At 37.0% G+C, this 288,358-nt stretch overlaps 1 protein-coding gene across 3 annotated transcripts; it reads left to right on the top strand.

Moving 5' to 3' along the window:
* The first annotated feature begins 135,586 nt into the window (after positions 1–135,586).
* LOC131063605 (uncharacterized) lies at positions 135,587–273,119 on the top strand. Of its 3 annotated transcripts, XM_057997481.2 has the most exons (20): positions 135,587–135,880; positions 138,411–138,533; positions 138,683–138,802; positions 143,285–143,395; positions 143,663–143,719; positions 143,873–143,949; positions 144,040–144,139; positions 155,574–155,647; positions 156,007–156,104; positions 156,216–156,319; positions 156,453–156,506; positions 156,751–156,806; positions 156,912–156,950; positions 157,345–157,486; positions 158,398–158,582; positions 158,966–159,033; positions 159,258–159,330; positions 186,880–186,941; positions 243,269–244,523; positions 272,381–273,119. In XM_057997481.2, exons 4-20 carry the CDS (start codon positions 143,378–143,380, stop codon positions 272,655–272,657), a joined length of 2,739 nt encoding a protein of 912 aa, XP_057853464.2. In that variant the 5' UTR covers positions 135,587–135,880; positions 138,411–138,533; positions 138,683–138,802; positions 143,285–143,377; the 3' UTR covers positions 272,658–273,119. The 3 variants fall into 3 exon arrangements, with proteins under 3 accessions (XP_057853464.2, XP_057853463.2, XP_059075801.1); XM_057997480.2 differs by lacking the exons at positions 138,411–138,533; positions 138,683–138,802 and having other exon boundaries at positions 135,588–135,880; XM_059219818.1 differs by lacking the exons at positions 135,587–135,880; positions 138,411–138,533 and having other exon boundaries at positions 138,679–138,802.
* Positions 273,120–288,358: the final 15,239 nt, after the last annotated feature.

Below are 288,358 nucleotides of genomic sequence, written 5' to 3'. Positions count from 1 at the left end.
ATCTGACTATTCCACCATCATACTTTTCCATACTTACAAATTTTCTTTTATCACCAATCATATGATGTGAACAATTTTTGTCAATCACCCATACATTCTATTCTTCAACTTTAACAGCCAAAGATTTTTCTTTAATAGAACAGCTAGTGGAATCAATCGACACGGGTCCATCTTCCTTAATGGCAATAAACACAAATTGATCTCCTTCTAATTCTTCATCTGTAACACCTTCATCTGCAGTATAATAATAGTTCTTATGGTTCCTAAACTTCTCATTACACTCATTCTTCTCATATATATCATGTTCCTATCATACTTATCAGACTTGTCATATTTGTCATACTCGTCCATTCTCTCTGGACATCTAGAAAAAAATTGTCCTATCTTAATACAAGTAAAATATTTCATAGGAAACTTTCCATCACACTTACTAACACCTTTAGGCAATCTTCGGGCAATCAATGTTTCAAGCTTATCAAGCTCTCTCTTGCTTTGCAATCTCTCTTATTTCTCTTTCATACCTAGATATACTGCACTCATCGGGATCATACTTCTTCTTACCGGAGATAGATGCTAATGCTTTAAATGTTGTCTCAGACTTTCCATGTGATTCTCCAAATTTTCTCAACTCAAATGTAGCAAGTTTTCCAGCCAACATATCTCTTGTTATTGTAGTTACACTCCAGATTTCATCTATAGCAACAACCTTATGTTTGTAAGGAGGAAAAGATCTCAACACCTTAGCTACAATCTCATCTTCCTCAATCTTTCCACCGGCACATATGATACCAAGGACAAGCTCATTTACCTTATCCATGTATGAATGTATGTTCTCATCATCTCCCAATTTCAATATCTCATACTATCCTCTTAAGCTCTGCAACTTGGCCACTTTCACTTGAATATCACCTTCATACATGATGTCAAGCTTCACCTAGATCTCATGTGTAGTCTAAAGTTCCATTACATTTATCATTTTAGAATCAGTCAGAGCATTGAGTAATGCTTCCTTTGCTCTAATATTATATTCAGCTTCCTTAACTTCATCAGGAGTAGATGGTCCATTCTGAGGAACAACATAGACATTCTTAGTAATCTTCTCAAAAACATTTCAAGTGCACCTTCATCCGGTTCTTCCACACAATATAGTTTCTTCCATCAAACCTTGAACTGTCATTCTTGAAAATAATACCTTGAGCTGCCATCCCGAATCGCCCCAAGTGATTAAGATTTTACTAGAGGATCTAGCTCTAATACCAATTGTTATCAGCAATCAAGAATGAAGACTGAGAGGGGAGGGTGAATCAGTCTTCACCAGAATAGATAATCAAATACCAAAGCATAAACTAACAAACTGTAGCAACTGAAAGATAAGAAATTCAACAAAACAACACACAGCACCAAGATTTTTGATGTGGAAAACCTGGTCAAGGGATAAACCACGGTGGGAACCTACCCACAATAAGATGATACTCTACAATAGTTTGTGAAAATATTACAATGGGGAATGTGCATGCATTTAGGAACACTATCAATGCTCATTTCCAAAAAGATATATTCTTGGAAGGCTCCAACCCTCAGAAAGTCTCACTGACTTACTAAATAAATCAAACTACAATCTGGAAGAAATGAACTGCAATAATAGCATCTACATATTTCTGATAACAGTTCCGATTAAGCACAGTTGTCTACTATGCAACACCAATCTCACCACAAAACTTCACCGAATGATATATCTCTTATTCACACATATAACTCTCTCTGATAATGTAGACATCACATCAACTACTAAATTACATAAGTATATCACCTATATATATAAATCATCAACCTTGATAGCAAGGTCGGCTAAACCATCAACCATCAACTCATAAATAAAAAAATTACATTACATTTTACAAAGATCAACTACCAAACCAATATTATGACTTACATTAAATAGAATGGACCTAATTCAAATCTCCAAACAATCACATCCACCGAAAATCATGCCAAGATCAACCGCAATATGTTACACCACAAGAAATACCGCATAACACACAAATCATTATTGGTTGATAGAAATCACCAAAGCTTGCACAATGATCAGTGTGGATCACCAAAATAAATAGGACACAATTAGGAGACACTATAAAACACATTACAATCACCCAGAACAGTTGCACCAACACCTCAAATCAAATCTTCATCGTTCGACATCTCAAAGCTCAAGAACACAACCAAACAACAACTATCACAATGAAAGACAACTTGTGGGTCACCAAGTCGTGAACCATCTGAAATGAAGATACACAAGATCATCCCAAATAACATTCCAAAGCCTCGGCTCAAGATCTGATCATACTGGAATATACTAGAGGGAATACCGACAAGAACACCAACAAGAAACACCAGGAACCGATAACCAAAGAACAACAAACCGGATCAAAAAATCTTCACAAGCTCACCACAAAAAACTCACAGGAATATGTTGACATCAATTAAAACAAAATATCCAAGTCCAACAGACTACAATAATCTCCCAACAATCTCAATAACTCAATAGTTGGAACATGTCTTGTTGAGTGGACATGGTCATCTTTATATTGTTTTGCATTTTTTCGCTTTATGCATTTGTAATGTGGCATCCAAACTACTGCTAATATAATTGGAAGGAGTATGCATAGGTGTAGGAGATGGAGGAAATATGGATGAAGTGATGGATGATGTATGTTGGATTGAATGTGAGGACATGTGCCTTTGTTGATCCTGACTAGGAATGAAAGGAATAGGATGTTTATGATGGGTGATGGAGATAGTGGATTTGTTTATGGAGGGACTACGAAAAGATGGACGATGGGATTTTCGGATATAAGAGCCCAAAATGGATTTAGCATGTGGGGGATATATGAAGGTAGATTTTGGGATATAGGGACCCAAAATGGATTTAGAGGATGAAGGAGGGAGATGAATGGTTGTTTTAGCTTTATATGATGGAGGAGGAGGGATGGCGATAAATGATTTGGAGGAACGATGAGGAGATGTAATGGGGTGTTTGGAAGAATACTTGGATTTTGCAATAGTTGTACCAACATTTTGATTTGAAGTGCCTTGGGATATGTAACCAAGACCATAAGATCCTGGATGTGTTTTGACATGGATGGGCTCCAAACTACCTTGCTCATGTATGCCTAAGTGTTTTCCTTGATATTTTATTGTTTTGAGCATTTTATTTAAAGTAGGATACTTGCTCTCTGGGTAACAAGATGTGAGTCCTTTATCAAATGGAGGAGAATGGGTGGTTCATATGAGATGTTCTTCTACTATGAATGAACTGCCATGGATGATTGTAAGTGAACCAAGGGGATAAACTGATGGTGGTGGGATGGTTTGGATAGGAGGAAATGGAGAATCTTAACTTGGAATAGGGGATGATAGGAGATGTTGAGATGGAGGAGAGGGAATGGTAGGATCTTGACTTGGAGGAGGGGATGATAAGGGATCTTGAGATGGAGGAGATGGAATGGTAGGATCTTGACTTGGATCAATAATGCTTTGAACATTCTCTGGAACAAGATCTTGGCATGAGGGGATTGGTATGGATGGTGTGATGACCAGTAAGTAGGTAGACTCTTTAGATGAAATGGATGAGAGGAAGAGAGAATTAGTGACTTGGGTAGATTAAGTGGATGGAAGGATGGGAGATTCATCAACTGGGATAGATAGAGTAGATGAAAGGATGGGAAGTTTCTCAATTGGGAGAGATGGAGTAGATGAAAGGATGGGGAGTTCCTCAACTAGGAGAGATGGAAGGACGAGAGGATCTTCAACTACAAGAGATGGAGTGGATGGAAGGATGAGAGGTTCCTCAACTGGGAGAGATAGATTAGATGAAGGACGAGAGGTTCCTCAACTAGGAGAGATGGAGTAGATAGAAAGATGAGAGATTCTTTAGATTGAGTGTGAATGATGGTAGGAGTAGGTGATAGGGATTGTGGGTGGACGATCTTAATGGATGAAAGGTTTTCAATGGAGTTAGGAAGTGGGAAAGGAATGTTAGATGTGGGAGTTGGAAGAGAAGCTAGTGGATTGAGACAAGATGTGGTGGATGGTGGATTGAGATAAAAGGAAGTGGATGATGGAGGATTGAGGTGAGATGAAGGATTGTGACTAGTGCCACATGATTGTTCATGAATGTTCATCACAACAATGGATGAAGGTGGTGCCTATAGATAATTAAATCATGGTTGTGAAACTATAGGGTGTGATGCTATTTGAGGTTGATGTTGTAGGGAACTAGCAACTCATGGCACTAAATGGATGGGTGGGGGAACAGATGATGATGGCATTGTGTAATTCATGCCCCCAGTCATAGCTTGCATGACAAATCATGGCGGATTAGGATTAGATGAAAGATGGAGAATTGAGATAGGATGGAACATTAGAATTGGATGGAAACATGAGATGAGATGGGAGATTAGAAATGGATGAAGAATTTAGATAAGATGTGAGATTAGAACTGGATGAAGAAGTGAGATAAGATTTCAACATGACCTAGAGATTTGTCTCATCGGGTTAATCAACCATACCCTCATCATCATCGACATAGGGTGAAGTGGAAGAAAATGAGGAATGACCATACTTATTATAATAGGATTGAGAGATGACCTGGATATATGTGTCATCAGGTTGATCAACCATACCCTCATCGTCATTGACATAGGGTGAAGTGGAAGAAAATGAAGGGCGGCCAAACTAATCAACATAGAATTGTGACATGATGATTAGTTGATGAGTTGGAGAGATGAAAGATGAGAATGGATGATAAACCAAAGATCAAGATGAGATGGGGACTAACTTTGAAGAGGTTAGAAAGAGGATGAAATTTGATGTTTGATTTTGGATATATGATGTTCAACCTCTGACTTAGGAAGAAGGAACTGATGATGTGAATTGGGAGACAAGATATGATGGACGATAATCTCGATGTTGGGAGATATGAGATAAAAGGTGATCTAACCAAAAAATCGGCAGGATCTGGATGCAAAAGGGACACAATGACTGAATGTTGCATGAAGTCAAGAACCAAAGGATACTAATCGAACTAGAATCTAGAGACTCAGACAACATAATGCCTAGACCAAGGGCATCTAGGACCAGAGAAATGCATGGATAAAAATATCAACTATTGATAATCCAACTATTTCTACCACAATTTGAACATAACGACAACGTAACAACATCAAAAGACCAAGATCATAAAAGGATAGATCTTGAAAGTTGGTAGTAGATTAAGCAATTTTTAAGACAATGTGGATATCATAACAACAACGCTATGACCTCTAAGGATAAGACTGTGAAAGATCAAGAAAGGTATAATGTAATGCGAACAACATAATGACAATGTAACAATGTCTAAGACCAAGACCATAAAAGATACATGCAAACTGCCAAGATATCAAGAAGTGTATAAAGCAATGCAAACATCATAATAGCAGCACAATGACATCTAAGACTGAGATCATAAAAGATAGGTGTAAACTATTGATAGATTAAGAAATGTATAAAGCAATGCAGATAGCATAATGATAGTACAATGACGTCTAAGACTGAGATCACTAAAGATAGACCCTAACTACTAGGGAAACGTAAGTGTAAATCAATGAAACAAAAATTTGATAGCATAATGAGATTAACTAACAAATCATGACAAGATAAAACCAACTTGCTATAATAGGCCACAAACCCACCAAAATAAGACACAAACCCACTAGAACAAGATGAAAATCCACTAAAACAAGATAGGCAAGACTGAAAAATGCTTGGACAACCTAACGGTACCAAAAATGCAAACCCATTGTTTCAAGGTGCAAACTCGCTGGCACAACACAATAGACAGTATCAAAAGTGAACCCGCTAGAACATGACTTAAAAACCACCAGAGCAAACCCATTAGAACAAAGATCAAACCCTCTAGAACAAAGATAAAACCCATTGGTTTGAGATGCAAACCTGTTGGTTGAGAAAATGGTAGTGACTGTGCTAAGTATGTCAATTTTGGCTCAAAATTGATAGCATCCTGGCTAATATAGACTACAAACCCATTGTAATAGACCACAAACCTGCAAGAATTGACTTCAAACCCGTTAGACTGATATTTCAACAAAAGAATTGGCACCAAACATATGAATCATGAAGATCTGACCATAAAACAAATAAAAACAATTAAGTACAGTCCTATGGATAGTCAAATGATAGTATGTGTTAAATCTCTTTGCCCAAAATACCACATCCAACCAGATAGATAGAAGCCTGACATGATTGGCTCCACCCTTGACACACACTTCTCGGGCATGCCAAGCTTCTAATTCCTGAGTAATCACTTCCCAAAGAATTTTTTATCTTGAATTGGGGGGTACATGAGGATTTTCTTTGGTATGCGCATATCACAACACCTAAGTCAACACATAGAATTATTTTTGGATGATAAAGAACACTTGGCTTGTAGTGGGGGAACTTTCAAGTTGAATCAAGTAGTCATTCATGTGGTGGATAGCTCATTTAAGAGATATCCCAACCCATAGAACATGGATTTTACACATCTACCACACAAGCACTAGGGGATTTTGACTTGTGTTAAGACCACAAAGGTATTTGCATAATGATACTAAGGGAAACCATCGATATAACACAATGTTACCAATCGATTTATAGATTTTGCTAAAATTATAAATATTTATATAGCGAACCGAAAGAAAGTACCGCTCGGGTCATTCTCCCCTCACCCGGCCTCATAGGCTACTCAAGGGGATAGGCCCTCCTACTTAGAAAGTAAAAATTGAGTGTCGCTAACACTTTTCTCTTTCACCTACAACCATGAAAGCCAGAGGGAGAGGATAGTGTTTGTTAGCAGTAGGACCACTCTACAGATGCACAAGCATGCAAGACATAAAAGACATGGAGTTCATTTATTTACTTGAATTGAAGTGTGCCTAATTACTCAAAAGACACAACATGTCCATTCCCTTAATTGAATTCAAGTGTGCCTAATTATGAAATAAGACACAAAATAAAGAAGGAAATGAAACAAATGAAATGAGAAAATTTATTCCAATGAAACCCCATTTTCTTTCAAAATGTTGCACAAAAATTAGTAAAACCATCCAACAACAGACAAATTATCCAATTAGACTAAATAGTATTCTGAAAAATCATGTAAGTGATAATTAGTGATCATGTTACTGTGTGGAGAAAACTTGCTTTTTTAAGTGAACCTATTGTTTCAAGACACAAACCTGTTGTTTCAGAGCACATACTCATTGGTTTAAGCGATCCCATTGGTTGTCTAAAATGTGTTCCTGCTATCTGTCTAAAATGCTAACACACAAGTTAGTTGATTAGTACAAAAATAACATTCGATAAATCATCTAAATGATAATTAGTAATCCCACTTTTGTGTGACACAAACCCGTTGGTTTAAGTGAACCTGTTGGTGCAATATAGTGAACCCACTAGTGCAAGATAGTGAACCTACAGGTGCAAGATAGTGAACCTGCTATTGCGAGAATGTGAACTCGTTGTTTCATAGATAGAAGCCAATTATAATTTATAAAAACTAAAAACTTAATGAAATTTTACCTTTCATACAAAACTGATGATGGTGATCCCGCTATTGTATGAAAATGATATTAGCGAACCCACGGTTTTAGGGCACAAACCCATAGTTTTAGGGTGCGAACCCACTGTTTCAGGGTGAAAACCTACTATTTCATGAAATCACAAGATTGAGAAAATAGACTTTTGCATAGGAAGAAATCATATTGTAGATACGCTTTTTTGCCTGCAAGCGCTCAAAATCTGAAATAAAACACACTAAAACAAAAAAAATGTTGAATGACTTGTAAAGTGGGTCCCACTAGGTGTGCCAGAAATGTGTGAGGGAAAATGTGTGTGTGAGTACAAAGGGGTAAAAGATAAACTAATTAACCAAACAAGCCATTAAACTCAACACTTCAAGATCGAAATGGTAAAATAAAAGCAAAATCACAAAGGAAAAGTTATAAAAACCCCAAATCCTTGCTTTGATTCGATTATTTTGCGACTGCATGTGTACTCATGATATTAATTTGGATGCTTGATTGTGGTCCATGATTTGATGAAAATTATAATGGATGTGTGAGTGTGAGTAGCAATTTCAGCAGAGTAACGATGCGTTGAATGAATAGTGGATAGTTTGCAAATAAAATGGAGGGTTTATATAGAGGATGAGAGGAAGGAGAGGCGGTGTGAAGAGGAGACATTTGTAATTAAAGGGGAAAAGTGGCTAAACTAGAGGGAAAAAGGTGACATGTGTCCCTAAGGACAAATGTCCATTTTGGGCAAATCCACCCAAAATAGGATATTTTCCCCCAAATTATGGAAGTTGGTTAGGATGTGCACATATGGAAGTTAGGAGGGATAGGATAGGGTTGGTTGGGAGGTTTGGAGGATGACTAGGTTGGGGGAGGTTAGGATAGATAGGGTTGGTTAGAACCCCAGGGCTAGGACAAGGGTTAGATTAGGCGGGGGGTTAAGGTTAGGAGCCATGTGCTCAAATAGGATTTGAGTCTAATTAATTAATTGAATTAATTAATCTATGGGGGTTTTGGGAAAAGGGATATTTAATTAATTAAAGGTAATTAATCAAATAGGATGGAAGAACAAGGATAATTAATTAATTAGATTAATTAATTAAGAGGATGGGATAATCAATTAATTAGATTAATTAACTAGGGGGATGGAAAAATCAATTAATTAGATTAATTAATTAGGAGGATAGGATAATTAATTAATTGGAAGAAAGGGATTTGGGAGATTACTTAATTAAGAACTAATTAATAGGAAGAAAGGGATATAAAATTAATTATATTAGATTAATTAATTAAAAGAATAGGATTTAAATTTGATTAAATTAATTAGCCAAATTTAGGTATCTACAGTAACTTTCTTCCTTATTGGTAAATGCCAAATTTTCTCTTGTTTTTCTCTCTCAAGAAACTGTTAAATCTCAATTTCATGTCTTTTTTCCATTTCTTCCATGGCTTGCCTCAACTCTCTCAACTCTTGTTAAACATATAATTTCATTTCCTTCTCTTTTATTTTCTTATTTCTTCTTTGATGACCCCTCACACTACAAGTATCTCTTCAACAAATCCATTTCTCCTTCTTCAAGAAAGTCTCTTTCACCTTTCTTCCTCTTGTCTTTGATACCTCACCTAGGTTTCCTCTCTTCTTCACTACCTAGTCTCTTGGCATTCAGGTTCTCTCTTCAAAATACAAAAAGACAACACACAAAACTCCAAAACTTCTTCACTTGCCCAAATCTTTGGGCTCTGATACCAATTTTATGTAGAGAAAGGACTAACATCAATCAACATATTGGTTCCCCAATAGGTTTATACTGCAATAGGCAGAAACCAAGTTGATTCTTCAAATCATCTATGGAGAATCCAACTCCAATTATCAATATCTTCCAGAAATTAGACCAACTATGACAAGGATTCTACAAATCCTTCAACACTTTGGGCTCTGAAAGACCCAATAGGGTGATCCCTTGGTGAATCTATAATCTTTGTGCCACACTCACAAATTACACCAAAACTAAGCAGATATTCTCATGGAAAGGCTCAACAAAGAGGGAGAATGCTCAAGAATGGTGAATTCTTCGGTGATCCTCAACCTATTTGAGCATGAGACGAATAAAACATGAAATAACATATATAAAATGAAATTTATTCTGATAAACCAACAATTTGTCACAAATTCATATGAACAAAGCATAAAATTGATTGTAAAGACTCAAAACAAGCTACGATTAGTGCCTTATTCCATTGGATGCTTGAATTCAAAAGACAAAATGAATTATAACAAAATTTTATTTAATAGCATTCAGATTTAAGTTAATATTGCCTTACAATATTTCTTATCTACAATCCCAACCCAGACTACTTATAAAATCCCTGAACAAGCCCTATCACTTTGTAATTTTGTTTTAGCATTTAATTGATCCCTTCGATCAAAGCATGAACAAAAAACTACATGCATCACAACAATGCACTGAATGAAATAAATCCTTGATTATATTTCATTCAAAAGATGATAGAACTGTAAAATCAAGAGAAATAGATTAGAATTGTATTTCTATTGAATAAATTTGCTATTTTTGCCATAAAATAATTTATACATAACTCCTTCAAGAACCTGCAAAAATCTTGACACAAGACTCTTATCTATTGCTCTACAAATCTTTACAATATTCTTATTTTCATCGAAAACCTACTACACGAACCTATGACTCTAAATTTTAGAAAAAAACTAAGTATAGAGATCAAAATCAGAACCCTGTCTCTTGGCCTTGAATTTCCTTTTATAGAAAATAAGCTAGCAAACAAGCTATGGGCCAGAGGAGACACCTGTCATTTAAAAACCATTGGTTACACAAAATTTTGTTACAAAATATTCCTCTTTAAGGAATGTCACGACCAAAAACAAATATCTACAACTGGTTCATCATAATACTTTGTGCACTTTATCCCTTTTTGTTGTTGTCAATGACGATCTGAAAATGGGCCCACCTTGTTGTTTCTCACATCCAAAACACTAACTGTTGCAAGGAAACAAAACTGCCTGCCAAACTATCACATCAAACAGTTAACTAACTATTTGTAGTCCTTACTCCTCTTTCAAGTAAGTATTACACCATTCACAATACTCTTCATCTGATAGCCATTTTAAATTCATAACCTCATCAGCCTTAGCTCTATATGGAGTATATTTTATTGCTACCTGATTTTCCTCTCTTACAAAAGACTCTAAAAATGTCCTTGTACATATTACTTTGGCCATGTTGTCCTCCAACATACCTTGTGCTAGCTATTCATAAATCAGTTCTAACTGGGTGTTGATGACTCTTTCTGCCTCTTCCTTCCAAAGTTGTAAAGGTTTAATTGCCCCATTTTCATCCAAATACCTGGCAGAAGTGTTTCATTCAGCTCATTGAAATTACCCATCAACTCCCTTATTTTTCTTTCTATACTTTATGGAAAAATTTGGGCTTCTAGCATTGACCTCACCAACAAATGCTTTGCTTGAAGCATAGATGGCCTCTCAACATGATATTTAGAATCCATTGGCATTATTCTAAGTTCATTTCCCCTTTCTAACCATTTTGTAATCAAAGGGATTGTCAGTCCCTTATCTCTGTCAAAAATTTGAATAGCTTTGAAAAAAAAAGAGTATAAAGAATGAATTCTATTTAACCTACTATCCACATTCTCATTTAAATGAGTTAGCACGGAGCTAACTATCTATCTTTTCTTGAACATGGACTGATCCTTTGACTCCTTTAACTTATTCTCCAACTGACTGATGTTGATGGTGTTGATGCAATTGCAGAAGCTAAAGAGGATGCTCCTATATGTCCCTACTCAAAAAGTTGAACTCTAGTTTACAAATCCAAACATCTCTTCTGAACTGCGTTATAATCATTGAAAAGCTTTTCAAACTTCTTCATTAGTTCTTATTTTTCCATAGCCTCTGTCTTTGAATTTTCATGGGCCAATTTGGCCACATCAACAACTAACTTTGAGGCCTCAACATTTGATGTATCAAAGGCTCTTTTTATAGTGAGGCTTCCCCTAAAGTTTGGATTTACATCACTGATATTAGGCCTTCTAGGCCCTTGTTCTAGTGCCCACATTTCCAAGGTTGTATAGTCATCTAAAATTTCTAATCCTTTTAGTGCCAACCTTGCTTCCTCCTTTGAACTGAATTGTTGCTCTTTTGATTTCCTAATTGCATCAAAATCCATTGCAACCGCTATATCCTATTATGGAAAAATTAAGACTCCAGCTTGATATATGATGACCATGCCTTCAACTGTAGTGATTATTTTGAATTCTTCCATCATTTCATTCTTGAACTCTTCTTGATTTTCTTGATCAAACCTGTCTGGCCTTTGGGCCTTTCTCTTAGCACTTCTCTTTTGGAATTCCTCTATTTTCATTTTCCATATAAATTGCAAAAAGGTCGGGGTTCTCACAAAAGACTCATCTTCAAGAAATATATCACATGTCTCCTTCCTTGCATCTCTGAAGGCTCTACCTTGAATATCCAAAGGAGTGAATTCCAATTCTAAAGTGGGTGGCACAAGAGGGATACCAGGGATACCAATCTGCATCTCTTCTTTTGTCGCTACAATAATATCATCCTCTTATTTTTCTTCCATGTGTTGTTACACTGCTTGCTCTCCAACCTGCCTTGGAGGTGAAAGAGACACATGTGGTGGTGAGGGACTCTTGTCTTTCTCTTCAAGATCAATGATCTTCACCCCTTTAAAAGGTTTTATTTTCACTTTTAGGGGTGGATCTATCTTCATTATTTTCTTACCTTTTCTCCTCACCAATTTTTCACTATCACTATTATTCTCCTCTTCACTTCTTATTTCTTCTATTACCCTATTTGGAGAAGGATCATAACTAGGTCTGACTTCTTTTTGCCCATCTATTCTTTGAGGTGGAGGAGGAGGTGAAATTGGTTGTTTCATTCTCATCTGATGAATCAAGGAAACCTCTTCCGGTGTTATGGGTGTAGGCTTCCGAAATTTTCTTCTCTCAACTTGTCATCCATGGACTTCCTCAAGTCTAGTTCTCTTTTATTTTAATGAAAGAATTAATTCATCTAAATTTTTCATGAAAAAATCAACTTTGGCACAAAATGGAGTGAAATTTTTTACTTGATCATATCTAGGATCCATTTTCTGCACTATAGCCCATATATTTCTAAAAGTTATCCACAATCTTGAGTCATGAAGTCAAACTCATTCCTTTTTATATCTTCAAGAATATTATGTTCGTGGGGAAATGGACCTCTTTTAATTATTTCCCTGAAAATATTGTAAAATCCCTCAGAGTCACTATGTGTTGTTGTGCTAACCCCTAAATGATATGGTGCAAAAAGCTTGTCAAAATGCACATATCCCCCTTTTATAATCACACAATATGGAATGATAGTATAATCAAGGAAAATGGGCCCTTTGCCTCTCCCCTTCAACCCCTTATCATGTATACAACTTATTTTCCATATTACTTCAACAAAACCCAATCTTAAAGGAACATTAAAAGGTAATACATGTGGCTGACCAGGGAAATTATAAATTGTGATAATTGTACTAACAAGATAAGGCATAATATCCCCCAGTTGTGCTCAATCTTCAAAAGTGTTAGCCTTTCCTTTGGTCTTATAAAAACATGTAGCTACATGGGAATCCTTGGTGGATTCACTATTAATCTCTACCTCAATCTCGATGCAAAATTATTGTCAAACCTCACAAAACTGGCCTCCTACCCATCCCAAGACATGTCCATACTCCAAAGATGCAGCGAACCTCAATATTATCAACTATTCTTATGAGATTCATGGTGCCCTCAAAGTAATATGCATTCATATATAATAACATGTGCATTAACAATTAATACCAATAGAAATCAATTCTAAATACACCATTCTTAATATCTTGCAACCCCTCATGAATCTTCTCTTCAAGGTATGGGGCAAAGTCAAAAACCACTGTAAAATCTGGATGTTGAATTTGTATAGCCATATACATAGAATCAGGTGGCATGATTGTAATAGGGTTGAACCCTAAAATTTGGCATAGAGAAAACAAAGTGGCTTGCAAATATTTGGCAAAATAACCAATAGGAAAAGGCTCCTCTAAACTAGGGCCAATATGGCAATTTATATCTCCTGATTTTTCCAAATGAGTTGGAAGGAGGATAGCTCTAATGAATCCATTCATCCTGTAATATTCTACCTTCATTTCATTCAAATCTACCTGAACCAAGGTAGCAAAATGTTTGTGCAAATTAAAAAACTCTTGGAATTCCTCCCTCCTGATTATCAACAAAATATTTCCCTCATTTCCCCTTATAACTCTCAAAACAGGGTCATATCTGTTTGCAACAGCTTTGAGGGGGTCGACATCCATCAATACATTTGGAACCACTAACCTGACCAAGTCGTATTGTCAAGCACTTGAAAATGAGGATTAAAAATTTCTCTGTCCATACCACAACCTAAACATTTCTACCCCAGTCATTGGTACCCTAGCATCCGCAATGTTCTATGCCTTATCAATTAACCCTTCTCCTAGGATTTTTCCTTGTACAAGTCTCTACCTTTAATATTGATCATTTATCGAGGGCTTTAATTGATCAAGAAAATCATCAAAAAGATTCCACTTTAGATACTTTGTCTTTCCTAAGTGATTTTGCAGGGGAGCCATCCTACTTGGCTAGAGCTTCTTAACAATTACCCACGGAAGGAAGAAGGAAACTAGGGCTTAACACGAGACTATTAATTTCAATATAGAAAAGTGCAAATGGTCACCCCTTTTATGCTAAATTTTTAAACCCCAGATAAATTCACAATATTTTCACTACAATTTCACACAATTTGCACTTTCAACATCTTTGAAAACATAGAAGTAGGGTTTAGCAACTTATGACTTTGTATGCACCAGATGAACCTTAATTTTGCACTGCAAGAAATTGTTTTGATCTTCTTATGCTTAGGAATAACCTTTCTATCACCTCTGAATCACTTTGTGAGTCAAGAATAGTTTTGAAAAGGCTTTTATTATCATTTTGGAACCAAGCGTCACCGTCTCATCCACCATTACTACTCGTGCGAATGAAAAATGACTCAAATTTGCATTTGAAACTGGGTCATTGATTTTATCCATGTTGGCGCATTGCATAATATATATTAGTCAATCTGACATTGACCATCTCATGTGGCAAGTGGACCCATCAGAGGCATGATGTGGTATCTCCAGCTCACCATCCACTTCATTGTTGTTAGTGGCCCCACCATCCGGCTTACCTCAGCCTGCCTTGGACACATGGCATCATCTCATGATGCCACAATCCTTAACCTTCATGCATCTTCGTATCGTGGGGTTATGAGGATCATTGGATCTATTTGGTCATTATATCTTGGCCAAGGTTCCCGCCTTCTTTAGCCACTTAATGATCAAATACCTTTTTTACTGAGATTAAAAGATCTTTGTCCATTTGATGCATATGCAAAATGATGAAATTTCAATAACTCGACTCTTATCACAAAGTCACCAGCCAAAATATTAAGGTTTAGGCTATGAAAATTAATCAAGCACTGGTTAAAAATTAAACGGGACCCACTCGCAGGGAGAATAAAATAAAAAGCTCAAGACTTTGGAAAATAAATCAAAAGACCAGCAAACAAATAATTCAACACCTAGGACAAGACTTTGGCCCCTCCAATGACATAAGACCCTCATCTTAAGTGGAAAAAGGTAATGTGAAATTAGAACAAGTTTAAAAGTTTAATCGACAGGTCTAATCAAAATGCATGAAACCCTAAACCCTAAACCTGAAACATGGGATAAAGGACAAAATTAATCTAGAATTACTAAAATTTTAACTAAAGCATGAAATTTTTTTGCACAATCATTTTCAGGACTATAAGTGGCTCTGGTTAGGGATGATCATTACTCAAGAATGATATGAGAATCCACAATCTTAGGTGGAGCAAACAAAGAAGGGAAGTTACCTGGACAAGGCAACTCAAGTAGAAAGGAAATCTATTCTACTTATGTACAAGACCTAATCTAATGCTCATGGAAAATAGATACTTTAAGTAAAGTAGAGCTTCAAGAATTTTTCATGAATAAGCAATTCAAGAGTATCACTATTTATATCTTGGAGAAAATATGAATCTTCTCCCCGCCTTCTCTGGATAAGATATGGGCCAAGCTAAATGGCGTCAAACTTGCCATGTTTTTCTTTATCTTCTATCCTGGCATTCCACATTAGAACCAAATCATCAACGTGAAAATTTCTTATAGTTGTTCTTTTGCCATACAAGTTTTTTACTTGCATCTATATTTTTGCATTTTTGGTATTAGCTTCTCTTCTGGTTTCATCTAACTCCATCAAATCTTCAACCCTCAACTGCATATCATCATCTATATCATAATCATAAGTTTGGGGAAACCTTGCATGTATTCCATAAACTAAGTCAAAAGGAGCACATCTTATTGCTTTTTTACTTATTACCATGTCTGCCCAAAATGCCAACTTTAGCTTTGAATCCCAAGCTTTCTTGTTTTTCTCTAGGATTCTTTTAATAATTTTCATCAAGCTTTTATTGCTTGATTTAGCTTGTCCATATTCTTGTGGGTGGTAAGGTGATGAGTATGAGATCTGGATACCATACTTACTACAAAAATATTCATATTCCTCTGACCTAAAACTCATGTCATTATCAAAGACTATTATTTTTGGACATCCAAATCTAGTCAATATATTATCTATGAGAAAATAAATCACCACCTTATGTGTTTCTTTTCTAGTTGGTATAGCTTCAGCCCACTTAATAAAATAATCTATAGCCACTAAGATCCAATCGTGACCACCACTAGATTTACAAGGTAATTCTCCAATAAATTCTATACCCCACTGTTGAAATGGAGCCTGCACATTTACAGGTTTCAATGGCAAATTTACTGAAAACTTTGACTTTCCTGAAAAACCTCTGGCATAGATCACATTTTTTGACTAACTGATGTGCATCTTTGAAGATTGTTGGTCACCAAAACCCAACTCTCAATATTTTATGTGCAGTTGTTTTGGCCATATAATGCCCTCCACATACCCCACTATGTTAGGATAACCAGTGAGCAACTGAGAGGGGGGGTGAATCATTTGTTAACAGATTATAACTTTTAATCCATAATATAGCTTTAAACAAATCAAGTACCAGTAAAGTACAAACAAATGCTGGTAGAAACAAATACCGGTAAACAATACAACTTAACAATTAACCAGATAATCAATGCAAAGAAACCATACCACATAACACCATGATTTGTGCATGGAAAACCCAAAAAGGGAAAAACCACGGTGGGAAGCCTACCCACAATCAAATGATACTTCTGCAGAAAGTATGTGTTACAATGAGGGGCCTACACTTGCAGGAAGGCACATTGCCTAGAGCGTACTTCTCATTACAAAAGAGTCTCACTAACTATAGAGAGGCTACAACCTTCTCAAGATAAATGGACAACAATCCAATAAAGTGAACTACTAGAAATAGCATCTACTATGCCTGATTACAGTCTCAGTTAAGCTCAATATCAGAGAACTAAATCCTCTTCTGAATACAATCCAATCACCAATGATCGATCAACTCCTCTGCCTAAATGATATTATAATATTTGCATATTAGATTCCTTGACCATGACCTTTCCAATAACCATGATACTTTACAAAGAGTTTCTAACTCTTATTTATACAAACCCTAAGACATAAACCAATTAGGTTGTCCACCTAAATATATTATGATAATATCATTACATAATTCTTTATTATAGTGATATGCCATGTCGGCTTAAGACCAAAACAATAATAAAAAATCCATAAAACATCTCTAATCATCCAGGTAATGTGTAGATTACACGCTAGCATTATACCAATCCATAACCTAGATAGCTACCAGACCTATTTTGGGTCCACCACGCCAAAGCAATGTCTTCAAGCAATTGAATCATGATCAACAAACAATTTCAGCATCTTCAGGAAGCTGCACCAACACCAATTGTGCATCCTATCGTGATTCCTCAATGAAAAGCTCTGTCTGTAAAGCCTTAAACCAGTGCTGGTAAGGGTTTACTAGGGTGTATGATAACATCCAATTACCAAGCCAATACCAACTGACCAAAACATGCTCATGGAGCATATAACTCATGAAATCCAATATACTTCACTGATCCAAACATGCCAAAAGTGTTCAACAGATAATCTCTTTTGTCGATAACACTAGATCTTCTATAGGTAACCAAAACTTGTTAGTCGGTAACCATCCATATCAGCTAGTGTTGACATCAATGCAACACATAATCAATTCATTCATAATGCCAACAATCTCCCCCTTTGGCATTGATGGCAACACTAGATATGAAAAACATCTAAGTACCAAGAGATGCCAAACAAGCCTCCCCCTGTGGAAGACAACCAATCAATCAATAGCTCTCCCCCTATGAATGACATCTCTATAAGGTTCAGAATGATTTTTCACATTACTATCTCTCCCCCTTTGACATCAATGCTAAAAACCTGACAAAAATATCAAAGCAATTATATAAACCTCTGGTTTTCAAAGATGACTACTCCCCCTGAGTAGTACCACCATTCATCAGTGTCAGAATGAATAATGTTACTGATAATACATATCAGACTGATGGCAAACTTCATCAATCAAGTCTTTGTGAAAGGGGTAGAAACCTCTAACCTGTCTCTCAAGTATTCAAATGATTCCTTAGACAATGGTTTAGTGAATATGTCTGCAATATATTCTTTAGTGTTCACATAAACCAATTTGACTTCTTTTGCTTCTACCTTGTCCTTCAGAAAGTTATACTTTATTGAAATATGCTTAGTCTTAGAGTAAAATACTAGATTCTTAGACATGTCAATAATTACAGAGTTATCACAGTAGATAAGTACCGATTCACTACAATTTACCTTGATATCCTTCAACATTTGCTTCATCCACAAAACTTGAGTGCGATTAGTTGCTGCTACAACATACTCAGATTTCGCAGTAGATAAAGAAATGCATGACTGTTTTTTGCTTATCCATGAAACCAATTTCTTTCCAAGAAAGAAAACTCCTCCATAAGTGCTCTTCTTGTTATCAGTATCACCTACCCAATCTGAGTCAGTATATACACATAAAGTGAAATCATCATTACTGGAATACCATAAACCATATTCTGTTGTTCCTTGCAAATACGGGAATATCCTCTTTACTGCACATTCATGATTTTCTTTAGGATTACTTTGATATCTTGAAACAATACTTACTGCATTCATAATATCAGGTCTAGTCTGAGTTAGATATAACAGACCACCAATCATAGATTTATACCTTGTCGGCTTTACCGATGAAGAAGTATCCTTGATAGATAACTTCTCACTTGTCACCATAGGAGTACTTACTGGTTTGGAATTCTCCATACCAAAATCTTTCAACAATTCCCTCAAATACTTATTTTGATAGATAAAAATGCCTTTGTCAATTTGAGTAATTTGCAAACCTAAGAAAAATTTCATCTCACCAATCATGGACATTTCAAATTCATTTTTCATGTTGTTAGCAAATTCCATGCACAATTTATCTTCTCCTCCAAAAATGATATCATCAACAAAAACTTCAATAATCAGAATATCATTATCAGTGATCTTATAATATAGATTACTATCAGCACTTCCTTTAGTAAAACCAAGCTTCAAAAGATATTTATCCAACCTTGCATACCAAGCTCTAGGAGCCTATTTCAAACCATATAAAGCTTTCTTCAATCTGCAAACCATATCTTTGTCATCTATCAGTGAAAATCCATCAAGTTGCTCACTGTAAACTTCTTCCTCAAGCTCACCATTTAAAACTTCACATTTGACATCCATTTGATAAACCTTATAGTTTTTATAAGCTGCATAGGCAAGAAATAGTATAACAGCTTCAATTCTAGCTACAGGTACAAATGTCTCACCATAATCAATTCCTTCCATTTGAGAATATCATTTACAAACCAATCTAGCCTTGTTCCTTATAACTTGACCATCCTCATTTAGTTAATTTCTAAAAACCCATTTAGTTCCAATTAAATTCTTATTTTTAGGTCGAGAAACTAAAGACCAAGTTTCATTCTTCTCTATTTGATCTAATTCATCTTCCATAGCCTTTAACAAATGTTTTTCCTTACAAGCTTCAATAACAGTTCTTGGTTCAACTTGAGAAATAAGACATACCTCTTCATCTACCAGTTTTCTTCTTGTCATTACTCCCTTGTTTCTATCTCCAATAATTTGATCTTCAGAATGATTTAATTTTATATACCTTGGAGTCTTTTGAACTTCAGGTTCACCACTTTGATTATCAGTCACAGTTGAATTTTAGACATTTAATTTTCAATATAGTTTTTGTTTCAACCTTCACTTTAAAAATCTTGAATTTATCAAAATCTTCAGACTTCTCCCTTAGAAAAGTCACCCACGTCATTCTAGAATAGTCATCAGTATTCAGCATGAAATACCTATCACCTTGAAAACTTCTAGTCCTTACTGGACCACATAAGTCAGTGTGAATCAAATCAAGTACATCATTAGATTTATCATGTATGCTCTTAAAATAACTTTTGTCTTGTTTACCCAATTGACATTCCTTACATACCGGATTATGAGGCTTCATAATCTTAGGTATATCTCTAACTGCATTAGTTGAATTGAGCTTAACAATACAGTCAAAATTAACATGACACAACCTCTTATGCCATAGCCAACTCTCATCAATATGAGCAATAAAACATATCTTATTACTAGTGTTCAGGTGAAAGATGTTACTTCCTATCTGAATACCGGTTGCAATCTCCAAACCAGTTTTGTTAATGATTTTGCATTTTCTATCTTTAAACTGAAGTTGAAAACCCTTATCAACTAATTGACCAACACTCAAAAGATTATGCTTTAATCCTTCTACATAATAGACATTATCAGTGTTATGCTTGCCATCTAAAGAAATAATACCTCTACATTTGATCATACATGACTTGTCATCTCCAATTTTGACTTGACCACCATTATATTCTTGCAGTGATAGAAATTTTCTTTTATCTCTAGTCATATGATGTGAGCATCCACTATCAATTACCCATTCATCCTTATCTTCAACTTTTGCTGCCAGGGCCTTCTCTTCATTTTTGATAGTCGGTTTAGGTTCATCTTCCTTCAAAGCATAGAATATCCATTCCTTTCCATTTCCAGATCCACTACCAGAGTCTTTTGTCGGTTCATCTCCAGAGTCATCAGTTACTCCTTCCTCACCTTCTATGTAGCATTGTTTGTTTTTCTTGAATCTATATCTGTTTGGGTTAGGCTTAAAAGTTTTCTTAACTCTTTCCTCAAACCTTGCATTCCTTTCAGGACATCTAGATGCAAAATGACCAATCTTATTACATGAAAAAAATTTAAAAGTTGTTTTTCCTTCATACTTACTTCCAATTGGACCTTTAGGTACTCTTCTAGCAAATAAGGCTTCAAGTTTCTCAACCTCTTCATCTTCTTTCCTCATGTCTTCCAGTTCTTTTGCATATAGGGATCTCCAATCACTTTTACCGGTTGATGTTGATGATGATGTATTGAAAGAAGGTTCCGACTTTAAAACTCCAGAAGATCCAAATTCTTCAAGCTCAAAAGCAGATAATTTCCCAATCAGAATATCTTTGTTGACTGAAGTGTTTGCCATTGTTCTTAGCTCATTAATTGCAGTTGCCTTCATCTTGTAAGATGGTGGAAGGTCTCTCAAGACTTTGGAAACTATTTCCTCTTCACTTAGAAAACCTCCACAACATTGAATTCCCATAACAATCTCATTTACTCTTTCCATAAATACAACAATTCTTTCATTTTCTTCCATTTTCAAGTTTTCATACCTTACTCGGTAACCATCAAATTTAGCAATTTTGACAATAGGGTCACCTTCATTCAAAGTTTTCAATTTGTCCCATATAACCTTAGCCGATGATTTTTTAGTCAATCCCGTAATTTTTTGATCAGTAAGTGCACACAAGAGGGCTTCTCTAGCTCTGCAATCATTTTTAATATTCTTGTCTAGGTCTACAGGAGCAAGGTTCCCGGATGTCAGATCATAAGGTGTGTATCCTTTCTCAGTGATCTCTTAAATATCCTTGCCAAGACATCTAAGATGAGTCTCCATTTGAATTTTCCATATCCCATAATTTGTTCCATCAAGCTTAGGGATTTCTCTTCTGAAAATAGATGTCGGTGGATTAGAAGTGTTCGCTGCCATAGGATCTACCTCAAGCGGTTAAGCTTCTGCAAAAGAGGACCAAATCTCTGATACCAATTGTTAGGATAACCAGTGAACAACTAAGAGGGGGGGTGAATCAATTGTTAATAGATTATAACTTTTAATCCACAATATAACCTTAAACAGATCAAGTATCAGTAAAGAACAAATAGATGCTGATAGAAACAAATACCGATAAACAATACAACTTAACAATTAACCAGATAATCAATGCAAAGAAACCATACCACATAACACCATGATTTGTACATGGAAAACTTGGAAAGGGAAAAACCACGGTGGGAAGGCTACCCACAGTCAGATGATACTTCTGCAGAAAGTATGTGTTGTAATGAGGGGCCTGCACTTGTAGGAAGGCACACTGCCCATAGCGTACTGCTCATTATGAAAGATTCTCACTGATTACAAAGAGGCTAAAACCTTCTTAATATAAATGGACAAGAATCCAATAGAGTGAACTATTGGAAATAACATCTACTATGCCTGATTACAGTCCTGGTTAAGCTCAATGTCGGAGGACTAAATCCTCTTTTGAATCCAATCCGATCACCAATGATCGACCAACTCCTCTACTTGAATGATATTACAATATTTTCACATTACATTCCTTAACCATGACCTTTCCAATAACCATGATACTTTACAAATATTTTCTACCTCTTATTTATACAAACCCTAAGGCCTAAACCAATTAGGTCGGCCACCTAAAGATATTACAATAATATCATTACATAATTCTTTATTACAGTGATATGTCATGTCGGCTTAAGACCAAAACAATAATAACAAATCCATAAAATTATTAGGATTCCCAAAGATACTAAGAGGTGGGGGTGAATCAGTATCTATTCAGTATATCAAATTACTTGATTTAAAACATGAAAAGCATATTAAAACTGAGTACCGATAAACCAGAAATAATGCAGTAAATAAGAACAATAACAACAACATGAGAAGTACACCATAACAGTATTTTAATGAGGAAACTCAGTGTGGGAAAAACCGTGGTGGGATTTGTGACCCACAATATTCGCTTACTGGTCAATAGGGGAATATTACTCTTACAATAGGGCCCTGCACATGCATTAAGGCCAAGTGCCTAGAGCTCACTGCTCAATTACAAAAGAAGTCTCACTAACTTACAAAAATGGATTATACTAATCCAGTGTCTTGTACTACTTCAAATTAGCATCTGCTATGCCAGATTCAATACTAGTTTAAGCTTTGTTACAATATAAACCCTTAACCAATAATTCGCATATTAGGTCTGCTATTACTTTTCCATACTTCGCATCCTATCTCTTGTCTCTAAAATGATCTACAATGATCTCATACATATATGAGTCATATTACAATCCACCATGTCATCTTACAAAAGATTTTACAATTAATTACAAAATATATTAATACAAAATTGTTGTCGGCCAAGATGTCGGTATTCTTCCTTTTCGTTGTCGGTGTTTTGTGTGTCAGTGTAGACTCTGTCGGTGTCGGTGCCTGTGTCTGCCTGCCAGTATCACATTATTGCAAGGTTTCCATCAATGACAATACCTTCAATCACCTACAATTTGTCATTGGAGTGTGCATTTTCCAACAATCTCCCCCTTTGGCATTGATGGCAATACTCATGAGAAAAATTCAAGAATGTATCCGAAAACAGAAGTCCAAAAAAATCTTTGCCAAAAAAAATGTGTGCTCCCTCTGAGTAGATAATCTCTACTTCCTTCTGACAATTTTTCTCATCACACTACTCCCCCTTTGACATCAATGCCAAAGGTTGTCATTCGCTGTCAGTGGAGTCCTACATGGATTCTTGTAACCAGTGGGTTACAATCTAAAAGATATCTGTCAAAATCAAATTTATACCATTATTGAATGTTTTGTTGTCTTTTATTACCTCTTGTGTTCTCTACACTATACCGATGAGTATGTGCATTTTCTCTTCCGGTGTCTTCAGTCCGGGAACCAGAGCCTCAGATATTTCTTTTCTCAAAGAAATGAGGTATTATAGTCTTGGACCGAGTCTACATTTCAAGTCCTTTGCTTTATCCTTTATTCGTTGTTTGTCATTCTCTACCTTCTTGATTTTCTCTTCTAGCTCTGCAATCTTCTTTTCTATCTCCAAAAATGAATCCGATGATCCTATCAGATTGTCAGCAATATTGTTAATCTTGTCTTGTGCTTTGCTGATTTCCTTGTCAAGGTCTTATGTTAAGATATTTGTCTTACAAGTGTCCCTGTACAGTTTCTTGAAGTCAAAAATTATTTCTCCAAGTTCTGGTAATAGGGTATCCATTTTCTCCTTATTCTTCTTTAGAATTTCCTCAAAGAATTTCTCTTTTTCTTTAATCATTCTTTCCTTAAATGTATCCTCATTTATTTGATCAACAGTCAATATGTTGCCAGTGATGAACTTAGACAATGTGTCTAGTTGACCTAAAGAATCCTTATTATCAACAATGCACTTTGGTGCTATCAATTTAAGAATTGGAATTGTATCATCAATAACCTTATAGGCTTGTGCATTACATTTTGTGATCTTCTTTATTGAATCCAACAAGACCTTTGTTATATTTGTAGGTCTAAATTCTGCCATAGATGTACCAGATATTTATCCAACAGTCTTTACAATAGTCATGCTACCGGTTGTGGTAATCACCTTACTTGATTCGACCTCTGGTAAGTCAGTCTGTGTTTGCATTTCTACAAACAAAGGTTTATGTTTTTCAGTTTGGGTTGGTGGCACTGTCTCTATCTAAACCTGTGCTTCAACCTGTACCTGTTTCGGTTTCTCTATCTGTGTCTTAGAAGGTTTTTCTGAGCTTTCAACTATCGATTTCTCAAAGGTAGTCTCAGTTTGTACCTCTAAACTCTCTTTTGTTGGTTCTTCAGATGGTTTTTCAGTTGTTTCTATTAGTTTCTTAGTGGTATCCTCAGCCAATTGTTCTGCCTATGTAGGTTTTTCTATGCTTATTTTAACCTCTGTAGCCGGTGACTCAGTATTCACATCTTCCTCCTTATCTTCAGTGGTTTCTCTATCAACCACAACATTTACTTCTTGGGTGTCTACATTCAAAGTATACAAAATTTCAGACTTAGGATTTGTATCCTCTAGTGGAGTCTTCATACTCTCTGTGGCTGGTTGACTGTTAGTAGTATCTACTGGTGGAGTATCTAAAAGAGGTGGGGGCACATTGTCAGTTATTTTAAGGCTTGGAGGTCCACCTACCTTACCTTTCCCCTTATCTTTGTCCTTTTGATATACTTTAATAGTCTTTGGTCTGAGTAATTCTTCCTATTTTTCTTTTTCCACAAAGAATATATCCCATGCATCTGTTGTTTCCTCAGAGACTTCCTTTACTCTACCTGCCATCAATGCTACATGTCGATGAGTAGTAGAGAATATTGTTCGGTTTGCTTCACTGATTAGTTTATCTATTTCATCAGTTGATTTGACTAGATGTACTGCAAGTAGTTTTTCAATCTTAATTTTCTTGTCCAGCTCAACAATGGCTAACCTTCTAGCTTCAAGTCTCCTATACAGATCATTTGGAATTTCATCAACAATTTGCATCAAAAATTTATTGTATATATCTAAGTGTAAAATTACACTGTTCTCTATGCTTTCTTTATCATCAGCTAATAGTGTATTATATATTTTGTTGATGTTCTTTAGCTTACCATCCTCTATAATTTCACTAAGAAGTTTGTTTATTGGAGTGATATCTTGTTTTACCTTCTTTTTCTTAGAAGTCATTTTCTTTGCTGGAGGCCTTACTACCTGTTGTTTTTGTCTTTTCTTTTTGGTGTAGGAGAGGGTACCGGTGTGGGTTTTCTTTTCCTTTCTACCCTTTTAAATATTGTCGGTATATCACTGTCAGAAGAAGTTCCAACCAGTGAAAGATGAGTTTCCAATTGAGGTGCTTCCAACTCACTTTCACTTATACTAGTTTGTCTTAAAACATCTTCCTTGATTGCATTAGCCTATTGGGTTCCTTTCCTTACAGTTTCTTCAACTTTCTTAACCCTTTTCCTTGATTGAATTCCACTTTCTATTGTTTCAGCATTTCCAAAAACTTCCTCAGTAGGTTCATTGGGTGCTTCAAGGAGGGCTTTTGCATAAGTTTCAATGATATTGTCATCTGTTTCATAGCCCATTTCAGTTACCCAGATAGTTCTAGGGATAACTGCCTCCATCCAAATTTCATCTTTCTTGATCACAAAACAAATTTCCTTCTAATATTTATCCACAATAGCTTGTGACAGTCTTACTCTAGTTTTCATTCAAGTCTTCAATGCTTGAAAATGTTCATTTAGGTTTTTCTCTCGGTTTTCTCCCATATTGTTCAATAGATCCAATAGTTGTTTTCATGCCGAAATATCAAAACCAAAATCTCTTGGACCAATATCGGATACTTGTTTTGTTATGTACAACATCAAACAAACAAGCAAATTTCCAAATCTGAATGTTCCTTTCTTATCTCTTTTAATCTTTTCTAGATTGTCTATCAACTCATCTTTGAGCCATTCACATACATCTATCCTTGCATTATCATTAACTATATCATAGGCACTTTTGATACATAGGCTAGAAACTGAGTTCAACCTATTTGCATGTGTAGCATTATAACCTAAGATAATACTGATAAATTTGACATTTATGTCTTTTACATCGTTTACCCTTAAAGACCTTTTATCAAATGTTGCACTGGTTAGGTTTATCACTGTGTCATTTGAGACCTTCTTTGTTTTGTCAGGTCTGTTACCGGTGGAAGGTAACCCTGCTATAGATTTTACCACTTCTTTTGTGATTTTATGAATTGAATCTAACCAGAAAAATTCACTGTGTACTCTACTTAACATAATCCTTATGATATCCTTGCGAAAATCTGGGATACTAAGAATTTCAGTAAAACCTAGGGTTTCCACTATTTTGTGTTCCGGCTTGATATTTCCAAACTCATCAAAAATCATAGTCTTATACATATTCTTAATCTCATCGTCACATAATTCCTCAATATGACAATGTATATACATCCTAGGGTCTTCAACATATACTACTCCCTTAGGAATTTGAGAAAATGCACCTATGCTATCATCTTTCTTTGCAATTTTGAGAACCAGTTGGGATACGGGTTTAGGGCGCTTAACAACTTCAACAACAATAGGTTTTGCAATAAATTCAGGAGTGGATGAAGATTCCATAGCTATAAATACCTCAATCTACCTTAAGGATGTATTCCTTGATGGATTGCTTCACTCGGGAATTTTCGCGCTCTCAAAGATTTGAATGCTCAATGAATGAAAAAGGAGCCAAAACATTTGCTTTATAATGTTATTTTCTCCAACTACCATATTTAATGCTCGTAGGTTAAGTCACAACTTAACTCATCTGCCGTTATAGAAGTAATTTCAACTTCTCACCATCAACCGAGGGAATAATAGCATGTTTTTCATTTTGTTGCTAAACCCCCAAAGGATTTTCCTTTAGTTAGATGAAGAGTCTCCTATCAGTGGAGTGATACTCTATTTTACCAATGGAGGAGTATTCCCATCAACACTCTGATCTGACTTTCTGATCCATTATTTTGAGAATTCGTGCTTTATCTCTTCAATATTTTCTTTACTTTTCAAACTAGGACCTTTGGTATTTGCCGGTGATGCCTTACTTCTACAAAATTTTGCAATATGTCCAATTTTGTTACAGGCATAACAAGTCACATTGTTCTTCTAAATAGCTTTCCCATATCCTATGTCGGTATGTGTTCTGCATTGATTAGATAAGTGTCCAAATCTTCCACAAATATAACATCTTACATTCATTCTGCAATTTTCTGAATTATGACCAACTTTGTTGTGTTGTTCTCAAATTCTTATCCCATCTTATCCCCTTTGATGAGAAAGAATAACTATGTATGTGAATGGAGAAATCAAGGAACAAGAACCTTAGAGAAACATATGACAAGGTTTTAATAACCTTCTACACTTCGAACTTATCCAAAGTTTAGATGGGTATACCTTATGTGAATACTTTCACACTTTTAAACAAAATCCACAGTAACCATTGTCCAAAAACTAGTGGATCTTATCGCCTTAAACAAAAGGAAAACTTAGGCTCATTTTCAGTGTTGATCCTCAAGAGCTTTAGAAAAGAAAACATTAACAGACACCAGTGCCTTATCCAGGCTACAGAGTCATCTATTTTAAACAAGAACTTCAGAATTAAGCATATCCATGCATCTCAATCACTTTGGCTTCTACCAACTCCATACATTCCTGACATGTATAAGAATCCTCCCTTGTTATATTAAATAGTGTTCATCAAATTCAAAGTTCCCAACAAATAACCTACTGATAAAGATATTTCTCGCATATTTAATTCCCCTCATGAAGAAGAAAGCTAAGAAACATATCTATAAAGATTGCATTACAATCCCTCTTCAATTGAAATAACCCTAAATTACCCAAATGAAACCAGTAATATATTTGAAAGAATACCAGAAGACAACACAAATTTTAGGCTCAAAGTTAATGGTCTATATATTTATATTCAATTTGGAAAATCTTACAAAACTTAGATAGTTTTCTGTGAAACACTAGAAAAAACGCAGATAAATTTCTGCAAAGTTTCTTTACAAATTCTTGTGATCCTTTTTTATTATTCCTAGTATCCATTTATAATAGTATGGATGCATACAAGCTTCGGACCTTTTCAAAAAAGTTTGGTACAAACTGAAATACTCTCCAAGAAATGGTTACAAGTTCTTTTCAACATCTACGGCCTCTTGCGCCTTTTGTTCTGTTGCAACCTCTTGTAACTGCTTCGGAGCATCTTCTTTCTGTCCCACATAACTATCCTTCCATTCCTCAAAAAACATCATCACTTGGCCAAGCAAAGCTAATAACCTTTTGTTTCATCTCTTCTAGCCTTTTCCAAGTGACTCTTAAATGCCCAATTTCTATTTCTATGAAACCGTAATGAGATTTCACCTTTTCAATTTCTTCAATTGTTTGGACAAATAAGGATGTGTCATCAGTTTTAATAATTTGATTGATCCTTAGAGACAAATTGTGGTCCACCTCTTCTAACCAGGTCTTCTCTTCTTTTAACTGAATTGGACTGATAAAACCTCTTGGAAACAATTCAAATTTATGATCTGAATATTCTTTTCTATAAAGTTGGGCTTCTCTTTTCACACCTGCCCTTTCCTCTGAGAGAATATTCATCTCTTTTATAAACTCATTTGTGGACCTTAGAATGTCATTCTCCTCTACATCTGGATGAGATGAACACATGAGCTCCAACTCCTTACCTCTAGGCATCCACTTATTAAGGATTGGTTCCAAAGTGGCTTCATCTTCTCTGAATTTGATCATAACCTCCAGAATCCTTTTCATATTTAAGAATGCAATGGAGGTTTTGACTGAGTCGGCAAACTTCAAGATTGTGGCTTTCACCTTCTCCTCATATTTGTTTGCAAATAAGGCTTGAGCTTGTTTCAACATTTCCAACTCATGTTGGACATTTCTAGGTGATTGGGAACTAGAAGGCATAGGAGAAGGGGGGTATTCTATAATGGGACTAGTAGGAGGGGGTCTTGCTAGAGAGGAGGCTATCATGAGTGTAGAGGATTCACCTGGATGGTGTTGACCTGCCAACTAACTCTGGAGTCTAGTAATGATGTTGTCCTTGTTGGCTATTCCTTCTTTAGCCTCATTGTAAGCCTTTAAGATAGTCTCCAACTTCAATTGGAGATTAGCTCTTTCTTGTGCCTCTTTCTCTACTACTGCCACATTAAACTTTGCAGTTTCCAAAACTGTGATTGCAGCTTCCACTACCCTTGTATCTTGGACTCTCTTAACAATCATGTCTCCTAAGAGGCTAGAATCTGATGCATTTTTCCTCCTTTTGTTCTCATCCTTTTTTAATGACCACATGACAAGAGCAGCATTATCCTTGATGAAGGTCACTCCTTCCATTGGCTTTATTTCCTTCCTTGCTGCATCAAGAACTAAAGCATCAGCTATATCCCATTTAGGGATAATTAACACACCAGCCTTTGCTACCATTTCTCTTCATTTCTCAAGGGTGATTATCTTAAACTCTTCCATCATTTCTTGCTTTACTTCTTCTTCCACCTGAGTTGCATCTCTAAGAGGTTGTTCACTCTTCCTCCACTCACATCTAACCTTGAATTGTTCCATGTTCTGCTTCCATACAAATTGCATGAAAGCCCATGTTGTAACAAAGTTACTATCAGCCAAGAATTCTTCACTGGCTTGTTTAATAGTAAGGTCCAACTCTTGGCCCTTTAGCTCACCATCAGTCAAATCCATTTTAGCACTAGGTGGCTCTTCAAGTATCCCCTCTTGGGTCTCCTCATAGGTATAGGCAATCTCACTGAGATTCCCTAACTATAATAATTGTTCAGCCACCGCTTGCTCATCTCCTATGTGGATAGGGGACTGAGATGGACAATATTGAGGTTCATCAGTTTCAACCTCCTTTCCCACTCTTTGCCTTATAGGTGAATCCTGAATGTCAATGATATCTTCAATTTTCCTTTTCCCTTTTGAAGTGGAAGGCTCACCTGTCACTGGCATCATCACAATGTACTTTGACTTCTTATGCATTACATAGTCACCAGGTGGGATAGCCTTAGCAAAGGCAGGCTTAGCTAAGACCAGCTTAACCCTATCAGGATCATTTTGCATTATAGCCTCCCTTTTTTCTTTTAAGGTCTGCATGAGGTCTTCAAAATAGAGAATCAATAATTTGATTTTCTCCTCAAAAGGGTTGAAGCTAGAAAGAGGGTCATAGCTACTGTCAGATTGATGGATAAAATCAAGTGCCTTCTTATATGCAACTCACTTCTCCTTCCTTAGTTCCTGCTCATCTAAGCTAAATTCATTCCTAATTAAATCTTCGGGGAACCAAAATTGGTGAGGCCTACCTCTACACACTGCTCTCTTTCTAAACATGCCATTGAAAAATTCCTCAGGGTCTGCACATCTTGAAACTGCAGTTGACAACCTATATGGCTTAAATAATTATTCAAAATATTTCCATCCACCTTTAGTGATTACAAAATGGTGGGCCATGGTGATAGTCGGGAAGATGGTCCCTTTACCCCTATTGGTTAGCTCTGCGTCTTGCACTCCTCCAATTTGTCTCAATACTTCTGCAATCCCTATCTTTAATGGGACCTGATAGGGTAGTAAATAGGGGGTACCTCTAAAGCCATACACTCTGAAAATAGTAGAAATGGGGTACAAATACATGTCTCCCCAGTTGTGAACAATCTTGATATCTTCTACAAACTCTTTAGGCCTAAGGAATTCTAAAAGAGCCTTAGGAATCCTCGGGTTTTCTGCACATAAAAGAACTCTAATCTTAGATGCAAAGCATCTATCGAACTTCAGAAAACTAGCATCCTCTCTATCCCAAGATAGAACAGTGCTCCAAAGTTGCACGGGCATGTCCTCTTTATCTTTAACCTTGACCAAATCCATATCTTTTGCAAAATAATCAGCACCTTTGAATAAGATTATGTGCATTAACATGGAATACCATCCAAATGGCCTATCCACCTTACCATTTTTTATCCCTACTAGCCCTTTATGAATTGCATCAGTAAGGTATGGGGCATAATCAAATGTTATTTCCAGGGAGGGGTTTAGAATTTGTGCAATCATTAACATGTAATGGGTTGGCATGTTCTTTTCAGCATCCTCTCCAAAGATCTAACATAGTGCCCAATACATACCCTTAGCTCTCAAAGTAAATAAATTGAGGGAGAATGGTTCCATTGTGTTGGGGCCTACAACTATTAACCCCCCTATCTTAATAAAGAACTCTTTCAATGGGCCACTCCTAAGATGATCCCTTTGTGCATTGTAAATCTGGGCTAATGACTCAAAGTCAATAGGCTCTAACAAATTGGAGGCCTCACTAAGTTTAAACACATTCCTGAATTCATTATCTTGTATTTCAATCAAGACTGATCCCTTTACATTCCTGATTTTTCTTCCTACAGGGTCATAATTCTGTGCAATTAGGGTCAACAGATCTCCATCCATGAATACACTAGGGACCACAAGTTTTCCTACATCCAGTTCCCATATGCTATTTAAGGGAGCTGGGGAATGTCTCTACCCAAAACTAACTTTGAATAGTCCTAAACCTGATATCCCTATCTCAGGGTCCCTTAACCAATTGCCTTTATCATACAGGCCATCCCTAATTTTCAGATGAGGGTTCTTTGGTACTAACTCTTTGGCCTTAGCCCCGGCATTGGTGGACATGGTTAACTATTCTAAAAAGTCATCATAGATGTTCCTGTCCTGATAATTCACTTTTCATGTCAACTCTCTTCTTGGTGCCATTCTGAATAAGAAACTATACCACTTGAAACTAGCACAGACCTGTAATGAAATAATTCACACAGCAATGATTGGAAACAAACTAGAATTATCAAGAAAAGCACAAAAAACCTGATTATTTGCCTGAAAAGAATCACTCCATACCAATTGCTCTGCAACAGACTTCGATGAAACAATACTAACAATCAAGTTGATGCAGACTCTAAAGGATAAGTTGGCATTGAATTTTTTGAAATTAACTCCGCATGCTTAGGCTATATTTTCATAATTGAATTCACCAAATTGAATTCAAAACTAGCTCCAACGAGTCATAACTTCTCTGAGTTTTTCCTCTGTTTCGATCTTTCATTATTTTGCAGTGCATAAAACCTTTGCAGCTTTCTTTGGCGAAACAACACTAGCCGTTGGATTACAAGAACTTACATTGTCTTTACCTTTGTCTAATCTCTCTTTGTTAATGTCGGGCCCCACCTTCTTTTCTCTATTTCGCGGGCTTTAACACTCGTGTATTTTTCCTTCATGAAGCCACGCCAACCATTAGATCAAACTCTAATCACCCGGTCTTTAACTCTAACCAGGACCATCAATCTTACTAACTAACCACGCCTCATCTTGATGGCTAACAGTTTTCACCATTTCACAGAGACTAAGCTACTGGCATCTTCGGGCCCCGAAACAATGAGAACCATTGGATCAAGCACAAGGTGAATACCTTTTAACAAACATTAAACCTTTCAAGTGGGCCCTTTATTTTCGGAGATCACTTACTTTACCTAGTCACTGGTTAACAAATGTCACCTGGCAATCATCCATTAGCTCAGGAAGTTCCTTTGGGTTCCATTCTGAATTCGCCACGTGTTTTGCTTCACTATTCTCCACATAACTGTCGGTTACACGTAGGTGGGCCCTCAACTACCCTTCAGAGCCACGTGGCATTCAACACATCACTATTAAAATCTACGAAATGCACCAACTATCATGCCACATCATGCTTTCATGTGATTTCCACCTCATTTCGCTACTTCATGAAAACTAATCTTCATTTAGCTTGCGGCTATGAAACCATGAGGATCGTTGGATCAAAACAAACTTGATCGGCTTTTAACTTCATGCCCTGCCTGTCCTTTGGGCCCACTGGCCTTTTTCGCCACTTCGTGATGACTAACTTACTAGCATCTTATCTTTGTGAATCCACGCGGGCCATCAGATCTCAAGAACTTGCTCGTTGTTTATTCTTTCTATGACCACCTCGCCTAGGCCCATTGCGGACCACTAACTGAGCGCCCCGTCACTACTCTGTCATCGCCAGCTGGACCTACCACCTTTACTGCCACCTTAAGCGGGACCTACCACCTTTTCATGAAAGGTAGAACGTGTGCATCTCCCGATCGCGAATCAACGCGAGTCGTTGATCCTTTTCCCACCCGATCACCCTATAACCAAGGAAGATTGCTTGTCTCTGGGACCTGTCATGTGTTTTCGTTGTTTTGCAAAACATATACCATGTGTATCTCGAGCTAGCGAATCAACGTGAGTCATTGGATCACAATCAAGATGCAATTCTTTTATCCGACGATCAATCCATCTAGTCGGGCCTGCCTATGCCTTTCGCTATTTCGCGGCGATTAAATTACTAGCAACTTTGCTTAACAAAGCAACGACAATCGCACGATCAACCAAGAGTTGTACAACACTTACGGGGGCCAACAAACATTAGAACAAGATAAAGGAAAGACGCATAAAATTTGAAATATTAAGAGATCGCCTTAGGGAAATACCTAATGGGGGGACACTTCTTACAACAGACCGACCCTTCTTTAAGTGAATAAAGTAACGCAGAATTAGAACCAGGTTTTTACTCAGACACCTTGAAGGTTAAAACTTAAAACCCTTAAACCTTCCCATTGGCTTACAACAAAACAGAGGTAACAAGGCCAATACCAGACTCAAAATTTCAACAAAATTAGCCAATTATGGACCGAGAACATCCATTTTTAAAATAGTGATAACATGTTGCATTTAGAACATTGACTGGTGGGTGTATTAGTATTCTGATAATTTCTAAATCTACACTAATTTTCTCTATGACCATACTTGTTATAGTTAAAGCATTTGCCATTAAATTTGTAAGCAGCAGGTTGTCTTACCTGTTTTCTATGATCATGATTGTTTGCAGTACCGGAGCTTTCACCAACTTCAAAGCCAAGGTCATTTGTATCACCATCAGGTTTCTGATTCTTCAGCATGTCACCAAGTTCTTCTGAACTTTTCTTGAATTTCTCCTTGTGTTGATTTGCAGCAGTCATTTCATTCTCCAAGATTCCTTTTTGTCTCATGAGTTCAGTTCTATCATTTTGTGTGTGCATTAGATCTGTCTTCAACATATCATTTCCATGACTGAGTCTTGTGTTTTCATTTCCAACATCATTTAGTCTTCTAACCAAGTCTTCTTCATTCTTCTTCCTATCTTCAATTTCTTTATAGAATCTCATAGTCATATCCTGCATCTCATTCTTTGTTGTACTGATTTCTTGTCTTAGCTTGTTTACCAAATCATTAAGAGTTTCCTTTTCATTTTCCTCATTATGCATCTTTTCAAAAATTTCTCTCCTCTTGTTCCTTGCAATAGTAAAATTCTCTTTAAGTGCTTGAATAATATCCTGAGCAGCCTTTAGTTCATCCTCAAGTTTGATATTCTTCACTTTTTCTACATCATAGTCTGTAAGAGTTGTTTCCAATTGCTTTCTCAAGTTTTCCATCTCTACCGGTGACAAGATCTTCCTCAAGTTGTTAGGCTTTTGAGAATAGAGGACCAAGCTCTGATACCAATTGTTAGGATTCCCAAAGATACTAAGAGGGGGGGGTGAATCAGTATCTAACTGGTATATCAAATTACTTGATTTAAAACATAAAAATCATATTAAAACTGAGTATCGGTAAACCAGAAATAATGCAGTAAATAAGAACAATAGCAACAACATGAGAAGCACATCACAACACAATATTTTAACGATGAAACTCGGTGTAGGAAAAACCTCGGTGGGATTTGTGACCCACAATATTTTCTTACTGGCCAATAAGGGAATATTACTCTTACAATAGGGGCCTGTACATGCAGGAAGGCCAAGTGCCTAGAGCTCACTGCTCAATTACAAAAGAAGTCTCAATGACTTACAAAAATGGATTATACTAATCCAGTGTCTTGTACTGCTTCAAATTAACATCTGCTATGCCAGATTTAGTACCAGTTTAAGCTATGTTACAACATAAACCCTTAACCAATAATTCGCATATTGGGTCTGTTATTACTTTTCCATACTTTGCATCCTATCTCTTATCTCTAAAATGATCTACAATGATCTCATACATATATGATTCATATTACAATTTTCCATGTTGTCTTACAAAAGATTTTACAATTAATTACAAAATATATTAATACAAAATTATTGTCGGCCAGGATGCCGGTATTCTTCCTTTCCGTGATTGGTGTTCTGTGTGCTAGTGTAGACTGTCGGTGTCGGTGCCTGTGTCTGCCTGATGGTATCACATGATTGCAAGGTTGCCATCAATGACAGTACCTTCAATCACCTACAATTTCTCATTGGAGTGTGCATTTGCCAACAAAAACATCTCGAATCATCCAAGTAATGTGTAGAGTACACGCTAGCATGATACCAATCCATAACCTAGATAGATACTGGACCTATTCTCGGTCCACCATGCCAAAGCAATGTCTTCAAGAAATTGAAGCACGATCAATGAACATCTTCATCATCTTGAAGAAGATGCACCAACACCAATTGTGCATCCTGTCATGATTCCTCAATGAAAAGCTCTATCGGTAAAGCCTTAAACCAGTGCCAATAAGGGTTTACCAGAGTGTATGATAACATCCAATTACCAAGCCAATACCAACTGACCAAAAAATTCTCATGGAGCACATAACTCATGAAATCCAATATACTTCACTAATCCAAACATGTCGAAAGTGTTCAACAGATAATCTCTTATGTCGGTAACACTAGATCTTCTACCGATTTCCAAAACTTGCCAGTCGGTAACCATCGATATCAGCTAGTGTTGACATCAATGAAAAAACATCAATGCAACACATAATCAATTCATTCATAATGCCAACACACTATTTATTTTTGTCAGTAGTTTCTAAGCTTGATCTTGGTCCACACATTTTAGCATTACACCATCATTGTTTCTCCACAAGATTTTACCATTTACAATAACATATTTTATGACATGTAACTTCAATGTCCTCTTCGTGTTATCATTCATACCTTCAGGACATTTCATCTTATGTAAGTAGCATATTATGTCAACATACCATTAACAATTATCCATATCACAGATATAAGGTGTGTTATTCTTCTATAATATTTATTTGATTGGCATCCAAGTTGCTTTGGGCCATTAATTTGGCTAATCCTTGTCCTCTCACTAACTTATTGATCTAGATGTCAATATTAAATTTTTGGATCATGCCGATCCATCTACATCTCCTCCCGAATACTTCTATTGTGTGAAGATGACTTTGACTGCAACACTAGGCACATAAGCAACTATTGTTGCTCCCATAAGATAACTCCTAAAATCTTTTGTCACCTTTACTAGTGCATAAGCCTATTTTTCATTTAAATCATACTTTAACTCTGCAGCTTGCAAAGATTTACTAAAAAATGCTATGGGTTGTTCAAAACCCTCTGAGTTCTTTTGTAGCAAGACTACAACAATAGTATGAAAAGGTGAAAATGAGAATATTTGTGTGCATTATCCATAATCAGGTGTCTTCAAAATAGTTGTTTTTTTAGTAGCTTTCTTTATTTCTTGGAATGCCTTGGTTGGATCTCCTTCCCATTCTAACTTTGCACCCTTTTTCAACAACTTAGAAATAGGTCTACTAATTTCTACAAAGTTAGTAACCTTCTAAGGAAATTAATCTACCCAAAGAAATATTGGATACCTTTCACTTTCTTGGGTTGAGGGACTTTATCAATTGTTGCTACCCTTTCTAGGTCAATCCTCACACCATCTTTTGAAATAATGTGACCCAACAGTCTACCCCAAAAGCACATTTCTTTTGGTTCAAAGATATTCCATACTCAACAGCCTTGTTAAATATTTTTTTAAGATGATCACAGTGATCACCTTCCTTCTTAGAATAAGCTATTAGATCATCCTGATATACAACTAAAAATACATTCAATTCTAAGAGATTTCCACAATCCATCATATAATCAAGAGAGCATTTTTGGATTTGATTGTGTGAAAGATTTTTGCATCAACATTTCAGATCACACTCTGTGATCCATCATCAGGATGAAGAGAGTCAAATAAGATGAAAAGTAATAAATAGGAAGGGTGCACGAAGAACGAGAAACCAAGATGGTCAAACCTCAACAGAAGGACAAAAGAGGAAATAAAATAACAACAAAAGAGAGAGAAAATAAGGAAAGAGAAAAAATAAAAACCAATATAATACTAGTAAATAAATAAATATATGAATATGTGTGTGTGTGTGTGTGAGTGTGTGTGTGTGTGAATATGAGCGTTTATATATATGTATGTATAAGTATATACATATACATATATAATATATATATGGGGAGTATACAAATATATATTAAAAATATATATGTATACAAAAATAATAAAATAGATGAGCAAACAAAAATGTTGAATAAAAATATAAAAAAGAAAACTCCCACACCCAAAGACAAAGGAAAGACAAGAACTCGGTTAATAAACAAAAGGAAAAAATAAACACCAGAACTCTACAAACAAACCACTAAGTAAATGTAAAAAATGTGTGTGTGTGTGTGTGTGTGTGTGTGCATATAAATATTTAAAAATAAACAAATAAAAATACATTTATAATATCAGAAAATGCAACATCCATTGCTTTTTGGAATGTTGCTCCTGCGTTTGTCAACCCAAATGGAATTCTTACATAAACATAAGTCCCCCAAGGCATAGTAAATATTGTCTTGAACTACTCTGATTCTTTAACCATTAATTAGTTATAACCTAAAAACCCATCCATCATAGACAAAATCTCACACCATGTGACCTTCTACAACATTTCTTCCATATTAGGCAATGGATAGTTGACTTTTAATGAAGATATATTCAAATTTATAAAATCAAAACACAATATTATTGTTATTCCTATGAGGATCTAGTTAATACTGAGAGGGGGGTGAATCAGTATGAAGACCAACAAAAAATTTAAACCCAAAATAAAACTTATATCAGATCTGAAACCATTTAACAAGTATCCCAACTTCTTTAATCAGATCTAACAACCTCTTGATTAGATTTGCTTAACGCATTAATCAAATCATTTACCAAAACTATCAATACTTCCACCACTTAAGAAATCATATCAATTTGATCATATACCAACTTATCAACCTTATCAATTAGATCAAATACTTCCTCTAAAAACTTCTTATCAGTACCGGTAACCTCTAATAAACTTATGATAAAACATCATAACCGGTATCTCAGAAATAATGCATGAAATGAAACATAAACAAGAACATCACATGAAAAACATTCCACACATGAACACCATAATTTTTTTGATGAATAATGATGAACAGTAAATAACCAATAGGTACTAAGAGGGGGGGGTGAATCAGTACACACAAAAACTTCTTAAACAACTTAAACTGCAAAGACTACACTAACTGGCAAACAGTATCACCGATCTAAATCAAGGCACTATAGGTAACACAGTATGACTGTAAAAGATATAAACTGGTAACATCTAGATCTTCTCAAAACCTGATATCTCAACTCAAGTTCACCCATATGCTTAAGCAGGTAATGCATCAGAAATATAATGACCATTGGATCAGCATGCTTTTACCACTTAACAGAAAACACCAAAACATCACATGAAAAAGCATCACACATAACACACTGATTTTTCACGTGGAAACCCAATTGGAAAAACCATGGTGAGGATGAATACCCACAAGTTATTCTTGAACTCTTTTGAAGTTCGCTCTATTAGGAGCCTAATCCGGTTAAAGACTTTACAACAGGTTTTGCTAGGAACCGATCCTGCTAGGGATCACCTGGTTAACGGATGGCTAAATACCCAGTTAGAGGTTAAAACCCTATTAAAGGTTACCTTGTCAGAGATTTAAAGAACTCAATGTTTTTGAGTCACCCTATTAAAGGATTTACAAAAAGGCTGTTAAAGCTACCCAGTAAAGGGATTTTCCATCTGCTGAAATGGTTAGAAGTCAACAGGTAATACACTGATCTGATAACATCACTTAATTCCAAGGTAGATCTGCTTCAGTTCCTTTCCATCTACAATCACACTCTGCAAATCTCTACTCACTACTCCGGTCTGGCAAGAATCACTTCACACACATTCATTTGCCAACAACTTCAAATGATAATCATCATCGACCTTATAGACAACAATTAGGTCGGTGGCAAAAACCTAAAACCCTAAGCATCTAGGTTAACAATACAATTGGTCCAATCCTGACCATTTAAACAAATTACATGGGGTAAAACAATCTTGAACAAATCTCAAGACGTTCTCCATCATATGTTCTTCACCACTTCTGGAAGCTGATAACCCATCATGCGCTCTCCATCGTTTACTAAGATTTTGCACATTCTTGATGTAGATAGAATCAATCTTCTTCATGCAAGATCCTTAAGGAGATTCTTCACATGCACAAGGCTGATGTGGCAACATGATCTGATCTTCATTTCAATGCTAACTCATCACAAGATGTCATCGGTCGAATCACATAGACTTGGAATGCATCAACCGGAAACTCTGAAGCTAAGACTACCAATCGGTAGTCATATCAAATGAAACCCTGGTACAAACTTTGCATATACCAGTTCACATTCCAACATACTGGTTCACCTTTTTGCATCTTTCGGTTCATACCATCATACCGGTTCACTTCATACCATCATACTGGTTCTCTTGCCAGTTTGCTTACTTCAATATACCGGTTCATACTTCAGCATATTGACATCAATGACAACATACAATCCTATCATGTCATCAAACTCTACACATATACCAACAATCTCCCCCTTTTGCATTGATGGCAATACATAAAGATATCTCTACATCTTCTTCCAAATAATATATCTTCAAAACTGCAGATATCTTCTATACTTCACATCTTCTCCCCCTTTGACAACAATGCCAAAGTGGAGGCACAAACATCCATGTTCCATTATGTTGCTCCCCCTGAGGGGTAGCATCCTTCAACACGCCAATTCTGAAAAGATTTGACAATGCAATACCTGACTGATGTGGAGCACATACCTTTAGTTCACCTCTTGAAGGGGCAGCACCCCTAATTCACATCTTAAATAGGTAAACGTAGCCTTCGGTAGAGGCTTGGTGAATATATATGCTAACTACTCTTTACTGGAAACATGTTCCAATACAACCTCTTTGTTTTGAAATTTCTCCCTCAAGAAATGATACTTGAGCTCAAAGTGCTTGGTTCTAGCATGCAGTACCGGATTCTTGGAAATATTAATTACACTTGTGTTATCACAAAATATACTCACCAGTTTAGATACAGGGACTTTGAAACCACTTAATACATGCTTCATCCAAATTGTCTGAGTACAGTTCATAAATGCTGCTACATATTCTGCTTCTGCTATAGACTGAAAGATACAACTCTGCTTCTTGCTCATCCATGAGACTAGTCTGCCACTGAGAAAGAATGCACCACCGGTTGTGCTCTTCCGGTCATCCATATTAACAGCCCAATCGGCATTAGTAAACACTTTGAGATTGAAAACATTACTGTATGGATACCACAATCCATAATATATAGTTCCCTTCAGATATCTAAGAATTTGCTTGACTGCTACCAAGTGGGATTCTCTTGGACTTTTCTAAAAACATGTAGCAATACCCACTGCATGTGCAATGTCCGATCTGTTGTGTACTACATAGTGCAACTTATTAATCATTGACCAGTATTCCTTCTCATTCACCAATGTTGATTCATCTTCTTTTGACAATTTACAACCGGTCATCATTGGTATACCAACATGTTTGTTGTCTTCCATGCCAACAGTCTTCAACACCTTTTTGACTTACTTAGACTGAGTGATAAAGATACCATCTTTCATTTGTTGAATCTATAGTCCAATGAAGAACTTAATCTCTCTGATTAGTGACATCTTGAATTCCTTCTTCATTTCATCTGCAAATGCATGGCTCATCTTGTCATCTCCACCAAAACTTATGTCATCAACAAACACTTCACAGATAAGAATCTGATCTCCTTCTGACTTCAGATAGATATTTCTATCTTCACTTGTTCTTTCAAATCCAATCTTCACAAGATGGGAGTGTAAATGTTCATACCATGCTCTAGGTGCTTGCTTCAATCCATACAAGGCTTTATCTAGCCTACATACCATATCACTGTCTTCTGATAGGGCAAACCCATCTGGTTGCTCTATATACACTTCCTCTTCAAGTATTCCATTCAGGAATGCAGATTTCACATCCATCTGATACACTTTGAATCCCTTGAAGACTGCATATGTAAGTAGCATTCGAACTCCTTCCAATCTAGCTATTGGAGCAAAGGTTTCTCCATAGTCTTCTCCTTCTTCTTGAGCATATCTCTTACATACCAATCTTGCTTTGTTTCTTATCACTGTACCATCTTCATTCAACTTGTTTCTAAAAACCCATTTGGTGCCAATAACATTTTTGTGCTCAAGTCTGGGTACCAAACCATGTACCATTCTTTTCTATCTAGTCAAGTTCTTCTTCCATAGCCTTAATCTAGTCTTCATCTTTGTGTGCCTCTTTAAATGTTTTGGGCTCAAATTCAGAAATCATGCGAGAATTCTCTCTAACCTTTCTTCTTGTAAGTATTCCTGCATCCTTATCCCCTATGATCTGCTTCGGATCATGATGTAGATTTACATACCTAGGAATGATCTTAATTGATTCCTCTTGCTTTTCCTCTTCATCCTCATCTTCATCAGCATCTACTAGTGTAGGAGTACTATTACTTGTACTTGGTTGTTTTGTAACTAGTTCCCAGAAGGTTACATCTAGTTCATCTATCGCTCGCTCGTTGCTGGTTTCCTCAGGTTTCACTTCTCTTGATATAACACTTCTTTTGATATAACACTTGCTACCAAAAACTTTAAAGTATCTTACTACTAGATTCTTACCATTCCAATACTCATAAGGAGTTTTATCCTTACCTTTCTTGATGAGTACCCGGTTCATAGTGTAGATTGCAGTGCTCACCTCTTCTCTCCAAAAAGTGTGAGCAACCTTCCCTTGAATTAGCATCATTCTGCCAGCTTCAACTACAGTTCGGTTGTTCCTTTATGCTAGGACATTCTGTTGTGGAGTCTGGGGGGCAGGCAGTTGCCTCTTGATGCCATTCTCTTCACAGTACTTATTGAATTCTCCATAAGTGAACTCACCTCCTTGGTCGGTTCTAAGGCATTTGATTCTCTTACCACTTTCCTTTTCAACTAGTGCTCTGAAGGCTTTAAACTCTCCAAAAGCTTCAAACTTGTCTTTCAAGAATGTGACCCACATCATTCTTGAGTAATCATCAGTAAGAATCATAAAGTACCTATCTCCCTAAACACTCCTAGTTTTCATAGGACCACACAAATCACTATGTACAAGATCAAGTATAATATCTATTGTGAAAGATTTACCTTTGAAGGTTGCGAAAGACATTTTCCTCAATTGACATTCTCTACACAAAGGATTCTCCAGTTTGTTCAACATTGGCAATCCTCTAACTTCCTTGATCTTACTGGCCTTCACAATATTATCAAAATTTACATGCAAGAGTCTCCTTTTCCATATCCAACTGTCATCAATCTTAGTCATTAGACATTGACTGATATTTGTATTTAACTGAAATAAGTTACCTTTGGTCTGCATATTGGTGGCCAGCAGTTCACCACTCTTTCCTTTTATTTTGCACACTCCATCTTTGAATTCCAGAGTGAGTCCTTTATCATTTAGCTGAGAAACACTCAAAAGGTTCTACCTGAGACCTTCTACCCAATACACATTATCAGCACTGCTTTTTCCATTTAGGGAGATGGACCCTTTTCCTTTTACCATACATGGTGCATCATTACCAAATCGGACTACACCTCCATCATACTCTTCCAGAGACAGAAAATTTTTTCGGTCACCAATCATGTGGTGAGAACATCCACTATCAATAATCCACTCATTAGAATTATCAAAGCGGGAGACAAGAGCCTTCTTGTCTGACACATCTTCCTTAACAACTACAAATACTATGTCTTCGCTTTCTTCATCTTCTGATTTATCATCAATGACACCTTCATCAATTGCAACAAGATAGTTTCTCCTATTTCCTCCTTTGAACTTTTTAAACTTCTTTGGTTTGTCCTTATTATCACTATTAGGACAGTTGACAACAATGTGTCCTATCCTATTTCAAGAAAAGCATTTCAAAGGGAGCTTACCTCTATATTTTCCAGTTCCCTTAGAAAGTCTCTTGGCAAGAAGAGCTTCAAATTCCATTAGGATCTCCTCATCATCCATATCTCTGTTTTTTCTGCGTTCACAGCTAGTACTAGCTTCTTTTACTTTTCTAGATAGTGCAGCAAATGCTCTAAAGGCTAAATTAGTCTTCTGAACACTACCATCATAACTGCTTAGCTCATATGCGGTCAACTTAGCAATGATGGAATCTAGGGATACCTTTGTCTTGTCAATAGATCTCAACTCCTAAATAGCGACAACCCTTATTGCATAGACCGATAATAAGGATCTCAAAACTTTGCTAACAATGGTGGAATCATCCATTGTATCTCTTGCACTCTTGATGTCTCCAACAACGGTTTTAATCCTTATCCCATATATTTGAATGGTCTCTACTTCAACCATTCGCATGTCTTCAAATTTTCCTCTAAGGCTTTCTTCCTTAGCTTGCTTCACATGCTCATCACCGCCATAGATAGACTCTAGAGTATCTCATATATCTTTGGGATTGTCTTTATCCTGAACATCTATAAACTCAATATCAAATAGACTGCTGATAATAGCTTCCATGACTTACCCATTCTCCTGAATTTCTCTTCTTTGATCATCGATGAGAGTACCAATAGGGACAACATAAGTATTCTCAACACAGTTCCAGTGTTGAGCACCCATGCTTTTAATGTATATCTTCATTTTTTCCTTCCATATCTTAAAGCTATCTCTATTGAACTTAGAACCTTCCCTCTTCATCATTAGAATAGGATATTTTCCTCAAGCGGTTAAGCTTATAATACAGAGGACCTAGAGGACGCTTTGATACCAATTGATGAATAAAAATGAACAGTAAATACCCAACAGGTACTGAGAGGGGGGGGGTGAATCAGTACACACAAAAACAACTTAAACTGCAAAGACTACACTAACTAGCAAACAATATCATCGATCTAAATCAAGGCACTACCAGTAACACAGTATGACTGTAAAAGATATAAACCGGTAATATATAGATCTTATCAAAACCTAATATCTCAACTCAACTTCACCCATATGCTTAAGCAGGTAATGCATCAGAAATATAATGACCATTGGATCAACATGCTTTTACCGCTTAACAGAAAACACTAAAACATTACATGAAAAAGCATCACACACAACACACTGATTTTTCATGTGGAAACCCAACTGGAAAAAACCACGGTGGGGATGAATACCCACAAGTTGTTCTTGAACTCTTCTGAAGTCCTCTCTGTTAGGAGCCTAGTTCAGTTAAAGACTTTACAACAGGTTCTGCTAGGAACTGATCCTGCTAGGGATCACCAGGTTAAGGGATGGCTAAATACCCGATTAGAGGTTAAAACCCTATTAAAGGTTACCTTGTCAGAGGATTTAAATAACTCAATGATTTTGAGTCACCCTGTTAAAGGATTTACAAAAAGCCTATTAAAGCTACCCAGTAAAGGGATTTTCCATCTGCTGAAATGGTTAGAAGTTAATAGGTAATACACTGATCTGATAACATCACTTAATGCCAAGGCAGATCCACTTCAGTTCCTTTACATCTGCAATCACACTCTGCAGATCTCTACTCACTGCTCTATTCTGGCAAGAATCACTTCACGCACATTCATTTGCCAACAACTTCAAATGAGAATCATCATCAACCTTATAGACAAAAATTAGGTTGGTGGCAAAAACCTAAAACCCTAAGCATCTAGGTTAACAATATAGTCGGTCCAATCCTGACCGTTTAAACAAATTACATGGGGTAAAACAATCTTGAACAAATCTCAAGATGTTCTCCATCATCCGTTTGTCACTGCTTCTGGAAGCTGATAACCTATCACGCGCTCTCCACCATTTACTAAGATTTTTCACATTCTTGAGGTAGATAGAATCAATCTTCTTCATGCAAGATCCTCAAGGAGATTCTTCGCATGCACAAGGCTAACGTGGCAACATGATCTTATCTTCATTTCAATGCTAACTCATCATAGGATTTTGTTGGTCGAATCACACAGACTTGGAATACATCAACCAGAAACCCTGAAGCTGAGACTACCAACTAGTAGTCATATCAAATGAAACCTAGATACAATCTTTACATATACTGGTTCACATTCCAACATACCAGTTCACCTTTTTGCATATATCGGTTCATACCATCATATTGGTTCACTTCATACCATCATATCAGTTCTCTTGTCAGTTTGCTTACTTCAATATACTGGTTCATACTTCAGCATATTGATATCAATGACAACATTCAATCTTATCATGTCATCAAACTCTGTACATATGCCAACATTTTTGACCTGGAAACCTAAATGGGAAAAACCACGGTGGGGTTTGGCACCCACAAGAATGTGTACTCTTTTGAAGGATGCCCTGTTAGCAGATACGCCCCGTTAGGAGCTTACAATACGCCATGTTAGGAGCAGACCCTGTTAGGAGTCACTTGGTTAAGGGATTTGCCTAGTAGCCCAGTTAGGAGCTTGATGACTTATTAGGATCAACCTCATGTGAGGATTTACCACTCTTTTTGAGAGATTCCCTATTAAGGGACTTAAATGTTTAAGGCTTGTTAGGACCTACTTGTTTAAGGGATTTAACCTATTGCAACTATTAGGAACAATAGTATGAAAATGATTTGTTACTTGTACTTCTCTTCTTGCTAAATCAGATCCGGTTATTCTCAACACTTTGCAACTCTCAAGTGGATCTTACACTATTTTTGGATGGTTCAACTCATTCTCTAAGACCACTGACATCATAAACATCAACTGTGTCAACCTAAATAGCCATCTCAACTAGGTCGGCCACTAAATCCTAATTACATCATGAAATTACAATACAAATCATAAGAGATCATCTTAGATCAATCATACAAATCATTACATCAAACTACAATGCAATATCAACCATTGGTTGATCGTAACTCATCACAAAAATCTCGATCTGTAACAAAGTCAAACCCTTAGAACATTCTTCTAAGCATTTCATTGTATCCCAAGAAATTCCTCCATCATTTGTGCCAAAATGGAATTTAAATCATTTACACGAGCTGTGTCGTGTTACCACCAATATGTAGACTCGTTGTCGATCACCTCCATATCAAAAATCATTACCGGTTTGATGATTTCTTCACCAGTCCTTAAATCCTACTAAAACCCTAGTAAAACTTGATCAGAAATTTGAAACAAGTCTTCTAGTAGTCACCACAATATTTGGTTCCAATCATATTCTCCTTCCCATGATAATAGCTTATATTCCAAACAAAAAATCACCAATCATTATCGGTCACCTAATTCAAGCAAAACATCTGTGTTTTACCGGTTAAAGTCCTATTTCACATACTTTAGTTCTTTGTCGGTAAACCCTGTCTTTCGATAAACCAAATCACTTAGATGACAAACCAAACATTAGAAAACATCAGTAATCATCATCAAACATCAGTTCACATCAGTTTCCATTAATGACAACACAAATAATTGATCATGTCATCTAACTACAAAATCTCACTCTTCTATCCTCTATCAGTTCACTCATCATCCTTCAACTGCATCACATGCATCATCTCATATGCATTAGTTATGCCAAAATCCAACACTTATATCTCCATTCTTCTTTCTCATAGGTACCAAGTTAGACACCCATGATTAATGTTTGATAGGCTTAATGATTCCAGTATCCCTTAGCTTGACAAGTTATTATTGCATTTTGGGTGCTAAGGTTGGATTAATAGGTCTTTGCTTTTGTCTAAAAGGCTTAGCACATTCCTTTAAATGAATCTCATGTTGAAATAATATTCCATATAAGCTCTTAGGTCATCATATGGCCAAGAAAAGACAAGTTTATATTTCAATAACAATTCAATCAACATTTTCCTTACCTTGGGTGACATCATCTTTCCAATATACACCTTTCTTGGGGCCTCTTTTGTTCTAAGGTTAATCTCTTCTAAATCCTCAGGGTATGGGGTAGTAGTAACAATATTTTCCTTATCCTAATTATCAAACAACCTTTCTAATACAACCAAGCCTTTGGGAATCTTATTTGTCTTTAACTGAATTACCTCATTCCCCAAGACTATCTCCTTCCCATCTATTGTTTGTACAAAGGCACCAAAATCAATCTCCTAACCCTCATACTTCTCACACAAGTTAGTAACCCTAAAATATTATCATCATCATCATTGAAAATTTGTCAACTTTCAATGTTGTCAGGGACTGAAGGCCTAGTTTGAACCTCAACTTTTGAGATTTCTGTAAAAGATATATCTTCTGGCCTTAAAGCTATATTGGCCAGCAAGTCTATCATTCTATTATGTCTTCTTTCCTTCTAGTTTATACAAAGTTCTCAATCTCATCCCATACAACATTCTTGTGCTACTTCAACCTTTTATTATTTGATGTATACTTTGAACTAATTTGGGATATGACTAATTCAGAATCTCCAATGACTTTGAGATTTTTTATCCCATATTTTTCAGCTAATCTCAAACCTAGTAATAATGCCTCATACTCTTCCACATTATTAGTGCATGCAAAAGATGAAGTAAAAGAAAATTTAAAAGTTTTTCCATTAGGTGAAATGAATAATATACCTGCATCGAAGCCTTCCTTAGAGCTATCTCCATAAAAATACATTGCCCATAAATTATCTTCACTTGATGATTTATCTACTTCCTTTTCCAATGGTATAGGTTGTTCTTTCTCTTCTCTTAGGGAGTCCTCAACTCTGAATGCATTGATTTTTGTGTCTACAAAACATGTCATGTCTTCGTCAGAGTCCTTTTCATGCACCATCTTATATGGTACTCTTGATTCTCTCTCAATTTTGACATTATTATCATCAATGCAAAAGGTTTCATAAGATAAATCACATTGTAAACTTTCCCCCATAGAAGCACTCCACTTTCTTGACAATAGCATCCCATAATTAGGTGGGATATCTACAACTAGGACACTCGTGATTAAATCCTTCTCAGGGAAGGCTGCAAGTTTATAAGGCAGTGCCCTTATAGTACCTCTCTTGAATCCATAGCACAACATCTATTGTGAGGGGTATCTACATTTAAACCCATGACTTGCATTATCCTCAATGGCATGAGATTATTTTAGGCTCTAGAATGAATCATACAATTTTTTAGCACCCCTCCATTTATGATAACACTCAAAAATAAGGGATCCACATTATCAAGGCACTCATTTAATGTATCTTCAAGATAAATTTGGGGAATTTGTGAAACCATTCCCTCTAGCTCTTTATCATTTGTCTCACTCTTATTCACTTTTTCCTTTACATTATGAGAAACATTCTTATGTTCCATCTTAGCAGAATAATAAAAACCCCTGACCCAAGCCATAGCTTTCTCATTGTGTTCCTCAATTCTTAGCATTTCTTGTAAAGGAACCTTAACTGTAATTTGAGAAAGAAACTAAAGCATATCAATAGGTGTGTAATCTAGAAATTCAAGAGACATACCTAATTTCTCTTCGTGTTTCTTCAGCTTGTTGCATTCAAAAATTTGATTTTGCTTTAGGTCTTCTCTAACAAGCGCAGCAGACTTTTCAACTATCTTTGTCTTCACCTTAGGTGATGCAACTTCCTCACTGGGCTTTATTATTTTAGATTTCTTAGCCCACTCTTTTTTCTTGACCTCCTCAATCTTGACTGCATCCTTCCTTGGTTTGTCTTCTTTGACCAACTTGCCTTTATTTTCTAATTCTTTGATAAATAAACCAAAAGTCTTTCCTTGATCTTCACCAATTGTTTTGTTTCTCAACTGGTAATTAATTTTGACTTGAGCCACCATCTTCTCCTTGTTCAGTGTTATACACTTGATCATCAACACATAACTCATCATCAGAAAAAATTGGTAAGGGTATGATTTATTTCCTTTCCTTTGATGATCTACATCCAAGTCCTGAATCTCAGTATCACAAAAATATTCTGCTCCTCCCAAGTGAGAAGTAGTCATGAGATAATCAACATTGTCATCCTCAAAAAATTTCTTCTTCTTCTTCTTGTAATTCATCCTTGGCAAAAATAAATTGTGCAATAGCATAAAGCTTAGGTGAATGAGGTGATTGGAAAGTGACACACCAAGGTGTATCCTCAACAACATTCACTATGTGTTTTTGTAATCGATCAGGAGTTTGTCGCTCTTTCTTATTATTTTGTTGTTATTGAACTAGCTTTCCATCCTTCCAATTTGTGTTGTAAGGATAATCTCGCAACCTTGGAGGTATGTTAAATTTGTTAAACTATTTCTTCTTTGGTACAACACCCTCATCATTCTTTGCAACAGTTAATTTGACATCCTTCAAGGTACTGAGCACCTTGTCCCATTTATCTTCTTCTTTAGGTTTTGATCCTATAAGTTTCTCCATTTTATCCTTAGCACTTTTTGAGAATCTAGGATCCTCTCTTCTTCCAAGCTTACCTGAATCTCTCCTATTTCCTTCAACATTTATGGCTATCCTAAATGCATCTCTTAGATTTTGAGGATCTTTATCCCTAAGCATATATGTCATTTTTGCATCAAATGCATTTACATATGTAGTTAGAGAAACATTGTCATCCAACCTTAGAACTTGAAATAATGTATGCATAGCCCTCTAAAATCTTATATTAAAATTAGTGGTAGCCTCATTTGGTAACTTCTTGATGTTGTTGAACTCATTCAACATAAAGCTTGCATTGTTTTTGCCATTGTACTGCTCTTTGAAACTTCTTTCAAATTCTTGCTAGGAATTGACACTTGGAGTTGGTAACCCTCTATACCAATCCCTAGCATCTTCAGTCAGATATTGTACAAAAAATTTCATGACAACATCCTCATGCTCTACTTCATAGTCATTTAACTTATCTATGAAAGTCCTCAGATGTTCTTCACCAGTGATAGCATTATTTCCTGCAAACTTAATGATCTTGTCCCTTAATTCATTTGGGAATGTGTTAGGAAGTCATGGTATCCCATTAAAATGTAACTGCCTATACCTCTCTAAATGGATAGGTCTTCTTTGAAACTGTCCAATGGCAGCTTGTCCCGAAACATTGGTTGTAGCACTAGTCCTAGTAGTATTTTTTCTAGTTTTAGCCCCAACAGTAACTCCAACAGGTAATTTAGAAGCTTGGGACTAATTGATATTTGAGTGGTTGCTTGACCTCCCTGCCTAGTGACTGTAACTCCAGTACTCTGGGTACTTTGAACATTTTGGGCAGGAGTACTTTTACTGACATTTTGTGTTGTTGTAGGGACTGAACTAGAAAAAGCCTAAGTATTAGATAGGCTATTAGTGAATGAAGCATTATTTAATACTGACAACTTAAGGAAATAAATTTCCCTCTTCATTTCTACTATTGAACCTTCCATCTCAACTCTTTTTAACTCTTTTGCAAGATTCTCACTCTCTATCCTAGCTATCTCTAACTTAATATCAGCTTGAGATAATCCATGACTTAGATCCGGGATATTTAAAGATTTTTTATCATTTATTTTAACACCGGATACCTTTTTCTTTCCTTTGTCCTGATCTAATTTGGGAATCAAAACACTTGGCTGACTGGGATATGCTAACTTTTGGCTACTAACATGACTCTTATACTTTTCCTTTATAACGTGTTCAAGCTTCCTATCTAAGATTTCTCTTATAACAGGACCCTCAACACTAGGCTTAATTTTTTCTTGATTCAAAGCTTTGAGTGTAGCCAATTGCCTCTTTAAAATATCCCTCTCAATTACTGCATTTATAACATCAAATTCCTTCTCCTTTTACTTTTTCTTTCTTAAATCCATTTTTTCTTGGAGTTCCTTTCTTAATGTATCTATGTCTCCAAAAACCTCTTCAAGATCTGTCAAAGTTATTTCAGATATAGAAGTATCACCCAGATCTATTAGGTTTGCCTCTCCTTGTTCATGAGTTGACTCAATATTATAAGGAAATTATATTGTGAGACCAAGAGGAGGAGGTACACCAATAGTACTACTTTGGTGACTTTTACTTCTACTACAACTACTTCTCTTTTTTGAATATTGAACCTGAATAACTTCCTTATTTTGTTGTTGTACTTCTTCTTGTACAGGTATATTAAACAAAGAATCAAAAAATCCTAAGCTATCTGAATCAGAACTCTTAGAAGAATTTTCATGAATTTTAGGAATAGGATTCAAAGATGACTTACTTGCATTCTTATACTTTGGTTTCCATCATGAGGGAGCAGGGCTTGTTTATATATTTCTTCTTGTTCCACTCCTTTGCGGAGCTCCAAGAAGCTCTTACAATATTTCTTTAGGATGCAACCTCATGTAACCTCCGGTATTCTTAGATTTACTCATAGTGACAGAATCTCTCACAGACTTGTTAGAAATATTCAAAAATAAACGCACTGGCACAGAGACTTCAGATTCACCACCCAAATTACTTTGGGATACCAAATAAGACAATATTTGGTAATATTTGAAAGAGATTTATGAACAAAAAGTACATGCATCACAACAATGAAATAAATCCTTTATTATATTTCATTCAAAAGATGATAGAATTGTACAATCAAGAGAAATAGATCAGAATTGTATTTCTATTGAATAAATTTGCTATTTCTGTCATAAAACAATTTACACATAACTCCTTCAAGAACCTGCAAAAATCTTGACACAAGACTCTTATCTATTGCTCTACAAAATCTTTAGAATTTGCTCATTTTCACCCAAAACCTACTACACGAACCTATGACTCTGAATTTTAGAAAAAACTAAGTATAGAAATCAAAATCAAAACTCTATCTCTTGGCCTTGAATTTCCTTTTATAGAAAATAAGGGAGCAAACAAGCTACAGGATTTTCTTGGATTAGTTGATCTAGTAGGTTCTTCCTCATGAACATATGGCCCTAATGACATGCTTGGTGATAACTCAATGATGAATGGTGAGTACCAAACTAGTACTGAGAGGGGGGGGTGAATCAGTACAAGCACAAACAAGGACTTCTCCTGAACCGGTTTGATTACAGACTGTAAACTACTGGCAATCTCCAACACCAGTCCAAACTAGACTTGTACCGATTAAACACAGTGCAGCTATGAAAGATATGAACTGATCAATCTTCTTAGCTTTCCACACAACCTACTCCCTCATTTCCACTTTGTCCTTATGCATATGCAGATAATCTATCATCAGAAATATAATAACTTGCTAGATCAACATGATTCACCGCTTGACAGAAAACAACAAAGCATCACATGAAAAAGACATCACATATGACACACATATTTTTCATGTGGAAACCCAATTGGGAAAAACCATGGTGGGGACGAATACCCACAAGCTATTTTTGAACTCTTTATAAGTCCACTCTGGTAGGAGCCTAGTCCGGTTAAAGACTGTTACAACAGGTTCTGTAAGGAACCGATCCTGTTAGGGATCACCCGATTAAGGGATGGCTAGAATACCCAGTTAAGGGTTAAACCCTGTTAGAGGTTACCTTGTCAGAGGATTTTATGAACTCAATGGCTTTGAGTCACCCTGTTAAACAATTTACAGCAAGCTGGTTAAAGCTACCCGGTTAAGGGATTTTCCAACTGTTGAAGAAGTTAAAGATCAACAGGTATTACAATGATCTGGTAATAGCACTCAATGTCAATGCAGATCCACTTTAGTTCCTTCCTTCTGCACACACACTATGCAGGTATCAATCCTCTTATCTGGTCTGGAAAGAATCATGTATCTCTGCACTTAGATACACACACAACATTTGCCAACAACCTCAACATGAAACATAACATCGACCTTATAGAACACAGATAGGTCGGCAACATAAACCCTAAACCCTAAACACTTAGGCTAAGCAATTGATTGGTTCAATCTTGACCATTGAGAACTTTGCATTTGAATACAATGGTCTTGAACAAATCTCAAGACATTCTCCATCGTTCGTTCTTCACCGCTTCATGGGGGCGATAACCCATCACGCGTTCTCCACCGTTTTCAAAGACTTCACACATTCTCAAGGTAGATAGGATCAATCTCCTTCATGCAAGATCCTTCACGTGCACGAGACTAACGTGGTAGCACGATCTAATCTCCATTACAATGCTAACTCATCACATAATGTCATCATTTGAATCACACATGCTTGGAACACTTCAACTGGAAACCCTGAAGCTAAGACTACCAACCGGTAGTCCTACCACATTCCATGTACCAGTTCTCATTCCACATACTAGTTCCGGTTCACAACATCATACCAATTCACTTGGACAAGCATACCACTTCACTTATTGCACATATACCAATTTACACCATCATACCTATTCTCTTTGCCAGTTTCTTAACTTCAATATACCGGTTCACTTCTCAGCATATTGACATCAATGACAACATACAATATCATCATGTCATCATACTCTTGCACATATGCCAACAATCTCCCCCTTTGGCATTGATGGCAATATACAAAGATATCACTCAGCATCACATCTTCTCCCTATTGTTGCAGATATCTTCCCCACTTCACATCATCTCCCCCTTTGACAACAATGCCAAAGTGGAGGCACAATCTTCCCTGTTCCACTATGTTGGTCCCCCTGAGGAGTAGCATCCTTAAACACATCAATCCTAAAAAAGATTGGACACTGCAATACCTGATTGTTGTGGAGCACATACTTTTAGTTCACCTCTTGAAGGGGCAGCACCCCTAATTCACCTCTCAAACAGGTAAATGAAGCCTTTGCTAGAGGCTTGGTGAATATGTATGCTAATTGCTCCTTACTGGAAACATGTTTCAATACAAGCTCTTTGTTTTGAACCTTTTTCCTTAAGAAATTATACTTGAGTTCAAAGTGCTTGGTTCTAGCATGTAAAACCGGATTCTTGTAAATGTTAATTGCACTTGTATTGTCATAGAATATACTTACTGGTTCAGATACAGGAACTTTGAAGCCATTCAATACATGCTTCATCCAAATAGTTTGGGTGTAGTTCATAAAAGCTGCAACATACTCCGCCTCTGTTGTAGACTAAGAGATACAACTCTACTTTTTACTCATCCATGAGACCAGTCTGCCACCGAGAAAGAATGCACCACCTGTTGTGCTCTTCTGGTCATCTACATTACCAACCCAATCAGCATCTATGAACACTTTTAGGTTGAACTCATTATTGTATGGATACCATAACCCATAGTCAATAGTTCCTTTTGAATATCTAAGAATCCGCTTGACTGCTACCAAGTGGGATTCTCTTGGGCTTTGCTGAAACCGAGTGGTAATACCCACTGCATGTGTAATGTCGGGTCTGCTATGCACTACATAATGCAACTTACCAATCATTGATCGGTATTCCTTCTCTTTTACCAGTGCTGAGTCATCTTCTTTTGATAGTTTACAACCGGTCACCATTGGTGTACCAACCGGTTTATTGTCTTCCATGCCAAAGGTCTTCAACACCTCTTTGACATACTTGGATTGAGTAATAAAGATTCCATCTTTCATTTATTGAATCTGCAGTCCAATGAAGAACTTAATCTCCCTTATGAGTGACATCTCAAATTCCTTCTTCATCTCATCGGCAAAATCATGACTCATCTTGTCATCTCCTCCAAAGATGATGTCATCAATAAATACTTCACAGATCAGAATCTGATCTCCTTCTGATTTCAAGTAGATATTGTTATCTTCACTTGTTCTTTCAAATCCAATCTTCACAAGATGGGAGTGCAAGCATTCATACCAAGCTCTAGGTGCCTGCTTTAGTCCATACAAGGCTTTATGTAGCCTACACACCATGTCACTGTCTTCTGATAGGTCAAACCCATCTAATTGCTCTATATACACCTCCTCTTCAAGTATTCCATTTAGGAATGCAGATTTTACATCCATTTGGTATACCTTGAATCTTTTAAAAGATGCATATGCAAGAAGCATATGAACTCCTTCCAATCTGGCTACTAGAGCAAAGGTTTCTCCATAGTCTTCTCCTTCTTCTTGAGCATACCCCTTACACACCAGTCTAGCTTTGTTTCTTATCATTGTCCCATCTTCATTCAGCTTATTTCTGAAAACCTATTTGGTACCAATGACATTTTTATGCTCTAGTCTGGGTACCAAGGACCATGTACCATTCTTTTCTATCTGATCAAGTTCCTCTTCCATTGCCTTGATCCAATCTTCATCTTTATGTGCCTCTTTGAATGATTTAGGCTCAAATTTAGAGATCATACATGAGTTTTCTCTGACCTTTCTTCTTGTAAGAATTCCTGCATCTTTGTCTCCTATGATCTGCTTTGGATCATGATTGAGTTTGACATACCTAGGTATATTCTTAACAGTTTCCTCTTTCTTTTCTTCATCATACTCATCTTCATCAGCATCTACCGATGTAGGAGCACAGTTGTTGGTACTGGGCAAATTTGCAACTGGTTCCCATAAGGTTACTACTAGTTCATCTTCTACATGTTCTCTGCTAGTTTCCTTAGATTTCTCAGAGTTTTCATCAAGCCTAACATTGATGCTTTCAACAATTCTCTGAGTCCTATTGTTAAAACATTTGAGAGCTTTGCTCTTAGTGGAATACCCTAGGAATATTTCCTCATCACATTTGGCATCAAACTTGCTCTGATGTTCACTCCTCTTGATATAACATTTACTACCAAACACTCTGAAGTAGCTTACCACTGGTGTCTTACTAGTCCAGTACTCATAAGGAGTCTTATCCTTTCCTTTCTTGATGAGTACTCGATTCATTGTGTAGACTGCAGTGCTCACCGTTTCTCTCCAAAAGGTGTGAGCGACCTTTCCTTGGATCAACATAGTTCTAGCCGCTTCAACCACAGTCTGGTTGTTCCTCTCTGCTAAGCCATTATGTTGTGGAGTCCAGGGGCAGACAATTGCCTCTTGATGCCATTCTCTTCACAATATTTGTTGAATTCACCGAAAGTGAATTCCCCTCCTTGATCAGTTCTAAGGCATTTGATTCTTCTACCACTTTCATTTTCTACCAGTGCTCTGAAGGCTTTGAACTTTCCAAAAGCTTCAGATTTGTCCTTCAAGAATGTGACCCACATCATTCTTGAGAAATCATCTGTAAGAATCATAAAATACCTATCTCCCTACACACTCCTAGTCTTCATAGGACCACACAAATCAGTATGCACAAGATCAAGTAAATTGTCAACAGTGAAAGATTTACCTTTGAAGGTTGAGGAAGACATTTTCCCCAGTTGACACTATCTGCACAAAGGATTTTCCAGTTTGCTCAGCACAGGTAATCCTCTAACTGTCTTGGTCTTACTAGCCTTCACAATGTTATCAAAGTTTACATGGCAAAGTCTCCTATGCCATATCCAACTATCATCAAACTTAGCCATAAGGCATGTACTTATATTTGCATTTAGCTGAAATAAGTTACCTTTGGTCTGCATACCGGTGGCCATCAATTCACCATTCTTTCCTTTGATTTTGCACACTTCATTTTTGAATTCCAGAGTGAGTCCACCGTAATTCAACTAGGCAACACTCAATAGATTGTGTCTAAGACCTTCCACCCAATACACATTGTCAACACTGCTCTTTCCATTTAGAGAGATGGACCCTCTAACTTTGACCATACATGGTGCATCATTACCAAAATGAACCACACCACCATCATACTCTTCCAAGGATATAAACTTGCTCCAGTCACCAGTCATATGATGAGAGCAACCACTGTTAATAATTCACTCATTGGAATTATCAAAGTGGGAGACAAGAGCCTTTTTGTCTGACACATCCTCCTTGACTGCAACAAACACAATATCTTCATTTTCTTCATCTTCTGATTCCTCATTTGTGACACCTTCATCAATTGCTACAAAATAGTTTCTCTGGTTTCCTTCTTTGAATTTCTTGAACCTTTATGGTTTTTCCTTGCTATCACCATTAGGACAATTTATAGTGATGTGTCATATCTAGCTACAAGAAAAGCATTTCAAAGGAAGCTTACCTCTGTATTTGTTGGTTCCCTTGGGAAGTCTCTTGGCAAGAAGAGCTTCAAATTCCATTAGAATCTCCTCATCATCCATTTCTCTGCTCTATTTTGGTTCACCATTGGTGCTTGCTTCTTTTCCTTTTCTGGATGGTGCAGCAGATGCGCTAAAAGTTGATTCAGTATTCTGAACACTGCCATCAAAACTATTTAGCTCATAGGTTGTTAATTTTGCAATGATGGGGTCTAGGGATACCTTAGTCTTGTCTATTGAACTCAACTCCTGAATAGCAGCAACCCTTATTGCATAGACCAGAAATAAGGATCTCAAAACTTTGCTAACAACAGTGGAATCTTCCATTTTACCACCTACACTCTTGATATCACTAACAACAATTTTGTTTCGTATTCCATATTGTTGAATGGTCTCCCCTTCAACCATCTGCATGTCTTCAAACTTCCCTCTAAGGCTTTCTTCCTTAGCTTGTTTTACATGCTCATGACTACCATAGATATTTTCAAGAGTATCCAATACTTCTTTGGGATTGTCTTTATCCTGGACATCAATAAACTCAATGTTAGATAAGCTATTGATTAGGGCTTCCATGACTTTCCCATTCTCCTGAATCTCTCTCTTTTGGTCATCCGTGAGAGTACCGGTAGGGATAACATAAATGTTCTCAATATAGCTCCCATGTTGAGCACCCATGCTTCTGATGTATATCTTCATTCTGTCCTTCCATATTTTAAAGTTATCTCTGTTGAACTTTGGACCTTCCCTCTTCATCATTACAATAGGATCTGTCCCTCAAGCAGTTAAGCTTACAACATAGAGGACTTGGAGGATATTATGATACCAATTGATAACTCAATGATAAACGGTGAGTACCAAACCGGTACTGAGAGGGGGGGGTGAATCAATACAGGTAGAAACAAAAACTTCTCCTAAACCGGTTTGATTGCAAACTATAAACTACTGGCAATCTCCAACAGCGGTCCAAACCAAACTTCTACCGATTAAACACAGTGTAGCTGTGAAAGACATGAACTGGTCAATCTTCTTAGATTTCCACACAACCTACTCCCTCATTTCCACTTTGTCCTTATGCATATACAGATAATCTATCATCAAAAATATAATAACTTGCTAGATCAATAGGATTCACCGCTTGACAGAAAATAACAAAGCATCACATGAAAAAGACATCACATATGACACACATATTTTTCACATGGAAACCCAACTGGGAAAAACCACTGTGGGGATGAATACCCACAAGCTATTTTTCAACTCTTTAGAAGTCCGCTTTGTTAGGAGCCTAGTCCAGTTAAAGACTGTTACAACAGGTTCTGTTAGGAATCGATTCTATTAGGGATCACCCAGTTAAGGGATGGCTAGAATACCCGGTTAAAGGTTAAACCCTGTTAGAGGTTACCTTGTCAGAGGATTTTATGAACTCAATGGCTTTGAGTCACTCTGTTAAAGGATTTATAGCAAGCTGGTTAGAGCTACCTGGTTAAGGGATTTTCCAACTGTTGAAGTAGTTAAAGATCAACAAGTATTACAATGATCTAGTAATAGCACTCAATGCCAATGTAGATCTGCTTTAGTTCCTTCCTTCTGCACACACACTATGTAGGTATCAATCCTCTTATCTGGTCTGGTAAGAATCACGTATATCTACACTTAGATACACACACAACATTTGCCAACAACCTCAACATGAAACATAACATCGACCTTATATAACACAGATAAGTCGACAGCATAAACCCTAAACCCTAAACACTTAGGTTAAGCAATTGATCGGTTCAATCCTAACCATTGAGCACTTTGCATTTGAATACAACCGTCTTGAACAGATCTCAAGACATTCTCCATCGTTCATTCTTCACCGCTTCATGGAGGCGATAACCCATCAAATGTTCTCCACCGTTTTCAAAGACTTCGCACATTCCCGAGGTAGATAGGATCAATCTCCTTCATGCAAGATTCTTCACATGCACGAGACTGACATGGCAACATGATCTGATCTGCATTACAATGCTAACTCATCACATAATGTCACTGGTTGAATCACACAGGCTTGGAACACTTCAACCGAAAACTCTAAAGCTAAGACTACCAATCAGTAGTCCTACCACATTCCATGTACCGGTTCTTGTTCTGACATACCGGTTTTGGTTCACAACATCATATCAGTTCACTTGGACAAGCATACCGCTTCACTTATTGTACATATACCAGTTTACACCACCATATCGGTTCTCTTTGCTAGTTGCTTAACTTCAATATACCGGCACTTCTCAGCATATTGACATCAATGACAACATACAATATCATCATGTCATCATACTCTTGCACATATGCCAACACTTGGGATATTAGTCTCACTGTCAAATTGAATTGTTGCACCTATATGAGTGACAAGTGGAGACCTAGATATTGATGGTGTTGATGCAATTGCAGGAGCTACAAAGGATGCTCCTATATGTCCTTGCTCAAAAAGTTGAACTCTAGTTTACAGCTCCAAACATCTCTTTTGAACTGCATTATAATCATTGAAAATATTTTCAAACTTCTTCATTAGTTCTTATTCCATAGTGTCACGACTCGATCTAGACCCTAGTTAGATTTATTTGATTCGTCAGATATTGTTACTGTTGGTATTTTACACTTGATGGTTTGATTAGTTCTTAATAATGTTGGATGGTATTTTGTTTTTTAATAACAATAATGATGGTTAGTTATTTATGATGATGCTATTTATGGTGTTACTACTATGATTAATATTGTTATTTAATGATGATGAATAATGTAATGTTTAATGGTGATAACGTTCTTATTAGATTTTTATTTGATAATGATAATGCAATTTAATTATCGTGATCCGACGACTTTTTTTTTGAGCATAAGTTCTTTGCAGGTTAACTTTCGAAGGTGGACATATGATCAAGGAGGAGCTTTCTAGCTCGCCAGTAGTAACCTAAGGAATGGAACCTTGTGCAAAAATATTAATTAAAAAAATTAGTTTGGGAAATTAATATAAATTGATTAGAGAATTAAATTATTAAAATATAATTATTCAAAATTTCAAATAAATAAATCAAAGGTTGAAATTAATTGAGTAATTAAAAATATTAAAAATTGTTAAAAAAAATTAAAAAAATAGAAGACTAATTAGAGAGCTAAATTCATATTTTATTATATTCTTCATGCATAATTAGAGAGCTAAATATATAATTCAATAATTAAATTAGATTTTAAAGATTAAAAGTAAATTATGAATGCAATAGTCATGCATTTGAAACCTAAAATTAGATAAATTTTAAATTTAGAGAATTCAATATTTATAAATAAGGGGTTAATCCTCTATTTTGATTCATTTCCAAAAGAGCTTATTCATTCATGTAATTTCTACAAGTCTGATAGATAGTTTGGAGGGATCATCTTAATTTTGGGAAAAAGCTTGTGCTTCTTCTTCCTCACAACCAGTCTCTTTTTTTCAAGAATTTGATTATCGATAATTGTTTGTTCTATTCAAGATAATTTTTTATTTGATCATCGATTGGAAATTTTGCTTGTTTGTTTAATTGTTGTATTTGAATTAAATCCCAGAGTAGCGTCCTCTTTCCTTATCTTCTTGTACTCTTAGGTTACTTCTAATTGATTTGTTTACACTCATAATTCTTTTATTTATAGACATTATTATCTCTTCCTAAACTATTTCTACTAACGATAATCAATTGGCTTTACGTGCTTCAATTCTCAGCTACTAATCTGATTGTATGTTTTCCATCCTCCTCTACACCTTAAAGCATTTTGTTTTTGTTGTTTCCTGTCGATTTGATGCGCTGACCTGAGCTAATGCATGTAGGGTGTAATTATTATTTTTATCTATTTCTTCCCCTTATACCTAACTCATTTTGTTTTTGTTGTTTCCTGTCGATTTGATGCACTGACCTGAGATAATGCATGTAGGGTGTAATTATTTTTTTTATCTATTTCTTCCCCTTATACATAACTATAATTCATGCCTCACCCTATATTCTCTTAATTCTCACATAGGAACTACTGAAAGGAAGGCGAAAAGAGGGGTGATATGTTGAAACATGGTGTTTGGGGGATGGAAGAGTGTGAAACACCACACCCCTTTCTCCTTACTCTCCTACTCTTTCTCTTCCCTCCACCATGAATAGGAGAGTTGTGGGCTGATACATGGGAAGAGGGAGTCACCTTCTCTCCTTCTATGTTTTTCTTTCACACCTGGACTATACACACACACCTCTATCGTGGGTTGCATATTTGAATTTTGAAAGAGGCATAGTTCATTGTTTCTTGATTGGTCAACAACTTCACATCGCCTTTGTCTTATCCTCCTTGCTCACCCAATACGACTCCCCTCCACAACACTTGGTAATTATTATTCCTGCAGAGTTGAAAATGGTAGTAAGGTGATGCAGGGAGTAAATCGATTGGAATTTATTTGTTTTTGTATTCATTAACCCTCATCAAGTCCACAATAAGAGAAAAAATTGTTGATAGTTGAAACCAGGTTTGTTACTTTAGTTTTCTTTTAATTTTCGTTAGATTGTGTTTGACCAATCGACCCTTGTTCTACTATAAACTTTGTATTTTATTTTACTAACTCAAGTCTAGATACAAAATGGGATTTAAGATTAAAAAAACTCAAAATTTGGAATAAGGAATTAATTAATCAGGAATATAAAAAAGGGGAAAAGTATAAAATCTATTTTTTGAGCATTTAACTTAATTTTGGGTGGGAAGGGTTAAGGATTAATATTTGTCTTAGTGAAAGTGGTTAAAAGAGTTTTATTTATTTATGTTAAAATACTTGCAAAAATCAATAAGGAAAATGAATAGATCCTTTATGTAAATATAAAAGTACTAGGTAAAATTTATATTAAATTAATCCGGGAGGGGTTAATTTTGATTCCTGTCTATGAGGGATGCTTTTAGAATAGGGTTCTTGTTATGAGCTAAACAGGGAAGGGTGAATTTTTTACCTCCCCAATAGGGTAATGATGGCCATCATATTTATTTATTTTTCTCCTGAGCATAACACATGTAGTTAAGTTCAATAGGGTGGTTGTTAGTTCTACATGAATGCATATGGTTCCATTCCTGCTAGTTGGTATTGGCTTGTTAGGGAGCTCTATCATGAGGGACAGGAGCTTATGGGCATTCAGGAAGTGTAAGATTCATTTGGTTGGGCAGATAAAACGCCTGGTTCATATGTCTATCATCTAGTTTGCAGGTGGAAGATTGTCCAGAGAAATGGAGGCAACACATCCAAAGATAGAGAATCAGTGAATCAGAGATTTCAAATAAAAATTGTAATAATTACATGATTTATATTGTATTGTAAAATTGACTAGAATGGTCGCATGTAAAAGTACGTAAAAGACCTATAAGGTCCATGATGTAATGTGACATAATATTGCCATACAATGTAACTAACACAAAGAAAGAGAGAAAAGCTACTAAACTACTAACCCACTAACATGCATGATCTACTTTCCTAGTTAATTTACCTTCCCGCATGCATGCATGATCTTATTTTAATTTTTCAATTAATTGATTTAATTACACACTTGCATGCTAATTTAGTTCGCAATCATTTCATGCACATGAGTACTTCTACGCACGTGCACACTTAATTCGATATCGTTGACATTTACGATTTATGCATGTTACTTATTCATCGTGTACATGTAAACTTTATTTTTTCTATGTTGGAATTTAGTTGCATGATAATCATGATCTGCATGTAAGTTTAACATTTATAATTGTATGAATGTTTACATTCACCTAATATTTGCATGATAGTTATCGTGATCATCGCATATGCATTAATGATAAATTTACTCTGAGTTACTATAATGGTTAAGTTGGGGTCAGGATAAATGTGTCCTTACATTTTGGTATCAGAGCCTAGGGTTTAAAAACTAGGACCTTGAGTCTTCTATGCTAAAACTTAGTTTGTTGACTTTCATGATATCTTATAGGCCAATATGGTGCAAACAAGGAACAAAGTTGGACCTAGCAGTGGGCCTAGCAATAGTGGACCAAGAAATAACCCTAATGAGAGGTTGGAGTAGACATTTGAACTCCTCAACTGTTAGGAAGCCCAAATGAATAGCATGGAACAAGATATATAGAGGGTTCTTAATAGGAATCCTAGGATTGAGCTAGATGCAAATGAAATACCTATAGTAGAGGAAGTGAGACTACCTAGGGTGGAAGTGGAACCTCCTAGAGGCATGATATTAGAAAAATTGGGCAGAGACCTTAAGAAAGTGACCCCAACAAATTTTGATGGGAAAACCATAGGTGACGGGGTAGAGGCATGGATCATAGAGATGGAGAAATACTTTCCGCTTAGAGACTTATTTGATGAGACTAAAGCTATATCATAGGGTTGCCTACCAACTCTCAAGAGAAGCTACTACTTGGTGGGACAATGAGAGAGCATAGCATAAATTTCAACCCAGAGAACTTACTTGGAACCTCTTCCTTCAACTTTTTCTAAAGCAGGTGGCTCCCACAGCGCTTCTTCAATAGTAAGATAAAAGAGTTTCAAAAACTAACCCAAGGAAACATGACAATGACTCAATACTGGGAATTCTCACACTTATTGAATTATTGGCCTCAATACTAGACAAATGAGAACTTTAGAATCTGCAAGTTTATCTTAGGGTTGAAACCCCGAATAGGAGCAAAAGTGGAAATGCATAGCCCCGAGACCATGGCAGCAACATTTGAGAAGACAACTATGCAAGAACAAAAGTTAATACAAATATATGAAGCTAGAACCAACAAAAACTCATAATTCAAGAAGAGGAAGTTTCAAAATAATAATCAAAGGGGTGGAACTCAACATATTAGGAAATTGAAGAAGAACAACACCAGGGAAAATAAGGGCCAGAGATTTAATACAAATTTCAACAACAAAGGAAACAATAATTATGGGAAATAACAGGTACAATAACTGAAACAATAATGGGAAGGATAAGCCAGAATATAAATAGGGACCCAGAAGTGGATGTTTTATTTGTGGAGGAAATGATTATGCTAAATAGTGTGATCAGTGCACAACTAAGATTGGGGGACAGAGACAACCACAACACCAGATTCATGTCGCAGTTGACAACCATCAAGCAGACTTCCAAGCCTCACCTATCCAGATTGATGGTAAACTATTTGGTCATGCAGTTTCCATTCTTATAGATACGGGTGCTACTGAATGTTTTGTGGATCCTAGAGTTATATCTATGTTAAATATTAAGCTCGGTTATATGTCTAAACCTTGGAATGTTCAACATGGAAATCGGGCAAAGCAAAGGGTAGACAGGTGTTTGGCATGCAGTAAATTACAACTTTCCAACTTCCTAACTGAATCAAATCTCTATGTAGCTCCATTAGGAAGTTATGATGTCATCTTAGGATTCAATTGATTGATTGGGCATAAGGCTATAGTAAATTGTGAGGATAAACTTCTAGAGTGTCTCAATGACTCAAGCAATTGAGTGGAGATACAAGGGGATAAGAAGCCTTTGCAACTTAGACAAATTTATGCAATGCAACTTAAGAGGGCCCAAAGGAAAGGTTGTGAAATTTATTCAGTAAACATTAAGGATCTAAGGGAGGATAACATGAGATTTGATACACGAACTATCCTTTGAGAGTTCCAAGATGTCTTCCCTGAGGAGTTCCCAGGATTGCCACCTAAGAGGGAGTTTGATTTTACTATTGACTTACACCAAGGGACTGAACCACAATCTAAGGCACCTTATATAATGACAACCATAGAGTTATATGAGCTGAAGGTGCATTTCCATGAGTTAATGGACAAGGGTCTAATAAGACCAAGTGTATCACCATGGGGAGCACCTGTGATCTTCGTCAAAAAGAAGGACGGCACACTCTGATTATGCATAGATTGTATAATGTTGAATAAGATCACCAAGAAGAATAGTTACCCACTCCCTAGAATTGATGAGTTATTTGATCAAATGAAAGGTGCAAAAGTGTTCTCCAAAATTGATCTCACATCGGGATATCACCAACTTAGAATAAGGGATGCAGATATACATAAGACAACCTTCTGAACTTGCTATGGACATTATGAGTTTGTGGTGTTACCCTTTGGATTGACAAATGCTCCTACAACCTTTATGAATCTTATGAACAGTGTCTTCAGGGATTGTCTTCATGATTTTGTCTTGATTTTCATAGATGATATCCTCATCTACTCTAGATCTATAGAGGAGCATGAGAAGAACTTGAGGATAGTATTACAAAGGTTAAGAGAACATAAGCTCTATGGTAAATTATCTAAATGTACTTTCTTCCAAAGGAAAATCCATTACCTAGGGCATATCATATCTAAAGATGGAGTCTCCATTGATCCATAGAAGATAAAGGCAATCACGGAATGACCAACCCCTTGAAATATTCCTGAGGTTTGCAACTTCGTGGGTTACCTGGATATTATAGGAAGTTTGTAGAAGGATCCTCTAAGATTGTAGGCCCTATTACTGCACTTCAAAGGAAGGGAAGGAAATTTAATTGTATAGAGGAATGTGAACAGGCCTTCAACTTATTAAAACAAAAGTTAACCTCATCACCTATACTCACTATACCTGACCCAAATGGACCATTTACAGTTATCACCAATGCATCAGGAGAAGGAATAGGAGGAGTATTGATGCAGAACGAACAGGTGGTAGCTTATGAGTCCAGGAAATTGAAGCTTCATGAACTCAACTATATACCACATGATTTAGAATTAGCTGCTATTGTCCATGCCCTCCAAATGTGGAGACACTACCTATTGGGTAAGCCGTTTGAGTTGAAAATCTATCATCATGGGTTAAGGTACATCTTTACCCAACCAAATTTGAATGCAAGGCAGAGAAGGTGGTTATAATTCTTAAGTGAATATGACTTTGGGATAAAAACTATATCAAAGGGAAAGAAAATAGAGTGGTTGATGCTTTGAGTAGGAGAAGGCACCTAGCAGTGATAGCCACCACCAAGACTACCTTGAGATGGCAAGTGTTGGATAATCTTCAAGGGGATGAGCATTATGACTTAGTCAAAAATACCTTAGGGACTGATCCTTTCGACCATAATTTTGATGGGTACACATTAGAACTAGATGGAATTCTTAGGTACATGAGGAGGATGTATATTTCCAATAAAGGAGGATTAAGGGATTTGATTTTAGAAGAGATGCATAGCATACCATATGTTGGACACCCTGGTGTGAATAAGATGGTTGCAGATATGAAGCCCTTATACTTTTGGCCTAAACTTAAGAAGGATGTGATAGCCTATGTGAGGAAATTTTTTGAATGCCAATGAGTCAAGGTTGAGCATATGCATCTGGCAGGATTATTATTATCTCACCATGTGTTGAATTACAAGTGGCAAGTGATTGGTATGGATTTTATTCAAGAATTGCCTATGTCCAGACATAAGCATGACATGATATTGGTTTTGGTAGATAAATTGACCAAGGTATCTTACTTCATACCCAGAAATATTAAGGATGGATCAGTAACCCTAGCACATAAGTTTGTTCAAGAGATTTTCTGGTTACATGGGGTACCTGAGACAATCATTTCAGACAGGGATGTGAGAATGACTTCTCAGTTTTGGACCACTTTGAATGCAACTCTAGGGACAAGGTTGAACTTTAGTATTACCTATCATCCTCAAACAAATGGACAGACTGAGAGAGTAAATCAAGTAGTAGAAGACCTATTAAGGATTTATTGTATGGACCAACAGTACAAGTGGGAGGATTTTCTTGCTTTAGTGGAGTTTGCATATAACAACTCCTATCACTCCTCTATAGGCATGGCATCATTTGAGGCTCTATAAGGATGTAAATGTAGGACACCCATTAGTTGCGACTAAGTAGAAGACAGAGATTTCATTGGACCAAAATTAATTAAGGAGATGGAAGAATAGATGGTAACCATAAAGCCTAGACTTAAGGAAGCAATTCATAGATAGAAGAGCTATGCAGATAAGATTGGGGCCTTTTGACAGTTTTCGGTAGGAGGTAAGGTCTTTTTGAAAGTGAGACCCATAAGAGCTCCATATCCTTCAGAAAGTCTTCCAAATTGTCACCTAGATATGTTGGACCTTTTGACATCCTGGAAGTGGTTAATCTAGTTGCTTACCAACTTTCCCTATCGCCAGCTCTTGCTCAGATCCATAATTTTTTTCATGTTTCATTGCTTAAGCCCTATCATCCTAATATTTATCATATCCTTGATTGGCGTTCACTACAGGTACAGGATCCAAGGGTGGTGCTAGTGGAGCCCACTCGAATAATTAATAGGCAAACTATTAAGTTTCGCAAGAGAGAGATCATGCAGTATAAGGTCCAGTGAGACCAATATTCAGAGGACAGTGCTACATGGAAAAACTCTGAGGAAATTGAGTGTTCTTTCCCACATTTACTTTTATAGATTTAGTTATTATTTCATGTATGTTTTGTTTTTAATAAGACATCGAGACAATGTCTCTTCCTAGTGGGGAAGGATGTCACGACTCAATCCAGACCCTAGTTAGATTTATTTGATATGTAAGATATTGTTATTGTATTTTACACATGATGGTTTGATTAGTTCTTAATAATATTGGATGGTATTTTGTTGTTTAATAACATTAATGATGGTTAGTTAGTTATGATGATGCTATTTATGGTGTTACTGCTATGATTAATATCATTATTTAATGATGATGAATACTGTAATGTTTAATGATGATAATGTTCTTATTAGATTTTTATGTGATAATAATACAATTTAATTGTCGTGATTTGATGACTTTTTTTTCGAGCGTAAGTTGGTTGCAGGTTAACCATCGAAGGCAAACATATGATCGAGGAGGAGCTTTCTAGCTCGTTGACAATAACCTAAGGAATGGAACCTTGTGCAAAAATATTAATTAGATAAATTAATTTAGGAAATTAATATAAATTGACTAGAGAATTAAGTTATTAAAATATAACTATTCAAAAGTTAAAATAAATAAATCAAAGGTTGAAATTAATTGAGTAATTAAAAATATTAAAAAATTAAATATAAAAAAAATAGAAGACTAATTATAAATAAATTTATTAAAGAAATTAAATATTTGAGAGTATTTAAAATAAATAATAAATAATAATAAATAAATAAAATAAAATAAAAATTAAGATTTATAAATTACAATATTGATATGCATGAGTTGTAAATTTAGAAAATATAACAATTTTTCACATATATGAATAATAAATAACAAAACCAAGGTTTATGATATAATAGGTATTACATGAAAATAATCAATCATGCGTCATTAGTTGATTTTCAAATCTTGAATAAATAAAACATGCAATTTAATTTGTAAATAAATTAGAACTATAGTTAAAATAGAAAGTATTAGTTGATAGATAAAAATAAGACATGCATAATTAGAGCTAAATATATAATTCAGTAATTAAATTAGATTTTCAAGATTAAAAGTAAATTAGGAATGCAATAGTCATGCATTTGACTCCTAAAATTAGTTAAATTTTAAATTTATTTTTTTTCTATTTCATATAAGGAGTAAAATCGTTACAAAACTGACATAATTGTTCTCTCCTTGGAAATTCTTTGGATCATTTGGAAATCTAGGAATGATGATGTGTTTATTGGCAAGGGTAGATACCTCACTGAGTCTCTTAGGAGACTCATTCTTTACCTTGTTGCTATGCAAGTCACAGTGGTTCTCCGCCTTAATGAGGGCAGATTTGACAGATGGTTGAATACTGGTGCAACATATGTCTTCATCAGGGAGCTGTCTCATGGGGTTACCTGGGTCTGAATGGGAAGTAATGAGACACACTTTGAGCAGGCATTAATGAAATTTATGCAGGAGATGGAGGCAAGACAGCAGAGAGAGGACTTGACTCAGATGGAACTGGAAGGACTGCCTACCCACCCTTTTAGAGACCAGTTCATCAAGGGACATGTACAAGTGTGATGCGAGGGAGAATTAGGATGGACTGCGTGGCTCCCCCCTCTGGGAGATAATATTGATCCCGACTCCTCCTTCCTTTTTAGCTAGTTGATAACATGTTCCTTTTATGATATACTGCTAATATGGGACCTCCAATGTTGTATTTTTGTAAATTTTGGGATATTATCTGTATTATTTCCTAAACTTCATCTGTAACCTGTATGTAATTAACATATGATATGGGTTGTGGGTTTTCCAACCATGGTTTTTTTGATACTGTGAGTCCTATCTAATAGATGGTTGTGTATTTTCCAGCCAGGACTTTTGAATATTTCAATGATGTTCTATGATACTTGATACAAAAAATTGACATAATCAGAGTTTAACTACCTACAATTGAGTATACAGAAGGATCACATATCCATATAGCTACATATGTAAGAAGAAATTACATAGGCTTATACACAGATTTTACACAAAAATTGCATATGAGTGCAGAATATATTGTCAAGACTAGACCATAAGAGATGAAGATAAGTGTCAAAGACAGTATCGAGACTGATCAAAATCATGAAAGGCCTCCATCCAAGTCATCCACCCCAACGGGCCTTCCATCCACACGACCTACTTGTTGTCAAGGAGTTGGGTAAGCATCTAGATGTGATCCTTCATCAGGTCTCTAATTTTTCCAACTTCTATTCCCAGGCTCTCCATTGCTAGGTCAACGACTTGTTTCTTTCTTGCGACTTGCCTCCACTTGTATCCGTTCTCCATCAATTGTAGATACATTTTGGCATTTCCATCTTTAATGAACTTGAGGAACTTATGCTTCTCGATGTTCATCATCACCGATACCTGCAAAAGAATTCAATGAAGGGTGAGTCCACGAAATGACTCAGTAAGCGCCCTATCTATACCTTGGAACATATCTTCATTTCTAATTTTCCATATATACCATAAGATTTCAGTAGAAAGAATATACCAGAATAAGTTAGTATCTTTTTTCAAACCCTTAATATATCCAGTGAGAACATCTAGAACAAGAATCTGGTTAGGAATATATACCAAATTATAGCCAAATTTCTCTAGCAATACAACATTCAAAGAAAATGTGCCTAGCAAACTCACGTACTCTACACACTTTGCTTATATCAGTATTATTATGATCTTTTTTGAATGGCAGTCTGTTAATTATCATCAGCCATCTAAAGCATTTTTTTTGGGTGTGCTAGGACTAGTCCATAGTCGTGAAAACATCTTCTGCCACTGTTTCATTGGGAAGTCTGCAAACCACATATTGTTAGCATGCATTATAATAGATTCATCATATGTTAGGGTATTGTAAACAAAAATTGCTTTGAGATTAGAAACATAAATAACATTGTTCCACATTAACTTAGTACAGCTTTCACTAAATATCTTGCGTTTCTTGGGTAATTGCAGGTCTAAACAAGCATGCTTCATCATGTTATAGGTTCTCTTCTGGGAATTCTATAGTTCAAATCTATCTCTAAGGAAATCCCAGCTAAGAAGCTTATCATTCTTTATAATGTCCTTAAAGAATCTAATGCCTTTATTGGCCCAAGCTTTGGCCGAGCAGCCTTGCGTAAGCGCAAGAGGTTTAGATAAATGGAGCAGGTTCCACCAGATAGACCTTTCCCCATGTATGTGGTCATAGTTGTTGGCCCTATTATTTGTGATGAAAGATCTAATAGTTTCCCAAGCTTTCCAAATAGACTTAAAGACACTCAAACCTTGCACTGAAATGGCAAAGCCTCCAGCCACTAGGTCACAAAAAGGAAGAGATTTCCATGATTTAGCCTTCTTCGGTACAGCTCTCAGGATGTTATTTCTTACTAGTATTTTCCATGGTTCAATGCCCTCAAAAGCCTAAAATATTCATTTTGCAGCAAGGGTTACCCCTTGTATTCTTAGGTCTTTTAGCCCAAGCCCTCCTAGATTCTTCTCTACTTGGCACCACCCCCACTTAACAGAGTGTATCTTTTTCTTCCCTTTCCCGTCAAACCATACAAAGTTTCTAATAGCTTTTTGAATTTCCATGATTTGGTAGTTGGAGAACATCCAGACCGAGGAGTAGTAAATACTATATGAGGATAGAATGTTTTTGACAAACTTGCACTCTTCTAGCAAGCGAAAGATACATGTTATTCCATTTATTGAGCTTCTTGTCAATTTTTCTTCTAACCCACAACCACATCCCCTTGAGAGATGGGGAGATGGAAAAGGGTATGCCCAAGTATCTTACTATTTTATAAGGCCCTCCCCATTGGATGCCAAACTGATCTAGCCAAACCGACGGCTCATCTTTCCACCCAAGCAAGGTGGATTTAACTTGGGAAATGTTGGCCCCTAAGATTTCACATAGGAACTTAATTTTGCATTCCAGGGCTTCCATATTATGCTTGGTGAGTTCTACAAAAAGTGCACTGTCATCAACAAATTGGGTATTAATCAATTCAGACCCATCCGGAAGTTTAATACCTCCTACTTTAGGGGATATGGTGTAGTCTCTTAAGATATAATACAGGGCATTAGAAGCAATGACAAAAAGAATAGGGGCAAGAGGACATCCCAGTCTGATAGACCTACCAAGCTCAATAGGTTGTGAGAGAGAACCATTAATGTCAATCTGTGCAGACGCATCTTTAAGGAGAATCTTCACCCATTTGCAGAATTCCCTCGAGAATCTGAAGGCTTCTAGCATCATTAATATAAACTTCCATTCAACCTTGTCATAGGCCTTCTCAAAATACAAGAGAAACATGGCCGCATTATGTCCTAAAACATTTGCCCAGTCCATCGTCTCCTAGCTGGTAATTAGGTTTTTCAGTATATACCTTCCTTTAATGAACCCTGTTTGAGTGGGGCAAATGAATTTCGGTAGCACATTCTCTAGTCTCAGCGTAAGAGCTTTGGCCATAATTTTATAGGATACATTGAGGAGAGTAATTGGCCTCCAATTCTTGATAAGTGACTTGTCTCCTTCTTTGGGCAGTAACTTAATAATCCCTTTGTTGATAAGCTCTCCTAACGAGCCCCTCTCAAAAGCCTCTAAATATAATTCATGTCTCAGACAGCCCATCTTGACCCAGATATTTTTCATTGCTTAGGTTCCTAATAGCGGTTTTTAGCTCACCCATAGAGATAGCTTCTCCCAACATTTTTACATCTTCCCCTGAAATCTTATTGAGAGTAATAGCTCTACACTTTTCTTTGGCTTCCTGTGAATTAAGGGAGTCTTCCTAGGAGAAGAGTTATCTATAATACTTGCAAAAAGCCTCTTTAATGTCTTCCAAATCCCTTATCTCTTTATTCTCTATCCATAACCTATCAATCTTTTCTCTAATTTGTTTCTACTTAAGCATGTTGAAGAAAAATTTAGACCGTTTGTCACTGAATTGCATTCACTAACTGTGGGCCTTGATCATTGCACCTCTAATCTTGACTTGTTGGTGCTTCCTTAGTGCGTCCCTTGCTTGGGCCACTTTGTTCGAGAGTTCTACTTCTCTTGGACTATTCTGGGCATCTACTTCGCATTGGCACAGTTCATCAGTAAGAGATTTCTCAGTCGACCTATAATCTTTAGCTTTCTTTTGCCCAATAGTTTGGAGTAATGTCAGCCAACTCATTACATTTTGGTTCCACCTGTCTACATGAGAATTCATTTCCTTGTTTCCTTTATTGAGGAGTCTGATAATTTTTATGGTGACTAACACATCCGGATCCTTGAGGAGATGGGTGTTAAGGATGAATTTATCTCCTCTTCTTCCTTGGTTAGCTGGAGAATCTCTGAGATTAATTAGGGAAATCACAGGGTGGTGGTCCGAGAGTGAAACCGGCCAAACTGTCACAGTGTTACCCTTATTATCTGGTGCAAGGGAGAAATGATCTCTATAAACATAAAACCTATCCAACCTGCAATATATCTTATTCTTTCCTCTCTGATAATTGCACCACGTGAACCAGATTCCTTTTGCATCCTTCTTGTTACCAAGTAAGGGGTCCAATAGTTTCCTACAATTTTTCATTCTTTCCAAGTGTAGTTTCTCGACCCCTTTCCATTCCATGGGGACACCTCCACATTTATCTTCATTATTCTCAATCATGTTGAAGTCTCCCCCAATAATCCACGGTATATCAGGGAGAGAGGTAATTCAGTCCCATAGTTGGGTCCTCTCTCTATAGTCATTGGTAGCATAAATTGAGCATACTCCAATGATAGTTTTATTAAAGTCCAATGATGCCCACATTGCTCTATTACACGGTGAGCACCCTTGGTTGATAATGTGTTCTTTCCATTTGGAGTTGATGAGGAGCCCGACTCCTCCTCTACCCTTTTCATGTCCTGGATAGATCTTTACTGAGTCTTTCCAAATGAAATCTAAATTGACCTCTAGGGTAAATTTAACTATTTTTAGTTCTTAAAGCATGACAAAATCCACATCTTTGTGTTGGTTAACAAACTTTTTAACTATTTGCTTCTTGTCTGGAGACTCCAGAACTCTAATATTCCATGAGATGCACTTCATCATTGACCAGTGTGAATTCTTTACTCCTTAGCAGCTTTGAAGTTGCTAAAACATCTGGGGAGATCTTTCTTCTCTTCATTTTTCTTTTTATTAATTGAGCCCTTGTTCTTTGAACGCCATGGTCTACCTCTTCTTCTTCTGGTAATAGCCTCAAGGTTCTCTGAATCCATCATCCATTCCCCTTCTTCACCGGTGCACTCATCATTTTGAGATTCATCTTTGGAAATGTGTTCCTTATTGGGATCAGTCTGACTAGGGGCTTTGTCATTTTCAGAACAGGGGCTGCGAGCCTCTAAGCTATTACAACAATCTATAGTTTCAACCTCAAAGGCTAAAGGTTTACCACACCTAACATCATAACTATTAGGGTCAGCAACAATGACCTCAATCACACAGTTATCCTCAATTTCAACAAACTTCTTAGGGGGGAGGGAGACAACCGTGTTAGGAGTGAATTATGTAAGAGAGGGGGTGTCTGATGTATTAACAATGTCGTATGTTGAGACTAGCTCATAGGACACATCCATATCAGCAGAGTTTCTATGAGTAGCCTTAACGTTCACTGTCCCACTAGAGCTCCCTCTCTTACCTAACTCACTACTGACATCGTCCCTCTCAACGAACCCCTGATCTATGGTTTTATCAATAGAAGATGTTTCTTTCAAGACCAAGAATCTCATTTCAGGGGGGGTATCCTGCACATCATCATCCATAGGCGAAGCCACAAAGGATTTATCCTTTCTTTTTTTTAAATGATTAGGGTTATTTGCCCTAATTTTCTCCAGTGCCAATTGCTAGGCATTTTTCCTTCTCCTTTTCCTAGGGTTTTTCTCCACCATTTGAAAGCCATCCTATTGAATTTCTCCCATTTGCTTCAGGGCTTCCAAAATTGTAGAGTGAGGGGTGGGGATAAAATTTGGTATATCAGACTTAACTAATTTTCCAGTCTCAGAAGTTTTATTACTTTCTCCATTCATAGCTCTATTGATTTTTTTACTAAGGAAGTTAAGATTGACCATGAGAGGAGCATTGTTACTGCGAGTTAGAGGGAGGTCACTAGCATCCTTGCGATCCTTCTCCATTCCTTTATGTTTATTTATAATCGGGAAATTTTTATGAATATGTCCCTCTTTTCTGCAGAGGAAGCACATGTTAATCCCTCTGAGGCTTTCAATAGGGAAAATGATAATTTCATTATCTAAGTTAATGTTCACCGAATTAGGGAGGTCTCAACCAGGGTTGATCGATACCAGAACCCTTACATTCAAGTGAGGAATAAGGGATGCCTAATTATCCATCCGGATAGTTTTACCAATCATTTCGAGCAATTGAGGAATGAATCTCCATAACAGTGGTGGGACATTTTTAAGCAGAAGCCACCTAGGGCACAAGAGTGCTAAAATTTCTTCGTTGACTGCTTCCAGAGAGCATCCTAGGGCTTGGAACGTACATTTACCCACCGTCCAATATTGTTTGCTAATGACTTCTGATTGAGCCTTGTGATATTTGAAAAAAACAATGAATAAACCTTTTTGAATTAATCTACAGAATGAAACTTGAAAACCTAATTTAATATTCTAGAAATTCCTAAACCAGTCGTCAAGAAACTTCAAGGCCGGACATTTATCTATATCAACAGTAGCAAAGAAAATCACAATATCCTTTAACCTATTTTTCTTCATAGAAATTTAATTACACATTAATTCATTCAAAGCAATGGAGATGGATTCCAAACTATAGTTAAGGTCCTTACCTTCTCCACAGGGACTGCCATTGGCAAGAGACACAAACCTCGCACCTTCTGCAACGACAGAAGATGGTTGGTTAACGACGTCTCTGAAAGATTTCTTCCTTCCATCGTCGGCTCCTAGTCTGCTATTTAAATTGGTGACACCTCCGGATGAGCCCTTCATAAACTCACATTAACTCCACTCACAGATGGGAGAGTGGGTGATGACATGAAGGACAGACAAAAATAAAGCATGCATGATAGCCAAGAAGGAAAAATTAAATAGAGAAAACGTACATTTACCCAGGAAATTGAGTGTTCTTTCCCACATTTACTTTTACAAATTTAGTTATCATTTCATGTATGTTTTGTTTATAATAAAACATTGAGATGATGTCTCTTCCTAGTGGGGAAGGATGTCACGACTTGATCTAGACCCTAGTTAGATTTATTTGATATGTAAGATATTGTTATTGTTGGTATTTTACACATGATGGTTTGATTAGTTCTTAATAATATTGGATGGTATTTTGTTGTTTAATAACATTAATGATGGTTAGTTAGTTATGATGATGCTATTTATGGTGTTACTGCTATGATTAATATCATTATTTAATGATGATGAATACTGTAATGTTTAATGATGATAATGTTCTTATTAGATTTTTATGTGATAATAATACAATTTAATTGTCGTGATTTCATGACTTTTTTTTCGAGCATAAGTTGGTTGCAGGTTAACCATCGAAGGTAGACATATGATCAAGGAGGAGCTTTCTAGCTTGCTGACAGTAACCTAAGGAATGGAACCTTCTGCAAAAATATTAATTAGATAAATTAATTTGGGAAATTAATATAAATTGATTAGAGAATTAAATTATTAAAATATAACTATTCAAAAGTTAAAATAAATAAATCAAAGGTTGAAATTAATTAAGTAATTAAAAATATATAAAAATTAGAAGAATAATTATAAATAAATAAATAATTTAAATATTTGAGAGTATTCAAAATAAATAAAAATAATAATAAATAAATAAAATAAAATAAAAATTAAGATTTATAAATTACAATATTGATATGCATGAGTTGTAAATTTAGAAAATATAACAATTTTTCACATATATGAATAATAAATAATAAAACCAAGATTTATGATATAATAGGTATTGCATGAAAATAATCAATCATGCATAATTAGTTGATTTTCAAATCTTGAATAAATAAAACATGCAATTTAATTTGTAAATAAATTAAAACTATTGTTAAAATAGAAAGTATTAGTTGATACATAAAAGTAAGACGTGCATATATTATTATATTCTTCATGCATAATTAGAGTTAAATGTTGTTTTCTAATGTCTTCTGATTGAGCCTTGTGATCTTTGAAGAAAGTAATGAATAAACCTTTTTGAATTAATCTACAGAATGGAATTTGAAAACCTAATTTAATATTCCTCCTGGCCGAACATTTATCTATATCAACAGCAGCAAAGAAAATTGCAGTATCCTTTAACCTACTTTTCTCCATAGAAATTTCATTACACATTAATTCATTTGGAGCAATGGAGATGGATTCCAAACTATAGCTAGGGTCCTTACCTTCTCCACAGGGACCGCCATTGGCAATAGATACAAACCTCGCACCTTCTGCAATGGCGAAAGACGGTTGGTTAACGGCATCTCTGAAAGATTTATTCCTTCCATCTTCGGCTCTTGTTCTATTGTTTAAATTGGCGATGCCTCTGGATGAACCCTCCATAAACTCGCATTAAATCCACTCGCAGATGGGAGAGTGGGCGATGACGTGAAGGAAAGACAAATACAGAGCATGCACGATAACTAAGAAGGAAAAATTAAACAGAGCATGCACGATAGACAATTCAATATTTAAAAATAAGGGGTTACTCCTCTATTTTGATTCATTTCCAAAAGAGCTTATTCATTCGTGTAATTTTCTACAAGTCCGCGAAATAGTTTGGAGGGATCATCTGAATTTTGGGGGAAACAATTGTGCTTCTTCTTCCTCACAGCCAGTCTCTTTTTTTCAAGAATTTGATTATTGGTAATTGTTTGTTCTATTCAAGCTAATATTTTATTTGATCATCGATTGGAAATTTTTGTTTGTTTGTTTGTTTAATTGTTGTATTTGAATGAACTTCCAGAGCAACGTCGTCTTTCCTTATCCTCTTGTACTCTCAGGTTCCTTCTAATTGATTTGTTTACACTCATAATTATTTTATTTATAGACATTATTATCTCTTCCTAAACTATTCCTGCTAACAATTATCAATTGGCTTTCCTTGCTTCAAATCTCAGCTACTAATCTGATTGTATGTTTTCCATCCTCCTCTATGCCTTAAAGAATTTTGTTTTTTATGTTTCCTATCGATTTGATGTGTTGGCCTGAGCTAATGCATGTATGGTGTAATCACATTTTTATCTATTTCTTCCCCTTACACCTGACTCTACTTCACGCCTCACCCTACCCTCTTTTAATTCCCATGTAGGGACTGTTGAAAGGAAGGCGAAAGGAGGGGCGATATGTTGAAATGTGGTTTTTAGGGGCTGGAAGAGTGTGAAACACCACACCCCTTTCTTCGTACTCTCCCACTCTTTGTCTTCACTCCACCATGACTTGGAGAGTTGTGGGTTGCAACATGGGAATATGGAGTCACCTTCTCTCCTTCCATGTTTTGCTTTCACACCTGGACTGTGCACCCCTCGCCCCCTTGCTACCGTAGGTTGCATATTTGAATTTTGAAAGAGGCATAGTTAATTGTTTCTTTATTGGTCAACAACTTCACATTGCCTATGTCTTCTCCTCCTTGCTCGCCCAATACGACTCCCCTCCACAGCGCTTAGTAAATATTATTCCTGTAGAGTTGAAAACAGTAGTAAGGTGATGCAAGGAGTAAATCGATTTGAATTTATTTGTTTTTGTATTCATTAACCCTCATCAAGTCCACAGTAAGAGCCCCCCCTCCTGCTACCGTAGGTTACAGATTTGAATTTTGAAAGAGGCATAGTTAATTGATTCTTTATTGGTCAACAACTTCACATCGCCTATGTCTTCTCCTCCTTGCTCGCCCAATATGACTCCCCTCCACAGCGCTTATTAAATATTATTCTTGTAGAGTTGAAAATAGTAGCAAGGCGATGCAAGGAGTAAATCGATTAGAATTTATTTGTTTTTGTATTCATTAACCCTCATTAAGTCCACAGTAAGAGCAAAATTTGTTGATAGTTGAAACCAGGTTTGTTACTTTAGTTTTCTTTTAATTTGCTTTAGATTGTGTTTGACCAATCGACTCTTGTTCTATTGTAAACTTTGTATTTTATTTTACTAACTCAAGTCTAGATACAAAATGGGATTGAAGTTTGTTTAATTTTTATTTAAGACATAAAAACTCAAAATTTGGAATAAGGAATTAATTAATCAAGAATATAAAAAGGGGAAAAGTATAAAATCTAATTTTTGACCATTTAACTTAATTTGGGGTGGGAAGGGTTAAGGATTAATATTTGTCTTAGTGAAAGTGGTTAAAAGAGTTTTATTTATTTATGTTAAAATACTTGCAAAAATAAATAAGGAAATTAAATAGATCATTTCTGTAAATATAAAAGTATTAGGTAAAATTTATATTAAATTAATCCAAGAGGGGTTAATTTTGATTCCTATCTATGAGGGATGTTTTTGGAATAGGGTGCTTGTTATGAGCAAACCAGAGAAGAGTGAATTTTTCACCTCCCTAATAAGGTAATGATGACCATCATATTTATTTGTTTTTCTCCCTACCATAACACATGCAGTTAAGTTCAACAAGGTGGTTGTTAGTTCTACATGAATTCATATGGTTTCATTCCTACCAATTGGTACTGGCTTGCTAGGAAGCTATGTCATCAGGGAAGGGAGATTATGGGCATCTAGGAAGCGTAACCTTTATTTGGTTGGGCATATAAAATGCTTGTGTCATATGTGTCATATGGTTTGCAGGTAGAAGATTATCCAGAGCAACAGAGGCGACACATCCAGAGATAGAGAATCAGTGAATCGGAGATTTTAAATAAAAATTGTAATAATTACATTATGTGTATTGTATTGTAAAATTGACCAAAATGGTTGCATGTAAAAGTAGGTAAAATACCTATAAGATTCATGATGTAATGGAATAGAATATCGCCATACAATGTAACTAACACTAAGAAAGAGAGAAAAGCTACTAACCTACTAACCCACTAACATACATGATCTACTTTCCTAGTTAATTTACCTTCCCACATGCATGCATGATCTTAGTTTAATTTTTTAGTTAATTGATTTAATTATTCACTTACATGTTAATTTAATTTACAATAATTTAATGCACATTAGTACTTCTACGCATGTGTGTTCTTAATTCAATATTGTTGACATTTACGATTTATGCATGTTACTTATTCATCACACGCATGTAAACTTTATTTTTGCTACATTGGAATTTAGTAGCATGATAATCATGATTTGCATGTAAGTTTCACATGTTAATTGCATGAATGTTTAAATTCACCTAATATTTGCATGACAGTTATCGTGATCATCGCATATACATTAATGATAAATTTACTCTGAGTTACTACAATGGTTAAACTGAGGTTAGGACAAATGGGTCCTTACACATAGCCTCCCTCTTTGAAGTTTTATGGGCCAATTTCATCACATCAATAGCTAACTTTAAGGCCTCAACATTTGATTTATTAGAGGCTCTTTTTATAACGAGGCTTTCCCTCAAGTTTGGATCTATATCATTGATATTAGGCCTTCTAGGCCCCTGTTCTAGTGCCCATATTGCCAAGGTTGTATATTCATCTACAAATTTTGATCCTTTCAGTGCCAACCTTGCTTCCTTCTCTTAACTAAATTGTTGCTCTTTTGATTTCCTAATTGCATCAAAAGCTGGGCACTCCATCCGCTATATCCCATTTTGGCAAAATTAAGACTCTGACCTGATTTATGATGACTCTGCTTTCATCTACAGTGATTCTTTTGAATTCTTCCATCATTTCATTCTTCACCTCTTCCTGATTTTGTTTATCAGTCTTGTTTGGCCTTTGGGCCTTTTTCTCAACACTTCTCTTTTGGAATTCCTTTATTTTCATTTTCCATATAAATTTTAAAAAGGTCAGGCTTCTCACAAAATCCTTATCTTCAAGAAATATATCACATGCCTCCTTTCTTGCATCTCTGAAGGCTCTACCCTGAATATCCAAAGGAGTGAGGTTCAATTTTAAAGTGGGTGGCATGGGAGGGATACCAATCCACATCTTTTCTTTGTCACTACAATAGTATCCTCCTCTTGTTGTCCTTCCATGTGTTGTTCCACTACTTGCTCTCCAACCTGCTATGGAGGTGAAAGGGAAGATGTGGTGGTGTGGGAATCTTTTTTGATTCTTCATGATCAATTATCTTGACCCCTTTAAAAGGTTTTATTTGCACTTTTAGGGGTGGCTCTGTCTTCATTATTTTCTTACCTTTTCTGCTCACCAACTTTTCACTATCACTGTTATTCTCCTCTTCACTACTTGTTTCTTCTCTTACCTTTTTTGGAGAAGGATCATAACTAGGTCTGACTTCTTTTCGCCCATCTATTTTTTGAGGTGGAGGAGGAGGTGAACCTAGTTGTTTCATTCTCATTGGATGAATCAAGGCAGCCTCTTCCATTGTTATGGGTGTAGGTTGTTGTACATTTCTTCTCTCAACTTGCTGACAATGGACTTCCTCAAGTCTAGTTCTCTTTTCTTTTAATGCAAAAATTAATTAATCAAAATTGTTCAAGACAAAATCAACTTTGATACAAAATGGAGTGAGTTTTTTTACTAGATCATAGCTAGGATCTATTTTCAACACTATAGCCCATAGCTTTCTAAAAGCTATACACTTCTCCCTCCTCCAATCTTGAGTCATGAAGTCAAATTCATTCATTAATATATCCTCAAGAAAATTATGCTCATGGGGCAATGGGCCTTCTTTAATTCTCACCCTGAAAATATAGTAAAACCCCTCAGGGTCACTATGTCTTATTGTGCTAACCCCTAAATTATATGGTGCAAAAATCTTGTCAAAATGCACATATCCCCCTTTTATAATCACAAAATATGAAATGACAATATAATGAGGTAAAATAGTCCCTTTGTCTCTCCCCTTCAACTCCTTATCATGTATACAACCTATTTGCCACATTACCTCAACAAAACCCAATCTTAAAGGAACATTAAAAGGTAATACATGTGGCTAACCAGGGAAACTATAAACTTTGATAACTATACTAACTGGATAAGGGATAATGTTCCCCCAGTTATGCTCAATCTTCAAAAGTGGCAACCTTTCCTTTGGTCTTATAAAATCATGCAGCTACATGAGAATCCTTGGTGGGTTCATTGTTAATCTCTACCTCAATCTTGATGCAAACCTATTGTCAAACCTCACAAAATTGGCCTCCTAGTCCCAAGACATGTTCATACTCCAAAGCTCAACTAGCACCTCAATATTGTTAACTATTCTTATAAGATTCATGGTTCCCTCAAATTAATATGCATTCCTATATAAGAACATGTGCATTAACAATGAGTACCAATAGAAATGAGTGCTAAATACACCATTCTTAATAACTTGCAACCTCTAATGAATCTTCTCTTCAAGGTATGGGGCAAAGTCAAAAACCACTGTAAAATATGGATCCTAAATTTGTATATTCATATACATAAAATTAGGTGGCATGACTGTAATAGGGTTGAACCCTCAAATTTGGCATAGAAAAAAGAAAGTGGCCTGCAAATATTTGGAAAAAGCACCAATAGGAAAAGGCTCCTCTAAACTAGGGCCAATATGGTAAGTTGTATCTCCCACTTTTGCCAAATGACTTGCATGGAGGCTATCTCTAATGAAACCCTTCATCCTATAATATTTTGCCTTTGGTTCATTCAAATATACCTAAACCAAGGTAGCAGAAGGTTCATACAAATAAAAAATCTCTTGGAATTCCTCCCTCCTAATTGTCAACAAAATGTCTCCCTCATTTCCCCTTGTAACTCTCGAAATAGGGTCATATCTATCTGCAACAGCTTTGAGGAGGTTGACATCCATGAATACATTTGGCACCACTAACTTGACCAAGTCGTATTGCCAAGCACTTGAAAATGGAAATTGTAAACCTCAGCCCATACCACAACCTAAACATTCATTGGTACCCTAGCATCTGTGATGTGGTATGCCTTATCAATTAACCCTTCTCCTAGGGTTTTTCCTTGTACAAATCTCAACCCTTGATATGGATTATTTGTCGAGGGCTTTAATTGATCAAGAAAATCATCAAAAATATTCCTCTTCAGATACACTGTTTGTCCTGAGTGATTTCGTAGGGGAGTCATCCTACTTGACTAGGACTTCTTAACAATTACCCACAAAAAGAAGAAGGAAACTAGGGCTTAACATGAGACTATTAATTTCAACATAGAAAAGTGTGAATTATCACCCCCTTTATGCCAAATTTTTAAACCCTAGAGAAATTCACAATCTTTTCACTACAACTTCACACAATCCACACTTTCAATGACTCTAAAAATACAAAAGTAGGATTTAGAAACTTACGGCTTTGTATGCACCAGATGAACCTTAATTTTGTATTGCAAGAACTCGTTCTAATCTTCTTCTGCTTAGGAATCACCTTCTGATCACCTCTTAATTTCTTTGTGAGTCGAGAATAGTTTTGAAAAGGCTTTTATTATCATTCTATAACCCAGCATCATTGTCTCATCCACCATTACTGCTCGCGCAAATGAAAAAATGGCTCGAATTCGCATTTGAATCAAGTTTGAAACTCAGTCATTGATTTTCTCTATGTTGGCACATCACACGATCTATATTAGTCAATCTGACATTGATAATCTCATGTGGCAACTGGACCCATCAAAGGCATGATGCGACATCTTAAACTCACCATCCACTTCACTCCTATTAGAGGCCCCACCATTTGGCTTACCACGGCTCGCCTTGGACATGTGGCATCATCTCACGATGTCGTGATCCTCAACCTTTGTGCATCTTCGACCGCGGGGTTGCGATGATCATTAGATATATTCGATCATTATCTCCTGGCCACGGTGTCCGCCTTTTTCAGCCACTTAGCGATCGAATACCTTTTTATTGAGACTAAAAGATCTTCGTCCATTTGATGCACATTCAAAATGATGAACCTTTAGTAGCTTGATTGTTATCACAAAGACACTAGCTGAAATATTAAGGTTTAGACTTAGGAAAATTAATCAGGCATTGACTAAAAATTAAATCGAACCCACCCATGAGGCGAATATAATAAAAATCTCACGACTTAGGAAAATAAATCAAAAGACCATCAAACAAATAATTCAATGCCTAGGACAAGACTTTGGCCCCCTCCAACGACATAAGACCCTCAGCTTAAGTGGAAAAAGGTAATGTAAAATTAAAACAGGTTTAAAATTTTAATCGATAGGTCTAATCAAAATGCCTGAAACCCTAAACCCTAAACCTAAAACACAGGACAAAGCATAAAATTAATCCAGAATGACCAATATTTTGACTAAAACATGTAAGTTTTTTGCTTCTTTGGTTTATCTCACACATGTAATCTAAACTTCACAAAGGACATACAATGTTAGTCTGATCATGGCCTCTCACTATGGATTTTCATGGCATACAAGTCATCATTACATCAAACAACTCAATAACGTATTATTTTGTTGAACCCTCATGACAATATTTACTATGAAAAGACATGCAAAAATATCCATATCTTTCCAAAATAATTAGATAATACAAATTCCTTTGTAGGGTCTTTGTACAGAAATGTAAAGAAGACTGTCAAAAAATTTGAGCCCTTTGGGATGATGCAATACAAAGATATAATTTTTTTAATGCTTGTTGGAAACTCTTGTTTTATCAAAGACCTGCTCTCACCAAAAATGTCATAAATCATTCAAAACTTAATGAAATTGGGTCAGATAAAATAGTAAATGAAACTAGACTAATTTCTCCACCTTTTTCCATTGATTTCAGATTGTTATTGTATCTTACCAATCCATACCATATGTTTCTTTCAGACTATTATATAAAAAATAGTCATTGAGGACAACCTTTACCAAAACTGACATAACTTTTTCAAATCAAAAATGAAAATTGATGAGAACAATTGAAAATGGAAGTAGATTTGATTAAGTAACTTTTCCAACTAGTTCTAGATCATTACATGAAATATACAATTAATACAAACCAAGAGAACATTCTGCAACATGATAAAAATTCAAAAATATTGCATGAAAATAAGGGGTTCTTCTTTGTATTTCATCTCCAACCCTATCCAACCTTCAACAACCATGGAATTAAATTTGGAGGCCATATTTATGTATTTTCCAACCAAAAAGAATCAATAACAACTAAATTTTAAATGACTTGATCTTTCACCTTCCACATACAACCAGAAATGCAAAGTTGTGTGACAATATTTGACAAACATGACAAATTTTTACAATGTTTTACATATAGCCCACAAATGACCTCCTAAGACTCAAAATAAAAACAAATAAGTTCAAAATGGTCTAAAATACCTTATTATATTATCAAAACACAATACTAAAGCAAAATTTACAAAATTGGCTCATGGAGGCATAAAGTCCATCAGGTGCCCCTGCACCATACTCCCGACCAAAAAGAAACGCAAAACCCTCTTGAATTGAGGGTAAGAAATGGTATCTATAGACATATAAAAATGACCACTTTCCTACGTGAATATTTAATATTCATTTTATTCTCATTCCTCTATTTTAATTAAATTTAATTTAATTAAATCATTCACATTCACCTATTTGATTAAATAAGTTATTCAATTTATTTTTATTAAATTCACTTAGGCCTTTCATATCATTTAATTGAATAAATCACTTTATTTAATTAAAACCCCTTTCTACTCTTTTAATTAAATTTACATTTAATTAAATTGTTCACTTCAAATAAATAAATCTAATTTATTTAAATCCCCCACTTGCATCTATTTTTGTTGAAATAAAGCAATTTATTTTAATTACCACCCCCCCCCCCCCCCCCCCCCACACATCCACTTGCATTTTCATACATCTCCCACTTGCCTCTCTAAACCTACTTCTAGATTCTTCTAATCCCTTCTAAATTAGCCTAACCCATCTACTAAATATTGTCACATCCCTAAATAAAGGGAAGTCACTTCTCAAACCCTCAAAGTCTTTGGAAACCATTAAAGGCTTTATGTCTTCAACAAGTTAACCTTGAAAGTCTTCCAAACCATTAATTTTTAACTCAACCCTCTTGCATGATTAGAGACTTTCTCTCTAACTCAACCTTCATCTAACCCAAGAGTCTCATCAAGCATTGATGGCTTTAACCTTGGTTATTCCTTTAACCCTTGCCTAAGAGTTTATCCTTTGGGTAAAAGCTTTATCCAATGGATAACCTTAACCTAACCTTAACCCTTACCTCCTAAGATAACCTTCATGTCTTCTCAAGAGTTTAATGCTTCTTACATCTCCTCTCAAGCAGTCTTATGTTGACAATTGTCACCATTTCATTGGTGAGAATTGTAAACATGGATTGATTAACTTTCAATCCTGACCCTTGATAGGATCATCTAATCTTGACCCTTCATTGCCCTATTTTCCCTATAAATAGAGTCATTCTTCTATCATTCTAGGATCCAATTTTTATGCCTCTAATCTATACTCATTTTTATCAAGCATTTTAGTCTCTCTTTGAATAGAAATAATCTAATAAGCATTTTAGAAGTATTTCTCTTTATCATAATAATTATATTAAGCTAGTGTATCATGTTAGGATAGTTCTTTTACTAATCCTTTCATCTTATCATCACATACATGCTACTTTAATTTATGTTTGTTAACATCATGCATATTTAGGATTGCATTCATGTTAGATTGATCAAAGCATCCCTCATTCTCATGATTGTCATCCCTAAGTCACTTTTCTTAGTGATCTGAGAGCAAAGGAATTGGCTTGCGGGGTCTTGTGAGATAGAGAACAATGGAACATCCCTTGGGAAGTTGAGTTATTCCATATAGCTCCATAACTTGCACCAAGAGTCCCATTGGTGTGTGGACAAGTCCTGAATTCGTATTTTCTGGTTCATTGCACCACTTTTCCCGCACAAATTTATGGCACCCACCGTGGGACATAACCACATTTATCAAATCATTTTTGATGTAGGACTAACTTTGCAGGTACACGAAAAACTTGAATTAGCGCGTGGATACCATTCTCTAGCACATCTGGTCTTTCCTTTGGTGCATCTTGCTCACTGTTTAGCACGTTGATACCATACTTTAGTGCATCTTGACTTAACCTTAGCACATAATAACTTATGTTAATTCTTGCAGGTCTCAGCTCTTTAAAACATCAATGCAGCGCATCCAGGCAACAACGTAGCGCATTTGAGTTGTTGGCTAGCACATCAGTTCCATTCTGTAGCGCATCTGGTATGTAGATTAGCGCATCAAAAATACAGAGAGAAAAACAAAATTGTAACAATGACAGAAAAATAGACTTGTAGAAGTCCACCTTGGAAATTTTGTTTTCTAACTAGTTTTTATTGTAGGTAACTAACATTTGTTTGCAGGTTCGGGAGATTTTTTTACTAAGTTTAGGCTTGTGATTAAATTATTTAATTTCTAACTTGGTTAAGTTAGTTATTTAAAGTTTTCTTCATTTCCTCATTAGTAAAATTGAACTCATTTTTCTTTTGGGTAACTTAAAAAGAACAACAAACAAAACCTTACCTTGCTTTCATAGGAAGAGAAAACATTTCATTTTTGGGTTTTAAAAAGAACAAAACAAACTTTATTTTTCCAAAGTCTTAAAAAGAACCTCACCATCCTTTGGTTTCTAAAAGGATCCATTACGTTTTCTTGCATAAGTTAAAGAAACTCACTTGTTCTCAAGTTCTAGATAAAGCAAAAGAGGGAAATCTTTCCCCTATCGAATTCTTTTTTGTTGACCATCTCGAAAAAATTGCTTTGTTGATCAGGATTTCATTACTTAGCTTAAAAAAATAATTGATTTGGGAGTTAAAAAGAACACCATTCTTTTTTGGAGCAACATCTCCACATAGAAGTTAGCAAATCATTTCTTTAAAGAATGAAAAGAACTTTGTGTGCCTTGTCTCGAAAGTGAAAGATATATGCTCTCCCCTTATCTGGGTGACCAAAAAGCCAAACCACTCTTATGCTTTCAGTATTTCAAGCATTTACAACCTTTAGCAGGCCTTCCCTCCCGAGTTACTCTTAGAGCACCATTTAAATGGTCGGTGAGAGGGAAACAACTTTATCGCCAAGTGTTCCAACCCACTATAATCAAAAGTGGAGGGTGACGAAAGTCCCTTCAATGGTTTTGTTCAGCGATTAGCCTTCTCCCAGTATCTTTACGATATGTAAAGCCTTTGTTCTAAAGGTTGGGAAGCCTCCCGAGGGAGTTTATCACTGAAGACCGAACAAGAAGCTTGATTACAAACCTTAGAAATAGAAACCTTGAGCCGAGTCAGTATCCAGACATCTTCAATATCATAGTGCAAGGGTGGGGAAGAATCCACCTACAAGATTACTCACCATATATCTCCCAAGATAGCTACTCAATTATGAAGCAATTCACTTTGGGTTAATTTCTGGCAAAAGGCAAAAAAATGGGTGCCCCCTAGGGGGTGACATGGTTGTTTGAGCTGACAGAGTATCAAGACTAGTGGGCTATGATATTGTTGATGACCTTTGAATAAAGAATCTATCTGAATTGTATTATTTGTATCCAAACCTGTAAAAACATTGGGGATTTGAACACATCCTCGCAGAACATACACTCTTTGTTTAGAATAGGCAAAAATGGTTGTCTTTTTTGTGTTGTGTTTACATTTTATACTTCAGAAAATCATCCATCAAAGTTGAAAAAGTGTTAAAATTTACAAAAAAGCCCACAAACAAAGCAAAACAGAGTGGTTTAGCACATAGGAGCCATATCCTAGCACATCAAAGTCAAACTTTAGCACGTCAAAGCTTAAACTTAGCGCATTCATTCTCAAAACTAGCGCATAACCATCTGAATATTTGGAAATTTATCACTAGTGCTTCTTAAAGACATATTAGCATGTTGAAGCATTAGCTTAGCGCATTGGGGGCAAATCGTAGCGCTTTAAAGAAAAACATTATTGCTTTTTGAAGACAGATTAGCGCATAACCATTCCTAAAATAGCAGAAGTCAAAACTCTAGGTTAGCGCGTAGCACAGGCAGCTTAGCACATTGGTGGTTTCAAATAGCGCATCTGAGTCAAACTTTAGTGCATCCAGTCTCTGTCTTAACGCATAGGTAAAACTGTGAAAAACAAAGAGCAAAACTAAACATTCTTGAAAAATTTTAACATCAGTTTCGAATACCCTTTTGGATCTTCAATTGACCTCATTAGGCAAAACTTGAGTCAAAACATTAGAAACTATTCCAAACAATCAAACAAGTCATTCTTAGAACAACAGTTGTCAAGAATCCAAAACTAGCTAGGGATAACACTTTCTCCTATCAAAATCAGGTAACATCATCACATTGATCAAAAGGTCTACCAATTAAACGGATTCCATCAACAAAACATACCTAGTTTAAATCTAAGTTGTCAAATCAAGTTTCCATATCAGAAAACTCTTATTCCATATCATTTGATGCACTTTGTCATGAGGGGGCATCTAAACCTTCATTCGATAAAGTAGGCTTAAGTTTTCAAATGAAGTATCATAATCCAACCAAATCAAAGGAAACCATTGATCACCTATGTATGACCACTCCTCGTATTTTGAGAAGAAAAAGTCTTCATCACAACATTAAGTTGAAGAAACAACAACCTAGTTCTCAGAAACTTGCTAAACGGAATAGATTTCTCTACATTAATCGCCAACTCTTAAAATCTCATCTCACATTTCTCCATCATATGCGCTTATATCTTCAATACAAGTCAAACAAATTTGACAAAGAGCCATGGAGAAGTAGAGCCTTTTGCCAAAAATCAGCATTCAGCCATTGAGAAGTAGAGCCTTTTGTCAAAAATTGGCATTCAACCAATGCTTAAATCATGGAGGAAATATCAATCCATCTTTCTTCCCGGAAGTTTGCATCACTTATAACATAGCTTGATTTGAACCACCAACCCCCGAACAAGAAGAAGAAGAAGAGCTCGTCCCCTTTGTCACAAAAGGTTTCTATTAGATGCCCGTTGTCACTCACTCTCAATGAAACAAGCAAAGCGAACCACAACCAAAGTCCAGTATGGGTCAAAGATTATCAAATCCTTTTGAGTATCCAAATCTAGAGGACACTGAGATTACTGAGGAGCCTATTCAAGAATATCAAGAAAATCCTTCATTCCAAAAACTTATGGAAAGACTCATAGAAGCTAACAAAGAAAAATACATGCTCATGCTAACAAGCAAAGGAGTTAGGATTCCAGAAGACTTCGACACTGAAATATTTAGGAAAAGGTCTCGAAATTATACTTATCAAGAACAACAAAGAGAAGAGGAAATACGCGAACCTGAACAAAACATACCAGAACACATCCATGCCCAAACTAGGGATAACGAAAGGGAAGAACCCTTCCCTTGGCAAACAAATGCACCCATGGTCGCTCTTACACAACAAATGCAAATGCTACAAAGACAAATGTAGGACATGCAATAGGGAACCACAATATGGTATTCCTTAAAAGAAATTTATCCTTACCCCTTTGACACAAGATTGAACATGATACCTTTTCCCCCGAATTTAGACATACCCAAATATGACAAATATGATGGTAAGAGAGATCCTCGCACTCATGTTCGGGAGTTTTGTACCATGAGCCTTGAATTTTCCCATGATGACACCTATTTGATGAGGCTATTCCCAAGACGCTTGGGAGGACAAACAATAGAGTGGTTATCCAAACTTACACCTCTCGTCAGATCCTTTGATGAGTTGGTCAATAAATTTATCACTCAATACTCCTACAATATTCAGCATGCAATCACCATGTTGGACGTATGTAATACCAAATAGAAAAACAATGAAACGATCATGGTATTTCTTCAATGTTGAAGATGGATGGTTTCAAGATATCCTCGAGATGTGCCCGAAAAGGAAAAGATTGAAATTTTCATCAACAATCTGAATAGTGATATGAGTTACATACTCAAGCTCCAATGCATACCATCTTTTTCCAAATTGATCAAAAACGGAATCCAAGTAGAGGAGGCATGTATTAAGAAAGGAACATTGAAGTTCTTCAAAGAAGGAGCTAATTCATCCAACTCTCATTTTAACAATCAGAACAACAATAACAACTTGGACAAATCTAGGTTCTGGACCATAAACAAAAACACTAGTAACGAGGGAGGAACCGATGCTAATGATATAAAATCCAAACAACCAGTATTGTCTTTATCAAGTAATCCTCAGGCTGCCAAGAATCAAAAGGGTGCTAACCAAGGCACTAACACTTATACACCAAATACCAATCCAAGACCTTCAAATACAAACAACACCAACAATACCTAAAATAACAACACAAATCGAGGACCTAATCCAAATCCAAGGTGTAACACCAACAATTTTCCAAATAAATGCATTTACACACCATTGGGGCAATCCTTAGAATCATCATTCTGAGAACTCTTGGCAAACAAGATTATCACATTACCAGCTATAAACAAATTTGAACCCCAGGTCAAACCACCTTGGTGGAATGACTTGCACTTCTATGATTTTCATCGAAACAAAGGACATCAAACAAATTATTGCATGAGGCTTATAAACAATGTTCAAGACATGATCAATAGAGGTGATTTAACGGTCGATGGTCTAGACAAATGGTGATCATGATGCCTTTAAAAATCCGCTTCCAAATTACAACAAAGAATGAGCTTCATCATCAAATGATACACGAGGAGCTTGCATCAATCACATATACAATAACACCATCAATCATATATCGACAGATGACAATCAAGTAAATCTTATTAAAATCAAAGACAAACACAAACATGAGTCGATCAATGTAACCACCAGAGCTCAAAAAAATGTCTTGAAAGGGAATACATCAACATCAAATACTATTCCAAAGCCTCAGTATGATTTGGTAAGTCAACTATGCAAAAACCCTACTCAAATATCCATACTCGAGTTACTCAAACTTTCACCAAAACATAAGGATATCTTGGAACAAGCACTAGTCGAAACAAATGTACCTCAAGATCTGGATATTGACAAATTTCAAGCCATGGTGACTCACATGACTGGACCTCATAATCTCACCTTTTCTAAGAATGATAATATCTCCTTGAGCCATCTGCATAATACTCCTCTTCACATTGAAGTCTTAGTCTACAAACATCGAGTTAAAAGAGTATTAATAGATGGAGGAGCTAGTCTCAATATTTGTACCTTAAAACTTATCTATGTATTAGGCTTCTCTGAGTAATCTGTTGATCCACACAAAAAGATAACCATCGAGGCATAAGAGGGAACAGTAATATTAGCTATTCAGGTAGGACTGATACAAAGGGACACTATGTGCCAAGTCTTAGACATAGACCTCACATACAATATTTTATTGGGTCGTCCTTGGATACATGAAATGCAAGCAGTATCGTCAACTTACCACCAATGTGTCAAATTCCCATATAATGGACAAGAGATTTCTATAACAGCAGATAATAACCCCTTTCAACATTGCAATGCCATGGGGGCAGTCCAAGACAGCTTGGTTCCACACAACAGGGAAGCCAAAACTTCCTCAGCACCAGATCATCATCAAGAAAAGCTCAAATCTATATCCATGTATTTCAAATAAAAGATGAAAATCAAAGAGCAAGGCATGGGAGTATACTCTTTCAAACCCATGTGTCTAACCAAATTACCAGCATCACCAAAAACTCACTGGCAACCTTCTGCATCAACACATCAAGCAACACAGCCCATCACCAAGTTTGATGGAAAATTTATCCAATTAGGCACACTAGCACATGAATCAGAAGAGAAAGACATCATTAGTTGGCTATACAAGGATGAGGAAGAAGTCAGAGCTACTACTATGGAGGTAGCTATACCAACACAACAGTATGGAAAAGGATTCCAGATCATGCAATGAATGGGATACAATGGCAAAGGACCTATAGGAAAGCATCAAGAAGGTGGTATAGAACCATTGGACCCTCCTTCACAATTTTCTAGAGACAAAAAAGGATTGGGATATGGACACAATCTACCCCCAAGGCAAAAGAAGAACAAATATCAAAAACCTCAGTGGAAAGCAAAGAAGAAATACAATGAGGACTCATGGCAGGAGGCACTACACGAAGTAGCAGAAACAATAAGGAAAGATCGAGAACACCAGGAAAAAGAGAAACAACAAGAGGAGTTGGCTATTCAAAGAGAAGAAGAATCTTATGTAGAAGTACACCACGTTCAAGAACCTATTCCAAACAAGGCAGAATCACCCCCCAAAGAAATCACTACTTCTCAAGGAGAGACAGTATATGAACAGATGAAAAAAGTACAAGTAGGTTCTAATACAGAATTAGAGAAAACTATCACACTGGTATCAATTATCAGGGATCTCTTTTCACCGTACAACATACCAGTCAACAGAATTGAAAAACTTTGGGACACCACTTCAAAGACTGATTCTAATGACTATGAATTGGGTAGTTGTTCAAATGTTACTGAAGATATTCCTAAGAGTACTATTCATACACCCCTTTCTCAAGAAGGACAAGGCACAGAGTCCAGACGTCTTGAATTTGGTCCACAACATATCTACAAAGCCAAAGAAAATGAGCAGTGGCACTACGAGCAAGTCTACATAGAAGATGATACCGTCAAAGACCTCAACAATATCATTGACTTATCCACTATCTTAGACAACCTTAATGATTCCTCTATCATGACACTTACCGCAGCCGACCTCGACCCACCCAATGATTCTTTACCACTCATATTTCTTGATCTCATAGACTAGGATGAACCTGAACACCATGACTTACCCATTTTCCCAGATGACGAATCCATTATTTATTACCTATGTACTGTCAACCCAGAAACAGACTCTACCAGCAAACAAAGTAACGATATCTATAATCAGGAGGGTGTCAAGTCTCTCAGTCGCAAAAATGAAAGAAATAAAGGATCTAATGCTGAAAATTAGTCAATGGTAGCACTAGATCACAAAAAAGTCAAAATAAAGGATGCATCTGAGGGTGAAAACCTTTTTAAGGCACCTAAGGATGGGAGACTTGACACTCTTCCTGAACACTATCAGGAGCAATCACCCATATTGATTGAGCCTACTCAATCAATCAACATTGGTACAAAAGAAATAACTAAAAACATACATCTAGAAGAATCACTGACAGATGAAGAAAAATCAGAGTTTATCAGATTCTTCAAAGAAAAGCAAATCAATTTTGCTTGGTCCTATGCAGATATGCTCGGGATTGATCCAAACTTAATCATGCATCATTTATCCATTGCTCTAGGAGCTAATCCAGTCAAGAAAAAATTGAGAAAGATGAATCTGCATGTAGCATTAATGGTCAAAGTTGAACTAAAGAAACTTTTGGACGTCGGATTTATTCGACCTATAGACTATGTTGAATGGATTTCAAACATTGTACCAGTTTCAAAACAAGATGGAAGCATCAAGATATGCACAGATTTTAGGGATGTTAACAAAGCCTGTCCAAAGAATGACTTTCCTTTGCCCAACATGGACATAATTGTAGACCTCACAGCAGGCCATGCAATGCTATCATTAATGGATGGTTTTTCTGGTTATAATCAAATCAAGATAAAACAACATTCACCTGTCCTTGGGGAACGTATTGTTGGAATGTCATGCCTTTTGGCTTAAAGAATGTTGGGGCAACTTATCAAAGAGCAATGATGATAATATTTCATAATATGATGCATGCCTTCATGGAGGACTATGTAGATGATTTACTAGCTAAGTCATTTACTCGGTTAGAACATCTGGTAAATTATTAGGCTACATTGTGTCAGCAAAAGGCATTGAAGTAGATCCAGCGAAGGTACGGGCCATCATGGAGATGCCAGCTCCAAAGAACATTAGCCAACTTGGATCTCTACAAGGACGGCTCCAGTCAATTAGGTGATTCATCACCCAATTAGCAGATAAAAGTCTACCATTCAATCATCTGCTACATAAGAATATACCATTTAGATGGGAAGCCAAATTTGCATAATCCTTCTATCAAATCAAGCAATATCTAATGAACCCACTAGTTCTAGTACCATCAATAGTAGGGAAGCCATTTATTCTCTACATATCAACAACAGACATATCATTGGGGGCACTATTAGCACAAGAAGATCAAGAAGGCAAAGAACGAGCTATTTATTACATCAACAAAACATTAAATGGCTATGAGCTCAATTACACATTCATTGAGAAAGCCTGTTTAGTTGTGGTATTCGCCTCTCAAAAGTTCTGACATTACATTCTAGCTCACACAATCAAGCTAGTAGCAAAAATTGATCCTCTCAAGTATTTACTCAACAAAGCAGCTCTTACAGGAAGATTAGCTAAATGGGTCATGATTCTCAGCGAATTTGATATCCACTACACAGAGCATCGGGCTATCAAGGGACAAGTAATTGCAGATCAATTAGCTGAAGCACCACTACTAGATAAGCAATCAATGGAGGTCGAATTCCTAGACATGGATGTCCTTACTATTACCACCAAGCAATGGACCTTGTACTTTGATGGTTCCTACACTCAACATGGCTCAGGTGTTGACATCTTGTTCTCACTCCTTAAGGACACACCATACCAAGATCATATAGACTCATGCTTCCATGCACAAATAACATTGTTGAGTATGAGGAACTGGTCAAAGGAATCAAAATGGTCATGGAATGGAGAATCAAGGAACTGAAAGTCTATGGAGATTCCCAATTGGTCATAAATCATATCAACAATGACTATTAGATAAAAGATGACAAGCTTCTACCATACAAACGAATGGTGGATGACTTCAAACAATACTTTGTACACATCACCTTTGAGAAAATACCAAGGTTGGACAATAGAGCAGCCGATGCAATGGCTACTATCGCTTCATTGCTACAAATTCCAAAGCAACAAAGTCGTTATGAGTTTCTGGTAGAGCAACTATTTTCCCCAGCCTATGACAATTTTGCATCCCATGTTATCTATGCCTTAACCAGTTTAGACTCTCCTTTATATGGAACAATCTATGAGTATCTTAAAACCAATACCCTACCCATTGACCTATCTCAAAATTAAAAACGTAACTTTATCCGGCAAGCCACCCGTTATACCCTAATTGTTGATACTCTTTACCGTCGAGGTCTAGATGGTACTCTTCTTCATTACCTTGATCGTAATGAATCTGACTCTGCTTTACATGAACTTCATGAAGGTATTTGTGGCACACATTCAAGTGGTCCTACTCTTTCTAAAAAACTTCTGAGAATGGGATATTACTGGCCGACAATGGAGAAAGACTCTTATCAATTTGAAAAGAAATGTCCTAAGTGCCAAATCTATGGCAATCTTATCCCAAATCTATGGCAATCTTATCCCAAATCTATGGCAATCTTATCCATGTACCAGCACAAGAATTACAACCATTTACAACATGTTGGCCTTTCTGTCAGTAACGACTTGACTTAGTAGGCAAAATGCACCCTTCGTCCTCAAATGGACAAAAGTTCATTATCACTGCAATAGAGTATATTACAAAATGGATTGAAGCAGTCCCAATGACCACAGTAACTGGAAAACAAATTGCCTCTTTTATTCTCAATTATCTGATCTGCAGATAAAGCATTCCCAGTTCCATCATCACAGACAATGGGCATCCCTTCAAAAACTAGGATGTGTGAGAACTATGTGAACGATTCAAAATCCAACATCGTTTCTTTACACCTTACTACCCGCAGGGGAATGGTCAAGTAGAGGCATCAAATAAAACAATATTGAAAATCCTAAAGAAAACAGTAAATGATGCAAGAAAGGATTGGCATGTGCAACTCAATCCAGTACTTTGGGCATACAAGACTAGCATCAGGACACCTATAGGAGCTACACCATATTCATTTGTGTATGGATTAGAAGCAATTTTACCTCTTGAGGTAGAAATTCCATCACTCAGAGTATCTTTAAAAGGCCTCATTCCAGATGAGGAGTATCGGGTCAACAGATTGCAAGAACTAGAGCTTCTGGATGAAAAATGCCAACATGCCTATAATCACCTCAAAGCATACTAGCAGTGCATGTGTAGAAGCTACAACCACAAAGTCATCCCTAGGATTTTTAAATTCGATGATCTCGTACTCAAAGAAAATCCTAGAAATCAACAGGATCAAGAAAAGAAAGGAAAGTTTGAACCTAACAGGTTGGGTCCCTATGTCATCATCTCAGCCTATGGATCAGGTTCCTATTAGCTAACAACTTTAGAAGGAGATGTGCTCGACAAACCAACCAATAGCATCCATATGAAGAAATACTATACTTGAGTGGTCTAATGCACGGAAAAAGTAAAAAAAATAACAAAAATCAAAACAACAAAAAGGTGCAATAAAAACAAATGGTGAAAACCTGACAACATGCGCTATTTGTGAGGGAACAACTCCTCTATCTATCGTTACTCATATCTTTTGTATCCAAAGTCAAAACCACTAACCATCGCCTAACACTTTATCAAACAACATTATCCTGTACATACTTAGCGTAGTCATTGTCCTTGCTTATCTGAAGATCAATTCATTATATCCCACCATGGCTTGGTAATTACTGTACATATCCACATAGATCGATATCTCTAACTAGGGGCAACATTCATCTAACTTCAAAACAACAATCGCAGCATGCCAAACAAATCTTGTCAAGCCAATACTCCAAATAGACAAGCAAACAAAACACTGATCCAATTAAACACACATAATGGATGATTTTTTGAAGTATAATTTGTTTACATCTTGCATGAGGTTTAGACTATTTTTGCACTTGAACTTTGTGAATTATTAGATCTCTTAAAATTTTCTCAACGATGCAACGAGCTAGAGAAAATCGTTGGAGACTTTGATATTTTTTTAGTTTTCTATCTGTGAGGCGATCACTTGTACTGTGCAAATACTTGTCTTGGGACGTGATTCGAAGCATATCACTGAAGACATTGTTCCACTTTGCGCATACAAAAGGTTAATTCTTGTCTGTTTACGCAAGCAACACTCAGGTCATCTTGATTCAATTATACCTCGACACTTGTGCCATCTTGCAATATCAAAATCCATGTAAATTTTTCTTAGGTCATTATGGTTCAAATATACCATTATGCTTGTATAAATTTTCAACATATCAACAGCTCAATTATGATAAACATGAAGAAAGCAAAAACATGTGACTATATAGGAATGACAAACGATGAAATGAGGATGATCAATTAGTTGCATATCATTTTACAATTAGTTTCATATCAAGATACATCTCACAACATATCATTATCATACATTTTCAAGATACATCTCACAACATATCATTATCATACATCTCATTTTCAAGATACATCTCACAACATATCATTATCATACATCTCATTTTCAAGATACATCTCACAACATATCATTATCATACATCTCATTTTCAAGATACATCTCACAAATCAATATCATTGCAAATTCATCATCAATCATATCAAAAGAATAGCAAATCAAAAGCATTTATCTAAGCATTGCATCATCATCATAGAAACATCACATCCATGCATAAATCACCATCCATACAACACATCACATGTGGATCAGAAAATTGTCAAAATATACAAAATATGTCATGTCTGTCGAAATACAATGATCAAAATGTAATAGAGACAAGTCTCTTAGGTATGACTATCTCCTGAGGCTGATGGTCTCGCAGCAAATGTCCCAGCACCTGGATCTTTGATTGGATCATGTTGAGATGACCCGGTCACACCTCTGCTCTCTATCCTCGAATGAGTCCACATGGATCGACTGGATCTCAAAGCAGCATAGCTAGGAGCTCTGTGATCTCTAGGAACCACCTCCTTGTATAAATGTCTGTAGTACTCAGCCTCCTTGGTTGTGTACTACATCTCTCTCAATGTGTCTCTCATAGAACCACTAGCTGCCACTCTCTCTAGGCTATCTGCCTGAGCCTCTACTCGACCTAAGTGCTCTATCATTGTATCCCGCTCTACGGTAATCTGCGTAATCTAGTGTTGCTAAGCCAGTACCTATGCCTAAATTTGTTGCACTGACAAATGTAGGGACCTAATTTGTGCGTCCTCTCAGTGGGTGGGTACTCGAACCTGAATGGGTACCTATGTCGTGGTCCCCTCATCCCTGTCCCTGTCCTAGGTGTCAGTGGAGGTAATACATCGCATCTCCTCCTTTGAGTCGGTTGCCTGAACTCATCCATCCCACCCATAGCTGCTATCACCTCACCTACCCGACCAACTCCACCAGTTCCAACCACCAAACCTCCCCTCCCTCCCTCCCCAACTGCTCGCCTAACTAATCCACCTCCTCCCCTCCCTCCATCTCCTCCTCCAATCCTCCCTCTATCTCCTCCATCCCCTCCTCTATTTCCTCATCTCCCTCTACCACCTCCCCTCCCATCTCCTCCATCATCTCCTCCACCATCCCCATATCCCTCCTCCAGCTCCTCTCCCTAATCTCTTCATCTCCCTAGCCTCTCAAGCCGCTCATCCTCATCATCATCAAAAGTGGGAATCATCTTCATTGGATCTGATATCCGTGCTACGACATGGGCCATAAAGAGTGCTACAAACTCCTCCATCATCCCAACATCTACCACTCCAAACCCATAGTCCCATATCTGTCCAACCAAATGCATGTAATCACCACCACCGCTGCACTATCAATAGTCGGACTCCACTCTGGCACATCTTGCCTCCAACGAGCATATAAACATGCTCCCTGCAGTACACCCTACTGTCGACCATACTGTCATTGTACTCAGATGTGCAAGAACCTCTCAATGATAAATGACATCCGCCCTATCAAGTATCTGATGAATACTAAGAGGGGGGGTGAATTAGTATACCAAAAAATACTGAACTTAAACTCTTAAACAGTTTAACAGTTAACCAGTATAACAGATTTACTAACAAACAGGTTAAGACAAATGCAAACCAAACAACAAATAAAGCATTCACCCACAAGAGCACAATCACCATAACACAAGAGGTTTTGACATGGAAACCCAAATGGGAAAAACCACGGTGAGAAGAAACTCACAAGTAACTATCTGTAGAATAGAAACTAGATCGATTAAGGTCAAACCGGTTAAGGTCATACAATGTTCTTCACTAGAACATATCCTGTTAGGAATCTAGATCTCTGTTAGGAGATAAGTCTTGTTAAAGACTACCTCGTGAGAGGATTTCAGATTCACAGTTGTGAACCACCTTGTTAGAGGATTTACAAAGGCTTTGTTGAGCCTACCTAGTTAAGGGTTTTAGACTTGTCAAAGATATGAGTAATCAACAAGTAGATGATCTAGATACTAGCACAGTATGCTTGGTTAGATCCTTGATAGCTCATTGTTAATGCACATTTAGCATTACTTCAGTCTTCAATATCTTCACACTTTGTTTCTTTACACAGACCTAATCTTCTCTTCTAAGATCGCACATACAAAAACCTCATCCACTTCTAAAACCCTAGACATGATGTCCTTATAAGGAGTCTGATTTCATGTCGGTCCAATAGGATTACATTACAAGTTCCTAGGTTTAGTGCATCTAGACACATTTGGTAACATGACACAAAATCAGCACCAAAGTGTCGGTGGATGATAACTCATCACAGAAATACCAGTTGGTAACTCATCATAGAGTAATACCGGTTCATTACCGATTACCGGTTCATACATTTTACCAATTGTCGGTTGTCAAAATGAAGACTGGAAAAATGTTAACTATTGCTTTGTTCCTTCGTACCGCTTTGGGATCCTCGAATCGCTTGAGGTCTTCATACCACTTTGGGTCTTCAATCAGTTTGTGACTGGTAAACACCTTCTACAAAACACCGATAGTCTAAAGATTACAATACATAATACTAGTTGGAACAATTATCAGTTGAGCATAACTCATACATAAGGAAGTGGTCATAAAACAAGTGTGTGTCCATCAATGACAATCACAACATCGTCAAAATGCCAACAGTATCATGACATATATACATAGGGCATCTCTAGCCCGTCCTCCGCCCACACCTCGCAATCCATATACGGTCTCCAGATGGTCGTATCAATGTCATCTAGCTCCCTCCTCCAATGCTCTAGCTTGCCCAGTTTACGCTGGATAACTATACTTATGTACCCATATACATAAGCCCAACCAACTGGCCTATCCCTATCTGCAAGTGGCCTTGTTGCGGGAATGTGCTCCCAAGCCCACACCTATAATAATGTGACCTCGGCTGATAAACTATTGTATCCTAAATACACCACCTAATGTAGATCTATGTACAAATGGGCCAACATGCAGGACCCCCATGCAAACCTGTGACCCTATGTCACCATATCCTTAAGAACCAATCCCCATCCCACTGCTAGTCCCTTCGACCTACGCTCAGGACATAAGAAGCCACCTACAAAACTTGCTAGTACAGAAGGTAGTGGAGCATAATAAAAATCTATGAACTCCTGCCACGGGATCTCATATCTGCAAATCCGATCATCGTGGAATATCTGGCAAAGAGCCTCTGTCCCATCCTCCTCTATCTGCTCATATGGCAATAATGCCCCTATCATAGGAATCCGTAGAATCAGATAACAGTCCTTTGGGGTGACTATAATCTCACTAGTAGCCAAGTGAAAGGTGTTCATGTCACTGTGCCACCTCTCTGCCAATGTTGTTAGCAAACCTCGGTTAATGATATACCGAGGCATGTCCAACAAAGAGGACAACCCACACCTCTCAATGATATCCCTATCTGCCTATGTCAATCGAGGAATCAAAGACCATGGTCTCAGAAATTGCTCTCACGACTGAAGTACGCCAAGTCATTCCTGTAATAGCAAAACATGTCCACATATTAGTTTCCACATCTATCTGATATATCCAATCATCAATATCAACTTGAAACAATGAAATATCAAATCAAGTTTTATATCAGAATTCCAAATCCCATATCAAAAGCCAATCATCAATATCAACTTGAAACAATGAAATATCAAATCAAGTTCCATATCAAAAAATCAAATCCATATCAAAAATCAAATCTCATATCGAAATCCGAACCAAATCAACTTGAAACAACACAAGTATCAAATCAAGTTTCATATCACACATCAAGACCCATAACACAAGCACCATATCGAGAATTCATATCAAAAGATCCATATCAAAAATCAAGACCCAAATCGAGAAATCACATCAAAGACCCATAACGCAAACTCAAAAATCCATATCACAAGACTCATATCAAGAACCATATCAGAAATCATAAATCAGAACTCATATTGGACAACCAATTCAATGGCAAGGCAAAAATCCAATATCCAAATCAAAAGAAAATTAGGATCATCATTCAATCAATCAACTTGGTACTTCAACAGCAAAAGCAATTTCACAAATCTACCAAAAAATGGCACATCAGCATAACAGGCACAAATTGGCTAAACACCCATCCCAGAGCACTTGGCAAATACCTACCCCCCCAATTATCTTCCTTCATCTATTTTTCCCCCACACCGCCACCTTTCCACTCCTTTCTAGCTATTTTTCTGCTCATGCGCTAAGAAAACCCTCCCATGTGCTACGTTGCCACCTACGCGCTAGCTAAACTCAGCTACACACCAAAAATGTTACCCTATGCGCTACCTTGTTCCCTGCATGCGCTACCCTATTAGCCCTATGCGCTAGGTTACTCTACACGCTACCTTGTTCCCTGCATGTGCTACCATGTTAGCCCTATGTGCTATTATATCCTATGCACTACCCTAAACCTGCTATGTACTACCCTAGTTCACTAACCCTACATGCTAACTGTTGTATCGTATGCACTAAGCGACAGACCAGATGTGCTAAACTGTGAAAATTCGACACAAAAAATTAAAAACATGACCAAAATTGACAAAACAAAAAGAAAAAGAGGCAAAATTTAGATGACTTACACGTGGACCATACATGGCGGGCCTCCGATATCGACGAACATGCTCGAATCGGTGCGAAGCATAGGGAACTGACATCTTGTCACTCTCCAAATGTCACTCTCACCAAAAGTCAAACGGTGCAAATGATACAAATGAAATCACTTTTTACTTTTTTTATAGGGTAAAATTAAATTAAGGTTCGTAGGTGGGGCATGTATTTTGCTCGTTCTCTCGCTTTTAACCCTAGCAAACATCATTATTGGGAGATGAATCAATGAACACGCATTAAACACAGACAAAATTTTAAAATGCGATCAAATCTAAAACAATTATCAACTCAACCAAATTTTCATTTTTTTTGATTCATCTCCCGAGGAGGCATTATCAATATCATTTATCAAATCTAGGGCATGACATCGACATCTCAACACACGACATCACACTGATCAAATTTTTGCAACACATCAGATTTTTCTTTGAATTAACATGTGCACACACGTCACTTCAAAGAGGGGCAAAATGTAGACGTATAAAAATGACCACTTTCCTAAGTGAATATTTAATATTCATTTTATTCTCATTCCTCTATTTTAATTAAATTTAATTTAATTAAATCATTCACATTCACCTATTTGATTAAATAAGTTATTCAATTTATTTAATTAAATTCACTTGGGCCTTTCATATCATTAATTGAATAAATCACTTTATTTAATTAAAACCCCTTTCTACCCTTTTTAATTAAATTTACATTGAATTAAATTGTTCCCTTCAAATAAATAAATCTAATTTATTTAAATCCCCCACTTGCATCTATTTTTGTTGAAATAAAGCAATTTATTTTAATTACCCCCTCCCGCCGCCGCCCCCCCCCCCCCCCCCCCCTCCGCATCCACTTGCATTTTCATACATCTCCCACTTGCCTCTCTAAACCTATTTCTAGATTCTTCTAATCCCTTCTAAATTAGCCTAACCCATCTACTAAATATTGTCACATCCCTAAATAAAGGGAAGTCACTTCTCAAACCCTCAAAGTCTTTGGAAACCATTAAAGGCTTTATGTCTTCAACAATTTAACCTTGAAAGTCTTCCAAACCATTAATGGTTAACTCAACCCTCTTGCATGATTAGAGATTTTCTCTCTAACTCAACCTTCATCTAACCCAAGGGTCTCATCAAGCATTGATGGCTTTAACCTTGGTTATTCCGTTAACCCTTGCACAAGAGTTTATCCTTTGGGTAAAAGCTTTATCCAATGGATAACCTTAACCTAACCTTAACCCTTACCTCCTAAGGTAACCTTCATGTCTTCTCAAGAGTTTAATGCTTCTTACATCTCCTCTCAAGCCGTCTTACATTGACAATTGTCACTATTTCATTGGTGAGAATTGTAAACATGGATTGATTAACTTTCAATCTTGACCCTTGATAGGATCATCCAATCTTGACCCTTCATTTCCCTGTTTTCCCTATAAATAGAGCCATTCTTCTATCATTCTAGGATCCAATTTTTATGCATCTAATCTATACTCATTTTTATCAAGCATTTTAGTCTCTCTTTGAATAGAAATAATCTAATAAACATTTTATAAGTATTTCTCTTTATCATAATAATCATATTAAGCTAGTGTATCATGTTAGGATAGTTATTTTACTAATCCTTTCATCTTATCATCATATACATGCTAGTTTAATTCATGTTTGTTAATATCATGCATAGTTAGGATTGCATTCATGTTAGATTGATCAAAGCATCCCTCATTCTCATGATTGTCATCCCTAAGTCACTTTGCTCGGTGATCTGAGAGCTAAGGCATTGGCTTGAGGGGTCTTGTGAGATAGAGAACAATGTAACATCCCTTGGAAAGTTGAGCTATTCCATATAGCTCCATAACTTGCACCAAGAGTCCCATTGGTGTGTGGACAAGTCCTGAATTCATATTTTCCGTTTCATTGCACCACTTTTCCTGCACACAGTATCCACCTCTAAATGCTCCTCCTTTATGCCTTATATGATCTTCCCTTTCAACGTGGGTTTCATCTTGAGCTTTGGATTTCCCTTGTTTACAATCTCAACAAGAACTATGTATACTCCTTCCTTCCTCTTTCTCCTTTTTGGTGGAGATATGATCTCTTCCCCTTTGGTCCTAACTTTTCCCATCTGTCACTCTTCATTCAACCTTTCTTCCTTGTTATGATCACAAACCTCTAAAGTACAAAAAACTAAAAAAGCCATTATCCTTCTTGAAAATCAATGAAGAAAATATCATACCATCATACCTTTGAGACCAACTTTGATCCTCCAAAATCAAGTCATCCTTGACCTTAACCAAATCATCTTTTGTCACCAATCCAATATCATCTTCCATTGGAATTAGATTAAGCTTCATACCTATTGTTTCAACATATTCATGGTTTGTCATGGTTGCATCCTTCATGGGTTTGTCTTCCTCTACCATCATCTCAACTTACTTGGTTTGTTCCTTGTCTTCTTCAATTAGCAAAAGCTTCTTCTAATCTGGTTTTGGTGCCTTCATTTGTATTCTCTTCTAAACTATCCTCTTAATAGGCCATGTAACCTTCTTCCTTATTGGTAAATTCCAACTTTTTTCTTGTTTTTCTCTCTCAAGCAACTGTTTTCTCTCAAGTTCATGTCTTTTTCCCATTTCTTCAATGGCTTGCCTCAACTCTCTCAACTCTTGTTGAACATATAATTGCCTTTCCTTCTCTTTTTTCTTCTTCATCTCACTTTCCTCTCTTTTCTTTTCTGATTTCTTCTTTGACGAACCCTCACCTTGCAAGTATCTCTTCAATAAATCCATTTCTCCTTCTCCAAACAAGTCTCTTTCACCTTTCTTCCTCTTGTCTTTGATACCTCACCTAGGTTTCCTCTCTTCTTCACCACCTAGTCTCTTGGCATTTAGGTTCTCTCTTCAACTTGTAAAAAGACATCACACAAAAAACCAAAACTTCTTCACTTGCCCAGATATTTGGGCTCTAATACCAATTTTATGTAAAGAAAGGACTAACATCAATCAACATATAAGATATGTATTAAATAAATTCAAGGTGAATTCCAATTACACCACATGGATACATTGCTTCTTTGGTTTATCTCACACATATCATCTAAATTTTAAAAATAACATGCAATGTTGGCATGATCATGGCCTCTAACTATGTATTTTTATGGCATACAAGTCATCATTACATCAACAACTCAATAATGTATTACTTTGTTGGACCCTCATGACAATATTTACTACGAAAAGACATGCAAAAATATCCATATCTTTCTAAAATGATCAGATAATCCAAATTCATTTGTAGTAGCCTTGTACAAAAATATAAATAAGACTCTCAAAATGTTTTATCCCTTTGGGATGATGCAATACAAAGATATAGTTTTCTTAATGCTTGTTGCAAACCCTAGTTTATTCATAGACCTGCTCTCACAAAAAATATCATAACTCATTCAAAACTTAATGAAATTGGATCAGATAAAAAGGAAATGAAACTAGACTAATTGCTCTACCTTTTCCCATTAGTTTTAGATCTTTATTGTATCTTACCAATCCATACCGTACATTTCTTACAGACCTTTATAGAAAAATTAGTCATTGAGGACAACCTGTACAAAAAATGACATAACTTTTTCAAATCCCCATGAAAATTGATGATAATAATTGAAAATGGAATTATATTAACATAAATAACATCTCCAAAAATTTTAAAATCATTACTTGAAATATACAATTAATACAAGACAAGAGAACATTCCACAACATGATAAAAATTCAAAAATATTCCACGAAAATAAGGGTTTCTTCTTTGTATTTCATCTCCAACCTTCTCCAATCTTCAAAAACCATGGAATTCAATTTGGAGGCCATATTTATGAATTTTCCAACAAAAAATAATCAGTTATAACTAACTTTTAAAATGACTTTACCCTTCACCTTCCACATACAACCAAAAAATGCAAAGTTGCATGACAATATTTGACAAACATGACAACTTTTTACAATATTTACCATATAGCCCACAAATGACCTCCTATGACTCAAAATAAATACAAATAAGTTCAAAATGGTCTAAAATACCTTATTACATTATCAAAACACAATACTAAAGCAAAATTTACAAAATTGGCTCATGGAGGCATAAAGTCCATCAGGTGCCCCTGCACTGAAGCTATGCAAGCTTGATTATATTAATCTTGAACAAATATTTTAAAGATTTAAAATTTCTAAGAAAATGAGAATAACAGTTATGAAAAAGATAATAATGATCACCTTGTTTATTCTTATTATTATATCTTATGGAAGGAAAAACAACATTCTTATCATACTTCAATCTCCAAAAGGTTCTTGTAGCTAATTTGTCTTGATTGTCAATAGGGGCAGGTCTTGTCTTTTGAGATGTAGGACAAGGTGTGCTATAAGTTTAAGGATTGTTTTTTATTATTTTGAGTTCCATTATCAATGATTCCCTCTATTTCATTTTGGAAATTAGGACAATCATTTGTATGATTATCATTGGTTTGATGTTGTGTGCATAAAGGATTATTTGAAGAAGCACCTTTTGATGGGCGATATAATTTATGTCTTGCAAAAACCTCCTTAATATTTTTAACTTTAAGGAGGTCCTCTATAGGTGAATTATGAGGATGTCCTAGACCTTCTATACTAGCTTGTGAAGGAGGGTTTATAGGGACCTTGATTTCTTGTTCATATTTTTCAAGTCCCCGTCCACTATAACCTTGTTTTGAGATTATATTATATCCACTCCTGTGATAATGTTTCAATTGTGAAGAAGAAGGAATATTATCATAAACTTTTTTAGAATTTGTAGTGTAAGGACACATGGAAGAGTCAAAGGGATAAGTAGATGAAGAAGGGATAGCCTTTTTAGGAAGTTTTTCCTTTCTATCATCATTCATGTCCACTCTGATAGACTGGGAAGGAAGATCCTTATCATCCAAAGCTTCATCATTACTTTATTTTATATGAGGAGACAGGTAATGAATAAAATTCATAATAACATCTTCCCTACAAATATGTTGATGATTAAGATAAGCTCTAGGAGAATAAGGAGGATCTAAAGATATTGATACACTATATTTTGATCTTGCTCCCCTTGCACTAGAGTATGCACATGAGAAGAAGATGGTGTCATGTTGCTCTTTAATGCTTTCTCTCCATTAAAGAGATCGTTGATAGGAGTATAGACTATTTCCTCATTCACATGAAATAGCCTAGGAGAGGTACAAGTGTTATCTTTTTCAATGTCATCTCTAGGATTATCATTGTCTACGAAAGATTTTATGTGATCTACATATGTAATGCATTTTCTTAGAAATATCATCATTAAACAACATACCATATGTATAAAACTTTGAGAGATGATTTGCATGTAGGAACTATCTTTGAAATTCTAAATATTCAATATACAAGAGTATTGTGGATGAAAAGAAGTAATGTGAAGTGAAAGAAACCATTATCCAACACATGATTCTGATACATGTAACCAAGAAACAATGTAATCATATGTGAATTATCAAACTAATCAAATTTAATAAATTTCATTGTGAAATATCCCAAATCAGATCTGAAAACACAAGTGAAAAATTATGCAACCTACAAGTTAATTTGAGAATAATAAATTAGGGTTTTTTATGAAATTAACCACTAAATTAATGTAATTCAATCACATAGATAATTTATAAGTGCAAAATTTATTGTTTTTATACATACAAATCAAATCTAAAAATAAAAAATTGGAAGGAATGTAATGAGAGTCTGGTTCACCAAAAATGTAATCGTGTAAAACTAGGGTTTCATAAATTAAGATAATAAAACCCCTAATTTTACCTTAGGGACATTGAAAGAGGGTTGAATCTAATAGATCTAGCCACAATTTAAATAGGAAAAGGGTTGAAACTCTGATTTGATTCACTGGTTTTTAATTTGTCCTCTCTTTCTAGCTAAAGATTGGATGTGAATTAGGAAATTAGGGCAAAACAAGTGATAATTGAAGTAAATTGACAAAGATAGTATTCTATAGATGTCACATGGAGTCATAGAATAGGATTTGGGCAAAAGAAGAGATTCATAACCTATACCTAGAAGTTCAACTTGATTTTTTGGGACTAGGTAGTATAGATTCACCCAGGTCCTTCAACTTTTGCTTTGTTGAAAGTTGAACTTGTTCGTCATCATCAACTTTGTTAGAATTCCTCAATAAAACTGTTAATCTTATTTCCTACACATAGAAAGATAGAATAAAGTATTATGGATAGAGGTATGCCTTAGGTCAAACCCCAATTAAGGAATTAACCTTGAATTGAATAACATAAATACTGAAATAAATGCTAGGAGATGTAACTCAAATCTGCAATGACTGATAGAGGGATTGATGATACAATGCTCTTTGAATTTAATCATAAATATTGAATGTAATGGAATGACAAACACATGAACATGAAAAACCTAATAAAAAACACATGCTTGCATGAAGATTGTTGTAACTTTGCTCCATAATGCTTGAAGGATGAAATGTTGCCTTGAATCTCTGAAAAATGTTTTATGATGATTGCTTACACGCATGAATGCTAGGTATGGAGCCTTAGTGGATCCCAAAATGAATTGATAGGATATCTTTATATAGGGTAACCTAGGTAAATGATCAATTAGGTCGACCTCCAACAATTAAGTGTAACCTCATGGACCAAATTCCATCGGGGAGGTGGAGTGCCTACCCTATTTCAAATTAGGTCCGCTTTAAGGGGGACCAGGGAATTTTGTGGTGCCCTAGCCCAAGAGAAAGTTACTCCATGCCCTGGTCCTCCAAAGGTAGGACTATCTAATCAAAAAATAAGGGAAGATGACTCTAGGATGGGGCCCACTTAGCGGTTTCAACTAGTAGCATCAAGGTTGGAGTAAATAGGACCAAAATGGACACACAGGGAATAAAAATGGGACACACTAAAGTAGGAGCACAAATGTAAGGTATAAATTGAATTGGTTATAATTTATGATGCTACACGACTATCTTAATATTGTCATTTTAGAGGATGGGATTTGCTACCCTTGAAGTGATGAACCTCAAGGAACAAACCTACCTTCGCTCTACCTCACTTAAATTGGGTGAGATAGGGGATACAAAGTACAAAACTAGACTAACATGCTATATACAAGGCTTGTGGATGATTTTGTTAAGCCTATGTCTTACGGATGAGCATGCAAAACTAGGACAATAGCATGATGCACTAACATCCTATACGAACATAGCACAAAGACCATACAAAAGGTACAAAATGCAATGTACTACTAAATAAATGATATTATCATAAATAAAAGAAGTGACATGAAATGCGAAAAGCTAAAAGGAAATAGAAAAGGGTGGAAGAAAACTTACAACCAACCCATAATTGAAGCCTCTTTCTATGTGAGCTTCTTTCCTTGATCAAGAACCTGTACACAAGAAACAAAGGAAAATTTTGGGGGTTGTGTTTAGAGTTATACCTTAGTCAGACCCCCATTTCAATGTTTCCAAGTCCATGAACAACCTAGATAATAGCAACAAAGGAATGATGAATGATAAAGAAAGAGAATAAGATAATGAATATGACAATAAGAAGATAATGGATGCAACAAAAGATGAATGAAAGTGGGAGAGAACTCTGGCTCAACACTCGAGAAGTTGATGCTTGAAGGATTGTTCAGTTAAACACCCATGAAGCTCTTTAAACTGCAACAATGGTGGATGATGATTGCTAGAAAAACCTATAATATCTTGGACAAATTTCCAAATGATCAAGAAGCCCCAAGAAAGTCTCAAAATGCATGAGATATAGCCCCTAGAAGGAATCCTTACATTAGTGGACATAGATGGAGGCATTACGAACTCTTCTGGGTGAAGGTGTAATGCTCAAACAACCACCTATAAACTGACATATTCATGGGACACTGGTATGGTGCGCTAGAGTCTATCAGTCAATTAATCAACATATTCGATAAAGGCCAAGTTCCAAGCTGACAAGGCAATCCATGTGAACAAAAAGACAAATAGGTGATGAAGGACTTCAATCAACTTAAAGCGAAGGCACTTACGTGAGGTGGAATTGCACGGGGTGTAATTTATGACGTTATAGTCACATTGCCTTTGCATTAGTTGTTATTAACCATCTTTTAGAAGGTTGTCTCTTTTATGCCTTATGGTTGGACTATGCATGTCTACCAATTAACATAAATTAGTGAAATCTATCATATTGCCTAATGATTTTTCTTGCAACTAAATTGAAGCCTTTTTCATTAGATTTATTTATTAGTGTGTAGGGGTTTAAGACTATTCTATCAAATGAATAATTGTATTGGCTACATGCATGTCACCGTCCTATAGGCTTTTAGATGGTGATTGGACTAGCATTGCTTAACTTTTTATTAATACATTTGTTCCTCCTTGTAACATCACCATTCTTTGATATCATACTTTTAAAAATTCTCATTCTTTCTTACTAGACTCTCCTACTTGTGTATCCTAGCATATTCTCCAATCCAATAAGCCTTGTCACTTATTTATGGTTGAGCTAGTCGCTACACACCTTGCACATTATTCTCAATTGTGTCTTGTCAACTTCTTGTCACTTAAACTTGTGTTGCTCCTTTTTCCATATTTTTTGTTTCACCTTACTTGACATCTCATCATACTTTGGAATGTGAACTTTTCACCTTTATATTTCTATATTCTATCTTTATGTAAGTTCAAATGGCATAAGAAAGGAAGTAGAATAATTGATAGACTATTATTTTGATATAGGAGGAGGTTCCTTCTCAAAGCACTGCCACTATGATGATCTTCATCCTTTTTCATTACATTGTGGTCTCTTGTTTGTCATAGTAACTATAGTGTGTTCTCTTCCCTTCTAGCTGGATTTTCCCCTTGTACTATGCACTCATGACAATTTATGATACCATGCTCTTTGTTAAATGCCTTCGCACATCATCTTTGCAATTATATGACATAGATTATTATTGCTCATATGCCCTTTGGGCCTCTCTTGTCATTGGATTGTCGTGTATCTTACTCACTTTGATTGCCATTTTATGGATATTATGTTCGTGTCTTTCTCATCCTTCTCAAATTATCCCAATGATATATCACATGTGTTTCCTTGGCTTAAAAAATGACTTTCATGTGCCTCTATTTTTAGTGTCTTGTCATATATTAACAATCTTTCATGTTCTCTCTCTTAGTATGGAGGAATGTCAATATGGTTGTTGTAGACAAAAAAAACTAACCTTCCTCTATTCATCGATCTTCATCCATAATTAAATAATTTATAATATTCTAATTGACCTAGAACCTTCCCTTTCCTTTATTAATTAATTTTATATTATTAAATTAATTATCATTTTTCCATGATTAATTAATTATTCTTGTCATTTTCCTCTAAAGTCCCATTATAATTAAATAATTGATATCATTTAATTATTTAATTATTCCTCTTTGGTCAAATAAATAAATCTATTTATCCTCCATTCACCTTTTCCCTATTCAATCAGGTAAGTAGATAAAATATTTGTTTACTGTTACATATTTCTCATGAAATTAAATAATTTTATTATTTAATTATCTTATTTTCTCACTCACCTCTCCACTCTCCACTTTCTAGTAGTCGTTGCCATTTGTCCTCCAATTCTTGTCACTCGATTCTCTACTCTCTCCCTATCTTCGGCAAAGTTCTCCTATGCAATTTGAGTCATTCAATCTCTTTTGCATTTAATTAGAACTTGTCCATGATCGAATTTCCTCTTGTAGACATCTAAAATTAATTAAATTAATTATTTAATTAATTTAAGCCTTTCTACATAATTAATTAATTTAATTATGTTTATCCCTATTCTTCTTAAAATTAATTAAATGAAATCTAATTAATTTGATCACTATAGTCCAATAATTAGTTTGTCAATAAATTTATTATTTTCCTATTTTTCTAAAGTCATCTTAATCATTATTTCTTTTGATTCCCACTTAGTTAATTAATTACAATTAATTAACCTAGCCAATTTGATTCGACAAATCACTTTCTCTCATCCTCATCTAGCCTAATTAATTCTTCTATAATCATGCTTAGCATTATCTCTCAATTTTATATCCATCCACTCATTCTCTCTCTTCATGTCACATCCTCCTAACTTTCCCATTTTCATTCTAATTCTCCATTAAGTCACCTAATCACTCATCTTAATCGTTTGTACATCCCTAATCACCTTGATTAGGAACAAGTCAACAATTTGCCATAAATGGCTTTCCTCTCTCACCTTACAAACTAAAAATGCACCAACTTTGGTCATGTCAAAGGATTTCAAATCCTTTGCACATTCCCATGACCTCTCTTCCCAAGGAATTTTTAATTCCTTTATCCTCTAATCTTCTCATATATCCCTTATTTTGAAATTTTTAATTCCTCTCCTCATTCTCCAAGGAATTTTATATTCATTTTCCCCTTCCCAATGTACTATTGGGAAAATGGTGTCTCAACCTTGCATTTACATAAGGTTACTATTTATAGTAAGTTTTCATTTGAGAATGAAATGGTGTGAAATTATCCCTGAAGCTTTTGGTTGGCTAGATAATCATTCTGGTAAAGTTACGTTGTAAGATTACAGCTAGTTTTAAAGATATTAAATTTTTCATTTTGGAGGGGTCCAATGAAACGTTTAAATTTGATTTTGAGGAATTTAGAGGCTCCAAAAAATCCTGAAAAGTGTGTGTAAATGACATAGCCATTTACGAGGCAATAGAGCACTTCATGAGCTTTCCAATTCTTCAAACGGTTCGTCAATAGGACACGCGATTCTCAAGTTATGGCCTTCGGAAGTTTGTACTCCTGAAATAGGAAATATAAAATACATTAGTTACATAAATGAGATGTAAAAAGGGAGGGACATGTCATAGGGCATCTATAAGGGAGATAAGGTCAGCTACACCTTATTGGGTGGTTTTATCCCATGATTATGCAATACCATTTGACGATTTCTTGTATTGTATCTCATATATATGAGGTGTGTGAGATAGAGGTCATGTAATAGTCTTATGGCTATTGAGTTACCTCTGAATCTCTGATTAGTGGTACTCCTGCGAAGAGCTTGATTTGCAAGTATATGGTAAATTGTTTTTGATTGGGGAATAATGTATTGGGTAGCTTTTGGAGTGTGGGGTTTTTCTCCTGAAAGGGTTTTCCCCACGTAAATCATTGTGTTATGGTTTGAATGTTATTATAGCTATTTCTGTTTTCTGTAACTGTTGTGATGATTTGTAAAAAAAATTGCATTATCCTCCTCTCAAGGTTAGTGTAGGAAGTTGTTTCTCTACTTGACTTCCTTACAAGTGGTATTAGAGCTTGATCACTTTTGGTTTCAGTTGTGGGTTCTTGGGTTTTTTGAACTAATCCTAATTTAAGTGGGAGCTTGTGTGAAAGACATTTTTTTATCTTGTTGTAGGAATTTTCAGATGGCAAGTTCATCAGGGAAAATAGAGGTGGAGAAATTTAATGAAACAAATTTTAAGATGTGGAAGTTGAAGATGGAAGATCTTCTAATAGATCGAGATTTATGGGATGCTATTGATGCAAATGTCCAATTGCCCGTAGATCCTATTGTCGAAGCATTGTATGATGTTATGGACTGAAAAGCCAAGGGTCTAATCAGACTATTCTTGGCAAACTCTATTTTGATCAATGTCCATGTAGAAAATACTGCAAAGAAGCTATGGACTAAGCTTGGTGAAATGTATCAAGCGAAATCTTTATTAAATCAAATTTTCTTGAGGAAGAAATTGTATTCCTTGAAGATGGAAGAGAGTGGACGAGTTGCAGACCACCTAGAAGCATTCAATAGGTTGGTGGTTCAATTAGTATCTATCATTGTTAAGATGAATGAAGAGGATAAATGGTAGATCTTGCTTTATTCTTTACCTAATTCATGGGATTCTCTTGTTATGGCTATCGACACTACTTCTGTTGTTTTAAAGTTTGAAGATGTGGTGGGTGCCCTACTTGGTGAAGAGATGAGAAGGAAGGTATCCCACAGTTTGAAGGAAGCCCTAACTATTCGTGGAAGACCTAAGGAGAAAGGCAAGAAGAATGAGAAGTGTGATAAGACCAAATCGAGAGGGAGATCAAAATATTCTAGAAAGTCCAAAGTCATTTGTTGGAATTGCGGTAAACTAGGTCACATCCATAAGGACTACAAAGAAGAAAAGAAGAAGAAAAAGAAGAAGATTGATTCTTATTATGAGTTTGAGAAGGAAGATGGTGATGCATTTATTGTAGCTTTGGCAACTCATGCAAGTAATGATGCCTGGTTAATTGACTCAGGCGAATCTTTTCATATGACTACCAATAGAGATTGATTTTTTAAATATGAAGAATTTAATGGAGGTAAGGTGTACTTGGGTGATGATTCACATTTAGACATTGTTGGTCGAGGTAAAGTTAGAATCAGGTTTTCTGATGGTAGAATAAAAAGGATTAATGGTGTGCTACATATCCATGGTTTAAACTTAAATATGTTATCTGTGAGCAAACTGATAGATGCGGGTGTGAAGGTATTCTTTTCTGAAGTAAGATGTAAGATGATTAAGGGTGCTATGGTAACTTCTAGAGGTGTCAGGTTCGACATTTAATATAAGCTAGATGCATACACTATTGAGTGTAGTAGCACTTCTGTAAAAAGTAAATCTGTGTAAGATTTGAAGGTTTCACCTTCAACAGATGGAAATGGCTTTTGGGTAGCTAAGGGTGCTCTTTCTTTTGAAGCAAAGTTACCTACAAAGAAGACTATGTTATGGCACCAGAGGCTTGGCCACATTGGAGAAAAGGGTCTACGGACCTTGAAAAATAAAAACCTTGTTGACAGTTTGAATGATTGTAATTTTGACTTTGATTTATGTGAGAATTGTAGTTATGGAAAACAAAACCACGTTCGGTTTTACTCGTTCTCATAAAACTTGGGGTTTTTTGGATCTTATTCATTTTGATGTGTTTGGTCCTGTAGATGTTCCTTTGATTGGAAAATCCACATATTATGTTTCATTTGTTGATGATTTTAGTAGAAGGACATGGGTATATTTTCTAAAGAGTAAATCTGAAGTTTTCAGTCGATTTAAAGAATTTAAAGAAATGGTTGAGTTGCAGACTTGAAAGAAAATTAAATGTTTGAGGACTAATAATGGTGGTGAATTTTGCTCTAATGATTTTGATAGATTCTGTAAAGACCGTGACATTAATAGACAAAAGAAAACTATGTATTCTCTACAACATAATGTAGTTGCAGAAAGAATTAACATGACACTGATGGAGAAGGCTAGGAGTATGCTAAGTGGTTCTAGTCTAGAATAAAAGTTTTGGGTTGAAGTTGTTGCCACTACTTGCTACCTGATTAATAGGTCCGTTGCATCAGCTCTTGTTGATAAAATGCCTATGGAAGTATGGTCGGGTCACAAGCCTTTATTGAGACATCTTAGAGTTTTTGGTTGTGAGGCATATGCACATGTGCCAAAGGAGAAGTGGACAAAGTTGGAGAACAAGGCTGTGAAATGTACTTCATCAGGTACAGTTATGGTGTGAAAGGATACAAGATTTGGGACCCTTTTGCACAAAAGGTAATTCATAGTATAAGTGTTATTTTTAGAGAAATTAAGTCTCCTTCTATTACATTGCAACTAGAACAAAATGATTTAGAGGTTGAGCAAACGGATGTGAAAACTGCTTTCCTTCATGGTGATTTGGAGGAGGATTTTTATATGACACATTCAGAGCACTATGTGGTGAAAGGTAAAAGTAATTTGGTCTATAAATTAAAGAAATCCTTGTATGGCCTCAAACAGAGTCCTAGGATGTGGTACCAAAAATTTGATACATATGTATTAAGTTTGGGATTTGAGTGCTCTAACTCAAACCACTATGTTTATTATAAATCTGATGATGATCATTTCATGTACATTGCATTGTATGTTGATGATATTTTATTCATTGGTAAAGGGAAAGGTATGATTTCATAACTAAATTCTCATCTCACTGCTAAATTTGAAGTGAAAGATCTTGGTGTAGCGTAACACATTCTTGGGATGGAAATTAAAAGACATAGAGTGAACAGAAAGTTATGGCTAGGCCAGAGTAAGTATGTGAATTTAGTACTACAGAGGTTCAACATGCATGATTGTAGACCATTGTGTCTTCTTTTTATAGTTGGAATAAAATTATCTGTTACGAGGTAATATAGCACTTTGTGAGCTTTCTGACTCTTCAAATGGTTCGTCAATAGGACACACAGTTCTCAAGTTATAACCTCTGGAAGTTTGTACTCCTGAAATAGGAAATATAAAATACATCGGACACATAAATGAGCTGTAAAAAGGGAGAGACACGTCATAGGTCATCTAGAAGGGAGATAAGGTTGGGTACATCTTATTGGGTAGTTTTAGCCCATGGTTTTGTAATATCGTTTGATGCTTTCTTGTATTGTATCTCCTATATATGAGGTGCATGAGATAGAGGTTGTGTGTAAGATTCTTATGGCTATTGAGTTACCTCTGAATCTCTGATTAGTGATACTCCTACGAAGAGCTTGATTTGAAAGTATATTGTAATCTATTTTTTATTGCAGAATAATATATTGGATAGCTTTTGGAGTGTGGGGTTTTTCTCCCAAAAGGGTTTTCCCCACGTAAATCACTGTGTTATGTTTTTTATGTTATTATATTTATTTCTATTTTTTGTAGTTGTTGTGATGATCTATAAAAGTTTTTGAATTACCTTCCTCTCAAGGTTAGCGTAGGAAGTTATTCTGCTACTTGACTTCCTTACATGTACTTGGTGATCTCTTCCTCATGTACCTTGTAGGACGTGGAGACAAGAAATACCTTTATGGCAAATCTCTTAAACCCCACACCTTGTCCTCTCAATCTTTCTCCACTTTCTTTCAATATCCACCCTCCATTTCAAATTAATCTTGGCCCTTCATTTGGACCTCCTCCAATCTATAAATTGGAGTCTCGTCCCCTCATTTCCATATCCACCAATCAAGTAATATTATGCTATCTAAGTGAGCTTTATAAATCATCCATAACACCCTTATTATGCTAAATTCACCCCTCACTTATCCAAATCATCTCATCAATCCACCCATCTGATACCCCTCATTATTGTGTAGTGGAGAGCAATCCACATCCAATCAAGGAGCCAATCCAATCAAGTAGAGCAAGGGTGCATTTCCACTTCACCAAAGGCTCAATCTGAAGGAGAAGAGAAGGTATGTTTCTTATTTGCATATTTTATGATTTTTTGGTATTTTATGTTTGTTATATGCATTTGAACACCGTAATTGTTTTCTTGTCTCCACCTCCAAGTCTATATATTCGAATCTTTGCCTCCAATTTTGGGTTAACCACTATGCTTGAGATTTTCTTTTATCTTAATACTTGTGCTTGTAGATTTTTGAGGGCACCACTACTATCATTGTGAAGGAGACTTGAGAACTATGTTTATCTTCAAGGGAGTTGTTGATTCATGTTTATGCATTTGATGTTATTGTTCATGTTTGTTATAATTTCTATGCTTATTTCCTCTTGTTTGCTATGCTTTATGATACTATTATCATTGTGTTAGAATTTCATATGCTTTGATCATGGCATGCTCAAGGATTTTAAGTTTATGTTCTTTGCTCTCATATCATGCTCTTCATAGGATAGGCTAGATATTAAGCTTTTATTGAAGGATTTTGTGATTATCCTAGGACAATCAAAGTGTTCCCATTTTTTTGTCTACAGTTGTCATAACATCCTTGAATGATCTTCTTTTCTTGCATAAGATTCTACCCTGTTTTCCATTATGATTATGTGTGACTTCTTAGTCTTACCTCTTCATTTCAATGTCATCATTTATAGAGGATTGTCACTACTGCTTGACAAGGTTTATGACAGTCCTTTTCTAGTATCATGGTGATAACATTTATCTCATGTTCCATAAGATTGTGCTACTTTAATGCCACTTTACCTCTATTTTTATGGGTATTGACCTTTAGATAAAGGCTAAGGAGGTTGATAGATATTTTGATAGTCTTAATTCTTGCAACCTTGGTCTAAAAAAAATTGCATCATCTTATTTGTGTTGATTTCGGTCTAATAATCTTGTTATTGATGTCAAAAGGATATGTATTGAAGGAATAGATCAATAATGAGATGGTTCAACATGATAGAGAGAAATAGAGAAGTCTTTGAGATGCCATGAGGCTGACAAACACAGAGTTGATGTGCACCTTTGGGCAAAACAAATAAATTGTGCGCAAAGGAATAGACCTATGTGTGTAATATTTTTGACCATTTATCTCACATTAGCTATGTGGTGGCGGTAACGAGTTCTTATATATACTGGTGAGTGTGATTTAAGTGATTAGTAACTCACATGGTTTTTCTGCTTGACTTAGAGCATGCTTAGTGCAAGGTTATCGGTGAGACGTAGTGTTTTAGGTGAGAATTAATCCCAGTCTTACTAATATGGCAATGTCTCTCCGATGTGAAGAGTTGAAAGAAGCTCGTCAAGGAGATACTATACTTTCAACACGAGTTGATCTTTATCTCTTTGATGCTCATGTATCTTTGATGAAGAGTATGGTGTGGGCATCAAAGTGTGTTTGATCTGAGAAAGAGGAAGTGAGAGCATGCAAGAGACATGTGGACCCCACACGGTTTTGACAAGGGCCATCGACAAGATATGTACTATCGAAGAGAAATATAAACCCCTCTCTTTGATATGATGTGTTCACACCATTATGGTAAGTGACAAGTTGTGTAGGACATGCGAAGTTGATATCGATAAGACTATGCTATGTCGAGGAGACACTTTTAAAGTCATACCGATCTTGTGGTGTCTCTTCGATCAATTTCAAAGGTCAAAGTGCTGACGAAGGCTAGATGCATGTTGATGAGACATGACCTCATCGAAGAGAGACCTTTCTATGTCTCTCCAATGCAATTTAAGAACACAAAGAAATATGAAGTGATGTGGCACATGGAATTATCATGGTGGCTACAATGACCAATTGTTTTTGGTCAAATCAAGTGAATCAACTGTCCAAATTTGAAGATCTAAAGGAACTTGTTTTGGTGCGATAACATAGCATTTTGGGAACTTGCACAAGTTGGCTTAGACAACTATCTATTAAATACAATTGGATAGGTTAAAAAAATGGGATGGATTCTCTATTCTAAGATGATAAAAATAGAGTGCAAACTGATTGAATGAATGATCCTAATGCAACATATAAAATGTACTAATCATGATGTGTGATTATGATGCAAATGAATTCTTGTATGATTTGTGATGTGGTATCGACCAACTTTTTGGAGGTTAATACGAAGCATAAAAATAGAATGAAAATTGATACAAATGATTTAGTTGTAATGAGAAGAAAGGCTCAAGAGTTGTAGAGAAGCAAAACAAAGTGAGAGAAGATGTTGTTTTATTAATTTGAGTAGCAAAGAAAGAGGGTTGTAGAATTGAAAGGGTGTGAACTAATTTTTTGAAGAGATAGATCATAACAACAAAGGTTAATTTTGATTCATTTTCTTAGCATTAAGTTTGTTACAACAAGATTGTTGTCTTATATGTTGTAAAAGGATCAGTGTCCCAAATTTTGAGTAATTTATTGTGAGGGGGGCAATGCTCCTTTGGATTGGTGTCCATAAAGTCTGGGGGATTGATGTCTCCTAAATGTTGGTGCCTTCAAATTAATTGTAATATGTTAACACATTTGTGAGGCAAGATTTGAATAGTAGTTCCAAGCAACAATTTTCTCACTGTGGTTTTTCCCATTTTTGGTTGTCCACGTAAATCCCAGTGTTGTGTGTTGTGTGTTGTGTTACTGATCTTCTCATTCTTTTGCATTATATGATTAGTTTCTTGTGACTGTGGAATTGGGAGATTTAATGAAATATATTGATTCACCCCCCTCTCAGTATACTTATGTTCAACAATTAGTAGGCTACTTCTTTCATGATCTTTGAAGCCCATTCATTACTATGCTCATTCCTAGATCTCTTTCCTGAAACTTTCCCTTGACCTTGTCATGCATTCTTCTAATTACATTTTCATGGGATTATTATTTTCTACATTCATAGAGCTCTTTGTTTTACTATTTTCACATGATATGATAGTTACATGTCATATTTATTTGTGTTCTAATGTGATTCCATATATATTATGGCTCTCCATACCATTATAAGAAAGGAGATTGACTAGATTCCACATTGACATGGTGGACTTGTCAAGGCTATTTGTCTTGCACATACTTAAGAGTAAAATTTGAAAACCTTTGCAAAAAAATCCTTACTCTATTTAATCATACAAAGCTCAACAAAAGATTTCATACATACATTCATTTATGATAATGAAAAGCTTGCAACAAAGACTTGCAGTTGTGACAAATTGATGGCTTAAATGTGCCATATAGGGAAAAAGAAAACACTAGCTTCTTTCAATGCCAAGGTACATAGTAAGTTTCCCTCCAAATATCGATGGCATGTCGTTATTTTTGCTTATTTACTACAACATGTTGTCACAAATGGAGCATCTACTATTGGTCTCATGCCAATCCATGAGATTCACTAAACCTCTTCAACATGGAGCTATGTTTCAAAAATTCTCTCATATCTCTGCAATGTGGAAAAATCTCCCTTTATGATCTTGCAACATGGTGAAACTTAGTGCAACCAAATATTGTTTTTACACCATACTATTTTCCTTAAACCCAAAACATACCCTATTCTTCATGCTAAGAAAATAAGGAAACTTTCAAGAGAAAAAAAAATACCTAAAATCTCTTTTCCCTCTCATTGGCGTGAGACTTGGTATTCATCATATGTTTTTATTTTAATTTTTTATCTTGTTCTTATAGTGTGTGCTCTGATGCTTGAGACCAAACTCTAGAGAGGGTTGGTTCCCTTTAGTATTTCACCTAAACTAATATTCAACTGGGAAAAGGGAGAATAAAATGCTTTGAAAATAATCTATAACTACTATAAAGTGATACACAAAACTATTTTTCAGAACCTATACTGTTGTTTCTAACATACATTTACTCAATGACTCAGCTATAATATAACACAACTCAAAATTTCTTCATACCTATACATAAGTGTTTGATAGGGAGGTGAAAATGTTCACAACTCAAGAAGGAAAATAAAACTTTCACAACTAGTTGTTGTTTGTATCAATCAAACAATCATATGACCTACCAAGAATGTAGGCTTTATTTTTTTAAAAGGTGTTGACGGAGACAAATACAAAAGGAAACATTTAGAATTTCATAGAAGCATTTAAAAATCAATTCTTTGCACATAATAAATTAGGCTTTGAGAAGGTAAAGTTTGTGAACTTTATTGAGAAAAGATGTTTTTTTTACTACTATGTAAAATTTTGAAATGTGTCTCTCAGTATGAAACTAAGTTATAATGAGTTCCAATACAAGGTAGATATAAAACATCCTTGTTTTATGTTACAATATTTAATCCAAAATGCAATAACTAACTTAAAATTACTTGCCTAAGACTTAATTTTATAGTTGTGTAATAGATTGCTACAACTTAGGAACATGTGAGATGAGGAGAAAGACATTTTATTACATTAATTGCTAAGTCAAACTCCTTGTGTGTCCAATTAATGTCTTATTATTTTCCAGGACTAAAAAGTGCTCCAAAAAGGTGGCTTCATGAAAAAATTATTTCTCTTTGACCCATCTATTGATGAGGCTCCTAATTTTGCTCCTAGATGTTTGGTTCTACTTTCAATTTGGTCAAAAAGATTCAAAAATTCTCTCAACTACTTGAAAAAGTTTTCAAATTATCCTAAACCTCCTCAATCATTTCACTAAAATCTCTCAAATTGCTAAGTCATTCTCTCTACTTATATGACATATGGAAATGATTGATGGTTGTTAAATTCTCGAGGAAGGTGTATGATATTATTAAGGATAGTAATTGCCACATGTTACTATCATCAAAATCTTCCTTATCTACATATTTTCACCACTAGTTCACCTAAAAAAATTCACCATTAGTTAACCTCTAGCTATCAAAGCTCACACTTCCCATGTTTCACTAAGACGTTGAGTTGGTAACTCAATAAGGGTGCAAACCTATGTGGTAACAATTACTCTTTCAAGATTCAATTTCACAATAATGGTCAAGCTCAATAAGAATATCTAGGTTTTGAATTCTATCTAGAATTGATACAAGTGAAGAATTAGAGGAAGGTGATGAGGAAGATGTACTCAATACCCACCTATTCTATATGACTACAATACTTGAAGAACTACATGATGTGACCAATTACTTTCCACCAACTCATATCCACTGGTCATGAATACGTACATGATAAATAACTATTGCTACAAAAATCCCTCCCATGTACTCAAATTGAAGGAGCTTTATTTGAGAAAGGACAAGATGAAATAATCTAGGGGGTAGTGTACAAGCATGAAAAGGAAAAAATCTTAACAAAGGCATGTTAAGGAATTACTAGAGGATATAATTGTGGAGATGCTATGACCAACTAGAAGATATTGTTATTAGGGCTATGGTGGTCTAATGTATACAAGGATGTTAAACATTATACAAAGAATTGTGATGTATGTCGAAAAATAAGAAGACCTACTACCCAATATGAAATCCCACTACACCTTTTGAGAAATGGGCTACAAACTTTATCGGGTCTATTGATCCTCCAACAAAACTCTCCAAAGCTATATTCATCATCGCTGAATCGATTATCCTACCAAATGGGATGAAGCAAAACCTACCAAGGACTATACCACATATACTATTGTAGACACCTAAAATTTGCACAACAAATTAAGTGAATTTTATTCATTTAATTATCCCTATTTCTTCCAATTAATTAAATTAAGATTTTATTAATGTCCCTATTTCTCTAAATTAGCCTATTAATCAAATTAAAGATTTGATTAATGTTTCCCTTCTTCTATCATAGCCATTTAATTAAATTTACATTTAATTAAAATTCCCCCTCTATCCATTTTAATTAAATCTACATTTAATTAAAACCCCTTTTACATTTAAATAAATCTAAATTTATTTAAAAATCCCCCCACTTGCAAAATCCTACAAATGCTGCAACCAAAATTAGAATAAATTAATTTTATTTTAATTAAATTCTTTTTTCCCCACCCACTTGCAAAATCCTACATCTCCCACTTGCCTCCTAAACCTCTTCTAGAGCCTTCTAGATTATTCAAAACCCTTTTAATTAGCCTAATCAACTCCTAATCGTGTCCTTTCCCTAAATTTGAGGAGGTCACTTCTCATATTTGGAAGAAAGTCTTCTAAATGCATTTGAGACTTTATTTCCTTCAACAAGCTAACTTGTTGAGTTCCCCAAATTTGGAAGGACTCTTACAAATTTATCCCCAAAGTCTTCCTAACAATTAATGGTTAACTCAACCTTCCCACATGGTTAGAGACTTTCTCTCTAACTTAACCCTCAGCTAACCCAAGGGTCTCATCAAGCACTCATGTCTTTGACCCTAGTTATCCTATTAACCCTTGCATAAGAGTTTACCCTAAGGCTTTATCCATTGGTTATCCACTAACCTAACCATAACCTTACCTCCTAAGGTAACCTTCATGTCTCCTCGGGCATTTAATATCTCTTACATCTCCTCTCAAGCCCTCTCAATGTGACATTTGTCAACTTGGGATTGGATTGCATCCCTCACATGGATTGATAACTTTCACTCCTAGCTCTTGTTGAGATTATTCAATCTCAACCCTCCATTGCCCTATTTTCCCTATAAATAGAGCTCTCATTCTTCATTCTCATAATCAAGTCTTTTGTGCATCAAACTTATAGTCATTTTGCAGGTTAAGGAGCTCTCTTTGTTATCTTCAAGCATCAAGAATTCATCTCATAACATTTTAGTTTCATTTAGCTTAAATGCATATCCTTTTCCAGCTTAATTAACTCATTTAGTAGCATTTAATCTTCAATTTGGAATTAACCTAGTTTCATATCTTCATCATCTTGAACATTTAGTCTTGCATCTTGCATTTCATCTTAATCCATCATCTTAGCTTTCACTAGGATCTTAGTTACATCCATTTTGATCCTAGAATCATCACATATCCCTCGTTCTTTAGGTAGCCATCCTATAGATCAAGTGCTCTTCCAAACTTAGAGCCACCTTGATTTTAAGGATCCTTGGAGATAGAGAACAATGAGACGCACTTAAGATCTTTATTTCATTTGTTTATTTTAATGATGATTTTGATCTCTAGCATAATGTCTCATTGGTGTGTTTGTGTTGTTTGCCTCTCTCGTACAGGTACCACAATTTGAGCATACAACTACTACAAAATTCTTATATAATAACACCACTACCAGTTTTGGGTGTTCATTAAGTATTAGTAGTGATCAAGGTAAACACTTTGTTAATAAAATCACAAAGGAGTTACTAGCCAATTTCATGATTACTCATAACCAAATCACCCCATACCATCCACATGATAATGGATCTAGCAAATCACTAAAGAAGATAACTGGGACCACTCTAACTAAAATGTGTGTTGCAAATAAGATTGTTTGGGATATAAAAATACTTGCGATACTTGAACCTAGCACACAACATATAAAAGAGCCACCAAATACATACCATTTGATTTGTTATATATAATGGAGGTCATATTACTTATTTTGTAGTCCATAACCTCCACACAATACTAACACAAAGAATTAATAACGAAGACTCCATTATGAAATAGCTGGAAGGACTAAAGAAACTAGGTGAAGCAAGACAATTAGAAAAATCTCATCTTTCAGTTGAAATAAGAAGTAAAAAAACTTGGCATTATTGAAATCTTAGTACAAAATTATTTCAATTCAATGACATGGTTCTCCTATATGATAGTAAATTTCAAAAGAAAGTAAAACTCAAAGTTTGGTGGTTGGGACCCTATAAGATCAATGAAATTTTTGATTCAGAAGTAATCTGCTTAGAAACATTAAATGACACCATACAACAATACTACGCCAATGGAGAAAGACTAAAACACTATCATCAAAATCTTGAATAGCGTTGACTTGAGGAAAAGTCATGGTTTTGAAGGGGGATGATGTTGGTAGCGGAAGAGTAGCCAAATAAAGTTCCAATGAAGATATCACGTCTTATCGCATCTTGCCATGTCAATCTTGCAGAGCCCTAGGATTTGGAGCATAATATGTATATTAGGGACACTATGTACGTGTTATGTCCCATCTCCTAGATATAAATATATTGTAAGATGTAATCACCAATAGTAGAGAGATATAGTAGAGGTATAAGAAGAGATAAGGAATATATGCATAAAGAGATAAAATGCATATGACTTGAATGTATAGAAGTATATAAGGATTTATAAAGATGTATATGATGTGCTAAATGAATATAAATTTATAATTTTTTTGGGTTCCAATATTGTGTGTTATGTATATTGTTGATATATGTTAAGTATATAATCTCATGTCCAGATGTAATTCCTTGTTCCCTTAATAGGTCTATGTTCGGGGTATAAGACAACAATATTAAGAAAGCAATTGGGGTTCAAAACTCCATGTTGGCTTGATGATGATTGTAATGAATAACTTCATCATATGTTGTCATTGATGAAACACATACACACACATATGTTCATATTGTCTACCGATTTGACTTCAAAGTTGTTTATACTACAACTGGTACACTAAAGGTTTATATCTAACCGGTACATGGTGACAACCGGTATATACATGGAGACAACCAATGGATATACATAACTCGACAAAGAACCAAGGAAGATTATCATAGAAGCATCAAAGGATAAATGTTTTATATGCTTAACTCCAATCGGTATTGTCGTTCCAACTGATATTCATTGATTATGTGATGAGTTATCACTAGTCGTTATGAGTTATCCTTACTGACAATTTTTGGTGATATTTTTGTGATGAGTTATGATTGTTTGACTAGATACACTGCACCTAGGAAATTGTGTTATGATTTCTAGAGGCCGACATTAAATCTAAATGTTTATATATTGACATCACAATGAATTATTTTGTATGAGCGAAAGAGATGTTATGTGCGAAAGCAAAAGTATTAAGTTGCAGAAGTATGTTAGTGATGAAGTATTGAGTGCGCAGAAGAGGATCTATACAAGCAAGTTGTGCTACTACTAGATCACACCACCTATTATTTTCTAATCACTGCGATAGTCAAATCCCCTAACCGGGTAAGCTCTAACAAGATTTATTGTACAAATCCTCTAACCAGGTGATCCATTAGTTTGGATTCAGAAATTGTCTATTGAGGTTACTCCTTACAGGGTACTACCTTTAACAGGGTATAGCTTTTAATTAATCTTTGGGATCTTTAACAAGATTCGCTTCTAGCAGAGCACTTTGTAGATCTTAACCGGTCAGTTATCTATTACTGCAGATAGTTAACTTATGAGTCCCATCTCACCATGGTTTTTACCTATTCGGGTTTTCCATGTATAAACACTTGTGTTATGATGGATTTTTTACTTATTGTGGATATTGTTATATCATTTTGGATTACATGCTTATTGTTTAACAAACTTGTTAAGTTTATCTACCGGTCAGTGTTTAAAGTAGTGTTGTTTTTGGTGTCACTAATTCACCCCCCCCACAGTGCTTTACTAGTCCATCAATTGGTATTAGAGCCTAACTTCTTTAAAGCCTAATCGCTTGGAAGGAAACCCTAAAGCTACCATGGGGATATGAGCTAGTTTGAGATGGCTAGAGAGCTTGAGGCTAGTAGAAATGATCTTGAAACCCTAAGGGTCAAACTGAAAGCTTCTCAAGTCAAAAGGAGAGAGCTAATTGAACAAATACTAGAAATATCTAATAATAGTTCTTTAGATGAGGCCAATATTGATGCTTTAGCCAAGGAAGTTGAAAAACTAAATGGTGAAAAGCTAAATCTGAGAAGAGAGGTAGAAAGTCTAACTATCCGCATGAGTGGTAGGAAGTCTAACTATCCACATGAGTCAGGAACTGGAAGCCAAGAGAACTGTTGAAGATCTTATCAAAGAAAGAGATCATGAGATTACCAAGATCAAGCGAGAGAATGCTACTTTGCATGAGCATTGGCATGCTGAAAAAGAAGAAAAAGAGATCTTATAGCTAGATCTTGAATTAGCATCATCTCTGAGAGAGAGTCTGTCAAAACATAATGAAGATCTTACCAGATAGCTCACCGAAGCAAATGGGAAACTAAAAAAGTTCAACAGGAGTTCTACCTTGCTGGAAGAACAAATTCAATCACAAAGGATGAAAGGTGATACCTCTAGATTTGGTTTTCACACATCTGAAAAAGGAGAATCCTCCGGTACCAAGAGCAACATTCATAAGAACAAAACTGCTCCTAAGGCTAAAAAGCCTACCGGTAAGAAGGTCTTTAAACCTATTTATTTTGTTTGTCTTAAACCTGGCCACACTGCAAATGTTTGTAGAAACAAACCTAAGGGAAATACAAGCTACAATACTAACACTAGGTATATGCCAAAGAAATTTGAAGGTCATTTCTTCACATGCAATATGCATGGGCATAAATTAGTTGAATGCAGATATGGAGCAAATAATCCAGTACCACATACGAATCCAAGACCAAATGGCAACTGGATGAGAAGTTTTGACAACTAGGACAACATGAATTGGCAAAGACCCTATGTCAACTGGTTTAGTCCATTTGAGATGGAAAAGTTAAGAAATGTCATTTGCATCATTTGCAACAACTTTGGTCATGTGGCTATGAATTGCAGAAGGAGGACTGGGAGAGGTAATGCAGGACCTTGGAGATCATCTAGAATGGCCTGCTTTCATTGTCATAAACCGGGACACATTGCAAAGTTTTGTAGATCCAGAAAGAGCAAACCGGTCAATCCTTCTAAAGATCAGAAAGGAAAGCAGAAAGTTAATGTTGAAGAAACCAGAGAAGAAATGAATCGAATATGGAAGAAGAAAAGTGATGATTTACCTGGAGAAGAAACTAATCCTTCACCCAGTGTGGAGAATCCTACACCAGTGAGCTAAGCCTTTTTTATATGGCTAAGGGGAGCATAATGATAAATTCACTTCCGGACCCCTTGAGATGAATGAGTAGTAAGAGAATTTGAAATTTTGATAACTTTTGTCAATCAGTTATCAACTGGTTTTACACCTGTTAATATTGTATGCATCTTTAAGCGGTGTAATTAGGGTTTGTAACCCTAATGGGTGAGCATTTAATGCAGTAGGTAAAAAGGATAAAAGCAAGTTTTACTTTGTTATTTTTACCCTAATGCATTCGAGAAAGAATTTTTGAGCACTTGCAGAGCTAAGAAAGGATTTTAGTCAAAGTTGTATCGTGATTTGAGTGATCAAGTTGATTTGAAGGTTGGTGAAGATTGAACTAGTGTGCACTTGAGTATTCAACTGGTAAACAAGGCAGATGCGTGAAATAAGGTATTTCTTTGAAAAATATTGCTTCAAATCTAGTTTATCTGAAATGGCATCGTCTTCTAAACCATTAGAGAAATTGATGATTACATCTAAACCTATGTAAGTTGTAAAGGCAGAACAAATTGTGTCTTATAATGCTTTATCACAAGTTCCTAGTGGTGTCGCAGTGAAAGGAGATTTGTCCAGCTACATTGATTGCAAGATTGAGGATTTAGGATCATTGTCGATACATTCTCAGTTGAAATCTCTTTGCGATGAAAATAGAAAGATTCAACCTGAATATCTTAGGGTTTATGAGAAAGGTTTTCATAATGCAGCTATTTTCTTGAAGATTTTGGAGAGGAACATATGCAAATTGTTCTAAGTCGCGTTCATGGGGAAAACATGTATTTAGAAAGGACTCATACTATAACCAAGGAAGTTATTCAAGTTGAAACTAGTTTTTACTGAACCGGTGAAGTACCTAAGCCGAGACGTATTTCAAAAGAGACTGTAAACACTCTAACCAGATCAAACTCTGATGGGCGTGATTTTTCTGTCAATAAAATCAAGGACCCATCGGTTAAGTTGGAAGCTATGGTTATAGGCTACCGAATATTCTATTCTAGTAGAATGAATATTGTTCCATCTATAGCAGTGCATACTGCTTATAAAATGATAGCTAAAAATGCTAATTATGACCTATGTGAGGTCATAAGGAGCCAATTATTGTTGAATCTTTAGTCTATCGAGAATGATAGTCGTCAAAAGTTTAAATTTGGATAGTTGTTGATCAGTATATTCTTTTATTTCCAAAATTTCCTAACAAGAATTGGTGATCTTGAATGGTCTAATGATCTATTGGTAACTGCCCAGATTAAGAACAGTATTAAGGCTGTGAGGAACACCTTCTTTGCTGCAATGAATAAATACTTCAATGAATTTCCGAAGAAAATGAGTATGAGAGTAAGATTTCCCGAGGATGTGATGAAACACTTTGCTAAGGACATTATTTTCACAGCTACCACTGATCTCTGTTTGATGGAGGCTATTGAGCCTAGAGAAGAGGAAATGGATGACATGAGCTATGAATTCAACTATGACTTATTAATCAGTTATGCCAATAACTTGTTGGCATCTCCAAAGGATAAAAAGAAGGCAAAATTGGATACAGTTGAAGTTCAAACTGCAATAGCTGAAATCAGTAGTGTTCCTGCCATAAGTGGTAAAGGTAGGAGGAAGAAGGTTGAGCAAGCACCTCTGGTGATAAAAAGTACAAGAGTGACGCGAAGTGTCCAAACCAAAATGAAACCGGTACCAAAAGTATATGCAAAGAAGGAGACTGCATCAAAGAAAAGAGGTCAGAAACTGATTCTCCAAGAAGAATCTGAAGGTACTGATACTAAGGAGGAACTCAAGAAAATGAAAGCAACTGGTAAAACAACAAAACAAGTGAAAGAAGTGCCAAATGCAACTGTGCCTTTTGATATCTCAACTTACAAGTGAAGATTATCATAGGAGCATCCAAGGATAAACGTTTTATATGCTCAACTCCAACAAGTATTGTTGTTCCAACTGGTATTCATTGATTATGTGATGAGTTATCACTAGTCGTGATGAGTTATCCTTACCAATAATTTTTGGCGATTTTTTTGTGACGAGTTATGATTGTTTGACCAGATACACTGCACCTAGGAAATTGTGCTATGATTTCTAGAGGTCGACATGAAATCTAAATGTCTATATATTGACATCACAATGAATTATTTTGTATGAGCAAAAGAGATATGTTATGTGCGAAGGCAAAAGTATGTTGGTGATGGAGTATTGAGTGTGCAGAAGAGGATCTATACAAGCAAGTTGTGCTACTACTAGATCACACCACTTGTTATTTTCTAATCACTGCAACAATCAAATCCCCTAATCGAGTAAGCTCTAACAAGATTTATTGTACAAATCCTCTAACCAGGTGATCCATTAGTTTGGATTTAGAAATCCTCTACTGAGGTTACTCCTTACAGGGTACTACCTTTAACAGGGTATAGCTTTTAATTAAGCTTTGGGATCTTTAACAGGATTTGCTTCTAGCAGAGCACTTTGTAGACCTTAACCGATCAGTTATCTATTACTGCAGATAGTTAACTTATGAGTCCCATCTCACCGTGGTTTTTACCTATTTGGGTTTTCCATGTACAAACACTTGTGTTATGGTGGATGTTGTTATATCATTTTGGATTACATGCTTATTGTTTAACAAACTTGTTAAGTTTATCTCTCGGTCAGTGTTTTAAGTAGTATTGTTTTTGGCATCACTGATTCACCCCCCCCTCTCAGTGCTTTACTAGTCCATCACTCTAGTCTATGTCCCCAAGATTTATTGCTAACAAAAACTTATCATGTTTGATAAAAAAACTTCATCTTGATCATAGGACTATCTTTTACTTACAAAACCCTTAATGTTAACCACCTTTACATGCTAACTTCTTCCTTCTATCTAAACTTAAAGTCTTCATGAGTTTCAAATACAATCATTTGAAACAATAACTTTCACACTAACTATATGTCAATGAAATATCACACAACAATAAAAATGTACAATCTTGCACATTTAAGGGTCTTCCCTCTATTCACCATTGTTACAGTGGACATGCTGATAGGCCTTTTGGAATCATGCTTCAGACTTGACATATGATAAATATTTTTACAAACTTGGTTTAACAACATGCTCAAGACATTAAATGTTCATGAAAAAAAGCAACACCCCAAGTTCCATACATAAATTGATATTAATAATTGTTATAAGGGTTTGCAAGGGTTAAGAATCTCTGCAACATGATGAAAACTATATTGATTATCAAATCTATATTTCCTCATGCCCTTATTTATTTCACATCACTATCCTCATGCTTCTTACCAAAATATTATTCTATTTATTCCCCGAACAAAGATAGGATGCTTATTGTTTGTTTTGAAGGCCTCAAGATAGTGAATGACATGAAGAGGCTTCTAGACCAAGTAGGTTTTAAGGAATACATGAGATTTAAATGACTCTATATGATCATGTTTAATTGTCTTCATACTCCTTGCAATCTAAGACTACCTCTATCCTCCTTATATTCCTACTTACACATATTCTGTAGCATTATCCTTGACAATGAGGCCTCTAATGAGTATTTTGTATATATCATTGACATTTTATAGGTTTTTTGAGAAGCTTTCACAATGAGGTTTTCAACTGGTAGCAAAATAGAGTATGATCCTCAAATAGTGACACAACTCAATGATAATTCATATGGGCTTATCTTGATTGCAAATGTAAACAAAAATAATGATTGAATGAGGGTTTGAACAAAGCCTTTCATCTATTACAAGGCCCTTCTTTCACCATTCTCCACTACATGAACCTTCCACAATTCTTGATAAATATCTTGTAGTAAGACCAATAAAAAACCTCCTCAAGAGTACCAAACATGATGATGACGAGCTTCTCTATATGAAAATAATAGTATAGGGTTTCAATATGATAGACCTTCATTGGATCTAGGTACATGCCTTTGCATGGCTAGATAATGGTGACTATCAAAGGTCCAACAAGATTTCCATATAATTTTTCAAAGCACACAAACTAAAAATATTACAAGTAAAACACCAAAAATGCTTCTTTGTTGTTGAAACTAGTCATGAGGACCTTGAAAAAAATTAGGAATACTCTAGTAGTTATTGAATTTCAAAAATCCCTAGCCGCCATAGAACCCAACACATAAAGAACACGAAGGACCAGTGTTTCTCCCACTCAAAACCTAACTTTCTAGCTTGACAAGAAATAAAACCCAAGTTGACTAGCCTCTTGACAAACCTAACCCCTCATGAGTGTCCAAAACAATAAATGAGTTAGTTTAAACCTCCCTCAAAAACTCTAGGCGCTTGGTGAATGTAGAAAACTCTACATTTTTACCAATGACTACAATGGAGCGAGCATTCCACGCAGATGACAACTAATGAATGTTAAATGGACATTAAATCCCTGTCACACGACCCCACATATCCTAAGGAAAAAACTTAAAGCACACATGGTGTTAACAAATGAGTGAAAACCTTAAGAACATGAATCATATACATAAGACCATTCAACTCATAAATGTGTGATTTGACATATTGTTTATTCTAGACAAACATGACAAAAATGGTAACAATAACTTTTAAAAATGATATTGAATTCTTTTTTATTTAAAAAATAGAAAAAATACGTTTGTCATTTTTTCTGTTTCTTAATAGCATAGCATTAAACATTATTTTCTTGAATTATGAATAATAATACTCCATAATTTTTATCCAATAACAATAGATAATTATATTTTAATATTTTATACTTAAGAAATAAACAAACTCTTTCAACATTAAAAGTAAAAATAAAAATAAATGATTTAAATTGATTGAAATACATAACTAGTTAAATAAACATAATTTATGTAGTCCATTTTACTTAGTTGGGACTAATAAGTCTATTAAATAACACACATTAACATTAATGCATATTCTATTCTTTTGTACTCCATTTTACACCTACTTTTAGTGTTGTAGTGCTTACCTTATTTTGTTCTATCATGAACCAACTTCAAGTCTACACCCATGATCCAAATCCAATAGTGAGACTAATCCAAATCCTTAAGGATCCATACCACTTTGCCCTAGGCCACATGTGGTGCTATCCTTTGTATGGAACCTTGTAGTAGCCTTGTTCCCTATTTCAAATGCTAGTTTTCTTGCTCTTAAGGTTTATTCTTTCAAAATTTAATAGCTAATCTTGAATTATGTGCCAAAATACTTTAATATGATTTTCTAAGATCTTGTATTAATAAATTATCCTAGGTCATTATTACTTACAAAATCATCTCACCAACTAATGTTGGATCATATTCTAAATCATTTTTTGCAATTTCTATGCTAACATTACATTGTCATGACATCATATTGACTTGCATCACATTCTTGACATGTCTTCACTCTTTTTTTCTTGGCAAAGAGGTTTAACTCATTATCAAGGAATTTGTAGACTTCCCTTTGGATACAACAAACCACCAACCCTTATTTTAGACACAAATATAGTCGAATGTGAACAAATCAAAACAATACAAGACACATCCATAAAGTGACAACACATCTACGATGTAAACAATATGTGCAACCTAATTTAGAATATACATGCATTCATAGTATAAATTTGTTAAGACCTCATCCACACTTTCAAAATCTTAATTCTTCTTTTCACAAACACATATAGTAAAATCTTACTAATCAACTAAAATAATTTAAAAAAATAAATTCATCTAACCTCCTTTAATTTATTATTTACATTTATTATTACACTTTTGAATTAAACTAAATTAAATTATACATCACTACATCACATAATTAAATCACCCGAACCAGTCATATCATATTTATTTTCCCCACCAAATTTGAATCACTCCATTAAATAATCTAAATCTTTTCCAATGTGTAGTTATTTTCTTTACAAAAACATACCCATTCCCATTCTAACTTAAATTAAATGTCAATAGTCCTATCTTCTCTTCTCTTCTATTCTGTTGACTTATGCAAGTGATGATGATTTTCTACACATGAGAAATCGGGTCAAGGCATGCATGGGGACTCTTACATGAATGGCGGCAACTAAACCAGCCCATACATAGCCTACATGTGGGATGCGACACAGCTGACACGCCTAAATACGAGCGTGTACTCTAATAATAATATAGGGAGCAGCATTCCTATATACTTTCCATCTGCTCCTGCTCCTCCTCCTTGTCATTCTCCCCATTGTGATTTTGAAGCAATTCAAATGCAGATCTGATTAACGCAAGGTGACATTGAGGATGGTGAGCGGCACACTTTTCCACAGCAGAAGGAACTCTTGGCCTGCAGATGAATTTGTTCATAAACCCACTTTGCAGCTGGTAAAGTTTTTACCATTTCCCAATTTAGATCTAGGGCAATCACCGTCCCTGAAATGGCCTTCAATGGTTTCTTCTGGGGTCGAATTTTAACAAATGTGTTGTCCATTGTAATATGCAATTCAATTGTTGATTTTCTGACCGAGTCAAATTGCAATTGTTTGTCAAGCAATCATTGTTCTGAAGTTGGCGTAGCGATTTTATTTCAAGTTTTTGAACATTGTGTATGAGTTCAAACAGAAGAAATGGTATTGTTTTGAACAAGTTTCCATTATACAGAGTTGCAAAACACAATAAGACTTGGGTAATATTAGTGGTTAATACTCATCAATTCTTTATTTTGCCAATTTTAAGAACACCCCACAAGCAAGCTGATGCTGAAGGGAAGCGAAAAGGTGAGACTTTGAAAATCAATATTGGAAGAAATACCCCTCATTTGGGCCACCACGTTTTAGGGGACAATTAACAATTTTTTAAAAACAAATTGAAACATAAGACATTGAGAATTCAATATTGAAACAGATATAAGCTATAAGAGCAAACATTGACACATTAAAAATTCAATACTGGATAAAATAATTTCTTACAAGGAGGCACAAATTTGAAGCAATATTCAATGCTATTCAATATTGGATTAAATTTTTCTTACAAGGATGTACAAACTTGGAGCAATATATAATGTTATTCAGTATTCGATTAAAGTTTTTTACAAGGAGGTACAGATTTGAAGCAATATTAAATGTTCAGTAAAAAAAGTTCTTTTGACAATGCGGCAATTTCTAGGGGTCCTAAATAATTTCCTTTTATAATAACAATGGTTGGTTCATCACAAGAAATGGCCTCATGTAAGTGGTTACATGGAATATCTTTCCATGGAATTTTAGCAGACAACATTTTGACAAGGTTGTAATCTAAGTCCCGCTGTAGCAGTTGCTTTGTATGTATTCTTGATTACAAACCTCTGGACAAATTGGAACACTGTTATCCATTTTTTATGGTGAATAGGTTTTTTTATATTAAAATATAAAAATATGATACAGTAATTTATGTAAAAGGATGGGATGGAATCACATCCCTAAAGTGAATGTGAGAACGCTGAACAAGTGACAAGCCAAAAGACTACAATTTGGGCTGATAAAATATCAGACCCTGAAGATCAATGTTTTTTTGGAAGAATGGGTGGTTCGCTTGTCTTCATCTCCAGTCTTCTCCTTAGCCTGCTGATTTTTGTACGGGAGAATCATCTTCATCCTTAGTCTGCTATTTTTCAAAAAAAGAATCAGCAAGACCCCAAACTGAGGGACGATTTGAGGTTTTCAACTGAATTACGCCCTCAACACTGTCTGGAGGTGCACACGTCAAAGGAGGGCTGACTTCTTCATCTTTTACTTGAAAATCATGAATATTAACTATATAGGCGATCTATTCTATATTTCCAACCATCATGCCAATGCCTATTTACGTATATTGCAATCGTTTCTTTTGTTCTTTTCATGACATGGTCAAGTTAGGTTCAGGCAGCAATCTAATAGTGGTTTGTTTTGTGGAGTGAGTAATCTTTAACAAGGTGTACTTGTGGCATGTTAGGAAGACAAGGTTCTTCTGGTGAGGCCTTTAAAGACTCACGTTATTGCAACATTTTTAATAAATTTTTCCTTTATTTTGAAGTTTGATGTAAGAAACAAATTAGAAGCAAATGATATCGAATATGTGCAATTGAACCAATGTAACTAACAAAACGAAAAAATCCATGATTTACTACCTGAATTGCTGTAGCTTCACCCTCAATAACAACTCATAACTTTACTGTTACATAACTACCCAAATGATATTATGAGGTGACGTAGATGCTGATATGTAGCACACACATCTTTAGTTAGTTAAATAGGTTTGAGTAGATATCAAATGTAATTAATTAAATTGAGTAATGAGTCTGCCTTTGTTGGGATTAGGGGTTTTCCCTTCCATAATGTTATTAGGAGGTCTATATAAAGGAGGCAATTATCATTGTAAGGCACGTGAAGAGTACTGTATATGTTTGGGATTTCATGTTGGCGATATAGAGTGGAGCTTTTTTTTTTCTTTAGGAGTGTTGTATGGTGCTTCCCTAGCTTAAGGATTTATTCTAGGTCTAAGAATATTGGATATTTGGGCATCTTTGTCCACAAACATCTCATATTGTATGTGATCTCTATTCTTATTTGGCATATTATTGTTATTATTTTACATATTTTGGTTATTATATGTGTGGATGATAACAAGTGATATTAAATTGGTGAATTTGACATCATTTTTTGTGCAACAAATCTTCTGTTAAAGCAGGGCAAATATTCCTTATAACTTTGAATCTTGTGAGGTAATTGTTTTCTATGAAGATCTATTCATAGTAAGGCACAAAGGCTTGTTTTCGTACCCAAATAAAACATTTTTTGGAGTAAGAATCTAGGGTTTTCATCTTCGAATCTGGTGTAGAAAAACTGAATCGAGTCTTTGACATTGTGAAATCTAGTAATCTTTGAATTTGTTACAACAGGGCGATCATGATGACATAAATTTCACATGAGTTATCGGCATGACTCAATATAACTAACTAAAGGGATGTGTATCACTGGACTCTTACCAAAGGAAGATTTCTTGAATATAGGGCTGGCCAAAGGTGTTGGTTCTACTACCTAATGTCAAACTTCACACCATTACTTTTTGGAGCAGTTTCTTTCTTCACATTATGCTTTAAGTTTTTTCATTCATTTTACTGAGATCTATGTTTCCAATTGGTTGAGCCATTCTTCCACTCATTTTGCATAGATTTTGTGCTCCAAAAGAGGGATAGCGAAATTGGTTTGCAACTTAAAAGGTGTTCGACAATCAGAGGGCTTATTGGAGGAAGATGTGGATGTCCTCAGCACAATTTGTGAAAGAATATTGGTGAATTATTCTAGCATCTCTCTCCCCTTCTTCTCAAGGGATTTGCCAATCAGTAGTTTGGAAAGATCTCTAGCTTTCACTTTGTTTGCCATATAAGATCAATTGAATTGACAAGGAAGATAATTTGAAGGGTCATCTGTCTTGAGACTGTGATTCAAATACTTTGAACTTGTTGGAATTACAAGCATTAAATAATCCACTTCCATTATTTTGTACCACTACTTGAACCTGTTGGAAATACAAGCATGAAACAATCCACTTCCATTATTTTGTACCACTACTCCGGATTCAATTGAGAATCTAGTGTACAACACTTTAAATTGCAAATAAAAATGTGTTATGAGAGCAATGAATCAAGACACGGGAATAAACCTGATAAACAAAGGTGATACTGCAATATAATGAAAGATTTATGGAGAATAAGAGCAGTATATGAGAAGATAACAATCTTTGAGAGTAGATGCAAAACTACAGCATGGTGAATTTTATGTTTGGTACACATTTGGTTTATATCTTAATTGATAATAAAAAGAAAATAATAGAAAGTGATCTGATTTGCCTAGGAACTGGACAAGCTATCTGACAAGTGTCCTCTCCAAGAGGTTGAGGGGATCTGTCATGACATGAAACTCGATAAACTGAAACATGAATGTGATTTCTTTATTTCTTGAAATTTCCTATTTTTTAATATTTTGCAGCTTGTGCCCCTTTCTATAAATTTATCAAAGGTCAGACTTTGCCAAATAGAGTTTTGCATCCTTTCACCATGTTGTACCTGTCCTAAGCTTCCCAATGCTTTTTGAATGGGCTCATTTGGGTTACAGTTGAAAAATTATGGCCCCAACAAGGTGACCTAGTTTTTTATTATTCAGTGTGAATGTTGCGCTGAACTGCCAACTTGATTATTTTTCTTTCAGTCTCCTTTCAACAAATTTTGAAGGGAGATTTTTGAAGAATTAAAGCTTGAACATGATTAATGAATTTGGGGAACTTGCAAGGGATTCAATCACATTGGTTTTGAATAATATTTGATTAGGTTGAAGCATTGCATGTTAAAGTCTAAACTCAAACAGATGAACTTGATTGTGGATGTCGAATTATATGGGGAGTTCAATTTTGAGATACTAATGGTTACTTTCCAAGACTCAAAACGTTTTGCCAGTTGCAATTTGTAACTAGTATAAGAATCATGGGCTGGTTAGGTGACTTGACTAAAGCTCTTATTTCTTGTAAGCTGCTGCTTAGATATGGATGGGTATATTTATCTCTTCTCAAGCACCTTAATAACTTTCAACCATTTGTTAAAAGTAAGTTGGCTTTCCCTTCATAGTTTATTTTTGTATTGAGTTATGTTTTTTTTTCTTCTGTAGGAGCTAAAATTCAAAGGTTTAGCAAGCATTGTTTCAAATATAATTTCTAAATACTTACCAATTTCTATCAAGAGAACTTTATCACCTTTGTAGGTGCTCCCAAGTACCATGTTCATAGACACAGAATTCAAGATTATATTTTAGTGGAGCTTATATAAAAGGTATTTCTTTCCTCCAATGCCTCACGGTAAACGAAGAGCAAAAACCAAACTATTTGTTGAATATGAACAATTAACCATGAGAATGATATGCAATGTTCACCTGAAATTCGGAATTATACTCAAAACCATGATTTGAGCCTCAATGACGGATGCCATGGAAAACTGAAATCTAATGAAAACAATCGAGTTGTACACAATTTTTTTAATGTCAAACAGATAGCGGGTGAAGCATAAATTCCTATCTACCTACTTAAATAAATATGAGAATGCAAAAGAATAATGATTGGAATGCGTGAGCTGATAAGAGTTAAAGGCCACTATGAAGGTTGGGTAAAGTCCTAACTCTCATACTCTTCCTAAATCAATTGATTGCAAGGACAGCAATGTAATTTAATTTAAATGATGCAAATTCTTACCCAGGATATAAATAAAATGCAGTGGAAGGCTTGACCTGAAACCAATGCCACCTGGATAAATGAATGACAAAGTATGATGCAACGAATTTTGCTGAAGTGTAGTGATTTTAGAAAATGATCTTGTGTCCTTTTTAAAATCGGTGCAAGAAGATTGGCTGGAAGACAGAGATCGCTCTCAAGCTAGTAGCAAAATAATGAGGGAGCAAATATGTGCTGGAGAGATTTGATAAGAACTCTATGACAGAATTTTTTTTTTGATAGTGTATGGGCTGCAAGCAGTGTTTAAATCCCTTATGACACCAAACCTATGATACATGAGGACACATCTGTGGGGATTTTCTGGGCATCCCTGTCCACTGACATTTTTGGGACGCAGGGGCATGTTGGAAATCCACCTTGGTTGCCCCCTATTTCCCCCACCTGTTTGGAAATACCCCCTATCCCTTCACCTGTCTGGAAATGTCCTGGAAATGGTTGTCTGCTTTTTGGACCCTGCAGTGCTCCATTACCGATGAGGCACGGCACTGCAGTAGAGGTTGCTTCAGATCTATACAAAGCCACTTTTGCCGCACATAAATTGCAGTTATATATGGATGGACAAAAAACCCTGGTACAAAATATCGAGAGAAACACTATAACTGGGTTTATGGATCCTGCCACATTGTAGAATTGTTTGATTTCAACCTTCAGCCATGATTATATCATATTCATAGCCATTATTTATAGTATTATGACAATTACAGGAATGACAATTTAAATCAGGTGATGGTGTATGGACACGGCTTTGACAAAGGCAGTCAACATTTCATTGTTCCATTTTCACATGTACACCTATGAAAGAACTAGGAAATGATACAATGTTGCAGCTGCATGGGAAAAGATGAAAGAACAAGAAACATCAACCACAAACATGATTGACACAAACATTTTAAACCTAGAAACTCCAAATTGGCGAAAACCGACTGAAAGTTGCAAAATCTCAACACACAATAATCTTCTACCATCAAACTCACATAACGCACTAAACTATTCTTCCTTCTATAGCCTTTGTCTCTTGCATTCATATGTTTACACTTAGCAGTCTCCTTTTGTGCGCTTAGGGGCTGCCAAACATCATGGAATATGAAAAATCAATCTCTTTTATGGGCCACTTTTCTTCTATATTTGAAACTGGTACCCCCTAGAACTGTTTGAGCTAAACTGCTGTGACACTTACTGAACCGCCATGACAACAGCAAAACTCCCATGACAAAAGTCCTTTGTTGATTAATTAAGTAAACTGTTTTCTGGATCTTTATGGATCAATTTTCTCCTGTTGAAGTAGTTCACCCTCAAAAGCAGTATATGTGACCAAATAGTATGGGTACCTCAAATTCACATACAGTTGGTGGTATGCTTGACCAACCATCCATTCATTTTCGATCTGGTTGGTGACAGCCATTTTTCTTTAATGAATAATATTTCCATTTCCTCGCCTTTTATCTGTTTCCATAATTGGCGGCCTTGCTTTTGATTGAAAAAACCTCCATGTTGATTCCCTATAAGATTAACATTCTTTTCCTATACCTTAGTTTTATAAATCTCTCTTTTAAATTGAAAGGAAAATTTCTGATTCACTCCAATGGAAGATAACCCCTGAACAATGACCTAGCTGTCCATGATTCTGACATGAAATTTGGAATGCAGAACAAACCTGTCCCTAATTTCAGATCTTCTAATATCAAGGCCATTTCATCCTGTACATGTGTTTTCTGGATGGTATTTATTTGGACTTACTGCCAATATGCAATCCCCATTTGATGAATTATGCATAGTTACCATACAGATCTAGATAGACAATAATGGTCTCTTCTGGAATGCTTTTCTGTACCTGCAAAAATGTTTTTTCTTTTCAATGGGAACAAATCTCTATTGCTTCTCTTCCATGGAGTTGTTGATTTAATTTTGGGGCTAGGAATTTTTTTTCTGTTTCCACCAAGCATAAGTCAGCTATGCCATTTTTTTTTCGAATTATAAGGTTTTCATATGTATTTTTTTCAATTACATCATTATGCTTTAGAATAGCTATCATCATATATTTCACCCTAAAGAAACTGAACACTAATATGTAATTGATTTTGCAAGGCAATCTTGTTGATATCTAGCCTTTTTTTAAAGTCAAGGGCTCACGACTGTTAGAGATTCTTCCACAAAATGAGAAAATTTATTTTGTTATGAATTTAATGCATATGTTTGTTATGAAAATCCAAGCCATAAAACAATGTTGGGGGTTTGTTATGTATATCTCCATTACATGGAGATCCCATACAATAATGTTGTTAGTGATAGCCATTTTTTATTATCTCCTTAGAGTGGGCAAAATTGGTAAGTTACTTGAAGACCTAGATCACACAGTAAGCTCTTCATGTCTCTGGTAAATGTTAAATTCTGGGGATCTGAGTATTGGATTTGCATTTCGTGCTCACTTTAAAATCTCTATTGTCAAAGGATTAATTTACTTTTACTGTACTGAAAGTCCTTATGTGAATTATTCAGCTGGATTCTGACCATGGTGCTCCACCACAACAAGCCTGGCGCCGCAGGCTCAATGAGCATGCAAATATCTTGAAGGAGTTCAGCGTAACATTTATGGAGGCACTAAAGATGGTATATTCAATAGCTTTAGTTGGTATTCCTCAGCAAATAGGTCACTATATCATTGACTTGTTATTTTGTGTTTATAAATTTCAGATTGAAATCTTTCCCTTGGGGAAGATGTGGTTATGGCAGCTTATGCTATTTAAGAGCTTAACTTGTGATTTTATATTACAAATTTCAGAAGAGAACTTTATACCCGAGGGAAGATGTGATTATTTTAGCAGCTAATGTTATTTAAGAACTTAACCTTTTAGAATTCAAAATCTCAATTAACAGGTTCGACTAGGTCTTCGCCTTTGGACATATGTTAAAGAGGAACGCTCTCACGGACGGGTAACTAATGTTTACTTCCATTCTCCTTGCAGCTCTGTATGATCCATTATGCATTTGCTTTTCTATGGACCAACTTCTGATAAGAATACTATGAATCTGGTTGGTTCTTATTTTCCTTCTCTAGGAACTAACAACCATTCAATCTTTTTCCAGAAAGCACCAATTGATCCATTTACACGAGAACGCTGTAAACCATCAGCATCACAGGGTGTACCCCTAGGTGGGATGGGGTATGTGTGATAATTTATGCTGCTAATGCTTCACATATTGTTTGTTGTTTTATAATTTTTCACAAGCATGTTGGTGCAAACACCATGCAGAAGTGGTAGTATATGCAGAGGTTTCAGAGGAGAGTTTAGGCATTGGCAAATGATGCCTGGGATGTGCGAAGCACCTCCCGTGGCGGTAAATCAGTTTTCGGTATGTCTTTCGGGACTTCCCAATATGTTGCTTTTGTCAATTAGTTTTTTCTCTCTTTTAATTATGACAGTTTATTAGCAAAATGATAAAAATTTCGATAACTCAACAAATTCTTTGGAAATTTAAATTTACCTTATGTTTAACAAGTGACAGAGACAAGTGTATGAGTGCAGGGCTCACGTCACAGTAGACTTTGAAATAATTTCTTTCTTATGACTTTCTTTCAGCTCTAATTTTCCTTGGAAATTTAAAATTCAAATAAGCCTTCTTTTCACACTCTAAATCTTGCAAAGGTTTAAAATTGAAACATCTACAATCCAAGGCACAAATTTTCCTTTCTAGATTCCAGATAATCTTATCTCTCTTAATTTATGATTGCTTGTAGTCAGTACATATAACAATTCTGAAAAGAAGTTACATGGTATCGAGGCTAAGGCCTTCTGTTTTTGGGTGTCATCTCACAATTGAAGAATGCAAAAAAGCTAGTGTATTAGTTTCTTGATGTAAGCTTTCAACTTTGAGGATATGCTATTTTGCATATGCACAAGAAAGGAAAGCATTTTTAAGCCCATAATTAAGATGGGAGGTGTTGTGACCTTTTTTCACACATCGCCCCATTGCAAATGGGGACGCCCAGTTTTTTGCTTTTTTAGGGTTTTTAGCCGCCAATCTTCGCAAGTCTAGAGTTAGGGGTTTTTCAAAGAGTTTTCCAGTATTCCTCAGGTCAATTGGACCAATTATGATCAAAAGAACATTTTAACATCTTAGAAGTGCTAAAACAGGCCAAAGGACGAAAAATGCAACTGCTTAGGGTCAATATTGACAACTTCCTAGTTTTTGTGAGATTCTACTTTTTTGCTTTTTGCTTTTTTCATTTTTGGCACTTTGGGGCCAATCTGGGAAGCAACTTTTTTTGCCTTTTTTTTAGCTTTTTAAAAGTTGACCTAGGATTGGGTCATTCAGGTCAAGGCAATAAGGTTCCTGTCTTCCAAATGAAAAGTTTGTATCTCCAAGTATGAAAAGCAAGGGGAAATCTCCAGATAAGGCATTGATCTAGAAAGTTTCAGATGAACATGGTGATGAGCAAGAAAATCCACTAAGTGTTTATGGCAAGGAAAATTTCTAAATGGAGATGGCAACGTCTTGTGCAATGCTCAAGTCTGCCATCATGGAGAAAGCAATGACTTGTGCTATGGCAAACTCCACCAAAGCTTCAAGTAACATGACATAACCACACATGAGTTCCCCCCGAGGTTGGAAGAAAACTGCATGACAACAAGCAAATTCCTACCAATACATAGCGAAAACTGCATGACAACAAGCAAACTCCTACCAGCACATAGCAAAAACTGTGTGACAACAAGCAAACTCCTACCAACACACAGCGAAAAGTGTGTGTTAACAAGCAAACTCCTACCAACACAATGAAAACTACGTGACAAGAAGCAAACTCCTACCAACACACAGCGAAAACTGCATGACAACAAGCAAACTCCTACCAACACATAGCGAAAACTGGGGCACAACAAGCAAACTCCTACCATCACATAGCGAAAATTGCATGACAACAAGCAAACTCCGCCCTACATGTAGCAAAATGGCATGGCAATACACAAACTCCGCCCAAGGGAAAAGCAAACATGACTTAACAAGTGCCAAAGTCCGCCAACACAAAGCATAAATGACTTGCTACCAAGCAAAGTCTGCCAAGGTTAAGAAGGAATGGTATAACACATGGTGAAGTTTGCCATGGATAAAATTTGACCAAGTTTGAAATACAAGAGAGAAATTTCGCCCCCCACTTGGAATATTTTTTCAACACATTCGCCCAGCATTTGGAAAGATTTTTTTTTTAAAAACATGGAGGATCTAAAAGATTCCTTGCCAACACATTCGCCTACATGGACAAGATGAAGATGAAATTGGCTAAGTATAAAGTTCGCCAAGGAGCAAGAATAGAAACTTTCTTTTGGAAATCTTCTATAAGGATAAAGTTGCCATTTTGAGGAAGATGAAAAAGGGACTTGTTGACGTGTTTTTTAGGATAGCGTCTAACACAGAATAAAGTTCCCAACGGTCACTTCACTCTCTCTTGATCAAAGTTTAACCGCATGCTAAGATTGCGACAAGTTCAAATGGTTAACTCCAAGGTTCCTTCATGCAACAAACGTGACTCAATTGGCAGATGTGATATATTGGTAATCCAAGGGGCCTTACGTGTTCTCAAAGAAGATTAGACAGTTTTGCAATTTCAAGGAATTGACTTGCGAATGATTTAACTTTGAATGGCTCGTTTTTAGGATTTTTTGATTTGAAATATGCAAAAAGTAAAGAGTAAGGGTTGAGAAAGCTATGCTAAATCTAATCTAACTTTATGAACAAAGAGACAAGGATCACTTTGGCGAAATCAAACCACACCGCTTTGCCAACATAGTACAACTACACGAAGGCGGTGCAATCTTCCAAGGTTGTGCAATAGTTTTTCACATCACCAATAAAAGCCATCAATTTGAACAACATTTACCAGATGATTGAAGTTAAGCTCACACATATAAAAGGCTTAGACTAACCTTGCAAAGTTGGCAACAATCAAACTCCTTGTTTCCTTGTCACACATAAATTGAGCAATCATGGAATTTTCTGACTTCTTGTCTCCTTTCTTCATCCATACTTTCTTTGTTTTTGTCTTGAAGAACTTGTTTTCAGCTCTTTTCTTTTTTGCAAAATGCATGTGACAATTTTTTGCAATATGACCAACATTCTGACAATTAAAACATATTACACTAAAATCTTTAAAATAATCAAAATAATTTCTTCTAATAAAATTAACTTTCCTTCGTGGCACAATTCTGCAATTAACAACTTTATGACCAAAGTAGTTGCAAAGATTACAATAGCCATGAAAAGAATAATATTTGTTTTTTGTCAATCTTCTAGTAGGAAAATGCCATTGTGAATACCCCTGTTGCTAACCCAAACTAGATGCATTCTTATTTGACCTTTGTTTAGTTAGCATTTCATCCAATAGGTTACAACTTTTAACAAATTTTGCTTTTATATCTGACTCACTTTTATATTGTTCTAGATCATGTTGTAAAGCCACTAATTTATTTTCTAAAACCATACATTCTTCAGATTTAGACAAATTTTTTGAATGTATTACCTCTTCCCTTTTCTTACCTTATTCAATTTCACTTTTTAACTTGATAATCATCTGATTTCCTTCTTCAAGTTCATTCTTTAGGACTTCAACTTCTTTCAATGTTGAAACCTTGTGCTGAGAGTTCTCCTTCTTCAATTTGTTGATTTCTTCAAGGGCACATAGTAGTTCTCCTTCAAGATCTATTTCACCTTCTTTGACATCAACTTGATCACTTTGATCTGGTGAACCAATTGCCATGAACAATGCTTCACCATCAGGTTCATTACCGTCCTTTGAGTTTGAACTTTCTTCATTAACAAACGAACTCTTCTCCTTCTTCGAGAAGTTTCACTATTTGTAGAAAGGTTTGCCTTTATTCTTCTTCTTGAAATCTTCCTCATTGTCTTGATCATCTTTGGTCTAGGGACACTTATCAACAAAGTGTCCAACTTTCCCACAGTTGAAGCATTTGAGGGGTAGTTTCCCTTTGTACTTTCTAAAACCCCTTTTAAGTTTCTTCTAAAACCCCTTTTAAGTTTCTTTATAAGTTCTACAAGCTCTTCACTATCAACATTATCTGACTCTGAATTTTCTTCTTTGGCTTTCCTTGTTGCTTTGAATGTAGTTTCTCTTTTGGTAGTTTCTTCATTAACAGTTCTACTCTCATAAGCAGTTTGTATTCCATGTAAATCATCAATAGTAAGTGTTTTAAGATCCCTAGCTTCTTCTATAGCAGAAATCTTAGCATTATACCTTGCGGGTAATGTCAATCACTAGTTCACCACTTCACATGTCACCGATTGTTCAGAGATTAATTACAAGTTCAAAGCCTTTTCAACCTGAATAACAAATTTCTTAAATTAAATACTCTGAATCTGAAATCAAACTGAGAAACCAGAATGTATTAAGTTTTAAGACACCCTCTGTATATACTGGAGTTCGTTTTCATGAGATAATACCTTTCATGAGATGAGTCTCCAACAATGACACCTTATCTTTTCTTTATAAAATCATATATCTTCTCAGCCTTATGTTTTTATCTTCCTTCAATCGTATTCTTCACATTCCAACTTTCACGTCAATGATCCTTTTCAGTCCACACCAAAGAAACAAGGCTCGGACTCGGCAAGGTTGACCCGGAATTGGACTCGGGACTTGGAGTTAGACTCGGCTGGACTCGGGAAAGTGAAAAAGTCAAGAAATTTAGAGATTTTTAAAGATTTAAAACTTGTTTCATGAACCCTTTATTGAATACACCTTAAAGAAACAATAACATCATCAAACTCGGCTCATTTGATTACATACACAAGTATATATCAATCACATAAGCATAAACGCAAATTGTAGTTGAAGGAAATAACAAACATAGATATATAAATATTGTCAAATGTATACAATATTACTAAACTCATGGAATAAAAAGTCCACGTCATCATATGATCATCATCAAATGTTCCATACAAATACCAAAGGTAAATACAACTACAAGCCTATGGCTCAGAGGAGCTTGCACCCTTCGGCCCCGACCCCCTGCAAAGGCGTCTAAGGTAGGTCTTGGATGATTCGACAACCATAGCCGCTCCCCATGACACCATGCCATGCTCATCAACATCAGGAACATCTGTGTAACTATCTGCCTTTGAATCTCCTGTCTCTGCTCGTGCTCTCCGCTCCTGCTCTGCCATGGCTACAGTCTCAGCCTCTATATCTACCTGGTCGATCCAATCAGTGTTAGACTCATAGGTTAAATTTTCCCTACTTCTATCGATGTAGTTTCCCCCCATATTTTTAGACGGGGGTTTGGGGGCAGCGCCCCCAAGGTGGGGTCAAGGGGCATCGCCCCTTGCGGCATCATGCCAGGTTCATATATTTTTAAAATGGTTTTTTTGTCATTTTATTTAACCCAGCCGGCAGCTGAGTTTCAAGCATTGGACTCGCCGAGTTCGGTGATTGTAGGCCAAACTCGCTAACTCGGCGAGTCTGGCCATTTTGCCTCTTGGATTCGGCCGAGTCCGAGTTTGAGCTCTGCAGACTCGGGAGGCATGACTCTGACCCAAACTCACCGAGTTTGGGTGAGTTTGGGTGATTCTCGTTTCTCTGGTCCACACACACTGCGCTTAACTTCTCACATAGACCTTCTTCTTAATCATTCTATTCACAATCAACACCTAAAAACTACAATGATTGTGTGGGCCATATAAAGATTGTGTGGTGGTTTAATTTCGGTTGTGATTGTTTAAATTTTGGTTATTTGTTACTCCTTAACAATGTTCTTTTTTATTATTTTGAACTGTCTTGTTCCTCGCTTTAAAACCAAACCAAAAATAAATGAGAACTGATTTCAAACGTATTGGTTACATAGTTACATACGTTACAACCAAACAAAACTGATTCAGATCATGAGTAATATTTTTAAATCATTCAAAGCTATGAGTGGAGATTGATAAGAGCTTTGATTACATGCCATCAATCTGGTATATGATAAGCAAATAAGAACATACTGAAGAATGTCTCGAATCAAAGCTTTGGCGTTTTGAGAAAATAAAACTTAGAGACAAATCCGGATTTGTTCAAATGCTATGTCATGGGATTGAAGGAAGGCATGGATACTGTAAAGAAAAGCATGAATACTGTTTTTTGAAGACGCAAGAAAAGATGAATGAGAATCAATGCACAGATTGTCCCATGATTGCCGTGAGTTTGATCCTGAAACAGTGTAATGCAAGTCGGATCGGAAACCAAAACCAAATAGTGACAACACAAGGTATATCATATGATCTGTAGATAGTGACATCTCTGCATATCTCCTGTTGACATCAATGACAAATATGCCAACAATATGAACATCCAAAAATGATGCCTAATGATAGCTCAATTTGAACTAACTTTCCTCTGCATGCTAGACTTGTATTTCTATCCCAATGGCCTTTAAACCTGCTTAGAAAAGTCAAAGGACTGATTAGGAATGTGTAGGGCTGAAATATTGAATCGAACATAGGTTAGGGTTTTGTTCAACCTGTTCACATCAATAGGATTTTTGTCTTGGAGGTGCCAGTCATACTAGAAATTTGTCCAAAAATCCAACCATACCCTCCTTTGGTGCCCAACAATACACACACACATATCAATATGGAGGCACGAGGGCCCAAAAGTGGTGCCAAAAAAGAGTGCCTAGGTCAGCCACCAAATAAAAACTATTATTATTCTTTTTAAAATTAATTAATAATAGTAATATTATTATATATATTTGTTAGTGTTTAAAAACACTTTTTAAGACTAATGGGCTGACTCAACTAGGGTAGGGATATGACAATCTCTCTTCTCCGAATCGCTTTCCCTCATATAACTTCAAACTTGGGTGTTTAAAAATCTCCACTCCTTCCCATGTAGTATCCTCGAGTGGAAGGTTCTTCCATTTCACCAAATACTTTGAGATGGTTTTGTTTCTCAACTTTTTTCTCTCTAATCAATGATAGCTTCTAGTTCCAAAACCAATTTCCCTTCATCATCAAGCATTGGTAGCTCAAGTGACGGTGTAACTTCCTGTCTAAGGGCCTTCTTTTGGGCTTGGCATACCTTTCTTAGCAACTTTCCCCATTTGCTTGATTGGCGGTTCTTTTGGTCGAGTAAAAGTTTGCCTATGCTTTATTTTTGTGGCAAACTATTGTTTGGATCAGCGTTTATTCATATTTCCAGATTGGACACATTTGGAGACAATAATTTGATCATTGCTCGTCTTTTTACGGTTTATGGTTGTGGCTCCCTCTTACAACGTGCGCCTAGGGCATTTTTTGAAGGGCTCGTTGTGGATTTCTTAGATTGGCACACATATCTTCATTTAATTCTCTGTCAACACATTATTGTTGACCAATACTTCATTTGTTGTATGATCAGCGCAAAATATTGATTGGGGTGGCTGGAGTTTACACATTGGGTGGCTTGTTTGCTTTGCTATAGCTTCCATCTACCCGTGTTTGGTTTGTGATCTTCAATTGAGTGGTTGCATGCATCTTTGTTAGAAGCGCCACCTTTCTTTTTGGTCAGTACTTCTATAAGGTCATGATCCTTTTTAGTAGAGGCGTTTTATATGAAGGCTTGACAAGTTTGTATCAGCACTCCATTATAGGCAGATTTCCTTTCTACAACATCGATTTTATATTTGCAAAGGGTTTTTGCATTAGCTGTAGATTGGTGGGCCCATGTACTATATATGGGGGTTACCCCACATTTTCGAGGAGGATACTTCCACGATGCTTTAGTAATCAAGGCACTTGCTTAATGTTTGAACGTGGGAAATGAGTGGTGGATGTCAAAGTTCTGTGGGAGCCCGCGTGCCTTTAGAAGGTTACTATTTTACCGAGTTGTGTTTAATGTTTGTGACTTGGAATTTGGAATTGGTGCTTGGTGACTTGGAGATTGCTTGCTTGATAATTTGACCCGTTGATGATCGTGGAGATTGCTTTCTTGTTGGCATGTGAAACCAGCAACCCATCGCCCTTAAGGGGCAACATATTTTGTTGCAAATCAGGTTCTTTATCTATTTTGGAAGCTTATATTTTGTGATGGCACTATCCTTGTAATTTTTTAGAGGATAGTCAAATGAGTTTTTCTTTTATATTAGAGGAGGGGAACTATAGGCAATGGAGTGATTTTATCCTCACTCATCTTAGTGAGCACCATTTATTGCCATATTTGTATAATGAAGTTCCTTGTCCTAGCACACCTTGTAAGATTAGCATTTGGAAAGGCTACAGGGCTCATATCTTTAGAGTTATCTTTGATAATGTTGATTATGACACTTTGGAGTCACTTATTCATTTTGAATGCCCACATGCTCTTTGGACTCACATTTGGGAGGTATATGGAGATTATGATCCTCCGCCATCTCGTGATGACCCTCTTTCCGATTTCAATGTCTCTTTTTTCTTTAGAGAAAATGATCTATAGTTGTGATCCTTTGGAGGTTTTGGAAACTTCAGATGAGGTTGCAGATTCTTTAGAGGTTCTTGATTCTTTGTTAGAGATAGTTGATCTGCCTTCACTAGAGGCTTCCATAATTCTTGAGCATTAGGTATCTATTTGTCTTCTTGATTGGGATTCGTATTTGCTAGACATTGGTGCATTGTTTGTGGAATTTCACATTTCAGATTTGGAGGACACATTTGAGGGTTTATCTCTCCTATTTGATGATTGTTGTGTGTCTTGTGACACATCAGTTTTTCATCTTATTTGTCTTTGGAGCCTGTTCAAGATCAATTTCCAGTGGTTGCTTGTTTGTCACCTTCTCTTATGATTGGGTATGTTCCTGATTGGTTCATGGCATCATCTTCCAAGGTCTTGGTGACACATGATCAGATTTCAAAAGCATCACCATCCTACATTTTGATTCCACTTCCTAATTCCTATCCAGAATGAGAAGCATTCCTGCATTTGTACTTGGTGTATCTTCTTCCCAAGGGGAGAAATGTTGTTTGTAGGCATTGGACTACGTTTTGTCTTCAAGCACTCACCATTTTCGGAGGACATTCTTCATTGTGGGGGGGCTATGTAGTCTCCTTTCTTCCTTCCTATGAGGGGATATGTGATTGTTTATACATGATGTATGTAGTCCTTGGGGGGTGTGATTGATTCTTCCATCCATACATCTTGTTTATTTATCTCTTTTGGAGAGGAGTTTTGTTCCATAGGGTTTTTTCCTTTGCTCGCTTTGTGAGATATTCTTTGTATTGCATTTTCTTTGTACATGGGTACCTAAAATGGTTTTGTAGCCGAGACCCATATTGCATAATAATCTTCTCTTTAAGTTGCACATAAGGGGGAGTGTTGGAGTAAAATATATTTACTCATAGCTTAAGCTTACTTAGGCAAATTATAATTCCCTAGGTGTTAGGTATGGTTTAATATATTTTATTGCCTACCTACATTTAGTTAGTTGTGCCATTAGTTGGCAAGTGGTTATATCTAACCTCATCCCCTACCGGTGCTCACCTCTCACGCCTTGCTTTAAGCAGGCATATTATACATTGTATATTCATCTCTCAATACATTATCATTTATATTGAATTATCTCTTCTCCCTTGTGAAGGTTTATAGCTGTTTGCAGGTCCTAGAGGTTGATCACTTCAACACTTAATTGCCTTCGCAATCTCTTCCTTGTATTTCCTAGGAAGTCGATAAAGAGTAACGATGATGGGTTTTGTCCCTTCTTCAAGCTCAATCACATGCTGAAAGCTCCTATTTGGTGGTAAACCAGGAGGAATTTCATCAAACACCTTGCTATGTTTATCCAAGATGGATTGAATATCAACATGGCAGGACCTCTCATCCTTGGATTGACCTGTATCTGTAATCAAGCATTTTTCTGCCCAAGCCCCTTTGGTCTCTATGTAAAAAGCTTTCTCCATCCTCTTGGCCAAAACCATCATAGGACTCTTGTTGGAAATACCACGAAAAATACCTCCTCATTAGATTCAAACTCCAACTCCAAGGTCTGATAATTTTGTGTGTATTCACCAAGTGAGTGCAGCCATTGCACTCCTAGTACCAACTCTGTCTCACCAATGCCTATCACGTAGAAGTCATCTCGCCTTGTGTCCCTTTAGGGTCAAATCCAATTGTTAACTCCTATGATTGGAATTGTATACCTGTCTGCTACCGTAACATTAAACCCTTCAAAATCTTCTATCCTCAATCCATCTTAGCCACTAATCTCTCATCAATGAAATTTTGGGTGGCCCCACTATTGATCAAAACTATCACCCTTTGCCATTGTAAGACTCCCCTAATGCAAAAAGAGTGATATCTAGGTGCTCCTGACAGTGCTACAAGTGTGCCGCTTAGATGCTTTCCTTATTGGTCTTCCCACTCAGCTTCACCCACAATAACCTCAGGCTTAGGCTCATCTACCTCTGAATCCTCATCGGAAACCACTTCTATGTAATGTATTTGTCCCATTCCCAAACATTTCTGACTTGGCTCCCATGGATCTCTACAAGTGAAGCATAATTATTTCATTCGAAGTTCATTCTTGGATTCCTCAACCTTGTTTGATTTTGGGGGTAGTGCCTTCGGTTGAGGGACACTCTTCTGAGGAGGCTTCTTGTGCTGAATTGGTGGTGTATTCTTGGAGTAGAATCTGCTTTTGGTCACTGAATCCTCTAAATTTAGGGACCTCCTAATGGTCTCTTGCAAGCAATTAAGATCAAATGCCCTTACCAAACCCTTGAATGGTTCAGATAGATTCTCTACAAAAAGAACTATGAGACTCCTCTCTGTCACATCTGGAACCATCACTGATAGCCTTTGAAAATTTGCCACATAGTGCTCCACTATGCCCTCTTGCCTTAATTGTGCTAGCTCTCTAAATATTGCAGTATTATTCATGGGGTTGCTTCCCCAAGGATCTGGCTGACATCCTGGATCTCCCTGTTATGGATCCCCCATTTTAAGACTGGACAGCCTGCACCATTTGTTGCAGAAAAATATTTAAAAATTAAGCTTTTTGAGGACAACATTGCTAAACACCCCTAAAAAGCTAAAAGGGGGAGAGTATTGTCATTACAAATTCAGCGCATTGTATTTTCTGTTTAAAATGTCAACTTTTTTTGGCTTTTTGAGTGATTTTAATAGGTGGCCCCCACCATCCAAAAATTGGGGAAAATTTGTTGCCATCCCAGAAGCTGTCTCTCTATCCTTAATCCTTTTTAAATTCAGTAGGCCACATGTAGAACTACAAATCAGTCACTTTTATTTGAAAAAATGTTAAAAACATGTACACTATTATCTCATGACTTTATTTTTGTAACATCTATTGAAGCATCCAGGTATAAGGCCTATTATTCTAGTTTTCTCCAATGGGATTTTAGACAGATTTATACCGTCAAATTCTAAAGGTTTTTCAACTAAAGCTTTTACTTCAAGAAAAAATAGTCAAATTCAATTTGTTGGTAGGATTGATTTTATTGAATAATGGTTAACAGATAAATAATGTTGTCTTACATCAGGACCTAATAATGTAGCTTAGGGAGTAAATATTTTGCCAAAAATATTAAAAGATACCTGACTATAACTTATGTATTTTATCTATTTTGTTTTGGGATACTTACCTGTGCTTATCTCTGCCTTTAAAGATCATTGTGAGAACTCAGTGTGTATAATTGAGAACTTGAGCTCATATAAGTGGTGTTGTTAAGTTGTACATTAAGTCATGAAATAATTTATACACTCCAAAAAAGTAGAATTGCAGTGCATGATGACAACAGGTCTCACCCAGTTTTTTGGTCCATGACCTAGATTTTTGTTTCTAGAGATGGAGGAAGGAAAGAATATGCATCTGTATTGGCTCCTGGATGTCCTGAAGATCTTGGGTAAGGCTATAAGCCTCCTGATTACGTGATGTATTTCCCTCAATTATTTATTGGATATTTTTAATGGAATGGCGTAGTAAATATATATTTTTTTCATTTGGAAGCATTGGATGTTAGAAAAATTATATTTAGATATAGGAGACAAAAAACCCAAAGCTAATGTGAATCATCGATATATGTTTACTTATGCTTTGTTTGAGATTATGGATCATATCTTTATGCTACCACTCAATTTTGTTTCAATCGTGTGTGTTTTATGTTGTATCCATGCCTGGGTAGGCATTAATAATTGCCATCTATTCAGGCTTACAAATTTTTGTTTTGGGCGTTCAGTATCCAAAATCTTTTTCATTTTGCAGTAAAGGAGATGATGGGATTTCTACATGGGATTGGGGTTTAGATGGTCAATATTCAACATATCATGCACTTTTTCCAAGAGCTTGGACAATATATGATGGTATCAGTGCTTACTGTTAATGTTTGAGTTCTGTACCTTGCACTGGTTCGATGGCAATAGCTCTATAAAAAATCATTTCGCTGCATGAAATTGGTTGCATTTCTCCTCCAGGTGAGCCAGACCCCGAGCTGAAGATTTCATGCCGACAGATCTCACCCTTCATTCCACACAATTATCGAGAAAGTAGTTTACCTACGTGTGCTTTTGTTTATACTGTGAGAATTTATCTGCAGCCTGTCATCTTTATTTATTCAAAATATACAATTTGCAATTTGAAAGTTTTGGGGTGATTGAATCTCTTGGGGATTATTGATTAAGAAAGCCCTATGTGTTTGTTGTTATTTGTAGCTAGTGAACACAGGCAAAGAAGCAGCGAATGTGAGCTTGCTTTTTACGTGGGCTGTAAGTACAATCCTTTAAGCTTCACTAGCTACATTAGATTTGTGAGCAGTTAAGAGCAACTGTATTGTGGTACCATGTGAGATCTTATAAGAATTATTTTCAGTCTTCATAATGAATTATATTCACAATGACAGTGATGTTCTTTTGCATGTGGTGCAATTACAAATGACTTTGTATATTCTCATCTTCTGTACGTTTGGTGATAGCTTTTCCAAAAATCTCTAATCATTATGTTGAAATTCAGAATTCGATTGGTGGAGCTTCTCATCTATCAGGAGGTCACGTCAATCAGCCTTTCATGTAAGGAGAGCTATAGTTTTCTACTATATTCTGTTGGTTTCTTTTTCAGTTTTGTTTATGCTTTGAGAAATTATTTAAGGTTATTTGTTTCGTTTTGTGATACAGAAGCATTGATGGAGCACGTGGCATGCTTCTACATCACAAGCAAGTCGTCCATCCTTGAATACTTTATGCTGAGGGTTGGTTTGCAGTTTTCCCTTGAGACTTGCTTTCTGATGCTCCCAACTATCCCGCAATTGTCTAAATGACAAAGTGTCCTTGATGTTTGCTTGATCTTTTGGAAGGTGGGGTCTTGATATTTTTATGCTTGGTTGACAAATTGAAATTCTCTCACCATAATTTTTATTATGGATCCTGCTTATATGGTCTCCGCTTTTGCCATGATTATGTACTGGTGCTTTTCTATTTCGACTCAAGAGATCATCTGAATCACTGCCCTTGCTTGTATGCTTGGCCCATGGTGCTGCTTTTCTTTTACAATTCACAGATTCTTGTATGTTCATTGGTCACTAATATTAATCTTCTATGTGTAATGCAGAACTGCAAAAGGTTATCCTCCTGTTACTTTTGCAATTGCTTCTCGTCAAACAGAGAATGTAGATGTTTCTGTACTGCCATGCTTTGGGTTGTCTGGAAAAAGTTATACCTCTGCCAAGGATATGTGGCTGACAATGAAAAAGGTATATGTTCGATGCATTGCTTTATGACAGCACATGCTTTACTGCATGGAGTACTGAAGTTTCAAATTTTCAGTATCTTTGATGATTAGTTATAATATTTTGATGATGTGAACACCAAAGCAAGAAGTGAGATCACAGAAGTGCCTAATTGATCAATAAGACAAGAGTAATAGCTCGTGTTAACCTTTGGTGATACTTGTATAGCTATTTGATAGAGAAATAGCTTTGTTGTGCATATCAATTTAGATTGTCGTCTGGGCAGCTATGAACTCTGCTAGGATTTGGACAGGAAATATTATCTAATATTATAAATTCTTAGTCTGGTTGCCAATAAATGTAGGCACAAGCTCCCAATAAAAAGAGATTTATTTACGGTCATAAGTTATTATGTGCGTATGATATGAATCTAAAGTTCTAAAGGCATTTTAAATTTTTTTGTGGTATGACTATTTCAGCTCTGCTTATAAAACTTAGGTCAACCAGGTGGCCCTTGTTATGTGTATCTCTAGCCATACCTTTGGCTTTATGTTTCCAAGTATGATTAATGTAAGTCAGATTCAGAAGATCTGGTCCTTCCATCTAATGACTAAGTAATATGTACATTTAGGGATGTATTTTAAAAATAATAACCATTTGTATGGATTGCTGCTTATTTTTGGATGATCTAGTAATCTAGATGTAAAATGCATAATGAACAGGTGCATGCGCTACAATTAAACTTAATGGTTCAATGGAGTTTGTTTTGCTATCAATGGGTGAATCTAGTAGCAGAATCAATATTGTTTTTTGTTGTCAATGTTACTCTATTGTGAATGTGATCAGATTACTTTTATGTAATATGCAATTCAAGTTTTTGGTTCACATTTTCCAATTTTCTGAGTTTACTCTTGTTTATTTTTCTGAAATTATAGCAACAACATTTTGATGACGAGAATTGGAATGCGGGCTGTAGTTTTGCCTCCTTACCTGGAGAAGCTGTCTGTGCTGCAGTTGCTGCCTCAGCAATGGTTGAACCTCATGGAACATGTTCGATAGTTTTTGCTTTAGCGTGGGCCTCACCTAAAGTAAAATTTGTTAAAGGAAGTACTTATTTAAGGTAATATTCATATAATTTAATAAATATGAATTATGTTGAAAAGTATCATTTAACTGTAAATGATATTTTGTGGTGTACAAGAATGGTCTAAAAACCTGCAGAACATAGGAGTGAAACTTCTTCTGAATTCGCAAGGACACCAAGTTTACTTTTGCTTTCCTTTAGTTGGGCACTGTAAATGAAGATTGCGTTTCTGCCTTGAGGAAAATCAATAGATGGGGTTAATTATTGGTATAATCTTTTGGTAGCTGACATTTTTGTGATTTTGAGGTCATTTCAGTCAGAGAAATCCTAGATACATGATCTTTTTTCCTCCAGTATTGCAACATTTTGAAGTAATGTTGATCTTAATTAATGGATTGTTTCTGTTCATTGAACTTCAGGAGATACACACAATTCTATGGCACCTCAGAAGAGTCAGCTGTAAATTTAGTGCATGATGCTTTGATGGGTAATTAACTGTATTGTATTTATTTAATAGACAGTTGTCATTGATGGAAGTTGTTCTTTATTAAAATTTCTCATTTTTAATAGGAACTTTATTCAAATTCTATCACATGCATTGGTGAAGAATATCTGTTGCACGATTTGTCTATGTAGCGAATATCTGTTGATGCTTTGTATGCATTTCACTTTCCATTAATACATCCAAGATGCTTCATATTTTCTTTGCAGATTATCGCAGGTGGGAGACAGAAATTGAGGATTGGCAACGTCCTATACTTAAGAATGAAAGACTCCCTGAGTGGTAAGCATATCTCATCAACATTCAAATCTTTTGTTTGCATGGGTAAGTACAGAGAGAACAGTTAGTGAGTGCATCTGGATGTCCCTTCAAGTGATTATGTAGCATTGATTTAAAGGGCCCAAAGCACCAACCAAACCATTGCATACAATAATTTTTATATTGCTGGTTCTCGTATGAATTTTAGTTTAGGTTCATAGATCTAGCAAAATGAAATCAGGGCTCAGTTTGTTTTGGGTTTGTCGGTACAAAAAGTATGTGAAAATAATAAATATAAATAGTCAACAAAACCACGATATACTCTAATGTCATTTAAAACATAAATGACCAGTATTATAAAATATCTATTGTTCCAACTTCAAGCTCAATATTATAATTATGATATCAAGTTCAACAATCAATTTTCAGTGTCATAAGGACTTACTAAACCACCAACGCTGGCATTATCATTGACATTAGATGATATAGGAATATTTGAAGAACTATAAGTAGTGCCACTGCCACTTTCACTAAAATTGTGCTCACTTGGACTGAAGTGCAACATGTTGGAAAGTTGAAGCATCCAAGTCAGGTTGCTTTGGTTCTGTTGGTTCCCAAAAACGGGTTTACACTGTGAGAAACAGAAACCAAGTTGATTCTTCAAATACTCATGGAGAAGCCAATTCCAACTATTAAAATCCTCAAGAACTTGGACTAATTGCGACAAGGATATAAGATCCTTCTACACTTTGGGCTTTGCAAAACCCGGGAGGGTAATCCCTTTAGCGAACTTCTTGATCTCTACACCACATTCACAGATTCACTAAAACAAGGCAGATAATCTCATGTAAAGGCTCGACAGAAAAGGAGAATGCTCAAGGATGGCAAATCCTTCAGTGATCCTCAACCTACCTGGAGCATAAGATGGGTGGGACAACTCAAACATACATTAAACTTGGAAATATGTCTTGATTTTAAAATTATTTATGACAAATCATAAATGAAATAAACAAGAAGAAATTTATAACCTAACGACGCCTGCTAGCAAATACCAGTGTCTTATCCATTGGGCTACAGAGTTTCAGAAATATTACTGAAAATTGAAAGAAATTTATCTAACAACTGATTTGACCTTAAACGATTTTGCCTACAGTACTGCTCTTTTTGCAATTTCTTACCCGAACTACTTACCAAATCCTAGTACAGGCATTATCTCTTTGTAATTTCATTCAAGCATTTTAATAACCCCTTGGATTAAAGCATAGAATGGAAAACTACATACATCATAACAATGCAACAAGTAAATGAAACCCTTGATTCCATTAACTCAAAAGAAAACAAAGTCACACACAGGAGAGTAAGGATTCAAACATTTTAATTAACCCCTTGGATTAAAGCATAGAATGGAAAACTACATACATCATAACAATGCAACAAGTAAATGAAACCCTTGATTCCATTTACTCAAAAGAAAACAAAGTCACACACAGGAGAGTAAGGATTTGAAACTGTATCTGTGTTAAATTTCAAAAGCCATCTTCTATCAGATAACATAATACATATCATTTACAAAATAACCCACTTGAAATCTGAAATTGGTAACTACCTTGTATTTTGCTCTACAAAATGACATTACAATTTCTGCTATTTTCTCATGACTTCCCAAAACCGGAACCTAATCTTGCAGACCGGACCTACCTAAAGAGACCCTATTCAGAGATTTTGGAACCCTTTCTTATGGCCTTGATTTCCCATTTATAGAAAACAAGGGAGCAACAAGCTTTAGGCCTAAGGACACATGTCACCGGAAAAATTAAGCCAAGGAGGCCATAAGCATTTCTGTTACAAAATATTCCTTATCCATATGCCAGTACTTGAGATGAAGTGGAATCAAAATCTTCAACTGATTATTGGTAGAAACAAAAATGCTTGAGCCGTGCTGTTATCACCCTGACACCTTCAGATGGACTTTGAGATGCCCATTCTGTTTTACATAGCGTTTCCCTTCTCGGAAAGGAAACCAGATCTTGGCAAGAAGTAAAATTGCCCCCAAACTAGAGGAAGATCTCCAACTTTTATGCCCCTGATTAGAGGAAGTGAAAAGAGGACCTTAAGGGAAAACATAATATGTTGAGAAGGCATTGCAACTTCCATGCCGTTGCAGAGATGACTGGCTACCACTCTTTACTCGAACAAATCCTTCTTTCAGTTCCCTGCGGGCTCCTTCCTCAAACACTCTGCCAGCTATTGGCTGAGTAAGAGCAGAGAATGTGTCATGGGTGGCTTTTTTTGATAAGAAAAGGCTTTCACACCCCCTTTGACAATCCTCCAAACTTTCACAACCCCTCTGACAATGAGCAACCTCATACCAGAGAAAGAACATCCATCTAGTGTCAAAAAAAATGCAGCAACTCCATGCACAATCCTGTTCAAACACCATCTTCTTTGCTGATGAAAAAATGCTCTTAGAAAATGAAGAAGTTTGTATCTTTTTCTACCCATTAATCACCACCCTACTAGATTTATAATCGAAGCTCAATTTAAAAATGGCGGTGCTCACTCATGTGAAGAATCATCATCCCAATGTTTTCTACTCATCTTGCCAGCTATGGATTCCAGAAATCATGCCTATCAAACCCAGGTCACTGTCATCTCTAGGCCAACAATCCACTGCTTCCTGCATAGGCTCACCTTATGCGAATGATTTTGTTCTGATCTTATTCCTCCTTGAGCGTACAGTTTCAGCTTCAGAATCCCTGTCAACAAGTAATCTCTGATTTCAACGGGGAACCCGTGATCCTTCATATCCAACTCAGAAGTTATTCCAATTCCCCTTATACCCTTTGAAACAGTTGTCCCTTCTTGTCAAATCAACCTTGACCCAATAGAAACCTTCCACAAGGTCCCTTAGGGATGAGTCGGCATTCAAAAATTCCAACTTGTCGCTATCTGCTCCAAGTTGACAGGCCTGTATTCCGTTCATTCTATGTTTCCCGCGCGGGTGACAACCAATACCCTTAATGACCCTCTTAAAAATCAGTTTGAAACTGTCGTAGATCCTGCCCAACCTGGCAAATCAAGCGATCACTAATGATCAATATGGCAATTGATCCTCCATCGTGGCTTGTGGACCCATTAAACATGTGATGTAGCAGTGCCACATCATCTTCTAGCCCAACACTGTCAGTGGCCCCACCGTCGGTCTTCTTCATCGGTCCAGGACACGTGGCATCATCTTGTGATGGCGTGGTCTATAAACTTCTTGCATTTTCCTTCATGGGGTCACAAGGAATGTTGGATCCATTCTCTCTTTACCTCATAGTCATGGTATCCGCCAACCTTTGCAAATTAAAAATCGAGCACCTTTTCGCCTAGATTATAACATCACCATCCATTTGAAACACGTGCAAATTGATGGAGCCATTAGTAAACCGGTCTTTACCTCCTGAGAATCGGTAACATGAGATTTTGAAAAGTCAAACTACTGGTTTACCCTTCTCCGCCGAGGACATGTGGCATCATCTCGTGATGTCGTGGTCTTTATCTTTCTTGCACCTTCGTCTGCGGGGCTGCGCGAACCGCAAGATCTACTCTGCCTTTATCCACCGGCCGAAATATTTAAGATTTTTAGACTTAGGAAAAATATAAGGGGCCTGACCGAAAACAACTTAATGCTTAGGAAAAACAATGGCCCCGCCGATGGTAACCGACCCTTGGCTTAAGTGGAAAAAGGTAATGATGAAATATAACAAGGTTAGGGTTTTTCTTTCACAAGACTTAATCGGAAATTCACAAACCCTAAACCCTAGACCTTGAACTTTGATATAGGGCGAAATAAATCCAGAATGATCAATATTTTGACTCAAATATGAAAAATCTTGTGCAGTTATTTTTAGGACTATGAGGCTCCATATCCCATAGCTTTGTGAGGATCAGGGGTCATTGCTTCCAACAAGTTCAAGAGTTTTTGCCCCTAGCGGGGTTCCGGGGCAGTGCCTTGGGTGTGTTTCTTGCTATGATAGAGGGTAGGGTTGAGGGGTAGAGCCTTTGCCACCAAGCTCAAATGAAGATCCTCAAAACCACATAGATGTCATGTCCCCTCCTTGATCATTATTTACATCTTAAATGAACTAATTATTATTTAATATAATATTTTGAATGACTATTTGAAATTTATTAATAAATATTAGTATTTAATTAATATGAATTAATAATCCTTATTAATAATATTATTGAAATATTCAAACAAAAAGAATAAATTAATATCATCTCACTATTATATTACAACTTGAAAAAATTGTAAACAGCATTGACTAAGAAGAGTTTGAACAAACAAACACTTATTGGGAGGAAGTTTTGACGTAGCATCCATATCCTCCAAACCTTCTACACGTCAGCAAATAAATGTCTGACTGTTTACGACTAGTATAGTGGCAGATGAAGGTATTTATCGATTATGTCCCAGATTGGTAGAACCGAGAATATCATAAGATAACAATTAGAGTGAAGAACGAATGCGTTAAAGATGTGATTTGAATATGGATTACGATGTATAAGGGAAGGCATCGATAGATAATAAGGAACAACACTATCAATGGTCAAGCAATTGATTTAAGGAGAAGACAATTAATCAAGTAGTTGGCTATTGATGGTGACTTGTCAACCGTATCAATTTGACCAACCGATGACTAGCAGCGACTATGATAATCCAAGATGAACAACGATTATCTTGTGTATGGCAACAATTGATTCAAACTCCATATCGTCTTCAGCGACAAAGATTTGGAAGATGCGTTTGACCAGCAGAGAAATTACCATAATCAAATACGGTAACATGCAAGACAACCACCGAGTCAGCCATGGGTACTAAAACTAGCGATCATAGTATCGAGCCCCTAAATGATACATGGTCGATGAAGTTTTTATTTGAGAAGTAATTAACTGAGGACCACAATTATCCATATCTAGTAGGAGACTGAATTAAAGATTGATAAGGCTAATTAAGACTAAAGATTAATGATAATCAATGACCGTTCAGATATGACATGTACGATTGAAGTGGCAGTGATTGTGAGTTATCTAGAATCATTAGCATTAATCGATTGATGATGAATAAATGCGTTCTGTTAAGAGACACTTCTCTTGGCTTTCAAACATTGCAATTCTTCGATTTTGGGAGATATTAATAATAAGAGGGTGGTTCGGTTGAAGGGGGGATGGACTAGAAAAATAGACCATTGATGAGTTTGGAACAACACTGTTATGGAGTTACAGCAGTAATATCTATGTTCTCGGTGGTATACATGGGATGTTCTTAATATGTATGCTTAATTACATGAGGCGTGATAACGTTCTTATGCAGAATTTAATATTAATATAATCATAAATAATAATATAATAATTATTATAATACTTTATAGAAATTGTTCTACAGTAAAATTATATTATAAGAATAACTGAAAATAAATAATATATACAAATATATATATATATATATAGAAATAATAAATTGAATGAGCGATTTACGGATTGAACTATGGAATGACCCTTATTTGGTTCATGTTAAGATGGATTGTTCCCTAATCGACCTAGTTTAAGTCATAAATATATAAAAATAGATTAACTATGGTTAAATAGGGTCTAAACACAGTAGGGGACATTACAATAGACCTTCATGGCGCTTACCATTTTCATGATTATTTTAAAGGCAAAGTCAAAGGTGGAATTTATTTAAAAAAAACAAAAGGAGAAAAAAAGGGCAAAAAATAGACAGATTTTCTCTAGGTTTGCTTCGGTTCTCCTAGATCCTCCCCAAGTTTGCTTGGGTTTGTCCTAGACAAACCCAACTCCACTCTTCCACATCTTGCCCATATCTATAGGCCAATTGGACCAGACCTTGGACCTGGTAACATAGAATAATTTATGCTATTGAGTCAAGTGGGAAGACCAATCCAAACTATCTCTTTCTCTATGACATGGACTCTCTCTCTCTCTCTCTCTCACACACACACACACACACATATACACACACACACAAACACACCCAATCCCCACCTATGCACACATATATTTTAATGTGTGCACATAAATCTAACCACACACAGACACATGCATGCTTTCTCACATACACCCAAAGCACCAACCAAACCATATCATACAATAATTTATGCTATGGAGTCAATTGGGAAGACCAATCCACACACACTCATTCACTCTCTTTCTCACATAAACACACTTAATTCACGCATTTTCTCACATAAATGAGACTGAGGTGGTACGTTACTTTCGCAGAGACCAGAATAAGTCTTGCACCTAGTGGCAACAAAGGAACCTCTACATGAAACCAGAACAAGGATTAACACCCAAGCACAAGACAATCTATAGGCAAGCAGAATGACTTTACAGATGTGAGTGATAATGAGAGCCAAATAGTCCTCAACTTCCAATTTTATGCTAATGGATTGTCTCGTATAATACTATTTCTGCTTAAAAACTTAGTGAATTGTACCTGGTTTGGGGGAGGATATAGTAGTCTCAAGCCACACCAACAGAAGAATAATCTAAAAGTGTATAATTGTATTTTAAAAGATACTAATTAGATTTCATGTATTCCATTCTTTCCTGCGTAACTACTGGAAGAACTACTCTGAATACATATTTGAATTCACTCACCCTCTCAGAAATACTCTCATATTCTTATTTCTAAAGACACCATATTAAAAATATGGAGTGACATATTTACATAAATATATATTTGTTGCTTCAACATCATTCAGAAAGGATTATACTAAAAACCAGACAGGAATTTGTAGTCATTCTCAAAACTATTGACGTTTCTCTGTCTTGGGCTGTCAGTTTGGATTGATTCAAATTGCTTGAGGCTAATATGTGGGACATGCAAGTACGGTCCCCTCATTTTGTCCAGTTCTCACAGTATAAGCTGCATGCCTCTTGGGACAAAGGGCAGCTCCTGAAGCATTACAGAAATCCTTCTTTTGGTATTTTCAGAAAAGCAGGAGACTTTCAGTAGCCTTTGGACTTGTAAACTTTAATCTATAGAATCCACTAGTGGCTACCTTTCTTCTTTTATTTGCTAAAATTTCTAGCCATATTATTTATGAATGAAATAATTCCAAAGTGAGAAATTCAGCAACCTATAATATTTACAGATTTCTATATTCCTGGAATAGTAGAGCTATAAATTGAGGCAATGGTGTGAACTTGGGCTTTGGTAAGTTGTGCAAGTTACTTTGTCACTTGCCATGCTGTCAAATATTCTGGCATTCCTTTCTTTCCTTGGATGCCACGAGCCAAAGCTTGGAGTTAACCGATGCCTGTACTGTAATTATTTTCATTTCAATTCTGAATGTAATACACAGAAAGAGGATTTTGTTCACATAGCCTAATCTCAGGTGTGAATTACTCTTGTGTACAACCATTTCCCTCCACCTGCAATGGCAAGCAGGTCAGTAAGGAGTAGGTAGTAGGATGTTTTCTATAATCTACTTACAATTAGGTCACCTCATTTGGTCAATTCACCTTCTTTTTGCAAGCTTGTTAGCTGTGAAAAGGTTAACATGGCACTGTCGCCATAGAAAACTTTTATTTTAGGTCAGGTATAATATTGCCACAAAGTATTCTACTTCCTGTTCTTTGATTGATCCTTGTGGTGGAGAGTTTGGTTGGGCAGAAACAGTAGGGTATCCCAATTGAGTATTAGGCCAAATTATTTAATCTTGATTGTTTGAGAAGAATATTAGACTACTTACTGACTTGTGGAGCAAACTGTTGAACCGGTTGTTGAGGTTGGGATCTCTGTATAATATCTTTAGCATTCCAACTGTATGTGATTCGATGCACCTTGTGATAATTTAAGAATTATATGAATACTTGATTTTGTTCCCTTTTGCAACCTGCCAAGTGAGCCCACCTCTGAGAAGATTAATGTGTGCAGTCACTTGAGAGGAAAATACACCATGATGCTACTAAATATCTTCATACTGCTGAATGAGATACTAGTGATACTAGTGGCAATATTGCCACCCCATAGAGAGGACACGTTTTTCTTTAGTTTCCAGATTGCCTTCATGGTGAGAGCTGGATTGAAGAACTTAAGACTCGTGATATATGGTGTTTGTCATATGGTGCATATGTTGGACCAAGATATGAAGAGGTGCTTGTTTGGTGTTCTACTCCTCTCCATGGAAAGTTCTTCTGAATTATTATTATCTGATTTTCAATGTGCAAGGGTAGGGGTAGCAATATGAAATTTAGTTAGGGACCATGTTCAAAATTACTTGCAAAAGCTCAATTCTCCCTTCAAATGTGAGCTAGCTGTTTGTCCACTTGGATAGTTTTCTTTAGACATGGACTGTTTTCTGGATAGTTGCAGAAGCTGAATTTCTCTTCAAATGTAAGCCAGTGGTTTATCAACTTGGATAGTTTGCTTTTCATATGACTAAAGGTAGCCTCCTGTAGATCCTTACTAGTTTTCAGATGTAAGTGGGAAATCCAAGTACTGCATAGGTAGCTGCTCTTCATTGAATTCCAGAATGCAAAAAATTTCCCTGTCATCCTTGTGGAGATATTTATAAAGTTATACTTGATTTATTCTAATTTCTTTGCTTTCTTTAGGGCATCTAGTTTATAGACAAAAGTTTGTTGAGGCTTCTTATCTCCTGTAGAATAAGGGTTGCAAATGGGATCATATTACCTGCAAAATGAAAGTTAAAATATCTTGTGCCTATACCATGGAGATGGCCTATTCCCTCCTTAAGGAGCATCGTATATGAGAATAAAAACGTATGGGTTTATTGTGTTTCCTTGCTTGATGCCTCTCAAAGGGGAGAATGGTTGTGTTGTTGTTGTTCGTTAAATATGCAGGAGCTCAAATGCATCTGTTGATCCAGTTGACCACTGACTCATTGAATGCAAAGGCTTGGGGGGTGTGGTCAAATAATTTCCAATGACATTTATCAGAAGCTGTAGTGACTTAAAAAATAATCAGTAATCCAGGTCGCTTGTCTGCATTTTGAAAGAGGGGATAATTTCTTGGACAGCTAGATTTGTAGACAGAACAAACATTGACTGAGCTTCTAATATGATCTTTGAGAGTAGTGATTTGAACCTCAAAGATATGAGGTTAGAAAGGATTTAATATACCAATTTTGCAAGAGGGAACTGGTCTATATTGATCCATTTTGTCAACATGAAGAATCTTGGGAACCATAGCAGGCTTATTGGTAGCATTCAGCTGTCTAACAATGTTATTACTTCTCCGGGATTCCTCAACTTAAACCACAAAGACATCTTTAACTGTTTCCAAGAAGGTTTGATTATGCAGGGCCGGATACCAGTCCAATTCAGGAGCATTATCTGGCTGAAAAGGGAAGACTGTTATTGGTTTCCTTCTTAGCGGCTGCTTGCAGTATATTGCTATTATCCTTGTTGTGAATTAGTTTTGGGATCTGCTAGAGCAAGTCCCTCTGAGCTGTGGCTCTTCTTTGGCTGGGAGGTGTTTCTATTAAAGCCTTTTGGTAAAAGTCTGTAGCATAGACCATTATTTCGTTTACAAAGTGACTGTTTGTATGGCTGTTTTTATTTGTTATACACTGATTATATGCTGCATATGCAAGAGTGATCTATGAAAGTATTTAGTGTCCACAAGTCTCCTTCGATCCATGGATCCCACAAAAAAGTTGTGAATATTGTTCCTTTTTTTAATTTTATCAAGGTCTTGTTATAAGGAACTGTTCCTGAGTGCCCACGGCTTGTGTTAACATTTTCTCATATTTGCTTCTGTACTCTGGCTGATTTTTCTTTGAGATCAGCAGAATGTTGAAAGATATTCACAAATTCATGCTTTCTCCATCTCTTTTAGTTTGTGCTTGGAGTATCTAAGCTTTTTCATAAACTCTTAACATATAATTTCTTTGTGGAGTGCCTCATTTTGTTAGTGTTTGTCGTCATGTTTGAAATGTAGATATGAGAGTCACATTAATTCAGATCTAAATTGCAATTTCCATTGCTTACATTGGCTATAATAGTTAAAGGAATAGGCCAATGGTTAGGGAGTGGGGAATCACTTAACCTTACACTTACAGCAATATGTTTGTTTGCTGTGATCTATTGATCTGAAATGAAAATTCTCTTTAACTTCTCTGCTATGAAACTTTGTCATTTTACCCTCTTCTTACAGGTGAGTAGACCCCATGCAAACTTAAATTACTCCATATGAGCGTTTGTTTCAAGCTGAATAAGTTCTGCCACTTAAATTCTATGGTTTAAAGTTAAACCAATCCCTCCCCATTTCTCCTCCAGGTTTCTATGGTATTGAAGTTGTTCATATGTACAAGATTGTGTGGATTGATGTTATTCATCCATAATGTTAGCTCTTATACTAGACTTATTCTGTTTTTCCCCATAAGGGGAATGTGTATGCCAAGGATAAGGAGGCATTCCTGAAACTTACAAGAAAATAGTTTTAAATGTAAACCCCGTGTAAATATGCGATGCAAATTGATTAGTTGGATTGCGGTGAATCATTGCTCTTTTGTTTGAATAGAAGATTGTCTGATCACTGCCTCTATCTCTGACAGTTTGTTTTCATAGATCCTGACTTACTGGTTTCTTGAAAGAGGACACTTGCTTACTGTTTTTAATTTGAGGAAGTGGTTTTTTTTGGGTATGTCTAAATTTCTTATATGTTTCAAGAGAATCAAAATTGCTAGGTAGTGGAGGCATTCAAGGGTGCCTGTTGTGATCTTTTCACACATCGCTCCATTGCAAATGGGGACCCCCACTTTTTGCTTAGATTAGGTGCCTTAGTTAGGTGTTTTAGTTTGGTTTTAGCTTGGCAGTAGTTTCTTTAGTTGTTAACTTTGCTAGTAAGGAAGAGGTGTGTAGGTTGAGGCAAAGTTGTTAAGATGCAAAGTGTTATTTAAAGTTGTAAAATTGTCAAATGTTGTCATAAGAGCAAGAAAAGTTGTCTTGCAAAATTGTAAAAAATTTTTGACTTATCAAATTTTGTCATGTTGCAAGGTTGTCAAGAAGAAGTCATAGTGAACAAAATTTGAAAATTTCCTTCGAGGGTTCAATTTTTTTCACCCTTGGAGAATAATGATAAGTGAGACAAATTTGAGATTTCCTTATGGAGATTGACTCTCCACTCTTGAGCAAAATTTAAAGGTTCAATTTTGAAGGATATAAGAATCTTCCCTGTAAATCAAGGAAAGAAAAATCTCCCTTGTGCATTTCAATTTTCACCCTTAGGAGAGAGCAAAATTTTAAGGCAATGGAATGAACTAGCCTGTAAAACAACGGAAATTTAACAAGCCTTGAACAAATTTGAGAATCTTCCTTTAAAAAACCAAAGAAATTTAAGCCTTCCATATTTTGTGTGCTCCTAGTCGTAGAAATTTGAAGAGTGATTTTGAGAGGTTAAAAGACAAGGAAATTGGAAAAATCTTCCTCAAAAATCAAGGAAGATCAGACCTCTCTTATCAAGCACCTTCCTTCAAAATCAAGGAAGACCAAAATTCCCTCTCATGAGCGGCTAAGTGGAAGTGCAAATTAATCTCCAAAAATGTGGAAGTGCAAATTAACCTCTAGAAACATGGAAGTGCAAATTAACCTTCAAAAACGTGGAAGTGCAAATTAACCTCCAAAAATGTGGAAGTCTATCCTCAAAAGCAAGGAACTTTAAGATGCCTTAATCAATCTTCCTCAAAAGTCAAGAAAGTGGAAATCACAAAGGCTAAAAAACATAGAACTTTCAAATTGCCTAAATCGATCATTCTCAAAAATCAAGGAAGTGGAAATCAAGTGGAAGCAAAGGATGGTAAATGTGGAAGATTTTAGGGCAGCTCATTCCACAATAATTTGATTGCAAATCACACGGAGAAAGGTTGCTGACTAAAACAGGGAAGGGATGTGATATTTTATTGACAAACAAAAAAGATTTAACACAAAGCTGGATGGAAGGAAAACATGAAGGGTGTGACCTTCGGATTCAAAGCCTGTAAAACAAAGGAAGCACACCCTTATTCACAATTCAAATTCAAAATCGCTGAGCAAATTCTCACCAAAGAAATATTTCCAGATTTGCTAAGGCAGGAGCAGAGCCCTAATTCACCTAGGCAGAGCAGAATATGATTTGAGAGGGTGAATTGTGTTGAATGATGGGTTGCTTGACTTTGTATTTATGTGCCTCCAAGGGTAGCAAAGTGAATCAGCCAACTTGGTGAGAAGAAATAAAATAAATAATGCTACAGCTGACTTTACAAACAAGGAGGCAGATCCGAAAATACAAAATGTTTTAAGTGCAAGTAGGCCTAATGTGAAGTGGCACAATTCTACATTGAAAGGCTTATATATGAGAGATCAAACAATCAACTCAATCATTCAATTCAAACGAAAATCTTTCCATTGGCAGAGCAGAGTTTGGACTGCGAATTTCAAAGAAGGAAAGCTGAAAGTTGCTAAAGAGATTGCGAACTTATTCAAGGAAAAATCTGAGTGCTATCCAGGAGAGCATGAGCTTGTCTAGTGAATGTAATTTGTTTTGAAGGGGAATTCGAATTTCTGAGTTTTTTAGAATCTGATTTGGTGGAATATTGCTTTTATTTCTGGCATTTCGATTCAAATTATGTCCTTTTTCTAGGTTTTATGCAAGCAAGGAATAGGAAACGTGGAGCATGAAATGGAAGAACTTAAACAATGCAACAAGGAACCAAGATTCGAGTTCAAGAAAGAGAGGAAGATACAATGTAAAGGGATATCAAGATGCAACAACATGAAGGGATTCACAAAGAAGGAATTCCAAAGGAGTGAAGAAGCAGTTGTGACATCAAGGGTTCATTCCAATGCAAATCAAGAAGAATGCTACTTCACCAACAAAGAACACAAGAATAAGGTGTTACAATATAGGGACGATAAAGAAGCCTATAACATCATGGAAAGGGCAAATTTGTGACATGAGGATGATAGAAAAATCAAGAACTACATCAAGCTATACAATTTGAGGTGGAAGAATGCAGGATCAAGGATTGAGGGGCGTCATAAACGTTTCTACATCATGAGGTCAGGAATTACATTAATGGAATCCAAATCCAAGGTCAGGATTTTCAAGATCAAAGAAGGTTAAGGAAGGAAATATTTCACGATTCCGGAGTTGAAGATGGAAATGCATTACAAAGAAGAAAGAAGGATTCCCAAGTTAAAAAGTTGAAATTGTGCAAGTGGGATCAAACAAAGATAGTTCTAGAAGAGTTCAGCAAAGTTAGAGGGATTGCTTGATCACCCAAGATGATACAATTTGGGAATATGCCCCATCTTCATCACATTAGGCGATTGTAAATGTTGAATATCAAGAGATATTGCTCAAGGTCGAGGACATCATCACAATAATCTACAAGGAACAAGCTGAGGTGACGTCCTAGTCATTATCCAACCTATCAGATTGTAATTCAATGCATTGCAGAAATAATAGACATGACAAAATACATCATGACAGAATATAAAGAAACTCAGGTCTTCATTGATTCATAATAATGTCAATACAATGACAATGACCATACTAACTCTGTCCCCACGACGAAGGACTCGCTAATATATAAAGGTGACCGGTCAGTTACCCCATGTCAACTGTCGACAATCGACGGGTTAACTGCCGTCATTAACTTTAATTACATTAAATGTCTTATTGCTTAATTACCCGACAACATCATCCCCCCCAAAAAGAAATGTCGTCTCCGGACGACAGACAACGGGAATGATATGCCTACAACAGATAATAACTATGAACCCCACAAAATAACAACTACACACAGATTACTGAGGGGGTAAGGGGGGCATCCCTGATGGTGGAGGGGCTGGGGCTGCTACTGCCAACTGCTCCCGACGCTGTACCACCTGGTCGGTCCGGTATCGGAGGTCCTGCTCAGCCTGCAACTGCCGCTCCCGGGAACTCCTCACTCGAAACATTGCCTCCATCAATTCCTGATGCTTCGCCTCCAACTTGACTGCCAGGGTAGCAACTCTCGATTCTGCTGAGGCTCTCTCATTTGACTGCACTGCCAACTCTGCCCCTCACTGTATTCAATTCTCCTCTTATGGTGGCAAGGATCTCATCTGTACTCCTAGCATGGGCATGCTGCTGCTATAACTCTGTCTCCAATGCAGGGATGCGAGTAGCCAACTCCTTCTGAGCCCTATCCGCCCTGAGCAGAGTCTCTCGAAGCTCGAGATACCTATCTCGTACAAGCCTGCTCAATCCGTCTGACCGCAGACTGTGTCTGACTCCCTCCGGCCACCTCCTGGCTCTGCCACTCTGCTCGCATCTCTGGAAGATCAAGCATCGACCATCCATGCTGCTCAAAACACTGCTGAAATGCCACTGCTACTCCAGATGTAGCAAATGCAAGGAGTCTCCGCAAAGCGAGCTGTTCGACAGACTCCTCTACTGTCGAGGCAACCAGTAACTGAACCTCCTCCTCCATCTTGGCTAAGAACTGCACCATGGCAGTAGGTCTCCCCTCTCCAATCCGTCCAACCTGATGCTGCTGCTGCGGTGATACCGCCCCCTCCTCCACTAGCGGTGTCTTTCTATCGCCCTGCTTTCTAGTGCCACTATCCAAGTTGATAACCCCTGGAGGTGAAGGAATACAAGGGTAGGAAGGTGTGGGTGGTGCCTGCCTGCGTGGGGATGAAGGTAGAGCCGCATATCTGTCTAGCCATGAATCGACATCGTCCCCCGCCGACCTCTCCTCGACCGTCCTCTGGGCCTCCTCTGTCCTAGGTTCCGTCAGGATGACGGGCATGTGTACTAGTGCACTCGCTGGTGTCGTCATCTTGGTTGTGACTGGTGATGGCTGGACTGGTGGAGGCCGAGGATGCATCTGACCAAACCCAGGTATGGGGATGGTAGAGATGGTACTTACTGTGACTCCAGATGATGCCAATGGTCCTCCCTCTCCTCCGACGGTCAGGAATGCTGGAGTAAATACCACCTGGCCGGTCCTGCCAGCTCCCCTCCAGGCATTCCACGATGCCCCCTCGGTAAACTTGCCAATGATACTATCTGAGTGGTGGGGGTCTCTTGCGACGGTACTGGCTGCTCGGTCTATGAAAGCCTGAAGGTGCTATCTTCCTCTGAATCATCCGACCCCTCACTTTTTCGTGTCACTGGCCGACACCACTACGTGGACCGGTCTCCTCCTCTTCCTGCTAGTTTGTCCCTCGGCAGTAGTCAAAATATCCAGCTCTGACCAATAAAATATAGCTGGCTTAACGGAGTCGATGCTATCCCGCGGTTGCCATCCTCTACGGTGTGGTGGCACTTGTACCCGCACGGAATCTAAAAATAATCCGATAGCGTGATGTGACATAAAATACTTTATGTTTCAGCATCATACAGTCGTGGGCTCTGTCTGACAGTAGACTTGCCCAATCATACACTGTGCCCTTTTTGAGTCCTGCCATCAATGTGATCATAGGTACTACTGCGTCCGACGCTTTGTTGGCGCCAGTCAGCCTGCTCTGTACTACGTCAAGTAAACATTGCCAGATGCCAGATTTTAAAAATGTCTTCCTCAGACCTCTTCCCTTCGGATCCAGGATGCGACTCCATTCTTCTGTAGTCAAGTTGTCCCTACACATTTCTTTTAATAGCTGGGTTCTTCTTTCCTCGGACAACTTTGTTACCTTTTTGTCAATCTTTTTACCCTTGTCAGGAATGCCAAATACTCTCTCAAAATCATCAGAGTTAAATGAAACAATGATGTTAGTGTGCTGGAAATTGAATGACGATGTGCGAAGTTCAGGATCATATGTTTTAATCATTTGTCGTAGGCAGGGTTCGAATTCCTTAATATTAAAAATGGGCATCTGAATAGCATCATGGACCTTAGCTTTTGTTAATTCAATTTTTACCTCAGTATCTGACGGGCTCGTGGCATTTTCCCACCATTGCCTGCACACCGTTCCAGCCAAACCCTCGAATAGAATTGTATCTGCGGTGACCTGCGTAACTCTTCCCTTTTCTGCATCCTGTGCAATTGCTTTGCCCTTGTCTTGGTTGCCCATTGCTACAATAGGTTTCTTTCTGGCTTCCTTCTTGGTTTGCTCCTCTTTCCTGCAATTTCTTCCTCCAGTCTAGCTTTTTCAATCCCCTAGGTTCAGTCGCCATTAATCAAAATAAAATAAAAATTCCTTGTCTGGGGTTCGATTTGTAACTGTTTCGAGTCTTAACTGTCTTTCGTTTTGTACGGATTTGCCTTGCTAATGTGGTACGGCTGATTTGATTGTACAGCTATCACCCGACAATTTTCTAACTGGCAAGTAGCTGATTTGTCCGTACGGACGTCTTTATAACCCGACAATTTTCTAACTTGGCAATTTCCTAAGTATTCATGCCATATAAAACACTTAATGACAAAAAAAAAATAACTTTAACTTTTTTCTGTATGTCCCTTTTTTCTTTATTTTTCCTTTTTTCTTTTTTAAACTCAATTTCGTATGTCCGTACGGCCTTTTCCGTTCGACCGTACGGATTTTTCTTTTCTTTCTTTCTTTTTTTTAAAAATTTTAAAAAAACTCAATTCCATACGTCCGTACGACCTTTTCCGTACAACCGTACGGATTTTATTTTATTTTTTTTAAAAATCTCATACAGTACGGTCGTACGAACCTACTGTACTGTTATTTCCGTACGACAACATTTTTTATATTTTTTAATTTTTGTAATTTTTCGTTTTTTTTCCTACGGCACCGTACGGGGTCGTACGGACCTGCTGTACGATCATTTCCATACGACCGCACTTACCTGTCCGCCTGGGCGGACTTCATCTCTTGCCTCCATTGGTGATAGATTTTCAACTTGGAGCCATTTACAACATCAGGCACCTCCATCCCGTCCATTGTCCACAACTTGATGGCTCCGTTCGCGCCAACTTCGCGAATCTTAAAGGGACCTAGCTATTTTACCTTGAACTTGCCTGGCTTAATTTCATTTCGACCATTAAACTTCAATACCAATTGCCCCGGGGTGAACTGCATCCTTCTTAAATGTTTGTTGTGCCAGGCTTTCCGTCGTTGCTGAGTTGTCTCCGTCGCTCACTGTGCCATTGTCCGTCTTTCATCCAACTTATTCAGGGCGTATAGTCTCTCCCAAAGGCTTTCCATGTCACCTAACCTATTGTCAATGGCAATTCTGAGACTTGGCACCATGAATTCCACTGGCACCACAACCTCTTGGCCGTACATTAATTGGAATGGTGTCTACCCAGAGGTTACCTTGTAAGTTGTTCGGTACGCCCAAAGTACCGACGATAGACTCTCCTCCCAGTCTTCCTTCTCAACCCCACAAGACTTATAAATTACTGACACCATGATTTTGTTGGTCACCTCAGCTTGGCCGTTTGCCCGAGGATAGTACGGACTTGATAGAGAATGGAAAATTTTGAATTCGGTTGTCAACAGCCGGATAATGTGGTTTACGAAGTGCCCTCCTCTATCACTTGTCAACTGTATAGGTATTCCGTACCAGGTGATAATCTGTTCATAAATGAATCTCGCCGTACTAACGGCGGAGTTGTCTGCCAAGGCCCTCGCTTCGACCCATTTGGTCAAGTATTCGGTCGCCACGACAATGTATCTACATCGTCGGGCTCGACTTGGTTTCAACGGACCAATGAAGTCTAACCCCCATCTTTCGAACAACTCTTGAGCATTCGATGGGTTGAGTGGCATAAAATCCCTCTTTAACGGTTGTCCAGCACGTTGACATGTATCACAACTTGTCACCCATTCTCTAGCATCATTATGCACTGTCGGCCACCATAAGCCTGCTAGTAAGACTTTCCTTGCCGTCGTGTCCGGTCCCATGTGTCCTCTTGTGACCCCTTCATGTGCTTCTCTTAGGACTCCTGGGATTTCCTCTTCCAAGACGCATCGTCGTAGGGTCTGGTCAGGTCCCATCTTGTAGAGAAGGCCATTTATAAGTTGGAACGTTCTACTTCTTAGTACAAGTTTTCGTCTTTCGCCTGACGACATTTCCTTAGGAAATTTTCAAGTTGACAGGTATTCGTCCACACCCGTGTACTAGGCAAGAAGGATAGCAATGCGAAAGAGATGGGCGTCCAGAAAATCCTCGTTAACACCTTCGGCCGGCTCTCCAGACTTGATCCGTGATAGCTGGTCGACGATGACATGGCTCTTGCCAGGTCTGACAATGATGTTGAATGTAAATTCTTGTAACAGCAACAACCATTGGCTAATCCGCCCTTAGATGATTGGCTTGTTCACCAGGTACATCAACGCCTGGTGATCCACATAAAATGTGAATGGTGTCGCCAATAGGTAATGTCGGAATTTCTGGACGGAGTATACCATCCCGAGGGCTTCTCTCTCCATTGTGCTGTAATTCTTCTCTGCTTTTGACAAGAGTTGGCTTGCAAAATACACTGGGTGGTCCAGCCCGTGGCTACCAACCTGCGCCAGTGTGGCCCCTATGGCAAAGTTGGATGCGTCGAACTCTTTGTCCTAGTCTGGATATGTCAGGATTGGCACACCTACCAACCGTGACTTTAACTCCTGGAAAGGCTCTTCTTGGGCCGTCCCCCAGATGTACGGCTCCCCCCTTAGTGTTAGCATATCAAGTGGGTATGATACTTGGGCAAAGTTCTTAATAAACCGCCTATAATACCCAATGTGTCCAAGAAATGACTTGATGCCAGTGATATCGTCGGGCGCCTCCATCTCCACAATGACTTGTACCTTGTCAGGGTCAGTCTTCAGTCCGGCCTTGCAGACGATGTGCCCTAGTAACTTGCCTTGAGGCACCATAAATCTGCATTTCTTGGGATTTAGGGCGAGGTGGGCTCGTCGACATCTTTCCATGCATTCGCCAAGTGCGGCTAGATGTGCCTCTTCCGTGCTGTAAATGGACCAGTCGTCCAAGAATGCTTTGAAGTTTCCTATCGACATTTTGTCGAAAATATGGAGGACTATGCGTTGGAAGGTAGCTGGCGTGTTGCACAACCCGAATGGCATCCGGTTGTATGCATAGACGCCATCTTCTACGACAAAGGTGGTCTTCAATTTGTCCTCCTCTGCAATGGAAATTTGATTATATCCGGAGAATCCATCCATAAATGAATAAATTTCATGGCCCGCTACTTCCTCGAGGATGCTGTTTGTGAATGGTATGGGAAATGGATCTTTAATTGTGACAACATTCAAACACCTGAAGTCTACACAGATTCTTATTTGATCGGCCTCCTTTTTCAAGGATATCACAATGGGTGATACCCATTCGCTGGTCTGGACCTTGAAGATGATTCCTGCTTCGAGCATGCGGTCAATTTCGTCATTTACCCTAGCGGCATATTTTTTGTTCATCCTGTATGGCCGCTTCCGTACAGGCATGGCTTCGGGAACCAGAGGGATCCAGTGTACACAAAGTTCTTGTGGTACCCCTTTGAGGTCTTTATACGTCCAGGCGAACACATCCTTGTACTCTATGAAAATTTTGAACGCCGTCGTCTTCAAGACCGGATTCCAGTTGTCGCCGACCAGAATATTTTTCTGTTCTGAAGTTTCTCCAAGGTTTGTAATTTTGTGCGGATTCCTCGTACCTTATGGGTTTACTCTTGTCGAACTGGTGCGCTGGTGCGTCATCCACAGGGGCATCCCCTTGTATTGTCCGTACTCTGGTGGGAACTCGTTCTCGTCAGGTTCTTCTTCGATCTCCAACACATTGCACCTGTACAATAATTCATAGTCTTCCATTTGCCAATGGAAGAGCCCTCTCAAAGAATCCATCTTGTCCTTAGAACAGGCTTGAATTCCTAAGATGCCTTCGTCATTTGGTTCCCTGCCATCCTTCCCTTCGTTTGTACCGTCGTCCCCATCGGACTTTGACTCTGATGCCAACTCTTCACTGACCAGTTGGGTTTTGAGGTCAATGATATATCTTCTGCCGGCCTTTTCCATGGACAAGGTGTTCTTTTTCCAATTGTGGTTTGCTTTTGCCGCCACCAGCCAGCCTCTGCCAAGGATGGCATCATACCCCTTCTTCTTCAATGGGATGACCACAAAGTTCAAGACGAACGACTGTGTTCTGATCGTTACTGGTTGCGCCATGAGTGTGCCAAGCGGCTTGATGCCATGTTGGTCTGCTCCCAATAAATTAAAGGTGGATGGCCAGAGAGTAGGTTTGCCCAATTTTTTCCATGTTTCCTCTGGCAAGACATTTACTCCCGACCCGTCGTCGACAATGGTGTTGGTCAAGATGGTGCCCAGTATACCCATTTCCACCACTGCTGGGTGTCTACCATTGTTGATCGTCAGGGCTAATGGGTTTGCTGCCGTCTCGCCAAGGTTTTCCCTTCCATGTGTTGGTCGGCCGACTGGGGTTATCAGTACGGATTGCAGAAGTGTCGTCCGCAAGTGTGGCATACTTTCCAGGAGATCCTTCATTTTGACGGGTATCTCGACCTGTAGCAGTTGGTTTATAATATTTGTTTCTGCTTCAGAGCGAGAAGTACCTGCAAGCCCATGTGCGTCCTTGTTCGTCGACATCTCCTTCTCCAGTTCCGCTCGTGCTTCCAGTGCTTTTCGTTTTTCCGTACGAGGATCTGGGTAAGTGGTTGCTTTCGTCTTGGATCTTGTTATGGCGAGCACATCCTCCGTTTCTACATTCAACAAATTCACTCCAGATTTCGGACAGTTGCCATCGTCATGGTCCCCCAGACCGCACCACTTGCAAAGTTTTTGTGGCACTTCCTCCGCTGTACAGTCCCTGGCAAAATGCCCCCATTGGTTGCAAGCCCGACATTGTATCATCGGCCGCCCTTTAGTGTCGTATTGGATTCGGCTTCTATTATTAGTATTATTATTATTGCCTCTTCCTCCTCGCTTATTGTTCTGATAGCCGCCAGACGATGCGTTGTTGATTGCAGGCTGGGACGTGTCGGCTGGCGCAGACGGTTCCGTAAAGAGAACCTGTTGGTTATGGGTCCTCATATTGTACGGACAGTCCTTGGTAAGGTGTTCGACAATCTGACAAATATCACAAAATGCTTTCTTCGGACAAGACCCCTTGGTGTGTCCGTCGCTGCGGCAGTTTGTGCACCATAAATCCCCTTCGTTGGCTTTGATTGTGCTTCCTTTGGTCGCTTTCATCTCTCTCATCATTCGCTCCATATCTTTCTGGAGAGCCCGTACCTTCCGATTAGACTCGTCATCACTGCTACTGCTTTTGTTAGAAGAGGAATCGTTGTCTGACGAGGATTTATTTTTCTTTTTCTTGGATGTCTTCTGCTCGCTTTCTAAATCCATTGCCCTATTATAGGCATCGATATATGAAGAGGGAGGTACGATCTTCATTTTCCGTCTAAGAGACGTCTTCAGACCTTCCACGAACCACTGTTTTTTTAGTCCGTGTGTGGGCTGGTTCCCCATTTTTCCTAACAGCTCTTTGAGCCGCCGGCTATAGGTTCGAACCGTCTCGTTCTTCCTTTGTTTCGTGCTGTAAATTTCGGCTACGATCTCATTATCGTCTCTTAGGAGACAAAACTCCGCTTGAAATTCCTTCTTCAAGTCAGGCCATGTGCTAATTTTAGCCTTCTCCGTATCGGAGAACCAGTCGATGGCCACGCCCCTTAGGGTTGCGGGAAACTGTGTTACCCACTCGTCCTGATCGGTAACACCATTCGCTCCCCAAATTGTTTCACAAGTGCGACAGTCGCGGACAGGGTCTTCTTTCCCGTCCCCATGGAACTTTGGAAGTTTTTGTTTTTGCGCCATGCCTTGTCTTTTTACTACTGGTCGCTGCTGTCCTACTCCGGATGGGTTAGATCCTGTAAGGGGTGCTTGACCGTCGTGCCCCTGTGTCCCTCCGACACTCCTGGCAGCCCCGGTGTCTTCTCCCTCCCTTGCCTCCTCCCCACTCCGTGGAGTTTCCCTAGCCTCTGGTGTGCGTGACAAGTCCCTCAAGTCCCTCAACTGAGTTTTAGTACACTCTATCTTGTGGCGGGTTTCCGCAAGTAACTCCTCCCGACTCCGTGGGTGGCCGTCGGCCTCACCGTCCCCTTCGGAGCGTTCCTCCTCCCTTCGCTTATACCTTTGTTGCCTTTCTGCTTGCTGTTCAAGGATCAAGGCACGTCGGGCTACTGCACGTTCATCTGTATACTCTTGCTTATTTTTGTCTTTATTCAATGTATTGGGCATTAATTCCCGTACGGCTTTATATATAACAACGACATATAAAAAGTAGAACACTTTTATTCGTTCATCCTGTGGGATACAAGTCTATGTCAACAATATGACATAATTATTACAATGAGTGTTCTTTATTCCGCGCCGTACGGCTCAAGGTTCAAGTGTCCCATCGCATGCCATCTTGTTGCGCTTCCCAATGACGGTTGTTTTCTTCATACTGTAGGAGGATCTGTTGGCATCGTTCTTCGCAAGCAATTTCCTCCAGGCGAGCCCGCTGTGCGAGTGAAGCCTGTGCGAGCAATCGGGGGAGGTGGTTCATCAACTGATTCACCGTAGGGCTAACTTCCAGTGCGGTCCACACGACACTTGTTGGAACTTCCGCCTCCGTGGCCTCTCTTCGGACGTAGGTTTCGATGGCCACCTGAAGCAGGATTGAAAATTCCCTTGTTGTAGTATCTTCTCCATCGTAGAGCTCTGTTCGTGTGTCGTCCGCCTTAGGGTTAATCTCGCTCGTGGGTAGGCCCATCACGTCCGTACGCCTTCCGCTCCTTTGCCCGAGTCTGTCTAGGCAACGACGCCAAATGTTTTGCCAATAAAGTGTAATTCAATGCATTGCAAAAATAATAGACATGACAAAATACATCATGACAGAATATAAAGAAACTCAGGTCTTCATTGATTCATAATAATATCAATACAATGACAATGACCATACTAACTCTGTCCCCATGACCAAGGACTCGCTAATATATAAAGGTGACCTGTTAGTTACCCGGTGTCAACTGTCGACAATCGGCGGGTTAACTGCCGTCATTAACTCTAATTACATTAAATGTCTTATTGCTTAATTACCCGACAACAATCATCACAATAATCTACAAGGAACAAGTTGAGGTGACGTCCTAGTCATTATCCAACCTATCAGTTTGTGCCACATTAGGACGCCCAAATTCACTGCCCCTGACACATTCAGGGATGGAGCAAGTGACACATGACAATTTATCAAATATTGTTTTATGTACCTAACCTCAACTCATTGGTTAGAAATCAAGATGGACATGTGTCCAATTCATTGTAATTATTTCATTGGCCAAAGCAGAGTTTGTTGTAGCAAACCCTAATGAGTGTTTTATCATGTGATCTTGGCCATTGATTTGAGAATCAATCTCAGCCATTGAAATGTAATGAGCTTTCTATATAAGGCTCAATCTTCTCATTGTAAACGTGAATATTTGATCAATAGACAATAGTTAGTAGTTAAGAGTAGAGTAGGAGGAGGAAAGAAGAAATTGTTGCCAAGACTTTTGGAAATAAATACTTGATTTCATTGAAGTTATGGTGTATCTTTGTGTTGTTTCTACATTTGCATGGTTTCTTGTTACTTCTCAAAGTTAATTAGAGTTCATTGATCATGGTGGATACTTATGAAGATATTGTGATGAATTCCTTGGTTCATACTTTTTGTGGTTTGCTGATTGTAAATCATAGTGCAAAGTTAGCCTGAACCTTGTTATTATGCTATGTTCGATTGTGGATACTTGTTCAAGTCGCGCCAACATTGGGTATTTGGGTGATGTATGCGCAGTATGAAAATCTTCCATTTCTTTAGAAGATTGCATCAAGTTATCATGGTGAAGCAAACCTTGGTTTGAGAGAGTTTGTCTATCTAAGTAACATCTATCGTCATCATTGATCTTAGTAGCGCAGACTTTCTAAAACCTTATCCTTTTTATCTTTTTTTCAAGTCAATTAGATCTCAAGTTCCAACAAACTTCAAGTATAATCATAAGGCCCCTTGTGATTCTAGCAATATGACATTATATATCACTGAGTCTATCCACAATATAAAGTCAAGACTTGACTATTGGAACATCGGAGTCCTCTCGTTTGATCTCATAGTTTAGCATCTGAGAGGTCTTTGTTCAAGAGAGGATAGAGTACTTAGTATTTATTCTGTGTTGCATGGTGTCATAAAAAACACATCAACATAATTGGCGCTAGGAGGGCAGATCATCACGAATGCCTGAATGACGGAAATCCAGATCCTATCAATTCATATTTATGGAAGTTATCTCAAGTTTTTCTCTACCCTATGCTGTGCTCAACAAAATTGGTGCTAGGAGGGCCTGACAATGAATGAGCACTTGAATGAATACATGAATCGTTGACACCGGAGCTTATCAAGTTATATTTTGAAGCAGTCGCCAACAAAATTTGCACAAGGAAGGTGAACATTGGATCATCAACCGGAATTGCAAAAGGAAGAGACGTAGTTCACGTTCATATCAATCGTAGGTTGGAACTAGTACGAAATTTCAAGTTACATTCAAGGTTTGCTAGATCTCTCTTATCCAAAAAAAAGTAGAAAAGTTGAAAAAAATAAAAAAAGTAAAAATTTCAAAAAATAAAAATAAAATAAAAAAGAAGGATTTCTCAATGGATGGACAACAGATTCATCATTCACGTAATTAGGAATATTAACAAGTTGATATCTTTCAACTTTGGTGGACTTTGAATGCACAAATTCACCTGCGAAGTTTGTCCGAGTTTGCATTGCCAAGAAAATTTAGATTTCATAACACTGATGAACACGATGAAATGCATTGCTTGACGTTTTTGTCAAGAGTGGAGCTAGCATTACAAGGAAAGATCTTCCTTTGGGATATTCCAAGACCGGAAGAAGCTGATAATTTCAGTGTTGCAGAAAGCAATGACAAATTCATGAGATTCAGGGGGATGATCAAAAGTAATCATCACTCTCTCTTTTGAGAGGCATAGCACGATTAATTGTTGCATGCCTTTTAGATAAAACATTGCTAAAACATTGACGAGGGCACTCATTTTTGAGCGCAACAGCTCAATATTTGGGAACAAATCCACATTATGTAGGTTGTTTTTATCAATGATGAGAGTCTCTAGGAGATTAAATTAATAGAGACCTCTCACCACGAGCAATCTCCTTCATAGCCCCATAGCTTTTATCCATCTGAATTTCATGACTTTGGCTCTTGCTTGATGAGCCTTACGTACAACTTTTGAAATATAGGTGGAGGGATGAGTGTTGATGCCTAAATTATCATCCACTCTCTCCTATTCATGTCTAACTAGCTTCTTGTCCAGCTTCTGTGAGAACTGCTTTTCTGCTGAGTCTCACATGTAGTCTCACATGTAGCTTTTGAAATATAGGTGGAGGGATAAGTGTTGATGCCTAAATTATCATCCACTCTCTCCTATTCATGTCTAACTAGCTTCTTGTCCAGCTTCTGTGAGAACTGATTTTCTGCTGAGTCTCACATGTAGCTTTTGTAATTATATGTGAAGGGGTGAGGTGGTGCTGAATACATTGTCTCCTCCCCCATATTCATGTCCAAACTAGGTTCTTGTTTAACTTATTGAGAATGAATTTTTTTTGTCAAAGACATTACAAATTTCTTTAGATTCATGTTTTAAACCAAATCCTCCATTGCTTATATTATGTTTAACTCCATGTTGGTTCTTGTTCTTGTTACCATCAGCTCAAAGGGATGAATGACGCAACACCTAGATTGAGGGATTAAGTTGATTTAGGAAAAATGACCAACCCAATGATTGACAAAGGACAAGAAGCCAATGAAACAAGATTAGATCCTTCCTTTTGCACTTCAAGCTCCACAAGACTTGGGAGAGTAATCCTAACGAGGGTCTTAAAAATAATAAAATCCTCTAATAGACATTTCTACAAGGCAAAACTAAGTCCAACTGATAGAATACGTAAACCCAATTTTTTGTCACTAAGTCAGATTGTGTTTGTTTTCATACTACTTTGTAGCTACAGACCCTAAAAGTGTGGATAATTAACACATTCAAAGGATATACAAGCAAATGATTTTACATGTGGCAGGTGTAGGCATGAACCTTTGTGGCTTTTCTAGCATTGTGAACAAACAAATTACATGACCTAATTTGTCTTCATATCAATTGGCGAAGGGGTGATAAACTGTCAAGAATTTAAGCCTTTGCATCCTTTGCATATTTGACGTGTTGTGTTAGCTACAACCATTAGAGATCAATGCCTAATCCTACAGGAATAGAGTCAGTTCAAGGCTAATAACAACAATGGAAGAGCATGTCACAATTTAGATGAGCCTATGTCACATGGTTCTGCCCTGCAAAATTTAGACCCTCAAATGTCTTCATGTATTAGATAATGCAATCCACTCTTAAGAATACATTCCTAGCTCATAAACCCCACATACTAGGTTAGAAAGGGCTTCCAATTACAAATAACTTGGCACCGGAAAGTTGTTTATTCTTGACATCATAAACATAGGTTCATCTCGAATTATAAAAACCTTGTGCAACGCTAAAATTTAGACAGGAGCTATAACAATTATGATTTTAATGCATCAAATTTCCGGCCAGCCTGCCACTTTGGGGCCTAAAAAGAGATTTTTCACCAAACTGAATATCGATCCACCTGGGAAATGAGGCATTAAAACACTCTTCTGCCAAGGGTTATGACAAAAAATGTTTTATACCTTTGCCTTCATATTTAATTAAAAAAGATGAATTCTAGCCGAGTTCATGAGATAGTTGAAAACCAATTTTTATTGATTAAGGTCATTAGGTTTCCAAATTCCATATTAGCATGATACTCCTGGATGTAAATCAAAGCTAACACAGCTGAATCCAGAAGTATCATGCTAATTAATGATTGGTTTTCCTTTAATAGCCATGTTAGTTTGTATAGTTTAATAATTAGGTGTGGACTTAAAGGATTTTCGTGACAAATTCAATTACAAACTAAGAAGAGTCAAATATTCTGTTTACATAGATATTGTTGAGTAGGCCTTGATATTTTCTTGTGTCACATTAGGGTATTTTTGGACCCTATGGATTGGGATGGGTTGTTACCACCTCTTGATTTTTGGCCTACACATCCTCCCAAAACATTTGGAACTATTGACGACAAAGGCATTAGTGATGAATAATATATTAATATAGATGTAAATGATAGTTAGATGAGAACCTCATAAATAAAAGTGTGAGGGAGGAAGAGGGAGAAAGATCCTTTAATGATTGATTCTATTTCATTCTTTCAAGCTGATCAATGTTTATCAATAGGGTGGGAAATTTGAATTTTTTAAAATTCCTTCAATATAATTGGCTGTTTTATCAATAAAAAAGGACTAAAGAGTTGAATGGTCTAATTCTTCTAAAGCCCTTTTCAGGTTTAATGGTGATAATTGACCAATTTGTATCCATTTTAATGATCTTAATACCTCATGCTTTCATTTTATTTCTCAAAACATAATAATTTTTTTTCTTAAATGTATGAAATTTGGTCAGTCTAATTTTGCTATTCAACTACAGGTACAAGTTTACGCTGTTCAATGAACTTTACTTCTTAGTTGCTGGAGGGACAATTTGGACAGGTAAGATTTGTGTGTTGTTAAACTGTTTGCATAATTTATCAGCTGATGGATAAAAGAGAAAAAGATAATGCATGCATATGACATCTAGTTAGAAAACAGTATCTCTTGGTGTTATTACCAAATTGCTTGAGAGCTAGTGTACATTACCACTAGTGGCAAGATGCATCTTATTTGTTGTTCCTCTTGGAGTCTTACAGAAGTTTTTTCTTTCATTTGCATTAATTTAAAGTGCATAATCTATGGCATTGGTACTATTCATACATTTTGTTGTTATGCGCACTCAAAAATAGGAAGCCTCAGGTGTATAACTAAACCTTATGTTGTTTCTTTACAATTGAACTTCATTTTAGCATTTGTTGTGGGTAGAAGCTATGAAATTCTGAAGCAAACGTTTCCTTTGGTTTTGTTTATATAGTTAACTTGATATCATCTGTTGAAAATATAAATAGAAATAAATTTTTAATTGTAGGAGCTATCTTGATTTCTTATTATAAGAATGAGATTCCAGAATGAAAAAGTCTGTGTTGAAATATGCCTATTGGACACGATAATATGTTATAACATATTAAACTAATGTGTGCTCATTTTTATCATATTCTTTATTGGTCATTTTAAATACCATCTCGAGATTATGCAGACTAGGGTTGTGCTATGTAATGGATCAAAAGGTATCTTATGTGAAGTCTTCAAGGATTAATATAAGAGTATACTGTATTGAAGACAGAAGATGCTATCTGCAGCAGTGGTAGGTGGATATTTACAATGTTCAAGAGGTAAGGAACATTACTTATCCAGCCATATAGCACATGATAAAATGTAGGTTGCTCAACAACCTGTCCACTTGCGCACATGCATGCACACAGTTTGGGTCTGATGGGCAAATAACAACAGCCATAATGCACAAAATCTAGGATTGGTTGTTTCTTCTTCAAGGAACAAGAAGATACATTACTTTACTTCAAGCATCACAAATATTTAGAATACCAACCCACTGAATTAGGTGAATCCATTATGGATTTGCCCTAAGAGGTGGTATAATAGAAAAATGAATTTAAAGTAAGGATACTTTATCTTTAGTTCAATAGTATTATATTGTCTTTTTGCTACTTTTTTAAATTCATTAAATTCTACAAAAGGAAAAAATAAAATGGTAATCCAAAATTCTTCTATACATTTTTTGTTTTTATAAATGTTTACAATTTAGGACAAGAAGTACATGCCAGATTTGTGTTTGAAACTTTGACGAGATTTCAATTTTTTTATTTAAGTTTGATACGATGCCTAAAATTGGCAGGCCCTATTTTTAGGTGGTACCTTCTGTTTTGAAACTGATTGGTTGTGAGTGGTATTTGTATTATAAGCATAGTACCATGGAGTATCAGAATGAGTGGATGTGGGGACTGTTGTGACCGTTTCACATATCACCCCATCATAGATGGGGACCCCCTTTTTTTTTTCGCATTCCAGCAGCATAAGCCAATTTGATTAAGTGGCTAGCAGAACAAGTTAGACTCCAAATAAGATGTTTTGCCCTAGGATATGATCAAAGATCTTATTTGCAAGTAAAAAGGGTCTTAGGGTTTTAGAGTGGTATAGGTCAAATTGAGAAAATGGTCACTCAAATTGCTTTCAACGATAGACAAAGGGTGAAGTATCTAAGCATTGGACGGATTAGGGCTTTGGAATGAAAAATTTGACTCAAGCATCAATTTGTCCAAAGAGTGTGATCTCGATGTGTGTCTTCTTAGTAAGCTCTAAATTGTGCAAATGAAGGGCAAAATATCACCTAAGTAAGACGGTGTCATGCAAATCAAAGGTAAAGGGCTGAAATTGATCTTAGTGCAAACAAGCCTCCAAAGGCTGCCCAAGTCAAGGATATACAAATGAACCATCAAATGCCACTTAGGTTGTGTAATCAAACTTGAGATTTGCACCTTGTGCAAATGATCCTACACGTCGCCACCCTAAGTCTGATTTAGGCAAGGTGTAATTGTGCAAAAGAACACATGAATACCGCCTTGACTTGGTGAAATAGGGCAATCATATTTGATTGAACGAATGAGCTCATACAAAGAATGCCCTAAAAACCGATTCATCTTGATGAAGTAAAGCAACTAGAATCTGATTGATCAAATCACCTCATGCAAATGAACCTCTAATGACTGATTTAGTAATGAGGATTATTGTTCATACAAGGATAAGAAATGTTTTTCACCAACCAACTTTGTGCAAATGATCCTACAAATGCCATCACATCATGTTTGAATTAGGCAAGAGGTAATGATGCAAATGAACACATGAAAGCCGATTTGATTAAATGCAATAGGGCAACTGAAGTTTGATCAATCAAATCACCTTGTGCGAATCAAGCCATTAAGCCTGATTTGTCTTGCTAAAGTAAGACAATAAAAAGTCGATCAACCAATTCATTGCATACAAATGAAGAGCAAAATACTGAAATGCAAATGAAGAGGTAAATGCCGAAGTCATGATACAAATGAAGAGCAAAATACGGAAATGCAAATGAAGAAGTAATTGTTGAAGTCATGATACAAATGAAGAGCAAAATACTGAAATACAAATGAAGAGCAAACTATCGAAATGCAAATGAAGAAGTAAATGCCGAAGTCATGATACAAATGAAGAGCAAAATACCAAAATACAAATGAAGGATTGAAACCTGCTAAGATCTTGTGCAAATGAAGGTTTAATTGACTAGTGCTATCAGTTTTCCACAATCCATGCTAATATTCATTGATTTGCTGTTGGATTCGATTGTGTATACCATTTTTTGTCATCAACATTTCTAATCACACTCTGTGATTCATCATTAGGATGAACAAGAATACCAAGGAGATGAAATATAGTACGTTGCTAAAAAAAATAAAGAAAACCAAAACACACCTAATTGCTCAAAAGTTAAAAAGAAATAAAGGAGGAAAAGACAAAATTATAGAACAAAAACAAGGACCACAAGTGAAATATATATATATAAGGTGAGTGGAAAAAAGAGAAAATATGTGTGAATACAATATATACATACGAGTGTGTATATATATATGAATATAAGATTATATATGTGTGTGTGTGTGTGTGTGTGTGTGTGTATAGTGGAAAAATGAGAAAATATGTGTGAATACAATATATACATACGAGTGTGTATATATATATGAATATAAGAATATATATAAGTGTGTGAACGTGTGTATATATATATATATATATATATACATATATGTGAATATATGAGTGCATGTATGTATTTATATATACATACATGTATATGTATGTATACACACACACACACACAATGAAGACGAGAGCAAAGCCTAGAAATAAAAATACAAGCATAGAAATAGAAAGAGGAAGGGACCAAACTAAAACAAACCACTCAAAAACACAATACATAAACCCGTGAGTAAAAAATAAATAAAGACCAAAGAAGAGAAATAGGAAGGGAACAAAAACAAATAAACAACAAAATAAAGGAGACAAGGACGAGGAACCAAAAAATGAAGAAAATAAAAAACACCAAAAAGCTACGAGGCTCAAGAGATAAATAAAGGAGGAAAAGAAAAACAAGAGGACGGGGAGGGGAGAAGAGAAGAAGGGAAAACCGGGAGTAGAGAGGTCATGAAGGGGGTCGATGATGGCTTTTGAGGATAGAGAGTAAAGGATGCCAAGATAGGCTTAGGTTCAACCCATCGCCTCGATTAAGATTGGTGGGATGATTAATGATCTCGACAGCCTCTTTAGGCTTCCGTTTGAAGAAGTTGTCCACCTTACACAAGATTTGAGTGTCCTCTAAACAAATATGATGCTTGGTAGTAGAGGAGTATTCGACTAAGTCTGATTTGAGCACACGCTCATGCTTGATATCAACACCATGCTCTTTGATTCTAGTGATAAACGAACGACCTGTTTCGCCAATATGGGGGGTGCCGTAGGAGCAAACGACCGTGTAGACTCTTGACTCTAAAAAGACATCCTTGGAGTCTTTAAGAGGGGGGACATGCTTCTTCAAGGTGGAAAAGTGTTTGAAAGCACACCACAGACTGTTTTTGAGAAGGATTTTAGTGATCTTGTGGGAAAGGCCTTCAACATAAGGAAGGCACACACCCAGAAGAAGAGAAGGAAGGGAGGATGAGGGGTTGGCGACTGAAAGTAAATAGGATTTGGCTTGGTGGAAGGCTCTAGAGATTTGTTTGTTTGAGTATCCATTCCACTGAAAGACTTGACGAAGATGGGTGAGCTCATGAATAAGGTTATCATTGTCACAAATGGACAACAAAATGCTGCCCAGCTATTAAGTTGTGCAAATGAATGACAAAACACTGATTTGCTTAGGTGTAATAAGGAGATTAACATTTGATCAAACCAAAATCACTATGCAAATGGGGGGTAGAACATATGCTTATGCAAACACCGATTTGAGGATGCAGACGAAGAGATCATTGCTGACTATGTTATACAAATGAACAAGAAAATGTCGACATCAATTTGAATGATGCAAAGCGCTTATCAAAAGGAAAATAAATCATTTTATTGTTTGAGAAGGAAGTCGGCTCAAGGATGAAGGGATGCAGGGTTTAGGGTTTAGGGTTTAGGGTTTCCCAAACATTCATTGCCTCTAAAGGAGGTGTTTTTATTTCATTCTCATTATCCTTTATCAATCAAATCAGCGAATTCTTATCTACACAGTGAATTTCATCTAAGGCAGCGATTTCTGGGCAACTATTTTGATCATTTCATTGATCAAAATACAATTTCAGGGCTGGCGATTCTGATTAGAAGAAATTTGAACTCATTTCCAGTCCATTTTGAAAGAAATCTGGGCAGAATTGGGTGGAATTTTGTATGTCATCAGACCTGTAGTAGCATTTGGGAAGAAATTTAATCAAGAGAAGACCTTAAGCACTTGGCAAAAATCCATTTGTAAGACCTTATCCCAAGGAAAGATCTGCATTCGTTGCCAATTTTAAAAGAAACCGTAGATCTGATATTGTGCTATAATAACTTGAAATTCTGAGTTATTTATTCATTTCCAGGTCAGAGTTGTTCTCCCAAGTGCTGTAGCTTTCATTCTTTTCAAGCAAAGTATTAATTGTTCATCTTAGCCAAGGTATGAGAAGTGATGGATAGGATGGTTTTTTGTTTGAAATATCATGACATAAAGGTCGATTAGTATTTTGTCTTCATCATATTTTGCTAGCAACTTAATTTACATTTCAATCAAGATTTGAACCCCAAGGTCAAACCCTGACTTAATAATCAATTAATCACTAAAACTCAAAATCATACCTCTTTTGTGACAAAAGTTATCTTGCTTGTAGGTAGATGTCTGGAGCAAAGACTGGAGGAAACAAGAGGAAGACTGAAATGAAACACTAATTCAAAGGCGGTCTCTTCGAGACCAACCTCTCTTCCAACTGTCGAAGGATTGGTGATACCAACCTTGGGCACATAGACATTGATGACTTTTGGGATTGAGTGTTCGGGAAAGGCAAGTACAACACTTCCAAGATGGCGAAGAAGCTCACAAGGAATGGTATTTCTCACATAGCCGGCTTTCCACCAGCAGTCCAATGCAGCGAACTAATCATCGAGTGTGCTAGACATTACAACCCTGAGCTAAGACAGATTGTAGCACCAGATGGTAGGAAATTAGCCTACCTCACAGAGATATTAGTGGTTGAGGTATTCAATATACCTACATATGATACCATTGTTTACAAGAGCAAAGATGACGACTTAGCCCTATATGAAGGCAAACCTGAAATGTGTGATGATATCCTCAACAAGGGCTGGATCAAAGAACCTAGAAGCTGTCACAAGAGACTACTCAAGAAGACACTTCTCTAATCAAACTTCCAAGGAAGGGTTTGCTGAGTTGGTGATGATGCTGAACAGAGTCATGGGATCGCCTCAAGTTACATCATATGAGCCTTGGATGTGGTACTACATTGAAGAGGTTGCTAAAGGGGCTAACATCATTAATTGGGCAAGGTTAGTAAGTGACAATTTGCATGAACAGTTGAAGAATGTAGAACAAACATAAACTTTCTATATGAGTTCATATTTGGTATACATTTTAGCTAGATATGGTAAATACAAAGGATTGAATTGTAGAGCACTAGTTGGGCCAGCTGAAGGGCAAATGTTAGCATATGATGCATATCCACAATTGCATTTGAGTAATAGTGTTGCTCACTACAAAAGAGTCAATGATACCTTCTCCATGCACATTGTAAGAACATTACAAGGAGACACTCATATCAGATTATCCAAAGAGGGTATCAAGTTAATTAAGAAATGTGGTTTTTGGTACACTCAATTCCCAAAATTCACTTAAGAGTACAAGGATACTCTTCATATGCCTACCGCATTCCTAGTTATCCTACAGATAGAACGGTGTTGTTAAAAGTATCTAGGCAATTGCTAGAGGATGATGCAATTGAAAGGAGAAAGAAGAAAGCAAAAACTACCTTCCCTATCATGATAGGGAAATCATCTAAAACATGCTCCACCATAATAGTAGCGCAAGGATCAGAAGAAGAACTACAATACTATAGTCTTAGGACACATACATCAAGGAGAAATTTTGATCCCTATCACAATATTGGGACAATGAACAAGGAAAGATTTCATCATTTCATGCATGTTGAAGACCATTGGGCGAATGCAGCTGATGACCATGAGATAAGAGAAAGGGCATATTCAAGACTATCTCTTAAATTGATTAGATAGACAAAAGTGTTACGAGTGCTAGATCAGCTTGAAGGAGATGAAAATATTGTATTACCACATTTTAGAGAGGAGAAGGATAAACCTCCTTCATTAGATTGGTTTGCCCCTGAAGTTACTCAACCTGAAGTAATCAATCAAATAGTTATGAACAACACTAAAAAATGGATACTTCATCAAGCTAACAAGTTATGGGCGAAGTGCATTACTTTGACATATGATCAAATGGACAATGAAGAATCATCATGCTACAAATATGAAAATTAAGAAGAATCTGAAGGTGAAAGCGTGGAGATGAAACAGACACACAAGATGATAGAAATTAGGAAGATATTCCCGAAAGTTCACAAGCTCAAGGAAAGAAAAGGAAAGGAATGCATGATGATTCAGCTCAATCGAGAAACAAAACTCAACAAGTACTCAATCCACTACTAGCACTCCTGAAAAATAAATTGAATGAATGATTCAATAATCGGATAATTACATTGAACGATATACACACGTATATATAGAGGTTACTAGACGATGTTCTATAAATAGAACTAGTTGTTAAAGTGAAAACAGATAAGCTAAAAAGATGAAAAAGCTAAATATAGCTTAAAAGACTAATTAATAAAAAGCTAACTTAACAAGCTAAATAAGTCAACTAAAAAGCTAAATAGCTAAATAAGTCGACAACTAAGATGACTGCTAAAAATAGAAGATGACCATTATAGAAGATATTAATATTATTTGAACAACTCCTTCCATGAGAGAAGTGGATATCTTCGTGGATATGAATACTACTTCAAGAGAAAAATACACATCGCAAAAATATGGAGGAGTTACCCAAAATTTGCAAGATAGGAGTGCCAATGAATCAAATAAGACTAACCAGCTGAATGAAGGGGAAGTCAATTCACCACCTCGTGATGAAGAACCTATATATGATCAACAAACTAATATAGTTGGAGAAGTGCAAGGCATGGATGTTGATGATCAAAACCAAGAACCTCATGAGGATCCATTTACAGCCCCTGAAGGAAATCAACAACAATCAAGATTAGAAGGAGATGATGATCAAAACAATCAAGTGCTCGAATGGTTGAGAGAAAGGATGAAGAAGAAGACAGTCATAGTAATTGATGAAGTAAAGGATTTGGATACTTTAATTGCAAGGGTAAAACAGAATAAGGAAAAGAAGCAGCCTAAGAAGTTTTATAGAATTGTGAATGATGCTTCTGGTTCTTGAACAATGCAAGTGGCTACTCCCAAAGTTGATAAGCCAAGAGATCAAATTACAACAAAAGATTATGATATAAGGGAAATAGATATTGGTCCTATCACTATAATGTCATGTTGTGACCTTTTCACACATCGCTCCATTGCAAACAGGGATCCCCTCTTTTCCTGCTTTCCGTGTTGGTTAGTTTGGGGTTTTGGCGGCATTTTGAGTTTCCTGTGCCTGAATCTCGGAATTTTGATCATGCCTATTTGTTGGTTGAAAATTTTGTACACTTGGGGAAATATACAAAATTGTGGTTTCAACCACAGTGTGTGAGTAAAAATCTCCTAATTAAGGGAAGGCTCCCCCTATCTATCTATCTAAAGCTTAAAAATAAAATGGGACGAGACAACGGTCTTTCTTCTTGCAAGAAAGCCAATATCTTTTTCTCTTCACAGAAAAGTGATAACAATTTGATATAAAACAGCAGTAACAACTTTTTGAAATGAAATGAGAGAAAGGAAATGAAGTTTCTTGAAAGCTCAAAGACTTACGTCACTTCCTTTGGGACGGGACATCAATATCAAGCTCAAAGTTTTAATTATGTGAAGTCCTATCTACCCTTTTCTGTACTAATTCTACTAAGAACAAATTATAGCAACACAAAAACTAAAATATCTTATTCTTTCTACACAAGACAACAAGAATAAGTGTGAGCTCAAAGACTCACAGCTATCTCTCACAAAATCTACTTCTAAACTCTCTTAAGAACAAGTGCAAACACAAAGTCTTACAACTTTTCTCAATAGAACTTCTACTTTAACTAAATTAATCTTCAATACTTGCAGTTCAAAGACTACAAATCAGACTCGATTAATCTCTCAAAGAAATACTTGCAAGAAAGGTAATATGAAACACAAACTCAAGAATGTAGCACAAAGACTCAAAGCTTGAACAATTTTCTTCTATTCCTTTCAATTCTTCAATTTACACATAAAAGCTCAAAGACTTCTTTGCTGCAAATTTGGCAGAGTTTTTGCTTGCTTTCAAAAAGATAAAAATTACAATAGACCTCCCAAGTATTTATAGGAGGGGAGTAATGAGAAAAAGGTGGGAGGATCCTAACTAGAGAAAATCTCTCAACCACCAAGACTTATTCAATAACTAACTATGACTTATTCCAACTACAGTTCTAACTGAAAGCAACTTGTAGTTGCCTTACATGTAATTACAAAAGTGCAAGTAAAGACTTGACTTGCAATTTACAAAAAGTTTTTACATGTACCTTGTCAAAAGAAAAACTACAACTAAGAGATTACAATTCTGGAAAAATACAACTTAGTGTTGAAAAACACTTAAGCTGCAGAGTGTGAAGACATGGATCCTTCAAACTTTTGGATGATCATTTGTAGCTCATCAGGATCCGGTTCATTGGTATTTTGGCCATGATCATGGTTTTCACAATAACATTGTTGCAACGAAGGATTGTGGCATTATTTCTCTCAAAGGAAGACTGAATTTCCCGCAAGTAAACTTGATAAGTCACTAAGGCTTGAATGGATGTTGTTGAAAATGGTTCACTTTTCCACTCTTGACTGATCTTCAATTGCAGATCAGAGTGAACCTTTTCTTCTACCAACAATTCCCCATCATGACCCATGATGGTGCAAGAAGCTTTTTGACAATGAGAGATCATATCCTGAAAAACTTCCATTCGCAGCCTCATAGCATCATCAATGTCTTCAATAAGTGACTTAAGAACAAGAGCTTTGTTTTCCAAGAGTTCCTGATATTCCAAGTACACAACTCTTGAAGGAATAACCTGACGTTCTCGAAGAACACTTAACTTTTGCTGAGAAATTTTAAGCCAAATAGTCAAGTTGTCTTCTACCTTTTCCAAGTTTCGTTTGAAAGTATCAGAAACTTGGTTCAATTGTTCTTCAATGGTCTTCAACTTGACCATCATTTGGAAAACCTCCTTCAAGACTTGTGCACATAGATTATGAAGTTGATCAACCCAAGATTCCAATGCTTATACCTTTTGAGCAGCACTCTCAACTCCCTGGATCGATACTCGCGCCTTGGTAGAACTTGAAGGATTACTCACTTCACTAGTAGGTTTTGTGATCTTACGAACAGCCGCAACAAGTTGCCTATTGTCCTCTTCTAGCTTGTCTTTCTTGGCTAGAAGCTCATCATACCGCTGTACTAGTGAAGTTACAGAATACTGGGCATCATGCTTTACTACCTCATGCATTTGCTTACCCAATTCTACTCTTATGACTTTGTAATCAGCAGTTGACATCTCTTCACGTGGCTTATCTGCAAGAGGTTCAACAATTTCGGCCACCTTCATCTTACTACCGTCAACTGTTATCCTTGAAATCGTCTTGGCTTTTTTAGTAACCTTGGGCCTAGACTGCTTGAGTTGCTGATAATCAAAGGCTTTGGGAGAAATCTCTTGCTTCTTCCTCTTGGGTGTGAATGAACTAAGACATGGAGGTAAAGCCATCAACTCTCCTTCAGTAGCAGCTGCAAGCAAAGGAGAAGTAGTTTTTGTTTGAGCAACCGTCGTCATCCTGGGGGAAGTATTTGTTTGGATGGCAACCATGGTTTGCTCAGTAACTAGAGGACATGAAGTTTGTTTCATAAACTCCTCGAAGCTAGAAGTAGAGGTATCAATTTCTGATAGATGAATGCATGCAGGAGTATCCTCAAAAATTTCCAGCAGACTCTCTTGTTGATGATCAATAGGAGGCTCAACCGCTGAAATAGGGATGGCATTCTGAGGAGATTCCTCCACTACTATGTCAGGAGGAGATAGAGGCAGTTCCATGGAAACTGAGGAGGGAATCTCATGAGGTGACCTGAAGTTAGTGATCTAGGAGCATCATCTGATTGCTGTCCTTCTTCTGGATCATCAGGATTGATTACATGAACGTGAAGCCGTGACTTTTGTTTTCCACGAATTGTCGACTCCTTAGGAGGAAGTACTGTTGCCCGACTAACCCGCAATTTGATCCTGGTGCCTAAAGATGATGCGCCTTCCTTGTTGTCAATTTGAATCTCAGACTTACGTCCAAGAGGCCCCGTAGAGTCATCTTCTTTTCCAACCTTGATCTTGATAAGTCTAACACCATTACTTCCGAGCCAAGTGTTGGTGTTAGCCAAGATAGGCCGAAACCTTTCAAGAATGGACGTGCATTCTTTATGTGACCATTGGATTAAAGGAAGCGGTGCTTTCTCAACCCTTCGTGAAATATACTCTGGATCAAGCACATTCCCATCATCAATCATTCCTTGCAGAATGTCCACCAGGTTCAGATCAATAACCTGCTCAACAGTAAGCCTGCAGTAGTCCATCTTGAGAACTTCCACTTCTGTACGAAAATCTACCCAAATATCCTCAATACGATGCACATGCACGAAAGACTTTTTGATCTTTTCCTTCATACCCTGGTAGTCAAAATCTGCCCTATACTTAAAGCTTTGGGTTTGTTGTAGACATCCCCATTCCGATCTTATGTCTGACAGATTGATGAGCGTGTACATCCATGATCTGTCTTCCCAACTCCATAAGAATGATCTTATCGGTCGGGTATCTAGGAAGCATGTATGGCTGCCTACTATAGCATCCGACTCTCATATAAGTAAAGGTCGGGAATTGAAGAAATAAGCACCCATACTCATTGACTCTTTCCCATGCTCCATCTGACACCCTTCTGTTCTTTAGAGTCTTGTCAAACTGGCACATGAAGTAACCAAAGAATGCATCTTGAACTCTTTTGAAATGTAATCTGCTGGGTCTCAAAGGCAGCTGATCATAATATTCCCACATAGGTATAAGTGAGCGATCACCCTTGGTAGAAAGACTAGGGAAATGTCTAAGTGATGTTGCCAAATACACTAAGTATGAATTCATGTAGAAAGTCTTGGTGGTAGGGATTGCTGCAAGTTGCTCCCACAAAACATCACTGATAATCTCTCCCCATGATATATGGTGGGACTGCCTTATGAACATGATAAACTGATACATCCAGAGTTCAAAAACATTAGAGTGTTCAAGACCCATCATCCTGTTAAGGAGAGTAATGATGTCTCCAATTTCCCACTTAAAGCCACAACGGTACAACTTAGCCCACCTTGTGAAGGCGGCTCGTGGCTCATGAATCCATCTGTTAATATGACATTTGCAGTCCTTTTCTCTCTTGTCATAGTACTCGGCTGCACTATCCTTTGAAATTTCCATATAAACAGGTGCTGATGGTATCCTGAAGATTTTTTCAATCGTATCTGCATCAAGGCGGATTATTGCCTCACCACCATCATTTCTAATGGTTCTCGTCTCCTTGTCAAAGTGATATGGGCGCAAGTGAGAACAAATTCAGGTTCTAGGGAAGCCACTGGAAACGAAGATGCATGATGGATGTGGTTGTCCAACAACCGTTGCATATTACTATCTTGCAGATCCTCCACTCTCTTGATGAACTCTGACATGTCCACATGCCCTATCTCCGTGTCTTTAATGTGGTCCAAAGGAGAAGAAACTTGCGAAGGTGAAACTTCATTCTGGTACTTGTCATATTTATACTTCATCTTCTTCGGAATAGGAGAGGATGGTAAATCTGGCATTGAAGGATAACCTGGTATACTGTGATGAAGACTTAAAAGCGTTAAGGCAACATCATAATCAGCTGCAACTAACATTTTTCCTTCTTTGAATGGGAAGAACTCCAGCCCTTGCACTTCACGACTTTGTGAGAGAAAGATGGGAAATAAATGGGAATGCTAGAATTTTGACTTTGACCAATCTCGGATCTTGGGGAAAATTTTACAAGCATACAAGTGGGGAAGAACAAACATGCAATTGGATTTTTAAAACCTGAATGCAAGTATACTTGTAAAACGAAAAATGGAGAAATGAGTGAAAAATGAGATTTGGACTTGTGGGAAATGACGTGAACGGAAAGTACGGATATAGGCAATATGGATGGATAAAAATGGGAAGATCTTTGGAATGTCATTTTCAAGAAAATGGGAAGAATCTTCAACATGCAATCCGGTTCTAAAAACCCGATTTTGGAAGGATGGGTATTTTTCATCTTTGCCACTTGGAATTTCAACAAAAGATGGTTAAATTTTTATAACCATAAGGGAAGATCAATTATTTTCATCCAACTTGTAATTGGGATTTAAAGTCCCGAATACAAGTAAAGAGGGAAAATGAGGAAGAACAATGCAATTCACAAGTTGCTTTGTGTTGGTTGAAAATTTTGTACACTTAGGGGAAATATACAAAATTGTGGTTTCAACCACAGCACACGAGTAAAAACTCTCCTAATTAAGGGAAGGCTCCCCCTATCTAACTACAACTTGGAAAATAAAATGGGATGGGACAGCAATCTTTCTTCTTTTTTCAAGAAAGACAATATCCTTTTCTCTTCACAGAAAAGGATAGCGATTGAATAACAACAGTAACCACTTTCAAGTGAAATAAGAGAAAGGAAATGAAGTTTCCTGAAAGCACAAAGACTTCCGTCACTTCCTTCGGGACGGGACAACAATATCAAGCTCAAAGACTTGACTATTGGAAGTCCTATCTACCCTTTTCTATACTAAATTTTACAATGAATAAACAACAACAGCTCAAAGACTGGAATAATTTATTCTTTTAACACAAAGACAAGAACTAATGCAAGCTCAAAGACTTGCTGCTATTTCTTATCAAACAGTAACTTTTCCTCAAGAATAGACGCAAGCTCAAAGACTTGCTGCTCCTTCTAGAGATTTTCCTATTTTAATTAATCTTCTCTACTTGCAGCTCAAAGACTTCAAATCAGATTGGACTAAGCTCCTTTAGAAACACTTTGCATAGAAGAAATAAAAGATTCAAACCCAAACATGTAGCTCAAAGACTCAAAACTTGAGTAATCCTTCTTTATTATTCTTCAAAAACTTTCAATCCACATGCATAAGCTCAAAGACTTCTTGCTGTAAATTTGGCAGAGTTTTTGCTTGCTTTCCAAAAGATATATTTACAATGGACCTCTCAAGTATTTATAGAAGAGGAGCCTTGAGAAAAAGGTGGGAGGATCCTAACTAACTTGAGAGATTCTCTCAACCACCAAGACTCCTTCAATAAATAACTGAGACTTCATTAATTAACTAAGAGTCACTCTAACTAACCAAGACTTATTCCAACTACAGTCCTAATCGGACATAACTTGTAGTTGCCTTACATGTAATTACAAAAGTACAAGTAATGTGTAACTTGTATTTTACAAAAATTACTTTTACATGTAACTTGTCAAAACGAAATTACAACTAAAGATTACGAAAGAGAGAAAATTCAACTAAGTGTTGAAAAACACTTAGGTTGCCTTTTGTGAAGACATGAATCCTTGAAATTTCCGGATGCTCGCTTGTAGTTCCTCGGGATTCGGTTCATGAGTGTTCTTAGCAACTACCATAGTCTTCACAATAGTGTCGTGACAGCGGAGGAGCGCGGAATTGTCTCTATCCAGGATGGACTGGATCTCATGCAAAAAGGCTTGGTGTTTCATCAATGCTTGAATTGAAACTGCCGAGAATTGTTCACTCCTCCATTCACCATGAATCCTCATCTGTAAGTCCGCAAGAACTTCTTCTTCTGGAATTAGCTCTCCATCCTGACTTACTATATTGCAAGAGGCCCTTTCACAATGTGAGACAATACCTTGATAAACTTCATTCCGGAATCTCCTTGCATCACTGATCTCTTCGATGAGGGACTTAAGAACAAGGGTTTTGTTTTCCATGAGTTCCTCAAATTCCAAGTACATGACCCTGGAAGAGATGATGGTGTGCTCCTGCAAAATACTCAGCTGTTGTTGGGGCATGGTACGCCAGATTGCCAGACTTTTCTCAACACTTTCCAGATTCTTTTTGAAAGTGTTAGAAGTCTGATCCAATTTCTCCTCAATGGTTTCCAGCTTAGACATTATTTGAAAAATGTCTTTTATCACTTGCACGCATTGATCATGAAGGTGATCAATCCAGGAATCCAGTGCTTGTACTTTTTGAGCAGCCCTTTCTACTCCACGAATCGATTCTTGGGAACCGGAAGAACCTATGGAGTTACTCCCTTCAGCAGCAGGTTTTGTGATTTTATTGATGGCTGCCATGAGCTGTCGGTTTTCTTCTTCTAGCTTGTCTTTCTTTGCAAGAAGGTCGTCACACCTTTGCACTAGTGAAGCAACAGAAAACTGAGCATCATGTTTAATGACTTCATGTGTTTGCTTGCCCAATTCTACCCTTGTAACCTTATAATCAGCAGCTGACATTTCATCAAGTGGTTTATCTGCAATAGGTTCCACAATTTCAGCTACTTTCATCTTGTTGCTATCAACAGTTACCCTGGAAATAGTCTTCGCCTTCTTAGCAACTTTGGATCTGGACTGTTTGAGTTGCTGGTAGTCGAAGGCATCAGGTGAGATCTCTTGCTTCTTTCTTTTCGGGGTGAAAGAACTAAGCCATGGAGGCAAAGTCATCAACTCACTTCCTGTAACAGCTGTAGGCAAAGGAGAAGCAGTTTCTGTTTGAATCACTGTGGTCACCCTGGGAGGAATATCTGTTTGAATAGCGACTATGTTTTGCTCAGTTACCAACGGACATGAAGATTGCCTCATGACTTCTTCAAAACCAGAAGTGGAAGTATCAATTTCTGATAACTGAATGCAAGTGGGATTATCTTCAGGAACTTCCAACACACTTTCTCGTTGTTGCTCAGGAGAAGGCCCGTATGCTGAAATGGGAACTGCGTTCTGAGGAGACTCGTCAATGAGCAAATCAGGAGGAGAAAGAGGCGTCTCAATAGAAACTGGAGGAATGACCTCATGAGGCGTGTCTGAAACTGGAGACTTAGGCGCATCATCAGATTGCTGCCCCTCTTCTGGATTATCCAGATCGATCACCCGAACATGGAACCGTGATTTCTCCTTCCCACGAGTAGTTGTCTCCTCAGGAGGAAGCACTACTGCACGACTAACTCGTAACTTGATCCTTGTGCTTGAAGATGAAGCACCCTCCTTATTATCAATCTGAATCTCAGACTTTCGTCCAAGAGGCCCTGTAGAATCATCTTCTTTACCAACCTTGATTTTGATAAGTCTAACAGCATTGCTTTTCAACCATGCGTTAGTGTTGGCCAAGATAGGCTGAAATCTGTCAAGAATGGAGACGCACTCTTTATGTGACCATTGGATCAAAGGAAGTGGAGCTTCCTCAACCCTCCGTGAAGTGTATTCAGGATCAAGTATACGCCCATCATCAATCATCCCTTGTGGGATATCTGCCAAGTTCAAGTCAACAATTTGCTCAACAGTGAGCCTGCAGTAATCCATCTTCAGGACTTCAGCTTCTGTGCGGAGATCTGCCCAGATGTCTTCAATGCGATGAACATGTACAAAGGATTTTTTGATCTTTTCCTTCATACCTCTATAATCAAAATCAGCTCTAGGTTTGAACCTCTTAAGCTTGATTTCCTGCAATTCAACCTCCATGGCCTTAGCCTTCACAGATGTGACAAGGGAGTATCGACCAATTTTCAACGGATTTGTGCTGGAGATCCCCATTCCAACCTTGTGTCTAGCAGACTGAAGAGTATGAACAGCCATAATCTGTCTACCCAACTCCATAAGAATTATCCTATCGGTCGGGTATCTTGGTAGCATGTATGGTTGTCCATCATAGCACCCAATCCTCATGTAGGTGAAGGTGGGAAATTGCAGGAATAAGCACCCATACTCAGATACCTTGACCCATGCCTCATCTGATAATCGCTTATTTCTGAGATCCATGTCAAACTGACACATAAAATATCCAAAGAATGCGTCTTGGACTCTTCTAAAATGTAGTCTGCTAGGTTTCAAAGGCAGCTGGTCATAATATTCCCAAACTGGTATGAGAGAGCGATCACCCTTGGTAGAAAGACCTGGAAAGTGTCTAAGTGATGCTGCTAAATATACCAAATAAGAATTCATAAAGAAGGTCATAGTGGTAAGAACCGCTGCAAGTTGTTCGCACAAAGCATCGCTGATGATTTCACCCCATGAAATGTGATGCGACTGCCGTATGAACATGATGAATTGATACATCCATGGCTCAAAGACATTAGAGTGCTCAAGGCCTAACATTCTGCTGAGAAGAGTGATGGTGTCTCCTATCTCCCACTTGAAATCACAACGGTACAACTTTGCCCATCTTGAGAAGGAAGGACGTGGCTCATGAATCCACCTATTGATGTGGCGCTTGCAATCTTTTTCTCTTTTCACATAATACTCTGCTGCACTTTCTTTGGTGATTTCCATGTAAACAGGTGCAGGAGGTATTTTGAAGACCTTCTCGATTGTATCCGCATCAAGACGAATTATGGCTTCACCATCATCATTTTTTATGACTCTTGACTCTTTGTCAAAATGATGGGCGCATGCAAGAACAAATTCAGGTTCTAGGGCAGCCACTGGGAAAGAAGACGCATGATGGATATGGCTGTCCAACAGCCGCTGCAAGTTGTTATCCTGTGGATCTTCTACCCTATGAATGAATTCTGCCATATCAACATGCCCTATTTCTGTGTCCCTGATGCGATCCAATGGCGAGGAGACCTGGGAAGGTGTAACCTCATTCTGGTATTTATCATATTTGTATTTCATTTTCTTTGGAGTTGGCGATGCCGGCAAATCTGACATTGATTGCGAACCTGGAATGCTTGATTGGAAAATCAAAATGCTTCTCCAACAATGCAATACTTCTTGAGATGAAGAAGCAAAACTGAACTTTTAAACCCTTATCACGTTTTTGTGAAAATGCCCCCAAAAATGGTAGCAATCTTAAACTTGCAAGAGTAAAATGCCAATGAAAGTGTTCATTTCAAGTTTGTTGCAGCAAAACGATCAAGGTATTTGCTAAAGCAATAATAGCAAAGGTGTTTGAAGAGGTATCAATGCCAAAGGATTTAAAACGCAGCCAAGAGAGTCACGTTTTTGTGAAAAACGTGGCATTCATTACACATTACACATTCAATGCACCATTAAATGGTGCGAACCTGCTCTTACCCTCCACGCCTTAGGAAGAAAGATCAAAACGATCTAGGAGTGTGCGAAATTTTAAAGATTCAACCCCTCAAAACGTGGCATTAATGATTCACGTTAGGAAAAAACGTGGTTGCTGTTTTTAGGGTAAAAACCAGCGAATTTGTCCTTGGAATGGCATGATAGATGTCTAAAAATGCAAGAAGATAGGATGCAAACCCAAAACGCCTCCTTCATCCAACGATTCATCCACGAATTTCGCTTTGAAAAAGTCCAAAATCGCTTCCTTCTTGCATTTCGGGTTTTGAAAAACAAATGACAAGTTCGTTTTCTTCAAAAGGAAGCAAATCGGGTTTTGGATACAAAATGACAAGTTCGATTTGCACTTTTCCCTCTTTCATGCTTAAAATCGGGTTTTGGATATAAAACAACAAGTTTAAAATCTCACTTTTTCACTCATTAAGCCAAAATCGGGTTTTTTTGGACAAATGACAAGTTTAAAAATTGTCAAAAATGAACTTTATGTTAAAATCGGGTTTTAAAAGACAAACTGCAAGTTTAAAAATACTTGTAAGGGGGAAATAAAATCCCTACAACAAGTATTAAACACTTGCACACATGTAATGGGGATTTAAAATCCCTATTACATGTAAAACCCATTAAAGTAGGGGTTTTTTGGACAAACTGCAAGTTTACTTGCAGTTGAGCTAAAAAACCCCTATTTTAACTAAAAATGACCAAAAAACAACAAAAAGATAAAAACATTAAATGGGAAACTTAAAATAAATTACAAGTGACATATTTGAAATAAAAAATGCACATGTAAGTGATCAAAAATTCCCCTACAAAGACCACAACATTGAATATCATTAAAACTTGCATTTTGAAGAAAATTCTCCACCTGCAGTCTGGGTTTTAAAACCCGAAATTGAAGGAAAGGCATGGCAAACGAACCCAGAATTGGACGAAATTTGAAACGTAATTCGAGAATGGACTGAGGATTAAGCTAGTCCAAGGATTAGTCAAAATTTCGCCTCGGGAAGCGTGCCATAGAGTAATAATTTTCATTTTTCATAAAAATTCCATCGTAGTGGTCCTTCATTTTTGGAAACAAAAATGAGGACAACAATTTGCAAAAGGGAAAAATCTCTCACAAAACCGACTTTTGGGGCAAAATCAATATATACACAAATTTACAACTAGAATGGAAAAACAAGAAAACAAGAAAACAAAAAGATGAAACAAGAAGAAGAGAAATCATACCTTGTTTCAATCCGGAATGCTTCTTCAAGGATGAAACAATCTTTGAATGAAGAAAACAATCCCTTAAATAATCAATGAATGAACTCCCAGAACCCTTGCCACGTTTTTGAAAAACGTTATAAGCAGCAAATTGCCTTCCAAAAGCATGAAGAATCTGTCAAATAATAACTTCAACCTCCACGCCTAGGCATATCAAGCAAAAACGACTTGGGAGATGGAGGATTCGTGTAGTTTTAAAAGAGAAAATCGCGGTATTTAGCAAACACATGTTTGCTGTTTTAGACCAAAAAACCAGCAAACATGACATCCAAATGGCGTGAAGATGTGTTTGCAAATGCATGGAAAGAGGCAAGAGTCCAAAACGCCTCTTCTTCCCAAAAATCTCCACGAAATTTGCTTGGAATCTCCAACAAATTGCCTAAGAAGATGGTCGGGTTTTTAGAAGAATGCAACAAGTTCGATTTTGCATAATGAAGTGAAAATCGGGTTTCTATTTTCACATTACAAGTTTTAAAATTGTACTTTTCTTCCCACAAGGCAAAATTGGGTTTTATAAACCCAATAGCAAGTTTAAAATGCCTTCATTTTCATTGTATGGAGCAAATCGGGTTTTTGAGACACAATAGCAAGTTTAAAATGTCACTTTATTTGCATTCTAAGCAAAATCGGGTTTTTGAGAGAGATATACAAGTTATAATAACTTTTAAAGGGAAAATAAAATCCCTTCAACAAGTTTTAATAATATAACACATGTAATAGGGGAATAAAATCCCCATTACAAGCAAAAAAACACTAAAATAGGGGTTTTACAAAAGAATTTCAAGCAGAGTTCCCAAATTCGCCGCGAGTCAGGCGAGTTCGCCGAGTTGGCGAGTCGAGCCAAGCTCAGCGAGTTTTGCTGACTCGGGACTCGGACTCGGCGAGTTTTGACCATAACTCGCCTAACTCGCGAGTCAGGCGAGTTATGGCAAAACTTGCCGAGTCCAAGCTCCAAAACTCGGCCACCACAGGTCAATGTTTTGACTTGTTTGACAAGTTAGTATCTTCGTCAGGATTCATATATGGAATATAACATTTAAGTATAAGTGACATTTCCTTATGTCTTTTCTCTTTCTTATACTTTAAGTTATATTCCATATATATTGTCAGGATGTTTGAGAGTGGTTTCGGACCTCCATGAGTTATAATGCAAAATCTAGTTTTTGGAGGATCCTTCAAATTTCCAGACTTAGTCAAATTTCAGGATCAGGATGACATTCCAGACTTTTAAGGCGAGTTCACTCTGACCATGATGTAAGGGATGGGACCTAGGAGGACACTATGCATTCAACCAAGGTTTGATTTAGCAACTTGAAGCGTGACCAGATAGTACACAAAAACCCTAGGAATGATCTAAATAACCCCTAATCACTCAACTGACCTAACCTCCTTCACTCCACCTTGAGGAGATCCACCTGATTTGATGACCTTTGAGAAACTCAATCCCTTCAATGCAAAGGCTAAGACACTAAAACGACCAACAACAAAACTAAAAGAGCTAACCCTAGAAAGCAAAAAGTGGGGGTCTTCATTTGCAATGGGGCGATGTGTGAGTACCTCACAACAGGGATGTTTCTTAAAATTTTGAAAAAAGGGGGTGAGTTGGGGATATTTCCTACCTATCCCCACATACCAAAAAATCCCCCCATGGGGCACAAGGTTATTTTTGGCAAGGGACATGTCTCTGAGGAGCATATTTCAAACCCTTCTGGCCTCACAATTCCCCCTTCCATCCAGCATATATATAGCCTAAAAACTAAGAGGTCCAAGAAAGACCAAGGTCAACTATAGTCCCAAGGTAAAACCTAAGTTCAAAAAGCACACTATTTAATGCTACCATACACAAGCATTCCTTACAGTTTCCAAGTGAAGATGTTCATGATGTCTCATGTTGGTGCTCCCAAAATTTCAATTTGGCCAAAGAAAATACTAAACAGAAGCCCCAAACAAGTAGATACCCTACCAGCATGCCTTTCATGGCATAACAAGCTAGCACACATTATAATTGGGCTTTATTCAATAATGGGTGCATGAAACAAGTTTTAAATTGTTAAAAATCTCTTAATTTCAAGGTTTTTTTAATTTTGCCGAGTCATTGCCGAGTCACGAGTCGAGTCGGCCTTGCCGAGTTCGAGCCGAGTCCGAGTCTGGGAACTTTGATTTCAAGTGACTTTTAAATATGCAATTTAAAATTAACTTGTAACTTATCCAAAAAAATCCCTATCATAACTTAAAAAGCCAAAAAAGTATCAAAGGGGAAATAAAAAGTAAGTTACAAGTTCTTTTTACAATAAAGTGCACTTGTAATTAGCCAAAACTTTCCCTACAAAGACAAAAACAAAGGAAATCATTAAAACGTGCAATTCAAGGAAAATTTCCCACCTGCAGTTAGGGAAAAAAAACCCGAAATTGAAGGAAAGATATAGCAAACAAACCTAAAATGTGATGAAATTTGAAACGTGGTTTGAGGATGGACTAAGGATTAAGCTAGTCTAAGGGTGAAGCAAAATTTTACCTCGAGAAGCGTGCCGTAGAGTAAAATTTTTTATTTTTTGACAAATTTTTTATGTAATGGTCCATTTTTTAAAACAAAAATGAGGACAACACTATTGTCGTTTAGGGTTTTTTCAAAGTTATAGGATCAAGAGCGTAAAGTTGAGATTTTAAATGATCCTAATTTTGTCTAAGTGTAGACTTTTGAACGTTAACATGTTTTTGAACGTCCACGTCGATAAATTTTAAAGTGCTAAGGTGTTTCAAGACCTTTTGGAGTTGTTTTCTCGCTCCTAGGAAGTTATTTAAGGTGATTTTGCACTTTATCCTGATAAGTTTCCTTTTGTTTCGCTCAAATTTTTGGTGAATTTGCCTAAGTCCAGATGAGTTTTATTGAGTTTTGAAGTTTCCTAGTGATTTTGAGTGGAAAATCCATCACTTTACAGATGAAAATCCATATTCTAAGGGTTAAAAGGTCAAAATTTCACACTAGAGGTGCTTTTCCCCTCATATTTCTGACTACCCATGATTTTCCTCCACTCAAAATCCAGATTGGACATGGATTTCCCTTGGAATCAAGACATGCCTTGTTTTTTCCCCATTTAGAATCCATACTAGGATCAATTTTCCCCCAAGATGCATTAATTTTGTCTTAGTGTTGGGATTTTTTCCTAACTGCCTTCGTTTTTCCACTGGGAGTATGGATAAGGTTGCAGATGACTTTTGTGATGATTCCTGACATGGATCGATTTTTCACTAGGACCTTTTGTGACAAGATTTTGTGGATTTTTATGCGGATATTCATTCCAGACCCTAGGCGAATTTCCATTGAGAGTGATTTTTGATAATTTTGTGTCCAGATGAATGTCCAGACAGGGGTCGATTTTTGTGCAAAGTGATGAAGTTTTAGTTGGAATTTTCTTTCCAGACTCAAATCGATTTCCCCCCTGAACCCTTTTTTGTGCAAGTTGGTGAATTTTTGATAGGGATTTTTATCCCTACTTGGATCTATTTTCCCCAAAAGGGATATTTTAATGATTTTATTGGGATTTTTATCCCAAGTTAAATCGATTTTCCCCATTGGTCATTTTTTAGTTAAATTTTGAAATATTTTAAATAAAGTGACCCACATTTAATTGTTTTTTAAAAGTGCAACGATTATTTAAAAAAAAAAACCAATTAATAAATGATTTGCAATGAACACTAAATGATTTTTTACCTTCTAGAAGCAAGTCGATTTTTTGTTGCTAGGCAAGTATAAGAACAAGTTTTTTATCCCACATTGTTTGTGTGGTGAAAGTTAATGGTGAAATCAAGTTTAAAAGGAGAGATACCAGCATTATTATATTATTATATTTGCCAAGTGTATGCTTGCTAAGGCGATTTTTTCCTCCAGCTGATGATTTTTGGTGAAGTGTCAAGTTGACACATTAGGTTGAAGATTGCTTTGTTGCCCATTTTTTCCTCATTTCCAGCCCAAGGCGATTTTCATTGGCTGCCATTGGAGTGTATTCATTGCAGATTTTCAGACTTGGACGATTTTTGTGAGGTGGCGTCATTTTTTGGAGGGAGGCGATGTTGTGTTTGGGAGGTTATACCTCCTTCTATGGGTGATTTTCCTCTTTGGTGCGTGTCGCTATTGTTGCAAGCTTGCTGATATTCGTTGTCAGACCTGAAACCAAAGAAACGGGACTCGGACTCGGCTCGGACTCGGCAAGGCCAACTCGGACTCGGACTCGGGACTCGGCGTCAGACTCGGCTCCAAACTCGGTTGGACTCGGGATAGTGAAAAACTCAAGAAATTTAGAGATTTTTAAATATTTAAAACTTGTTTCAGACACCCTTTATTGAATACACCTTAAAGACACAATAACATCATCAAACTCGGCTCATTTGATTACATACACAAGTATACATCAATCACATAAGCATAAACGCAAATTGTAGCTGAAGAAAATAACAAACATAGATATATAAATATTGTCAAATGTATACAATATTACAAAACTCATGGAATAAAAAATCCATGTCATCATATGATCATCATCAAATGTTTCATACAAATACCAAAGGTAAATACAACTACAAGTCTATGGCTCAGAGGAGCCTGCACCATCCGGCCCCAGCCCCCTGCGAAGGCGTCTAAGGTAGTTCCTGGATGATTCGACTGCCATAGCCGCTCCCTGTGACACCATGCCATGCTCACCAACATCAGGAACATCCGTGTCACTATCTGCCTCTGAATCTCCTGTCTGTGCTCGTGCTCTCCGCTCCTCCTCTGCCATGGCTACAGTCTCAACCTCTATATCTACCTGGTCGATCCAATCAATGTCAGACTCGGAGGTTAAATTTTCTCTACTTCTATCGACACAGTTTCCCCCATATTTTTCGACGGGGGTTTGGGGGCAGCGCCCCCAAGGTGGGGTCAAGGGGCAGCGCCCCTTGCGCGCTTCCTGTCGCGATACAGGGCGAGGTCGAGGGGCAGCGCCCCGCGAGGCCAAAAAAACTTATTACAAGTTTGAATTAGGGTTTCTTTGAGAGTCTTCCTTAGGGCCTGGTTTTGCACTTGTTGCTAATTAGGTCTTGCTTGGTGAGTATCATTCTTGAAGGTCCAAGCTAGGTCAAGTTGGTGAGTGATAAAGTCTGGAATGTCATCCTGATCTTCAAATGCCCTGAAATTTGGCTAAGTCTGGAATGTCCTGATCCTGAAATTTGACTAAGTCTGGAAAACTGAAGAATCCTCCAAAAACTAGATTTTGCAATATAACTCCTGGAGGCCCGAAACCACTCTCAAACATCCTGACAGTATATATGGAATATAACTTAAAGTATAAGTGACATTTCCTTTCTTATACTTAAATGTTATATTCCATAAAATAATCCTGACGGAGAGACCAAAATGTCAAATTTCGCCTTTCCAAAAAAACTTATTACTTTTTAAAAAAACTTTTTAAAATGTTTTTTTTTTGTCATTTTATTAACCCAGCTAGTAGCTGAGTTTGGGGCTCAGGACTCGGCGAGTCTGGCGATTTTGAGCCAAAATCGCCGACTCGGCGAGTCTGGCGATTTTGAGCCAAAATCGCCAACTCGGCGAGTCTGGCGAGTTTACTCTCCAGACTCGGCCGAGTCCAAGTCCGAGCCCCTGGGACTCGTTTGGCCTGACTCGGACTCGGACTCGCCGAGTTTGGGCGATTTCGGGCGATTCTCGTTTCTCTGCCTGAAACACATCATTTTTCAGAGTTGTGTGACCCCATTGCTGGCTGGAAGTTTGATTTTCAGAAATATACTTTGTTCCCAGCCCATTTGTGCCTAATGTGATTTTGCCTAGAGGCTGATTGGAGGCGTTTTCAGTTAATTTTCAGACCATTTGAAGGCTGTTGCAGGTTTGAAACTTCACTGGTAGGTGGCTGTCCTCAGAGAATCTTCATTTCCAGCCACCTACCCACTTTGGCGATTTTTCTTGGAGCTCATTCCTTTGGCATTTTTTGGTCATTTTAAGAGATTTTTACTAGTTTGTAAGGTGCTGGTAAGTCTGAAATAATTAATTTTCAGACTTGTCCTCAGAAAGCTTTATTTTTACCAGCCATACTTACATTCCTGAATATGATTGTTTTCATTATTGAGGTTGATCTTCATCAAGTTGGTGCACATTTGGGTGATTGCAACTGTAGTGTCGTAAAATTGCGACCCTAGCAATTTTCAACTGCATTAGGGTCACGCACGCGAATTTGAATCCTCTAGCCTGATCGGAGACCGAAGATTCCGACTGCACTCTGCCTTGGAGAAGGGGGTAGGACAAGGGTGTGGCACCCTTGTCCTTGCCCTATTTTGGGGCAGGACCCTTCTTAGAGCATGCATTGTGGGTTGTGCCTCGGGCGGGAAACTCCCCGGATGTCGGCCCGTGACGAAATTTGAATCCACCAACATGTATTTAAGGGGCATTCGTCCTCTCATTTTCATAAGTTGGATAGGTTGAAGTTGGAGAGATTCAAGTTGCATAAGTGATCAAGCATTCAAGCATTCTTTTCCTGCATTGAGCATTCTCAAGTCTCTCTTCAAGGGTAGGTGTTGCATTCAAGTCAATTATTCAACCATTGAAGAGGAGATTGATTCAAACATACAATTCCACACAAGCATTTCTATCAACTTTGCTACTACAACCTCCCTTGAGGTGATTTACAATTCAGTCTTGTTTGCCACATACGGGTAAACGATTAAATGCAGAAAGTAAATGCACAAAACATAATGGAAATATATTAAATAACCAGTCTCTGTATTAATTCAACAGTCCTTGTACATCAAGTGCTTATGACATTACACCAGACACGACTAACATGATCCTACTTTGAAGGAAAGGTATGCAATATATAATACCCGAAGGGGTGTGACCAACCGTTGCGTCCAACTACCCTTCGGGACGACTAACTAACTGACTGCCGTAACTCATTATTACCGACGACAACATAAACATAATATGACAACATAACATAATGATTATTCCCGGCAACATCATCCCCCCCAAGAAAAGAAGTCGTCTCCGTACGACTTAATACAAAATAGAGATGACATTAAATAGAACCAAGGTAGAGAACTGTTGACGCCAGTTGAGCCCGAAACTCATACACCTGCTCGATCCTCACCTGAAAACCCTTTTTTTGCTACCATTCAGCCTCCACCAACTGCTACTCAAATGATATTGTCTCCCTAGCCAATTTGTCCTTTATAGCCAGTGTCATGTCCCCTCTTTAGCTCTGTCTAGCAGAGACATGTGAGTCAGCTTATTATGGGGTCTTGTAGGCTGACAGCGATGGATAGAGACTTAGTGTGGTTATACAGTGTCTGGGACTTGGTGTTCTGGCAGTAGTTGATCAGTTTGGAGTAGTTCCTTATTTTTAGGAGACAGTTCCTACATTTATGCAGGATATCCCTACTATTTAGGGGGTTATGACCATACCCAGGGTTGGGTCTCCTTGAGATTATTCCTTGGGTTCAGTTTCAGAGGATTTGGGTTTGTTTCCTAGTTTCTAGGAGCATCCCTAGATTTTAGGGATGAGACTGCCAGTGGATCCTTGATTTCCGACTTCAGTCACAGACAGGTGGCAGGTTGACTTTCTGGTTTGTGGTGTCATTTGTGCAGTTTGCAGCTATTTGGGTTATATTTTTAATATTTCCTAAGTTAGCGTTTATTATTTAAATAAGGCTATGTTTATAGCCATTTTGGAGTAATAAGGTGTTTTTGGCCTCATCTGGATGCGTATCCCTTGGTGTAATAGCTCGTTGGAAAGGTCTTGGACTTTTCTAAATATTTCTCTTTTGTCTCAGACCCTTTCAGTGAACGGATTTCTTTATATTTGAAAAAGGGTCATTTTCTAGGCACTTGGCAACTTAAAATGATAAATATAACATTTTAACCCTAAACACCCCATTGAGTCACTTTTAGGGTTCAAGCTAAGTGGGAAGGTGTTATAAGGAAGTTGAGACCTAATTCTCATTATCTTTTACACAATTTACATCTTGGATTTGAGATTTGGCTCTGGAAGAGCTTTTTAGCATCTGGGACGCCAACCCCAATGCCTTGCCTGTTTGGGACGTAGCCCCCAATACAGTGGTTTGGATTTGCTTGCAGCTATTAGCATCTTGGAGATTGTACGACATTCTTTCTGGAGGTTCAGCGATTTTGATAGAGTTCAGCGTGGGGTTTGGGGTTTCTAACCAGTTGGGTGTACTTGGCAGTCGTACGGCTGTACCTGGTAGCCACTTTCTTTTCCATGTGCAGCACTTGGTGGGCTGGAATCTTGCTTCAACTTCATTCCTGGTTATGTTACTCTTTCAGCATTCAGGTTGGGATTATTCATGATTGTAATCTTCTTGAAATTATTGGAAATCTTCTTCTGGTCAAATATTTGATTTTATATTCAGAAATCTGCCTTGAATCAAATTTGTTTTGGCTGTGTATGAACTTCATTTTCAGTACTTTGTTCATGTACTTGTACTTCATTTATTACTTGTTGAAAAATCATCAAAATACAAAAAGAATCCAACCCTTCTACAACTTCTGTCTATTTCTGAAAGAAAATATTAATAAGCAGGAAAAATCAATTTAAATTAATAAAAAATTACAGCAGATTAGTAAAAGGGATCCATCAGGGATCTTTCAGCCACTTGCGCTGCCCTCGCGACATCTAACTCCTAGGTACGCTGAGCTAAGTCTCACGCTACTACTGCCTCCATCTTGGTGGTCAGCTCCTCCCGAGCCCTCTGTGCATCCACCAAGGCAACCTCACGTCCAACCGAGACATACTCCAAGTTCCTCAAAGCGTACCATTCCTACCTGGAAGTGGCCACAACCCTCTGACACAAAGGCTAGGAGACGCCTCAAATCCTCCATCACACTCCCCAAAGGCTAAAAACTGAACTGAATAACTCCCTGGTGTCATACAACTGCACGGACCTGCAATGCCTTCCTGCACCAATGCTTATCTTCAGGCTTCCTTCTCACAGTACGGACAACCACAACACTTACCGCGACATCTCTGATGCCCTTCGCCCAACTCCAGCAAGTGTATTGTAGCTCAAACATAAACTGGGGGTCTGGGGCAGCGCCCCAGCGGGGTCGAGGGGCAATGCCCCTCGCGATTGTCATTTTTTTTTTCCACTATAATGTCCCTGATGGCACCCCGGCCATACAACCTCCCCGTACGGTCAACAACATTGACACCTCCAATCGTACGACCACCTTCCCGTGTGGTCAACACCCCTCCACCATACGGATCACTCCATACGGAATACACGACCAACCGTTTACCATACACACCGTATAGGCCTCCTTCTGCATGCCGAATGCTTAACTACCTCCTGGATGGCTGTGTATGGCTGCGTATGCCTTGTGTGTGCCTGCCCTGTGCTTGCGTGGGCGTTGCATTGTTGGGCGGAGTGCGTTTGTGCAAGGGTTGTGTGTTTGTGCGGGGCAACGTTTATGTTTGCGGCGGTGGTAGCCACCGCACGGTGGTTCCACCGTCGGTGTTGCCACTGCATGGTGGTCTTATTGTCGGTGTTCATACCGCACGGTGGTTCCATCCTGGTTTTTTTTTTTAATATGCCGTACGGATCGTACAGATTCTTTTTTTCCTAAGTGTCCAGATTCGGCTCGGGTTTCGTGCCTTTGGGATCGCCCTTTCTCGGTTTGCCTTGCCCGACAGTCTCCCGCTTTGGTCCCATGCCTCTCGAGTCGCTTGCCCGACCTCTCAGGTCCCCTTCCATCCTATCGGGTTCCCCTCTGGACTCTCGGGTGTCCTTCCGGCCTCTCGAGTCCCTTGCGCGCTTCTCGTGGTAGGGTTTCAATTTGGACCCGTTGGTGGCAAGTCTATTTTCAATGGCTCGAAGACCCGGAACCACAAATTCTACAGGGACCACGGTCTCCTTCCCATACATAAGAAGAAGAAAAATAATAAAGATTTTGAAGGTTGCGGCCTTCCACACAGGGTTCCAATCGTTGCCGACACAAATGATCTTGGGATTATCTACGTCACTGAGGCTTGGAGCGTCTCCCTTCCAATATTCTTTGTGTTCTGGCAGGTACACCTCCTCTATTACTTGTGCTGGTTCCTCTACTTCGAACTTGTAGCTCTGGAACATTTGGTAATCCTCCATCTGCTAGTGGAAGAGCCCGTTCAATGACCCCGTCTCATCCTCGGAGCACTCTCCTAGTTTGAGAATCCCTTCGTCGTTGGGCTCCCTGCAGCCACATCCTTTGTTCCTTAGGTTGCCTTCTCCTTCACCCTCCGATTCCGAAGATGATGCTGGTTCCTCACTAACCAACTGTGTCCCGAGGTCTATGATAAACTTCCTTCCTCCATTCTCCATTGACAGAGTGTTCTTCTTCCAGTTGTGGGTGGCCTTGGCTGCCACCAACCACCCTCTCCCTAAGATCGCATCATACCCTTTTTTCTTTAGTGGGATTACCACGAAGTCCAGTATGAAGGGTTGCCTCCCGATGGTAACTTGCTGGCCCATTAGTGTCCCGATGGGTTTGATTCCATGTTGATCTGCTCCTAGCAGATTGAATGTAGATGGCCATAGCGTTGACTTCCCCAGTTTCCGCCAGGTTTCTTTTGTAAGAATATTCACTCCTGATCCACCATCGACGATGGTATCAGTTAGAATGGTGCCAAGGATACCCATCTCCACAATGGCCGGGTTCCTTCCAGTGTTAACTTCCAGTAGCATGGGGTCTATTGCAGACCCCCCAGGAACATTTGTGCGGTGGTTGGTATTGGTGTGTGGTTGGGAGAGATTATTCAACAACGCCGTTCGTAATTGAGGCATCGTCTGGAGGAGGTCGTGTACCTTCACAGGCACCTCCAGTTTTAAAATTTGATTTAGTATAGCCTCCTCCGCCTCCGCTTGGCTGGAAGTACCCGCCATACCCTTCGCCTTTGCCCTTTCTCGTATCTCTTTCTTAATTTCTTCCTGTGCTTCCCGTACCCTTCGCTTCTCCGTCTCCGGGTCTAGGCACATTGCGTGTCTAGCTTGGTCGCGGGTTACGGCCAGCACTTCCTCTTCTTTGGTTTCCTCGATATTGAGCAAGTTGACGCCAGACTTCGGGCAGGTGGCGTCTTCGTGGTCTCCCGCTCCGCACCATTTGCACAAATATTGTGTGGCATCTCCCTTTGGGAAGTCTGGGGCGAAGTGCCTCCACTGGTTGCACGCTCTGCATTGTACCATCGGTCGGCCTTTGGAGTCATATTGGATCCGGCTCCTTGTATTGTTATTGTTGTTTCGTCCTCCCCACCGGTTATCTCGGTAGCCTCCCGATGTTGCATTGTTGTTCGCCTGGGAGCTACCGGTACCGCCTGACGTAGTTTGTTGTTCCTGCGTAAGCAATACTTGTTGGGCATTCCCTGGTGGGATGCCCCATCAACTGGCATATAGCACAATAGGCCTTCTTTTGGCAGGAGCCTTTCGTGTGGTCGTCCGTCTTACATTCCGTGCACCAAAGCTCCCCTTAGTCGGTCTTGCTCGGACCTCCCTTCATAACCTTCAGCTCTTTCATCATCCTCAGCATGTCCTTCTGCAGGGCTTGCACCTTTTTGCTGGACTCGCCATCGCTGCTGCTTCCCTCGAAAGGTCATCATCCTCGGACGAGCTATCCTCCTTCTTTTTCTTCTTGGATGTCTTGGTCTCCCTCTCAAGATCCATCGCTCTATTATATGCATCTTCGTACGAGGTTGGTGGAACAATTTTCATCTTCTTCTGGATGGAGTGTTTCAGTCCCTCCACAAACCATCTCTTTTTCAACCCATCCGTTAGTTGACTCTCCATTTTCCTCAACAGTTCCTTGAGCCGCCGACTACAGGCTCGGATAGTCTCGTTCTTGTTTTGCTTTGTGCCATAGATTTCGGCTACTATTTCATTGTCGTCTCTAAGGAGGCGGAACTCTATCCTGAACTCCTTCAGGTCGGGCCATGTGCCGACTTTGGCCTTATCCATATGTGAGTACCAGTCGATGGCCACTCCCCTTAAGGTTGTTGGAAATTGTGTTACCCATTCGTCTTGGTCGGTAACACCGTTCACTGACCATATGGTTTCGCAAGTGCGGCAATGGCGGACAGGATCTTCCTTCCCGTCGCTGTTGAACTTCGGCAACTTCTACTTACTTGCCATCCCACCGCTGGGTCTCGCTCCTCTGGTACCCTGTGTGCTTGTACCTGGTGATCCTCCACCTCCGCCTCCTGCACCTGACCCTCCACTCGTGGGTCCTCCGGAGAAGGTTGTTGACCCCAAACCGAACAAATTGCCTCTCGTACGGTACCCTTGTGGTCCCTCGGCACCGTCGGTCGTCTCCCTCCGGTTGTCCTCCGAAATGGACAAGTTCTTTAGTAGGTCTCTGGTAAGCGTCGATCAGGTTTAGACTTCGCCTTGTTTGTTCCACCAACTCTTCGCGACTTCTTACCCTACAGTGGTATTCTGGCAAACTGTAGAGTTCTCCTTCGGCACCCTCCGTGACTCTAGGTGCCGTTCGGGCAACCCTACGACAGTGTAGAGAGTGTAATTCTCTCCGTCTATCTCTGCCTCTGCAATCTCCGTGACACCTCCTGGGTTCCCTTTGAGCAACCCCTCGGCTGGTCGTCCCTCGGCAAGCTGCCTTAGTCTACGCCTTCGTTCTATTTGCTGTCTGAGATTCAACGCTCTTTGTGCCACTTCCCATTCGTCACTTTGTATCTTTTTATTTTTGTTCTTATTTAGTATATTTAGCATAAATCACTCCCGTACATAGCAAGCACACACCATGTACACAAAAAAACTTTTTTTTAATTATTTTGCCTTTCGGCCACGATTTATATCAACAGTGTGCCGGGATTATTACAGGGTTCAATTTCCCCTTCACCTCTTGCCATCATGCTTTGCGTCCCACGACGATTGTTCCGTTTGCGTGTTGTCGGCGTCTAGGTTAGTCTCACTGACGGGTAGGCCCATCATGTCCGTACGCCATCCGCTCCTTCCTTTCCCGAGTATGTCTAGGCAATGACGCCAAATGTTTGCCACATACAGGTAAACGATTAAATGCAGAAAGTAAATGCATAGAACATAATGGAAATATATTAAATAACTAGTCTCTATATTAATTCAACAGTCCGTGTACATCAAGTGCTTATAACATTACACCATACACGACTATCATGATCCTACTTCGAAGGAAAGGTATGCAATATATAATACCCGAAGGGGTGCGACCAACCGTCACGTCCAATTGCCCTTCGGGATGACTAACTAACTAACTGCCGTAACTCATTATTACCGACGACAACATAAGCATAATATGACAACATAACATAATGATTATTCCCGGCAACAAGTCTTTCATTTACATCTACTTGCAAGTACTTTCTTTCATCACTTGGTTAATTCCAAAATTGGGGTTTGACCTAAAGGCAAACCCCCAATCCCAACCCATTTTCCTCTTTTTTTTGTATGTAGGTTGTAGGTGCGCAACTGTACTTTCAGATTCGGACTTCATTTCCAGGTGCGGAAAAAAACTTTTCGTTTCGCGGATTTTTCGGAGGACCCTGTACATTCCCGCCACGGTCCGGACAACTTTTCCTCAAATTCGCAGGGCGACTTTGTCTCGACTTTATAATCAATTCTTTGTCACTTTTGCACTACATAATTCAATCAATTCTTTTCCATTTCAAACAAGGAAGAGGGGATCAACTTAGCATTCCCAATTCATTCCGAATTCAATCTACCATCTTCGTGTGGAGAGATTGAATCTAGTGAATTATCCTCCCCCCTTCCTGATGTAATGGTGAAAAGTGTTTGGATGGTAATCGATAGCGAAATTCTCATCTCTCTTTGAGGGAAAGGGTAGCTTCCTTTTTGGTTTATCATTCACCATTTTCCCACCATTACAATAACATATTTTGAGAGATTAATTTGTGAAGTTGCAGGTTGTCTTAAGATTTTTTGGCAGCCATTTGTTGACATTGGAAGGTGTCTTTAGACATAGTTTTGTGTGAAAACACAACCTTTCACACTTTTCCTTAGTCATTGTTTGATCGTGTATACTCCTTTGCACTCTATTTTGGATAAATTTCTAAGTATAAGGAGGTGTTTCAGACTTTGGTCTGAAAATTGTTGATTTTAATGAATTTCATGAGGGTTTTATACCCTAACCTTGTCACATTTTGCATTCAATTGTTGAAATCTATTGAGAGTGGATTATTTTCTTGATTTCCATACTCAAACTTGTCTAAATCATTAGGAAAACATAAATTTTGTCGGGAATATTTTCCTAAGTTCTAACTTCTAGCTTCGTACAAGGATGATGTTGAAGCCCGGATTCAAGGAAAGGAGAGTGCAACAAAAGATAGTTGAGACTAAATTCTATCCAGAATCTGAGATGTCATCCAGATGGAAGGAAGTTACAGACACGAACATGCATTTCCTGAACATGAGCCAGATGCGATAGCGGATGTTCGGAATTGGAAGCCAGATTCCTTCCCCAGCTTATGTGAACATTATGAAGAGTGGCATTTATCAGGCCGTTGGATTTTTGCTATCCATACAATGCAGTGAGCTTATCTTGGAGTGTGCATGATGTTATGTTCCTCGCTCTCGAATGATCAAGACTCCTAAGGGTGCCATCATTGCCTACCTTGTTGAGGATGCGATTGTTGAGGTGTTTAGAATTCCACGAGGATCGGACATGAAAGATATAAATAAGGATGAATATGAAGACAAATATAAGAAGAAGATGGTTGCGTGCAAGATTGTAGTAAACAAGGAGTGGATGATCAAGACTAGGACTCATCATTCCAAGGCTCCCAAGACACTCATGTGCACAGACTTCAAAGAGGAATATAGTGATTTAGTATTCCTACTTAACCGAGTGATGGGGATGCCGCAGGGTACAATATACGATGGATGGATGTTCTATTTCATCCAGGATTGTCTAATAGGAACATTGATAAATTGGTCTAGAATCATAAGTGAGATTCTGGACTTTTAGCTGAGCAATGTGGAGCGGTCTTGGTCATTCGCCATGACTTCCTATTTGGTGTACCTACTTGCATGATTTGTTACATCCAAGGGATTGATATGCAGAGGTGAAATCGGGAATGGACAAGGACAATTCAAGAGTTATGAGTGCTATCCATGGTTGAACATGTATTGAATTGAAGATTATAAGAGAGTGAATCATGTGTTCACAATGTACATAACGCGAATGTTGCAAGGTGGAGTCCACAGGAGGTTGTCCAAGGAGTCAACAAAGCTGATAGAAAAATATGGATCGTGGTATATACAGTTTCCCACTTTCACATACCTTAGGATTCATGGATTTCAATCCGAACCTTACAGGCTTCCTAGGTATCCCTCTGACATAGTGATCTTGTTGGAAGTGGTGAGACAACTTCTGGAGTTTGATTCTATCCAGAAGGAAAAAGCACATAACGGGTGTCATTTCCTATTTCAATTGGGAAGACATTGGAGGTTTGCTAGTCTGCCTTACTAGCTACCACATCAAGTGAAGAACTTGCATTCTATCGATTTGCAACATATAAGAGAAGAGAAAGGTTTGATCCAAATAAGAAAGTTGGAAGGATCAGGGGAGAAAAGTTCATCCACAAAGTAGACATAGAAGATTACTGGGCCAACTTGATGGACGAGCAGGCAGTAAAGAGAAGAATGTGGTCTAGAATGTCAGTGGATTTCATGAGGAAGTGTGGACTTTTCCTCATTCCTAACCAAGTGTTAGATGACAGGGATCATGCACATCCACAATATGAAAATGAAATGAAGGCGGCGATTCTATTGACTAATTGGTTAGAACTAGAAGAAATAGATTTGAATGTATTGATGAGAGAGGTCTTGAGTTTCTCCTGAGCATGGGTAGATATTCAGATGAATAGATTAGTTGATATGGGCATTACCTTCACTTATGAAAAGATGAAACAAGAAGAATTCGTTTCCGAAGATGATTAGAGGACTATCAGTGATATTAGGATTCATGTAGATGAGGAGAGTCAAGCTCCCAAGAGAAGGAAGAACACACTAGGAGAAGTCAAGGCTAGAGGGAAGAAGATTGAGGAGGTCAAGAAGAAGAAACAAAAGACTATCATTCCATCGCCTATCATTCCTTTAGCACCACTTAGTGTCTCATCAATCAAGGAAGTTGAAGTGCTAGAACAAAACAAGGGGACTGAGCAATGTTCCAACATAGTGATTCTATCAGAGAATATTCAAGATTTACATGCCACAATTACATTTGCTCCACCTAATGAGGATGATGATCAGTCGGGATCCCCTATTGTCCTTTTGGAAGTTAGTTTGGGAAATAATGTATGTGATTTGACCAGGGATAATCCTGATGATGATGATGATGATGATGTTATCTCGACATTGAGAGAGCTTGATTGAGAGACGTGTCTCGATGATGGTATGGATATGGTCGCTATTTCTGAATGGTTGATGAAGAGTATGGAGAAAAGTAAGAAAATGATAGAGGCACAACCTATTGATGACATTGATGACTACTTAGCTAGGAACAATAAAGAGAAAGAGCCTAAGAGAGTTAAGATTTTGTCACACATAGCTATAGATGAGACAAGAATGCGGATTGCGCAGGTGGCTGTTCCTATTGCAGTTGTGATGACAAACATTGCTACTCCCATGGATTTCTAGATTAATTCAATTGCCTTTGGCCGTACTACAAGAGAGTAGGAATTTCAAGAGGTTGGTGATAACCTTAGGGCTATTAGTGTGAGATTGGATAGAGAAATTGAAGAAAAAGAGAAGTACAAAGAAGAGAATATCAAACTTAGAGAGTACATTGTAGGGATAAGGCGTGAGAATCCCACCCTTATTTCCCCTATTGCAATTGATCGTGGACTACATTCACATTATGAGGGAGCGAGAGATACACTCTCGGAGGTGAAAAAATGGATTAAAAATACAAAGAGATAGGTGGATGATTTCCTTATTCAGTTTGTCCAGGCATTTGACAGGACAACATGGCTCATATTCAAAATATATTATTTGGAGGGAGTTTGGAAAGAATTCAGACCTATTCAGTGTTGTTTTTTTGTGTAACTAGGATAGGAATATAAAAAGGATTCAGATTGCCTTAAGGCATCATTTGAATCCTTACAGGGCTGGGCCCTTCTTCATTAAGGAGGTGTGTAAATAGGGCTGGGCCCTATCTCCATCTAATGTATTTATGTAAAAGGGCACATAGGGCTGGGCCCTATCTATGTGCACAAATTAGGATAGGGCTAGGCCCTTTCTCTTCCACATGCCAAGCAAGGTCAAATGTGTGAGATTGTAGCATCTACCTTAGCGCCCAGGATAGGGCTAAACCTAAATAAATCGTGGAGTGAGATATAGGGCCGACCCTATCTTGCACATATAACGTGGGAAAAGTACAAAGACTTTAGTGCCAAAAGGTGCCTTATTGGGCCGACCCAATAAGGCACCAATCCTCATATATAAAAGCTACATAGAATGCATCTTAATACAATTATCATATATGCGAATCAGATCTGCAATAACAGTGCAAAATATATATGCTCTCCTTTGGTGTGAAGATACCTGATCTATGGATGTGACTCTGCTCTGATTGATGCGAACTTAAGTCTATTGTTGATGCTGAAGAAGGCACGGTTATGCTGATTACAAAAAGGTCATTTGAAGCTGAAGATATCTGCACATGTATTCAGCCTGAGATAAGTGTTGTAAGACTGCAATTTTATTCATAATGAATAATCAGATCTGAGGATCTGTTGTTGCTGGGTTTTTCCTCCAAGAGGGAGGTTTTCCCAGGGTAGACTTGTGTTGCGTGCCCTTTCTATTTGTGTGCTTAGATTCTTGTGTCTGGGCATTATTATTTCCTGCTCGTTATTGTTAATCTGATCACAAAAACTAACATTCAGGAGAAGACTATTCCACGCCTCAGAGCTTTGAAGAAGATTCCTAAGTCCATATTGGTTAGGGAGAATGTTGTGCACAATGGAGATAGATACGATTTCCATGGCTGGTACTGTTCATTAGCCATGAATAAATCAACTTATGAGAGCGCACAATTGAGTTGTGCAAAGATGGAAGGATCAATTCATGATATTCAGTTGAAGATCTTTGCCTCAATTGAAAAGTTATTAGGGGTTGATGTCAATGAGACCAGTGGATTACATTTAGCAGAATTAAGAGACAAAATGAAATTCATGTATTTCAATCAGTTGGACTCTTTGAAGAAGAGTCAGATAGATGATTTGGTCTCTTTGTTGATTCATGTTCATAGTTCGCAAAAGCTTATGTCAGATTGGGAGAACACTTTGGATGCTTGCTCAGATGCATTGGACGTGATTGATTTACAACGGGATACCTTACCTAGCATTTCCATGGAGGAGTTAGATTCTGCATTGGCTAGAATCTAGGAGTATGCTAGGAGAGAGAGATGCATGACATAATCTTCTAAAAGATTCCCTATTTGATGACTAGGTATCTTTCTATTAGGCCATATGTTGGTGGCACCATTTTTGATATAAACCCTAATTAGGGCAACTCTAGGGTTTTGTTGGCATGATCTTGGCCCTTGATTTAGTTTTAATCTTGGCCATCCATTTTGTATGAGACTCTATGTAAACCCCAATGCCTCTCATTTGTAAGAGAGAGTTTTTGTAGAATTGTTGGTATATGCTGCAGCTATTTGAATATAAATCATTGTTCGACTTGATGGTGATTTTGTCTTTCAAGTGTTGTTTTGCATTCAAGGTTCTCAATTCTTCCAAGTTAGATTAAAATTTGCTTTCAATGTTTGTTAGATTGAATGAAAGAATTGGTGAGTATATTTGTGTGAATTCTTAATCCATACCACTAGCCTCTTGCTGATTGTAAGTGCACAGTGCGTTGTCAATTGGAAATTTATGCAAGCTTAACTTCAATTATTGTGCGTCCATTGTTATGCATCAACTTGGATGGTTTCAATGCTTGATGGTGATAATTTGAAAATCTATGAAGTATACCTTAGATGATTGCACTAAGCTCGTGTCAAAATATGTTCGACTTGATGGTGAGACCTTGCCTAGTTTGATTCCACTAAATTTGTTCATCATTTTTTACATTCCTAGGCTTAGAATAGATTTCCTGAACCCTATTTTCTTTTGCCATTTTTTTAGTAAGTCTTGAGTCCAGAACTACATTGCCATATCCTAAGTTGTCAGCACACCTATTCCATATTCATGATATGCAAAGTGAATTCGAACAATTGTGTAAGTCCCCAAGTGAAAACAACAATTCACATCGACCATTGAGTTACCCACTCATCAAGACCTGACTGTAGAAACATTGGAATCATTTTAGTTGATCTTACCCTTAGCATCTGAGATGATTTTGTTCAAGATAGGGTAAAGTACTTTGGTATTTTATTTTGAATGTTATGTGCATAAAACACACATCAACATGTCCCACCCTCTCTAGGACACTGAAAGCTTGAACAGTAGAAGAAGAACACCTACTTGTTCTTTAATTAGATTAATAATACCATGTCTTTTTGAATTTGATTTTCAGAACTAGGCAAAAGTTGCAGAAGGGGTGATTTTTTGTTTTGAAGAGTTCCACTTAGTTATGGTTTTGCAACATATATAGATTAAATAACCAACTGAAATCAATTTGTATACAAGTCATTGAACTATTGATTTTTCTGATTCTTGGAAGATTTACAACATATAGGCACTATTGAAATGGATGGTCAGCTTGTAGTCTGAGCCTTACAAGAATTCAGTGAAGCATACTTGATTTTTTAGAATCACTATAGGTTGTGGGTGAAGGTGTCCGAGACCTTGTTGATGACCAACTTGGAACTGAGATAGCAGCCAACCAAGTCACTCAAAAAATGATTTGCAGTAGCTCCTTTGGTGATGACTACCCACTCTTTTGATGTTCCATTGTTTTACCACAAGCAGTTCACTAGTTCACATTAAATAAAATATGTATTTCCCCCTCTTACTATTTCAAAATTGCTCTTGAATGGTACAACCAACCAAGCTAGCTGGTTACTTAGAAAATTGATGACGAATCATTTGAAACTCCAAAACCCCAACACTGAAACCTCTTAAAACTTTCTTCTTGGACAGTTGATTCTTTTTCCAACTTGAGCATAGCAGATTGACCTCGTAAAACCCTTTAAAATGCCTAGGTAGGGGTCAGCTAAGCAAGCATTCAAGTCACTCAAAAAGTTGCCCAAACACCTTCAAAAACTTTTTTGCTGTTGCATACTACAAACCCTCTTCTCTGCAGTTCTAACACACCATGTGCAGATTAGAACTTCTTTTTTGGATTCTTAGTTTGTTGAGAAAAGGGGCTGTTGGTAGCAAGGACCTCACTCAGATTTTCTGTAACAACAACAAAAACCATCCACGACTGATTCCAAACTGATACAAATTTACTCAAATCTGTTGGTCATGATGTGACTTGATAACTCAACGCTAAAAGCGCAAGGAAAGTACTCTCCTACACTACAAACAAGTTGAAGTATGGTTCAGCCTTTCAAGCAAGCAACTCCTTCAGATTTCAACCAGCAAAATGTCTTCTAGAAATGAGATCTTTGTAGCTCAATTGAGATCCCTAAAGTAGAATCTCCTTGCACACTCTTGGTTGGTCTCTCGTAGCTGCAAGTGTGTAAGAACAATGGAGGTTTCTGTCTCCAAGCTCTTCAAAACCCTAAGGTTGATAAGCTCCACAAGGAGGTAGAAATAATTATCAACAAAAACATGAATAGAAATGAGTCTCCAATGACCTTTAAAAACCTTTCCTCAAGTTGCCCTAATTAGGGTTGAAACCTTAACACCTCAATCAAATTTAATGAATTAAATAATAGTAACTTTATCCTCATAACAATACTCCCCACTTAGGACATACACTTCATGTTATATGTTTTCTCCACTTATACTAACCTTTTATCTCCCTTCCCCATTCACTCTCTTACTAGGAATAGGTACATAGGAAAGGTGAAACTTAATGTTATAAATATGTTTTAAGTGACCCAAGGAGAGATTATATGTTTTTTATACTTATACTAACCTTTTATCTCTCTTCCCCATTCACTCTCACTAGGAATAGGTACATAGGAAAGGTGAAACTTAATGTTATAAATATGTTTTAAGTGACCCAAGGAGAGATTATATGTTTTCTGCACTTATACTAACCTTTTATCTCTCTTCCCCATTCACTCTCTCACTAGGAATAGGTACATAGGAAAGGTGAAACTTAATATTATAAATATGTTTTAAGTGACCCAAGGAGAGATTATAAAGTAATATGCATCAACTTTAATATCGCTTTTAATTTGCTTTTTTTTTCTCTCTCATGGATACTTGGCAATTAAGCACCTCATTCTCTCTCTAGACTCATGTATTCCTTTGAAGGAGATATTCTAGGGTTTGATGCAGTTTTAGATTGGCGACTTGGAGATAACAATACTGTTGACTAATTCCACCCATGTTTACTCTAAAGTGCCCTTTCAAATAGGAGAAAATCACCAGTCCAACGTCCTCGGCCCATCCTTATTAGTTTACGAGGACTTCATTAATAGACTGATTCAAATCTATTGATTCTAGCTAAGAAGGGAACATTACAATCACTCAAACCCAAGTAGTGGAAGAACTTAGAGGTTCTGTCTCTAATATGGAAGAACAATTGAGAATAGAGATTGAAAAGAAGAAGCAATTAAAGTAAGAAAACAAGCAATTGATTGATTATATACAACATATGTCATCTCAACAAGAGGATGATACATCCTTCCCACCTTAGATACTCTCCAAAGAAGCAATTGAAGGGGTAGAAGAAACAAGGGTGATAGTGCAAACTACCAAAACATGGATTGAAAATGCCTTCAAACAAGCCAGCTTATTCACTCAAGAGTTCATGCAAACATATGACAGGGTCACTAAATTCTTGTGTAGGATTCAAAACATCATGGAGATATGAGATGAGTTTCAAAACATTCGAGACAAGGCCATACCACATTTACAAGCATTGAAAGGAGTTCCTAAGCAAATGCTAATAGATGGTGGAGTTATGGAAGCAAAATCAGTATATGATTTCAATAGGTGGTATTGTATTTTGATGACAAGGAAGGAGACTCTGGATAAGACTAGAGATGATTGTGTTAAAATGGAAGAAACACTCAAGGAGATTCAAGATCAGTTCATTGTGTCAACCAGGGAAGTCTTTGTACAAGACATGCTTGATGAAGAAGGTTTTAGTGTTGATGAATTGCACAACAAGGTGAAATCTATCTTCTTCCCAGCTGCAGGTTTCTTAGATGCTCTTTTGAGTGGTATCTATTCATTCATGGTCTTCATGGAAGTATTTCGAAGACAAGAACTAGAATGGCGAAAAGTCTTTGCTACTTGTGTTGACACATTAGAGGTCATCAAGTTCAAGCTTGACAACATGCCTAGCCTATCCATGGAGGAGCTCAATGCCTTTATGTGCAAGTTCATTGCATTTGCCATCAAGGAGAGAGATCAAGGGAATGATCTTCTACAAGAAAATTTGTTAAAATCATAGTTGGCATGAATTTTGCCATTGGTTGTCTTTTCATAGAATCTTGTGCCAAAAGGTGTTCATTTCCTATTGGCTGATTTTAGATATCGGTTGGTTGGCTACAACTAACCCTAATTAGGGTTTTAATCCTAGCCATTCATTTCAGGGCAATCTTGGCCCTCTATTTTTGTTTGGAGCTCTATATAAGCTTCCATTTTTTCATTTTGTAGAAGAATGAGATAGACTTGAAGAATTGTTGCTATTTTGTTGCTGAATTAATATACAAACATTGAAGTGTGGTGATTTTATATTCTATCCTTGGAGTGTTTGCATGGTTATTCATCTTCTCAATTCAAAGTTCTTGAATTTACTTTAAGTATTTTAGTTGAATGAATAGAACGTTGTGTATGATTCATGGTGAATCTCTTATGTTCAAACTACTTGTGCTTAGCTGATTGTTAAGTGCTTTGTGTGGTCAAATGAATTCTTATATGAACTTAACTTCAATTACTATTCAATCATTGATATGCATTCAAGTAATGATGTCTATGTTTGTTGATAGTAATTTAAAAATCATTTAATTTCCTTAGAAGATTGCATTAGCCTTTGTGGAGTTGTTCTTGTATGTCAAAACAAAGACTAGTAGAGTTTCATCAAACATCATCCTTCGTCTTTGCATTGTTAGACATAATTTAATATCTCTTGACCCTTTAACTTTTGCATTTTTTTTTATCAATCATTCTTTAGTAATAGTAAGAGAGCCATATTGCAAATCATTTGAAAAGCATTCCTTGAAACCAAGTTATATCTCTTAAGAAACATATACGCAAGGCCCCTTGGATTATCAGCAATCACATCAACCAATTGAGCTATCCACACGTCAAGACCTGACTATAGAAACCTTAGTCATTTTGGTTGATCATATAATTCAGCATCCACGAAGATTTTTATCAAGAGAGGATAGAATACTTTTGGTCTTTTGTTGTGTTAGAGGTGCATAAAAACACATCAACAGGGACCAAGGGCTTAGATTTGGGGATGGCAATGTAAATATATATAGTACTTGAAAACTTAATTATGAAACACTGTACAAGGAAATGGCAAATGAAACTTTGAAATAGTAAACTTACAAAACACCAATATATTATAATTCATAATGATGCCACATTCAAAATTGAAATACTATTGGCCCAGTGCTCAATGCTTCTAATCATCCCCAAAGTCCATGCCAAAGTTCTCATCACTCAAATTATTGGATGCTTTGAGGTCAATCTTCTCCAAACCAATACCAACTAACCCAATTTGTGTTGCATCATCATCAAATTGTTCTAGCTCCTTTGGCTCTACATTCCATCTGGCTGTTGGGCTCTCCTTGTATGTAAGTCTATTGCAGTCAATGAGATCTGAGTCACTATGTATAGCTACAAGCTTCTTTGCCAACCTAGAGGTAATTCTATTCCTCTTAATAGAGTGGATGGAGCTATATGTAGACCAGGCACTCATAGTAGCATAAGAGTGAGAACATAGGACAATAGATGAATGGCTACTATGGTTGTCAAAGAATGAGGCTTATGCATTGTCCACCATGGAATTGGGTCCTCCTATGTCATAGTCTCCCCATCTATGTAAGATCCCTGTCTAATTGTGACTTTAAATTTTCAGTTTTGGGTCATATGCATTCCGTCAAACAATTTGTATGCAAAGTCTGTTCTGAGTTTTTTCCGAGTTCTTTTGTCTGATTTGCAGTTGAGTTTAATGCCAAATATCAAATAGAATATATAGAATGTAAAGCAAAGTACATGAACAATTATAGTAGTAAAGAAGACCACTCTTATTGCTTTAAATCAGTCAGAATTCATACATGGACAATTCTGATAAAATGATTCAGACATTCATATCCCTCAATAATCATATTCTTAATTGCAAGAATGGTTTAGAATATGTATTTCACATACCCGGAGGTTGTGCACAAGTAAGGACTGCATACGAGCCATAATCACCTTATCACTGCTTTTATTGATCTGATTTTTAATATGGCAGCATTCTGTTTTTTTTCTGGGTTTGCAAGCTCACTGAATACCACATCTAGGGAGTTCTGGAATGATGCATAATTGCAGGGAAATAAGCTGAAGAATGTAGGAGACTATAGGGTAGTGAAACAAACCAAATCAGCTCCAACAAATCTGATATCCCTGTTATCGACACTGTTCATGGCACTGGATCATCACTGTTCACGGTACTGTAGCTACACTATTCACGACACTTTTCACATTACTATTCATGCCACCTTCAATCTGCATCATAGCTTCTTATTTGAACCAAAACTTCCACCATTAAGTTCAGCAGCAAACTCTGAAGATGAGTTCACCTCTCATGGAAAGTTGGGGTTTTGTCCTTGGAAAACCAGTCACTGATTCTCAGCAACAATGGAGAAATAGCTTCAATATAATATTCCCATAACATGCTCTTCAATGAAGACTAAGTTTGTTTATAAAGACTTCCCAACCTCTAAGTGAACCTCCACGCTTAATGTGGGATAAATCGTCCTTTATTTTGTAATTCCTCCTTATGAAGTAGCTTCTCGAACAAGCTGGAGAGCTTTATTAAATAAAATGACTTTTTATTGTCATTTTATAAAGTCACTTTATGAAAACAACTTAAATACTCTTTAACCCCCTTTACGTCATCATATCATAATGTCATTTAATATAATGAATATTATTAAAGTTAAACTTGATTTAACTTTAATAATTTAACTTAAATCATTAAACCCAGGATAATTGCCAATATCAACTCGGGAATAATCCATCCACTTTCCAAATATAGATATGATGCCAAGTGATCACCTCGGTGACTTACTATAAATAGTAAGTACGAGCAAAACATCCACATGACTTACTAAAAATAGGAAGTGTGAATCAACATGTCCTGAATAATCTCTAGAAGGCTCACCACAAATAAAATTGGATACCGAGTTGGAATGATATTGAAATAAGCACTAAAATTTGGTTACATTACAATCTATCTTGGCTTCATTGGGATATCCCCTAAGAGTGGCAAATTTTGTCCACTCAATATGTGAATGGTAGTGTCATCATTAACACTGTGCATCTTCTGAATAAAATTCATGAATCACTTTGTCCTCAACATCCTCAATAAGTGTAACTGTACTAAGCCTTTGCTTATAACAATTTGTGTTGAATGCATAGGCAACTACGTGTAAAGAAGTGTTATGCTTCTCCCACCTTTGCTGAATGATTTGTTGATTATATTCATGATAGGATTGCAATGTGGGGTCTTTCTCTTGTACAATGGCCTTCATTTGGCCAAGCATACTATTAACACATTCATGCACATCTCTAAGGCTAGGTGCATTACCATACACATATTAGGTTTTCCTCAATTTTTTTCCCAATGCGTAATTTATTCTATTCATAAATTCGGAGATGTTTCCAAATAAGGTAACTACAAGATCATTATGTTTGGGCATGGTTTACCAAACTTTATGCCACGAGGTTAGACATGTGACTTTTAGAGCACTTGGAGAGAGGTATCTTAAATGTAGAGGTAGGCTGGCTTTAGGAGAGATTACTAGAGTATTGACCACTTCTTTACTCTTGATCCATTATTAAGGAGGCTCGTCGTTGATCTTCCAAAGTCCTTTGCGTTTTTATAGACCTCAAGAAGTCATTTGACTTAGTTCCAAGTCACTTGATTTTTGAGAATTGCATAGTGTTAGCAATCCAGATTCTCTCATCACTACTACTTGAAGGCTTTACGAGATAGATACTGGATAGTTCAATACTTCTCATGGAATTTTTGACTTGTGAAGAGTACCATTAAGATCAAGTAGGGATGCCCTTTCTCACCAACCCTCTTCAACATTTGCATTGATGAGTTTCTTCAAGAACATATTAACATGATGATGTTTGTCTTTTACATTGCGTGGTTATAGCTATACTACTTTTGTTGATGGTATTCTGCTCTCATTTTGTGGAAGTCCTAAAATGTTAGCTTGATGCTCTTGTCCATTTCTATGAGCTTTGCCAATTTGTTGTCAACCTTCATAAAACTAAGGTCATGATTTTTGACATCTCCTAGTGCTCTGTTTTTAGACTCTAACTCCTTTACAAAGGGGAACCTTTGGAGATCACATCAACATACACCTACTTGGGGTTCCCATTTTTGATCTATCCTTTAGCATGGATCTCGCCTCTCAATCATGTAGCATTCTCTAATTCTTTAATGTGAAAAGTAAGTGAATTTAAGTGAATGTAAAGTAGAAATTGCAAGGAAATATGCATATGATTTTTTTTTGCATTGAATTAACTTTTTATCACGTAATGACAATGTACAAAGAATCACATGAATAACTGGAAATGCTATGAAATCTCTAAGTATGAATCTAACAAATACAATTCTTTGAATAACAACGTATATTCCAATTAAGCATTGAAATAGTCTACTATTTTTCTGAATGAGTGAGCTATAACACAAGCCTCGGGGTGAATTTGCAGATGGAGAGCATCACTCGATTGTTTCTCCTCCAACCACAAACCTGGCAGTCGCCTGCACACCTTCCTACTGGAAGTGGCCCTACCTTTCATGAGGGTACAAACATGGGAATGGGTCAAGGTTGCCATATGAGCTTGGTGTTGTATCCTATATACTTCTAGTTGGTCACATAACTATAGATTCTTGCTAACTATGCATGACTCATTGACTAGCCACTAGACTATGTATCTAGACACGGTGAACTAACTAGACACAAGTAGACCTTTGTGCCACCTTGGCCAAAGATTTTAATATTTTACACTTACATGAAGTGCAGTCATCTGCTCACCCACCCTTACTTGACTTGGGTACTTCAGACATACTATAGTTTTCAACTTATCGACTTAATCAAACAAGGTTGCCATGGCCCCTTTGGTCATGCATACTCACATACTAATCTTGGCAACTGCCACTAGTTTCCATGATAGGAATAGATAAGAAATATGTAAACTCATCTTTATATTATACTTGACATTCAAGTTGAGAGGCGTGAAACTTCTCACTCCTCACTCTATTGTGACTAAGTGAATTTAAACTGACATTTAAATAATTAGGCTTTACTCATCAATTCTCTAAGAGCCTAAATGGCTGCTTCTAGCCATAACTTGTTTCAGCTTAAAGCTCCATGAGACTCTTATGAAATTTATTAAAAAGACCCTTCAAGGTAACAAAAACATGCGTCTTAATTAAGAAAGGCATTATTGGTATACAGCTCTCTTGCTGTTTTCTTAGTCTTATTTCAGTTTCTTAGGAGTTCATATCTTAATACATTATTATAATCCCATAGATTCCCATACAACCATATGTGAGCATAAAGAACAGTCCTTGTTCTTATATGCTTACATATGATTTATGATAAACTATGAGTGTACTTGAACACGCATAGTGGACTATATACAAGTCATACTTGCATAAACCTAGGAACAAGTATTTTACAATGCCTCTGTTCTTTAAGAACTTTTCAAGACTGAAAGACAATCGTAAGTACAACTATTGTTTACTCAAGAACCTTGCAAGATTGAGAATAATCTTTATAACAAACTACTGCATCAAAAGAGGACTTTCTTAAAGACAAGACTGTCTATTTAGTAACCTTCGAGTCGTACTGCTCATATTAAGGCAGTCTAAATTGGATTACTTGCTCTGGATAGGTTATATGGTAACAGTAATAAATTCCACACTTTTTTTTTTATTTCTATGTATTTATAGCTAATGCAGATACAACATTCGATAGAAGGAGCTCATGCTCCCTATCTAAGGTTTGTAATAATAAAAATACAACTCATTTCTGAATATTTCCTATGATAGAATACAATGAAATTCTCAAGATTCATTTTAAAGGTGAAGTACAACAACAGTATTAAGTAGAGAAACTCATGCCTGTAAGTCAAGCATTTTCGGCTTTAAGAAGGAAAATTTGCAAAGTTCTCTTTTCAAGCTCCTCAAGAAAGTCGAGCTATTTCAAGTTTTATCTGTTAGCCCAACTGATATATATGAAGATGTCTATTGCCCTCCAATAAAACAAGTAATTTCAAACTACCAAGTTATAACCCACCAAAACTCTCTTCGCTACTTTTCCCCCATATCATCAAGCAGAAAAATTGCTCAAAAGAATGACTTCCATATTATTATTCTCTCCCTCAAGAAACAGTTAAGGGTTAGTGAGTTATCGCTCACAATTAATAAGATAATTCGGTTCCATTCGACCTAAAACAAAGGATTCACAAGTACATCTTTCAGATTGGATTTCAAAGGTTTCAGCGGCATAAGATTCCACCCTAGCCAATATAGTGTGATTCAGTTGGAGTCACAAATAGTGCAGAAATGGAAAATTTGTGGTTTTCTGCAAGTTTTAGGTATTTAGTGTGTGCATTAAAAAAATAAATAAACAAATAATAAATTTTTCTTTTCGATTAAGAGGTTATAGGGGCAAGGTGTATACAAAAAATAAATAAAGAAAATAATATATTTTATTCATGTTGAGATGGTAAAGAAATATTGATGTTATTTATTGCTCCTGAGTTCTACCCCAATCATTCCATGTCATCACCTCCAGCGATAAGAACAAGGGGTCGATTGCATTATGAATAATTTCTTTGCTTCCATCACAACATACACGAGGGAGTCAATACATGATTTGAACTTCCGTACACCACCTCTCTGAGTGTTGTACATATCCCTAAGGAGGAATTGAAGCTTGGAAAGGTTTGAAGGTTTTGAAAATTCTAGTCCATCCCTTATTTGGAGTCAACACAGCCCAAAGACAAGTATTAAGAGTGAAGTGATGAATGCTGAAGGGTCAAAGGGTCTTTTGAGACTCCTACATGGCTTCTAGTAGGCCCATATTGGCTGGCACAGTTTCCTTGAAGAGAATCACAACTTATATTAGCTGCTATCAACACATTTGATCTTGCTGTACCAAGTTGGAAAGAAGCCATACAGTTCAAGGATGGACAAAGACAGCTCTTGGTTGGTGTTTGGTCATTCGGCATTTCAGGTCAGGACATAGGGATTTGTAATACTGTTGATTTAATAAAAATGCATCTTCTGTTATGAAAGTTTGTAATGTCCCCAATTTTTAAGGTGACCTTTATTTAAGTTGATTTTTATTAAGTTATCAAAATAGAAATAAAATATTCATACGATGACTTAATATTAATTAATTTAATTAAATAACAAAAATAATATTATAAGGTCACTTTATTTATTTAAGTTCTCTAGTTGGCCTGATCTTCTAGATGTTTCTTGGAGGGCTTTATAAGGAGGTGTTGGGGTTGTAGCAAGGGCATGCTGGCATTTGATAACGACATGATTTCTGGAGACAAAAACCTTTAGGAGTTTGATAGAAGGGCTGGACGAAAACCTAGTTCTTCATAAGGAGTGGATTCATGAGGGAGTTTACATTTGAGCCAAATTTGTGAAGTCTCCTTTGGAGACAAATTTACAGTAATAAGGGCTTTACAAGTTATAAAGGATCAATATTATTTCAAGATGGATTGCTTTTATATTTTCATTGCTAGAGTCGAAGTCATATTGAATCTAAATTAAAGGACTTTTTATATTGGTGAGCTGGTTGTCTGCCTGCTCGATTGAATTGCAAACACAATATTACTAAGGCAGTGCGGGAGGTGCCTAAGTGCTAGCCTAGTGGAGAGAGGGGGACACATAGCATGACACATATTTGTTAATCTTCCACAAATTTAATCAAAGGTTTCTAAGTATCAGAGTTTCCATAACTTCCGGTGGATAATACTTCACTTGGTGCGAGAGTTTCATGCCTGTGGGTAAGAAAGAGACAAATAATATAAGCTATCAATGCTAGCGAATATTGACAAATGATATAAGCTGCGGATTACTATACATTTGATGGTAGCTTCAATAATTATTTGAAGTCAGTTAGTGTTCCACTTTGGCGGATTAATACTATCTTTGATCGTGAATAATTGAAGGTTCGTCTCTACTATTTATCGGGGGAGTTTGTCTTCTTCTTTTGGGCCTAACTCCAGTAACCTTGGCACGTGATTGGAGTGACATATATTTTTGAGTCCATAATTCCCTTTCATGCCTCATACAAAGGTATTGAGCAACGGAGATATTGTGAAAAGTGACTTTCGTCTTGGTTGACTCCAGGTGCAATGAAGAGTAGGATGTCTCACATCGATTGAGACTATATGATTCCACGTAAGAAGGAACTGTGCAGGTGTATATACTTGAGCTGGTGCATTGAGTTTGTGTATGGAAGAAATCATAGTTTCAGCTAGTCCAGTCAGGAGCTGTTTGAGTTAGAGGCTTACACATATTGTGGAATAGCTGCAAAGGGGTATAATAACAAGATTGGCAACTTCCAAAGCCAATGAATTGGTTGTACCTGTATCGTTATTCTGATGTAAATTTGTCCGAATCTGGAATCTTGTATTTCTGAATTTCACCTTAATTTCACTGATAGACTCCAGGTGCAATGAAGAGTAGGATGTCTCACATCGATTGAGACTATATGATTCCACGTAAGAAGGAACTGTGCAGGTGTATATACTTGAGCTGGTGCATTGAGTTTGTGTATGGAAGAAATCATAGTTTCAGCTAGTCCAGTCAGGAGCTGTTTGAGTTAGAGGCTTACACATATTGTGGAATAGCTGCAAAGGGGTATAATAACAAGATTGGCAACTTCCAAAGCCAATGAATTGGTTGTACCTGTATCGTTATTCTGATGTAAATTTGTCCGAATCTGGAATCTTGTATTTCTGAATTTCACCTTAATTTCACTGATAATAAAATCAAGGATATTGGTGTTCCAAACTGCTGGGTGCTTGATTTGCATTAAGTTTGAAAGTCAAATTGTTTTGCATTGTATGAAGTTTGAATGTATGTTAATCCTGGAAGGAAATAGAAAATTCTGTTGAAAGTAAGCCAGGGATATTACAAATTTTGAGTTATTACTTTTGTAACAACAGTTAAGAAAGTAACAGAGAGATTTATTGTGATTGTGTTTTTACACAATATTGTGGTATCAACGACGATGAATTCTATGTGAGTTTTGGAAACAACTTTTATGCTGATTCCTTACAACATCAATTTAAGAAAAGTTGGAAACCACTTCAGACCAATTTGTTACAAACTGTTTGATGAAATATCTGTGTGTTAAAAATTGTGAAATTTTGGGTTTGATAAAGAATATCTTGGTAGGGGTTCTAACATGATTTGTTATTGTGCTTAACAATGTTTTGGTTTTAAAATTTCTCTTGTAAAGAGGAGTACCTCAACATGCCTTTTCTTTATACAGGTGCACCCTTGTACAAGCAAAATCTGTCATCTAGTTTTGAAAGAAAATCACCTTTACCCAACATGCATGCACTTGCCAATGCAAATCTGTTTTCAACTTTGGAAGTCAATTCCTTATAAAGGCACTCTCTTGAGTATGAATCTCACAATTTAGAATTTGAATCCCTTCTTCTTGTGTTAGTCATTTTTTTCATTTTGAGATTGGAAATCAAATTCCTTTATTGATGTGTGCACTGTACAATGTAACTTGAGAATCTTATTTTGAAAAACTATTTCCCTCATACAAGTGTACACTTATATATGTAATGTCCCCATTTTTAGCAATATTGATTTGTGAGCATTTGCGCACTTTTTGAGTTTTCCCTTATGCAGCTCCAAACTTCTTGGGGTGCTTTAGGTTGGTTAGTAACTTAGTAGTGACTTTGATTTATGGTAATGAGCTTAGTTGGTTGTGTGGAGTGTCATGACACTTCTAGTAGTGTCATCTGACATTTGGGGTGTTCTCCAAATTTCTTGGAGAGTCCGTGTATTTATAGTTAGTCATCTGATTGGCTCCAATCATCATTCCAAATCTTCAATATCATGCCGTTGTAATTAGGATTTGATTCCGATGCTGTTTTAGTGCTTTCTGCAACTCGAGTAAATTAATTTAAATATTCACTTAAGTTACTAATGTTAAATGACAACTTTATTGTAATACCTTGTTAAACTGGTGAAAAGAGAACTCAAAAGTGGACGCCTAGGAGGGATAAGGGGGGTCCTTTGTACATGAAATGTTATTATTATTTCAAAAATGTCTTTTTGACTGGAAATTAAAATATTATAAATTTAAATTGTATTTTTCCCTTCAAAAAGTTATACAAGGAGGTGTTGGGGGTCATTTAGAAGATAGACTAATGAATGATATTTTTATGCTTCTGGATTGAACCTAGAGTTTTTCCTAATCTTCTGAGGATGATAATGCTCTAAAGATTTCTAGTTTTGAGGACGAAAACACCCTTAGCTAGATTTTTGTGATTTTATTCCAGAAGCACCTTTGCTACAGATTGGAAGCTTCAATGGTTTTGCAATCATGGGTATTTTTGATATTTTATGAGTTGTAGAGTTTGAGTTGCAGATTTTGTATATTTTGTCGAAGATTTGTTGAAGTTGAAGGGAGTTCAAACGAGTTCACCTTGTATTGGTTGTACATTCCATGCTCGGGCCGTACCTCTCTTGTTGGATGTAAATGGCAGTATCATTTTTCGAGTTTGAATTTCATTCTGTTTGGAGACGCCATTATATTTGTTCTTGTGGGCTGTACAAATCATATGAAGCAGGTTTGATGATATTGGAGGCCGTACAATTTACCCTTGCTGGCCGTACAACCTTCTTAAGATTGGCGTGGAAGTTCTAGGATGAAGTTCTTAGTCTTTGGAGCTTCTGTCATTCAATTTGGTGGTGCCTTGGTCCTCCCTGATATTTCCAGGCCATTTTGAATTGGACAAACAGAGTTTTGATGAGTTATGAATTTTATGCTTGTGACCCCATGATTGAAGTTAGTACCAGTCTGATGAAATCTCTTCCCAGCAAGCTATGATGATGTTTTAGAGCTGATTTGATATGGTGTATCAGATTTACATCATTTGGTTGTGAAGGGAGTGAGGTTTGAAGAGTTTTTTTTGAGTGTTCTCTTGCTGTTCTATCTGTTACAATGTATTTTCAAACCCTTTCCAAACCTGTACTAGCAAATATCCTTCACCCCAATATATTACCCTAGATTAATTAGGGTTGCATCCCACCCCTTTATTATTCTTGATGGCGCATCTCTAGATGGGTGGGATATAGAAGTTCAAACCAATAGCGAAAAAACAGCGGAATTCGATTCCGATGTGACCTATCCTTCTGTTATTGAGGTATATTGTTTTTTTTTTGAAGCTGGGTAGTTATTTCATGATTTTGGGGTACCATTGGAGGTGATTCCACACTTTATTTCTCATATCAGCACATGTATCAACATTATTATCTCTATCAACATTTTTTGACAGCAGATATATCACTAGATTGGTATGATTATGTTTTGAAAAGCAACAGAAAATACTGAGAGGGGGGGGGGGGGAGGGGGAAGGGGTGAATCAGTATTTTAAAAACATTCAATACTTCCAACCTCATACAATAAACTGCATACAGAAGACAAATGCAAGAACTCAATTTTTTCACCTCGAAACCCCTTTTGGGTAAAACACCACGGCAATTCAAAAGCTATTTATTAACAATTGGGCACCAACCCAAAATACAGATGTGAGCACCAACCCACTGAGAGCACCAACTCCCCTTGAAGCATCAACTTCCAACAGCTGAAGCAACAACCTCAAATAGAGCACCAACTCAGTAATACACTCTAATCACAATACATCAATTAGCAACTCAATCTCCTTTAATCACTAAAAAATATATAAAATTCAGATCATCAGCTTCAGTGAACAGCAACAGGATTATGTATAGCTTCCAACATGTGAGATCCTACTTACATTCCTCCAACCCGATATCTTTCTCCGATAACATGTGATTATGAATTTCAAAAACAGAACGTGCCATCTCTGAGGGTACCTTTAATGCTCAGATACTGGTTCTTGGGGAAAAGGGCTGGGTCCGGGTCCTGGACCCGGGAGAACCAAGGCCCATGGGTTCCCAAAGAACGGGGCCCACAGGTCATAAAAGTAAAAAAAAGTATAAACAAACTTGAATCAGTTTGAAACTTGAATATTATCTTTTTTGCAAATTATGAATTTGATATTATATTTATGATATATGAATATCAGATTATTTATAGGCATTGACAATTATGGATTTATGATTTATCTGTTATCATTTATGTATCATTGTATGGGAAAGTTACATTGTATGTTTGAACTATGAACATATATAGTTTTGATGTTTGAACATATATATATATATATATATATATATATATATATATATACGGACGTACCCGTACCCGTACCCAAGGTGTTTTTGTTTTTTTGCCGAATCCGTGAATCCTTATCCATATCCGTACCCGAATCGGTAACTTAGCTTTTATGTGGTAATACCATGTTCTTTAATAGAGCCTCACACTTCTTTTATCTGAGTCTTCTTTCCTTCACACAAACTACCACTCGCTTCGATCTCTGTCTTCATTTGTTCACACTAACCACCACTCAGGTTCTTCAGCTTGTGTCTTCTATTGTTTACAAAAACCACTTCTCACTTTCTTCGACCCATCTTTTTACCTAACACATGCATCTCTTTCTGTTTCTTCAACCTGAAAACAAAGCTTCCCTTTACATCTCCCAACAAAATCTCATAGAGTAGACAGTTTTCAAGTATATTTGTCAACTATGACCCCGTAGCATCTCCATTAACTCCCACAGCAACTCCTAATCAGTATCGATAATAAGACGTCTTTAATATTTCTGTCCATACACAGCAGTTACAATTCCTTCTTTCAGCAGCCTGACAGGTAATGTTTAATGGAGATTACAACACCTCATCAAAGATACACAAAATGAAATTCTGCCATCCAACACACTCTGCACACCAACTAGCAATATTCTCACACAATAAAACGCAGCCCACCAAACGTATTTCAAAAATATTTTCTGAAAAATACAAAACAAACGTTCACAGCTGCATGCATGTTTTTTAATCTTTAGTGTGTGTTTTAAAAAGAAATGACAAGTGAAAAAAAGACTCGAAAGAAAGCTTTGCAAAGAAACAAAATGATTTTGACTTTCGAATAATCACAAAATCGGTGTATAATCAACTTCCAATGCCCATCAAACCAAATATGTGTCCAAGCAAGGTTTAATACCATGATAAATTTGTGTACCGAAACCTTTTAACGCCTCAAAAGATATGATGATTAACGTTACATTTCTGACAAAAAAGAATGATTCAGATTACAGCAGCTGTCATGTACCCCACCATACGCTACAGTCCCTTCCCAACTTTAGCGTACATACTTGAATAAAGGAGGATGAAAACAATTCTTTAGAAACCATATTTTTGAAAACTCAATCAATAATGTGGCACAAGATCTGACTTGGCACAAGTCAGCAAACAAATAGCCAGCTGATGCGCAAGCAACCAGCTTAAGCACACACATAGGCTGCTCAACTAGATAGGTAGGTAGTTGAAGCACACTGACAAGCAGCTGAAGTAGACACCCAGGTAGCTCAAGCAAACATCCAACCAGCTCAAGAAAGCAAACAACCAGCTCAAGCAAGCATCCAACCAGCTCAAGCAAGCAAGCAACCAGCTCAAGCAGACAAGTAGGCAGCTCAACATTTCATTCCAATTCTCAAACTAACTTCAAATGAGTTATTATGAGAAATGCAGTATGAAATCCAAAGCAATAGGAATCATAAAGTGAGAAAAGACACTTGACAATGATTTTGATACAAGTTTTGGTTTGGAGAAACCCAAAAAGGGGAAAAGTTCTAGTTGGGTGAGTAAATATTCTCATCACATTAACCAGTCAAGTACAATGAATATGAATGAATGCCGATCTTAAGAGGGCCTTTATAGCTCTTTGACAAATAACAAGTGTGATTTTTCGAAGTTGTGCTCAAAATTATGTTCTTCTCCAGGATCTTCGGATTGCTTTCTTCAAAAACCTGTTCATGCCTCCTAAATGTGTTCAACTGATAGAAATGAATCTCCAATTCAAAATTGTCTTGAATTGGACTCATTGACTTGATTGGATTAAAAATTGATGTTTCGATTGTAATTAGGATCCATTTTTGGATTATTATTTTCAAGTTAAGCTAATTGGTCACATATGGAGTTATTTTGAAATGAAAACTGATTTTCTAATTATTGTTTAGTTTTCATGTGTTGAACATATTCTATTTATTGTTCCCTGTTAGCTGATTGGTCTCTTGTTTGGTTATATAGTATAAACAATTTCTCTTTTATTTAATCATTTTAACCTAAATATTGTATACAGTTCATGCGCAACATATTGAAACTAATCTATGCATGGAAACTTGTCATTTATTAAATCTGGATTGAGATGAAATGGAAACTTTTTCTGTTTTTATTCTAATTGTATAAATCTTGGAAGCATCCTCAGACAAGTCATAATCTGTTTATGGTGCTATGGTGGTTGTTTCTTGTAGATGGTGGACCACCAGTGGAACAGGACAAGACCAACAAAGAAGAGTCTCGAAAAAAGTCACGGAAGAAAGAAAATAAAACAGAAACGAGGGTCACAGTTTCTGCACAAAATGGTGATTTGAATCATGTCACAGAAGTTCAGAGATTGGATGCCTCTAATGTTGTTGCAGATATAGAATCAAACTTGCTACAAGATCAGAATCATGAAAATAAAGTGACAACAACAGAAGCAAATTCTGGGTTAACTGAAGAGAATGTGGGTCAATTTCTGTACTTAGAGGGTGTGGAGTATATGATGTGGTGTACATATGATGTACATTTTTATGCATCTTTTGCATTGCTGGATCTCTTTCCAAAGATTGAGCTTAATATACAGCGTGAGTTTGCAAAGGCTGTTTTGATTGAAGACAATACAAAAACTAAATTTCTAGCTGAAGGTAATTGGGGAATTAGAAAGGTAAAAGGTGCTGTACCTCACGATTTGGGATTACATGATCCTTGGCTTGAAATAAATGCATACAATATACATGATACAAGCCAGTGGAAGGATCTGAACTCAAAGTTTGTGCTTCAGGTGTACAGGGATCTGGTTGCAACTAATGACTTGTCATTTGGCAAAGATGTCTGGCCTGCTGTCTGTGCTGCTATGGAATACATGCAGAAGTTTGATCGGGATGGTGATGGCCTCATTGAGAATGATGGATTTCCTGACCAGACATACGATACTTGGACAGTACATGGTGTTAGTGCATATTGTGGAGGTCTATGGATTTCTGCACTTCAAGCTGCTGCAGCAATGGCAGATAAATTGGGCCACAAAGAGTCTGCAGAAAAATATAGGATTGAATTTCAAAAGGCTAAGGTAGCATACGAGAAGAAACTTTGGAATGGCTCATATTTTAATTATGACAGTGGGACCAGTAGCAACAGCAACTCAATTCAGGCAGATCAGTTGGCCGGACAATGGTATTCATGGGCATCAGGCCTACCTGCAATTTTTGACAATTCGAAAATACGAAGTTCTCTGCAGAAAATATATGATTTCAATGTTATGAAAATTGGAGGAGGACGGATGGGTGCTGTGAATGGCATGCATCCAAATGGAAAAGTGGATGAAACATGCATGCAATCTCGAGAGATTTGGACAGGTGTAACATATGGTGTTGCAGCAGCTATGCTTCATGCAGGAATGGAACATCAGGCATTCAATACTGCTGAGGGAATTTTCTATACAGGCTGGTCAGAAGATGGTTTTGGGTAAGATGGATTTACATTGTAGCACACCCTATTTCAATTGCTTATTAATCACACCTTGAATGTTTGATTTAAAAAGCTTAAAACTTTAGTTAACTAAATTAATATTCTACAGCTTTTCAACAAAATAAACAATGCTGTTGAAGAAAGATTTTATTTTATGTGCATATCAACTATTCGTCAAATAAAACAATTTCTTCTTTTTCTGACGGACTTTCTGCACATTTTTTGTTGACATACTTCTTGGTCTTTATTTTTTTTCACTCTGGAAAAGTTTTAATGACTTATTTGTGCCTTTTCCAAGCATTCTTTAATAGTGGACACAAATACCTTGAGTTAAAACTACTTGTTTTTAGCAGGTAAGTGTTAAAGAAATACAGCATTTAAAGCTGTCCTACGGTACTAGGATGATTGTAATTGACAAGAACTGAATAAACAAAATTTGAACATAAACACGACAACAAACATAGAAATTAACTCTGCACAGAAAAAGAACAAATTTTTCATTTCAATGAGCAAATTCAACTTCTTCAACTTTCAAGTATGTTTGTCATAGCTCATGTTTGTTTCTACCATAGGAATTATTTTAATTTATTATTATAATGTCACTGTTATTCAAGCTTTCAAACAATTGGATTGCAGATTAGTTTGCCCAACCATCAACGGACTGGCATATGGACATTTTCTTCCCAGTTCATATTGCCAAAGAAGTAACTGCCTAGATATGGGATTCCAGTAACCTCTAAGCTTCAAATATGAAAATGTTTAATGTAATTAGAATAAGCAATGTTTAAATACTTGATGTAGAGGTGCATTATCTCAAATATTTTCAGACAAATTCCGAGTTATATTATATACAGATATCTTCAAAAGCATTTACGTTCATATTTTTCATTCAATGGATTTGGAAAATACAAGGGCATGCTTAAAAATTCCTGATATTTAGAAAAACAGTTACAAAATAAAAGGTGCATTCACCAATACAAAAATAATGCAATGGCCCTAAGAGCAAGTAATTTAGACAAATATTGTTTTAAATATGTTCCCTAGAGGAAACAAAAAATATAAATTATCAATTAATGCATTTTCACCAATGCTATGTCCAGTAGCATTGTGGAGGTAGTGGTTTGTATTGAGAGGGCCTTAAGAACTATCCTTGCTGGTTGTAGGCAGTTCTATTCTCTCTGTGAGTTCTGTTGGTGTACGTTTTATCATCTACCAAACATTAGAATAAGATACCCAAAGGTATTCTATCCTCTCCTGAAAAATCACTGCTGATTCCAAGGTCTATATGTGCAAACAAGCGACTTTAGTGGGATAGCTACTTGGGTAGTTGTTGATGTGTTTTTCATGCACATGCGAACACATAATAAAATACCTAAAGGTACCTTATCCTCTCTTGACCAAAGTTTCCCGACTGCTGAAGATCTCGCCGAAGGATCAGTCGAGGCAACTCCAAGGTTCTTGTATGTAGGTTCTCTACTCGTGGATAAGCTCTTTGTGGTATGATGTGATTTTGCTGGAATCACAAGGGGACTTACACTTGATGACTAAACGTCTGATTTGCTGGAATCACGAGTCCTATTTACTAACTGGAAGACAAACAAATGGCAAAAGATGCAAGGTTCAGGAAGTCTACTCTACTACCTAGAATGCGAGAAGATGGATGAATGACTAGGTGGAGTCCTACTGGGCTGGGTCTCACCATCAGGCTTGACAATTCGACACCAGCTCAATGTGATCTTCTAAGGGGTGCTTCCAATATGTTCAAATCGTACACCATCAGACACTGATCACCATTCAAGATAATGCATGGACAATAGATGTGTAACGACTTAAGATTAAGCTCATTTTATTCCAGTTGACCACGCAAGGCGCACTTACCATCAGCAAGAGGCTAGTGGTTTGGATTAGACGGATTCCACATAGGTGCATTCAACAATTTTCTTCATTCAATCTAATCATCTACCATCTAGAATTGAAGATTCAACAAGAAACCATGCATATTGCAAGAAACGACACACTTCACCATTACTTCAATGAAAAATGGAGTTTATTTACAATCAATGGCAACAATTTCTTGCCTTGTCCTCCTATTCTACTCTAACTGCTATTCTATTTTCTATTAATCATTAGCTATTCTAACCTCTATGAACTAACTATTCACCTTCTAACTATTAATGACTAACTATCAGCCTTTACAAAATGAAGAGCCAGGCTTATATAGTGCCCACAATACAATTCAATGGCTTAGATCAATTTGAGATCAATGGCCGAGATTTTACAATGAAAACTCTAATTAGGGTTTGTTACAACAAACTTAATTCTGACCAATGAAATAATTGCATTATTTGGACACATGTCTTCTCTGGAATATTCGACCAATGGATAGCCGGGGTAGGTACATCGAAGTTAGTGCCATCTTTGATGAGTCAGGTACATTGAATTTGGACATGCTGAAGTGGACCAACCCGACTGGAGGAGTGATGACTGGGATGCCACCTTGTCTTTCCTTCAAATGTTGGACTGGAAGAGGTCGTCCTTGATGAGGCTGGGCTGGAGAAGATCGTCCTTGTTGATGCTGGGCTGGAGAAGGTCGTCCTTGCCTTGGCTTGGTCTTCTTTCATCTGCGAAACCAAAAGATGATTAAGGACACATGATAAATTCATTTCAACATAGCATTTTCAACTTAAATCATCAACAAAAAGATATTAACATGAAACTTGCCCAAGATTTTCTCTAGGAACAGACCCTATAAGAATTTTGCCCTGGACCCTTTGGAAGGGTCAGGAGCGAAATTCCAACTTTAGCTCAAAATTCACATTTTTTTTTGAAGGTCATAATTTCTTCAAGGCATTCTAAATAGTCTCTTTCACCTTTGTTTAGGCTTGGTTTAACTCAAATCTTGAAGGAAAAGGTGACTTTAGGGTTTTTCGCTCTGGACCCTTTGGAAGGGTCAGGAGCGATTTTCTTGTTTAGGCTTACTCCTTCATCATTTTGTCTTGAATCCACCCCTCAAGGCTAGGCAATGGTCTTCTTCATTCACTCCATCCAAGCTTGGTTTGTTCCTGCAAGGCAAAATAGGGGATTTTGAGATTTTCACCTTGGACCCTTTGGAAGGGTCAGGAGCGAAAATACTCCTTTGGCCTAAAATCATCACTTTTGGAAACCAACATCAAGTCAAAGGTAGTCTCAAGGGCATTTCTTACCTTAGTCAAACCTTGTCTTAGCATAAATTTGAAAGGAATGGGTAGGTTTTAGGATTTTCGCTCTGGACCCTTTGGAAGGGTCAGGAGTGAAAATCTTGTTTTAGGGCAATCTTGCCATCGTTCCAACTTCAAATTACTTCCAAGGCATAGAACATCTTGTCTTTCTCCTTCCCATGGTATAAAAACCAAAATCTTGTCTTGAATTTGCAAGAAAAAAGGGGAATTTTAGAAATTTCGCTCTGGACCCTTTGGAAGGGTCAGGAGCGAAATTTTCATTAGGCTTTCAATTTTGCATTCTTGGCAACCAAAATTCATTCTAAGGCAATCCAAATGCCTTCTCACACCCTTGTCCTAGCTTAGTCTTGCCCAAAATTTTGAAAAAACAATGTTTTCAAGGATTTTCGCTCTGTACCCTTTGGAAGGGTTAGGAGCGAAAATCACTTTTTAGGCTTATTTCTCTATCATTTCAAGTTGCATTCACCTCAAAAGGCTAGAAAACACTTCTCCTCTCACGTCCAACCCAAGTTTGACTTAATTTTGCAAGGGAAAATAGGTGTTTGAAGAATTTTCGCCCTGGACCCTTTGGAAGGGTCAGGAGCGATTTTCATCATTTCTAGCATGTTCCCCCATCATTTCATCTTGAATTCACCTCACAAGGCAAAGAAACTCCTCTCTTCTCTCATCCAACCCAAGTTTGACTTGATTTTGCAAGGAGAAAAGGTGGTTTTTAGGAAATTTCGCTCTGGACCCTTTGGAAGGGTCAGGAGCTAATTTCCTACTTTGAGCTTGTTTTGGCTACTCCATTACCTCAATCCAATATCCAAAGGCAAGAACACATCAAAGTCCACCTAACCATGCCATAAACTCAAGAATTTGACCATCTCCAAGAAAAAAAAATGAGTTTCCAAGAATTTCGCTCTGGACCCTTTGGAAGGGTTAGGAGTGACAATCTGGTTTTGAGCTAAAATCATCATTCTTTCAACTTGAAACTTTATTGCAAGGTAAAATCTCATCTCCCTTTGCCCTAGGAACAAGGTTTTAAGCCTGAGAAAGGTCAAAAGGTATACTTATAAGGAATTTTGCCCTGGACTCTTTGGAAGGGTCAGGAGCTAAATTACCTTTCCTGGCTAGAATCCTTCATTTTCACAACTTCTAAACATCCCCAAAGGCTAGACCATGTTCATACTTCATCTCATCATGCCTTGGACATCAAATTTTGGCCAAATAAGGCAAGAAATGTGTCTCAGAGAGATTTTCGCTTTGGACCCTTCGGAAGGGTCAGGAGCGAAAATCTCTTCTTGGGCTAAATCCTTCATTCTACTTTCCAAAACGACCCCAAGAGGGGTCCAGAGCGAAAATCCCTTCTTGGGCTAAATCCTTCATTTCTACTTTCCAAAACGACCCCAAGAGGCAAAAGCAAGTCATTTTCCTTCCATCCATGCCATAACAAATCAAAACTTGATTTCCTTTACTGCAAAATTAAGAGCTTTTAGAAATTTCACTCTGGACCCTTTGGAAGGGTCAGGAGCGAAATTTTCATTTTTGTCCAAAATCCTTCATTTACAATGCTTTCAAGCCTTTCAAAGGCAATAAGAATGTCCAAGCTTCCTTCCAAGGTACCCTGTAAGTCAAAGATTAGCCAAACTTTAGATGAAATGTGCTTTGGGAAGATTTTCGCTTTGGGCCTTTTGGAAGGGTCAGGAGTGAAAATCTCATTCCTGGCTAAATTACTCATTTTTCAAGCTTCAAACCACTTCACAAGGCAAAATTAGATCATCATCCACATTAGGAGCAAGGTTCTTAATCCATTCAAGTCAAGAAGCAAGGTTTATGATGAATTTCGCTCTGGACCCTTTGGAAGGGTCAGGAGCGAAAATCCCCTTTAGGTCAAAATCTTGTTCTTCAAAATCAACCAAACTCCCTCTCAAGGCAAAAACATACCCATTCATCTCCCATCAAGCCAACGCCTAGCCAAAATAAGGAGGAAAACAAGAGTTATAAAGATTTTCGCTCTGGACCCTTTGGAAGGGTCAGGAGCGAAATTCCTAATCTTGGCCAAGATCCTAACTTCATTTTCACATTTCTTTATTCAAACAAGCATTTTTGCCTTCATTCAAGCCTAGGAATGCATTAGTTCTAGGTTTTGGTCAAAGTAGAATGTCTTATGGAGAATTTCACTTTGGACCCTTTGGAAGGGTCAGGAGCGAAATTCGCTTTGGACCCTTTGGAAGGGTTAGGAGCGAAATTTGACATTTTGAACTCTCCATCAGGATCATTTTATGGAATATAACATTTAAGTATAAGAAATGTCACTTATACTTTAAGTTATATTCCATATATACTTTCAGGATGTTTGAGAGTGGTTTCGGACCTCTACGAGTTATATTGCAAAATCTAGTTTTTGGAGGATTCTTCAGTTTTCCAGACTTAGTCAAATTTCAGGATCAGGACATTCCAGACTTAGCCAAATTTCAGGATCAGGACATTCCAGACTTAGCCAAATTTTCTGGGCATTTGAAGATTAGGATGACATTTCAGACTTCATCACTCACCAACTTGACCTAGCTCGGACCTTCAAGAATGATACTCACTCACCAAGCAAGACACAATTAGTAACAAGAGCAAAACCAGGCCCTAAGGAAGACTCTCAAAGAAACCCTAATTCTGGGGCACCGTGGACTCACCCTGGCTCAAGCAAAGCCTACAATCCAACGATCCCCTCGACAACACTCATCCTACAAAGGCTAACAGACAAAACCCTAAAAGACCTAGAAAACAAACCCTAGAAAGCAAAAAGCAGGGGTCCCCATTTGCAATGGGGCGATGTGTGAATACGTCACAATAGTAGTGTATGCTGAAAATCTTAAGGGGGACTTACATTTATGAATGTCTTTCAAGCTTTTGGACTTAGATGGATTTATCAATTTTAGGTTCTTTCTCTTTTTTTGGATTTTCCGGGATTTAGACTTTCAAAAAAAGGAAAAGGGGATAGGGTTGAGAAAGCTGATCTAAACCTATGAATTCTGGAGACGGTATTAACTATTAGAATATTTAATTATATTTTAGTCACCTATATTTAGTTCCTTGTTTAATGGTCATTTAGCTTTTTAGTTAATTAGCTTTTAAGCTTTATTTAGCATTTAGCTTTTTCTTTTTAGTTAATTAGCTTTTAAGCTTTATTTAGCGTTTAGCTTTTTAGTAGTTCACTTTAAATGACTTATTCTTAATTTAGAACATCGTCCTTGTAATCTCTTTATATATGCTTGTATATTGTTGAATAGATTATTCGATTATTGAATCATTCATTCAATTTATTTTTCATGGTATCAGAGTGGGTCGATGGGATTTTTTAAAGTTTGGCGAATTTTTTAATAAAAATTCATGGCCTTCTTTCTAGAATATTTTCCAGATTTTTTTTTAATTGTTTTTTTATAAAAAAACGATTTTGTTTTTTTGAAGGCTTTTTGAGGGTTTCAAGGGTTTCTGGTTCGTGGGTGAATTCCTTTGTGCTGGGTAGCAATTCATGTTTTTTTTAGGGTTATGGAGATTTTCGGGCCTGCAACCTGGGGTTTTTTTTTTGCAGATTAAAAATTTTCCTAGGGTTTCTGCAATTTTCGACTAGGGTTTTGACCCTTCAGTTCAAGTCTAAATTTTATTTTGGTTGCAGATTCTTGGTGGGTTTTTCGAGACCTCAACTGGGTCGTTGTCATATTTTTCTGGGTGCATCGTTTTCCATGCCTCAATTTTTGAGCTGTCAGATCTACATTCTGAATCCATATTCTTGGTGGGTTTTTCGAGAGCTTTTTTGAATTGCTCTCAGTTTTTTTGTGTGCCTTGTTTTTCGTGCCTCAAATTTTGTGCCAGCGAATTTGCCTTGGATTTTAAAAACAGTCCGCAATTTCTGCTAATTCTGTGGACGTCGGGAATTTTGGTGTTTTCTGGGCACCGTTTATGCTGTTTTAAGTTTGCATAAATTTTTTAATTTCTGGGTTTTTTCCAAACCTCGAAATTTGTGCCTTGGAATTCGTATAAGAATTCTCCTCCAGTGTTTCAGATTTTTTGTGCAGCTGCTTCTATTTTGATTTTTGAATCAGATTCTTCTGTCTCATGCTTTCACTAGGTTGACCTCATTCAACTTCCATTTTCGTGATGGCATCTTTGACCAACATCATGTTGGAACACAGTCAAAAGTTCAACAACTGCTACAACACCTGGAAACAGTGCATGTTCACGATATCTGAATATCATTGATCATCATTGCCTTGATCAGATTGATTTAGGTCAGACCTCGTCCTACAGGTCCCAGGGTTTTCACATTTTTTTTCCTCAAATATTGTTCGTAGGGTTTAGAATTTTTTCCTTAAAAATTATTATCTGTCATCTGCAAAGCTTGCGTGGTTTTTTTTGATTTTTCACCATAAAAATTCATGGGAGGGTTTTGCTTGATTTTTTCCTCAATTATTAGGGTTTTACCATGTGATGTCTGGTATTTTACCACGTGATGTTGTTTGGTGTTTTCCCGCGTGATGTCTGATGTTTTATGACATGATGTTTGGTGTCTTATCACATGATGTTTTGGGTCTTGCCATGCAAAGTTTCAGGGTTTTGTTCGATTTTTTCCACAAAAATGATGATTTGTATCTTCAGTTTTGGAGAGTTTGTCGATTTTTCCTCAAAATCATGGTTTCAGGTTTCAGTTTGGTTACCCAATGTCAGGTTGGATGGATTCTGGTATTCTTGGTCATTAACACTTTTCAGATCCAGGGAGGGTCTCCACCGTGGCAGAGTGTTATTTTCATTTGTGATCAAAAGATCTCCAATGTCTTCTGTAGGGTAGTTAGTAGATAGAATGACCATTAAGGGAGGGTATTAGAATATTTAATTATATTTTAGTCACCTATATTTAGTTCCTTGTTTAATGGTCATTTTGCTTTTTAGTTAATTAGCTTTTAAGCTTTATTTTGCATTTAGCTTTTTCTTTTTAGTTAATTAGCTTTTAAGCTTTATTTAGCGTTTAGCTTTTTAGTAGTTCACTTTAAATGACTTGTTCTTAATTTAGAACATCGTCCTTGTAATCTCTTTATATACGCTTGTATATTGTTGAATAGATTATCCAATTATTGAATCATTCATTCAATGTATTTTTCATTAACTGGGTGTTCTCAGGAAACCGCACTTTGCTTCGCCACATTGAGGACAACTACACAAAGCGGGTGCAATCTTCAACAGGTTGTGCTTATGATCGAAATGTTGGCATACACAGGGGATAGGCTCAGACTAACTTTGCACAGTGAAATAAAAATCATCCATTCACCAAAAGTATGAGCAGAGATACACTGTTAATTAATACTTATCAAATCCTTCATTCAATTCTAACAACTTTGAAAGCAAATCTAAATTAACTTTTAACTAATGTGTTGAGGAAATTGAAACCATGCTAATCACTCAAATAATAGAGATTACAAAGCCTTAAGAGAAAGCGCACAATTGAAAAAATGACCTTCACGCAACAATATATCAAAATCCTCACACACTCCAAATGAGAGGAGGTAGCCTTATATAGTTTGTCAGAAAATAATGAATGATCGAGATCAAATAGTGATCAAGGGCCCAAATTGAAAGATAAAACCCTAATTAGGGTTTCCCAAAACTAACTAGCCCTCGACCAATGAGAAAATTACATTTGGGACACTTGTCCTTCTTGCTAAATATGAACCGACAATAAAAATAGAAGGTTGTTGCATTGTGAAGTGTGCCTTGCTAGAAGCTTCTGGATAAGTTAGGTTCATTGAACCTGGACATGCTGACTCGGAACAATCTGATTGGTCGGAAGATGACGAGGTGCCACCTCAGCGTGTTGGATGTCTTCTTTGAATTCTCCGATTTGTGTCAAGAAATTGTCTTAAGTATGGAAATTTGATTTCTTCTTGTCACCATTTGATTCTGATTGGGAGCTTGTCTAATGGTGGACTTTACTAATGGCAGACTTTACTAATCTTGAGCTCCATGCAGGTTAGGTGGACTTTGTTTGATGTATGCACCTTGATTTGAAGGAGGGTGGACTTTACTTGACTTGAGAATCCTTCAACTTTGTTATTTCCCTTACTTCTTGGGCGGACTTTGAGATACTTAAGCACCAAATGATATCCTTTTGAGCGGACTTTACTTTTCTTCATGTACCATTACCCATCACCTTGGGCGGACTTCCATGCGTTTGTGCACCATACATCAAGGCGGACTTTGCTCATTTCGTGCACCTCAAAACCTTTCCATCTAGGGCGGACCTTTGTGAGACTTATGCATCTTCACCTTGGACTTTTCTCTCCTCCATGGCGGACTTTTTCATGTTCATGCCACTTTGCTTGCCTTTTATCTTAACCTTTCATTGCAAGGCGGACTTTGAATGACTTGTGCACCTTGAGGGCAGACTTTATCCTACTTGGGCACATTGGAGGGTGGACTTTACTTGACTTGAGAATCCTTCAACTTTGTTATTTCCCTTACTTCTTGGGCGGACTTTGAGATACTTAAGCACCGAATGATATCCTTTTGAGCGGACTTTACTTTTCTTCATGCACCATTACCCATCACCTTGGGCAGACTTCCATGCGTTTGTGCACCATATATCAAGGTGGACTTTGCTCATTTCATGCACCTCAAAACCTTTCCATCTAGGGTGGACCTTTGTGAGACTTATGCATCTTCACCTTGGACTTTTCTCTCCTCCATGGCGGACTTTTTCATGTTCATGCCACTTTGCTTGCCTTTTATCTTAACCTTTCATTGCAAGGCGGACTTTGAATGACTTGGGCACATTGGAGGGCGGACTCTACTTGACTTGAGAATCCTTCAACTTTGTTATTTCCCTTACTTCTTGGGCGGACTTTGAGATACTTAAGCACCAAATGATATCCTTTTGAGTGGACTTTACTTTTCTTCATGCACCATTACCCATCACCTTGGGCGGACTTCCATGTGTTTGTGCACCATACATCAAGGCGGACTTTGCTCATTTCATGCACCTCAAAACCTTTCCATCTAGGGCGGACCTTTGTGAGACTTATGCATCTTCACCTTGGACTTTTCTTTCCTCCATGGCGGACTTTTTCATGTTCATGCCACTTTGCTTGCCTTTTATCTTAACCTTTCATTGCAAGGTGGACTTTGAATGACTTGTGCACCTTGAGGGCGGACTTTATCCTACTTGGGCACATTGGAGGGCGGATTTTCTGAGAACATGACCATCTCCATCATCCATAGGGCGGAGTTTGTAGAGCTCCTGACATACATTCACCATCAAACATTGATTAGCCAGACTTAGAGAAATTTGGAAAACCTATAAAATTTAATAACTTCTTCAATTATAGCTAGATTAACATGGTATTTGAAATCCATACTCAGGTAACCCATCCGAAGCGTCATGACCCCTAAAATGTAGGAACTTAGCTTTTTGGGTCAAAACTTGAAAATTTTCGATCGTGATCGATGTAGGTCAATGGTATCAGTGCAAACCCTAGGGTCCCCACTCCAAAAAAGCAAAAAACAGACATTCCTAAAAAATAGGGAAAAATTTCTAAAAATAGCCATCTTAGGGGTCGAGCTAAAAATGCCAAAAACAAAACTTCCTAAAAAATAGGAAAAAGTAAAAAAACAAACTTTCCAAAAATAGAAAGTTGTTCGAATTTGTTCAAATCAATTGCATCCTTTGTCCTTTGGCCTTTCTATGTACTTTGATAGCATCTAGACTCTGTTATCACTTGGCTTGCAAAAACTAACTTTCAATCCATAAGACTCAAACCGTTCAAAACTGACAAACTTGGCAATACCGATGCTTGAAGGCCACGAGACTCTAACAAAAACCCTAGAAAGCAAAAAAAAGGGAGGGTCCCCATTTGCAATGGGGCGATGTGTGAAAAAGGTCACAACAAGTCCCATAAATCTCATGATGTTGATAAGCAATGGTTTAAGTACAATGGTATTTATCTTTTTTGTATACAAATTATTGTTTATTGTGCTCTAAATCAATCTTTGAAGGAAACTGAAAGTGCTCTAGTTGACTAATTTCTCACCGTTTGTATCAACGGCTGAGCCTGCAAGACACTTGGCACCTCTGCTAGGTAAGGCTAGGAGAAATAAAGGTTTAGATAAGCAAGTAGGTTTAGAAGATCTCCCAAGAGTTTGGTGCATGGAAATCATTGCTTCTTGAAGTAAAAGAGAAAGGTGTTGGTGTTGGAAATAAGCCACACTTGGACTGACGATGGACTGGTCCAAGAGGGGCCAGTAGCTCAGTGGTAGAGCACTCCAGCAGCATATGGAAGGTCCTAGGTTCGAGTCCTAACTGGTCTATGTCTCAACATGGTATCAGAGCCAGGTCCAGGCTAGGAGCCCCAAGCACACGAGAGTTGTGGCTTAAGGGGGGGTGTTGGTGTTGGAAATAAGCCACACCCGGACCGACGATGGACTGGTCCAAGAGGGGCGAGTAGCTCAGTGGTAGAGCACTCCAACAGCGTATGGAAGGTCCTAGGTTCGAGTCCTAGTTGGTCCATGTCTCAACAAAAGGAAGCTTTGGTTGGGATATTAAAAACAGTAGACATCTCAACCAAGAGTAGTTGAATAGTGATAATACCCTCTCCTCTACACCTGCATCTCATCCTTCCTTTCACCCCATGCTCTGCTGTTCTCATAATAAATTAAGCATCTAAATAATGAAGTGCACTGTAGTTCCTACTCCTTACATACTTCAGATCCTCCACATCCTATCATCTTGATTCCCAAGGGATATGATTTGTTTTAGTAGAAAGTAAGCATTTCTTCATTCTTATCTGCACAAGAAAGAATCTAAGATTATATGTATGTTGTTTCATTGAAATATATTAACAGACAATAAGGCCACCAAAAATTTGTAGAAAATACTCAACATAAGAGGCAAGACTGGGATTGAAAGGCTGAAGAGGAGAGGCCTATATCATCTGGATTTACTCTTTTGTTTTTATCTTAATCCTGTTACTGATCTCCTTTTCAAAAGGAAAAGGTTCAGCTGAGCATTGAGGAGTATACATAGGGGGAAGACGGCTCTGTAGTTATTCTCATATGACAAACAATTTAAGGGCTTGTCATATCAATGTTGCTTTCTTTTGGAGCAATACCCATGGAATAACAGAGTTAAGGAAGGACATAGTTTGAAGTAGTTCTAGGAGTGGTTGGGCATTAAAATTCTGCCTAATGGTCTTAACCCCTTTAAATACTTGTAAATGGAGGGAACCTATGCTTACTCCATACTGTATCAGTGCACTGTAATTGTCTTAAATTCTTAAAGCATGTCCAAGTCAAACGACCTATGGATAGAGCCCCAAACCCCAGAGCTGTAAAGAACAATGTGTGATAATGATACTAAAGATGTGCATTTTAGATGAGATATGTTTCAAATGGAGCTGAAAGCATCAGCACTCTATTACTTTCATAAAGCAACATTTGCTAAATCATGAACTAATTGCATGCAAGCTAGCAGAGATTTTCTGATTTTTAAGATAAATTCTCAAAGGATTGATTCTATGCTTTGATTAAACTCTAGCATAGTTAAAAATTTGCAACTCATCAAAACTTAGTTCACAATTTTAACTTGAATTCAATGACATGGGAAAACTTGGCAAACTAAAAGCAGCTTAAAATTCCGTTGAAAAAAAAAACAGTTCATGCAATGTATCAAATGTGTCCATGGAACATTGGGGAAGTGTTCTATTGGATTTGAATTAAAAAAGTACAATATCACGTCAACATGTGAATACAACATTTGATAATATGATATGTATATGATAATTAAAAATCATCATAAATTTTTTAATTCTATGCAAGTTACAACAATTTATTTTTTCTCTTCCTCATATATATCTAGTGATGGTTGGGGCTTTACTCCTTTTAGTAGGTTGTGGCTTCACCAATGAACTAGAAGGCAATGACTCCTCTTCAGGCTCGACATCATTATCAATCATGATGTCATGCAATTCATGCCTACTACTTTTTCTTCTACTACACCCTCCTTTCCTTGCCTCACAAAATTATGCATTGATTAACATTAAACTCTAGCATAGTTAAAAAATTTGTGACTCATCAAAACTTAGCTCCCAATTTAAACTTGAACTCAATGACATGGGAAAACTTGGCAAACTAAAAGCATACTTCAAATTCCTTTGAAAAAAAAAGTTTTCATGCAATGTATCAAATGTGTCTATAGAACATTGGGGAAGTTCTATTAGATTTGAATTAAAAAAAGTACAATATCGTATCAACATGTGAATACAACATTTGATAATATGAAATGTATGTGATGATTAAAAATCATCATAAAATTAACAATCCTGTCTTGTGTAAACGTGGGGTCCTCATCTTGCATTGTCTAGTTATTATATGGGTTAGTGTTTTTGTGGAAACAAAATGTAATTTACAAATGAAAGTATGTTGCAAAGTCAAAGCATCCAATTGCATAACAGTAATAAATCATAGATGAAATGCAAATAACCATGCAAGAGATGCAAACCATTACATAGGATATATGTGAAGAAACCTTTTTGGGAAAAAAATGCTACACCTGGTGCTGGAAAGAGATCCATAGCTTGTATTAATCCTAAAAAAGGTTACATCAATACAATTTCGTTTGAATCATTGTAGCACAATGTTATTTCTACAACTTGCAAAACAACCATAAATGGTTTCCAATACTGTGGACTCAATTACATAGCCAAAAAGTAATTCAAGAAACCATAAATGGTTTCCAATACTATGGACTCAAAACCACCGGACAAGTAGTCTACATGCAAAAAAAACCTCATTTCAAGTGTTCAAGACTTTAAAGCATCTTTCTAGAAGTTTCAAGACTTTTCTCTTGAACTTGGGTGTTTGACTATACTAGAGGACAAAAACAACCCACTAGAAGACAAAATAACAATTCCGTATGTTCAAAAAAAAGGCTACCCACTTCTTACACATAGTCAAAGATGCTTTCTTACAACTCTTACAATGTCATAGATGCATCTTACACCACTATAAATAGTGATATTTTTTTCCACTTGATGCCAAGTGTCCAAAGGTGTTGTCATTGGCCATTTGTAATGGGGTGATGTGTGAAAAGGTCAAACAGGACATTACATAAAATCTTCAATCTTATAGGATCCTAAAGCTTATATCCCTTAGTATTCTCACCATAACCCTCAAAAACACACTTTCTAGCCTTGAAATCAAGTTTAGAATGTTTTTCCTTAGGAACACAAACATGTGCCTCACTACCAGAGACTCTAAAATGTGAAATTGATGGTCATTTATCTGTCCATACCTCATCAAGAGTTTTATTAACAATAGTAGAAATAACAAACATTAAGTTTCCACAATCCATATGTTGAGATATCAGTGCTTTTGGATAAAATTGTGAAGTTTTATTGCATCAACGTTCTGGATTACATTCTGTGATCCATCATCTTTCTATTCTGATTGCTCTCTATCATCTTGATGATGGATCACAGAGTGTGATGCGAAACGTTGATGCAATAAAACTTCACACAATCTTATCCAGAAGCACTTATATCTCAATAGTAGAAGTAGGTGAATTGTTAATCAGGTAATAAGCAATGTGAAATTTTTTATCCCAAAATCTTAGTTAAGTGTAGCACTACTCAACGTGCTTCTAGCTCTATCCATAAAAGTCCTATTCATCTCCATTGCCACTCCATTTTGTTGTGGGGTATATGGAGTTGTCTTACATCTATTAATTCCTATATGCCTGCAATAATCATCAAAGGCCTTAGAGAAAAACTCACCACCATTATCTATTCTTAAAACCTTTACTTTTCTCTGTGTCTATATCTCAACAAGTATTTTAAACTCTTTAAATGTAGAAAATATGGTGGATTTGGCCTTCAGAAAGTAAACCGATGTATGTAGAATAATCGTCAATAAAGGAAACATAATAGTGAAACTTTCCAATTGAGGGCACATCTATAGGACCAAATACATCACTATAAATAACCTCCAAATTTGTTTAGCCTTATTACTACCAGATTTAAAAGAAACCCTATGTTGTTTGCTATACACACAATGTTCACAAAAATCAAAATCAATAGAGTTACCAAAAAAACCATCAATCATCTTATGCATGAGGGTTTGGAGACGATTCTCATTGATGTGATCCATCTTATGCTACCACAACATATAAGATAGAGAGCTATCACTTACATTAACAAAGTTAGAAAATGCACATGCATCAATTCCAACTAGGTTACCACACATTATGCCCTTGGGTAACATGGAATCCCCTCTACTTAACTTGCAAATACACCTCAAAAAGTAACACACACCCATTAAGTATTCATTTCAGATATAGAAATTAAATTTCTAGCTAAACTAGCGATATGTAATATTATTTTGAGGGTTTTCACCCTTCCATCATAAGAAGTGATTTTACCTCCCCTTCGTCAATAAGCTTCAATGTGTAGTTGTCCCCAAGGAAAACTTCCTCACCATCATAAGTTGAATATGCTATACGCTACTCCTTGTGAGGAGTCATGTCGTAGGATGCAGTTGAATCTATCAACCAAGAGTCATTAGAAGTCATGTTAGTATAAGTAATAAATACAGCAATAGATTCTTCAACAGAGGATTTATTTGTAGAGGAATCATTATTATTTTTCTTTTTATTCTTGATTCTTTATTGAAATGCCCCCATTTACCATAGTTCCAACACCTCAATCTACTCTTATCAGGTGTTTTAGACTTTACTTTGGACTTAGGATGGTCCTTAGAGACCCATCCTTATCATCTTTCTTCCTGTCCTTACCTCTCTCCTTTAATCTTCCTTGCACATGCAATGCATACTTAGACTCCTCTAAATTCCTCTTCATTTCCTTTGAGCTAATGGTCGGTCCCATAGGTTATTTTTAGCCTCGTGGACGTTAAAATTTCTTCTTCTTCTTTGAGAGTAGGGTGGCAACAAGGGCATCCAACTTTGGATCATCTTTAAAAGAACCATTGTTTGCAAGGGAAAGATTATCCCAATACTTGGGTAATGAACATGAATATAAAATACATTTACCCTCATCTATCTTTACATCAACTGATTGTAACTGACTCAAGATCACATTAAATGAATTCTAAGTGTTCTACAATTGAGTTATCATCCTTAATCTCAAGAGAATATAACTTAAAAAAATATATTAATGAGATGCTTAGTTTGACATATGTCTCATATTCTTTTTCAATTAGATAAAAGCACAAACAAATAGTGCTATGTACTTTTTTTAAATCTAATTTTACCCATTCTTCATCTGCCATCTTTTTTGATTTGTTCTTATTCTTTACGTCAATCCATTGATCTCTTTCATCTCCATATTTAGCTTCCAAAGCTCATACCCTATTTAGTTGAACTTTTCGATCACCAACTAAGGTGAACTAGTCATGATCCTTTATCACCATAAACCTGTAACTGCAAGCAAACACAACAAATTACCACTATAGAAAATATCCCACTCACACATTTGAAGAAAGTTATCCCTATCTCTAATCAAAAGAACCATGGCTCTCATATGAGACGTAGAAACAAGTGTAACTTACCAGTGAAAGTGTGTTGTAGACTCAAAGCATCCAAGTACATAATTGTGATATATCATAGATGAAAATGAAATAACCATACAAGAGATGGAAACCACTACCCAATATATACGTAGAGAAATCCTTGCAAAAACAAAGTCGACATCCAAAGAGAGCCAAAGCTTGTATATTCCTTAAAAAATGTTACACCTTCTCCCTTTGAATTTTTGTAGCATTTTGTTACTTATACAACCTTCAAAACAACTTGTTTTTCCTCCTACTCCAAGCTCTAATATATAGCCAAAAGTAATATAGGGAAACCATAAATGGTTTTCATAATACAACGGACTCGAAACCTTGAACTAAGTAGTCTACACACAAAAGATACTTCATAACATGTGTTTGGGAGCTATATTCGTCTTTCTAAAACTTCACTCATGAACTTGGGCATCCAACTTCACAAGGGGACAAAAATAACCCACTAGAAGGCAAAACAACTCCTCTTTATGTCCAAAAGAGGCTACCAACTTCTTATGCATGATAAAAAATGCTTTCTTACAAGTCTTACAATATCCTAGATGCTTCTTACACCACAATAAACAGTGATGTTTTCTTAATACTTAATTCCAAGTGTCTAAAGGTGAGTGTTATCATTGGCCAAATTAAGTTTCTCCACTCAATGCCACTGTGCAAAGAATATCCTAAGTGCTTAGAAAATAATATTTAATTACAAAAAAATGTATTTCCTCATGTGGAACATTGAAGTTCTATTTTTCTTTGAGTCACATAAAATAATCAACTATTAAAATATATAGCTATAGGATTGCAAGTTTAATATCACCAATCCTAATTATTGTCTAAGCCAATTGGTTCATGACTAGTTGTGCCATCCACCTTTTTTAAGTGAAGGTGAATGTTGTATTGCATGAAGATGAGGTCAATGAGGCAATTCTTCTTGCAAATGGTATCAAATAGGCTCTAGTTGTGCTCACATCTAGAAACGCTAAGAGGTTGGGACAAAATTTGGAGTTAGCATTTGAAGGTAAACAATAATTGTACACATCAATGATTTGAAATTTTGAAGTGAAGTGGACATTGAGTTTTTTTGTTACCTAATATGTGGGTAGTCTTCCCTTAAAAAGATAGTGTTGAAGTGAAGAGCCTCTTTTCAACATGCTTGTATTTTGGCAACTCTTCCATAGTGATGTCCCTAACCTTAACCTCAGACTACATCCTAGCAATGCATGTTGATAGGATTTGCACAACCTCTCCATCAACATCCCTAAAGTCATCCAAGAAGAAAGTAATGGGGTTGACGTAAGTGCCCCATTACATGAATGGGTTGGTGGACTCGATTGTTCCACCTTACATCAACAATGTTCTAAATTTTTTGAATGCATTATTTTTTTTATCTCCCTTGTACTACTTTTGGATAGCTTCTTTGTTCTTTCCTATGGCCTCATAAATGTATCCCATTGAGTTTAGCTCCCCATATACAAAGCACAACACCCTAATTAATGGCTTTGATACATTACAAACAAATTGAAGTTGAATTTAGAAACAAAAACTTAGGGAAAATTGAACAATATCTTCTAATACAATATAAAAGAGGTAAACTAAAATGATTTAATTTAAAACTTAAAAATATTTGTGAAAATATCTTGATGAGCTTCGTAGTGTTCTTTGCAAAGACATAATAAAAATTATCTCAGTGACCCTTTCTCCATCTACCTTCATCGAATAAGAAGAATGCAACCCTTGTTGGCTCACAAATATCTACTTGAAAAGTGTTATCAGACTATAAATGTTCTTTGAGGTAACAAAGTTGTTGCAAATTTTGTGGTACCAGCTTGCACAAGGTCTTTTATTTTGGTGTGGTCTTTCATCAAGCTAAGTAACCAAAAGTAACTGTAGATGTATTTGATGATTTTCATTGAATCTTCCACCATTTATTTCATTCAATCAAGTTTTCTCCCATCCTCCATCTAAATACCAAGTCCAAAAAAGTGTTGAGTGCCTCTTCTTGAGTAGTGTCCATGCTACCACATGTTATTACATTGCCTATCACAACTTGAACCACATTTTCTATGCCGACTTTTTCCCTATCTCAACAATCTTCACTTTGTTTGATATGGCAATGGACTGCAAGAACAACTTCTCACCTTTTGAAGCCACTAGAAAGTTGACGAGTATGCAATTCCTTTCAGCTATCCACCCATTTGATAGTATGGCACATCCATATTTGTGCTAATGCTTCCTTTTCTCTTCTATAATTGTCTCTACATTTGTCATTACTTTTAGAGTAACTACGTACTTATGTCATGTGGAGTAGGTGCATGTGGAGTAGGTGCTTTGTACCCCTCCTATGCAATTATCAAGGCTTTGATCAAATTCTCTTCCAACATGGATGTCTTGTTTTAAAGGAAGGTTATGGTATCAAAAGTTTGCACATGCTATGCCTGCTTCCTCTTGCTCGTCTTTGTTCTGTCATGTACCTTAAAGTGAAGTACAATCTTGATTTGTTTTATGGAACAAAAAAAGCTTTGTGATTGCACTTTGTTGGAATTTAAGGAAGTTGATGTGCAATAAATTTGTGGATCATGACTGACGGCCACAATATTTGTCATTTCTAACTTTGATTCCCACACCATGTTGGGATTCATCATCTTTGCAATAGCTGCAGATGTCTTGATCCTCTCCATTTTTCTTGGTTTGTCAATGTGAGGGCTATACGCATCTCCTTTGCAACCTCCAACTCAGCGTTCAGCCACAGTCTCATGTCACTACCAACAATTTGTGTTAAGGTAGAATTTGAGATGAACAATGTCATCACACATCTCTAATCCAAAATAGTTGCAAATGATTGTTCTCATAATTGGTCTTGGGATATCATGTCTCAGGCAAGGTCTTCGGCATCGGAGACGCATCTCGATCTCTGAGACGTGAACCAGGGGGTTGGAGATGCATCTCCTGGCTACACTAGAAAAAAGATTGAATTACCAGAGCATTGAAAAGGGAGAGACAGCTATCACCATGGATGAAAAAATATTTAAAAGTGGCTAGTTAATGCTTCTCCTACTAATAGAAAACTAAATTGGAAACCCTGACAATGAGATTTCTATGTCAAAACCATCTAACTTCACTCACATAATTTTATACAATTGGGAAAGATATATTGTTTTTTAAACCTATTAGACTAGAAAAGCATAAATGTGTTTTTGGTATGAGATATAGCAAGCAGAGGGGAAGCTAGAGCCAATACTAGGATGAGCAGTCAATTTGCATGGATTTTTTTCATGATTTGAATGAGTTCTAGAAGCTAAAAGGCTTTTTATCTGGATGCCTTAAATCAATAACATAGATGCAGATAGATTGGTTGTGTATTATTAAGAGAAGATGGCTTATTTTGATGCAGATGATCTCCTCCTTTAGATCAAAGGAGTCACATCTAATATAAAACAAATATAAGACTCAAAAAGAAATATAATTAGCTTAATTTGAAAAACAATTCACTCTAATTTGCTCACAAGCTTTTTGAAGAGACGCATTTCTTTATTTTTACCCCTTCTATTCCATACCCAACAATCTGATTACACTTAAGTAACTGGTTGCCACTTGAAGCACATGCCGTATAGAACCAAGCCTAAGGCTGCACAGCAGGGATAACTTCACATCTGACACACATGCTACATGCTTCAGAACTAGTTCCACATAGTTGAATAACCCAGAAATACATTTTCATCTCCATTTTAGTATTTTTTTAATTTCATTTACTTTGATTGATTTGTGCCTTTATACATTACCAAACTCGAGAATTGAATAGATGGATTTCATCCACCCGCATCTAAGCTGTACAATTTAGATTGTAATTGAAAATTTGATAACTATCGATTATTTATGTGCTATGAAACATAAACAACAAAAATCTATATTTGACAACCATGAGCTAAACTCTCAATTTTATTTGCCCTCTATATCTCTATGATATTCAAATGCTTTTAAATTTCAAAAGCAATAAGTTTTTGTCCCTTTTTCTATATTTTTCCACATTTTTTTAATCCAATTTTTTCTTGTTTGAATCCCTTTTAATTTTTTTTTTTTACTTTTGGTTTGCTGATTTTTCCCCAAAATATTTTGAATCTCGGAGTTTCACCTGGCAGATTCTAGTGGTTTGTAGGAGCCTTGTACATACCATGACATGATGCCACTCTTGTAATATTGGACTTGCTTTTGTAAAACCGGGTGACCATAATACATCTCCATAGTAGCTACTGTGCATAGTGCTTTGTCCAAATGCCTTTCTAATTCAATACCAAGAGATTCTGCCCTTTTATGTTTTTAGGTTTCACGTAAGTCTGAAAGAAATTTTCCAATACTTTCCAACTTTTTCACTTTAAAGGCTATAAACTGTAATTTTTTGTTCATTTCAACTTTATTATGTTCTGATTTTTTCTGCAACGAAACAGACTGGGTATTAACTATTAAGGTTTCCTACGTGCTGAATGGTTTTGGTATCTTTAGGATGACTGGGCAGCCAAGGTAATTGATGAGGAGCAGCCAAATCAAATAGGTTTGAGCTTCAACGTTAGGAACTATTCTATTATGAGATTTCGCTTTGTAAACTTTGCATCTTTGTTTATGGTGATACCAAAGGCATCCCTGTTTATTCATTGCTTTTTTAGAATTCATGATTGGGAATAAGAGATATCTCTATTTGGGAGGAACATGTAGCCATAGTTGCTTTAAACTTTTGAGAGCAGATTCTGATGTACTCAGTGGAAGTTAGAATGTGGGATCTGCACATATCTTGACAAAGGTGTAGTGATGGTGGTATTATGGAATGTTCTTATCACAATAGAAAACAGATCTCTGTTGTAAGCAATGGTTTAGGATATGGAGAAGGTAGTCTGTTTGGTCTTCATGAGAAACGCAATGCCTTACTTCTTCTATCTACTGATTTACAATTTTGAACCATAGCATGAGGATTGAGTAAACATCAACGGATCCCCTTCTACTGGCTTTATATCAGATTGGGAGAATGAAGGTGTTTGCATTGTATAATTTAGTAGTGAATAGTGGTATAACTTGGTGCATGACTGAACTAAGTGATTGTAAACAGTTTATATTGCGTGTGATCATATCCAGCTGGTATAAGACAATCTAATCATTTACATTGTATTACTTTGTAGCTTAACATTTGTAGTTTGTACTGCATAATTAATTTTGAGGGTTCAAGCTTTGAAGTCGACCTATGTAGTAAATTAGTAAAGCACTATATGAAGTCTGCATCGTAATCAGCAATCTAAAAATTAATAGAGAAAATCCATATTTCAATTTCCTTGGTGTACACTAATTTACTTTTACTTTCCCTCTCTATCCAATTAGGATGGCTTTAAATGTAAAAAGGGTTCGTTATCTGAATTTGTCATCTTTTTTCCTTGAATTTTCTGTGTTTTTGGATTCCCTATATTTTTTCATATTTTTCATTTATTTTTTGGTTAGCCAAGCTATTCCTGAAAAATATATTTGCTTCTATGATCACAATCTAGAGAGGTAATCAAATTCTTGGAAAGTAGATATGATGCCAGGATATACCTCTCTCCTCGTATCCTCAAAATAAATATGAATCATATCAAACTAATTTAAGGTGAACCCATTATTGAGTGCAAAAAACAAATAAAAATAAACTGAAACATGCTCATAATATTGCATTTCTGGATAATAGCAGTCCTGGTCAAGTGGTAGGGTGGTGCAGTTGCCATGATGTTGACCCGGGTTCAAGCCCTGCTGGGCAACTTCCTTGTGTTTAAACAGCCAATATAAAGCAGACCATATGGACAAGCCGGGTGTAAAGTCCCAGTCAAGTTTTGGCAGAACAGAAACTCCTTAGACAGAGTGTGATCTCCCCATAAAATTTCTAATATAAAATAAGATTTCGTTAGATATTGTGTAGCTAACTTAGGAAACTCCTTGTATTATCTTTATAGAACTAAGAATATCAATAGCTAATACAACATAAGACAGCAGCAACTATGCCACACTTGATTAGTCACGGCAGTAGTTCACCATGGATGAGAGAGATCAGTATATAAGTATTTAGATACTGCATTCATGGGATATCAAGGAAACTGAAGAAAGTGTTCATATTCAAGGGAGCTGTTGAAACAAATATTATATGTCAAAATAACATACAAGATAGCTACTATATTGACACTGGAGTTACTGGTAAATAGCAAATAAAGATTGGAGGATTTCAGCTTTACATTCCTGTAGTGATAGAATTTCTACTACAGCTAATCACGATAATTCACGTTGAGGCAGACCAAGTATCCAGTCAACCAAACCAATATCAATAACCGCTGCCAATGTGATGAATGTAAGCAGCAGACTAAATAATCAATTGATTAGTTATTCAATGTATGGTTAGAACAACAATTGTAATTAGTAATACATAAACAGCATATCGAATTAAGAAATACTTATATCAATATCTTCTTAAAGGCATTCGATTAGGTCAAATATGATATCGTAACAAATAGCTGAGGATGATCCGCATAAACAAAGGGGGTTTAGTTATACTTATATGTGACAATGGACACTACTTATTCTTATCGAAAATGATCATTAGCTTATTATGATCCATTTCCGTACAAGAAGTTAATAAGTTAATCATACAATTAACATCGTAAGCCATAAACTTATAAAGGGTGCGATTACCATGATACACCCCAAAGGGATGCATTACTATACTATCTCAAGGCTACCAATGGTTCATAACTTTTAATTAGTTTCAAAGAGGAGCGAATACTAGGGAGGAGAAGACATGACTTATTTGAAAGGTTGTGACCATTTGGAAGGAGATATTCACCAAGGCAGAAATTTATAGAAAGATTCTAACAGATTAGAAAAAGGAGGGGAGGAACGGGCAATGATCAGATAGATGGGAAATAATTATATAATGTGTGCTCATAAGAGGAGGACAGGCAATAACATTTTGTTCTGGGGTTATGCATAGGGGATGTGCTTGATACGTATGCCTAATATATAAAACCCGATACAATGTCTATATGCAGAATTCAATAGTAATATTATTATAGACTGCAATACGTATGGGTTACATTTCAATTTATATACATATTGGCAGACATGTCAGATTTGTTTGTCTTTACCAACCATTAAATACATTATTAATAATTAATATTTTAAAGTAGTAGTAGTATTAATAATCTATAGAATAAGTAATTAGCAAATACATAAACTATTGGTATAATTAATTCATTTATTTATTTATATATATCAAAGTTCCCAGGCTCGGACTCGGCTCGGACTCGGCAAGGCCGACTCGACTCGTGACTCGGCAACGACTCGGCAATGACTCGGCAAAATTAAAAAACCCTTGAAATTAAGAGATTTTTAACATTTAAAACTTGTTTCATGCACCCATTATTGAATAAAGCCCAATTATAACGTGTGCTAGCTTGTTATGCCATGAAAGGCATGTTGGTAGAGTATCTACTTGTTTGGGGCTTCTGTTTAGTATTTTCTTTGGCCAAATTGAAATTTTGTGAGCACCAACATGAGACATCATGAACATCTTCACTTGGAAACTGTAAGGAGTGCTTGTGTATGGTAGCATTAAATAGTGTGCTTGTTGAACTTAGGTTTTACCTTGGGACTATAGTTGACCTTGGTCTTTCTTGGACCTCTTAGTTTTTAGGCTATATATATGTTGGATGGAAGGGGGAATTGTGAGGCCATAAGGGTTTGAAAATATGCTCCTCAGAGACATGTCCCTTGCCAAAAATAACCTTGTGCCCCATGGGGGGATTTTTTGGGATGTGGGGATAGGTAGGAAATGTCCCCAACTCACCCCCTTTTTTCAAAATTTTAAGAAACATCCCTGTAGTGAGGTACTCACACATCGCCCCATTGCAAATGAAGACCCCAACTTTTTGCTTTCTAGGGTTAGCTCTTTTAGTTTTGTTGTTGGTCGTTTTAGTGTCTTAGCCTTTGCATTGAAGGGATTGAGTTTCTCAAAGGTCATCAATTCAGGTGGATCTCCTCAAGGTGGAGTGAAGGAGGTTAGGTCAGTTGAGTGATTAGGGGTTATTTAGGTCATTCCTAGGGTTTTTGTGTACTATCTGGTCACGCTTCAAGTTGCTAAATCAAACCTTGGTTGAATGCATAGTGTTCTCCTAGGTCCCGTCCCTTACGTCAGAGTCAGAGTGAACTCGCCTTAAAAGTCTGGAATGTCACCCTGATCCTGAAATGGCCTGAAATTTGACTGTCTGGAAATTTGAAGGATCCTCCAAAAACTAGATTTTGCATTATAACTCATGGAGGTTCGAAACCACTCTCAAACATCCTGACAATATATATGGAATATAACTTAAAGTATATGTTATATTCCATATATGAATCCTGATGGAGAGACTAACTTGTCAAACAAGTCAAAATATTGATCTGTTGTGGCCGAGTCTTGGAGCTTGGACTTGGCGAGTTTTGCCATAATTGAGTCAAGCGAGTTATGGTCAAAACTCGCCGAGTCCAAGTCCTGAGTCAGCAAAACTCGCCGAGCTTGGCTTGACTCGCCAACTCGGCGAACTCGCCTGACTCGCGGCGAGTTTGGGAACTTTGATATATATACTCAAATCTGAATAAGAATTAAGGAAGTGTTATAAATATGGATATTGATACAATAATAGATATTAATATAATAATTATAATTAATACAGTATCTTTAGAAACTACTCTACAGTAAAACCATAGTGTGTAATACTATCTGAACTTAAATATATATATATATTTATATATAGAAACAATAATTTGAATGAACAAATAAATGTGATATTATAAATTTGTTTGAATTATCAATTCAATATCAGGAAGAAGATTATGTTATCACTGATTGAATTCTGGTTAAGATGCTTTTGTCTCCTAGTCAATGTAGTTTAAGTCATAAGTATGTTGAGATGGATTAATTTTGGTTAAAACAGGCTTAAATCTAGTGGGGGACATGACAAATGGTATCAGAACCTTGATCCTGCCATCCTGCAGGGTAAACATGAATCAATAAAACATTCTAGTTAATAAGAAAGAATCTAACGATACATGTATTTGTGTGCATGTTCCGTGTTTGTATATATCCATGTGTATGCTCTGTGTTTGGTTCATGCTTGATATGTTTCCAGCGTTTTCATTCCATGTGTGTTTCCAATACCATTTCATATTGGGAGTCATTTTGAACACTCCATGATCATTGCTTGAGGACAAGCAATCTTGGGTGGGGCGGACTGTAATGTCCCCACTTTGAAATAAAATTTAATAATAAAATCAAAATATTTAAAACTAAATTAAAATATAAAATAATATAATTAAATATGATTAATTAAAAAATTAATTTAAGTTAATGAAAAGTTAAAAGACATGAAAGGAAAATTTGTGACTCCCTCAACAATGAGATATAAAAGGCAGAAGAGAACCTCATATGAGAGGGGGGATAATTTGGAAATGAGAAGTGCAGATTTGATTTAAATAATAAGTGCAGATCTGATTATGAGAGGTTGTGTCCCTTTCAAAGGGCAGAAATAATGAAGAGTTGCACTCTATCAAAGGGAGTGGTGAAAGAGTGTGTCTCTTGCCAAAGAGCATACATGATGAAGAGGTGTGACCTCTCCCTCACATTGAGAGATATAAAGGAAAGGAATAAAAAGCATCTAGTGAGATCACCAAGGATCAGATCAGAACTGTTATTAAGTTACAGGTAGTAACATCCTTGTTCTTGGTGCTATGCATGGAGATGTGTTTAATAAGTATGCTTAATATATGAAGCCCAATAATGTTCTTATGCAGAATTAATAGTAATGCTAATATGGATTGCAATATGTATGACAGTTATACTAAATTTCATATATATATTCATAATACATAAGAAATATATATACTTATAGTCTAAATCATGTTATTACTTTCCGTATTTAAGAAGATGGGATTGAGATGTTCCAAAGAGGGGCAGTCTAAATCCAAGCAATAGGTTAAGTCCCAAGATAGGGTGGGGATCAGCGACCCATAAGCTTTGAGGGTATAGACCCAAGATAGGTAAGGGCTTGGATTTGTAAACTTTGAGGGAACCTATTGTAGTTGGTCTCTAAGCGCTTTGGTAACCTATGTAAACCCTTCTCCCTTAAAATTGAAGTAGTAGCAGGGTTTGATATCTATATTAAGAACTCTGAATAATGAAATTAATCAGCTAATGAGGAAAATAGACAAGCACTTGTTAATAACTTATTGAAGAAAATCTATCAATTTTAGTATATTTAAATAGATCAGGTAGGGGACATTACACAGAGCATCTATAAGCCAGAAGGTGGTGTTGGTTTGATGGTGTATTCTCTGCATTTAGCTGATAATGGTGAACATCATAATTTACCTACCCAAAAAAAACCTGCTTTTCTGGAATCTACTGATATGTGGGGTAGTGGTGAAAAATGCGTATAATTTAAATTTTTTAAATAGTGACTCGAGTTGAAATCACTACACTAAATAAGGCGGCCCATAACCTAGAGGACATGTATATGTAATAATATCTGCAGGATTAGGACTTTTTCTTGTAAAATTGGTTTGGATATAGCGAACTTAAAAACAATATTTCTTTTCTGAATTGTTTCTATTGGTTTTGTTGGGTGTGTTCATATCAACTGCCCACCTGAAATTTTTATTTTAAAGATCCACTGAAATAATTGATTTATGGCATCATCTTATTAAAGTTATGTGCTGGCAATTTCAGGGATGACAGACACAAACGAATGTTCCTTTCAGCCTAAAATTTAAGACGTCCTGTCCTGGCAATTGAATTATGATTTAATAGATCAACTTTTAAGCATCTGATAGAATCTAAATTGGAGCTTGTAATTAATGAACATTAACTAAAACACACATGGACTTCATATCTTTTATATGCTAACCTGTACAGTACATTTGAGAAACATAGCAGGGGTTCTTCATGATTTTGATATAGCATAGCGTGATGAATCACTTTTAGCTAAATTTCCAAGTCTAAATTACTGAACATTTTTGCAGGTACTGGTTTCAAACACCAGAAGGTTGGACAGTCGATGGTCACTACCGATCCCTGATTTACATGCGGCCTCTTGCAATATGGGCAATGCAATGGGCTTTATATCCACCCAAGGCCATTTTAGAGGCTCCCAAGATAAATGTAATGGAAAGAGAGCACATGTCACCTTTTCAAACCGGATTAGCAGCTGTTGCTGGGGCTTTTAAACATGTACATAAACCCCGACTTTGTGAACGCTCCAGTTCACGTTCTCACTGTAGCTGGAATTGTAATTGCTAGCTATTTCAATTATTAAGTAAAAAAGATGGAATTGCTAGCTGTTTCAGTTATTTGGGCCTTTGATGATGAAAAGAGATGCAATTGGAGCCATGCTGACAGAAGTTAATTTTTTCCAGTTTTCCCTTGTATAAACAGGCAAGGGAATATTTGGCAAATTTTTGATCTTGTATTTTTCAGATCACAAATCAGGAGATATGACAGGTTATCAATTTTAGCCATTACCAAATCTTAGTTGATACAATATATTTGTTTCCATATTCAGTAGATACTAGAAGAACGTTTGAGCGTAAGGAATTGAAATTAAAAATAATTCAGTAGAGCTGCAAGATCTGCAATTTCAGGTCTGACAGTTTGTTCCACAACTCCTTTTTTCAGTTGTAGCCAAAGTTTTAGAGGGTGAATCATCCCCAGATTTTGAAAACCTGAAAATATAATTTCAAATAAATAAATCCTTCACTTTGAGTTTAATCTAAATGAAGAAACAAATGGAAGACAATGACTGGCGAAGGTACAAGCAGAGGGAAATAACCTGGTATTGACAAGTTTTTTGGGCATGCTTTTGTAGTTATATCGGACGTGCATAACAAGTTGCCTTTTGATTTTCTTTTGTTGGTAACACGTGACTTTATACAATTACCAAAACTTTATGCTTAGATGTAGGTTGCAATGCTATTTTCATATCATTCTCATACGAACACAGTCTAAGGAAAATACTAAATTGAAAAACTAGATAAAGTTGATTTTCTTATAAATCTATGCAACTGGATCCTTTTGAACTGGCTTAAAATTTTCATTAGATCTCTCAATTTTTGATTCACTAGCATTCACTTGAGATCTGTTCCTTGGTTTTGAGTGGAACCCTTGGGCAGAAGAGCAAGAATACATCCTGTGATGTTTCTTGTTGGCAATTTTGGACAAAGATGACTCTAAAAGCAAATCATAATTCTCGATTGGCCCCTACTAATGACATTTACAACCTATAGATCCCTTGTTTATATGTCTAGCTATATTCACTAATGTTGTTTTGTAAATACATCATTAATACAATCCCTGTCTTGGGAAAGTGTGCAATAATATAAGAGATTTGTAATAGCATCACAGTTGTTGTCCTCATTTTTGTTTTCAAAAATGAAGGATCATTACATGAAATTTTTGTTAAATTTTTTTAAAAATTACTTTATGGCCCGCTTCCCGAGGCAAAATTTTGACCAATCCTTAGATTGGCTTAATCTTCAGTCCATCCTCGAACTACGTTTCGAATTTCGTCAAATTTTGGGTTCGTTTGCTATGTCTTTCCTTCAATTTTGGGTTTTAAAATCTCGACTGTAGGTGGAAAATTTTCTTCAAACTGCAAGTTTTTATGATATTCATTGTTTTGGTCTTTGTAGGGGAATTTTTGACTTATTACATGTGCACTTTTATTTAAAAGATGTTACTTGTAATTTGTTTTAAATTTCCCCTTTGTTGTTTTTATCTTTTTTATTGGTTTTTGGTATTTTTTAGTTAAAATAGAGATTTTTTGTTTCAATTACAAGTAAACTTGCAGTTTGGTCAAAAAACCCCTACTTTAATGGTTTTCACATGTAATAGGGATTTTAAATTCCCATTACATATGTGCAAGCAAGTATAACTTGTTGTAGAGATTTTATTTCCCATTTACAAGTATTTAAAACTTGTAGTTTGCTCCAAAAAACTCGATTTTGCTTTGCAAGTGCATTTTTGACAATTTTTAAACTTGTAATTTGTCTTAAAAATCCCGATTTTGCCTTGTAAGTGAAAAAGTGACAATTTAAAACTTGCACTTTGGTCCAAAAAACCTGATTTTGCTCATAAAGTGCATTTTTGACATTTTAAACTTGCTATTTGGCCAAAAAATCTCGATTTTGCCTAACATGTTGAAAAAGTGAAATTTTGAACTTGTCATATCCTCCAAGAAACTCGATTTTGATTGTTTCATACATTTTAAACTTGCTATTTGTTCTAAAAAACCCGAATTGCAAGGAAAAACATGTTTTTTGAAGATTTTTAGCAAATTTTTGTGGAGATTTTTTGGGAGATAGAAGGGGTTTTGGATTCCTCCCTATTTTTATGCATTTTCAAACACTTTTCACGCCACATGGAGGTTAAGATTGCTGGTTTTTAGCTTTATAACAACAAACACGTTTTTGTCAAAAAACCACATTTTTCTTCATTAAAAATGCCACGAATCAGCAATGTTATGAATCGTTTTGGCTTGGTATGCTAAGGTATTGAGGTTAGAAAGAGTCTTGGCCATTTTTCATGCATTTGCTGCCACGTTTTTCAGTTTTGGGCATTTTTTCAAAAACATGGTTAGGGTTTTGAAATACGGTTAATTTGTTTTTAAGAGATATTCTTCTTTATCTCAAAGATTAATCATCTTTTTGAAGAAGGCATTTTCAGTTTGGAGCAAGGTAAGATTTCTTTTCTTCTTGTTTCATTTTTCTTGTCTTTTTTGTTTTCTTATTTTCTTCTTGTTTCATTTTTCTTGTTTTCAAATATGTTGGTTCTTCCCAAAAAATCAGTTTTGTGAGAGAGATTTTCCCCCTTGATTAGCAATTTTAGAATTGCATTGTTCTTTCCCATTTTCTCTCTTTACTTGTATTCAGGATTTTAAAATCCTGATTACAAGTTGGATGAAAATAATTGTTCTTCCCTTACGGATAAAAGATTTAACCATCTTTTGTTGAAATTCCAAGTTGCAAAGATGAGAAATACCCATCCTTTCAAAATGGGGTTTTTAGAACCGGATTACATGTTGAAAGTTCTTCCCATTTTCTTGAAGATGATCTTCCCAAAATATTTTCATATTCATTTCCATCATCCGTATTGTAGCGTCGTAAATTGTACGCACTTGCTAGGGTGGTACAATTTCACACCTAGTTTAGCACCCGCCTTGGCGCATTTTGCATTTTGCATTGCATTTCCGCTTTAGCACTTAATTAATCAAATTAATTAGGTCTAAGGTTCTATTTCATCATCTTCCATATCATAAAATTGGGCCCTTCCATTAAAGTGTGCCCTTTTCATTTTATTCCTCCTATACATCATTTAATCAAAAACCCTAATTAGGTCCTATTTCGAACTTGGGGGCTTGATTTCGGAGGTCAAAACATCTCAAAATCACCTGTAACTTCGGGATTCTCTCTAAAATCATCATATCCGACGGCCCTTAAAATTTAGTGAAAAGTTGTCGAGACCATGGCGCCCGGAGAGGACCATGGCGCCCGGAGTGCACATGGTCCCGGACATTTTTCCCGAAATTTTAGGAGCGTGATCCAATCATAAAATAAAGCTTAACTCCAAGAAATTGGTGGGATATTCAATCTCTAGGTCGGCCAAAAGTTGAAATTAAGACCTAGGGTTTCATACATAAGAGCTCTCTTTCTTCATTTGAAAGGGGGGAAATTTTAGTTTTCAGGGATCTCATATGCAGCGAAAGAGCAGATTTTTGAAGACTTCAACAAATTCAACATCCATCCATCAAACATTCATCAATTTCATTCATTCATTTAGGGCTTTGAAGGCATTGAAGAGCAATAAGGGATCACCGACTGAAGATTGACTTGTACCCTCCCTTGGGGTTGGGTATGATTTCATGTTGTTTTCATGTTTTTGCATAAGCTTCAATATATCACTTATTCATGCTTTAGATCACTTTGCATCTTGATTTGGAGCATTTACATTATCATTTACAAGCAATTAGGGTTTACTTTTTAGGTTGCTCTAGTTTGCTTACTTGCATTTTAGGATCTTGCACACACACAAGGTCTGCACACACATTACTTTTACAATACAACTTGGCTATTCGTGGAGGTGGAAATCACCGAAGCAGGGGTTTGATTAAGGCAAAACCCTATATAGCCGCCCACCACACCTTTTCAGATATAAGTGCAGGTTTCGGAATTCAGACGACGCCGCAAGTTGCAGATCCGGGAGAAGCAGACCGAGACAGACCTTCACACCAAATCTCAGAGCAAAAGACCAGGACAGGGGCGTGGGGCGCCTTGGTCCTGCCAGGACAGGGGCGCTGGGCGCCCTGGTCCCTGGGCGCCCTGGTCCTTCTGACAGACAGCATTTCCGATAGTTTTCCAGAGTGCAAAACAACAGTTTCAGGAGCAGTTTCCGGAACAGTATCAGGACAGTGGCGCCCGCGCCCCCGTCCCGAACATTTTCATTCCGATTTTGACTCCGGGTACGTATCTGCATTCTTGTCTTATCCTTGTGTTTACAGCTTTCCATTGTTTAAGTTCAATTCTGCAATCTTGTCATTAGTTCATACTTGCATTTTGGGGTTAGGAATTGAACTTGCATCATTTTATCTTTCAATTACAACAAAGGAATAGAAATCCTAATAGGTAGCCTGTGGCTCTCTCTTCCACAAGAAGAAGTAGCCAATTGTGTGATACCTCTAGGCTCTTTCGTATTCCACAAGTGTGTGGTTGAAAGTGAGATTATGGCTTGTTTGCTTAGTTTCACTTTTTCTCCTACACACGTACATACCATTTCATCCATTCATTTCACATCTTCATTCATTTTCCTCATTTAAAGCCTACCCTGCGGTTAGCCATCCAGAACCCGAAATTGGTCCAAAATACGCTCAAAAAACACTTGAAAATGAGTTCTAAAGGTCCAATTACAAGTGCAAACTTGTAGTTACCCATTACACATATGAAGTTGCATGTTTGTTCCCCATAATTGCAAGTTAATGCTCTTGTTTATCCCACACATGTAATGCAACTTCCAAAACCCAAAATTCACTTGTGAGCCCGTTTTTGCATTAATTTCTCTCTTCCCTTGTCAGTCCGGTTTGCACACACGAGCTACCAAATCAATGGATTAAGGCATGGGCCTTATTTTGCAAGCAAATTTCAAGAATGAAGGATGATACAAAGAAGAAATACAACAACAATTCATGGTTGAGAGCATAAAATGCTTTCAAGATAAAGATTTTCATGACATGAAAAGAGGAAGGCAGCCTGTTCCCTCTTGAAAAGCTAGTATTACCCCAAGCAAGAAGACAAAGATGCAAGTTCCCGTTCCGGTTCAAGATGTCTTTACCAATCTAGAATACTTCAAGTTCTAGCATTTTGAAGCGACATGAAGATCATCACAGACAAAAGATGATGCAGTTAGAGTTGTGTTTTTAGACACATGGAATAATTTTAGTTATGCATTTGTAATTTCGTTTTGACAAGTTACATGTAAAAGTATTTTTTGTAAAAAGCAAGTTACACATTACTTGCACTTTTGTAATTATATGTAAGACAACTACAAGTTGTGTTCGATTAGGACTATAGTTGGAATAAGTCTTAGTTAGTTGGAGTAACTCCTAGTTAGTTAATTAAGTCTCAATTAGTTATTAAATGAGTCTTGGTGGTTGAAAGAATCTCTAAAGTTAGTTAGAATCCTCCCACCTTTTTCTCAAGGCTCCTCTTCTATAAATACTTGAGGAGTCCATTGTAATTAATATCTTTTGGAAAGCAAGCAAAAACTCTACCAAATTTATAGCAAAGAGTCTTTGAGCTTATGCATGTGGATTGAAAGTTTTTGAAGAATAATAAAGAAGGATTACTCAAGTTTTGAGTCTTTGAGCTACATGTTTGGGTTTGAATCTTTTATTTCTTCTATGCCAAGTGTTTCTAAAGGAGCTTAGTCCAATCTGATTTGAAGTCTTTGAGCTGCAAGTAGAGAATATTAATTAAAATAGGAAACTCTCTTGAAAGAGTAGCAAGTCTTTGAGCTTACGTCTATTCTTGAGGAAAAATTACTGTTTGATAAGAAATAGTAGAAAGTCTTTGAGCTTGCATTAGTTTTTGTCTTTGTGTTGAAAGAATAGATTATTCCAGTCTTTGAGCTGTTATCTTTTATTCGTTGTAAAATTTAGTATAACAAAGGGTAGATAGGACTTCCAATAGTCAAGTCTTTGAGCTTGGTATTGTTGTCCTGTCCTGAAGGAAGTGACAGAAGTCTTTGCGTTTTCAGGAAACTTCATTTCCTTTTTCTTATTTCACTTAAAAGTGGTTACTGCTGTTATTCAATCGCTATCCTTTTCTGTGAAGAGAAAAAGATATTGTCTTTCTTGAAAAAAAAAGAAAGATTGCTGTCCCATCCCATTTTATTTTCTAAGTTGTAGTTAGATAGGGGGAGCCTTCCCTTAGAGAGTTTTTACTCGTGTGCTGTGGTTGAAACCACAATTTTGTATATTTCCCCAAGTGTACAAAATTTTCAACCAATAACAGTAAATAAGTGAATTGAAAGAAGAGATCCAGTGAGCTGAGCCAAAAAGTGCTTAGCAAAATGACAAACACAATTAATAGAATATGAATACATGAGATGCTTCTGGTGATGCAACATTGCCACGCTTAATGCTAAAATGAATCTTCAAATATGCTTATAAAAGATCAGTGGAGATCATGCCTATTGTGACCATATCACACATCGCCCCATCAAAATGGGGACCCCCCTCTTTTTTTGGTTTTCTTTTTGTCTAGTCTTGCCTCTCTCTGCTTTCAGGATGAATTGAGTGGGTTTATAGGGTTAGTGTAGATCAAGTCAGGTCAAGTTAGGAGTCATCATTGTTCAGCGGTCTGTCCTTTAGGTCCTGTCCCTCCAAAGGTCCAAGAGCGGATTTTCTTCATAGGCATTCTTGGGAGGATGAATTGATGATACCTTCATTTGAAGTTTAAAACCTTAGGTAATGGTGAGTTTCATGGTTGTAAGAGTCTTGTCCTTAGAAGGATCAGTAAGTGAATGTTATCTATCATAACTTTGTCCTTCGAAGGGATGGTGAGCGAGTTGCACTTTCTAGCCTTGTCCTTGAAGCTGTCCAAGAGCGAATTTGACTCATGTCCTTGCTTTGATCTTTCAGCGAAGAGATGGTATTTAAGTCATGTCCTTGGAGAGGACATAGAGGGAGATTCTACTCTAGGTCCCGTCCTTTCGAAGGTCTCAAAGCGAAATTTCTTATAGAGGTGTTCTTAGAGGGCTGAATTGATGTTGCTTTCAAATCGATGAAGTAGTAAGTTTCAAGTCATGTCTTTGTAAAGGTCATAAGGCAAGTTGCCAAATCTTGACATAGGCCCTGTCCCTAGAGAGGTCACAGACTGAATTTTGCCTATCTTGAAGGCTGTCCTCACAAAGGACATAAAGCCAAAATTGGATATAGGTCCTGTTCTTGGGAAGGACATGGAGCGAGCTTGATTGTAAAACTTGTCCTTGAACCGGTCTTAGAGCGAACCATTTCTTGAAGGCTGTCCTCACAAAGGACATAGAGCAAAAAAGTAAGATTAGGGTCTTGTCCTTAGCAAGGTCGAAGGGCGAATTTGATTATAGGTCCCGTCGAAGGAGAGGACACAGAGCGAAGTGAATAATATGTATTGTCCAAGGCCTGATCAAAGAGCGAATTTATTTTATTATAGGGTCCGTCCTTAGAGAGGACATAGAGCGAAGCCCTTGCCTTGAGTTTCATCACCAAATATATGAAGCGACTTGATAAGAATACATTTTTCAACGGGCTGACCAAGGTGAATTCCAAATAGTTTCTGTCCTTAGGACAGACAAGGAGTGAAATTTCTAATTTTGGTCTTGTCCTCCAAGAGGACGGTGATCGAATTTTGAATATAGGGCCTGTCCTTAGGCCGGTCAGAGAGCGAACTACTTGTTTTAGACCTTAATCGATCAAATCAAATGATGCAATTTAATTTTGGTCTTGTTCTTAGCAATGTTAAAAAGCGAATTTATTATAGGTCTTGTCCCTAAGGCGGTCATGGAGCAAAATATATATTATAAGTCCTGCCCTCATCAAGGACAGTCAGCGAGTTTCATATAGGAGCGAAATACCTTATAGGGCCTATCCTCAGGATGGTCTAGGAGCGAAAATCTCACATTGAACCTTGACCAAATTCCCAAGCGAAATCGTATGATACAAATGTTTGGCGCCAAAATCTATCTAAAATTTTGAATTCCCATGAAGAAAATTCAAGATAAGGAGTCGGCCACCATAAAAAGCTGTTTGTCATATATAATTTTATTTATTTACAAATTCGGCCTATTTCTCCAAAAGCATATCGCATATATAAAGGCATTCACAAGATCATTTTAAAATCAAATCAAAGCATTTGTCTTCAATCATCAGCGAATTTGATCAGCAGATTGAGAGAACTTCCTTAACAATTAACATGCTTCGAATTCAAGGCAGCGAAATGAATCATTAGCAAATCGAATTTATCAAGGAAGAGACGGCAGCAAAGTCGAAGTTTGGCAGATTTGAAGAATAGAGTTCAGCACCTATTCAATAAGGACTGTCATAGCAATTTCATTCTTAATCAGGTCAGACTTATCTTTAGGATTGCATACATCAACTAGTGCTAGTCTTTGGTTCGAATTCATTAAATCACAGGCAGGGACTGCATTTAGAAATCAAATTTAAGTCTGATTAAGATTAGAAATTCAGTATTCATCTTAGTTAGGGTGCATATCAGTCTTGCAGCAGTAGAGTGCTTGTAAGGTTTAATTCATATTTAAGAAGATAAGGCCTCAATGCATTAATCAAAACACTAACTTGATCACCTCTCACAGGTAAATTTATGGCACCAGCTAAGGCAAGTGGATTGTCATCAAGACAAGCTCTCATCAAAGAAGACCAAAAGAGTGATGACTTCAAGACCGAGATTACATCTTGGTGGAGTAACATTGGAGACACAAACCTTGGCAATTTCAAAGTGAAGAAGTTTTGTGAGGCACCATACATCGGCAAATCGTCACCTATAGCTAAGAGGATAATAGAGAGCGATATCATCAAGGCAACTGGCTTCCCTCCCGCAGTTCAGTGTCATGAATTGATGATCGAGTGTGCTAAGCACTATGATTCACACTCAAGGACGATCGTGGCAGAAGATGGAACTATTCTTGCCTACCTATCAGAGAGAGCCATAAGCGAAGCCTTCCATCTACCAGAACATAGAGGTATGATCTATAGGAGTCTAGAAGGAGCCAAGTCAATTTATGAAGATGATCCTGACACATGCCTATCAATCATCAATAGGGATTTGTTGCAAAAGAGTAGGCCCCATCTTAACAAGATTCCCAATGGGCCACATCGCATGGACTTTCAAGAAGAATTTAGAGATTTGATCGTTTTGCTTGGTCGAGTTGTAGGAGCTCCTCAAGCCTTTTGCTTTGACAAGTGGATGTTTTTTTTCATTCAAATTATTATTCAAGGGAAGGGAATGATTAATTGGGCAAGGATCATTAGTAATTGCCTAGATGTGCAATTAAGAAGGTTGATTCCAACTAAGTCATTCTACATGAGCTCATACATCATATATTCTTTGGCAAGGAGCTATGAATATGCGGGACTACCACATAGAGGCTGAGTTGGAAGAGGGCCCAAAGAGATAAGGGTTTGTGATTCTTAGGAGATATTGCATCATCCACCTAAACAACATTATTGATTGGTCAATGATACTTTCACGATGCATATCACCAGGACCCTGCAAGGAGGAATCCATTAAAGGTTATCTCAAGACGCACAAGACCTAATCAAGCAATATGGGGCATGGATTATTCAATTTTCCAAGTTCACATATATAAGGATCCAAGGATGTCCTTCTCCTCCTCTTATGTTGCCATGATATCCTATGGATATAATAGTATTTCTTGAGGTTACAAGGCAATTGTTAGCACATACTAAATCCTTGAGGTATAAACATGGAGCAGTCATCACTAATTCCATCACACTTGGGAATTCAATAGAAGTTTGTCCTTCACTTCAAGCAGCTGAAGGTGTCGAGCCAAAACTATCTCTCTATTTATCTACACCCTTTGCTTCTAGAGAAAATTTTGATCCTCATGGTAATGTAGAAGAGATGGCTGGGAGGAAGTACGAGCATGTGTCTCAAGTTGAAGACTTTTGGATGAATGCACAAGATGATTCTGAGATAAAGAAGAAGATGCACTCTCGGATGCGTTTTGACCTAATTATAAGATGCAAGATATACAGTGGCCAATCAAGCGCAATATAGTAGTCGATACATCCAATCTACCTATGAGAAAGCCGACAAAGGTATAAAGATCAATTGGGATGAAAAGGAAATCATGGATTTGAGGGAATTGATGGATCCTATTTTAGCTTGCACATGAAGGTGGGTAGATATTCAACATTAGAAACTGAAGGAGCAAGATGGAAGAAAAGGAAAGGGTAAGTGTGAGTGAAAATACTTCACACTCAAAAGGATCAAAGAGAAAGAATGAACAAGGAAAGAAAGAAACCTCCTAGAAGAAACAAAAGACAAATCTTGATCAACCTCCCAACGTTTTGTAATATCCCACTAATTTTTTTTTTGTTTTTTCAGGCCAATAGCAATTCATCCACAACAATTACCCGTTAAGGTTAGAGTAATAAGCAAAATAATTAAAAGGGAACCCTTCCACCTTTTGTTCACCGAGAGCCCAGACTGGGAGGGTGAGAGCATACGGTGTTCCGGGGATCGTCAGCATCAATAAACAAACTGAACATTACAACTGCATGGGCGGCAAGCCATCCCCTTCTACTTATCCAGCAGGATAGAAACTAAACTTCTTGGCGGTGAACCGACCAAGGGAAAGATTACAAGAAATAGAAGTTCAATCACTCTACCGCGTATTTCAGCGGGAGGACATTACATTAACAATCACTCTACCGCATATTTCAGCGGGAGGACTAAAACATTGAACTTATCACTTGACCATTTATTCAGCGGGAGGACATTACATTAAAACATCACTCTACCACATATTTTAGCGGGAGGACTATTTATCAAAGAAAACTGAATTACAAAACTGAGAAGGCGGCAAGCCAACCTCTTCCACTTATGCAGTGGGAATTACAAATAAAAGCAGATAGAATGGGATGCTCAGTACTACTGAAACAATCCTTACAATATGGAGATGAGATGAGAAGATTAACTGCAGATTTCTACACAATACTGTAATTTTCTGTTACACTACTCTGCAGGCTGAAAGTACAGTTCCAGCAGCCCATGAAAACATGAAAATACTCATAACTCACTCAATTTTTACCCGAATTGATTCAAATCAAGCCCAATCCCACTGTACATCCAATACAATGACAACCAATCACAGCCACACCCCAAACAACCCTTTTTTTTAATTTTGCATGCATCCCAATGCAACCCAAAAAACCCACGCCTAGACTAGGAATTTCGATTTTGCATAATTAAATCAATACTCAAACAAATGTGCTAAAAACTTACAAACTTATTTGCCAGTGCTGGGAAGGAAGATAGGAATAATACCCATAACTATCAGACGCTCCAGCAGAGAGATGTGACCAAAAATGTGTTTCAGCCACAGGCAAAACCAGCAAGTCCAGAATCGTTGCAACACCAAGATGACTATGGCAAATCTCTGAAAATGATAGAAGAATACAAGGCACAGCTAGGTACTGTATTTCAAGTACGAAACCGGGTAGCACTAGGGAGATGCACTCCGAAGCCTCAAGTTCTGTCGCCAATCCGGTAGCATAACATTACAGATTTTCAAGATGATGCAAATGGGAACCCAAGCCTCATATTTATAACTTCATTCATCAAACTCAAATGATATCCCTCCAAATTTCACGCTTGCATTTGAATTTCATTTCCACTCACATGTGGACCCAAGTGTAGCGCCCATTCTCCTAAGTCAAAACTCATGCCCAAGAAGGGGGAGGACCCACGTTGGACACTTAGGCACAAAATGGCGATGTAAAGTGAAATAATATCCCTTTTAAAAATATTTCACATCCCATAAAACAATTGAATTTCGCTCAAATTTAGGATTAAACAGGCATTAATCCCAAATTTAATAAACCAGTAGCCAATAAATAGATTAATTAAATATTAACCTTAGGAAAGGAAATAATATTTAATTATGTTGCAAATGTCTCCCGTACTGATCATTATCACCTCCAAGATGAAACTGAGCCCAGACGACCACAAACTGTTGCAGAATTCAGACCCCTGTCTACTGCCAAAAATAGAAATGTGCCACCCAGCCACTTACTAAAAATAGTAAGTCAAGAATTAATGCTCAGAAAAATATGATCATTGCATCCAGAGGCAAAGCAAGGAGTGCTCGGTCGGACAATGGCACCAGAACGGTCATCCCCTGACTTACTAAAAATAGTAAGTCCTCGTTTCATCGATGCTAGACTCTGATTACTCATTCCACCTAGCCTACAGGTCTCAGGAATAGGCTAATGGACCTCTGAAAGAACATCAGTGAGAAGGGGACATTACAGTCCACCCTCCCCAAAATTGCTTGTCCTCAAGGAACTGTAAGGCTGGATGCAATAGAATCTCCTCATTCTCCCACGTAGCATCCTCTGCTAGTAGATTCTTCCATTTGATCAAGTATTCCCTGATCACTCTTCTCCTCAAAGTTCGCTCCCTGAATTCAAGGACAGCTTCTGGAACCAAAACCAACTCTCCCTCCTCGTCAAGTGGAGGTAGCTCAACTGAAGCAACTACATTATGTCCCAAAGCCTTCTTAAGGCGAGACACATGAAACACATTATGGATCTTGTTGCTTGCCGGTAATTCCAACTCATAAGCCACTTCTCCAACCCTTCTACTGACTCTGAAAGGCCCATAGAATCGAGGTTTCAATTTCTCAACCCCACTCTTCTTGAGAGTAGACTGCCTGTAAGGCTGGAGCCTCAAATAAACCATGTCGCCCACCTCAAAGGTGCGCTCAATACGCTACTGATCAGCATACAACTTCTGTTGATTCTGTGCATGTTGTAGATTGTCCCTCAAGATTCTTAGAATATCCTGACTTTGCTGCATCATATCTTTCGCCTGAGGGGTTCTGCTATCACCAAATACCAAGTCTGCGAAGCTAGGAGTTTCATAACCATATAGTGCCATGAATGGTGACATCCAGATGGACATGTGATAGGAAGAATTGTAACAATACTCCCCTAGGTGAAGCCACCTCACCCAAGTATTCTGCTGTTCCGAGACATAGTTTCTGAGATAACCTTCCACCCACTTATTTACTATCTCGGTCTGTCCATCAGTTTGGGGGTGATAACTGGTGCTTGGAGTGAGCACAGTACCACACAATCTGAAAATTTCCTGCCAAAAGGCACTTAGGAACTTGCTGTCCCTATCACTCATAATGTTCTTCGGTAAACCATGCACTCTGAATACCTCTTGGAAGAACACTTCAGCAACTTGTGCTGCTATAAAAGAGCTAGTAATGGCGAAGAAATGAGCAAACTTTGTAAGTCTATCCACCACTACATAAATACTATTTTTTCCTTGAGCCCGAGGCAACCGCGTGATGAAATCCATGGAAATACTTTCCCATTTTTGACCGGGAATAGGCAAGGGTTGTAACAAACCAGCAGGTAGAGTGTTCTCATCCTTGTTCTTCTGACATGTATGACACTCTTTAATGTACTTCAAAACATCATTTTTAAGCCCCTTCCAAGAGAATCTCTCCCGGATTTGCCTGTATGTCTTGAAATAACCTTGGTGACCAGCAAGGGGAATGTCATGGAAGGTCTGCAAAATCTTCTCTTTTAACTTAGATTCAGGTACTATGAAGATTCTTCCCTTGTACAGTATCAATCCTTCAACCAATTTGTACCTTTCGTTATGAAAAGTACCCTCTACAAGACTGATTGCAAACTAATTTTTGACATAATCAGCAAGCAATAACTCTTTCCAACCAGTAGTAAGCTCGCATAGTGAGCTCAAATGGGGCCTCCGTGATAAGGTATCTACTACCACATTGTTTTTCCCTTTTACATACTCAATATCGAAGTCGTAAGCTTGTAGCTTACTCACCCATTTCTGTTGTCTCTCATTCAGATCCTTTTGGTGCATGAAGTGCTTAAGACTGTTGTGATCAGTCTTGACAATGAACTTACTTCCCACCAAATATTGTCTGAATTTTGCAAGTGCATGCATTATGGCAAGCATTTCCTTGTCATAAATGGAGTATAGTCTCTCAGGACCTCTCAACTTTCTGCTCTCAAAAACTAGAGGGTGCTTATCCTGCATGAGGACCGCACCAACACCTTCTCTAGACGCATCACATTGTAGTTCAAATGGCCTGGTAAAATCGGGCAGTGCTAACACTGGGCAGGAGCTCATGATCCTCTTAAACTGCTCAAATGTTGTCTGTGCCTTCTCGGACCACTCAAAGGCCCCTTTCTTGGTAAGATCTGTAAGGGGGGCAGCCAACTGAGAATATCCCTTTACAAATCTCCGATAGAATCCACACAATCCCAAAAATCCTCTCAGATGTGTTATGTTTTCTGGAGTAGGCCAATCGATGATAGCCCTAATCTTTTCAGGGTCAACCTTCACACCACCTGCACTGATGATGTGACCCAGGTAGAGCAACTCTTCCATCCCAAATTCACACTTGGATTCCTTAGCGAATAGGGATTCAGATTCTAGTATGCCCAACACTTCATCCAACTGCTGAAGATGCTCTTTCCATGATCTGCTGAAAATCAGGATGTCATCAAAAAATATCAACACAAACTTCCTCAACTGTTCATGGAAGATCCTATTCATGCATGACTGGAATGTAGCAGGAGCATTCGTCAAACCAAAGGGCATGACTAAGAACTCAAAGTGCCCAAAGTGGCACCTGAAAGAAATCTTCTCCACATCTGAAGCTCTCATCCTAATCTGATGGTACCCCGATCTGAGGTCAATTTTGGAAAAGAACACGACACCATGCAGCTCATCAATGAGCTCATCAATCCTCGGAATAGGATACCAATTCTTGATGGTCTTCTGATTCAGCGATCTATAATCCACACACATGCGCATGGTCCCATCCTTCTTTCTCACCAGAACAACGGCCAAAGCAAAGGGACTTTTGCTAGGCCGGATGTAACCCATGTCAAGCAATTCCTGAATTGCTTTCTCGATCTCATCTTTCTGCTTCTTGGGGTATCGGTAAGGAGTAGTCATGACTGGCTTAGCTCCTTCCTCAAGCTCAATAATGTGTTCAGCACCTCTTTCAGGCGGTCTGCCAGGAGGTGGCTTTTCGAACACCTTGCTTCTCTTAGTTATCAAAGCTTGAATGTCTTCAGGATACTTGCTGTGCTCTTGTTGTGGTTCTGAAGGTATCACCACAATATTGCTCTCATCTTTGACCATTGCTGAAATGTCTGAGGAGTAATTGCCCTTATCCACCAATGGATTGGAAGGCATTATCAAACTCTCCGCTGCCCACTCCACCTGATTATGGCGGATCAGCCTTTCCATTCTTTTCAAGGATACAACCTTAAGTCCCCCATGTGACATTCCTCTCAAAACTACCTTTTTCCCTTCAGACATGAATTTTAGCTCCATGGTTTGTAGGTTTAGTGTGATCTCACCAAGAGATCTCAGCCATTGAATCCCGAGGACTGCATCATCAGTCCTTCCAATGCTTACCACAAAGAAATCATCTCTGATTTCATGATTTCCCAACTTCAGAGACATGTTGGAAATCATTCTATTATAGGATATAGTGGAGCCATCCGCTACCATGACTTTGAAGCCCTCAACTTCCTCTGCCACTAGTCCCTTTTTTGCAACAATTCTTTCATCAATGAAGTTGTGTGTTGCACCTGTGTCAATGAGAGCTATGACACGATGCTCTCCAATCACACCCCGAACTCTGAAAGA

This window comes from Cryptomeria japonica, chromosome 4 (genome assembly GCF_030272615.1).
Source record: "Cryptomeria japonica chromosome 4, Sugi_1.0, whole genome shotgun sequence".
In the NCBI taxonomy this organism is placed as follows: Eukaryota; Viridiplantae; Streptophyta; class Pinopsida; order Cupressales; family Cupressaceae; genus Cryptomeria; species Cryptomeria japonica.
The sequence above is the reverse complement of the archived record's forward strand: the minus strand, read 5'-3'. Positions and strand labels throughout refer to the sequence as shown.

Bases quoted from the DNA above. Each gene is read 5' to 3' on its own strand.
- LOC131063605 (XM_057997480.2), top strand. From the start codon at position 135,800: ATGGTGAGCGGCACACTTTTCCACAGCAGAAGGAACTCTTGGCCTGCA. The intron at 143,396-143,662 runs GTATATTCAATA...CTCAATTAACAG, and splicing joins TTATGGAGGCACTAAAGATG to GTTCGACTAGGTCTTCGCCT. The intron at 159,034-159,257 runs GTAATTAACTGT...TTTTCTTTGCAG, and splicing joins AGTGCATGATGCTTTGATGG to ATTATCGCAGGTGGGAGACA.